At 43.5% G+C, this 218687-nt stretch overlaps 5 protein-coding genes and 3 non-coding genes across 22 annotated transcripts in view; 3 read left to right on the top strand and 5 right to left on the bottom strand.

Moving 5' to 3' along the window:
- Positions 1 to 30050: 30050 nt before the first annotated feature.
- Positions 30051 to 30157, bottom strand: LOC132518993 (U6 spliceosomal RNA). Its single transcript, XR_009540098.1, has one exon. It is a non-coding gene; the product is annotated as a U6 spliceosomal RNA (small nuclear RNA).
- Positions 30158 to 42820: 12663 nt separating this feature from the next.
- MXD3 (MAX dimerization protein 3) lies at positions 42821 to 47071 on the top strand. The gene is made up of 6 exons (XM_060144296.1): positions 42821 to 42937; positions 43202 to 43307; positions 43962 to 43991; positions 44123 to 44237; positions 46552 to 46735; positions 46810 to 47071. The coding sequence occupies exons 1-6, from the start codon at positions 42868 to 42870 to the stop codon at positions 46923 to 46925; spliced, it is 621 nt and encodes a 206-aa protein (XP_060000279.1). The 5' UTR covers positions 42821 to 42867; the 3' UTR covers positions 46926 to 47071.
- A 772-nt stretch (positions 47072 to 47843) lies between these two features.
- PRELID1 (PRELI domain containing 1) lies at positions 47844 to 50952 on the bottom strand. Of its 2 annotated transcripts, XM_060144290.1 has the most exons (5): positions 50667 to 50952; positions 49869 to 50094; positions 48490 to 48603; positions 48298 to 48376; positions 47844 to 48087 (listed from the first exon to the last, which is right to left on the bottom strand). In XM_060144290.1, the coding sequence occupies exons 1-5, from the start codon at positions 50756 to 50758 to the stop codon at positions 47939 to 47941; spliced, it is 660 nt and encodes a 219-aa protein (XP_060000273.1). In that variant the 5' UTR covers positions 50759 to 50952; the 3' UTR covers positions 47844 to 47938. The 2 variants fall into 2 exon arrangements, with proteins under 2 accessions (XP_060000273.1, XP_060000274.1); XM_060144291.1 differs by lacking the exon at positions 48490 to 48603.
- On the top strand, positions 50731 to 57632 carry RAB24 (RAB24, member RAS oncogene family). Of its 2 annotated transcripts, none has more exons than XM_060144288.1 (8): positions 50731 to 51535; positions 51619 to 51687; positions 51891 to 51969; positions 52079 to 52146; positions 52235 to 52334; positions 52562 to 52612; positions 52751 to 52813; positions 55943 to 57632. In XM_060144288.1, the coding sequence occupies exons 1-8, from the start codon at positions 51419 to 51421 to the stop codon at positions 56098 to 56100; spliced, it is 705 nt and encodes a 234-aa protein (XP_060000271.1). In that variant the 5' UTR covers positions 50731 to 51418; the 3' UTR covers positions 56101 to 57632. The 2 variants fall into 2 exon arrangements, with proteins under 2 accessions (XP_060000271.1, XP_060000272.1); XM_060144289.1 differs by lacking the exon at positions 55943 to 57632 and adding an exon at positions 52933 to 53293 and having other exon boundaries at positions 50961 to 51535.
- Positions 54512 to 190271, bottom strand: NSD1 (nuclear receptor binding SET domain protein 1). Of its 5 annotated transcripts, none has more exons than XM_060144284.1 (24): positions 190091 to 190271; positions 188850 to 188963; positions 188020 to 188109; positions 141322 to 141457; positions 131496 to 131668; positions 126689 to 129260; positions 112600 to 112724; positions 110341 to 110611; positions 108676 to 108785; positions 103860 to 103935; positions 101259 to 101377; positions 100176 to 100319; positions 97402 to 97525; positions 90836 to 91036; positions 88516 to 88695; positions 80709 to 80865; positions 79164 to 79369; positions 76117 to 76229; positions 71441 to 71710; positions 69707 to 69823; positions 68255 to 68396; positions 63797 to 63903; positions 62030 to 62234; positions 54512 to 60911 (listed from the first exon to the last, which is right to left on the bottom strand). In XM_060144284.1, exons 2-24 carry the CDS (start codon positions 188877 to 188879, stop codon positions 59281 to 59283), a joined length of 7299 nt encoding a protein of 2432 aa, XP_060000267.1. In that variant the 5' UTR covers positions 188880 to 188963; positions 190091 to 190271; the 3' UTR covers positions 54512 to 59280. The 5 variants fall into 5 exon arrangements, with proteins under 5 accessions (XP_060000267.1, XP_060000268.1, XP_060000265.1 ...); XM_060144285.1 differs by lacking the exon at positions 190091 to 190271 and adding an exon at positions 189813 to 189992; XM_060144282.1 differs by having other exon boundaries at positions 188020 to 188963.
- On the top strand, positions 175669 to 175741 carry TRNAG-CCC (transfer RNA glycine (anticodon CCC)). The gene has a single exon. It is a non-coding gene; the product is annotated as a tRNA-Gly (tRNA).
- A 6986-nt stretch (positions 190272 to 197257) lies between the features above and the next one.
- Positions 197258 to 197363, bottom strand: LOC132518889 (U6 spliceosomal RNA). Its single transcript, XR_009540014.1, has one exon. It is a non-coding gene; the product is annotated as a U6 spliceosomal RNA (small nuclear RNA).
- A 19364-nt stretch (positions 197364 to 216727) lies between these two features.
- The window catches only part of FGFR4 (fibroblast growth factor receptor 4), a 10783-nt gene continuing 8823 nt past the window's right edge, over positions 216728 to 218687 (bottom strand). For all 9 annotated transcript variants that reach the window (XM_060144277.1, XM_060144281.1, XM_060144280.1 and 6 more), the window contains 5 exons: positions 218418 to 218540; positions 218261 to 218331; positions 217903 to 218040; positions 217521 to 217626; positions 216728 to 217422 (listed from right to left, as the gene is read on the bottom strand). In XM_060144277.1, the coding sequence (XP_060000260.1) occupies positions 217276 to 217422; positions 217521 to 217626; positions 217903 to 218040; positions 218261 to 218331; positions 218418 to 218540 (585 nt within the window). In that variant the 3' untranslated portion in view covers positions 216728 to 217275. The remainder of the gene's footprint in view (positions 217423 to 217520; positions 217627 to 217902; positions 218041 to 218260; positions 218332 to 218417; positions 218541 to 218687) is intronic.

Raw genomic sequence — 218687 nt, 5'->3', positions numbered from 1 at the left:
AGGAGGGCAGGTTGGGGTCAGCAGTGGTGTTCCCACTGGTGCCATGAAGGGTCAAAGGCGGTTCAGGGAGTGAAGAAAGCCCACAGCGGAAAGTGCCATGTGTGGCAGCTTCTGAGGCTCTCCCCGCGGTGCAGCTGGCTGCTGCGTCCAGTCCTCCCCTGACCCCCTGCCCACCATGGGACAGGGCCTCCATCCAGTCCAGCATCTTCCCACTCACAGTTAAGCAACATTTCAGCCATCACTAACTTCTTGATCACGTTCCTTCTCCACAAAAAGAGTCATGGGATGGCCAATAAATTGAGAGTTTCTTTTTTTTTTTGGCTGTGCCCTGAGACATGTAGGCATGTAGGATCTTAGTTCCCTGACCAGGGATCGAACCTGTGCCCCCTACAGTGGACGTGTGAAGTCTTAACCACTGGACCACCAGGGAAGTCCCTGAGAGTGTTTCTTCACGATCTCCTTTATTCTTCTTTCCTCCAAGGACTTGGTTTGGTCTTCTTTCAGATACAGAATAATCTTTCTTCTACAGCCCATAGGTTTGCCTGTGTCAGTTCTAACCAGATGGTCCTTCTACAGAAGGCTCTAGGCATACTGCTCAATGTGTTTGGTGATAAAGACCACTTTCAGCAACCAAATAGGCAGAATAAAACTCGACACCAAACTGGTCAGTCACAGGGAGGCTTCGCACCAGCCTAAAAAGCCTCCATGAATGCTTTGGTCCCAGACTTGGTGATAGCACCAAGGGTATTGATCAAATCATCCTTGGTCATTCCTATTTTGGTACCCACAATAGTGAGGGTTTGATCTTACTTGTCTGGAGTGAGATTAATGTGCAGCTGTTTCCCAGAGTCTAGTTTACTGGGATCTGTCAAGCTTTCATATCATGATTTTGTCCAGAGCATCTGATGAATTTGAAATAAGCTCCCTCAGAAAGAGCTCTATTCGAGTAGAAAGTATTGATGCTCAGTAACATCAACTGGGCAATTTCTGCCTGAAAGGCAAACGTCTCAACCTCCTCCTCCGTCTTGGATCTGGGTTTTCTTAAGCTGGTTTTCTTAAGCTTCAGTCTTGGCTGAAGAACCACACGGGCTCTGCATCGACACAATGCCAGGACACAGAAGCAACTGAGCCTCCATCTTAAAGCAAGTGCAAACCCTTGCTCCCCATTGCGGCCAGGCTTTTTGTAATTGACGTTATCAGTTAGATTTTCGTTGTGAAATAGATCGTGTGGAAGTAGATGAGGTGAAGGGTAAGAACTTATTTTCTCCTCGATCTTTCAGGCTCACTCCCAGAGCTCTTCTCTGATCTACTCTTAACTGTCTCCTGTCCCTCTCGATGTTTCCTGCGCATACACAGGTTAGGTGTTGAGAGATTGTTCACAAGTTTGACCAGGAGGTCTGAGCTGCCTTTCCTTTCCCTCACATGGGTCTGGGAGCTTGCTAATGAAGCCGTAAGAGTAAACATGATCCTCATTAAAATATTTTATTGAGCACTTTCCTCAAAACAGTTTACTTACTTGAAAAGTAGCTAACGTGGAGTGCTTACTATGTGCCAAGTGTGGTCCTAAGCGGTTGTTGTGGATTAACTCACTTCACTCCATGCCATTTACTCACGTGGAGGCAGAGAATCCTCTAGGGAGGGTGGCTCCGCCTCACCGAGCATCTCCCTCCTGGAGGGGAGCGCTGTGTCCACACTGATACACGTGGCCGAGACCTGGAGCTTGGAACCCTCCGTGGCCTCAGCAGCCATGTCATCAGGACCACACTCGCCATACTTGATCTCCCCTGAATTTCTGAAATAGGCAAGTTGGCATCTGGTACTATATGGTTCTCACCCTTGACTGTGTGTTAAAGTCACCTGCAGAATGAAAGCGAGCCTGCCTCATTCTCCAGCTCTGGTTTAAGAAGTTGGTGGCCCAGGCAAAGGCAGTTTTACAGTTTTAAAAGCACCCCCACTCCCGCCCGAGGGTTCTCATGAGTATCCAGGCTTGAGAACCAGCAGGTGTTAAGGTACTGATTTGAAGGCAGAGGTTAAAGTGATGGTGCTGGTCTGTGCTTGGCTCAGGGGCTTGTTTGCATCCCTTTCAAAGTTCACACCCAGAGGTGCTTCCTCAGAAGATTAGTTGGTTAGATGTGTGTTCTTAATCTGTCTTTTCACACATATGGGATCATGGTGCTGTAACCTACATTTTTCCCAAGTGTGTTTAAAAATTGAATTATTTGATCGTTTGAAAGTTACATATAAATTTATATCCCTGGAGCTGCTGTGCAGTATGGGAAAAAACATTGCTGACATGCTTGCATACCTCTTTGTCCCCTGCCTTAAACCTGTGTCCTTCCCCCCAGAGGTGACTGCCCCTGGTTCTGACTTTTTATGTGCTTCTGAAAAATTCTACCATGGAAGTATGTATACCTAAGTACATAGTATTATTTTGCATTTTTAAAAATTATAAATGGCACACAGATGTATTCCTCAAAGTTTATTTATTTATTTATTTTTGGCCACACAGCACGGTTTGTGGGATCTTAGTTCCCCAACCAGAGACTGAACCCTCGCCCTCAACAGTGAAAGCACAGGCTCCTAACCACTGGACCGCCAGGGAATTCCCTTCCTCAGCATTTAAAATTCAGCATTGTTTGTGAGCCTTTGGACCTCATGTAGCTCAAGATGTGGCCTGAGCAGACTCTAGTTCTCCATTCTGCACTGTAGGACATTTAGGCAGTTTCCAGGTTTTTCCCTTAGAGCGCTGCTCTAAACATTTGTGAGCAGTCTTTACGCACAAGTGTGCAGGAGCTACTGTTGTAACCCATGTGCGTTTCAGTTTTACTACAGGTCAGGGTGCTCTCCAAAGGGGGTTGCATCCATTCTGCACCCATCTTGGCTGCCAGCTACCTGCCACTTCTTAGCACTTGATGTCATCAGAGTGCTTAATTTTTGATAGTCTGCTGGGTGCAAAAGTTTTTTTGTTTTTTAACATCTTTATTGGAGTATAATTGCTTTACAGGGTGCAGAAGTTTTAATTTGGGTTTCTCTTCTAGTCAGTGGAGGATCTTTGTATCCTCAAAGAGGCATCAAGAGCTTGGAATGCCCTATGGTTGGTGCTCAGGCCTCTGAGAAGGTGGGAACTAGCAGATACTTGGACTCCAAAGGAGGCACAGCCCGGGCGGGGAGGAAGTGCAGTACAGACACTGATGGACAGGGCAAGGTCTGTGCCGCTGAAGAGGCTGGAGCCAGCTGGCTACTGCTGCCGGCCTTGGAGAAAAGGAAATCAGCCCCTTCTGCCTTCTGCTTCCAATCTGCATCTAGTACTTTCCAACAGCAGAACCCAGCAGGAGGCTGGCTGGCTAAGGAGGCTGTGAAACGTAATTTACATAGTTCCAGACCCAGAATCACAAAACAGTATAGAAAAGTGGGCTTGTGGCTTAGAGGCGATGATGAATAACCCGCAGGCAGCAGGCTGCTGGCCGCGAGGCTGCCTGGAGGGTGGCACACCAGGGTCCCTGGACCTGCCACTGCTGAAGCGGGCATTCACAAGGAGAGAAATCAACTTCCATGCATGTGTTGTTTCCTTTTATTCATGGTTGAACCTAATTCTAACTCGTGCAAGTGTAATCAGAGGGAGAATCTAATATGTAGAAGGAGGAAATACATTAAATGGCTAAGTTGGTAAATTTAGGAGAAATTTCATCAGTCATTGAGAATGTGGGAGGGAGTGGATCTCATGGAGAGGGAAGGTTAGGAGGGAAAGGGGCAAACCCTGCACTGCCTTGCCGGAAGCCTTGCAGGGGAGATGATGATTCATAATAAACTGGGTGGCTTGGGGCAGACCCTCCCAGTCTCAGCTTTACCTGAACCGGGGTCCTCTAGGGATCCTGTGGTAATAATCTTGCCCTCACCGCCATCCTGGGAGGGGTGGAACAGAAAACCAACAGAAATTATTTGGGATTCTGGTTTTAAACTGCTACTTTAAAAATATGCACTGACTTGCCTTCCTTGTCTCTTTGCTCTCCAATTCTTGTGTCCCAGGTCCTCCTTTTGTGTTTTTGGGTTTTGTTTTGTGGCACATGCCCTTTAGAAACTCTCTTAGAGATGGTTCAGGGGAGGTTATCATTCTGAACTCCCCTCTGCCTGAAAATAGGTTTATTTTGATCTTATACTTGTGTTTAGTGTTGCCAACTAGAAGTCTGACGTCATCTTCTGATTCTTGTTCCTCTTGAGTAGGTTCTTCTTTCTGGAAGTTTTTAGGAGTAGTTATCTTTGGTGATTGGAAACATTGCCAGGATATGTCCAGATTTGAGTCTTTTTTTTTTTCTCCTACTTGGCACTGGGGAATCCTCTTTCGATTTGAAACTTGTGTCTTTTTTCAGCTCTGGGAAATTTTCTCCTGTTATCGTTTATTATTTACTCTTCTGATGACCTACTATGTTGGTTCTACAACACTGCCCCAAGTTCTTTGATGTTTCTCCCCTCAAGAGGTAGGGTCCATGTTCTCTTTCCCCCTCCTTGAGTCTGGCGGGTTTGTGATTGCTTCCATTAGTGGAGTATGGCAGAGGTGACACGCTGTGACTTCCAATGCCGGGCCATAAAGGCCAGGCAGCTTCACCTGCTTATCTGGGACACTGGCCCTTGGAGGCACCTTGGAAGCAGGCCTACCTTCTGAAGCCCCAGACCGGGGACCCCTGGGCAGGCCTCCAGGTGACAGTCCCAGCTGGTCCCCTTCCTTAGCCATCGGAGCCCAGATGTGTGAGGGAAGAAGCCATCTGGGCTCCCACATCAGCTGTTGAGGTCATCCCAGCAGAAGCCCCAGACGTTGTGGAGCAGATGAGGAGCAATCTGTGCTCTTTTCATATCCCTGACCCACAGAATCCATGAGCATAAAAAAGGATTGCTGGGAATTCCCTGGTGGTCCAGTGGTTAGGGCTCCGCGCTTTCACTGCATGGGGCACAGGTCTGATCACTGGTCAGGAAACTAAAATCCCATGTGCCATGCGACACAGCCAAAAAAAAAAAAAAACATTCCAAATGCCCATCAATAGGTGAATGAATAAACAAATTGTTAGAAAAAAAGGGGGGGAGATTGCTGTTTTACACCACCAAGCTTTGGGTGGGCTTTTATGCAGTAGTAGATAATTGGAGCATACACACACCCCCACCCCTCCTCACCATCTCCTGATTCTCTCCTTCTAAGCTCCATTCGAGGGGAAAAAGTGTTGAAGTGGCCTTGGCCTTAATCATCCTGTGGTCTTGTGCTCTCGGTCATCTGATCGTTGGAAAACAGACATTTCCTACAGCAGATGTGAGCCTTTTGCCAATGCCTTATGTTGACTCTGCCGTTCAGATTGGTGATGTTTGGACTAATGTTGTACTGACCCTTGGAGACATGGCACCACCACTCTGGCCTCCTCCCACTTCTGGCAGGAAAGGGCAGTCTCTGCACATACAGGGCCACAGGGATGCATTATCAGGATAAGTGGCTGCTGACCTATCCCACCTACTTTAACATACCACAAGCATGCTGTGCAACTAGTAACCAGAGGCGTTCTTCAGAGCATTGGGTGCCGAAGCCCAGGTCTTTGAGGACCGTGAGCGTTCCCCTTTCCAGTCTTGGGAAGGTTGGGTACAAAAATCCAAGTGATCAGCATAAGGTAGACTATGGCTCTCAGAGTGGGGTCCCAGAGGCACCAGGCCTACTGACCCAAACTGTTGGGGGTGGTGCCTGGGAATCTGCATTTTTAATAAGCATGTGAGGGGAGGCCTGTGCACACCACAGGTTGAGTCATGCTGTCCGAGTTAGCATTCTCTGGTGGCTTACACAAACCCACTCCAAAACATTCTGAAAACCTATGATAATAGTAAAACAATCCAATAAAAGTAATGCTTTATCTGGTCTAGAATGAAACTGGGGAAATTTCAATATTCATCATCTTGGACACAAAATCCATTTGGTAATGGTATTCCCTACTCTCCCCCAGAAGGCAGACAAGCACAATATTGAAACTCTAAAGCCCATCCATCTCCTTAGCCAATCTCCACTTAAGGGTGGGTGCAAGGAACAGGGTTGGGCTAAGCCCCAGAAAGCGCCCCCTGGTGGCTCATTCCTGCTAACACTCCAGAGTCAAATATGGAATCACTTACTAAGAAAATTTGCAAACTGAGGACGGAATCCAGTTGGAATTTTAATCTCATATTTTCTATCTCAGAGACCCAATGTCAGAGTTCTCTCAGTTTCCGAGAGCACAGCCTCCCTTGAAGGGAACTTCATTCGAGGGAGAGCCCCCAATTTTTCCTGGGCTGGTTTTTGAAGCCCCAGAGTTGTGGGTTGGAGCTACACTTTAAGCCAGCTCTGCAGCCTTGAGCCATCTGATTCAGGATTTTGATAAGGAGACTCTCTAAAATCTACTTATAGAAATTTCAACCTGGAATGCAAAAATAAACGTTTTTAGGATGCAGTCTAATTCTTAACATCATTACTTGAATTGCTTATGTTTCTGTTCATCCCTGCACATGATTTGGAAACAAATTTAGTATCACCCAGAGTGTGCACAGCAATACAAGTTCCCTTAAATAAGCCAGCTCGCCATTTAAGTAAGAGGGTATCATCCCCCTGATGCGAGAGAGTCATGCCCCAGAAATGTTCATGACTGAAAAAGGATGAGACCCTCTCAAAGTAGAAACTTATCATATCAGGAACTGAAGTTTTCACCAAGGAAAGAAAAGACTGTGCTAAAAACAATCATGTGTGTTAATTGAAATAATTTATACGTAGTATCAATTCTGTTCTGTGTTTAAAAACAGAAATAATACATGCAGTTATTTAAAAATCAAATATACCGGGCTTCCCTGGTGGCACAGTGGTTGAGAGTCCGCCTGCCGATGCAGGGGACGTGGGTTCATGCCCCGGTCCGGGAAGATCCCACATGCCGTGGAGTGGCTGCGCCCGTGAGCCATGGCTGCTGAGCCTGCGCCTCCAGAGCCTGTGCTCCGCAACGGGAGAGGCCACAACAGTGAGAGGCCCGCGTACCGCAAAAAAAAACCCCAAAAAAACCAAAATCAAATATACCACGCACCGCAATGAAGAGTAGCCCCTGCTGGCCACAACTAGAGAAAGCCCGTGCGCAGCCAAAAATAAATAAATAAATAAATAATAAAATAAAAATCAAATATACCAAAGGCCATAGCAGCAGCAACAAAAATGACCACTCTCCCATGATCCCAGTTCCCTCCAGGGACAGTGATTTTCAACTCTTTTAGCTCTTTCTCCTGGCAGTTACTTTTGTATTTCTAAATGATATGCCTGTTTTGTCTTAATTTGTAAGTGTTCAGCATTATATATTCACTTCCTTGTGTGATGCTTGAGGTTTAGCTCTTTTACATCCGCCTTCTCTCCAACCTCCAAGTGTGATTATGTCCCTATTTTTAGCTAAATACATGATAATTATCAAGATGCAAATGTATTCTACTCTCAAGCCAGGTAGAGCGCCCCAGATACAGCACCCCGATTGTGCAGCTTTGAATTTTTTCTTGAGTTGACACTTGCCTCATTTTTAACTTGGAATATTTCCCATGTACAAATCCTCAGTTCTTCCTAAAGCTCCTTCACGTCATCTCCGCCTCCTTTCCCAGTCGTTCCCTCTCCGGCCCAGGGTGGCTGCCCGATGCCCAGGTCTTGGTTCTTTGCCCTCCTGAGTTGGAGCCACTTCTCCAGGGCCTCATTCTCTCTCTTCCCAGGCACAGCTTCCTAGTTTTGCTAGAATCTAAACTCTGACTCCTGGTGTGACCTTGGGTTCTCTTTCTACTCCCAACTCTAGAATAACCATAGACAGAACTCTAATCAAGCATCTACCTCAGGCTGTTACATGCACCCAACAGCGCCAGGCCCCTCCTTCCCAAACACACTGTAAAGAAAGTACTTTAACCTATACAACGTTATGTCAATTGTACCTCTGCAAAGCTGGGGGGAATTACATGAAATTTTAGATTGAAATAGTGACAAATGCGGTGGTTATAGACATATGGCTGTGCTTGAATCCTTCCTTCATCCTTTTCCAGATGTAGGAAAGGAGCAAGTCCAAATCCTGTGTGTCTCAGCGTAATCTTAAATAGGGGGTCATGTTACTGTCTGCCTCAGGACTGCTGGGAGTAATGCATGCATGAACCCATTACACGGAGTAATGTCTGTCTGCTACAGACGGAGCCCCCAGTAACTGTTGCCATTATTAAAAATTATTCTCATGCTAATTCTTTCTATTTTGTAACATAGACTCTCCGGTTGTGCAGATTAGTTTTGTGTCCCTCAGAAAAGTTGGTAGTTTTCTGTTTAAAAATTTCTATTTCTCATTACTTTCTTTTTCTTTTTTTGGCTGCGTTGGGTCTCCACCGCTGCGTGCGGACTTTCTCTAGTCGTGGCGAGCGAGGGCCACTCTTCGTTGCGGTGCCCAGGCTTCTCATTGCAGTGGCCTCTCTCATTGCAGAGCACAGGCTCTACGTGCGCGGGCCTCAGTAGCTGTGGCACGCAGGCTTCGGTAGCCGTAGCTCACGGACTCTAGAGCACAGGCTCAGCAGTTGTGGCGCACGGGCTTAGCTGCTCTGCGGCATGTGGGATCTTCCTGGACCAGGGCTTGAACCCGTGTCCCCTGCATTGGCAGGCGGATTCCCAACCACTGCGCCACCAGGGAAGCCCTCTCATGACTTTTATTCTAATTATTTTATTGTATGTTGAACTCAATCTAGTTTATTAAATCTTTTCTGTTATATTTTCTCATCTCTCTTTTAAAAATAGGCGATTTTTGTTTTGAATTAATTGAAATCCAGTATCTTTTTTACTTTCTAGTCATATCACCCTCAAACAATAAAAGATTTTCTATCTAAAAAGTAAAAGAAAGAAGGGCTTCATACATTGCAGTTGGGAGACTGCTAGCTGTCTCCTGGATACGTACTGTCTCCTTCTTCCCTCCTGTCAAAACCTAGATTTAATCTGGGGTGACCTTTTCTATCTCTCTTCCTGATGGTGGTTAGAAGTTAGTGGGAGTCATCAGGTGGTGCTTCTAGAATGTTCTTTGAAGGGGCTGACTCAGCTGGAAGATCAACCTTCTGCCCCTGCCCCTGCTCCTTCTTGGGATGCCCACCTAATGTTTGGAAGTGCAGTGGCCATCTAAGACCATGAGGTGAACTTCAGAATGGCATCCCATGCTAGGGATGGCCTAGCAGAAAGGCAGAAGGAGCTGCTGGCTGCAGCCGTTCAGCTCCGCACACCTGATGCTGAACACTTCCTCTACCTGAGAGAAAAACAATATATAACAAAACAGAAACAGACTGGGACTTCCCTGGTGGTCCGGTGGTGAAGACTTTGCACTTCCACTGCAGGGGGATGCGGGTTCCAGTCCCTGGTCAGGGATCTAAGATCCCGCATGCCACGCGGCAGCTCAAAAAAACAAAAAGAAAAACAAAAAAAGAAACAGACTCACAGATACAGAGAACAAACTAGTGGTTACCGCAGGGGAGGGGGAGGGGAGGGGCAAAATCGGTGAAGGGGATTACGAGATACAAATTACTATGTATAAAATAAATAAGATACAAGGATGTAATGTACAGCACAGGGGATATAATCACTATGTTATAATAACTTTGTATGGTATGCAATCTATAAAAATATCGAATCACTGTTGTACACCTGAAACTAATATAATTTTGTAAGTCAACCATACTTCAATTAAAAAAATTAAAAGCCCTATGTGATTAAACCACAGATTGGCCTCTGTCACCAGCAACCTGACTCAGTTTCTAACGGATGCGTGAGAGACTTCAATTATTTAATGAAAAGACTGCTTTCCCTAAAGGATGATTCTGAAGAGTCCCAGTTAACTATGAAGTGATGTACATTTACCCAAAAATGTGTCTGGGAGCTAATTCTTAACTCAGAAAGTTTCAAGCCCTATTTGTTTTTTATTTATTTATTTTTATTGAAGTATAGTTGATTTACAATGTGGTGTTAATTTCTGCTGTACAACTAAGTGATTCAGTTATACATATATATGCATTCTTCTTTTAATGTTTATTTTCTTATTAGTCATCCATTTTATACACATCAGTGTATACATGTCAATCCCTATATGCATTCTTTTTTAAAATATTCTTTTCCATTATGGTTTATCATAGGATATTAAATATAGTTTTCTCGTGCTATACAGTGGGATCAAGCTGTATTTGAAAGTAGAAAAGGAATCGCCGCATTTTCATGAAAAATGTTTACGATTCTGCAGTTATCTCTTGTATGCTCTGAGTCTCACCTAAGGGCTCGCGCATTTTACTCAGCTGTGATACCCCTCATCCTGTGTGCAGGGCGGTGTGGGGAGATGGCTCACCTGGCTCTCCCGCAAGCCCTTCCAGGTGTGCAGGGGCAGAACCCTGCTGGCATTTCTGCTTCTGTTTCCCATGCCTTTCCCATTTCCCTGAAGTTTTTCAGTGCTCTCCCCTCTACTCCCCCGAATGTTTGCGGCCCAACTTACTCTGGTCTGCCCCTGGATCTGTTCACTATTTGTAGAGCAAATTACACGCCCACCTCCCCAGACCACACAGATGGAAACCAGTGTCTTATTTTAGTTCTCTTTCCTTGAGTGCTATCTACTTCTGAACAGTCTTATCCTGTGGGTTTGGGGGTTTTGTTTTTTTCTGCTTTAGTTTTTCTGTTAGTCTGTACTCAACTTCCCGAAATTTCTCTCAACATTATGGGGTGTGTGTGTGTGTGTGTGTGTGTGTGTTTTCTAATTAATGGGGTTTTTGGAGAGGGGAGAATTAGACACACGTGCCTTCTGTTGGGATCTGGTCTGTATTATTCTTCTGGCAATCAGTTGAGCTTTTCTTTGTGATGTAAAATGTAGATAAGCTCTTGCATTGTGATTGTACAGTTGGTCTTCAGAGGTGGAGCTCGATCTGTTTGCGTTAGATCAACCTTATTCTATTGCTCAGATACTCTATATTTTTCCTTTTTGTGGTTTGTGTGATGAACAATGAGAAAAAACAAATGAGGTTGTTTGTTTTAGAGTACTGTTGGTATTTCTGATAACTTTTTTTTTTTTTTTTTTTTGCGGTATGCGGGCCTCTCACTGCTGTGGCCTCTCCTGTTGCGGAGCACAGGCTCCGGACGCGCAGGCCCAGCGGCCACGGCTCACGGGCCCAGCCGCTCCGCGGTATGTGGGATCTTCCCGGACCGGGGCACGAAGCCGCGCCCCCTGCATCGGCAGGCGGACCCTCAACCACTGCGCCACCAGGGAAGCCCTCTGATAACTTTTTATTCATGCATAACCATAGGTGGTATTTTTTTAATGTTTTTTTTTCTAAGAGGCGTATGAAGAAGCGCTTGACTTTCTTCTTGTCTGTCTCTAGTCTTTAGTTTACCAGGCTGTCCTTATACTAACTAGAATGAAGCAGTCTTTGAGTGATTATATTGTTCCAACTGAATGAAAACAATCAGTACTAAGGAAAAATATCCATTGGGAGATCATGTAGATTACAGGCTAATAATTAGGGGAGATCTTAATAAGATATTGATTCTTTGAAAATAGGACATATTGACCTGCCTTTATCTACAAAACCACCCAGATTTGTGGTCAAATGTTGAACAAACTGCCTGCGCTAAGTCACTTTACTTAAAAAAAAATGTTTAATAAAATGTATATAAACATTAAATTGACCATTTTAACCATTTTTCAGCATACAGCTCAGTGGCATTAAGTTTTGCATTCACAGTTTTGTGCAACCATCACCACCATCTGTCTCTAGAATTTTTTCTTCATCCCAAACTGAAACTCTGTACCCATTAAACAGTAACTCCTCTTTCCCCGCTGCCCCAGCCCCTGTGAACCTCTATTCTACTTACTTTCTCTTAATTTGCCTATTCTAGATTCCACATTTAGTGGAATCATGTAATATTTATCCTTTCGGGTCTGGCTTATTTCATTTCACATGTTTTCAAGGTTAGGATTAGGGCTTCAATGTCACCAAGGTTAAAAAGTATCAGAATATGATGACCAAATAATATTCCATTATATGGATAGACCACATTTTGTTTATCTATTCATCTGCTGTTAGACACTTGGGTTGCTTCCACCTTTTGCCTATGGTGAATAAGGCTGCTGTGAATGTGGGTGGACAAGTGTCTGAGTCCCTACTTTCACATCTTTTGGGGATAAACCTAAGGGTAGAATTGCTGGATCATATAGTAATTCTGTGTTTAACTTTTTGAGGAACCTTCAAACAGGTGACCTGACTTCGCATGGTGCTGTAACCACTGGCATAGGCCCAGTCAGTCGGCCCTCCTTCCTGCAGGGTATTGCTGGATAGACCGGACTTGTGACCATCCTGCGCCCAAGCCGTGTCCCACTCACTCAGGGCTGGCTGCCCTCCCTGGGAGCACACGTGGAAAAGATACCTGTAAAGTGTTTCAGAAAGCAGGCCTGCTGTTGGTTTGATGGTCCATGAATTCCCAGCCTATGGGCAGTAAGGAGGTCACTTCCTGGCAAGTCAGGCATGTTGGTGAACTTGGGATCTCAAGAAAGACGAGGAACTGATGAGGATCTTAGATAATACTTCCTGCTTGACGGAAGTTGTGAAAACTATGACCATGGGGGCTTTACCAAGCCCCAGCCTCAGTGCCAAGGTCAAGTTTTGTCAACTGCCTAGAGACACTCTAAGTATTAAAGAACAACTTTTGTTCCACCTCTGTAGGGAAAACATGCCAAATAGTACTGCACAGCAAGGTAATTATACACATTGAAAAACATGGTGAAGGTTCTTACCTCACTGGTGGAATTATTGGTTCCCTGACATGGTCTCAGGATGAACGGGTTGGCTTTTCCAAGGAGCAGTGTTGTTGGTGATGGAGCTGTAATTGTCCGAGGTACTTGCATGTGCTTTTGGATCATAGTATCTCATTGAGCAAATTCTGTTCAGTCCAAGCCTCTACCTTGACAGGCACACGGTCCTAGGACGGACGGAAACCAAGCAACTCTTCGTACCGGATGCCCTAGGGCACCTCCTTCATCCTCTTGGCTATTTTGAACCTCAGTGGCCTACAGAGGTGACCAAGTCCATGACACCCCCTTGTATTTATTGACTTCCCTGCCTCTCACTCTCATTTCCTTGGCCTCCATTTCTGTTTCGTTTGATTGTTTCTCAAAATAACCCACTTGCACACAAGCCCTGGCTGCAGCCACCACTTTCAAGGGTGGGGAGGACCTGGCCTAGAAGCCCATCTAGTCCAGCCTAAACCCTGATACCTAATACTTGTTCCCATCCCTGCCAAATGCAGAATATGACCAAAAGGGGAAACTGAGGAAGGCCCTGACCACAGTAAGTGTTGGACTCCATCTTTGCTTGGTTTCCTGCTCTGGGTTGGTTTTGTCAACATCAGCAGAGAACAGACAGCCCCGCTTTCAGAAAAAACAAAGTGTAATAGACTGGATCAACCAACACAGTCCTTTGGAAAACCACAAGTTCACAGATCAGTAACCAGCCCAAGCTGTGCACTGCTGCACCCAACCAGTTCTGAATGGACCACCCACGGGCTTCACTAATGGACCATTCAATTTTGTGTGTGGATTTTGGTTTTTGATCTTTTGGCTTTTGTAAGCCTTGCCTTTGTGCTTTGTTCAGGAGAAAGTCTTAAGAGAGGCTGTTCTCTCTGGCATGAAAAACATCAGTCCTATGGTCCCCATGCTCCAGCCTCAGGGAACCACTTTTTAAACTCCTCTAGTTGTTTCTTCCAACCCAGGATAATAGTGGTGGGAGGACACAGGCCCACAGAGAGGCAGAGACCTAAGGAGCACCTGGCCCAGATGAGAGCAAAATGACACAGGACTCGGGTTTGGGGCTTGGGGTGGGTGTAGATCTTAGGCGCAGCATCATATCCTGGGGACAGAACATTTGAGAAGAGAAATGTGTTAGGTTAAGAAAAATGCACACAGAATATATTTGGCTTTAGGGTTTATTAAGGTGTATGTACGTCATGAGATGAGCTTAGAAATAGTCTATGATATATCTGGAGAAACAGAATTAATAGATTTGTGAGGACATAGCTTGGTCCATGTACTAGTTTTCTTTTCTTTTTTTCATGTACTTGTTTTCTGTTGCTGCTGTAACAAATGTCTGCAAACGTGGTGGCTTAAACAACACAAGTTTAGTTCTTGCAGTTGTGTTGGTCAGAAGCCCAACCAACTGAAATCAAGGTGTCACCGGGGCCACAATCCTTTCTGGAGGCTCTAGGGGAGAACGGTGTGCTTGCTTATCCAGGTTGTGCCAGGATTCACTTCCTTGCGGACATAGGGCTGAGTCCCTGCTTCCTTGCTGGCTGTCAGCTTAGGGCCATCTCCCGCTTCCAGAGGCCACCCGCATTCCTTGGGTCGTGACCTGCTTTCTCCATCTTCAAAGCCCGCAATAGTGGACAAGTCCTTCTTACACTTTGAACCTCTTCCATCATCACATCTCTCCGACTTCTGCTGCTGCTTTTGAGAGCCCATGTCATTACATTGGGCCAACATGGATAATCCAGGATAATCACCCTATTTTAAGGTCAGGTGATTAGCCATCCTAATTCCCCTTTTGCGATGTAACATTAACATATTCATGTGTGTGATGCCAGGGATTAGGATGTGGGTATCTCTGGGGACCATCATTCTTATTACCATGGTCCATAAGCTGAGACCTGGGTAAAGGTCTCGCCTGGACTGCTGAGTATTTATATTCAACAACTGCTGGGAGGGCAGAAGCCAGGATCACAGAGTAGCTGCCCTGAGCAGAGGCTCCCCTGGGTCTGAACTGCACAGATATCAGGGCCTTTCCTACTGTTTGGATTTTTTTCCACCATAGTCTAGTCTTGCCCCCTTTAGAACTTCTTCTCAATGGAATCATACAGTATAATTTTTTGTGTAAGGCCATTTTCACTCAGAATAATGTTTTTGAGATCCATCTCTGCTGTTGTGTGTCTTAGCAACAACATGTAAAGACCAGCCACAGATTGGGAGATGGTTTTCACAGATACGTGTCAAAGAACTTGATCTAGAGCATATAAAGAGCTCTTAACACTCAATAATAATAGTGGTTTTTTTATATAAGTGGGGTGAATCTACATGCATTGTTCTATTGCTAGTTTTTATACTTAATAAATAGATTGTGGGTGTTGTAGGCTAAATAATGGCTTCCCCAAAGATGTCCACATCCTAATCCCCCAAAACCTGTGACTATGTTACTTTAGATGGCAAAGGAACTTTGCAGTTGTGATTAAGGATCTTGGGGATGGGAAAACTGTCCCAGGTTACCTGGTTGGGCCCAATGTAATCACAGTGACCTTAGAAAAGGGAGGCAGGAGGGTGAGAGTCAGAGGAAAACAGATTTGAAGACGTTACATTTTTGGCTTTGAAGATGGAGGAATGGGTTACAAGCCAGGGAACGCAGGTGGCTTTAGAAGATGGAAAAGGCAAGGAAATGAATGACCCTCTAGAGTGTGTAGAGGGAACCCAGCCCTGCTGTCTCCTTGATTTTAGCCTAGTGAGATTTCTGATCTACAGAACTATAAGATAATAAATTTGTGTTGTTTTAAGCCAATAAAATTCCACACAAAAGGCAGTAATAAGACAGTTGATCCAATAATACAAGTGCAAAAGATTTGAACATATGCTTAACAAAAGAAGACATACAGATGGCCAATAAGTACATGAAAAATACTCAACATCGTTGGCCCTGCCTGCTTCTCTGGGCCTTTCTTTCCAAGAAAAAATACTGAATCTTCTCAGTTTCCTTTCACTTTATTTATGATGTCCTTTGAAGAACAAAAGTGTTACATTTTTTAAAAATAAAATTTTAATTTCAGAACAGTTTTACAGAAAATTTGCAAAGATAGTACAAAGAATTCCCATATACGCTACACCCAGTTTCCTGTGTTATTAACATCTTACATTGGTTTGGTACATTTGTTACAATTAATTAACCAATATTGATGCTTTATTCAGATTTCTTTAGTTTTTACCTAGTGTCCTGCTTCCGTGCCAGGATCCCATCCAGGGCACCACGTTACATTTAGTGATTGTGTCTCCTTAGGCTCCTCTGGGCTGTGACGATTTCTCAGACTTTCCTTGTTCTTGATGACCTTGACAATTTTGAGGAATACTGGTCAGGTATTTTTTAAAATGTCCCTTAGTTTGGGTTTATCTGATGTATTTCTCTTAATTAGACTGGAGTTAAGTGTTTTTCTGGAGCAAGACCACAGAGGCAAAGTGCCATTTTCGTTACATCGCATTAAGGGTACATACTCTCAACATGATTTATCAGTGTTGATGTTGAACTTGACCACTGGGCTGAGGTAGTGTTTGTCAGGTAAAGTTGCTCTCTCCCCCACCCCCTTTCCATACTGTCCTCTTTGGAAAAAAATCACTATGTGCAGCCAACATTTAAGGACTGTGGAGTTATGCCAACTCCTTGAGGGCAGAATAGCTACATAAATTATTTAGAATGCTTCTGCATGGGTGACTTGTCTCTTCTTCTCATTTATTTATTCAATCATTTATTTATATCAGTATAGACACATCAATATTTATTTTTATACACCAATACAACTTTATTTATTTTGTTGCTCAGATTGTTCCAGCTCTGCTTTGAGTTGGTCCTGGGTTCCTTTGACATTATTCCCATCACTCTGTGTGTGTGTGTGTGTGTGTGTGTGTCACTTCTTTACTTTCTGGCACTATAAGATGTTTCAGTCTCATCTTGTATAAATTCTACCTGGTAGTACTAGAATCAGCCATTTCTCCAAGGAGCCCTGGTTCCTTTTACTGGAGAATGGTATTTGAAACCAAGATCTCAGTACTAGATGTACACTCAAAGTTTTAAATTTTTATGAAGTTCAATTTATTTGTTTTTTCTTTTGTGCTTTTGGTGTCATATCTAAAGAGGCTTCGCCTAACCTAACTTCATTCTAGGAATTTTATAGTGTTACTTTTTTCATCCAGGCCCATGATCCATTCTGAGTTCATTTTTATGCATGGTGTAAGGAAGAGCCTAGAGCCCGTGCTCCACAACAAGAGAAGCCACCGCAATGAGAGGCCCACATACCGCAACAAAGAGTAGCCCTCGCTCGCCACAACTAGAGAAAGCCCGTGCGCAGCAATGAACACCCAATGCAGCCAAAAAATAAAATAAAATAAATTTTTAAAAATCAATTGATATTTCTTCAATTCTTTTTTTTCTTCATAAATTTATTTATGTATTTATTTTTGGCTTAGAGCACGGGCTCTAAGCATGTGGGCTCAGTAGTTGTGGCACATGGGCTCAGTAGTTGTGGGTCATGGGCTCTAGAGCGCAGGCTCAGTAGTTGTGGCTTGTGGGCTCTAGAGCACAGGCTCAGTAGTTGTGACGCACGGGCGTAGTTGCTCCGTGGCATGTGGGATCTTCCCGGGCCAGGGCTCGAACCCCTTTCCCCGGCATTGGCAGGTGGATTCTTAACCACTGTGCCACCAGGGAAGCCCCTTCTTCAATTCTTGAATGTATAATTGGAAAAGCCACAGCTGGCAACTGGAAGAATGTTGATGTTGGCTCCCTGACCCATGGAGTGAAAGCTGCCATGGTGGGGAACTAAGTGTAAGCACCAGAAACTTCCCCTCTGTGCCAAAATAAGAACACAGAAACAATACTGCATCCCAGGGGTAATTGCAGAGGTTAATGCCACATCCCCATTTAACTCAGCTGTTTGGATGGTGCAGAAGTCAGATGGAACTTGGAGAATGACTGGCCTGTCATAAACTTAATCCATTGGTGACTTGGATTGCATCTGCTGTCCCAGGTGTAGTATCTTCACTGGAGCAAGTCAGCACAGCTCCTGCCACTTGGTAGCTATTGATCTAGCTCATGCCTTTTTCTCTATACCAATTTGTAAGGACCTCCAGAGGCAGTTTTTTTCATCTGCTGCAACCAACAGCTCACCTTCAGTCTTGCCTCAGGGCTATGTCAGCTCTCCTGTTCTGCCATAATATGATCTATAGACTGCTTGACCACCTTGACATCCCATAAGACATCACAATGATCCTCTACGTTGGCATGCTGCTGATCGGTCTGATGAACAGGAAACAGCAAATACTTCAGATATCTTAATAAGATGTACACAAATCATATGCTGAGCAATAAACCTCATACAATTTCAGGGGTCCACCACTTCCTCACTTGGGGGCTTTGATGATCTGGAGCATGTCAAGATATCTCTTCTCAGATAAAAGACAAATGTACCTTACACAACCTACCACCAAAAAAAAAAAAAAAGGCACAATTCTTGGTGAGTCTTTTCAGACTGGGGAGACAACACACACCATGTTTGTGTGTGATCCTTTGCCCAACTGCGAGCCACCTGGAAAGCTCCCAGTTTTGAGAGGAGACCAGAGCAATGGCAGGCTGTGCAGCAGTAAAATCTGCTCCAACACTTGGGCCTCATGATCCAGCAGAACCAAATGACACTTTCAATGTCTGTGGCAAATAGGAATGCTGTGCGGAGCTTCTGGAAAGCACCAAGAGGACAATTATAGCACAGACCTCAGGATTTTAGAGCAAATTCACCCCCTCCTTTTCATATAACCATTCTCCTTTTGAGAAACAGCTTCTGGCTTTGGGTCAGAAAGGCCAAACCATGGGACATCAGGTGATGATGCAGCCTGAGTTTCCCATGACATACTTGGCATTGTTTTCCTTATGTGTAAAGTTGGGTGCACACAGCAGCAATAGAGCAGCAGTGGCAATGGCACATTAGAGAGTGAGCCTGGGTGTGTCCAAAGGTACATGTAGGGTACACAAGGAGGTGGCTTGGACTCCTCCACTGCCAACTCCTGCTGCGTTGCCTCCTGTCCCTCAGTCCAGGCCTGTGACTTTATGGGAATTCTTCATGGCCAGTTGACCAAGGGAGAAAGAACTTGGTTTACAGATGGTCTGCATGAGAAGCTTTTGGCATCCAGAAGTGGACAGCTCCAGTGCTACAGCCCTACTGTAGGTCAGAAATCTCACTGGCTAAATCAAGGGGACAGCAGGGCTGGGTTTCTCCTAGACACTCTAAGGGGTCATCCATTTCCTTGCCTTGTCCAGCTTCTAGAAGCCACCTGCATTACTTGGCTTATAACCTCTTCCTCCATCTTCAAAGCCAATAGTATAACATCTTCAAATCTGTTTTTCTCTTGACTCTGACCCTTCTGAATTGGGATCAGTGGTGAAGAGAAATCCTCTGGGCAGCACATCTGATTGTGCACTTTGTCTGGAGTGAGAAATGGCCAGAATAATGGGTGTAACCTGATGTACGGGCAGTGGCTAATGATTTGGCTGGATTCTCATGGTCTTAAGAGGATCAGAATGGGAAAATTAATAATGAGGATGTCTGGAGAAGAAGTATATGTATGGACATTTGGAAGGGAACAGACTGTGAAGGTTTTTGTGTTCTGTGTGGATGCCCACAAAAGGGCATCCGTGCAGAGGAGGCCTTTCATAATCAGGTGGAAAAAATGAGACATTCTGTGGGTGTCCATCAACATTTTTCCAGCCACAGCAGGCTCAATGGACCCATGAGCAAAGTGGCCAGAGTGGCAGCAGTGGAGCCTGGGCAGGGTTCAGTACCATGGACTTCCCCTGACCATACCTGACTGGGGTAATGCTGCCGCCGAGTGACCCATATGACAACTGCAGAGACCAGCCCTGAGTCCCTGATGAAGGAGGAGTAGCCATCCACCTGGTTTCTATTTGATTACAGGGTACGTCTTATCACAGAGGGGACAGAAATTCACCCTTACTGAAATAGACACAAACCCTCAATCTAGATCTGAGACTAGATGTGTCTTCCTTGCCCCTGATACTTCTTTCAGCTCCACTATTCTGGACTCACACAGTGATCTACCCACTGTCATGGTACTCTGCACAGTGTTGCTTCTGACCAAGGAATTAATTCCACAGCAAAGAAGCAGCATTGGGCCCACTACTGGTCTTGTTACCAAGTCCAAGCTCCTACAGCTCCAATAAGTCGAGAGACGAGGTGTTGGGGCAAGGAATAGCAACTTTATTCGGAAAGCCAGCAGACTGAGAAGATGACTAGTGTCCCAAAGGACCATTTTACCCGAGTTAGAATTCAGGCTTCTTTTATTCTAAAAGGGGAGGGGGTGTGTGACTGGTTGTTGTACACTTCTTGGTGCCATATTCCCTTAATCCTTTGTTCTTGCAGCTCTCAGCATAAGTCTGGTCACAATGTTCCTGTAAACCTCCAACAAGACAATTGTTATTTTCTGTTCTGCAACTTTTTATCTCTATATGAATGGAAAAGTGTTATACCTTTAAAGGTCAAGCCTGGAAGGCAGAGCATTGAGAAAGGCCTATTATGTATATTTCAGGCTCTAGGCAACACTCTTTCAACAGGCAACAGGGCACAAAGGTTAGAGCTAAAGGAATAGATCCAATATGCAGTCAGGTTTGTTCTTCTCTGTCACAGCCTTACCACATACTCTGTCACCCAGGAGTGGCTGACCCAGTGGAAATGTGGAATAGCTCTCTGAAGACTTAGCTATGGTACCTTCTGGGAGACAACACTGCAAAAGAATGGGGTTCTGTCATACAGAATTCTGAGGCCATTATATGGTGCTGTTACCCTCAGAGCTATGAGTCTGAAAATCAAGGTGTGGAAGGGGCATGATTGTACCAATAATTATGCCCAATAATGAGGACTATAGTGGCTTTGCAAGTCTTCTTTTTGATGTCTATATGTGAGTGTTTATTTGTATATGCTACTTTCTTTTTTTTTTTTAAGTTTTTTAGAAAGTTTTATTTATTTATTTATTTATTTAGGCTGCGTTGGGTCTTCATTGCTGTGCGTGGGCTTTCTCTAGTTGTGGCAAGCAGGGGCTACTCTTCGTTGCGGTGCCCAGGCTTCTTACTGCAGTGGCTTCTCTTGTTGTGGAGCACGGGCTCTAAGCACATGATCTTCAGTAGTTGTGGCTCGCAGGCTCCAGAGCGCAGGCTTAGTAGTTGTGACTCACGGGCTTAGCTGCTCCGCGGCATGTGGGATCTTCCCGGACCAGGGCTCGAGCCCGTGCCCCCTGCATTGGCAGGCGGATTCTTAACCACTGCGCCACCAGGGAAGTCCCTCTTGTTTTTCTTTATTCCAATTATTATGTCCAAATGGTTGGAGATTAAGTTTACAATTTACTTTTTAGGTAACAATATTCAGTGGGGCTGTGACCTGAGTTTGAGGAGTAATTACTATAGCCAGTAATGGATATGGTGATTGTTGGGACAGTGCTTCTTCTTGTGCTGAGGAAAGAGTGATAATAACTTCTTCCCTTGTAGAAAGGACAGCTGTGTGTTGGTGGAATGCAGAGTTGATTTGTTGTCATACAGAAGTTTAATCTATATAGAAGGCTGCCTGTGGAAGCTGAGTAGCCAGGAGGTAGACTGTGTCAGTTATCAATTTATTGCATCTTAGCTCCGAATCCAGCCTTCACTGCCTTGCTTAGAATATTGGAGCTGGACCCTGCAGACATTTTTCTTTGCCCTCTGCCATGATAATAAGCTCTGTCAGTAGAAGGAGCTGGACAGATACTATGGGAGGAAGGGGCTTCTCTTCATGGTCAAGATGTGTCTTTTTTCTTCTGCTCCAACAGTGCAGCAGTTTGTGTGCAAGACATTCAGGGGTGCTCATCTTCCAGAAAATTTTGTAGCAAGTTACAGCTCACAGTTCCCTGCCTACCGTCTGTGGCCCAACAGGACCTGAGCATGGGCTTCCAGCTTGCTAGTTCTGGCCAGTAGTTACCTGCCTACCACCCTCGGTCCAGCAGATGTGGACCAGCTGTGGCCTGAGACAGGTCAATAAAAATTCTTCACCATCGAGTGAGCTGCAGTCACACCCTCTCCAAGGATGTCTAAATCCCAGCCTTTGATAAAGGATCCCCCCAACTAAGTTTGTTCCATCCATAGGTATTCTCTCCCAGCCTAGGGTATTCTTTAGAATTCTCTTTTATTTTCTATTAGTAGTTAATTCCCTGTAAATAGCTAATAATTCTTTACATTAAACTTTCTCTGTTCACATTTCCCTGTTTGGTTTTGGTCTTCTGGCCAGACCCTGACTGATACAGGCAAGCAACTCTCTTGGGCTTATAATCCCAAGAGATAGCAGAGGTCTACTATCACTGGGGGAGGGGCGGGAAAATCCTCCAAAGAACAACCACAATATTAAGCAGATTCTGAGTGCCACAGGGAGAAGGGCCAGGGATGCTTAGAAGGTGCATCCTTGGGCTTCCCTGGTGGTGCAGTGGTTAAGAAACCTCCTGCCAATGCACGGGTTTGATCCCTGGTCCAGGAAGATCCCACATGCTGCAGAGCAACTAAGCCCGTGTACCACAACTACTGAGCCTGCGCTCTAGGGCCCGCGAGCCACAACTACTGAGCCTGAGTGCCACAACTACTGAAGCCCGCACACCTAGAGCCCATGCTCCACAACAAGAGAAGCCACCGCAATGAGAAGCCCGTGCACCGCAATGAAGAGTAGCCCCCACTCACCACAACTAGAGAAAGCCCGCACACAGCAATGAAGACCCAATGCAGACAAAAAAAAAAAAAAACTTAAAAAATAAAGAAGCTACATCCCCAAGGCCCAAGCAGATAGGACCTGCCTAAGTCTGCATGTGGACCAGGACAACAGTAGAGCTCCCTGCCCCACCACAAGCATAGCATCCAGTCAGAGAAATAGCAGCCTATCACTGAGGAAGGGGCAAGAGGATAAAGAGAGACCATCTTTGTGGCACAGGTGGGTAGGAAAAGATGAAAGCTCAGGGGGAATAAGGAATACTAAGAAAAACCTCTCTGGCATTTCAAACATTATCCTAAGCATTAGGCACCAGCAGCCCTCTGCTAGAAGAATTTGAAACCTGTGGTACACTTAAGGTAAAAAGAGCAACTGTAAAATGCAATCTCAGCCCAACTCCTGCCTAGCTGGACTTAAGTCACCATATTAACAGCCTGACTGAAGAAGAGGTGTGGCCATTTCCAGGTATAAAAACTATTTACTGCAGTTTCTTCTGTTTTACCCTTGATGTCTTATTATTCAATGAGAAAATTATTAGTAAACATAAAAAGTGAGAATAAAACAATCCATCGTTAAGAGATAAAGCTGTGAACAGACCAGATGTAGAGATGACAGGGACTCTAACTATGGTTAGTATGTTAAAGATATAGTGGAAATGTTATACAACGTGCAAGGACAGACGGGGAACTTCAGAAGAGACAGAACCAAAAGGATAAGTCAAATGGAAATACTAGAAGTAAAAAGCATGAAATCAGAGATGAAGAATTCCTTCAGTGGATTCACTAGTCAGATTGACTCAGTGAACTTGAAAATCGGTCAATAGAAAGCATCCAAACAGAAATTCAAAGAGAAAAAAGGTAGGAAAAAAATCACAACAGAACAGAGTAACCATGAGTATGAGACAATATCAAGTGGTCTAACATTGTGTAACTGGAGTTCCAGAAGGAGAAGAGAGAAAAGTGGCAGAAGAAATATTTGAAGAGGTAATGACTGAGAATTTTCCAAAACTGATGAGGGACATCAAGCCACATATCCATAAAATTCAGAGAACCCCAAGCAGGGGTTCTAAGGTTCTAAGACTTCTCCTCTTCAGAATAAAAAACAAATACAGAGAAACAACATAGTAAATCTGCTGAAAACCAAAGATGGAGAAAATCTGGAAAGCAGTGGGTTGGGGAGAGACACATTACATACAGAGGAACAAAGATAAGAATTATAGCATATTTCTCATCAGAAACTATGTAGGCCAGAATAAATGGGCAACACGTTTGAAGTACTGAAAGATAAAAAGCTGTCAACCCCAAATGCCGTACCCAGTATAAATATCTTTCAAAAGTGAAAGTAAAGAATTTTTCTGACAAGCAACAGCTGAGAGAATTCATTGCTAGCACATCTGCATTACAAGAAATATTAAAGGAAGTTCTTCAGGCAGAAGGAATATGATTATGATAACTGAAAGAAATATTGGTCAACCCAAAGAAATGAAGAGTACCAGAATGGTAAAAATAAATAAAGGTAGAAAATATATATTTCTCATTTTAATCATGTTAGAAAGTAAATAACTATCCAAAGCAAAAAGAGTAACACTATATTCTGGAGTTGATACCATATGTAAAAGTAAAATGTATGAAAACCATAGCACAAAGGATGGAAGGAAGGAACTGGAAGTATACTCTTGTAAGTTTCTTACACTGTATGTGAAGTGACACAATATTATCTGAAGGTAGACTGTGATAGGTCAAAATATATATATTGTAAACCCTAAGGCAACCAGTATTTTTTAAGTATAATAGCAAGCCAATAATGAAACTAAATACAGTCATTTTAAAAACTCAGAAGTTAATTCAAAAAGTACAGATGGAACAAATAGAAAACAACTTTCACGATGTAGCTTTAAATCCAGCAATATTATTAATTACATTAAATGTGAATGGTCTAAACAACACAATTATTAGCCCCAAAACGTATCCAATTATTAGATTAGATAAAAAAGCAAACCCAACTAGTTGCTTTCTACAAGAAATGCACTTTTTTTTTCTTTTTCTTGGCTGCACCATGTGGCTTGCAGGATCTTAGTTCCCCTACCAGGGATCAAACCCTCACCCTGGCAGTGAAAGCACTGAGTCGTAACCAGTGGACCGCTAGGAAGTTCTCAAGAAATACACTTTAAATATATAGACACAGGTAGGTTAAAAGTAAGAGGATGGAAACATTAATCAAGGGAATATTGGGCTTATATGTGGAATCTAAAAATATGGTACAAATGAACTTATTTACAAAACAACAATAGAGTCACAGATGTAGAAAACAAACTTTTGGTTACCAGAGGGGAAAGGGTGGGGGGGGATAAATTGGGAGATTGGAATTGACATATACACACTACTATATATAAAATAGATAACTAATAATGACCTACTGCATAGCCCAGGGAACTGTACTCAATACTCTGTAATGACGTATATGGGGAAAGAATCTAAAAAAGAGTGGCTATATGTATATGTATAACTGATTCATTTGGCTGTACACCTGAAACTAACACAACATTGTAAATCAACCATATTCCAGTTTAAAAAAAATTGGATTGGATATATAAATATTAGACCAAGTAGATGTCATTCTAAGGATTATTACTGGGGATAATTAGGGTCAGTGATAAGATGATCAATTTATCAAGAAGTCATAACAATCCTATGTGTACATGAACCTTCAAAACACATGATGCAAAACTGATAGAATTCAAAGGAGAAATAGAGAAATTCATAATTATACTTGAAGACACTCTTTACAAATTAAACAGAAAAAAACCAGAGTAATAATATAGAAGACCTGAACAACACTATCAACTTGGCCTAACATTTATAGGACACTTTCCTGAAAACAGCAGAATGCATATTCTGAAAACAGGTACATGTGGAACATTTACCAAGATAGACTGCTGGGCCGTGAAACAAAGAATTTAAATCATGAAAATATGGTCTATGGCCACAAAGGAACTGAATTAGAAATAATTCACAGAAAAATATCTGGAAAATTCCCCAATATTTGGAAATTTAAAAAAAACTTCTGAATAAACATGCAAGCTTCTAAATAACAAATACAGCAATGTATAAAAAGGATAATACATTATGACCAAAGGAAGGAGGCAGTTATCCCAAAAATGCAAGGTTGGTTCAACATTATAAAATCAGTTACTGTAATTTGCTATATCAACAGACCAAAGAATAAAAATCATAGGATCATGTCAAAAGCTGCAGAAAATGCATTTGACAAAATTCATTATCATTTATGATTAAAAAACTAAGCAAACTAGAAACAAGAGATCTTCTTCAACCTGATAAAGGAATCTATGAAATTTCTACAGCTACATCATTCTTAATGGTGAAACACTGGATGCTTCTCTACTAAGTTCAGGGACAAAGCAAGGATGTCCAGTCTCATGACTTTTATTCAGCACTGTACTGGGAGTACTAGCTAATGTAATAAGGCAAGAAAAAATAGTCATATAGATCAGGGGTCCCCAACCCCCAGGCCGCGGACTGCTACCGGTCTGCAGGTTAGGAACCAGGCCGCACAGCAGGAGGTGAGCAGCTGGCCAATGAGTGAAGCTTCATCTGCCGCTCCCTATCACTCTCATTACCACCTGAACCAAACCATCCCCACCTTTCCCCCCTGCCCGCCCACCACATACATGGAAAAACTGTCTTCCGCGAAACTGGCCCCTGGCGCCTAAAAGGTTGGGGACCGCTGACATAGATTATAAAGATACAAAACACAGACTACATGATTGTAGTCCTACCTAAAAAACCCTAAAGACTACAAAAAATTACTAAAATCAATGTGAGTTTAGCAAAGTTACAGGTTACACGGTCAAAATACAAAAAAAATCAGTTGTATTTGTACACACTAGCAACAAACACTTGGAAATTGAATTTTAAAATAAAAACCAGTACTGTTTATAATAGTGCTGAAAATTGTAAGATATTTCGGAAAAAATCTATCAAAATATATGTAAGAATTGTATGCTGAAAACTACAAAATATCTGTGGGACTAATCAAAGAAATGCTCAATATATGAAGAGATATATAGTATTCATGAATGAGAAAACTCAATATTGTTAAGATTTCAATTCTTTGTAAATTGATCTATAGATGCATACAATCTCACCAAAAAAATCAGCAATTTTATTTGTAGAAATTGAAAAGCTGCTTCTAAAATTGAAATGGAACAGTAAAGACCTAGAACAGCCCAAACAATTTTGAAAAATGAGAACAAATTTGGAGCACTCATTGCCCCTGATTTCAAGACTTATTCTAAAGCTATAGTAGTAGCCATAGTAGACACTGTGGTATTGGCTAAAGGATGGACATATAGTGGAAGACAATAGAATCTAGAAATAGATCCATACATATGTGATCAATTGATTTTTGACAAAGGTACAAGAGTAATTTAATGGAGAATGGATACTGTTTTTAAAAATGGTGCTGGAACAACTGGACGTCCACACAGTTTTACATTTAGGTTGATGATCCATATATAAACATACTTTTGTATGTGGATTATCAACCTAAATGTAAAACCTAAAACTATAAAATGTCTAGAAGAAAATCTTTGTGATTTTGGGGTTAGACAAAGACTTCTTGGGAGTATCATACAAAGCAAGACAAATGGGAGCAACATTTTGTTTTGTTTTGTTTTTTTGCGGTATGTGGGCCTCTCACTGTTGTGGCCTCTCCCGTCGCGGAGCACAGGCTCCAGACGCGCAGGCTCAGCGGCCATGGCTCACGGGCCCAGCCACTCCGTGGCATGTGGGATATTCCCGGATCGGGGCATGAACCCGTGTCCCCTGCATCGGCAGGCGGACTCTCAAGCACTGTGCCACCAGGGAAGCCTGAGCTGGAGACTTTTTAGTGCAGGGAGCAGGAGAAGGTGGGGAGAGCCTTCAGACCAAGTTGCAGGCCAGACACCTGTGCACAGAGAGAGGGAAGAATGAAGAGCCGGGTGGGAAAGTCTCAGACTGCAGCACGGTTCCAAGAAAGATTCAGTCAAGCATTAGAGGAGTTCTCAAGCCCAAAGGGAGACTCATCTTGCCTGAATGGGTCTACCTTTCTACCCAAAGGTAGACTTGTGGTCAGGCTTTGGCTCGGGGACGTGGGGCTCTAGTGAAAGCTTGGCAGTGGGTCCAGAGGGCGAGAGGCAGGGACCATTTTCACACTCTCCAACCAGCATACACTCACAGCCACGACAGTCCACTTGTTGCACCACACAGATCTCCAGGCTCAGGAAGGACCTCCTCCATGGGTCCTGTTGGCCTCTTGTCTTGCAGGAGGATAACTTAGAAAAGGAAGGTTAGTGAGACAAACTACACTCACCGTTGCCTGCAGTTGGTGTCAGGGCTGCAGCTAGTTTCCATCCTCACCTTCTTCCAGTATCCACTGTAAGTTTTCCTCATCCTCAGCTATCACCTTAACAGGTCTTGGTGGCTTATCTGGTGATGTAACCCAAACCCTCATTTCTGAGAGATCTGGATTCCTGATGATCACACCTTTCTCAGGCCAGTCTTGCTGCCTGTGAACAGTAATTGGACTCCATTCTCAAGGGCTTGGGGAGAGCCAGACCCAGATTTTCCTGTTTCATTAAACGTTGAGCCATGGTCTCCAGGGATGGCCCCTGACATCCCACTGGGTCAGGGGATGAATGGTGACAGTAACAAGCAGACAACGGCAAAGAGGTTTGCCACCCGAAAAATGATGTTTGTAGGGTGCCATGGTCCCTTGAGGAGTATACTCTCACACTGACTCCACGAATGGCCCGTGACACACGAGAGAGCAGGTAGTGGAGTACTCTCCCACTACTCCACAGAACAGGCCAGAATTTTGACTCAGCAAAGCTCAAAGGGAAAAGGGGTGGTGGTTTATCAAGTGCCCCAGGAGCATATAACATCCCAGACACTAGGCACTTTCTATAAATGACTCAGTCAGCCCCACCAATGGTCTGCTGCCTGGTCAGTGGATCAGACTTATCTCATGGCACCAGGAGTGAAGTCACTCCTTGTCCTCTGTAGGGACTATTTGTAGGGACTATAGTTATAGGTAACTATACAGTTACCTGTACACCCCCAGGCACTCTGTCCTGGACCCTGGGTGCTTTGCCTACATGGAGAAAGATGCCCCTCGACACTCAGTCTCAGACACTTGACACTGTAGCCTATGCAGCAGCTCAGGGAGGACTCAGCTTTTCATGATCCACAATTTAGGTTGGAATTCCTTAGCAGCACCCCACAAAAACCAATATGGTGCAACAGCCAACAAGAGGCAGGCACACCAACAACCAGCAGTGCCTTCCTGGTAATTGCTGCTGCCTGTTGGATCCAGTTAGTAAGCCAAGAGCAGTTTGTAACTATCCTGCTCCAATTGTTAGAGTTCCTGGGATTTGTTTTAATCAAGTATTGTAAGACACACAGACAGGAAATGACCGTCATGAAGGAATAAGTTAATACTCAGAGTCCCTAGAAACTGGAGGCATGCCAGGCCATGAAGGGCCACACGGGGTTAAACTTCAGGTGGTTTCAGTCTCCTAAAATGGATTGGGAAGCATTCCCTCCTTGGTCAGGAGGCAGAGGGGGAAATATGGGCAAAAGCCTGTATTGCGGTTTCTGCAGGAGGGAATGGGTGAGGTGGGGTAAGTAGGCTTAGAATTGGCTAATTTGAATAATTTCAGTGGGCTGTCCAGCGCTGTCTGTTAACTGGCTCTGGGGTGATCAGGGAAGGGGAGGGGGGTGATCAGGGAAGGGGGAGGGTGACCCAGAGTGTAAGGGGGGTGGTGTGAGCTCCAGATTGGTTGGTTTGAGTATGAAAGGTGTACTCGCAGATGAGTCGCTCACTGTCTCTAGGAATTGGGAGAGACGGTGGGGTATGATGAAGCTTTCATTCCTGGAGGGCCATGTGTTCACCATGGTACAGAACTGCAGCTATGCCGTGATCAGTTACTGGAGGCAAAAGTCAATAATGGGAGTTAGAAATGATAGAATCCACTCCCAAGGAGTTGGTTCACTGGATGCATAGGGAAATGCAAAGTAACAAGAAATAAGTGAAATACACTCTGCCTTGTGTTATCTGTAATAGCTACAATGAAAGCAAAAGAGAGTGTTGAGGCAGATCCTGAGACTGGACCAAGCTTGGATTACAGTTGGTCTGAGCTATAGACAGTAGTCTTAGGGCCACTATCGAAGGGAAAAATGATACTGAAACAACAAACAGTGAAGATGGTTGGAATGAGTCACGAGAGACTGGGGAAAAACAAAGGGAGGGTCATGGGACGCATCCTAGCAGCATGGAAATCTGTCAATGATTATTTAGTGATGGGATGAATAAGGCAGACCTTTATGGGGGTCAAAACAAAGGTCATAATCCAGCACTCTTGGAAGTTTTGTGGACTGATGAGAGCCCTGATATATATATATTTATTTATTTAAATATGGAATGCTTCACAAATTTGCATGTCATCCTTGTGCAGGGGCCATGCCAATCTTCTCTGTATCGTTCCAATTTTAGTATATGTGCTGCTGAAGCGAGCAGGAGCTCCAATAATGAAGGGCCGTAAATAAGTCTGCTTTATTTACCCTCCTATGGAGGAATTTTAAAAGCTGGAAGGCAAAGATGGCTAGAGACCTCCAATTACCTGGGGCAATGGTCCTGCAGTTTAATCAAGATAAAGACTGACCCCTGCTGGAGGCCCAAAGCCATATGAACTTGAGTGAGTAAAATGGTCAGAGGATGCTGAAGAGACTTTTCTGGGACTCCTTGTTATGGGACCCCCCCCCCATGCACTGTGATTCCAAAATCTGTATGTGAAGTCCTAACAGTGCTATAGCTAGATTGTGAGGATATAGGAATGCAGTGGTTGATGGGATAAAGGTGAAAGTTTGGATGAAAATTGAAGGTGTGAACAGACTATGTGAAGTTGTTGCATCTTCTTTACCTGAATGTATTATGGGGATGGATATTGTGTCTGACTGCGGAAAGCTTCCCCTACCAGCGTTGTAAATCAGAAGGCATGGAAATCTACCCTTCCTCCAGTATTGATTGAACACGCTCAGTGGGAACCAGTGAGATTGCCAGAGCCCAACAGGTTGTTAATTTGCTGTACCAAAGCCCGGTGTGGAGTGCAGACTGGAGTTTACAGCAAAAGCCTGTGAGTGCCACCTAGTGGCAACTTCTGGGATTTGGGACCAGAATATTTGCATTTGAGAGAAAATCAGTACTAACTAGCTTGCTTTTGGACTCTGAGATTTCCCCTGTGACTGAGGGACATAAAATAACCTTGAAACCTGAAACACCCACAATTCCTTGGGTGATGTTGGAGAGATGCTCTAATGGGGAGGGCAATGCCCAGGAGGGTCGCATCATACAATAGAAATGGTACAGGAACGTGCTACCAGAGAAGGGAAGGGTGTACTCACTCTTTTCCTCCAGTGCTGACTCTGGAACCACCTGAGGAACTGCTGGATCCTATGGTCACAGGGCTACTTGGCCAGTGCCCTATGAACAGCCCTCCACTGACCACCAAAGAGCTGCTTGGTTTGTGGATGGTAGTTCCATGGTGAGTGGACAGCTTCCTGTTTGGAAGGAAGATAGAAGAAAATCTTTGGTAGAAAATTTGACTTTCTTTGATAGAAGAAAATCAAAGCAAATCAACTCAGGGAGCCAGATTGCTTTTTCCCTAGCAGTGATGGAAGAATTGGATAATAGTAAAAAGCCCTTATATTTGGGTTTTTACCGACTCACAGACAGGGGCCAATGGCCTGACCATATGGTCAGGCAGAGGGCAATGCAAAACTGACCTATTAACAGGATGACCATATGGGGCACAGCCCTGTGGAAACCATTATGGGAATTTGAGGGGTGCATTAAAATAGTATGTGATGCCCATCAGAAGAACCCCTTCCAGGTTTGGAAGATGATTTGAATTAACAAGTAGGTTTCCTGAGGTGCTCACTTGAGGTGGCCGCCTGGGTTCATGAAGTGGGTGGACAGAGATGTCATCCTCAGAGTAAGTTTTATGGAGAAGTGAACAGACAATTCAAACTTTTTTAAATTGAAGTATAGTTGATTTACAATGTTGTGTTAGTTTCAGGTGCACAGAAAAGTGATTCATTTATATATACATATATAAAACTAAAATAATCTGAAAAGGAATATATATATATATATATATTCCTTTTCAGGTTATTTTCCATTAGAGGTTATTACAAGATATTGCATACAATTCCCTGTGCTATACAGTAGGACCTTGTTGTTTACCTATTTTATATAAAGTAGTATGTATCTGTTAATCCCAAACTCTTAATTTATCCCTCCCCACCCCCTTTCTTCTTTGGTAACCATAAACTTGTTTTCTATGTCTGTGAGTCTGTTTGTGTTTCATAAATACGTTCATTTGTACCACTGTTTTAGATTCCACATGTAAGTGATATCATATGGTATTTGTCTTCCTCTGGCTTACTTCACTTAGTATGATAATCTCTAGGTCTAACCATGTTGCTGCAAATGGCGATATTTCATTCTTTTTATGGCTATATTCCACTGTATATATGTACCACATCTTCTTTATCCATTCATCTGTCAGTGGGCAGTTAGGTTGCTTCCATGTCTTGGCTATTGTACATAATGCTACTATGAACATTGGGGTGTGTGTATCTTTTCGAATTAGAGTTTTCTCTGGGTGTATGCCCAGGAGTGGGATTGCTGGATCATATGATAACTCTATTTTTAGTTTTTAAGGCCTCTATACTGTTCTCCATGGTGGCTGTATCAATTTATATTCCCACCAACAGTGTAGGAGGGCTCTCTTTTTTCCACACCCTCTCCAACATTTATTATTTGTGGACTTTTTGAGATGGACATTCTGACTGGTGTGAGGTGATACCTCACTGTAGTTTTGATTTCCATTTCTCTAATTAGCAATGTGAAACTTTTTTTTTTTGTCTAAAACGCGGAGAAATAAAGGCATGAAGGGCTGGTTTATACACCATTATGAGTGTGCACTCACAGTCAGCATGGGGGGGGCAAGGGATAGTCCCCACTAGATAGATCCTCTGCTTTTGGGGGAGTGGTACTTGGGGAAGAGGAGGTGGGAAGGGTGGTATAACTGGTATAACTATACTTTTTTTCTTTTTTCCTCACATCACCTCAACCTCTTTTGTCCTACCTGATGCAGTGGTCCCGGGGCAAGGGCTGCAACTGCAGGTGCTGGAAGCAGATATGATCCCTAAGAAACTGTCACTATACCTTTAAACCTTTATGTCAGATTCCTAAGGATCTGATGGTGTGGGTTGTGCCTTCACCCCATCTGGCAAAATTGGCACTGAGAGTGAATGCAGCTATATTGCTTAGTAATTGGGATGGCCCACCAGTTCTGTACCCTTTTAACCCTACCCCACAGGAGTGAGAGTGGCCTGTGGGAGGGCAAGTGCTAGACTAGACTTGTACTTTTTTTTTAATTAATTAATTAATTTATTTTTGGCTGCATTGAGTCTTCGCTGCTGTGTGCGGGCTTTCTCCATTTGCAGCGAGTGGGGGCCACTATTCGTTACGGTGTGCGGGCTTCTCATTGCAATGGCTTCCCTTGCTGCAGAGCACGGGCTCCAGGTGCGTGGGCCCCAGTAGTTGCAGCGCGCAGGCTCAGTAGTTGTGGCATGCGGGCTCAGTAGTTGTGGCTTATGGGCTCTAGAGCGCAGGCTCAGTAGTTGTGGTGCACTGGCTTAGTTGCTCCACGGCATGTGAGATCTTCCTGGACCAGGGCTCGAACCCGTGTCCCCTGCATTGGCAGGCGGATTCTTAACCACTGCGCCACCAGGGAAGTCCCAAGTCCCACATTTCATACTTCCCCAGACTCATGAGCTTCTTCCCTTGGCTAATCTTAATCTGTATCCCTTCCCTGTAAGAAACTGTATAATACAGTGTTTATAGTGAGTATAATAGCTTTGAGTGGGTTCTGTGAGTCCCAGAAAACTGTCATCCCCAACAGTGGTTTTGAGAAACCCCTGAACTTGCAGTTAGGGTCAGAAGTGATGGTGGTCTTGTGTGGAGTGTGTTCCTTCTAACTGTACAGTTTGCTAAATTTCTCACAAAGCTCAGCTCAAGAGGAATCTGAATGATGGGCCTCTCCCTCTGACTGCCAGATAGGTAAGGACTTGCACTTTTAAGAAAATAACCAAAACAAAGCAAAACAATATATACCTCAATATGGTTATACTCCATTACATTTTCCCTCACTTTTATATTCTAGAATCAGTAAAAAATTATAAGACATGAGAAGAAGCAAGAAAATGTGCTTTAATTTTAAAGAGAAAACAGAGTCAATAGAAGTCCCCTCCACATAAAAAAAAAAAAACAACAAAATGCCAAGTTATTGATATTAGCAGACAAGGACATACAACAACTATTATAAATATATAAAATACTTAATGGGAAAAGAACAATAATTGGGTTAGAGAAGGGGGAATAATGAGTTGAATAGTGTCCCTCAAAAATTCATGTTCACCCAGAACCTTTGAATGTGACCTAATTTGGAAATAGGGTCCTTACAGATATGGTTATAAAATGAGGTCAGCTTGGGCCCTAATCCAGTGACTGGTGTCCTTATAAGAAGAGGGAAGTTTGGGACTTCCCTGGTGGTCCAGTGGGTAAAAGTTCACGCTCCCAATGCAGGGGGCCTGGGTTTGATCCCTGCTCGGGGAACTAGATCCTGCATGCATGCCGCAACTGAGTTTGCATGCTGAAACTAAGAAGTCAGCATTGCCGCACTAAGAAGCCCACATGCCGCAACTAAAGATCCCATGTGCTGCAACTAAGACCAAGTGCAGCCAAAATAAATAAATAAATAAATATTTAAAAAAAAAAAAAGAAGAGGGAAGTTTGGACACAGAGAGACACAGGGGAGAATGCCTTGTGAAGATGGAGGCAGAGACTGAAGTGATGCATCTGCAAGCCAAGGAAAACCAAGAATTGCTGGCGGCCCCAGAGGTGAGGAGAGAGGCCTGAGACAGATGCTCCCTCAGGAGGGAACCAACCCTGCTGGCACCTGGAGTTTGGACTTCTCCAGAACTCTGAGAGAACAAATTGCTATTTTTGTAAGCCACTCAGTTATAATACTTTGTTATGGAAGCCCTAGGAAATTAACACGTGGGATAATGAGATATTCTGGGATATGGATAGAAAACTTTCAGAAAATGACTAAGTGGAAATTCTAGATCTGAAAAATATGATAGCTGAAATAAAAACCACAATGGATGGGCTAAACACCAAATTGGATGTTACAGAAGAAAGAATGAGCAAACTTGAAGACAAGTAAATAGAACTTATCCACATTGAAGCAGAGAGTAAAAAAACACATAAATACATTAACAGCATCAATTACCCTTGATATACTATGAAACTGGGAAACATACATGAAATTGAGGTCAAAGAGATGAGAGACAGAATAGGGGAGGAAAAAATATTTGAAGAAATAAAGATTGAAAAACGTCCCAGAAGCTCAAAACACACCAAGCAAGACAAACACAAAGAAAACCACACGCAGGTGTATCATATCCAACAGCTGAAAATCAAAGATAAAGAGAAAATATTAAAACAAAATAGATCTTTACAGACTCGCTGGTCCCTGACAGCACATGACCCACAAGAGGCCCTAGTATGCAGATGAGGATGTGACAGTGAGTTTGGAGTGGCATTCAACTCTGGAGGTAACAGAAGCACCAAGCAGAAACTCTTAGAGAAGCTGAAAGAAGCTAAAGCATTTAAGAACATATTAAATGGTTATCACTTCTTATCTTGGGATGTTCTCAAATATCATAGTATGAGATGGTGGCAATGTGGATATAAGATCAAAGAAAGATGGCGGCAACAGGCCATGGTGCACCTCTGCAGTCTGCTGTCCATCTCCACAGGCACCTCCTGCCTCCACAGGTCCCACCCAAGGATTCTCAGAGCTGCAGGAATGATATTTTTTTCCAACTTCTTTCCTCATGTACCTTCTTTTTTTTTTTTTTTTTTTTTTTTTGCGGTACGCGGTCCTCTCACTGCTGTGGCCTCTCCCGTTGCGGAGTACAGGCTCCGGAGACACAGGCTCAGTGGCCATGGCTCACGGGCTCAGCCGCCCCGCGGCATGTGGGATCCTCCCGGACCGGGGCACGAACCCATGTCCCCTGCATCGGCAGGCGGACTCTCAACAACTGCGCCACCAGGGAAGCCCCCATGTACCTTCTTGAGGGCTGTGGTAAACTATTTCTCTGTAGTAAAAAATATCCGTGATACTGCCTCTCTCTACTGCCTCTCTCACGTCTAAGATGGCAGTATTTAAATTGCTTATATTGGACTTTCCTGGTGGCGCAGTGGTTGAGAGTCCGCCTGCCGATGCAAGGGACACGGGTTCGTGCCCCAGTCCGGGAAGATCTCACATGCCTCGGAGCGGCTAGGCCCGTGAGCCATAGGTGCTGAGCCTGCATGTCCGGAGCCTGTGCTCCACAATGAGAGAGGCCACAATAGTGAGAGGCCCGCGTACCGCAAAAAAAAAAGCTTATATTTAATGTACTGTCATATTTCCAAAATTATTTACATGGTAAAATAAAAATATACTCTTTGAATCTGCAAAAAAAAAAAAAAAGAAATAGAGGAAAAAGACACATTACATATGTGGGGGGAGAGCGATAAGAATTCCAGCTGACTTGGAAAAGAAATACTAGTCAGAAGGCAAATGAGTGACATAACTAAAGTGCTGAAAGGCAGTCAACCTAGAATCTTATATGTAGTGTAAATATGCTTCCAAAATGAAGATGAAATAATACATTTTCAGTCAACAAAAGCTGGTAGAATGTGTTGTTAAAAGTCCTACACTATAAGAAACGCCAAAGGCAGTTCCTTTGGTTGAAGGAAAATGGTACCAGGTTAAACCCAGCTCTACAGGACAGAATGAAGAATGCTGGAAATGGTAAAGTGTAATGAAATATAAAAGATTGCTTATTCTTAATTTTTAAAAAGTCAATTGACTGTTTAAAGCAGGATTATAGCAATGTTTTAGGAATTTTAACACATATAGAAATAAAATATATAACAACAGTAGTAAAAATGGTGGTAGAGAGTAAAAGGGAGCATAATGGTATGTTTCTTACATTATGTTTAAAATTGTATAATATTAATTCAAGGTAGACTGTGATAATTTAAAGACATATATTATTATAGTTCTTTTTTTAAAAATTAATTTATTTTGGCTGTGCCATGTCTTAGTTGCAGCACTCGGGATCTTCACTGTGGCGTGCAGGATCTTTAGTTGCGGCATGCATGTGGAATCTAGTTTCCTGACCAGGGATCGAACCTGGGTCCCCTGCATTGGGAGCACGGACTCTTACCCACTGGACCACCAGGGAAGTCCCAAGATATATATATATATATATATATATATATATATATATTTTTTTTTTTTTTTTTTTTTTTTTTTGCGGTATGCGGGCCTCTCTCACTGTTGTGGCCTCTCCCGTTGTGGAGCACAGGCTCCGGACGCGCAGGCTCAGCGGCCATGGCTCACGGGCCCAGCTGCTCCGCGGCATGTGGGATCTTCCCGGACCCGGGCACGAACCCATGTCCACTGCATCGGCAGACGGACTCTCAACCACTGTGCCACCAGGGAAGCCCAGATATATATTATTATAGTTGTTAAAGTGAACACTTGAAAGACCACTTGAAAGAGGTAATGATAAGAAGCCAATCGTAGATACACAATGGAAGTCTGATAAAGACAAATAATCCAAAAGCAGTCAGAAAAGGAAGGAAAAGGGGAAAAGGACAGATGGGACAAATACAAAATAAAAATCAAAATGATAGACCTAAAATCAACTATGTCAAAATAATTTTATTAAACACAATTCAAAGGCAGAGATTATCAGACCACAGGGGGTGAACTCCCCAATCATATGCTATTTGCAAGATAAACATATTAAATACTGACACTGTTAGGTTAAGGGTAAAAAGATGGGAAAAAACACACTATGAGAACACTAATCAAAAGCTGTTGTGACTATATTAATATCAAAATAGTATTAAAGAAAAGAAGATTGCCAAAGATAAAGAGGGATTTTTCAGAATACAAAAATAATTAGGTCAACAAGAAGATATAACAATCATAAATGCATATGCACCTAGAGTTTCACAACATATAAAGTAAAATGTGACAGAACTAGAGAGATAAATAGACAATCCACAATTAAATTTGGAGATTTTTAAAACTTATCTCTTGGGCTTCCCTGATGGTGCAGTGGTTGAGAGTCCGCCTGCCGATGCAGGGGACGCGGGTTCGTGCCCCGGTCCGGGAAGATCCCACATGCCGCGGAGCGGCTGGGCCCGTGAGCCATGGCCGCTGAACCTGAGCGTCCGGAGCCTGTGCTCCGCAACAGGAGAGGCCACAACAGTGAGAGCCCCGCGCGTACCGCAAAACAAACGAAAAACCTTATCTCTCAGTACTTGATAGAACTAGTAGACAAAACAAAATCAGTAAGGATATAAACTTTTTTTCTTTTTTGCAACACAATGAACCAACTTAATTTTTTTAAATTAAATTAAATTTTTTGGTTTTGTTGGGTCTTTGTTGCTGCGCGTGGGCTTTCTCTAGTTGTGGCGAGCGGGGGCTACGCTTCATTGCGGTGCGCGGGCTTCTCATTGCGGTGGCTTCTTTTGCTGCGGAGCATGGGCTCTAGGGCGCACGGCCTTCAGTAGTTGCAGCACACGGGCTCAGTAGTTGTGGGGCGCAGGATTTAGGGCGCGCAGGCTTCAGTAGTTGTGGTGCATGGGCTTAGTTGCTCTGCGGCAGGTGGGATCTTCCCAGACCAGGAATCGGACCCGTGTCCCCTGCACTGGCAGGTGGATTCTTAACCACTGTGCCACCAGGGAAGTCCAACCAACTTAATTTGACACTTTGAGAACACTACACATAACAACCGGAGGATGCACGTTATTTTTACATGCCTATGAACCTTCATCAAGATAGATCATGTACTGGACCATACAACCTTGATAAATTTCAAATGATCAAAATCATAAGAGTATATTCTCTAACCACCATAGAATTAAATTACAAACCAATAAAAAAAGACATCTAGAAAATTCCCAAATATTTGGACATTATGGAAAACACTTCAGATTACCCACAGGTCTCAGGTCAAAGAAAAATTCTGACAATATCTCTATGTGGATGAAAAACAAAATAAAACAAAACTATAACACATCAAAGTTTTTGGGATGCAGTGAAAGCAATGTGCAGAAAAGAAGAAAGGAATAAAGTGAATTATGTACATTTCCATCTTAAGAAACAAAGGAGCAAAAGAAATCCAAAGTTGATTCTTTAAACAAATTAACAAAATTGATAAACTCTCAGAAAGATGGGCGGGGGAGAGAGAGAGAAACTACCTATATCAGGAATAAAAAAGTGGACATACTACAGGTCCTACAGAGGCCTTTTCCCGGTGACCTCATCCAGGGTAACTGGGACTGTAGTCTAGCCAGGCCTGGCCTCATGGCCTATTCCGCTGCACTTAAAGAGGGAGCAGCTAGCCTCCCTGACTCTGTCAATCACTGTGTTGTGCAGCTCCTGACAACATGCCTGGGGGGCGTGGCATTCCAACTGTGGCCTCCAAGTTGGGGGCCTGTTGACTGCTACAACACCAGCCTCTTATGCACATAGAGACCCAGGCCCACCAAGGCCCACAGCCCCCTGCTCCTCCACTATAGCTTGGCCAGGCCCCTTTCTTATCACTGGAAGCCACAGTGGTTATAGTCAGACAGAGGTGGCTGACCCTGAGGGACACAGGGCCACTGCTGCTTTCAGAAGGGTGCTCTGAAAACTGGAGGCCTGAGAACTTCCTGGAGGAAGTGACAGTTAAGCCAAGCTGGCAGAGGCAGGGAAATGGGCAGGGGCAGGGTGTGTGGCCTGACATGGCAGGAGGAGGGGCACAGCCCAGCTTGAACTTTGTCCTGAGGGCCGAGGGACTCCTGGTGGGCCTTTCAGCAGGGGTACAACCTGGTTAGCTCAGTGACAAAGGAATGCTACTCTCTGGGAAGAGGGGAGGATGAGTGAAGTGGGAGAGGCTGGGACAGGGAGCATAGGGAGGGGGCTGGGCAGGGTCGGGGGTCTGAGCCAGGCCCTAGCTCCAATACTGCCCCAACTCCCACCTCCTCTCCTGCTGTTACTCTCAGCTGCGGGGAAGGAAGTGAAAGGGTTCTAGGGGAACAGCAGGAGCCATCTCCTCAGGCATCCTGTCCTTAGGGTGGGAGAGGATGGTGAGCCTGGTGCCAAGGCCCTGCAAGCTGCCCTCTTCAAGGAGTCCTACTGGGGCAGGACAGCAGGGTAGGGGTCTCCTTCTCCTCTCCCACTCAGGGCACAGAGGCAGACACTGTCCCTTGGAGCCCAGAGGATACTGGTTTCTGACAGAACCTGCACTGAAGTGCAGGCAGCATAGCCACAATTACTGTAGGCAGGAAGGGCCAAGGGGTGGGGAGACAGCAGGGAGGCCACAGGCTGCAGTGTGCAGGCTGGACCATGCAGGACCTGGGGGTCTGGGGAAGACTGGTCTAAGACCAGTCACTGCTGAGGGGGCAAGAGCCTTGGAGGCCTCTGCCCAGCCCTGTGCAGATGGCACTAGCACTAGCATTTTCTCAGAGGGGCCCAGAAGGGCATCCAAGGGCTTGGGGCAGGAGCCCCATCCTCTCCACCTGCCTGCTCCCTGGGAAGGATTGCTTCCTGCTCCTCTGGCTAGTGGCCCTGGCCCAATTCATGGGAGCCCTGAGGCCATGTTGTTCCCTAGCTCGAATCCTACCCTCCTAGGACGAAGTCCAAACTCCTCAATGCGGTTACTTCAGCTCCCCTTGCAGCCCCTGCCTCACTTCCACAGCCTCCAGCTGGAGCAGCCCTAACTCTTTTTATAAGAGCTCCCTCCCTCTGCTGGGAGCTCTCCTCCTTCAGACACTCCCCCACAACCCTGCCCCAATCCTACCCCTGCTCCAAGGCTGGGCCACCTGGGTCCCAGATATCTGACTAGTGGGTTTGTGCCTACACTGTGTGGGTGCTGACTTTAGTGAAATGAAATTGGAAATTCATTCACAAGTCTTGTGACTCCTTTCTTCAGACGTAACTAATTGCAGGTGGGGGTTTGGGGAACACTTCAGCCTGTTCTGGGCCCTGCCAGCCTCTCCAGTGTCAGCCTGCTCCATGCTCTTTGATCTCTCTATGCTGGCCACATTGGCCTCTTTCCATCTGCATACATTCCTTTCAGCCTCAGGGACTTTGCACCTGCTGTTAGTGTGACTGGGATTCTACATTCCTCCTATACATAGATAAAACCTACACATCCACCTCCCCAGAAAAACCTTCTTTGACCTCCCTGATTAGGTCAAATGCTCCTTAGGACGTGCCCTTACATTGTGTCTTTTCCTGTGAGGACCTGTCAGAGCATGTCTCTACTGTGTGATTACTATGTCGGTCTCTCTGCCCCTCACCTGAGAGCTCTGCAGAGGCGAGAACCCTGTCTGGTTTTGCCCACGCTTGTATTCTCCAGCTCCCAGCACAGTGCCTAAGGTCCAGCAAGTGCTCAGCAAATATTTCATGAGCGAATGGATGGGTGTAGGGGTGGATAGTCCCAGGCAGCAGTTCTGGCTGGGCATGTCAGTGACTCCTCTGGAATTGACTCTTAGAGAAACTCAAAGGTTTTTTTCCAAGGAACTGAGGACTGACTGCCATGTGCCATGTGTTTACCCAGGACTGTCTCTTTATAGAGAATATAGTTCCTCCTTCTCCCTCCTCTCCATTTCCAGGTCACAGATTCAGCCCCAGCCTGGCAGTAATGCTCCACCCCGTAACAGCTGCTTTTATCTTCCAGTCTCCACCCTTAGACTGTCACTGTCCCCGAAGGTGTGGCTACACCTACTGGTGCTGCCCCTAGAAATCACCGCATCATCTTCTTTGGGAGGCTAGAAAGTCACGTTAGAGAAGGGCTCATGGGGACTTCCCTGGTGGTCCACTGGTTAAGACTCCACGCTCCCAATGCAAGGGGCCCGGGTTCCATCCCCGGTCAGGGAGCGAGATCCCGCACACTGCAACTAAGACCCGGCGCAGCTAAATAAACAAATAAATATTGAAAAAAAAAAAAAAAAGAAGAGCTCATGGACTGAGTAAGGCATCCAGGGGCTCTGTGGGAGGAAGAAGCCTGCGTGAGGTTGCAACAGGCCTTGGAAATGCACGGCATAGGCGTGGTCTCTGATCTTTCAACGACGCTGTCTCAGGGCTTCCCGAGCTTACGGGAGGGAGGGCACTTCCCGAGTCACACAGCTGAGAAGTAGCGGTGACAGGACAGGAACTCAACTCTGTTGACTCCAGAACCCAGGACTCTGAAGCAAGCCAGTTCTCAAGTTGCTACCCTTCTGACGTTTTCGTAGCAACAATAGCTTCCCTGCAGATGAGGAGGAGGAGCCCAGCGGGGGCTACGGGGGCAGATGGCAAGCAGGCAAGGGCACAGACCCTGGAGCGCAGGAGCCAGGTCCGCGCCCCCTCCCCCGGCGCTTGCGCACTGTTCCCCGCTCAACCCCGCCCCCATAGCCAGGGTTTTCAAATTTGAAACCTGCTCCTTTTCCCGCCCGAACGTGTTGACCAGCAGCGGGAGAGGGCGGAGCCGCACGCAGCCAATAGTGCCTGAGAGGCCCCCTGCCCCGCCCCCAAGGTGACGTCCGCGAGCCTCAAGAGGCAAAGAGCAAATGGGCGAGGGTGCCCGCCGGCCCCACCTCCGTGGCGCCCACGTGCAGCGGCGGAGCCAGGGGCCTCCCCGGGACCACTGGCCCCCAGAGCACCACTCAGTGTGCGGGCCTCTTGCCACCAGCACGGGGCTGGAGACTGAGGTCCAGAAAAGCCAAGTAACCGGCGCTGGGTCGCTGAGCGAAGCGGCAAGACGCAGCACAACCCCACCCCCACCCCCAGCCCGGGAGTTCGCCCAAGGGCCGGGCCTGGATCCGGCGCCCATAGAAGCCCTACGGGAGTCCTAGGGGGCGGGCGGGCTCGCGGAGGGTGGGCTGCGGTTCCCGGGCGCGCTCCAGGGGCGGGGCCAAGAGCTGGGCTGTCCCGGGGCGGGGCGTTCCGGGGGCGGGCCGGGCGTCTGTGTTTGTTGCACCGTGTCAGTTACATTGTAACAAAAGTGGTACAGCCGCTGCTCCGGCCAGCATCCTAGGCCCGCCCGCAGCCAGCTGTCGCCGACATGGAACCCGTGGCCAGCAACATCCAGGTCTTGCTGCAGGCGGCGGAGTTCCTGGAGCGCCGCGAGAGAGGTGAGGAAGAACCCTTGGTCGGACTCCAGGCGGCGACCTCGCTGACACTGGCCTGGGCTGGACTTGGCTCCCAACTTGGATGCATGGCCTTAGGGCAGTAGTCCTGGGGCACCCCCGCCCTCAATTTAGGGGTCCGCGGGCAGTGGGGCTGGAGGGGGTGGGGAAATGGCCCTGTAGCCAAAAGCCCCTCCCTGACCGTGCCGTGCCAGGGGATCCCGCTGGAACTAGCCCCAGCCTGACGTGGGCGGGGTCTGTCTCTCGCAGAGGCAGAGCATGGCTATGCGTCCCTGTGCCCACACCGAAGTCCGGGCCCAGTCCACAGGAGGAGGAAGCGGTCTCCCCAAGCTCCTGGCGCGCTGGACAGTGGGCGGTGAGGAGGGCCTGGGGCAGCGGGGAATGGGGGGGGGATGGACGCCGTCCTTCATCGGACCCCTCCACTGCCACCTTCCTCCTTATTGCTCGCATCTTCTGGGCCAGGTACTCTGCTCTGAAGGCATTCAGACATCTCCTGCCGTTTCCCCATCCCCCAAACACACACTCTTCGTTCAAGGACTATTTCTCGAGGACCCCTGATGTGTTTGGAACGGTGAATAGTTCTGGGTCCTGCTTCCACTCACACTCCTAATACACCACATATCAAACCACTCGCTTTCCCCCACAGGCTTTCTCCTTTTCTCTCCTACTCTCAACCCTTTGCACACTGTTCCCCCCAATTTGAATGCCTCTCCCCCCACTACCCATTTTGGGCAACTTGTGTTGCTGGGCTCAGCTCACATGTCACCTGTTCAGGAAGCCCTTCCTGATTGCTGCTAAGGGGCCTCCTTTGGACCCCACAGTCACCTGGGCAGGCCTCCTGTCTCTGCCTCTGCCTGGGACTCAGGTGCCTGAGGCCAGCACAAGGTCCCCACAGTGGGCTAGTTTGGGATACACATCTGTAGTGAATTTTGAGGCCCTGGGAGCCCTGGGACTGAAGGTGTGGGCAGTAGCTGACACCCCCTCACCCCATCCTCCCTGGCATTGGCAGGTCTGTGCACAACGAGCTGGAGAAGCGCAGGTGAGTCCCAACCCTGCCCTGATAGCACCAGGCCCCAGGAACTGCCTCCCTCTGGCCTTCCCTCCCCTGCCGTCCCTCATCTGGCCAGCAAGCCTGGGCTGGCACTGCCCTCTAGACCCCTTCCCCCACAGGAGGGCCCAGCTGAAGCGGTGCCTGGAGCAGCTGAAGCAGCAGATGCCCCTGGGGGCTGACTGTGCCCGATACACCACACTGAGCCTTCTGCGCAGGGCCAGGATGCACATCCAGGTAAGAAGCTACTCTGGCGCCCCAGGGCCAGCTTGCCAGGATGCTTGGAAAGGGGTAGTAGAGAGGGGCTGGGTGGAACTGGGGAGAGAGGTCTGAGGTGATAGCCCAACTGCCTGACATTGGACAGTTCTCTGTGCTTTTAGTTTCCAAATTTGTTAAGTAGGAAGAAAAGCAGAAAATAACTCAGGATTGTTCTGAGGCTTTAAGCAAGTTCCTCCAATAAAAGTTCACTTGTTATTACAGCAATTATTACTTGGATCCCAACTGTGAGACCCTGAGCGAGTTATGTAGTCTCTCTGGACTTCATTTCCTCCTCTGTATGGGGGGCATTCTGTGAGGGGTCATGTGTAAGGGTCCCTCGGACTGGAGAGGGCTGTTTCTTGCTCTTCCTCTCCCCCATCCTTGAAGGCCTCCTGTTCTCGGCGGTTGGGTGAGGGGCGGGGGGGTGTCCCAACGCTGCTTTGGGAGGCAGCTCCAGAGGCCAGGAGGGGGAAAGTACCAAGAGGACGCCAGTGAGCCACCCTCCCAGGGCTCTTGCTGCTGCCCGGGCTGAGCTCAGCGCCCCCTGATGGATGGCAGTGGGGTGTGCTGACTCAAGCACAAGGCAGCTCCACAGAGTGGGGATTAGAAGGGACTTGGAAACAATAGAGGCCTCTTCCTGCTCTCCTGGCCCTTTTGACAGAGGAAGAAATGGAGGCAGAGCCGGCTGATGAGAGGCAGATTCAGAACCGAGGCCTAGGTCTCCTGACTTGCATTCTTTTCTTCAACAAGTGAGCACCTGCTCTGCCAGGCCCTGTTGTGGGCACAGGGGGCAGTGGCAGAGACAGATGGAGGTGCCATGCAGCAAATAAATCGTGGTGTGGAAACTGTCAGCACTGTCCCAAAGGTGCCTGCATTCTCCTCATTGTGGCTGAATAACACCCTGGCCAGATAGCCCGCTCCAGTTTCTCACATGGAGTTGCTGATTTGGTTCCTGGAGGGATGATGTGTGACCTTGGGTGCTGGCTGGCCCGTGGGCAGGACCTAGGGATTGCTCCTTCCTTGAAGCCCCATCACCCCTCTCCTGGACTCCCTGCTTCCTGTTTTGCCTCCACCTGGATGCCCTCCCCACCTTGCCCTAGAATGTTTTTTTTTTTTGCGGTACGCGGACCTCTCACTGCTGTGGCCTCTCCCGTTGAGGAGCACAGGCTCCGGACGTGCAGGCCCAGCGGCCATGGCTCAAGGGCCCAGCCGCTCCGCGGCATGTGGGATCTTCCTGGACCGGGGCACGAACCCGTGTCCCCTGCATCGGCAGGCGGACTCTCAACCACTGCGCCACCAGGGAAGCCCCCTAGAATGTTCTTTGTACCACATAGATCTGTCCAGGTCTGCCTCCTGCTGAAAACCTTCCATGGCTCCTGACAAGGACAGTTTCAGTTTCTTTCTTCCTGTGATACTCAAGGCCCTTCACAACACAGGCCTTGCCACTGGTCTCATCTTTCCCCATTCCGCACCAAAAAAGCTGAACTCTCCATGCTTTTCCCATTTTCTCTCTGCCTGGATGCTTCTTCCTCCCCTATCTTTGCCTGGGCAGCTCTTATTCATTCATCTACTCCCAGTCCAAATGCCCCCTCACCCAATTCTCCCCTTCTTGCTGACTGAATGCAGGCTTCCGTCCATTGAGGACCCTGATGGGAGAACCCTTGGTCCTCCAGTCCCTGGAACTCAGGGCTGGCAGAGCTTGCGTGGGGGCAGCAGAAGGGGACTAATGCTGAAGACTTAGGACTCCTGGGAGGGTCTTGAGGAGTTACAAACTGGTAGCCTTTGTTTGGTCTGTAGTTTTCTAAAAATTTAAATTAGTTGGCAGCACTTAAAAGGACATTTGACATGAAAAAATGTGATCTCCCTGCTTCTCTTTAAAAAACTGGGCGATCTGGCAACACTGGGCCTGTTTCCATGTGGCAGTAATTGGCCTGGGCCACTGCCTTGAGCCTTAGTATGCACTCGCTGGTGTGCCCCAGTCCCCCACAGTCCCTGTTGCCTGACACCAGACACTCCACTCATTCACATCACTTGACTGGGCCCCGAGGGCCTTTGAGATTGTGGTGCCCTCCCTTCCCCACCCATCTGGACAGACTTCCTGGGCCATTTACATGGGACAGAAGGGCAGGAGGGCCTAGCTTCCTGTAGGATGTGGGAGCGACCCTCTGGGGCCCAGATCTAGTGAGCCCGTGTGGAGCAAGCAGTCACCACGTGGCCAAGGTTCGCCGTTAAGTGGTGTTGGGCTGAGGCCCGAGACCCCAGGTAGCTGACCCCAGCTCCCTCGGATCTGCAGAAGCTGGAGGAGCAGGAGCAGCGGGCCCGGTGGCTCAAGGAGAAGCTGCGCAGCAAGCAGCAGAGCCTGCGGCAGCAGCTGGAGCAGCTCCGGGGGCTGGCCGGGGCGGGCGAGCGCGAGCGGCTGCGAGCAGACAGCCTGGACTCCTCAGGCCTCTCCTCTGAGCGCTCCGACTCAGACCAAGGTAAGTGCCCTCAAGCGGAGGGGTCGAGTGGGCTGAGTGGCCCAGGTCCCCTGACTGGCCTGCTCCCCGTGCAGAGGAGCTGGAGGTGGACGTGGAGAGCCTGGTGTTCGGGGGCGAGGCTGAGCTGCTGCGGGGCTTCAGCGCGGGCCAGGAGCACAGCTACTCACACAGCAGCAGCACCTGGCTATGACCCTCACCTCCTGGAGCGACCTCTGCCCTCAGCCCACCCTCTGCTCTGCCAGGCTGGAGCCCTCACCAAGCCTCCAGGGCTGCTCAGAGTACTGCTGGAATGGACTAAAAGGACCGTGTGGGAACAGGTGCTCCCCGTACCTTGCTGCTGGCTGCTGGCAGTCCCACCTAGGACGGGGCGCCGAGCCCCCCTGAGCCCTGCAGGGCAGGCAGCTTGGGCCCAGGCCACCCTTCCAGGCGTTTTTTGTAGCACTTGGCTCTGCTGTCCACAGGGGCAGGAAGCCTCTTGGGTCCTCATGTTCCTTCCTAAACAAGGGCCCCTGGCCTTTGCCCTCCACATACTATATTTTCATTAAAAGCCTCTTTCTTAACTTCCTGTCCATGGTCTTGCCTGGTGAGAATGGGGGAACTCCCAGCCACAAACTGGAAAAGAGGAAATGAGATCCATAGCCACCATAAACACTGCTGTCCACACCGGGCCCCTTTACTCCTCACAACTCGGAGGCCTCAGTCCCTGTCTGTCACAGTGGGACTGAGGCTGAGTGACGTGACCCGCCTGAGGTCCAAAGCCAGGAAACAGTTGAGTCAAGATTTGAACCAAAGCTTTCTGACTCCAGAGCTGGGGCCAACTGAATTCAACAAGTATTTATTGAGTGCCTGTTATGTGCAAGATTTTGTTTCAGGTACTTGGGACACATCAGAAAATAAAACAAAGGTCCCTGCCCTCATGGAGCTTACAGTCTAGCGTTTATGACCACTTCACCTGGACGTGACCCTGCGCAAGTCACTGTACCTCTATCTTCAGCCACCTGATGCAGGAATAAGCAGGCCCAGCTCAGACATGGGTAACGGCCTGGTGTGCTGGAGAGGCCAAACAACACACCCACCCCCAGCCCACCACCCAGACAGTAGACAGGGCTGGAAGCTGACTTTTAATAATAAAGTACAAGGAGGAAAGAGCACAGGGACTGGAGCAAGTGGTCTGCTGTGCTGTGGCCCCAGGGCCTGGGCTGGCTACACAAACTGCTGCTGCTGCTGCTGCTTCTTGGTGGCTGCCTTGCTGGCAAGGTCCTTGGCCTTCTCTGTAGCTGCCAGTGCCGTTTCCTTGGCCTTCTCCTTGGCTTCCTTGGCTGTTTCAACAAGGGTTTTGGGAGGGGCCTCACCTGGAGCAAAGGGTGGGGACTGGTTTCAAAGAATGCCAAGACCCACCTAAATCACCTCCCAGGACATTCATCTCCTGTGCACCAGGCCCTGAAGGAAATACCCAGGGTACAGATGAGTTGCTCAGAGTAGGGTGGTGACAGCTCCAGGCTCCAGCCCAGGCAGGGCAGTTAGGACTTGACTCAGCCTCTGCCTGTGTGCAGAACCCTCACCTTGCAGCTTGGCCAAGATGTATTCAAAACCCTTCATAGTCTTGGTCACGTTGCTTTTGAACCGGGCGAGACCAAATTCCTGGCAAAAGATGAGAAGGGGAAGGATTCTGAGCTGCCCACTGAACCCCAGCCTGGACTCTATGTTACATGCCCTGGGCCCCAGAGCCCCAGCACCACAACAACGCTGCTCACCTGGACAGCTCTGGAGACGCCGAACAAGCTAGAGGAGACCCAGGCTTCCCGGCAGATTTCGGTCCAGCCGCTGTTATCAGAGTTCACACGGTAAACACATCGTTCCTCTACCACCTGTGCAGGCAGTCAAGCCAACCACAATTGTGTGGGAGTCCTTCACTTTGCCAGCTTGCACATAAATTTGATTCCCTGCCTCTTTTCACTAGGGAAAGCAATAAAATGAAAACCGATTCCTTTCCCTTACTGTATTCCCAAGCTGCACTTTGGGAAGAGAGTAAGAAGATGAAAAAAAGTCATTTTGCTCTCTAAAAACCTCTCTTCTGACCCTTCAAACGAAAAGCTACATGGACTCTTGAGATCAGCAGAGGGCCTTCCAGCTCCATCCTGGATGTTTTGTACCTTTACATCTAGACATGTGTGGTATTTTCAACCTGGCTTCCACCCACTTTGGCCCTTGAGCTCCTGACAATCCAAAAAAAAAAGAAAAATCCGGCAACCACCACAGCTCCTTATCAGAGAGGAGAAAGTGGACCTGCACTTCCAAGAGAAACACTTAAGACACCTGTCACAGCTGGACTGAAAGACATTTCTTAGAGCTGGATCTTTTCTTTGTAATTTACAAAACACAGTTGTAGCGCCCTCAGGGCAGTCAGCTGTGAGGCCCTCAGATAACTCAGGGGCAGAGCATTAAGCTGCCTACTCACTCTGTGACTTCCCCTCTCTGGACTTCACTTTCCTCTTTGCACAATAGAGAGTAATACCCACCTCCCTGTGTTATTGTGAAGATTAACTGAGAAAGAAAATAACAGTTCTCTGGAAGCTTTTAGGGTACTCACAGGTGAGAAGATACTGTAGGATGTTCCTTAAACCAAACCACAGGTTTTCAAGCCTTTTTTATTTTTTTTAAAGCAAAGGTATATGCAACCCTTTTCCCCTGAAATCTCAGGCAGAAATCCACTACATAAGACAGATAAAAGACTCTAGTCAAACTGGTGCAAGGGGCCCAGATCCTCCCCCTCTAAGGTACATGCAAGGTACCCTTTATGGCTTGACAGATTCCTGTTTGAAAACCACTGCCTCCCTCCGTCCCTCAGCATCATGCCTATGGCCCAACCTGCACACATGCCAGGCACAGTGTGAGTGCTCTGCATTTAGTACTTACAATGACTCTGTAAAACAGGTAACCCCCTCCACCACTGTATGAATGAGTCAAAACACAGGTCCAGAGAAGATGACCAGCTGAAGAGATCATCTGAGTTTGTACTCTAGCGCCAACACTCCTCAGATCTGCTTGGATCATAGAAGCTCCCTCATGGCTCCCTAGCCACATGTACCTGGAGCTCTCTAGTTCTGGGGGAACCAAGAGGGAGGGGTCTCACCATCAGCCGCGCATGGTTGATGTTCCAGGTGAAGGTGGTCATGGTCTGGTTCTGTGGGTCCACAACAGAATCCTCCAGGATGTACACTGAGTGAGCAACATTGGCAGGAAATAGTCGCTCAGCCCAGCGGGGCATCCTGTTCGTCTTGGTCAGGAGTCGCCGGGACAGGAGCTTCTGGTCAGGGGTCACCTCCCGGTGCACTATGTCTTCCGTCAAGACATGTTTGCTGCAGGTGTCAGGGTGAAGGTGACCCTCAGGAGCCTGGCCCTAAGAGACTGCCTGTTGGGGTTCCCATCTGGAGCCTCCAGGTCCAGAATGGCCATGACTTTCCCCAAACTTGCAGAGTGATCTGTGTTGTGGCTCAGACCTGAACTAGAGTCCCTTGAGCCTAACCCAGGGCAAATTCCAACTCCCGCCTCCTCGCTGACCTGGATTCCTAGGCCTTCCAGCAGGGCTGGACCTCATGATTTATTGCACCACTGGAGAGCGTCATGGCAGAGAAGTAGACAAGCGCCCGGATTTCCAACCCCAAGATCCCTCCCCAGCTCCGGTGCCGCCGCCTCTTCCTGTCTCACCACCCTGAGATGAGAGAACCTTTCACTAGGGCCTCAAGTAAACTACTGCCCAGACCCAGCCTCCTTCCAGTACTAGCCTGGCCGCTTCCCCGATAGGTCCTCTCGTCCTAAACGTGGCCACGGCTCCGGCGATCCCCCCACTCGAGGTCGAGTCTTTCCCGGCCCCCACACTCCGATCTCCAAACAGCGAGGTGGGAGGGTTGCTCTTTCCAGGGCCACGTACCTATAGGGATTCGGGTACCGCTGCCAGAAGGCAGCGAACACTTGGTCCCAGGAACTCCGGAGCACGCTCTGGCCCAGGAAATACTTCACCATTGTCCAGGCCGGGCGGGCTCAGTGCCCGCGCAACATCAGGGATGCGGAGCCCGGGGGGCACGCGGAGACCGGGCTGGAGCTCGACGCTCCGCCGCCAAGCTAGCAGCTCAGTCACTCCAGCGCCGCACCCAAAGAGGCGCCACCGCCGCCATGAGGATTTGTCTGGCCGCGCGCCACTTCCGGCGCAGCCGCGCACTGCCCACCTCTTCCGGCGCCTGCCCACGTGACCGGGCGGCCCCGCCTCCCCAGCCTCTACCTCCTCCCCCGACGCGGGAGTCGCGGTGCTCCGGGCCGGAGCCAGGTTGGAGGGCCCCTTCCCAGGCTCTGTGGGGAAACCGTGCCGGAGCGGCCCCTAAGCCGGGCGGGCAAGCGAGTAGCGGAGCGAGCTAGCGACCCGGACGCCGGCGTTGAGTGCGCTTCCCCGCACGCTCCCAGGCCGCCCCGGGTCCTGGGCTCTCAGAAGGAGGATCAGCACCCGGGGCCGAAGAGCGGGGGCGGACGGAGGCGTTGCTGTAGCTCAATATCGTCGCGGCGTCTGGAGCCTTAGATTGGCGGCTGGGGTCGGGGACTGAGGCTCGGGCGCTGCCTTTCGTAGTGGAGATCCGGTTTGCCTCCCGCCCCCGCTCAGGACCCTGAAGCGGGTGAGGCAGCCCCGGGAGCATGAGCGGGCAGCGTGTGGACGTCAAGGTGGTGATGCTGGGCAAGGAGTACGTGGGCAAGACAAGCCTGGTGGAGCGATACGTGCACGATCGCTTCCTGGTGGGGCCCTATCAGAACGTGAGTGCGCCCGACGCGGCCCAGCACGGGTGGGAGGGGGCTAACCCGCATCCGAGGCCCTGATTGCTTCCCCTTGGTTGCAGACCATTGGGGCCGCCTTCGTGGCCAAGGTGATGTCCGTCGGAGACCGGACGGTGACTTTGGGTATTTGGGTAAGTTCTCTGGGCAAGTCCTGGGAAAACCCATTCCTGAGGAGGCGTAGGTCCTATTACTGGCTGACTTGTGGCCTCACAGGCCATTTCTGTTCTCTAGACCACAGTTTAAAAACGGGGTCTGGAGAACGTGGCATTAGTTTGCAGTTTTGGGGAGTAGCTCAGCAACTCAGGCCAGGGCTGAGCCTCCCCCTGCCCTTCAGGACACAGCAGGCTCTGAGCGCTATGAGGCCATGAGCCGAATCTACTATCGGGGCGCCAAGGCTGCCATCGTTTGCTATGGTAAGGATGGTTTTGGCCTGTTTCTCAAACAAGAAGGGGAGGGTGCCAGGCTGGCATTACAGAACAGCTTCTGACCCTTGGTTGTGTTTCCTGCGTGTCCCACACCAAGACCTGACGGACAGCAGCAGCTTTGAACGGGCAAAGTTCTGGGTGAAGGAACTGCGCAACCTAGAGGAGGTAGGTGGCCCGACCTCACCAAAAGACGAGACGGGCTGGGGATCTGGTGGTCCGAGGGGGGTGACCCTCACCTTGTCTTCTGCTCCAGGGCTGTAAGATCTACTTGTGTGGCACCAAGAGTGACCTGCTGGAGGAGGACAGGCGGCGCCGACGTGTGGACTTCCACGACGTCCAGGACTATGCAGACAGTAGCTGCTCCTTAGCTCCCTAGGGCTGGGGGAGGGAAGTGGCTACTTGGGTGGGTCACAGAAAATAGGGACTGCCTTGGCTACCATGGCAAGATCCTCCATGGGAAGACTTTCTCTGGCCTCCCTGAATCTGTGGGGTTCAGAAGATTCCCTGTACTGCTAGCCTTCCCCTTTGTCTGTGTCCACCTAATTCTCAGGTATGAGGCTTTAGACACTTCTCTTTACAGATATCAAAGCTCAGCTCTTTGAAACATCCAGCAAGACAGGCCAGAGTGTGGGTGAGTGCTGTCCTGGGCCTCACAGCAGAACACGCAAGGGCAACAAGGGAGACAGAGAAAAGCCTAGAGGGCTGGTTACTTGGGTGATCCCAGGGCCACTGGCATTTGATCCTCACCTATCACCCTTTTTCCTGCCAGATGAGCTCTTCCAGAAAGTAGCAGAGGATTACGTCAGTGTGGCCGCCTTCCAGGTGATGACAGGTGTGTCCTTCCCTAGCTCCTGTGGAGACTTCCTCTAGGCCCACAGCATCTGGCCCCCTTCATGAGTTACCTGATCCCCCAATAGAATGATGCTGAGCTGCCACCTCTCTCTCTGACAGAGGACAAGGGCGTGGACCTGGGCCAGAAGGCAAACCCCTACTTCTACAGCTGTTGTCATCACTGAGTCACCACTCACCTGGCCTGGGGGAATTAAAGGAATTCCCCCAGAGAGGCTGGACCTAGCTTTTGTCTGGGCTTGGGTGATCACACATCTGAGCTACCCTGGGTCCCCATGGCGGCAGAGGTGGCACCTGCCTGTGCTGGCCCATGGAACGGAGGCAGCATTTGGGCTGACTGATGGGCACAAGGAGGGTAAGGGCTGATTTGGACCCCAGGCTTCTGCCCTGGACAGCACTTGTGTCTACAAATTATTTAAGTGGCTTCTGATTTGTAAATAAAATCAATGCACTGTGAATCACACTCAACCCCTTTCCCTGCTGTGTGGATTGGGTGTCAAGATACCTAGTACTTTCTGGGGCCACCTGGTGGCCCTCGCTTCCTATATCAAGGCTCCTCTTAGCTCTTACTTGGAAACCAACTGGCTTCACCCCAGGGTTGCAGCTGAGATAATGGAGAAGCAGAAGGGCCCTTTCCTATTCCTTAGTGGGGGAAAAGGTAGGGCGAGAAGCTGGGGTTGGGGCAGTGCAAAGCTCACACTTCCTTCTTGGTGCTAAGAGCAAGGAAGGCACTGAAGTAGTATCCAGAGATCAAAGGATCAAGCACTTCTACCTCAGACTGGTTGGCTCTACTGCACCTCTGTCATGTCTAAGTCCATGAGTCATGCCTGTGGCTCAGATCCTAAGCTTCCTAGCAACACCCTATAATGTTGGCTTAACAGAAAAATCATAGGTTCTGCAAGACTTAGAAAGGTTTTATGGATCCAGATTGGGATCCAACTCAGCTACTCAGAAAAGGGACTTAAACTTGGCCTGTGTTTCTCATCCGTAAAATGAAGTGACCACTACCCAGTTCAGGACTTGAAGATCATGAGTGAAAAGTAACTGTAGGACTAAATGCTTGTCTTCCCACACTCTTCCCTGGGGTAGAAAGTTCAGGACTAAGTCAGAAGGGAAGCAGATTCCCAGGGGTTCCTGAAAATGTATTTTTGGGCCTTGGACGTCCAGATATTTCTGAAGAATCAGATGTTACTGTAGACAGGACCAACCCTTCAACCAAAAGGAAGCATATGGCAGCCTTTTCTGTTATGGGATGCTCAGCCCCTTTGCCTCACTTTACCATTTTAGGCCTAGGCTGAGTCCTCTGCAGTGCCCAGCACCTGCTCTAAAAAACTAAAAACTTGGGCCAAAATGTCTAGACTCACACTCAGAAAGTGCTTTGGTTCCACTTCCTTTTTAAAAACCTCAAAATACCCTTCCTTCGTGGGTGATGGAGGCTTCCTGTGTAGGGACTGAAACTGATGCCAGCCACTCACAAAAGCAGCAGAAAGACATTCTGACAGCTGTGGCTACTGGGAGGAAACCCACACCACTCCCATGAGGTGCTTGGAGGAAGGGCTCAGTTCCGTGTCCCTGGGAACTACCTCAGGGGCTGGCTTCTGCTCTCACCCCAAACCCATCCTCCCTCCTGTTAGGCTACATCTCCCCACGGACAACAAAACAAAACACAGGGCAAGGGCCATAAGAGTAAAGTTAAACTTTACTTTACAGTAATTTTTTTCTATATACAAAGAATTACAGTACATGTTTATGGGGACTCCTAGCACAGGGCTCCCCTCTTTTTCACTAAGAGTTCCACTTATCACTGACAATCTATTGGGGTGAAGGGGGGCAAAAAAAGTGATGGACCTCAGCTGACACCCCCTCTGCCCCTTTCTTAAAAATATAAAGATAGATCTCTATTGTCAGCTTGTTTTTTTGCCAAGACTTAGCTGCTCTTCCATGAGCTCCTGTGTGCTGCACTCGCCCATCTTCAACACTCTCACCTACATGCACACACAGGCAGCACCCACCTCAGACCTAGAGACCACCTGTTCTCTGCCCCTACCCTGGAAGTCTAAAGCACCAGAACCACTCATTTCTGCTCCTAACTCCCTAGGCTCACCTCCTGTCCAAAAAGCTTTGCTCGATTTCCAGGGTGTTACACCTGAAGCCCTCAACAGCCTGATGTTTTCAGAGTCATGGGAAAGTAGCTCTAGAAAAGGGACCATATGAGTTTAACATGTGCTATTTTTGCTTATGTTGATAGGAAACATTTCTCCCCAGGCTGTGGATTTCTAATTAAAATAAACTCTTTCCACTTCCTTAAGAAATATTACCCTTAATCTTCATAAGCAATAGAGGTGCTCCCATGAGAGTGGAAGAGGTAGAGAGGGGCAGAAGGTAGCTGAGGGAGACCCCACACTTGGAGCTCTCTACCAACCTGTTCAGGCAGTGTGGACAGAGGCTATGGACAAGGTGACACCAGCCCTGAGAAACTCAATGGCCACCCTCATCTGGAAACAGCATCTCTTCCACCTCTGGACTGCACTGGACTATTTCAGGGTCAGATGCAAGATTCACCAAGGCTCTACCTTCCCCTCCTCTAATAAAGCCTCAAGGAAACTACATAAGATCTCTTCTTCCCAAACAGGAATCTGGGTTTCTCAAGTCACCAGTCCCTCAACCCTTGGCAGTGCTTATTTATACCAGGAAATTAGCACCATCATTGCATTTTTTGTGTGTGTACAAAGCAATTACCTATTCTTTTTTTCAATTTATACTACAGCAACCTCTGGCCCTGCTGCACTAACTCTAGGAAGCTCAGCTGAGAGCTAACTGTCCACAGCCAAGGAAAGTCTCGTGCAGCAGCTACCCAGCTCTAAATGATCTGGAATGTCTAACACATGGAACAGCCCAAACATTATTCAGCAGGAAAAGGGGCTTGTGGCAGCTCCTTTCCTGCCATGATCTCAGAGAAGTAAGGACACTGGGCTACTCTGACCTCCTGACAGACCCCAAGAGGATGACAGTGTCCCCCAAAAAAGCCTTAGGAGAAAACCTGCTTTATAGGAGCTGATGGGGGGAAAAAAAATCCATCCACATTTAGTGCTCTCCTGATTCTTCTCCACAGGGGAAGCTGCCAGGACCAGCCTTCCTTCCTGCCACTCTGTTCTCACGAGGCAACCTGGGAGTCCAGCTCCTGTGAGTAGACGCTACCAAGCCTGGAAAAGGATCGCTGATGCACTTCATGCCCTGACTGTAGTGTGGGGTGGAGGATGTAAAGAATAGAATAATTATTTTCATCAATGCTAAAGATGTAGATTTGGTAGTTGCTCAGAAGAGGATCGACACAGTGATTTAAATCACTTCAAACTCAGTAACTTCAGGGGGAAGCAGACATTTAAAAACTTGGATGCTTTTGTAGCAGTGACAACTATTTTGCTATTAGAATGGGTTTGCTCCAGTAGAGAAGCAAATGAGGCTTTGAATTCAAATTTCAACAGTTTCCATAATTTTTTCTGACTTAACAGGGCCAGGACAGGTATTAGTTCTCTAACTACCTATGGAAGCTATGGCTTCCCCCTCAGAAAGGCTTCCTGGGGAACTGGCTTAAAGGCAGACGCTCTATTGAGATCCTGATTTACAAGCACTTGGCCAAATGCCAAAATAGCATCCTACACAAAGATCAGGAGTTTCTAAGAGTAAAGATTTCCTTTTAACTGCCAAGTCACACCCCCTGGAGAAAAGGTCTCAGTATAGGTTCCAGGAGAATCCCCTAAGGATGGCAAGGTCACCCCCCGCAAAGGGTAATGCAAGAGTCTCACTTCCCAAAAGTCCTTCCGACTCTGCTTCTAATTGTATAGTGACTGCTTTCATGATGTTAACAATCTAGTATCAAATGCTATCAGTGGGCCTGAGAGTTGAACATCTAATTTCCAATCAACCTAAGAGAGTCTTACAATGGCCCTCATGAAAGCCAGGCTGGCTGTCCATCCATTTAAATAAGCAGCTTCAGAAGTTGTTTCCTACGCAGGTCTGGAAGGAAGCTTGCCAGTGAATGGGAGAATGGAAAAAACTGAAACAAAACCACAAAGTGGCCCACCTTTCCCTCACTCCTTCCTGTCCTGTGAGACATATCTAGAGTGGCTGTCAAGTCAATTACCTACCAAAGCCTACATAAGAGAAGCTCCTTCAGGATCAAACTTCTCCACTTAAAAATTTTACATAGCCTGCACACCCCACCCCCCAACAAAATTCACAGTTTATTTCATGAAACAAAGAGCTACGGTAATTTAACACACAACACAGTGGAAAGAGATTCTGACAGCGCAGTGCGGATATCTTTTTCTGATCACAACTACAGATGACAGGAGAAAAAAAGGGCACAGGACTGGCACCAAGCAAATCCTACTCATACAACCTAAGAGAATAGGGAAAGGGACCTACTAGCTGCAATTATATACTTATTATTCTCACATATGATAAATACTTAATATAATGAACTTTAATGTTCTGGGTGGATTTCTTTAAAAATATCTTTTCCATGGTTTAAAATTTTTTTAAAAGAAAATAAGATGCTTTGTTTTCTCTTCCTCTAAAACAAAGAGCTTTTCCTCTCTGATGATGTGGGAAGAGAGACAGGATGAAAGGGGAGAACTAGGCAGGTGGAATTTACAGAGGAGAGTCCGAGGTCTAAGTGAGATGCAAGAATAGGCCCCTAAACTCAGGGCAGCCCTGCCCAGCCTCATGCCTCTGCCTGAGTTCAAATGTCTCAACCCCAGAGACAGACTTTGGGAAATAAAAGCAAATTCTTTTTTAAATCTTTATATAAAGCGCAAATGCTTCTATAACAACAGTTGTTCCCTCCTTAGAAGTATGGGAGTAACCTCAATAGAAACTCAGGAGGAGGAAATTGGGACAAAATACAGAATCCTGTTGAGGGTGTAAAAGCCATAACTGAGACAGAAATGGCCAGGAGACCTTGGGGCCAGGAGATGGCCTGTTGGCTAAAGCTGCTGGCTAAGTTGGCAAAGCAGAGAGGTAAACATGTTTGGTCTAGGGACAAAGAGGGGGTGGGTGAATGGGAAGGAACTGGCCAAACAGCAATTCCTGTTGGCAGTCAGTGAGCTGGGTGAATGGTAGGGCAGGGTAGCACCAACAGATTTCCCAGCCCTTGGGCCCCAGCTCAGGGCAGCAGTAACAGATAATCAGCAGTTATGAGGAGTCATTTCTTGGACTGGACATTGCTCTAAACGCCACATCTTGCCAGTCATGGGGAAGGGTTCTGGCTTGCCTTTGAGCTAAGTCAGCAGGCAGGTGTTCTCAATACAGAGCACAGCATTTCTCAGGAAGAGGGTGGTAGAATCCACTAGTGAAGAAGACTCCCTCCATTCAGGTAGGAGGGCAAAGGATCAGGAGAGAAGTAATTTCTTGCCAGGATCTGGCACTCTCCCTGAGCTGGTGGTGGATCTAGCCCAGAGCTTGCCAGAGATTCCCTAGGTCTACTGCCCGAGACTCTGAAATCTGAAAGCACCTGAGTGTTTGGGGGACAGGCATGGGGTGGGTTGATGTAAAAGGAGGAAAATCTGTAGAAAAGAAAGGTAAGCTTGCCAATTGCCTTCTTACACTGAGGGAAAGCTGTGTCCTCACAGAGCCCAGCCCCCCAACCAACTGCTCCACCAAGGACAGATCTTTAGACTCTCCAGAGCCCAGACAGAAGCAGCAGAGGCTGCCCAGCCAACAGGCCCTACCTGCCTATAGAGGAGACCTCCGCATGAGTGTACACGCATGCACATACACACAGGCACACCTGACCAGGAGACACTCAAAACAACCACTTCTGGGGCCACAAAGGGCATGACAAAATGAGCCCAGAGCCCCAAGGCCCCTCAAACTTCCTGTTATTTCCTGGTCAAAGGTTCTTTAAAAATAACCTGGGAACCCAGGCAAGCATGTTAGGCTCACAGGGATCAGGTCTTATTTATCTCTGTATCTCCTGCCAGTGACTAGCACCAGGCCTAGCACACATGAATGTTCACGAAATCACCACCGATTTGAATGGGTATCAGTTCCTCCCAAGGGTTCATCAGGTACCCTCAGTGGGGCTTGGTAGGGCTAGAGAAATAGCTTTGAGAGCCCCGCTACCTTCAACCTGACCAGTGGAATCGAATCCCATGCTTGACTCCAGAGTGGACTTTTTATTTCAAGTTCACCATGAGTAACGGTTGGGGGAAAGAGACCCGAGTCTGTCTGTCTCCTTGGCTGGGGCCCACTTGGATTTCCATACATGGTTCACACAACCACAAGCCCCCACTGGCTAATGTCGCAAGAGTTCTGAATGTTGGGATCTAAGGAGAGAATGTCAGTGGAAAAGTGTTGGGGTCTGTTTTTTAAGAGGGAAAAATAAGATTTTTCCCTTCCCCAAGAACCCTGGGGGCAGCTGGTCTGGTCATGTGGCATTTACTGGTATTATTTCTGTTCTGACTCTGCACACTTGTGACTGGGAGGAGCCTGGTTAAGAGCTGGAAGGGTATTTTGCTCTGATTTAGGGTCTTGCCCTCTTCCAAGAGACCAGCAAGTCTGTGCCAATGTCTGTGTGCTCCCAGAGGACCAGCAAGACTGTGCCAGTGTCTGTCCAGCCACCATGGGCCAGAGCCCTGGCCCTGGTGAGGCCTTGCCCAAGGCCCAGGGACTCTGCTCTGTGGTTGCCAACTTCTTCTCTTCAGTGGAGAGGGAGGATGGGGCCTTCCCAAGAGGCCTGAAGGACTGCCCACTCTTGGCAGCAAGTCCAGGTAGTTGCTGGCCTCCGGCCATCTGCTTCACCTGCTTCACCAGGCCTGGTGCTTGGCTGGGAGGCCCTGGGGTCTGCTCAGCCCCTGCAGGTGCTCTTCCTGAGGCCTGAGTTGCTGGCTCATACAAAAAAGCCTTGGCAGGGGGCTGAGAAAGAAGTCTGGCCTGGGTGAGTGATTTAACAGCTTGCCAGGAGTGCTCTGAAGGGGCCGCTGCTTTGCCCGGTGGCTGAAGGACAGGATCTGACACAATGCCTCTCTCAATGGCTCGTGACATCTGTCCCAGACCTTTGCTGGCAGGCCACGAGCTCGACTCCAACACTGGCATCTTCTCATCAACCTGTGGTGTGATCTCATGGGGAGAAGCTCCCCGTTCCTTCTGGCGAGGAGTTAGGTCTATGAGATCCATCACCAAAGCAGCTCTATTTTTTGACTGAGTATTCTGGTCCACAGGCCTCAGTGCTTTTTCTTTAGCTACCAGGGTCTGGACCACAGCTGATAGTACTTTGTCAGGAGGTGGGAGTCTCTGGGACAAAGAGGCATGGGATTTTTCAGAGGGCCTGTCTGAAGTCTGGGGTTTGGGACCGCTGGTGACTAGCAGTTTGTCTGGCTGCGGAAGTCTCAGGCCAGTAGGGACAGGGGTTTTCTCCAGTGACTGGGGCCTTGGGCTGGCAGCACCTATGGATTTATCCAGCCTTGGGTCAGCTGTCCCCAGAGGTCTTTCCAGTGGTTGTGACCTGACTGAGGGTGAGGAGCTTGGGCCGGTCACTGGAGAGGGTTTGTCAGATAGTTGGGGTCTTGGTCCTGCCATTGCAGGTGGCCTGTCCAATGGCTTCTGGCTGGATACCAAAGATTGGGGTTTGGTCCCTGACCCAGCAAGGTCCCTGACCCTATCTACAGGCTGGGGCCTGGAGTCAGTTCTATCAGGAGGCCTTTCAGGCAGCGGTGGCCTCTGACAAGTCCCTGCCAGAGCTTTTCTGGACAGCGACAGCGTCTGGTTGGTGTCAGCAGATGGCTTGTCCGACATCTTGGGCCCCTGAGCAGCTACTCCTGATGATTGCTCTGCCAGGTGAGTGCCTGGGCCTGGAGGCAGCGGTACTGTAGGAGGTACATACTCACGGATCTCCCCAGGTTCCAGAGGGTTGGGCCCACAGGGATCATGCTCAGTACAAGACAGACGCCCATCCAGTTTGGAGATGAAGAGCATCCCTTCCCGATGCTGCTTACAAAAGGAGCTGGGACACATCTCACAGAAGGAGGCTGCTTCCTTTCCGCAGATGTCACACTGATGCCAAGGACACTCCCATTTCCCTGAAAACACAGGTGTGAAACAAAGGCTTAGGAAAACAAGACATGCATATGAGATGGGTCATGGCTCTGGAACTAAGTCAAAGGAGTGATTTCAAACTGCTGCCTTCTGCAGAGAGCTCATGCCACTTGCCCACCTCCCCTCCTCCAGGATCTCAGCTTTACTTTCTGCAAAATGCATAAAAATAACAGCCAACTATCAAGTAGCAACTGAGCATCAGTTAAAACCCAAGCAGGAGTAAAAAACAACAAAAAGAACCCAAGCAGGAGTAAACCCTGATTTCTACAACTATTTCCAACAAGGAGAAAAGCAACAACAATAAAACAAAACCCAAAGCTCCCCTTAGATGGAATGTGAAGATATTACTTTCATATTTTTACAAACTCCATTTGTCCTGTACAACCTTTAAATAATCAACCCTATGGGGAAAATCTCAGCCAATTAAACTACTTATTTGGTTATTACTAGGAACAGGGAGCAGATACACAAAGGTGAAAAATGGAAGCAGATTTACCTTTGCTCAATGTTAAGTCTGGAAACTAGCACAAACTTTACCTGTGTTGTCCACACAGAATCAGCAGGAAAGACCCAAAGCCAACCCAAGCTGCTCTCTTTTACCCTCATTTCATGATACCCGAATCTCTGCCATGGACAGTGTTCCATCCCAGCTCCTTCCAAGTAAACTATGCTAGAGCTCACTCCTGGCTCATTGGCAAGATCAGTTCTATCACAACCTGTGCCAGCTACGGCCCTGAGTAATTGCTTCTGAAACAATTCCCCATTTCCATTTCCTGGCACTGAGGTCAGTGTTATGGCCTTGCCCCTACACTACCTTAGTTTCTATTATTTCATTACCCTGGCAACCACATATTGAAGGAAACCTAATTTGGGGACAAACTCCTGTCACTCCCACCCCTCTCTACGGGTTGCTGGGAGGATAAAATAACATAAAATGCTTGACAGAGCGAGTGAGTTTCTGTTCCCTTCTCTATAACCTAGGATTCTAAGCCTTTGTTGTCATTTATTTTGACACCTCTCAACACTATGCATGGGAAGACCAAAGGGCTCTGAGAATTCTGGCAGAGAACAAGGAGAACTCTAAATGGATTTTGGCACCAACCTGCTGGTCGCTTGGTTAGATTGAGACAGTCTGCATGGTAAACTTTGGGGCAGCCTGGCTTCTTACAGGAGACGAGCTGGCCAGCATCCCCACAGCTGAAACACTCATCCTCTCGCTCCTTTGTGATTTCACCCTGGGTCCTGCGCTTCCCCTGTTGCTTCTTCTTGAATTTCTTTGACTTTTCCTCTGTGGCAATGGGTTGATTCTAGAGGTCAAATATTGTCGACACATTAGTTGTATGATCTTGACCAGGTTAACTATCCTCTCTGAGCTTCAGACTCTCCTCTGGGAAGACACAGTCCTCATAGACTACTGTGAAGTTAAGAGAAAATGCAGGAAAAGCACTGGGCATATCATAGGTACCCAATGAATGGTAGCATGAATTTTATCTGGTATCAACTACTCCTACCACTTGAGCGAATTAAGAGAGAAATGTGCTGCTTTCTGTTGATACATAAGACTGGTATTAAAGATCATCCTTTAACAGTAAGTTTTATTTTTATTCTTATGTTTGTCTAATTTCAAAAACTAAGGAAGACTTCTCTGGGTGTATGTGTCACACACATTTCTTAACTTATTCAACAAACCTTCACTGAGCACTTAGTATGAGCCATGTGCTAGGAAGACACAGAAAACTAATTTGTGGCCCTTGCTCTTGACAAGCTATGCATCTTTACCTAAGTCAGTTTAGGTTCATGTCCACCACTCCCCAAGATAGATCCTGGTGCAGCCCACAGGTCTACTCTGTGCTCCCTGCAGACCACACTTGGTCATCAAAATGCATGGTTTTCATCGCATTATTTATCTCAGCCTAGGAACATCCAGGACCAATCCAATTTATTGCCAGCCCACAGTGATCTCCTCCCATTTCTAAACTTCTGCTCCCGAATTTCCCTTTCACTGATTCATGTGTGAAATGCTACACAGACCCTAAAGATATAGAAACTGACATCCCTAGTGCACCTAACACCATTAAACTCTGTTACTATTTTAATTTATAGGGACTAAGTCAACCGCACATCTTAAGGAACAAGACCATTTAACCAACTAACTAAACAAAATACAAAATCCAATATAAATTTTCTTATTTAATAAATAAAAGAATAATCACTGGGTGTTCTTCATTTATTATAGCTCAAAATGATTACCCTCTTTAGCTAGTGGTTTCCATACTAATTTGCATTTTTCAGTTCTTAATGTTGACTTCACAATCAAACAAGCATAATGGGAAATACCCAATTGGAGTCACGGTGTAGTCTACTTTGCATCAAAATTAAATTTCAATTTTCAGCATGCTGTTACTTACGATAGAGAAATCTGGAAGCATCCAGATGTTCATCTATTATGGTTCATCCATTATATAAAAATTTAAACAGTCACTAAAAATGATGGTTATGAAAATTATGTAACAGCAAGGAAAAATGTATAATATTTAAGAATTATAAACAATTCTTAACAGTTATAGAATTATAATTCAGTTAAAGTACACATAAAAAACCAGGAAGTAAGATACAACAAAGTTTATACTGGTACATGGTTAAGATTAACGGTCCTTAAAAAAAAAAAAAGTCCTATGTTTATCTACAGTCTTATAGTACATTTAGAATCTTAAATTCAATATCAGATTCTTTGATATCTTTAAAAAGGCAAAAAGAGACACAGAGACTGAGAATCTTTCTTAGGAAATGTAAGATCAACTAAGACCAATAAAAGACATGGGAAGTAATCTACAGGTTCCTATTTTACAGCTTTATGTTTAAAAGGTACCTTTGGCCTTACACCCAAAAAGCCACTGCAGTTCGGAGCTCCACATTTGCAAACAGTCTTTCCATTCCCAAGACATTCTAGGTTGTAGTTGAAGGTAAGTTCAGTGCCTGCATAAAAGACCATGAAAATATTAATATCTATGGCTTTAATTACATTATTTCTCTATTAATCACAAAAGGCAGACTTCCAAGAGAACAGATGAATTTTTAAAAGAGGATTAAAAGGATTAACTCTAATCACACTGTATTATTAACATACTAATAAATCCTAATCATATAACATTATTAATGAGCTAATATAACTTAATAACAGAAAAACTTACATGACTTAACAAGTAATTTTTTTTTAAGATTTTTTTGATGTGGACCATTTTTAAAGTCTTTATTGAATTTGTTACAATATTGCTTCCGTTTTACCTTTTGGTTTCCTGGCTGCGAGGCATGTGGGATCTTAGCTCCCCGACCAGGGATCAAACATGCACCCCCTGCACTGGAAGGCGAAGTCTTAACCACTGGACCTCCAGGGAAGTCCCAACAAGTAATATTTAAAATAACTTTTACTATAGATGTGTTAATCCCAAATTGTTTTTTATTTTTTTCTAACCATTCAGATTCAAAATATATTATTTCATTACCAAAAACAGACAAACAGCAATTTATTGTGCACTGATGTGCCAGGCACTGGGAAAGCAAGTATGAAGGAAACCTGTCATCTGTGCCAAGGTGAGTACATCTTACCAGGCAGCACTTAAGGGAGAGAGACATGTCAATACAGAATAATACCAGAGAACTCTAGACCACAAGACCTAAGCCCTGGCTATACATCCCAGTTACACCACAATCTAGCTGGCTGATTTGAGCCGAAGAGTCCATTTATTAAATGCAGATAACAATCTCACAAGCTTACTGAGAATGACATAATGTACATAGCAGAAATTTGTAAACTTTAATAGGAGATGTACAAATTTAAGGTAAAAAAGTCCCCTTTCTGTCACAAGTGCATTTCATCAAAACTGAGAGCAAATAAATCACACATTCAAACTCAAAGCATGTTAGGGAAAGCCTAACAAATAGAAGAATTTTATACAGACATACAAAGAGGTTATCTCTGGGTGGGGGTCATGGCTTACCGTTCATGTACAAAGTGATAATTGTTCAGTCAAAATTGTCAAAACTTAGGAAGATTTCCCTTTGCAGAATGACAAATCTTCTATCAGTGAGACTAATTAATATATACAGTTTTTCATCTAATATTGGAAACAATTATTTTTTAATTTGGTTGAGCAAATTATAAAGCAGCTGGCTTATATTTAGGAGTTCATATGGTACAAATGCTAGAATCATTTGTGGCCTGGTAAGAGGCTCACATTGTGAGGAGCCTGTAGGAACCAAGACTGACCAAGGTAACAGCAGGGTCACATCTCCCCTCCCCACTGTGAACTTATTGTACTGAATGATGGGTAATTCTATTCACACTAATCTTATTTAAAAATTTATGAGCATATAGCTGAATTTTCATATATTTAATGTGCTTACAGTGCAACTCAACCACAAGATAGCAAGATACTTGGCATAACTTGCTGCTCACTCAGCATCCACTGTGTAAACAAAACCACACAAGGAGATAAATCAGAAGGTATCATCAGTGTGCATACAGGAAAGCCATTCTAGAAAACAGTCCAAAATACAATAATCTGCAATCTGGGGGATGGCAAATGGCACTGGAGAAGAGAGAAACAAGGAGTGAGTATGACACATTGAAGACAGAAAGTAACAGGTATGTGAAGAGCCCATGAGGTTGGATGTGTAAGGAGGAGAGCAAGCTTAAAGTTCTGATTCCATTCGCAAGGCTGAAGCTCCTATGGGCACTCTGCATGGCAATGAGCACATTCTGTCTCAATTCCCCCACCCACCCTTGCAGACTGGGAGGACAAAAATAAGGTCTGTCAATTTCCACACCATTCTACCTGAGCTGAATGAATATGGCAGAAGAGAAATTTGTGGCTAGACATGGTAGAAGAGGCCATCCCCATGGACACAGACTAAAGTTCAAAGTAGAAGTGTGGTACTAAAAGCAGTCAGGACAGAGATAAGAACTGAAGTCACATGGCTAACATTTAAGTAATTAATACAGAGGAACACTGCCCCTCCCTCCCCCAGTGTGGTTACAGAGAAAAATGGAGAAAAGAATGAGAGATATATCAGATCCAAGAATCCAAGTAACATAGATAATGCTACCAAATACTTTACAGTACTTTTGTAAGGATTAAATGAGACAATATGCTTGGAACAGTGTCTGGCATTGGATAAATGGTAGCTCTTACACACTCACTTGATAATTCCTGTTACAAAGCAGAAATCTACCCAATTTACTCTGAAGCCATCCATTCCAAAAATTTGATACAACTTACTGATTTTAAAAATCACTATCATTTAGTCCAATAGAGCACAGTGCACAGTGATGCTCAAGCATTGTTACTTTCATCATTAAATACTTTTATGTGAAGCAATGCAAAACAGTGGCTCAATTTTTAAAATATGAAAACTGTCAGAGCCTTTAAAATTCTAAAGAGCCTAAAAGACTCCTGGGCAGCAGTATATTTAAATTATAGAGAAATAGATATATCGGGGGGGGGTGGGGCGGGGGGTGTTGGGTGTTATCCACAGATTGAAAAAAAGAAAAGGCAACAGACAAAAAGCTGACAAAATTGCTCTTTAATTACTTTATCTTGATTAGTGTTTGCTGAGGTAAACAACACTGACTGGGCAAAGCAGAATGCTCATATGGGATTTCTGCTTTGAAAGTCATTGGACTACGCTACTGTCAATTACAAACTACCCAGGCCAGTCTGATCTCATTTTGAGTTAGGAGAGTGATCCTGAAAATGCTTTGCTAGTATTCCTGCAAAACTTATTTTGAAAAATTATATACATCCTTATACATTCAAACTTATACAAGTCTAAATATTTTAAAAAATCATGCAATTTAGAGGGTGTCATATGTATATGTATATACGATATGCTTACAACTTTTTCATCAAAACCTTGACACTAAATTTTAAGCTCCTTTAATTGATGGAAAATATCCATCATATAACTTTACTTTCAAACCTCTTAGCCCTATCAGGTTTACTTTCAATTCAAATAAACATCTTAATATTGTGCTGATTACAACTACCTCACTTCTACACTCTGAATTCTCAGAGACGTAATAGGCATCTAGGCAGGCCACAACATAGCTGTGCATTCTCCAAATGTCCAGTTCTTTGAGACCCAAGAGGTGAGGGTTTTTGTTTTTCTTAGCCTTGGGCTCATAAACCATAAAATTCAGATGGGTAAGAGGTGGATATTTGGTTTATAAAGTGGATGAAGGGCAACTGTAAAAGGAGACCTGGACTGCTGACACTTTCTAAGGCAGACCAATTTTTTTTAAAAATAAATTTATTTATTTCTGGCTGCGTGGGGTCTTCATTGCTGCGCACGGGCTTCCTCTAGTTGCGGCGAGCGGGGGCTACTCTTCGTTGCAGTGCACGGGCTTCTCATTGCGGTGGCTTCTCTTGTTGCAGAGCACAGGCTGTAGGCGCGTGGGCTTCAGTAGTTGTGGCACGCGGGTTCAGTAGTTGTGACACACGGGCTTAGTTGCTCCGCGGCATGTGGGATCTTCCCGGACCAGGGATCGAACCCGTGTTCCCTGCATTGGCAGGCGAATTCTTAACCACTGTGCCACCAGGGAAAGTCCTAAGGCAGACCAATTTTTAAGGAGTTCATATAAAGGCTATGGAAAAGGTCTGGAAATTTATTCCTTTAAAACCATCCAGGAAATTCCCTGGTGGTCCAGTGGTTAGGACTTGGTGCTTTCACTGTGGTGGCCCCTGGTTCAATCCCTGGTCGGGGAACTAAGATCCCACAAGCCGTGTGGCACGGCCAGAAAAAAACAAACAAACAAAAAAAACCCAAACATCCATGCCCAAACCTTGAAGACATCATGCTAAGTAAAAATGAGCTAGCCACAACAAAACAAATATTGTATGACTGCACTTACATGAGATTCCCAGAGTAGCTAAAAAAATCACAGAGACAGAAGATAAAATGGTGGTTGCCCGGGGCTCGGGGAGGGGGGAAATGAGGGAGTTATTGGTTAATGGGTATCTTCAGTTGGAGAAGATAAAAAGTTCTGGAGATAGATGGTGGTGATGGTTGCACAACAATGTGAATGGACTTAATGCCACTGAACCGTACACTTAAAAATGGCTGAAATGGTAAATTTTATGTAACGTGTATTTTACCATACCACCACCAACAAAAAAAATACCTGGTACATGCTAAGTACCACCTGGAAAGTCTTTTATGTATCCTTGGGAATTTGCAACCTCATTTTGGATTATAGAACATATGGGATTTTTAGATAATAAAAACTGAAATCCCATTCCTAGCTCCAGAATCCTTAAATAATTCTTACCTGCTTTAATGTCACTCAAGGCAAAAAGGCCAACACGGGTATCTCCATTCACAGACCACTTCTGTGTTTCACAGTTGGGCTGGCAGCAATGATTCATGAATCGAGCATAGTTTCCTTTGGGACCAGCATCAATAATACGATCCTAGAATTCCAAGAGATGCTGTTCAGCAGACCTCTACTATTATTGATTAAAATTAGAGTGATAATAAATAAGCTGGAGTTTCTATTTGTAAAGTTTGATTCTTCCAGAGGGGTGGTCTCAGAGTGTAGTCCCTTGACCAGCACTAGTATCACCACCTCGGAATCCGTTAGAAATGCAAATTCTTGGGTTGCACTCCAGATATACTAAAGCAGAAACTCTGAGGCCCAGCAATCTGTGTTAAGCCCACTAGGTGATTATGATATATGCTAAAGTTTGAGGACCACCATCCTAGAAATAGTAGCTTGTTCCATTCTCTAAATTAGGTAGTCCTGAACCCTGGCTACACATCAGAAATCACCTAATATTTTAATAATGACATCAAGACCCCATCCCGAATGAAGATCAAGAGTATCTTGAGGTGAGAATCTCACAATCCATAAAAGTACAACTCGGTAAATACAAAGTTTCACACCAAGAAAGGTCTATTATAAAAGTTAAAGGAGGGTGGGGGAGAGGAACCTAGCAGAACATAATACTCAGGTACAAAGAGGAATCTCAGTATACACAGAAACGAAACACATTAGGATGCTGGAATTAGAAATAAATCCCATAAACAACAAGGTCCTACTGTATAGCACAGGGAACTATATTCAATATCTGGTGATAAATCATAATGCAAAAGAATATGAAAAAGAATATATATATGTATAACTGAATCACTTTGCTATACAGCAGAAATTAATACATTGTAAACGAAATATACTTCTATAAAATATTAAAAAATAAATTTAAAATAAATAAATAAAACATGTTGGAAACACACACATACAAAAAAAGAAATCCCAAATATAATTCTAGACACCAGTGAAATGTAACTCATCAGAAATTCCAATAATTGGAGAGCTGACTTGGGTTTGTAAGCTGAGTTCTATAGTCAATATATATGACCTTCTCAATGCACTAATTAAATACGAACAAATCAGTGTCTCAATCTGTAAAATAAAAAGTAAAAGAATTATTATTTTTCTGGCTTCAAGTTTTAATCTTATAGGAAAAACACTAAAAGACATAATCACTTACATTGGACACTGAAAAATAATGCTAAAAGCAGCTGTATTGCCTTTTGCCATGGATGTACAGCTAGAAATGAGCAACCTTACCTAACTCCAGGACCCTGATCAAGCAATCCCTATGAATATGGGGGAAAGACACTGTTTTGGACAGTGTATGACATGCCTATGAACACTAGAGCTGGGACAACACTAATTCACAATCTTATAACAGTGGAAATAACACTTTTCATTACTTACTTTGTCTAAAGTGAGCATATAGAAATTAGTGATATCGTGTTCTTGGGCATAACGGATTCGAGCTCTGCACTCTTCTTCATCTATTAGCTCACCCACATATTCATTGACAAATTCACCCTGGAACAAGAAATAGCTCTTGACTTAAGTGACAAAAAGCATAACTGTGTTCACAGGTATACCTTATTTTAAAAAATTAATGAAAACAACAGATTCTCCAAAGCAATTCATGCACATTTAACTAGTCACTTTAACAAAGGTTTATTCAAGAAACCACATAATATAAATATGATACTTCAACTATTTGAAAATATGAACCATCTCCCCACTCCTACCACAGCCAACAGCAGAAAACTTGGGATACACCTTAAGATCAACCAAAATAAAAGTAAGTAAACTAAAGCTCCACTATAATGGTGATATGGATAGTTGATCCCTTTACCTGTCCAAGAACCTAAAAGTCAATTTCGCTAAACTATCCTCTTTTTCCTTGGAGCATGCCCTGCCTACTGCCCTTCCACCACATTTCACATCACTGTCCTCCTGACTCACTATACAATAGTCATACTGGCTTTCTCTCATGCTGTCCCCTCTACCTGAAATGCTTGAACACTCAACCAGCCTAAGCCAACAATTACTTATGTTTCAAGCCTCAATTTAAAACATTCTCAGGGACTTCCCTGGTGGTGCAGTGGTTAAGACTCCACACTCCCAATGCAGGGGGCCCGGGTTCGATCCCTGGTCAGGGAACTAGATCACATGCATGCCGCAACTAAGAGTTCACATGCCACAACTAAGAAGCCCATGTGACACAACTAAGGAGCCCTTGAGCTGCAACTAAGGAGCCTGCCTGCTGCAACTAAGCGCAACAACAACAACAACAAAAAAAAAAAATTAAAATTCTCAGAGACAAGCTAGTTTCAGGCCCTTTGCCACATGCCTCCAGAACCCTTTGTGTTTCCACATTGGGTGATTACTTGTTCAATGTCTCTCCGCATCTAGAATGTAAACTGTATGAAAGCATGGACCATGTCTCTCTTACTGAGCACTGCATCACACAGCAACATGCCCGACACACAGACAATATATAATGGTTACTTAGCAAATGACTAAAATAGACCACCCCATATTCACTTCCTTTTCTAGAAACAAACTTCAATAAAATTCTTCAGAAGGTATAACCAGAGTAAGGTTTATTCTATTAAAATGTCAAATATAATTTATTCTACTCAAAGACTGTACAATACCATCTATTTATTAGAAACCTGCAAGTCCTTCCAAGTTTCAAGTTGAGGATGTTACTGCATTTTCATTAGAGAAGACCTAATCCTCTTCTCCTGCATGTTCCATGAACCCAAACCTATTTTTCTCTCAGTAAAAATAGATTTTATTTTATTAGTTGGTGATTAACACCACTGTATCATGCTCTCACTATCCTAACTACAGGTTCCAGGATTTCCGCAAACGAGCAAACAAGTATCTCTATGAATTTCCCTCATTTTTATCATTCTCATACATAGTGAACATGATCAATACTTGAACTTTAGAAATAAAGGAGACCATCTATTTTCAAGCCTCTAATTTCTGGAAGGATTGGCAAGATATAAAAATAAGGTTAATCCTCACACAATATTATTTTCCTCCATGATCAATTTTCTCATATTCATCAAGAACAATTACTCATATTAAGCAACTGCAAAGAAAAAAAATCTGAAAATTAAGAATAGGTTTCTTCACCTTTTTGATATCTGTTTTTGTCCGGAGACCCCAGCCCCTCTGTAATGTGCGAAAAATTTCAACCTCTGGATACTGGCGCTTAGTAAAGCACTGGTTTTGGCAGCGCCCTCCAGCAGGACATACTGTGGGGTGACACTCATAGAGCAGCATGCGGTTGATGCACTCGGAGTCTATCCCACAGGGGTTCTCATCAGTAGCTTTACAGTTGCAACGGGGAATTTCAGACAAGTCTGCAGTGAAGATCTGTACCCTGCCAATAGGACGGTTCACCTGGAGTAGAAACACATACTATAGTATAGCAGGCAAGTCAACACAAGACAATTTAGGACCTATGAAAGGCAGATTTCTTTCCTTTAAAGTCACATGCCACATTTTACATGATTTTGAATTATCAAGATTTAGCAGAATTATTCACAATAACTTAAATGTGGCAACAACACAAGTGTCCACCGACGAATGAATAAGCAAAATGTGGTAAAAATAATATAATCTCATTCAGCCTAAAAAGGAAGGAAATTTTGACACACGATATACAACATGGATGAACCCGGAGGATATTATGTTAAATGAAATAAGCCAGTCAAAACAGACAAATACTGATTCTACTTAGATACAAAGAGACAGAAAGTAGAATAATAGTTGCCAGGGGCTGAGAGGAGGGGAAAATGGGAAGCTACTGTTTACTGGGGTATAGATTTCAGTTTTACAAAATGTAGAGTTCTAGAGATGGATGGTGGCAACGGTTGCAAAACGTTACAAATGCATTTAATACCACTGAACTGTATACTTAAATATGGTTAAGATCAAAAATTTTATGTTATCTGTATTTTACCACAATTAAAAAACTGGAGGAGGGCTTCCCTGGTGGCGCAGTGGTTGAAAGTTCGCCTGCTGATGCAGGGGACACGGGTTCGTGCCCTGGTCTGGGAAGATCCCACATGCCGTGGAGCAGCTAGGCCCGTGAGCCAGGGCCGCTGAGCCTGTGTGTCCGGGGCCTGTGCTCCGCAACAGGAGAGGCCACAACAGTGAGAGGCCCACGTAGAGCAAAAAAACAAAAACCAAAAAAAAAAAACCTGGAGGAAATAAAGATTTAGGCAATTTGACATAAAAATAAAGCCTCACTTGATACGCAAAATGTAAATACCACAAATTTTAAAAATTCATCTCTTAAAAAATATCATAATTTCAAGGCTGGTAAGCCAAGTAAATTGTAAAATGAGTTTCTGCTATTGCCACATGGTGGCGCCACTTTAGCTGCTACATTAAAAAAAAAAATCACCATTCTCAACTGATATTTAACATGAAAAGGTCTCTGAGCAATCAGAGTCCTGTTTGTGAAGATGTATTTTAATATTGACTATCATAACTTGAAATCTTTTTAATAGACTATAGCAATGTCACCCAGGCATTCATTTTTAGTGGTGCTAGTACTGAAAACCACCGTGAAAATCCAGTGTGGTAAAACATAGAGGCCAAACAATTTCTGTGATTCTGAAGCCATTAGAATTTTCACAAATACTAACAACAATGTGGAGAAAAAAAAAAAGGATGTTCCACAACAGAGATGGATTTGTGCACTATGAGAATGGTCTCCCCTAATTGGGGAGAGAGGGAGAGGGGGAGAGAGAGAGGGAGAGAGAAGGAGGGAGGGAGGGGGGGGGAGAGGGGGGGAGAGAGGGGGGAGAGGGGGGGAGAGAGGGGGGAGAGAGGGGGGAGAGAGGGGGAGAGAGAGAGAGAGAGAGAGAGGGAGGGAGGGAGGGAGGGAGGGAGTATGTGGGGGGCACTGGGGAGTGGGAGTTTGGGGTTAGCAGATGCAAACTATTATGTATAGAGTGGATAATAACAAGGTCCTACTGTATAGCACAGGGAACTGTATTCAATATCCTGAGATAAAACCATAATTAAAAAGAATATATATATATGTGTATAACTGACTCATTTTGCTATATGGCAGAAATTAACACAACATTGTAAATCAACTATACTTCAATAAAATAAAATAAAAATGAGTCTCCCCTACTTGATATTATTTCAGTGGGAACAGTCAAACCACGAGTCTTCAAAAACCCATCCTATACATAAAATTTGACTCCTCAGGAACTGCATGATTTTGACAAGTCACTTTTACTTGCAAGACTGTTGTGGGGAATAATCTGTTTGTAGAAGTATACTGCCCTCAAACGTTCTCCAGAACAACTTAAAATGACGTTAAGTCTCACTGCCAGATCTCTTCCCAGCTTCTTTAAAATACTGATAAACAGTATTAACTTGTTAATGGAGGAACACCCTCACCATATGCAACTGGAAGTCACAAACCTACTGAGTAAGGCAAATTCTAAGGCATAAACAAGGGCTGAGCTCAATCACCTGAGACTACAGGTCCTACATAAGGCATCTGAATATTCACCTCTGATTCAAGGTGAATACCTTTACCTGACTGACACACTGCCATCCAAAAAAAGTTTCATCCTACTCCTTTTCTCTCTATAAAGGTATGTTTCAATCATTCCTCCTTGACATATGATCTAACCTGTTATTAATCCCAAATAAGTTTCTTGCCTAACACAACATAAAGCAAAAACAAAACCCCACACATGGTTAAGAACAACACAGATACGTAATTGTAGTATTTACACTTGCTCTAGATCAGGGATTGACAAACTTTTTCTGTAAAGGGCCAGACAGTAAATATTTTATCTTTTGCAAGCCATAGATCTCTGGTGCATGTTGCTCAACTCTGCCACTATAGCTCGAAAGCAGCAATAGACAATATGTAAATGAATAAGCATACCTGTGTGTCAATAAAGCTTTAATTATGGACACTAATATTTGAATTTTATAAAATCTTCATGTGTCAGGAAATAGTCTGTAAAAAACAAATTTTCCCAACCATGCATAGTAGGCCAGATTTGGCCCATGGACCATAGTTTGCCAACCCCTATTCTAAATCTTTTTCCTGGAAATACGTTTTTGTTTTAAAGGTGGAGGAAAGAAGTTGGTGTCTAAATTCTGTGATTAGATCATGTATGGGACGTTAGTTGGTTTCTCAATATACAGGTTCAATACAGTTGACGGGCTACTCTGAAGGGCCTAACTTCTGCTATATGTGACATCTACGACTGTGGAAACAAATTACTTTCCCTTTTTCTGAGGATGAACTACACCTCAGTGTTATGTCTCCATGCACAGTAACTCCATTTAACTCTCAGTTCTACCATCAGGGTCCATTTAGACCCAATTTTAGGTTTTGTTTTGTTTTGGTTTTTTCCCAACAGTTTTAACTATTCGTAAGGATTGATATTTTATATTTTATGACACTTTCTCAGAGGTCTTTCAAAAAATCAAGAAGAAACTTTACTTATTAAAAAAACTCATTCTATATTGCAACTACTAGGCAGGTCCATTAGACTTTTATAAATCTAATCTTTATTATGGAGTTTTAGTGTTCTTACTTTTCCTATATCTCATAATTCTTTACTAATTCATCATCACTCTTTGTTACTCATCAATGATTGCCAACTATGCTAAAAAAGACAAAAATAATAAGTGGAATGACAGAATCATAAAAACATGATGCAACAGTGAAACAGTCACAGTTTAGTTTCTGCACTGCATTACCCAAAGTACTACATCTTCTCTCCAGAAAGTATAAAAGACTGGAGATAACATCTTTCAGTCTACTTTTAGTAGGGTTGCTAGATTTAGCAAGTAAAAATCCAGGATACCCAACTGAATTTGAATTTCAGATAAAAAACAAATTGATTTTTAGTTTAAGTACGTCCCATGGAATACTTGGGACATACTTAACACACTAGACTCTAAAAATTGATCTCTAAGTGAAAATCTCAGACTTCAGAAACTCGAAAAAAAAAATCAATGAGTACACAAATAATGCTTCTCTAATGACAAAAAATATATATATATATGGTCTTCCCATCCAGGAATGACATCGTCACAAATATCTTGCAACAAGAACTTGGGCAATCTCATTTTGTTAATAGAGCTTATAGTATTCTTTCATGTGGTCTGATATTTGAGCACCAAAACTAACTTGATTAAAAGGTTTTTAAAAACGAGGTTTCAGTAAATACTTACTAAAATTCCTAATAAGTTTTTTCCTCACTATTCCTTTATTTTTACTTCTGTAAAGTATTTATAAAAATGACTTAACAATATAAAGGGTCTACTGGACCCAGATGAGAAATGATGATGACTGTTTTACCAGGTACACTAGCATCAGGTACACTTAACATGTATTCTTGTGACCTTGGGAATCCTAGTCACACTGGCCACCTAAAATATCTTTACTATTAGCCATTACGAGAAGACTTACCATGTGTATTATTCACACTATCTCAGGGCCATTTATCATTTTTTATCAAGGCTCTTTTTTCCCTTTCAAACCACAAGGTTCGTTGACTGTGAACAGAATCTATTCCAATCCACTTTATGAAAAGACTTTCGAAAGCAACAGGAACAACACTGTATCAACACACAACTAATTTTATAAAGTGCACACAATGTGCTAGAAATGGTGCTCTGGCACTTTTTTCTTATCTTCTTTCAAGCTCATACCTCTACCTAAAAGCAACTGTGCTTGCGCTTCCAGTTCTCCTCATGAACAGAGCGGGAAGCAGGCAAGCTATTACAGGGTCTCTCCTGAGGTCTTTTCTCACCTTTATATGTTTATAAGGCGGTGGCTTCTTGTCATTCTTTCGATCTTCCTGCAGCTGTCTGAGCTCTTTTTGGGCCTTTAACTCCTCAAACCTTGCTGCAGCTTCCTGAAGAGCTAAGAAAACATATAGCACAGTCACTTAATCTCTGGGTAGTGTTACTTATTTCGCTTTTTCCCCCTTTTAAATTGGAGAAAATTCACGTTTTAGACAAAAATCTAAGACATATATATGATTTCTATTTTCTAGTAAGTTACAGTCCCCAGAGTGTTCATATATGGCATTAAAATAAAACATAATCCATCATTAAATGGCACTATACAGACTACCAGTGTCAGAGGAAAACTTAAAACAAAAAACAAAGCTAAATAATTTGAAAAAGCCCCACATATAACATCTCCTAACAACAACTAGACTGCATCTGCTCAGCAAAGTCACTGCCTTTAAGCCTTTTTCCTCAGTTTTGAGTTTTCTGCTTCCACAAATAATGTGCCTCCTAGGTGTCCAGGTAACATGCTGTGTTCCTTTGGAAGAAATTAAAATTAGAAGTTTTCCTTTCCTTCTTCCCTATTGTCTGGAGCACCTATCCTACTCTTCTCCTAAAGCTCATTCTGTAAATATCAGTTATTAGCCTAATACAAAGATAGATCTTTGCAGCTAATCTGCATACAAGTCCTGAACTTTCATATGTTTAAAAGATTGTAGTGTCTGAAAAGTCTGAAAAAAATCTTAATCTCATTCTTCTCCGCTTAAAACAAAATTTTAATTCATTATTCTTGACTCAGGTTAAAAACTCTTTAAAGAATTCCAAATTTTCCCACTTTCCTCTCTGTAGTTTTCCCCAAGCTCTGCCAGTTCTTTAAAGAAAATCTCCCCTCTAATCCACACCCCTTTCTCCATTTCCTTGTCACCATCTAGCAGACTTGATGTTGCCTGGAGTTGTTCCCTCCTTCATTCATCCTATTATTCAGCACGTCCTACCTAGTTTATCTACTTAATGTCTATCTAGTACCCATCATCCTCTCGACTCCATGCGCTATTCTCTGTGACAGTCTCATTATCTCTGCCTGAAATTACTAAAAACAGCCATCTCGCTGACATTCCTGGCTACAACCTCTCACTTTCTACGGTCCTGACATTCTAGTCAGACTGAGATTTCTAAAATCTGCTCTGACCATGTAACTTAGCCACCTTTTCAGTAAAGCAGTCCAGTGTTCCCCCAACCCCGTGCTTAAACCACAGCAAATACTTGGAGGTCACTAACTCATCACGTTCGACTCAATGTGTGCTTTCACATAGGCTGTCCTTTTGTTACAACATTTAAGTTGTTAACTTCCTCACAGTCAGTGTAGGGGTTAAGAGTTTGGATTCTGGAGCCCAACTATACTAGCGTTTGAAACCTTTCTCTATGACTTACTGGCACTGGAACCTTGTGCAACAAATTTAACCTTTTTTTTTTTTTGGCCATGCCACGCAGCTTTCGGGATCTTAGTTTCCTGACTAGGGACTGAACCCGGGCCCTGGCAGTGAAAGCACGGAGTCCTAACCACTGGACCACCAGGGAATTCCCCAAATTTAATTTTTATGTGCCTCAATTTCCTCACCTATGAGATAAAGATAATGGCATCTAACTTATAGGGTTGCTGCAAAGACTTAAAGCAGAAAACACACTTTGAACAGGGCCTGGCAATCAACAACTGGTAACCGTTATTATAGTTCTTCTTCAAAGTATCACTTAAGAAAGAAGCCATCCATGACTTCCAAACCTTGATCCCCAGCACTGTTTTGCTTCCTCTTGGTCTGCTCCCACAGCATACCATGCACACTTCTGCCACAGCACTCTCGAAGAATGGCATTTTGACTACCTGTATCTGTGTCCAATTCCCCCACAAAACTGTGTGTTCCTTGAAGGCAGAGGCCAGCCTAAGGTCAAGGTACAGAAAGAGCAGAATTGCAGAGCTTCAGCAGGCTCAGACTTGCGATATTGCCTACACTCCACTTTCGTCCCCAGCCTTGACGGTGGCCAGCTCTGTGCAAAGATGTTGGTCATTTGGTCCCTGACCATCTGAGACTCTAAGACTCAAGACCCAAACTCCTGTAGTATTAGTACTGATAGTGCCTATCTGCACAGAAAGCACACTGTCAACAGGTAAGTGAGGACCCCTGAAATAACATGAGGGCAACAAAACCTCTGTTGAACTTTTTCCTTATGGACATCATTCTCATTCCCCATCCAGGAAGTTTCACCTGCTTAGAATTTTATGGCACCTCACCAGGAAGTTTCACTTGCTTAAAATCCCCTCTTCACCTCACCATGCAAACAAAATCTTATACTTCAATGTCCAAATATATTCAAATAACAAGAGATACCTGTATTGCCTTTCAAAGAACAGCTAAAGGAAGAAGCTAATTATCATTGATGGGATACCAACTATATGCCCTTCAGGATGATTTTTGTATTATCTCATTGAATTCTCAAAGCAACCCTTACTCGTTATATTGGCAGAGAGAATGCTGTCAACCCCTCCTGGCCTCAAATACCCCCTCTCTCCTTCACTGTTAGGCCAGCTTACAAAAATCTCTTTGATTAGAACATTTATGCGCCTTTACCATCTTACATTGCTCTATAATTTTGGGTGAATTTTATTTCTTCTCAACAAACTAAACAAACAAACACCTCCTTGGAACAAATGTGGCTCTGCTAGATATTCTTGCCCTTGCCTTGCAAACTGTAGTGTTTATTCTACAAAACAGTTTCAAAGTTCTGGTACCTACCTGATGAGACACTGACAAAACAGAATTGGTAAGATAAGGAACTTCCCTTAAGGAAATTCTAGTTAAATAAAGGTTAGGTTCAAAACTAATGAACTACATGGGTCAACTTCTCTGTAAAATCCTGTAGCCACAGCCACATACTGCCCCGGAAGGCAGAACATAGCTGCTAACAGAGCATATATGAATTCTAAAACATACAATTCTAACAGAGAGCAGATACGTGGGCAACAGAGGTCTGTGTTGGCCTGAGAAACAAAAAGGATAGATAAAGTTACCTTTTTTATATGTACCGTCCACTCCTTTGCCCATCTTATCCTTGCTGCTCACATCCCCCTCCATGTAGGGAAAGACTCGGGCCTGGTGAGTCCACAGATAGTCATTAGACCCAAAGAAGAGCACAGGGAACTCGCCCACATCATGTCTCATCTTGTCAATATTGGAAGGTACAGCTCGAGGATGGCAGATCTCAGCTGGCCACCACCTGGGAAAGGTGAAAAGAAGGAAGGAAACCTCTAGAAGGCTGCAAGGAATGAAAAAGAATCCTACTTTTGGGACAGGAATAAGGAAAAGCAATGTCTCTCTAACCCACATTAATGTCCAACCCAGAGCATTCTTACAATCTAACTAGAGAAGAAACAAGCAGTATGTGCCAAAAGGCTGAAGATGCCCACCCTCACGCACATGCTCAAATATACACACACACACTCCCTTAGACCGTTGTTCTACTTCAAGGAATCTATAAAAGGAAATAATTAGAGATATGAACAAAACTTTATGACTATAATGTCCATTGAAGTATTATCTGTAAGAATGAAAACCTGGAAAAATTTTAAATGTTCAACAGTTAAGGGAACGACAGATGCTATACAATGAGATACAAATTGGCCTTTGAGAAGGAAACTACTACAACGACTTTTAGGAAGACAATTTGGCATTAGCTATTAAAGCTGGAAACCCTGACCCTGCTATTCTATCCTGAGAATGGCCTAGAGAAGCTCCCATGCATGTACACCATGAAACATTGATAAAATATTGATAGTCCAAACGTGAATGTGAGAATGGATAAATAACTACACCACACTGTATGACTATATAAAGGAACACTGTAGAACAGTGAAGTACGAATGAGCTAGAGCACTGCACTAACCATAATATATCTCAGGAGTGTAACAGTGAATGAAAAAAGCAAGCTGCAGGAAAATACAGCAACAATTCCTTTATATAAAGATCTAAAACATACAGAACAAAACACACATGTGGTAAACCTATATAACCAGGCAAAGAAATAAACATAAAATGCAGTACAAGGTGCCAGTAAAGTACTATTTTTTTTAACTGGGAGGTACATACACAAGTGTTTCTTTAAAATCAAGCACGTTATAATATTTTTTGTACATTCCATATCCAATAAAAATAATTTTTAAAAAAAAGCAAGAAACAAAACTGGGTACAAAGAACGATAAGGCTAATTAATTATGTTAAAGGTGCATGTATTGGTGTGTCTGCAAGTAAATATGCCAAAATGTTAGCGATGTCTCTTCCTTGTTTGTGAGATTATGGGTTTGTTTTAATTTATAAAGTTCCTACAGAGGATATATATTATTCCTATAATTGCAAAGCATAAAACAAAGTCTTTTTCTTCTATAATGGATATTCCTATAATTGCAAAACATAAAGCAAAGTTTTTTTCTTCTATAATGGAAAATTAATGGGGGAGGGGGTGAACCTTGTTTAATCAGACCATTTTTTAAAAAAAGTTAAGCACAAGAAACAGAGGCTGGTAAAAGAACTAAGTGCCAGTCTCCTTCATGCTTACTTACCTGTATCGTCCAACTTTTACCCAGACAATTTCCCTGTAATGTGGCTTTTTGCCTGCCTTACAGTCATTGCAATACCAGTTTCCTTCAGGGATATCAATGTTCAGGCATTCACGATGAAAAGCAGCAGGGCAAGAATCACAGCACAGAAGGCTGCCTCCTGTGGGAATCAAAAAATCTGGCACTAGCATCACAAGGCTGCATATAACGACCCAGCTGAAACAGCTCTTGCTCAGCTCCTAACCAATTATTTATCTCCCAGCCAAGGGCTTAGTAATTTAATTATTCAGAAAGACTTTTCTGCAAGAGTATTCCTTCTCCAATGTACTTGAACCACACCCCTGGGGGTCTGTCAGATTTTACCCTTATTGGCAAAATTAGGTTAGGGCAATGAGGGCAGAAGTAAACCTCTAAAAGTCATATATGTACACACACACACACCCCACACACACTTCTTCCTCTTCATTAAGAGACAACACACTATAAAGAGAATATCAATGATACACAATGCCAGAGTATAAAGAGCACAAGCTTTAACTGATGTCAGACTGGAGCTCTAAGATCATATGACTTTGGGGAATTCTCTTTCTTTGCTGAGTTTTAATTTCTTCAGTGGTAAGGTATTTTCTACAATGAACAATAAATAATCACACCTGTTTGAGAACTAAATAAGTTAAATAAATTGCCTAGTAGTGTCTGACACGTAAGTAGTCTCCACAAGGCCAGTTTCTTCCCTCTTTTTAAATTACATTTTAATCTTTTTTGTTTGGCACTCTCACAACACCTAAAGGCCCTCTGCAGAATAACATTTATAAATGCATAAACATAATACACAAAAGAACATAGATTATATTAAAATGATCAGAATGTTAGAACGAGAGATTAGAGTTATATATGTTTCCTTGTAATGCACAAATAAGAAGACGTAGCAGTAGTAATGACTGGAAACAAGACTTCAAGATATGTACAACAAAATTCACTGGTGACAAAAATCACAGGTACTAATGTTCTTTGTAGCCTAAACTTCAGTTAGGTATAAGATCTACCCTCTCCATCCAAGTTTTCGGATACCAGATTAATTACATATATTGCAGTGATGATGAATTTCCACTTCTTAAAAGATTTTTACCCAAAGTGCCTCACTTTACATATCTGAATCTGAAATCCTCATGGTTGCAGATAATAAAGAATTTCAGGTAAAGAGGTTTCACATTTAAGGAATACAATAAATGCCTTATTTATCTTATGCCAGAAATGAGCATGCTTCAAACATGCTAGACTCAAGCACGTAATTTCAAGTTTCATCCTGAAGAGACAGTGAGGGATAAAGTCATAAGCAAGGTATATACTCATGTCTATCTTCTTGGTTTCACTGTGCTTCTCTTTCCTCATAAAAACCTATGAAAAACTTAATTTTCTGACACCCCATCCTTAAACGATTTCTACCGTGCCTTTTCTTTTTCTCAATAATCGAGAGCAGGCTCTTAAAACAAGCTTTGCGGTGTTTGTTTTGTTGGGGACAGGGATGTGCTTTTGAGACCCAACTCCTGCTTCAACTAGAGAAGCTCTCCTTTTACCTGTGTTGTACGCTGAAGATTGTACACCTCAGATTCAGAGTGAGGTTTCATTTGGGAAGAAGGTCTGTTGCTACAAGTTCCAAGAACTTGTTTACTCAATACATATAGCCTGTACTCTATGCTTTCAAAGTCATATTTTGCTATTCTTGTGCATTTTGTGGATGAGGTAAACAATCTTTGCATGGGACACAGAGTGACACAGAGTCACATAAGTGACTGCCCCAGTAATGGGATACCTTCTACAACATCCCTCTCTATGCTTAGTTATCTGCTGAGTTCAAAATTTGATTAATAACAATTTGCCAACTACATGGCCTTGGTAGAAAAATCTTCCTTTTACTAAGCTGACATTCATGACAACTAGAAATATGTCATGTACAATAAGGCATTTGAATTAGGCCTTCAAAGAAGGCATGAAAAGAAATCTGGACAGAAGAATAACCAGTGAAGAACGGTCAATGGTGGCAAGCACAACAATTTTGCAGGGAAGGACATAATGGGATGAGCTAAGGGAGAATATGAAGAAAGAAATTGACAGGATTAGTCTGGGTGATGAGTGGGAGGCAGGCAGGAGGGTCTGTCTGGTAGGAGTAAAGGAAACATATAGGAGAAAGACAGGAAGACGAAAAGAGGGAAAACCACATGAACCATCATAAGAAACCAAAAGATGAAAAGGTGATATTTGGTAGAAGACAGTAAGAGAAAATAGAGTTTAAACATATTGTTGAATTCTAGGAAATGATTATTTCCAATTTAGCGATTTACCATACTATTACCATAACACTCTGATAACCACCTTCGGTTTTCTCCTATACATGAACAAACAAAATGTCCCAAGACTCTACTCTTTCCTTGTCTTCTAACAGCAAGATAATCCTAGATAGTGGGATCAACAGTTCTTAGGCTTTTTGGCCTCACGAACACTTTATAGTTTTGAAAAATAAGGAGATTCCCAGAGAGCTTTTGGTTTTTTTTGTTTTGTTTTGCGGTACGCGGGCCTCTCACTGCCGTGGCCTCTCCCGTTGCAGAGCACAGGCTCCGGACGCGCAGGCTCAGCGGCCACGGCTCACGGGCCCAGCCGCTCCGCGGCATGTGGGATCCTCCCGGACCGGGGCACGAACCCTTGTCCCCTGCATCGGCAGGCATACTCTCAATCACTGTGCCACCAGGTAAGCCCCGAGCTTTTGTGTTTATGGGCTAAAAATACTGATTAATTCATTTAAAAGTAACAATAAATCTATTATGTTAACATAAATCACATTTTTATGAATAACTATATTTTCCAAAATGAACATTTTTAATAAGCTCAGTGTTCTACATTTTATTTTTGTTCTTTCTTTTAAATTGAAGTGTAGTTGATTTAGAGTATTTCAGGTATACAGCAAAGTGATTCACTTATACATACACACACACACACACACACATATGTATTCTTTTTCAGATTCTTTTCCATTACAGGTTATTACAAAATACTACATATAGTTCCCTGTGATATACAGTAGGAGCCTGTTGTTTATCTATTTCATATATGTGTACGTGTTAATCCAAAATTCCCAATTTATCCCTTCCCTCCCTTTTCCCTTCGGTAACCATAAGATTGTTTTCTATGTCTGTGAGTCTATTTCTGTTTTGTAAATAGGCTCATTTGTATCATTTTTTTAGACTCTCCATATTAGTGATATCATATGATATTTGTCTTTCTCTGACTGACTGACTTCACTTAGTATGATAATCTATCTCTAGGTCTATCCATGTTGCTGCAAATGGCATTATTCATTCTTTTTTATGGCTGAGTAATATTCCACTGTGTGTGTGTGCGCGTGCACATGTGTGTGTGTGTGTGTATATATATATATATATACACACACACACACCACATCTTCCTTCTCCATTCATCTGTCGATGGACACTTAAGTTGCTCCCATATCTTGGCTATTGTAAATGGTGCTATGAACACTGGGGTGCATGTATCTTTTTGAATTAGAATTTTCATCTTTTTTAGACATGTGCCCAAGAGTGGGATTGCTGGATCATATGGTAACTTTATTTTTAGTTTTTTTTTTTTTTTGCGGTACACAGGCCTCTCACTGCTGTGGCCTCTGCCGTTGTGGAGCACAGGCCCTGGATGCACAGGCTCGGCGGCCATGGCTCACGGGCCCAGCCGCTCCACGGCATGTGGGATCCTCCCAGACCGGGGCACGAACCCACTTCCCCAGCATCGGCAGGCGGACTCTCAACCACTCTGCCACCAGGGAAGCCCTATTTTTAGTTTTTTTAAGGAACCTCCATACTGTTCTCCATAGTGGCTGCACCAATTTACATTCTACCAACAGTGTAGGAGGGTTCCCTTTTCTCCACACCCTCTCTTCAGCACTTGTTATTTGCAGACTTTTTGATGATGGCCATTCTGACCAGTGTCAGTGACGATCATATTTTTTTGCAGATATTTTTACTTAAATCTGTTGTAAAACGTTGTCTGGTTGATGTATATGAAGAAAATCTGGTCTCTCACAGATGAACAGGTGGAAAATGGCGTATTTTAATAACCTGTTCAATAACTACATATTCTTTGATACTATACACTAAAACTTCACAGGGTAAACCTTAGTTGCAGTGTCTAATCTGAAACTGTATCAATATACTATTGATATGTTACTAATAGCTACTAATGTAACTATTACATTAAAATTCTTTTATCTGTCTTGCACTTTGAATGGATCTTTTACATACGCATGGTTTTTAACATCATGCATTGTTCATGTGGAAAATATTGGTTTGCTGAGTCTGGTAATCTTCCAAATGTTGATCTATTTCGTTATGTAATACTAAAATGTCACATTTATTAATATCCCCATGATTTCATCAGTAAATACTAGGAAGCAGTTAAGCTCAGGGTGGGTAGATGACAGTTTTCCAAAATTCTAATTTTCACTTAAGAACTCAAATTTTATCATTGGTAACAATTTGCCAGTTGTTTTTCCTTGAATTGACAGGCTCCTTTTTATCCATTTTCAAGAAATGTCTGACAAATATCCAAGTATGAAGAGCCATAGTTTTTTAGTAATTTTTAAAATTAATTTATTTTTATTGGAGTATAGTTGATTTACATTTTTAGTAATGTTTAAGACTAAAAATGGTGTTCCATGAACAAGGCAGCCAGTTCAGATTGCAACTCAATTGCATGAGTGCTTTAACTTAAGATAACCACCAGTATGCAACAGAACTGCTTTATGTATACTTCCCATTTTATCACACTGAATATTAAAACAATGTTCACATGACAGTTGAGATTTAATACATTTTACTTACTTTTTAAAATCGAGGACATAGTTATGTGAAATGTCCAAGTTTTTACTGCAAGTGTGTGGTGACACAGAATTCAATGACTGCTATTACTTGTGCAGTTTAGAGCCATCACCCTGATTTGCACTAAGGTGCTAGCAGTTTTACTCACTATTGGTTTTACACCATCTGTGCAAATGTCAACAAAGAAAAAAGGCAAGTAACATCTTGGTATTATTATGAAAAGAATTATGATCTCATGGAGGCTCCTGAAAGGGTCTCTGGATCTTCTCCACTTCCCAAAGATCAAGATCTGAGAGCCACTGCTGCAGCTACTAAGTTTTCTTGGGGACTAAGTTTTCATTATGAGTATCCATTATTATGCCACAAGTTAGGACTGCCAACACAAAGGAACCTCTACTCTGAAAACATTTCATTCCACTATGGAATGAAAAACAGTCTAATGCTGAAACTGTTTCATCTCCCCATCTTCACAAAACATGTAAAATTTTTAGAGCCTACATCTATTTTCATTCTAAGAGCAGAATTATAGAATGTTGTATCTAAATGCTATTAAATATCAAAATTGTCTTTAACTTTCTTCTAAACAAAAGACAGGTGGTATAATGATAAACAGGCAGCAGTGTTCACCACAGTTTTATAAGGAACAGATATTATAAAAGCAAAAAGGAATGTATGATACAGGAGAATCACAAAGCTAACATATCTAAAACCAAAAACAGCATTGTACTTTGTGCACTAAAACATCCCTAACTATATCAAAATTCCACCCACATGATTGCACTTAATACTCTATTTTATTTATTCTATATTAGAACTAGTTTGAGGATTACAACTATGTCCTGATGCAAACTCTAGTCATGTTACATAAATCTTAAGAGCAACAACAGCAACAACAAAAAAGTCCCTATTGACCATTTTCAATCATATAAAGGAGTCATAAAACTTCTTTTATGGCTTTAGCACTATTTAGTATATCCCAATTTCTCAAAAGGGATGCTAATTCAATTACACATGTTGACTCTTTTTAAAATTAGTCCTTCAGAATGTTCATAACCAGCCAAATTTTTGTGAAATTGTATCACCAATAAGTAGATCTTAAAAAACAGAAAAATCAAGGAAATTGTTTCCCCCAAATTACTAATCAACAAAATTTAGTCAATTTGAAAAGGAAATGAAAAAACTGTATAAGAGAACTGGTGCCACCCTCAACACTAGAAAACAGGGGAGCAATGTCCACAAAAGTTTTGGAAAAAGAACAAGCAGTCTAAGATCTTATAGTAACCCAATGTGAGCTTCTAGAACAGAGGCAAATGAAGAACCGTCTCAAGCAGAGAAATGTAGGACCTGTGGGTGTTTCTCAGAAGTTCAGCCAACCAAGAGAAAAATTTAAATAAGGAATTCAGAACTACAAGCACCCCAGTAAATAGACTGGTGGAGTACTAAATCCTCCACTTAACAAAATAGCAAAAATCAGGCTGTGAGGAATGGAAAGGAAAGAAAATGTTTAAGAAGGATAATATTGACGTTGCTCTAAATTAGGAGAAGTATGTTTTAAGTAGGGGTTGGAGAGGGGGGAGATACAGATAAAGATATAAAATTTATTTGTCCTCCACTGAAGACCTTGTAGGAACTATTATCCCTTACAGTGAGAAAATATTTAACAGAAGTTCATAAATTCTTTTACTTTCACCTTGTTTATTCCCTTTAAACTAATATAAAATTGATTTTAGAAAAACCACACACAATTACCTGATAACAGCATCTTCTAGACTTGTCCCTATCCAGATATCTACCCCTTCTATCTGCTTATATGCACATATGTCTGGAGTATTATCACTTAATATTAAGCAATGCTTTTTTCTGATGTAGGACTTGGGGTTATCTAAGGTTTTTAAAATTTCTTTCTTATTTTATTTTTTTACCTCCAGTTTATTTATTTTTTTTTTTGCGGTACGCAGGCCTCTCACTGTCGTGGCCTCTCCCGTTGCGGAGCACAGGCTCCGGACGCACAGGCTCAGCGGCCATGGCTCACGGGCCCAGCCACTCCGCGGCATGTGGGATCTTCCTGGACCGGGGCACGAACCCGTGTCCCCTCCATCAGCAGGCGGACTCTCAACCACTGCGCCGCCAGGGAAGCCCTACCTCCAGTTTATTTTTTTACTTTTTTCCCCAGCTTTATTGAGATATCATTAACATATAATATTGTGTAGACTTAAAGTGTACAATATATATGTACTTGATATGTGCATATACCGTGAAGTGATCACCACAATAAGATTAGGTAACATATTCAACAACTCACATAGTTAAAATTTTAAGGGGTGTGTGTGTGTGTGTGTGTGTGTGTGTGTGTGTGTGTGAGACAGAGAGAGAGAGAGAGAGGGAGAGGGAGGGAGGGAGGGAGGGAGGGAGGGAGGGAGGGAGGGAGAGGGAGAGGGAGAGGGAGAGGGAGAGGGAGAGGGAGAGGGAGAGGGAGAGGGAGAGGGAGAGAGAGAGAGAGAGAGAGAGAGAACTTAGAAGATCTACTCTCACAGCAACTTTCAAATATACAATACAGTATTGTTAACTATAGTCACCATGCTGTGTATTACATCCCCCAAATTTATTCATCTTATAACTGGAAGTTTGTACCTTCTGACCACATTCCCCCATTTTCTAAAAACAATTTTGTTTCCTTTCTCTTTTCTTTAAGTTGCTTCAATTGTTTATCATTTTGTTAAAATTAAGTCATTATTCAAAATAACAAAAATAAAACCCTCTCTATTGGGGAACAAAACCACTGTACTGTTATGTTATCAATAATTAAGGACATCACTTCCCAGTATTTCTTCTAATGGCAATGTGAAGAAAACTATACTTTTGTTTCAATTAAAATACTGCATTCATCTCTTTTTAGACTATTCATACATCAGGAAGTCATGTCTTACCTTCTGAGCATACAAAACACCAGCTAACATTAACATGCTCATGATTTCGGCAGCCACGTCTGGGGGTAAAGTGATTGGGGCAGATGATGCTATTGGATGCAAGGATCTTTGACCCAGCAGCCAGGCAAAAATCATTGGCATGGTATGCCACTGGGCAGCGGACACAGCGCATCAGTCGACCTAAAAATAAGAGAAAAACCAGGGAGAGAAAAAAGAAAAAGGGATTAAACATAAAAACGATGTGAGTTATTCAAGTTTATTTGCTAGCACTGGGAAAATGCCACAAACAAATGGAAGCACTACTAGATCAAGAGACCTTAAACACCCAATTCCCTAAGAAAAGCTCAGATGGGAACTATATGATAAATGGCCTTAAGGAGTCCAATCTCACAACAGTAAGTGAGTCTACCTCAACAAGAATAAGCCCTACTCAAACCACTGTCCTGACTGGAAAACAGAATCAGCTGCAGACGAAACGGTGGGGGTTGGTGTGTGTGTACAATCAGATTAAAAGACCAGATGGGAGAAACACTAATGCTTGCTTTCCTTGGCTGGTACTCTGTGATTCTTAAAGCCTTTTAGGTGAATGAATGAACCTCTCTACCTCCACCCCCCCATGAGATATATCCTCTAACATACTTTACAAACTAAAAACCACTACCCAAACCACCCCAATGCTACCTACAATAGCAGCTGAAAAGGAGAAGGTAGCTGATGGTTAAGCTGCAATTTTGATCAAGCATGTTACTGTACTTAGGACTGACAAGATCTATAGTGCCAGGAAATCATCTTACAGAAGATATCGCCAGTCTGATTAAAAGAAAAGTCAACACTGCCACATTTTTCCTGCCAAATCCCCTTTGGGAGAAGTGGGCTCTTTGGGCCTACAAGCATTTAATAGTAGAGATACAATATTTGGCTTTCAGAGAAATCAGTAAGAGACCCACTAGTACTGAGCAGAAAGAAATGATTGGGGCTTCCCTAGTGGCACAGTGGTTAAGAATCCGCCTGCCAATGCAGGGGACACGAGGTCAAGCCTTGGTCTGGGAAGACCCCTCTTGCCGCAGAGCAACTAAGCCTGTGAGCCACAACTACTGAGCCTGCTCTCTAGAGCCCACGTGCCACAACTACTGAGCCTGCGTGCCACAACTACTGAGCCTGCGTGCCACAACTACTGAAGCCTGCATGCGCCTAGAGCCTGTGCTCCACAGTAAGAGAAGTCACCGCAATGAGAAGCGCTCTTGCACCACAATGAAGAGCAGCGCCCGCTCGCCACAATTAGAGAAAGCCCACACGCAGCAACAAAGACCCAACGCAGAACTAGATAGATAGAATCCGCCTGTCAATGCAGGGGACACGGGTTCGAACCCTGGTCCGGGAAGATCCCACATGCTGCGGAGCAACTAAGCCCCTGCACACAACTACTGAGCCTGCACTCGAGAGCCCGTGAGCCACAACTACTTAGCCCACGCGCCTACACCCCATGCTCCACAAGAGAAGCCACTGCAATGAGAAGCCTGCGCACCGCAAGGAAGAGTAGCCCCCGCTCGCAGCAACTAGAGAAAGCCTGCACGCAGCAACAAAGACCCAATGCATCCAGGGGGGGAAAAAAAATCAATAAATTTATTTTAAAAAAAAAAGAAAGAAATGATTGTTTTCCCACTGGGAATGGATTTAGAAACTTGAGTTTATCTGCACCCACATAATAGTTTTGGAAACCTCAGCTCTCAAGCTAACCATGAAGCAGGAAAAAATTTTCTGGATAGGAATTTCCATTTAAAAAAATAAAACAAATCAGCACAAAACAAAAACCTCAATTCTGCCCTATATGCATGTCTGAATGATATCACATCTGATAACCATACATATAAGGGCCCACAGAAGAATACACTTTATTCTGATGAAGGAAGACATCCAGCAGAGGAAAGTCCCTGGTGGTCCAGTGGTTAGGATGCTGTGCTTTCACTGCAGAGGGCGCGGGTTCAATCCCTGTTTGGAGAACTAAGATCACACAAGCCACATGGCGCAGCGCAGAACAGAACAAAACAAAACAAGATGTCCAGCAGAACACCTTTTCAAACTAAATGTCACATGAATTCCAAATATTTAAAACTACCACATAATGCCGGGGGTTCCATAAAGCACATGTAAAAATGTGGTGACTGCTAAATTTGTCCATTACTCTCTTATCTCTCACATAAAACGCTGGTACTCTGACAAAAGCTAGAGGCTATGAAGAGATATGCCAGATAGCATCTGAAACATCCATTGCCAATGAGACTGAGGTTCTATAATTAGATTGGTCTACACAAACCCATACCTTTAGATGCAGAAACACTGGCTGGATTAGCAGCATGGCAGGTTATACATATGTGGAGGGAACACCGGAAGCCCTTGTTCTGCAAGACAGTGGGTGGATATTTCTGGACACACTCTTCATGGTAAAACTTTCCACATAAGGGCAGAAGGCACCTTTTAACATCTTCCCCACTCTGCTTGCATACAAAACAGGTATGTATTCCTAGGAAACAGGAAGAAACAAATTAATACTAACTCAAGAATTCACTCAATGCTAAACCATTAGATGAAAAGTTAGTGAGTACACAATTCTGCACCAAATTCCAACATGGGGTGGGGGTGGAGGGTGCCCACACCACAAAGCAATTCTCTGATACCATCTGGTATCCTACAATTCAACTCAATTCTGACACCATCTACTTGGAGATAATATCAGATCCCACAGATTAAGTAAGGGTTCAGTCCTACAAGACTGCCTCCCACCCCAACCCTTACCAGTTCTAAGTCAAGGCTGTCATCTGTACTTCTGACCAACTGGCTATAAATCAGAGGTTGGGTTCAATTAACTTGCAAGAGTGGGTCACAGAACTCAGAGAAACACTTTACTTACTAGATCATCAGTTTACTAAAAAATGATGTAGTTCAGGAACAGCTAGTTAAAAGAAATGCATAGAGAAAGGTATGGGGAAAGGGCTCAGAGCTTCCAGGGCCTCTCCAAGCACGCCACTCTCCCCTAATCTCCATGTGTTCACCAACCCAGAAGCTCTCCAAACCCCATTCTTTTGGGTTTTAATGGAGGCCACATTACATAGGCACGACTGATTAAATCACTGGCAATTGAGGACTAATCCAACCTCCAGCACTCTCCCCTCCAAAAAGGTCAGGGGGAGATGGAACCCTCTAATCACATGGTTGGTTCTCCTGGCAACCAGCTCCCATCCTTAGCTAGTTCCAAAAGTCATCTCTCATTAACATAAAAAAAGATACATCTTTATAGCCCTCATCACTCAGGAAATTTCAAGGGTGTCAGGAGCTCTGTGCCAGAAACTGGACAAAGACCAAATATGTATTTATTAAAAATCACAATATCATAGTGAAGAACATTATAATAGACTGATCAGGATGACAACACAAACCTACTGAACAATCTTAATACCACTATTAAGGGGTAAAATTTAATACATGTTTGCTGATGTGATGCTATAGGAAGTACACATCCCCCACAAAGGATTCTTGCCAAAGGAAAATTGATTTGACCTGATCCAGCCTCTAGATCTAACTACAAGTTTCCATAAAATACGGAGGACAGAGGAACAAGTAAAAGGGACACCTCAAGGATGCAATCAGCCAAATTTAGAATGTAGAAAACTTGGCAGACAAATGACCATTGTCTCAAGAAATAAAGAACATTAAAAAATTGGGTGAGGGGTCCCTCAAATATGTGCAGTTATTGGGATCCAGCAATGAGGTTTGTCATGTAGGGGTGACAAGTAAGGTTTGATTTAGCACAGGCCCAGTAGGGAAACCACATTTGGATACTGAGCACTTAAAATGGCACTAGTCTAAATTGAGATGTGTAGTCAGTGTCAATACACGTTGGAGTCTGAAGACCTAGCACATAAAAAAGAATGTAAAAAATTTCAGTCATTTTCACATTAATTATATGCTGACATATTTTGAATATATTGGGTTAAATAAAACATATTTTTGTTGTAAAAAACAAAAATAATTGGGTGAGGGGAATAGTACTGTTGTAGATTAAGAGAAGTTTAAGAGATGAATTTTTTAATTAAAAAATACAATACAGGGACATTATTTGGATCTTGATTCAAAACACTATAAAACAATATATTTTGAGACAAAGTGGGAAAATTTGAAAGTGGGACTGGGTAGTTGATGACACATAGGAGTCACTGTATACAATGGATATATATTTTTAAAATGTTAAAAAAAATATGCTAGTTACATATATTTTGAACTATATGAGTAAAATGAGGCAAGAAGTTGATAACTACTGAAGCTAAGTGATGAATATGTTGAGATTCTTTATACTGTTCTCTCTACTTCTGTATATGTCTGAGGATTTCTGTAATAAAAAGTTTAAGAGAAAAAAAAAATTCTACCTCTCGCTGGGAAGCAAAACAATGTAAGGGAAAGAGCCCAGGCTTGAGGGACAGACAGACCTGAACACGAATCCTGCCTTTGGCAGCTGCTGGAAATAGGAACACAGTAAAATAATCCACCTCATCTTTATAAACAGTGAGATCACCAACTAATAATAATTTTAGAAAAAAATTTTAAATAAGTATTTGAAAAGAAGCAATCTACTGCCTGATACTGAATAACTGGCAGCCAATACTTAACTGGAGTAGCCTAAATTATGGTGTGGTCATCCTACTATAGGAAAACAGGGTGACCCAGAAGAAATAGTAAATGACTCCTTTATTCTTACTCTATACATCTTTACTAAAACTAGGGTAAAATTTTCTACCCTCAAAAATAATAACCTCTCTTTACCTCACATAACATATAAAACTTAATTCAATATAGATCACAGACCTAAATGTGAAACTAAAATTAAAAAATTTTCAGCAGAAAACAAAATCTTCGTGACATTGGGTTAAGCAAGATTTCTTAACCAAAGTCCATTAAAAAAATTTGATAAACTAGACTTCTTCAAAATTAAAAACTTCTGCTCTTCAAAGGATACCATTGAGAAAATTAGAAAACAAGCCACAGATTGGAAGAATAATTTGGAAAGTATATATCTGATAAAGGACTTGTAGCCAGAATACATATAAAGAACTCTTAAAACTCAACAGTAAGAGAACAACCCAGGACTTCCCTGGTGGTACAGTGGTTAAGAAGGCGCCTGCCACTGCAGGGGACACGGGTTCGAGCGCTGGTCCGGGAAGATCCCACATGCCGCGGAGCAACTAAGCCCATGCACCAAAACTACTGAGCCTACACTCTAGAGCCCGCGAGCCACAACTACTGAAGCCCGCGCGCCTAGAGCTTGCGCTCCGCAACAAGAGAAAACACCACAATGAGAAGCCCGCACACTGCAATGAAGAGTGAGTAGCCCCCGCTCGTCAACTAGAGAAAGCCCACGCACAGCAACGAAGACCCAACACAGCCGTAAATAAATAAATTTATAGGGAGAAAAAAACCCCAAATTAAAAAAAAAATTTGAACACTCTTCCTCAAAGAAGACAGAAAAATAAGCACATAAAAAGATGTGCAACATCATTCATCATTAGTGAAATACACATTAAAACCACAATAAAATACCACTACACATCTGTCAGAATGGCTAAAATTAAAAAGACTGACAATACCAAATGTTGATGAAGATGTGGCAGAATTAAAACTCTCACAGACTACCGATGGGAATATAAAATGGTACAAACACTTTGGATGTTCCTTGAAAAGTTAAGCCTACCATATGCAGCCATTCTGCTGTTAGATATTTACACAACAGAAAAGAAAGTGTATCCATACAAAGGATACACAGTGCTTTATTTATAATAGCCAAACCTGAGAACTATCCAAATGTACATCAATAGATGAGTGGATAAACAAACTCTTATATCCATACAATGGAATACCACTTGGCAATAAAAAGAATGAATTCTCAATACCTGCAACAATGTTGTTTAATCTCAAAGTAACTAGGCTGAGTGATGGTTTCAAAGGTGTATGTACACAAACACACACCAAAACGTCACAGTGTACACTTTGTGTAGTTTACTGTACATCAATTACACCTCAATAAAGGCTGTTTTAAGAAAGAAAATGAATTACTGATACAAACATCAACACAGATGAGTCTCAAAAACATGCTGAGCCAGACACAAACTCTAAAAAAAAGGCAAATCTAATGTGCTCTGAACAGAAAGCAGGTCACTGTTTAACCTGAAATTGGTGATGGGGGTGAGGGGGTGAGGTGCAAAAAAGACTGACTGGGTCTGATCACAAAGGAACTTTCTGGTGTGGGTGTATACATTTTATCGAAACCTATCAAAACATACATTAAAAGGGGTACATTTATAGTAGGCAAATTACTCTTCAATTAAGTTGATTTTTTAAAAAAGTAGTTCTGCCTTAGATTAGCCTGGTTCAGAGAATATCACATCATAATAAAGATGAGACTAGCAAAACTGGATCACTGGTACAAAAGGCAGGAAGATCTCTCTAAATGGTTATCATCAAAAAATCCACAAACAATAAATACTGGAGAGGGTGTGGAGAGAAGGGAACCCTCCTACACTGTTGGTGGGAATGTAAATTGGTACAGCCAGTATGGAGAACAGTACGAAGGTTCCTTAAAAACTAAAACTAGAACCACCATATCATCCTGCAATCCCACTCCTGGGCATTTGTCTGGAGAAAACATGGTCTGTAAGTATACATGCACCCCAATCTTCACTGCAGCACTAGCAGTGATAGCCAAGACATGGAAGCATCCTAAATGTCCATCAACAGAAGAATGGATAAAGAAGATGTGGTACATATATACAATGGAATATTACTCAGCCATTAAAAAGAATGAAATAATGCCATTTGCAGCAACATGGATGGACCTAGAAATTGTCATACTGAGTGAAGTAAGTCAGAGAAAGACAAATATCATATGATATTGCTTATATGCGGAATCTAAAAAAAATGATACAAATGAACTTATTTACAAAACAGAAACAGACTTAGAGAAGGAACTTATGGTTACCAGGAGGGAAGAGTTGCGGGGAGGGATAGTTAGGGAGCTTGGGATTGACACTGTACTCACTGCTATATTTAAAATTTGAAAAAGAATAGATATATGTATAACTGAATCACTTTGCTGTACAACTGATATAACACAACATTGTTAATCAACTATACTCAAATATAAAATAAGAAGTTAAAAAAATTTAAAAAAAAAAAGAAGAAGAAGATCTTTCTAAGAAAATTAGGGCAATAGAGATATGCACGTTTCTAAAATTTGTTTCTAAATTTTAATTACAGGGCCGGGACACCGTATGGCACATAATGATCAAAAGCCCAACGTGTGTAGAAGGCAAAATAACCCCACAACTATCTTGTCTTCCAGCTTTTGTACCTACACTGCTGACAGTGGTAGCAGAAAGATGAAATAACTCAATCTGACATGGCCATCTATTTACAGACACAATTTCACCTCTTATTTCCCACAGGGGCTAGTCTAAGCCTACACTCTTCCCTTCAGGTTATAAACAATTTTTTTCCACCATTCTCACCAAGCCAAGGAAAAACCTCAGTGTTCATCTCCCTCACAATTACATGGTACATTCCCTTTTAATCTTTTTATCTCTTCAAGATTATCCTCTCCTGTCTCTGTGACTGTACTCCAATTATTCCCCCTCCTGTTACGGAAATTTATTTCCCTACACAATTCTTAACCTTCATTCTACTCAAGATGTTCTTCCTCCTGACCCTCTAATATCCTCCCTTAAGCTACTGCTCCCTTTTCCACTGAAGTCAAGCTTCTGTAAGAAATAGTGTATACTGCTACCCATTCATCTTTCAGTTTGGATTAGTAAGGCACTCTCTCACTGCCAAATACAATAGATCCCCTTTTCACTCTAGAACCTCCTTGGTCTGTTTGCCCCATCTGCCTCTGCTGATGACACCCCATCCCCATGGCTTCACAGACATTCCTTCTTGAGTAGCTCCTCCTCACCCTCCAGTAGCCCCTTTTAAGTGGATATCCCCCAGTAGTGTCATTAGCCCTCTTCTCACTCTACAGACGCTTTCTCTTTGGGCAGCATCATGCTATGGTTTTAATGACTTACGAGCATAAAATCTTTACTGTCAACCCTAATTTCTTTACTACTTTCATACTGTAACATCCATTCATAATGCTGAAAAAAGAGCAATCTCCTTGAGAGAGCACAGCTGTGAGGTGCTTTACAGGCTGGTCTCATCTGACCATTCCTAGTTTCTGACCCAATCCGTATATTGTAACTCTCACAAAATAGCTCTCTTCTTTTTGCTAAGCAGTTTTACTGATGTATAATATACACAGAAAAGTGCACACATTATAAGTTCACAAATAATCATGAAATGAACATATTTCTTGATCACCACTCAGATCAAGAAACATAAAATATCATCAGTAACCCAGAAGTCCTCCTCGTCACTACCTATGCCTCACCTCTTCCCTAAAATATCTTAAAATATCTTAAACTCCAAACATACTGACCTATATGCTTCCTGTTCCCCAAATATTTCATACTTACTTTATTAGACCTTCTATCCTTCCCCTCCACACACCAATTTCTATTTCTCTCTTAAAACCAAACTCAGATATCTTCCTCTGTAGCACTGGTGCATCTTCATTCACACAGCACTTTAACATTCACAACAACACGTTTTGCACTGTATTATACTATACATTCATTATTCACTTGAGTTTTTTTGAAGGCAAAGACCACAGAGCACCTATCTCTATGTCTGTAGGAATTAGCCCAGTATTGCCACAAAAAAAAGTGTCTCCAATAAATGATTTTTTCCTAAAAAACTTGAAACTCAAACCTTCCTTGGAAGAAGACCTTTCTCTAACTACTTTACCTGTGCGACATTCATTGCAGATAAATTTTCCTCTGGGCATTTCAGTTAATCCAAGGCACTCCAGGTGGAAAGCCCCACAGCACTGAGCCTCACATAATAGCAGCTCACCCAGTTTCTCACAGTTCTGTTAAGAGAAAGAAAACAGATCTGTCTATAGAAAAAGATTTTTAAAAATCCCAAGCAGAAGGTCTTCATTAAAGCAAAAGTTAAGAAGCAGCTTTGCCAGAAACAAAAAATCCCACCATTCATTCAGCTAGTATTTAATGATTACCTCCTCTATGCCAGGTACCACAGGTCCCTGGCTCCCATCATTCTTATACTCTAAGGATACAAAGATATAAGTAAACAATTAAACAAACAAAAGATATCAGAAGATGTAAGTATTTGGGTAGAGCCCTCAAACAACAACTTTGGATTGGGTGATTAGGAATGACTTCTTAGACTGGGCTCTGAATGACAAGTCAGCCACATGATCTGAAGAAGGGACCAAGAAGGCAGAAAGTACAGAAAGCCCACAGACAGGAAAAATCATGGCATTCCTATGAATCACAATGAAAGCCAGTGTCACTGGACAAAAGTGAACAAAAGTTAGAAGTGGTAGAAATGAAGTAAGAAAAAGGCAAGCAAGGGCCTGACTGTGTGGCCTTACAGATTACGGTACAGAGTTTCAGATTTTATTCTAATTGCAAAGGTGTGCCATTATAATGAGCGCTGTACCAAGGGAAGGCTGAAATCAGGTATTCATCTAAAAACAGATCCCTATGACTGCTACATGAAAAATTTCAAGAGTAAAAAGGTGAGAGGAAAAGCAGAGATAATCAAACAGGTTACTGCAATGGTTCAAGCAAGAGATACTGGCCAGCTGGGACTTGGGTCGTAACAGTCCAGAAGGGCCCTGATTAAGATTTGAACAATCCCTGAGATACACCTAGAACCATATTAAAATCAGAGAGATCACCTTTCTGAGACAATCTCACTAAAACAGGGTGTCAATGATGATACAGCCTTAGGAAATAAAGATCGGGATCTGTTGCTTTTGAAAACGTTGTATGATTTATGAAAATTCTGCACATTCCCAACATTTGTTACTTTTCACCCCTCTAATATCCTGACTTGTTTCCCCATAGTGATTAGCAGAAAAATGATAAAAATGAAAAAACTCTTATACTTATTCTGTAAGACAAGAAAGGGGGAAAGATGGCCAGGCAAGTCTAATATCCTCAAGAACCCAAAGAAACAGAACAGGTCTTGGCCACTTAACATCAAAGCTTAAATAAGCAAACGAGTAGGAGAGCTTTGGGAATAAAAGGCCAGAGGCAGCCAGGGATTAAGAGGGGACCCCAAGGGATTCTGAGCTAGTCTTTCATGTTTGGCTCTCCCATGATCTACTATTCATGACCAAAAATTGACAAATGCCATAAATGTTACATGTTTTGTTTTGTATATTCAGACTGCCAGCAACATCAGCTTTCCTGCACGATAAACAAATTCGCCTTCATCACTTAAACAGGAAAACTTCAATTACAGTATGTACTGAGGAATAAATTTTTCAAATTAACCAAATGTTACAGACTAACCCTTTAATTGGGATGAGCATGTAATTCATCCTTCAAACTAGGACACTTGAGCATGAAAGGAGGTGCTATTAATAAATTATACAAGCACAACAGATTTAAACAAAGACTGATCCAAACAAACCAGGACCATGGGTTACAATACCTTCTTATATGACAATCTTTGTGGGCTTAACAGTCTCTGAGGAGTAACACTGTTTGGGAGCAGGTCTGAATATAATCAACCTTCTTTATATAGCAGTGAAATGAACAGACAAAGAAACTGAGTTGAAATTATACTGACCATAATAATATTCTAGGCCTGGGGAAATTTTATTTTTTAGCAGTTTCAATTAGAAAAAAAAAAACACTAATATTTTCAACTTTTTATATGCCAGTTTTTAAGTATTTACAAGGTTAAATCAAGACCATGAAAAGAGAATATAACCAATGCATCCATTTAACTGACTCTACTCCCAAGTAAGATAAAGGCATTTGACATTAAAGTGGAGGCACATTTCACAGAGAAGCAAGACAACACAGTGGTTAAGACTCAAAACCCAGATTGCCTGGGTTTGAATACTGGCTTCACTGAGTGACTACAAGCAAGCTATTTAACCTCCCTGTACCTCAATTTTCTTATCTATAAAACAAGGATAATAATGATCCTCTATCTTATGAGATTGTTATGATAACTAAATGATGTAATATTTACAAAGTGAATGGAAAAACACTTGACACAGTAAAAAAACACTGTATAAATGTTTATTAAATAAATAGAAAAATACAGGTGGTAGGTTCTCTAAAGTCAGTACTTTAAAGCAGAAAAAAAACCAAAAACAACAACAAAAACAAAACCACACACACACACACACACAAACCCAACAATCTATGTGAAAATTCTCCTTGAAAAATTCCTTAGAAACCCAAACATTCTCACACCATGAGAGATGCAGGAAAATTATCTTTGGCTGAGCAACCACAGATTCACCCCTTCCATCTCAGACCTACTTCAGGGCATCTACCCAGGGGAAACACTAAATATTTCTCTTCTTTTTTTGTGGGAAGAGAGAAGAGTTAAATCCTTAAAGTAAGTGATTCCACTGGAATCATCCAAGAGAATTTTTACTCTAACCATAACTAGGTCATCAAGAGACTGGAGAGGACTTCTCTTAAAAGATAAGCATGCAATTCAAATGCAAGTGGGCAAACATTCTCTACCTGACAAACATTCTCCTTGAGTGCAGCTCCTCCTCCTCGTTCACCCTGCAGTTTTTTAGATACAGGCATTCCGTGGTCATTTTCTACACCCTCCTCAATGGTTTCCTTGGGGCTTGCAGCTGTCCTGTGTGTCATCAGTTCTCCCTTGCAGAGAAAAAATAACGCCCCACATCTATATTATTGATGTCTCCTCCATCTGACCCCCTCCCTCTGGGCTGCTATTTGTCTAGCCATTAAGCACTTACAGATGTTCAGCCAATCACGTGGGCGGACTGCATGCAATGTTAGTTCTAACCCTGCTGTGATTGGGCGGGTAGTGGGCGCCTCATGCCCTGCCACTAACTGCTCTGAGGCTGTTCCACTGGAACTTTTTGAGCTGTTCCATTTTAAGGTTTCACTAAGGGAGAGAAAACATTCTTAAGTTTATTTGATTATTTATTTGTCCTTCCAAGATCAGTGTTTCCTAAATAATGCCCCCCTTGGGCATTCTATTCAAAATGTCCTGGAAAGAAACACTCTGCATCAAAATATGTGATGCTGACCTGACTTGTTCTAATTCTCTTTTAACCTGAGTTGGAAAGCTAGGGGTAGCATCAATGGCTGCACTGATGCTCTTCAAGAAAATGGCTTTAAACCTCTGTTTCCTAAAAGTCGCTGTTTACAAACATTACTCTAAAATTAAGCAGTTGGTGGTCTCAATAAATAAGCAAATGAGTTTTTCCCCTAACTGCAGTCTCAACTTTTAAAGGGCAATACCAAGTTCATCTGGATTATATAGTTACTTGATATTGTGCTCTCTGGTTTTAGAACAAGTTTACTTCATGATGAAACAGTTATGTATTTCATCTGACACCTAGACCATGGGGTGTGATCTTTTAAAAAGGTCACACCTACAGCTGCCATAGTGCTTTGACTTATTTCTACTAGAATCAGATTCATCTTTTTCTCCAGGATTCCTTATCACTACTAGCTGTTTCAACAGAATACTATTTTTAGGTAAACTCAAAGGGAAAAGGGATGTGGCCTCTACTGTGAAAAGCAGCTTCGCTTTGGAAGGTCAAAAGATGAAGAACTGCATAATACCTCGGAGCTTGGAGTTTCTTTTGATGAGTTGTCATTTTTCACTTTTTTACAATGCACCTTGGCTGTAGCATGTCTCTGTCGTTTTCGCTTCCTTGGTTTATCAAACAGCTTGGTGGTGCCTAGGACAGGAAAACAGGTGTTACCTGCTGGCTGATTACATGCATGTCCAAGAACTCCTATCCTCAACTAAAGGGACCTCACAGAATTATGGAATGTTAGAGTAAACACCAACCTTAATTTTAATTCTCCAACTTTGTAGATGAGGAAAACAAGGACAGAGGAAAAAAAAAAGACTTACCCATTAGTATATAACTAGTTGGGGAAATGGCTACATATATAAAAATTCTGCCTCACATGGATTAAATAGTAAACATACAGGTTATTAAAGCAATTTCATTTTATATGATTGAAATGAAAGACTTTCTAGTTCCACAAAGGACTTTAATATCCTACAGATGGAGAGGAAATGCATTTAGTAGTCAGGAAAAGATACTAAAACCTGGCCTCCAAGATTAAAGACAATAAATTATATCACTCTATGATTTAAGGATTAAGACAAAAACATGAAATACATAAGATCTGACTTATACGAGGAGAGAAAAATACCTCCCTCCTCCAACCAATACATTTTTGGCCAAAAGGATATTCATGCAGGGACTTCCCTGGTGGGGCAGTGTTTTAAGAATTTGTCTGCAAATGCAGGGGACATGGGCTTGAGCCCTGGTCCGGGAAGATCCCACATGCCGCGGAGCAACTAAGCCCGTGCGCCACAACTACTGAGCCTGTGCTGTAGAGCCCATGAGCCACAACTACTGAGCCTGTGAGCCACAACTACTGAGCCCGTGTGCCACAACTACTGAACCCATGCGCCTAGAGCCCATGCTCCGCAACAAGAGAAGCCACCGCGATGAGAAGCCTGCGCACCACAAGGAAGAACAGCCCCCGCTTACCACAACTAGAGAAAGCCCGCGCGCAGCAACGAAGACCCAACACAGCCAAAAATAAATAAACAAATAAACGGGGTTTTTTTAATTAAAAAAAAAGGATATTCATGCAGCGGTACTATAACCCTGAATATGAATGCCTAATCTTGACATATTTAGAAAATGGAATTTAGTCTCTCACTCATTTTTTATTATACGTATTTCAACTCTTTGTTATAGAAACATTAAGAGGAATCTTTAAAGAGATATTTTGTAAAATGTTCCAGGATATTTAAGCTAGGTATCAAATACTTTGGAAGACTGCTTTAGGGCTCTCTTCTTGATCTGCCTGATCGAGATGGAGAAGCTCTGCTATCAAAGCTGCTGACAGCCTAAGACTAAAAGGGAAGAGTTAATATGATGGCAGAATAAAGCTTCAAAATTCTCACAAGTTGAAACATTTAGATGAAATTTACAGAGGATAAAGTGCAGGTTGTAGGTTTTACAGAAAACTAAAGTACAAATGTATAGGGAAAGAGCTGATATTATTTTGAAAGCAGTTTTTTTTTTTAAAATCAAGCAAACAAGTTGACCAACCTATATTATAATTGCATACAGGGTTAAAATAAGTTAACATATCGTTTAATTTACTTGCTAAAAAACTTAATAATCACAGATCACATTCAAAGAAGTGTACATTTAAGACCACATAAAATATAATCTCCCCTAATATCCTTTGCTGATAGATCATATCTGATGCAGCGTGCTCAAATCTAAGCTAATATTTCAGGAATGACACCAATCAATAAATGGCATAGGCAGACAAAATGATCAAAGGGATAGAAAGAATTGGTATGGAGAAACACAGGGTGGATAATGAGACAGTAGTGTGGCAATAAATTTGGTCATGTCTGGATATAGTTCCCCAACCCTTCCAACCTCTTTCATCTTCGTGCTTATTCTACAAGACAGGGATAATATGAGTAATATCCTAATTCGTTGTAATGCTTTAGATTCATCAGAGGTAACAGTCCTTACACAAAGAAACTGGTAGAGTAGATACTTAAACTATGATTATTTTATCTGTTATTGAATGAAGGGCTGCCCATTCCTGCTGTGGGCAGAAATAAGATGACCAAGCAGAGGTTCCAGGAAACAGATTCCAATTTAATCTAGAAGATTCCCAAGGCCTTTGAAAGCAGCCATAATAGACTAGGCTCAAATGTAAGCTCTCTTTTTCAAGCATATGTTCATTGACCAAAGGTCACAGGTGTGATATAAGAAAGTAAGACTATGAAAGACTTGTTTAAGACGATTTGCAATTTCCCCCTCAACTCAAATTCTGTTATTTTCTGTCCTATAGGAATCAAAGCCAAGAAAGTAATGATGCAGTATGGAGAATTATCTAATAAGAAAATTAAGGAGCTGATTTTTCTTTATTGTTCCCAACATTTCCTTAACACTAATTCTAATTCCATTTAACTAACTTCAGTATAAAGTTGGAAATGAATCAATACAATTTTCTAGTGTCATATGCAGTTTTAGGAAGCATATATTGGACAAACAAGTCTTAGAACTTGCAACCTTACTAGTCCTGCTTAGTAACTTTTCTCGTTAACTGACAGGGTACTTCACACTTATTTTTGCAATACAGTTCTTAAATCTCAAAAACACTCACCTCCACCAAACTCTTTAGAACGAGATGCAGCACATGATTCAGTAATGTCATTCTCCAAGTGACCAGCTTCATAACACTACAAATAAGTAAAATGCATCATGTTTTACAAAGGAATAGAAAACAAACCCTTTATACTATGTGCCAAAAGCTGAACTGTCTATTGCCAAAGATACAGAATCTTGGCTGTTTTTAACAATTAAAGGAACAATATAATAGTAAAGGGTTGAACAGAAACTTTGTGGGGAAAAGCATGAGATTTGGGTTTTTTTCATGCTCTAAAACTCAAAACCACCAACCACATACTCCAGTGGGGGGACTACGGACAACGACTGGCTTACTCAGAGACTCCCAATATATAAAGCAGATATAGAACACTGCTCTGATTAAAGTGGGAGAGAAAGAGAAAAAGTATGTGCTTATAGACCCACCAGCTCAATTCTGTTCCACACCACGGTGTATTTAAAATCTTCCTTATGTTATACTTACAGCCACTGGATTTTACACAGACTTATTTACTTGATGAATTCTAAATATTAAAAAGCTCTGAATCATGGAAAGTCTTTCTAATTTAAGTTGCTGCAGATTAATATAAATTAAAGCAACACTGAAACTAAAAACAAAACACTTAACATTGGGGATTCCCTGGTGGTCCAGCGGTTGGGACTCCACGCTTTCACTGCCAAGGGCCCCTGGTCAGGGAACTAACTAGGATTCCACAAGCCACGTGGCATGGCCAAAAACAAAAACAAAAAAACAACAAGAAAAACCTTAAACGTCAAGAGTAACTCACTACACATTTTATTCCCTTACTACTAATGCTTGTATGAATTAGTTCTATTCCAAGAAAATGTCTTCTCCTACAAGAATAATATTCTTCATCATGACTGTAAAACAAAATTTAGTGGTCACAAAAGTCAATATAATGGATGCTATTCTTGCTATGAAGTTCCCAAGTCTGAGGTTAAAACAAGATAAAATGCAGCTGTGAATTTCTGAACACTTATTATATGCATTAATAAATCATAAGAATGTTCCTCATGTTCAGTGTAGATCAGAGTCTTATGAAGTCAAATAAAATGAAGGAGCAAATGTTAGGTACCTAGTTAAATGGAACAAAACACTAGTAGACAAACCCACAAAATAGACTGCATAATTTAAAGAAAACTACCATCTACATTACTTAGATAAGCAATTTATACTTCACTGTTTAACATTCACCCAAAAGCTGTGATGCAAAAACAATCAGAATGTTCCCAAAACTACAGAGAGTGATACAGAAAAAATTTTCATTTCTGATGTCAACAATTTTATAAGTTAAAATAGAAATAACAGCATGCACACGCACGCACGCACACACACCCCCCACACCACACTACATGAATAAAATTCCATCTGCTCTGCTTAGAATAAAAAAAGGGACCTCCCTGGTGGTCCAGTGATTAAGACTCTGTGCTTTTATTAAGATCCCGTGTGCCGCGAGGCACGGCTGAAAAATAATGATAATAATAATAATAAAATATATTTTTTAAAAAACCCACAGAACTCTGTAAGTGCCTTGGAGGACATGTCAAAGATGCCAGTAACTTACTTTATGCATAATCTGGTAGGATATGCATTAAGTCTGTGCACTCTTTTTTTTTTTTTTAACATCTTTATTGGGGTATAATTGCTTTACAATGGTGTGTTAGTTTCTGCTTTATAACAAAGGTCTGTGCACTCTTAAGTTACCACTACCTCAACAGACAATCCCTCTTTCTCTAACCCACTGATTGATCCATCCAAAGACAAGGTGTGGCCTGCCTGGTAACCCATGGTGTAGTCCCAAGATGGAGCTGAATCATGGTTTCAACCTGATGGCAAAATATACCTCACAGTAAGCAGGACCTTAACTGTGAAGCTGACTAGGTCAGATAGCAGAACTCACTTCTAAAACAGAAAAGAGGTCACTTTTCTCCAGGGTCCAGGTCTAGCCATCACCAATAACTCTGGTTTTCTCTTGTTCTAGCACCAAATATGATGCCTATCTCCCTACCAAGAAAAGCTGAAATTCAACAGTGACAGTTATTAATTATATCTAATGCTTAAAGAGACCAAAAATATGAGAGACAGAGAACTGGATGGCTAACAGAGATTTTTAACTAATGGTGCTAAAACAATTGGACATCCACTTCAAAACTCCATCTCAAAAAATGAAGAACTGTATATAAATCAAAACCATAAAACTCCTAAAACAAAACACAGAAAGTATATCTCTGTGTTGATGTGGTAGGCAAAGATTTCTTGAAATAGACACAAAATATAAATAAAAGAAAAAACAAACTTTTAAAAATTCTTTCTCATGAAAGACTAAGGAAATGAATACGCAAGCATCAGACTGGGAAAAAATATTTAAAGCACATATATCTGACAAAAGACTTGTATCCCAAATATAAAGGCACTCCTAAAAAAGCAACCATAAAAACAATGAAGAGCCCAATCAAAAATATAAGTGTGCTTGAACAGTCGTTTGATAAGATATAGGAATGGCCAGTAAGCACATACTAAGGGGCTCAAAATCAATAATCATTAGGAAATACAAATTAAAAACATGATTAGATATCATTTCATATCCACTAGAATGGCTAAACTTAAAATGACTGACAATCCAAATGCTATTAAAGATGTGGAGCAACTGAACTCTGATATACCACTGGCGGGAACGTGAAGTTGTACAACCACTTTGGAGAAGTGTTTGGCAATTTCTTTAAAAGGGATATATTCATGAGCCAGCAATCCCACCCCTAAGTATTTACACCACCAAGAAAAATGAAAATATATGTACACAAACAGACTCAGAATATTCATACCAGCCTTATGATTAATAGCCCTCAAATGAAAAAATGCAAATGTGCATCAACAGGAGAAAGGACAAGCAAATTGTACTTGAACTACTACTGAAATAGCATCCTTGTGGATGTATCTCAAATACATGTGTTGAATAAAAGAAGCCAGTTAACAAAAACAAAACAACATATACGACATTCACAAACAAGCAAAACTTATCTATAGTAACGGAAGTTAGAAAATTTTGCCTCTTGAAGAGATGAGAATGGGGAGTTGAGTGAAAAGGGGAACAAGAAAACTTCCAGGGGTGATAGATATAGAGCATACTTAGTTTGGGTGGTACTTAACATGGTATATACAACTGTCTAGAGCCATGAAACAGAACAATTAAGATCTGTGCATTTTATTGGTGTAAATTAAATCTCAAAGAGTTCTGGGACACTTTCGCCTATATAAATTAAAATTATCAACTAAATCATGCTTTTTATCCCCTTAGGGAAAAAATTAACCCACAAACACGACAAGTTAAATTTCAGATTAGAAAACTGCACTTGCCAGAGCAAGGTCATACAAATTATACAATTTTAAAGGTTATACTCCATTTACAGTTATTAAAAAACAAATTAACACTATTTTTTAAGTAATCCAGTCTCAAAAACATTGAGGATTCAAAATTCATCTTATTCCTTCAAATCATTAACTTATATATGCCAATTATAGCTCCATAAAGGCGGGGGGGGGGTCATTCACTTAACTCGCCTGAATTCTTACTTTCAATGACATTTGCAGCACCTCACCTCTAGCAGTAAGACAACAGCCTCCCATGACTCACCCTGTAAAATACCATTAAATTTATCACCTGATTGCAAACGTCACTTCCACACTCAAAACGTGCAACTGAATCCCAGTTTCCCTGGCCCTTCCCATCTACCTCTGCCAACAATCTTGCGCAGTGGCTAAGATTTGAATAATATAAATCCAGGAGAGAAAGCACTGCAGAAGATGACCACAGCCTTACTAGAGTGTGGGGTACAATGAAAGGATAGTGAGTTAGAGACACATTGTCACTGAAGGTTGCACAAACTGCAGAGAGAGTTCGGAGGGCAGGAGATGAGTCTAAGAACCACCAAAAAGTCCATGTCATAAAACTGCTTTGAGAAGAACAAAGGAACTAAAGTACATAATGTGACTCTTTAAATAAGGTATAAAAACACAAATAAATTAAATTTTACATTTACAGATGTGTGACTAACAAAAACTAGGAGCCTTAATATAGGATTAAAGGATAGAAGTTTGCTACAGCTAAGGAAAGAATTCCAAAAACTCTATTTATGATTTGATTACAATCTGCATTTTTTCTTTAAAGAAAAAGAATTTTTTAAAATAGGAAATCTGTGCAACTTACAACTGAATTTATAACATATACACTGAGTTACTCCTCAAATACAAAGAGAGCAGGATGTAGCCTAAGGAATCAATATCCAGTTATCATCCATTATAGAATTAGAAAATCATATTTCCAACTACAATTTAATGATGCCTTCTTGGCTAATGGAAACCAAGTTTGCAAAACTGAAGATCAAGTGTTTCTGCCTGGATTATAGCTGAGCTAGGTCTTTTCTGAGGTATTATGCAGACACGGCAATGGCATAAGAGTAGGTTAGTGGCTTGTAGAGACAGAAGTGAAGTAGAAATCAGGTAAGAGGTTTCGAGCCCAGAAAAGAAATTACAACAAACACAAACTTTACTCAACTTTAAAGCTTTTTTCATTTTCACTTGAAAAGAAAATCTAAAATCAAGTGATACACATTTTCCGTACAAATGCAAAACAGCCTCTTAATGTAGGATGTCTCAGATCACCAAGTGTACTCTGACATTCTATAATTTCTATGTATATGTGCACTGATGTCATAAGTATTACTAAAAGATTTGTTTTTAAAATCCCCTATTTCCTGGATTAAACCCTATTTTAGAATTGACTAAAATAACATACCTTTTTAGTAAGGCCAAGTTCCCCTTTCTTGGGCATAAATCCAGGGTCTAAATCATTGGATTCAAGAAGTTTCTTAGTTGGTTTTCTCTGACGCTTACTTTCATAATTTCCTGAAATGCATGTATCTTTTCATTAGATGATTTAGAAACTGGGCACAAGCTAATTTTTTAAAAACTTATATATATATATATAATTAGTCATTTTTTTATATTTTTCTCAAAATATAAAAAATTAGTCATTTTAAAATATTTTTCTCATCATCTTGTGGGGAGGGACAAGGTAAACATTATTCTAAAATACTAGTTAACATAAAACAAGAAAATATTTCTCAATACAGACACAAACTAATGTGAGGATGTTCTTATGTCAGTGTGTGTGTGTGTATGTATACACACTTACTAAAAACCATATATGCTGATACATTTTTTAAAAATCACAAATGAACTAAGGAGAAATCAAAAGGGCAAAACTCCCTTTAGAGCAATCAACTGGTGGTAAGAACAAAAGGAGAAGTGAGGTAAAGTAGAGCCTGAATTCTGGGCATAAATAGACCAGGATTAGAATTCTTGTTCTGTTCCTAAATAAGTAAAAGACACTTGTTTACTTTGTAGGACTGCTCTTAGCAATTATATAAAAGAGCCTAATAACACAGTTTGGCACATAATGGGCAATGAGGTGGTAACTATCTTTATTATTCTTTTTGATTCCACCTTACTTGATTATGCACAATTGGGATCCCTTTTTAAAGAATAACATCACAAGCTACTGTTGGGAATGTAAAAAAGTTACATCCAGGGCTTCCCTGGTGGCACAGTGGTTGAGAGTCTGCCTGCCAATGCAGGGGACATGGGTTCGAGCCCTGGTCCGGGAAGATCCCACATGCCGCGGAGCGGCTGGGCCAGTGAGCCATGTCCGCTGAGCCTGCGGGTCCGGAGCCTGTGCTCCGCAACAGGAGAGGCCACAACAGTGAGAGGCCCACATACCACAAAAAAAAAAAAAAAAGTTACATCCAAAATTTTCCTTGGCTGACTACAATACTCAAGTCAGAAGGTTACTCCAATTTAAAAAACAAAAAAAAAAAGTCAGAAGGTGAATTAGAGACAGTATGTTGTTTAGATTCAATTCTCACCAGGTGACATGTTTATACAGAATGATAAAGTGAAAAGAAATTGGTAATTAACTTCAAGGGAGTATTCACACTCAGCTGCTTGCTATGTGTCAGGTAAATTTCTTTATACATTACATCACAGTCTCCATTTTATACATCGAGGAAACAAGTTCAGAGGTTAAACAACTTCCCAAATAACACAAAGATTGGTAAAGTCAGCATCTGAAGTATAATTTTTATGTGTTTACTCCACTAGTATGCAGGCCCCTCCCCCAAACCCTGTTACCCTGGGTGTTGATTCACACTGTGGTTGATCAATAATCATGAAGAGCAATAACACTGAAAGAAAGTAGTTTGTAAAAAATATGTCTTCCTGACAGTACACCAATTAATGGTCATTAACTATATCCAATTAGCCAGTATTAGGGATTTCCCAGAATCAAAGTGGGTAGTTTGCTGTACAGAAATACACTACTGGCTTTCCATCAAAACATACTAAAATCTCCTGCTTCCTCTAATTATATCCACTTATATACTGAGACCCATCCCCATCTTACCTGGTGTTTTAACTAGCAATTCCTCAGACTCAAGGGCAGGCCGTGGAGAGACTTCCGGAGCCACAGGCACAGACAAGGTCAGCTGTGGCAACTCAGCATGTCCACCTCCAAGTTCTGACTGAGCCAAGGGCCCTTCCAAAAACGGAGCCTCCCTTTCAAGAACTGGAGGCTCTTCTTTGGTTGATATCAAAGAATTCTCATCCACCTGTTTGTTCTGAGCACTAGATCGACACCGGGCTAAAAGGCTTTCCTCTTCACGGCGGGAACTTACCTATGGGCAAAAGATAAACGTGGAATCCATAGGCCAAAGTCCTTATAATTTAAGTGTCAAAAAGAATAATGTACTTATAAAGGAATGAAATTCTGACACGTGCTACAAATGGATGAAACTTGAAGACAACATTACACTAACTGAAATAAGCCAGACAAAAAGGGACAAATATTGTATGATTCCACTTATATGAGGTACCTAGAATGGTAAAATTCATAGAGACAGAAAACAGAATGGTGGTTGTCAGGGGCTAAAAGTATGGGGAAGTGGGAAGTTATTTTTTAATAGACACAGTTTCAGTGTGGGGCCATGAAAAATTTCTGAAGATAATGGGTAGTGGTGATAATGGTAGTGGTTGCATAATGATGTGGGTGTACTGAATGCCACAGAACTGTACACTAAAAAATGGCTAAAGTTGTAAATTTTATGTTATATATATTTTACTATAATTTTTTTAAAGGGTAAAAATGTCATTGGATTGAGATACACCGAAGCTATAAAAATTCATTAAAGCCATAGTGATAATCTTAAAAAAAAGAAAAAGGGCTTCCCTGGTGGCGCAGTGGTTGGGGGTCCGCCTGCCGATGCAGGGGATGCAGGTTCGTGCCTCAGTCCGGGAAGATCCCACATGCCGCGGAGCGGCTGGGCCCGTGAGCCATGGCTGCTGGGCCTGTGTGTCCGGAGCCTGTGCTCCGCGGCGGGAGAGGCCACAACAGTGAGAGGCCCACGTACCGCAAAAAATATAAATAAATAAAAGAAAAAAAAAAGATTCCCTAATATATCATCGATAAAAGCAGCTAATAATAAACTTCCAAAGTTGAGTTGGTAAATTAACGGGAAAGCAATACATGCCTTTCATGTATTTCAGTACTATAAAATGACAGACTGACAGATAATATAAGTAGAAGAAATAATAAAATCTGAAAATCTTCATTTTGTAACCCCAAATGAAATTATTCATATAGAAAAGGATGTACAATTGATATTTTTTAAAAAACATCAGGGAAATGGCTGATGGGGAACAAGACATTCTCTTGGAGCCGAAGTAATTATACATATACTGCTGCTTGATCAAAAGAGGTAAAACATAACTGAAAAGAGAAATCAGTTAGTCACCGTGGTGAACTACTGAAGGTTAAATACCTTCCAATGTCATACAACATATGAAACCTACCATGTAATCTAGCCAAAAATGTTTAACTGGAATGTATCAAATTGTTACTTATTAACTACTACCTAAAAGGGAACATAGACGCAATCACACAAATCAAGAAGGCAGATACTCTAAATGTGTTGCTCTCATTGCTTACATACGGTCATGAAAAGGGGGGACTGTCCTGGATTTAAGGTGATTTAAGAAATGTAACAACCAGATATAATGTGTAGTCCTAGACTGGATCTTGGTTTGGATAAATTAAATGTAAAGGTTATGAAATAATTGGGGAAATCTGAACATGGATTTGTTATTAGATAAACTGACCTTAATAGATATGACCATGATAAATTGGTTGTGAAGAAAAATGTTGTTTCTTAGAGGTGCATGTTATTTAGGGACGTGGAGTCAAAATATCTGTAACTTACTCTAAAATACTTTGAGTTTAAAGAAACTGAATTTAAAAATAAAGCATATAAGGTATTGTAACATTTGTTTGTAGAATTAGGATCATACTATTCTTTTTAATACCCTATATTTTTTACTAAACATTTTATCATAACAATATTCCTAAATCAAATACATTTTGAAAGCAAAGGGGGAAAATATACTATATATACACACACTATACACACATAGTACATAAACTCATTTATACATTTCCTGTATAACTAGTACAGGCTAAGTACTGTGCCAGAAGCTGGAAAAAAAACCCTGAAAAACAAGATCCCAGTTAAGGAAATTATTGTCCCATGAAGATAAAATATGATATTGAAGGGAAAATTGCAGTATCCTAAAAGAACTGATGAAAGGTTGTTGAAATGGTGGAATGTACCTTGTGCACCTGTTCCTGTACCTTCTTTTGTTTTTTCTTAGGAGCAAATATCTGATCATATTCTTCTGTATATTCCAGAAGCCACTTGCTTGGCTTCCTAAGGCGTTTCTTCTCTGACCGCACAGCTAAAAGAGGAGAAACAAGTTCAGTATTAACCAAAAAGTTTGAGGGAAACCCAACGTTTTCATGCAACTATCTCTGTGCTTCCAAAGGTACAGAAATAGGAAACTCACAAAAACACTATGGCTATTTGCTATGGTTTATCCTATGCAAAATTTGGGAGAAAGGAGACTTTTGTTGCTCTATCCACACACACACAGCCTATCCAATGTTAACGAAATTAAACTGAAACTAGTGTCCTACAGTTACAAAGCTAACATTAAAATATGGATTCTAAATCAGGTAAATTCATAAAAAACACAATGAATTAACATTTTAAATAACATCTCTCTGGACTATGCAGAATATTGGATGAATAGATGATAGAATATTTACCTAATCAGCACTACCACATGAATTTCAAAAGCATTTTACATGTACTTTATATCATGGTTATAGTGAGTTTCACATTAGAAACATCAAAAATATATAATTAATAATATGTATACCATTATCTCAATAACATTAAAAAAATGTATGCCATGTATGCCAAAGACAGAAAAGATAAAAGAGTATAGAATTTTGGATACTTTCTTAAAACAACAAAAAACAAACAAAAAAACAACTCTTGTCATGTTTTATGATCAAAATATCAAAGTATCATGCCATTTTTCCTTGAATTAATGGTGAAACAAATATCTATTATTAATTTCCCTATAAAACTTCATCCCAGTTTTAATATACTTAACATGCTATAATCATTTTACTATACTGTAAACTCTTTGGGAACAGAGCCTAATGCCTATAGAACGCAGGATACAATCTACTCAAGAGGGCAGTATTTCATCATACGATGACCTCAGAGAAAGCTATTCCTGCCTCATTTGAATGTGGCAACACTGGTGTTCTCTCAATAAAAGAAACACAAAAGTAGAGACCAAAAAGGAAAGGTAACAGGCTCAGCAAGCTTGGCAAAGGCCCTTACTCCCTAACACATATGGAAACAAGCCATAAAGCCTTCATTAGGACAAGATGTGGAAAAGAATTTTTTACTAATTCTAACTGCTGTAATTTCACATTAGTAAACAGTAGTAACACATCATTTAGTTTATTTCAAGTTAATGTAAAAGGTGAAAACTCAGAACCACATAAAAACCTGAACATGGATTTTTATAGCAGCTTTATTCAAAACTGTCAAAACTTGGAAGCAACCAAGATGTAGGTGAATGGATAAATACACTCCGGTACATTCAGACAATAGATTATTATTCAGCACTGAAAAGAAATGAGCTATCAAGTCATGAAAAGACATGAAGGAAACTTAAATGCATATAACCAAGTATAAAAAGCCAATCTAGGGCTTCCCTGGTGGTGCAGTGGTTGGGGGTCCGCCTGCCGATGCAGCAGACGCAGGTTCGTGCCCCGGTCCGGGAGGATCCCACATGCTGCGGAGCGGCTGGGCCCGTGAGCCATGGCCGCTGAGCCTGCGCGTCCGGAGCCTGTGCTCCGCAATGGGAGAGGCCACAACAGTGAGAGGCCCGCGTACCGCAAAAAAAAAAAAAAAAAGCCAATCTAAAAGTTTACATACTGTAGGATTCCAACTATATGACATTCTGGAAAAGGCAAAACTATGGAGACTACATAAAGTGGTTGCCAAGCTAAGGTAAGGAATATCAGAAACAAAAGAAGAATATGGCCTTTTTGATACTGGAAGGGAATATTAAAAGCTAGAAAATTGCAAAAGCCAATGGAACGAGGAGCAGATCATTCAAACCTCAATACATGGTACGCAGCAAACATGAAACCGAACAGGAGCTAAAATACACCACCACTAACTTTCTTGGCAAATACACATCAATTCCAAGCACAGAACCAGGACCTACTGTGCAGAATGGAGATGAATTGTTCATATAGGACAAGTCTAGCAATAGCTTTAGACTAGAGTGGACACATACCAGTTAAAATAATAAAATATCCAAAAAGCTGAATCAACCCCAAATGTTCACCAACTGATAAGTGGATAAGTAACATGTGGTATATCCACACACTGGAATACTATTCAACAATAAAAACTCCCTCTCTCTCTCCCTCTCCCCACCTCTACACACACACACACACACACACACACACACACGTGTGTATATATATATAAAAATAAAATTCCCCACCCCTAGTTCTTGCCTTACCTCATGTATGTTACAGGGTCTGGCCCAGCACACAGGAACTAAACAGCCTGACACAGGATACCCAGGACCAAGGGCACTAGGCCTGAGGTAAAGGACTCAGAGCATTGGGGACAGTTAAGGGTGGAGGAGTGCACACCCAGGGTAGTCAAAGCGTGGGAGCCCAAGACATTGGGCGCAACTAAAGGCAGGCAAGGGTTGGGGAGCAGGGGACAGGTAAGCAGAGCCATCCATGTCTGAGGCCAGGGTGCCCAAGGTGCTAGGTGCAGAAAATATAGGGTCCCGAAGACAAAGGGAGCCAGAAAGTGGGGTGTTCTAGGCATGTGGCACCCTGGATGTGGGATTTTCTGGCACAGGGTGCAGAGAAAGGGGGGGTGCCCAGGCACAGGATGCACAGGACATGGGGTATCGAAGGCACAAGGCATGCGAGTCCCAAAATACAAGGTAGGATGTGCAAAGTGAGCAGCACCCTGGGAATAAGAAGTATGACATCTGGGACATGGGTACCAAACCATACGGTGCTGGCCACACGGTCATAAAGAACAAGATACAGCCACGTGCCATGATATAAATAAACCACAGACACATTATGCTAACTGAAAAGACCAAGACACAAAAGATCACACATTGTATGGTTACATTAATATGAAACACCCAGAAAAAGCAAATCTACAGAGATAGAGAGTAGACTAGTGGTTGCTTGGGACTAACTATAAATGAGATAGCGTAATCTTATGGGAGTGGTGTAATATTCTAAAACTGATTTATGGGGGTGGATGCAGAACTCAGTAAATATACTGAAAACCATTTGTTGAACACTTAAAGTGTGTGAATTTTGTGGTATGTAAATTATACCTTGAGTGAGTTTTCTTCTTTTTTTCAAAACAGTGATGTTTCCCAGAAAACGAGAGTACTAACAGCAACATCACTCTGCCCATACATCTTATTAGCCCCTGTCATACCTCTACTCCCCTAGTTCTGGGACCTCAGAGGCAAAAGAACTTAAGGGGGGGAAAAAAGGCAAAAACCCAAACAATTCTTCATAATAATGGCAAGTTACTCAGCCCAAATTTCCTGTTGAAAGCAAATAAAAATGCTGTATAAAGTCTTCAAAAAACCACCTTAGGGACTTCCTCGTGGTGCAGTGGTTAAGAATCTGCCTGCCAATGCAGGGAACACGGGTTCGAGCCCTGGTCCAGGAAGATCTCACATGCCGTGGATCAACTAAGCCCGTGCACCACAACTACTGAGCCTGCGCTCTAGAGCCCGTGAGCCACAACTAATGAGCCCATGTGCCACAACTACTGAAGCCCATGCACCTAGACCCCGTGCTCCACAACAAGAGAAGCCACTGCAATGAGAAGCCAGCACACCACAACGAATATTAGCCCCTGCTCACCACAACTAGAGAAAGCCCGTGCGCAGCAACGAAGACCCAATGCAGCCATAAATAAATAAATAAATTTATTTAGTTTAAAAAAATTAAAAACCACCTTAAAAGAAGCAAAAAACTGACAAAATTGTAAAGAACTACAAACCAAAAACTAATGGAGGGCTCCCCTGGTGGCGCAGTGGTTGAGAGTCCGCCTGCTGATGCAGGGGACGCAGGTTCGTGCCCCGGTCCGGGAAGATCCTACATGCCGCAGAGTGGCCTGGCCCACGAGCCATGGCCGCTGAGCCTGCGCGCCCGGAGCCTGTGCTCCACAACGGGAGAGGCCACAACAGTGAGAGGCCCGCGAACCGCAAAAAAAAAAAAACTAATGGAAAGTAATAACCCAGGGAAACAAGTAGAGAGCCCTGAAACTGACTTTGTCCTGAGGGCTTTTTGGCCATCCTGTTAGGAGGCAGAAGAGTTATGGTGAAACAGAAGTAAACCATGTCGCAACCTCCAGGAGACCACAAGGAAAGGTGCCTCAGCACAAAGTAAAAGGGGAGCAGGAGTGAGAACAAGTCCTTGAGAAATTGTGACTGGTCCTCCTGTGGATTTGCAGTCTGATAGGCCAGGAAAATTCAAGCCCCCAAAAGAAAACTGTAAATTAATATATTCATGTTAACAGAACAAACAGGAATAATCATCTCAATAGGCATAGAAAAAACATCTGAAAAACTAAACAAACTAGGTACAGAAGGGAACTTTCTCAACCTGAAAGGCCACCTATCAAAATCACAGTTAATATCATAGTTAAATGGTTAAAAATCAGCTGCTTTCCCCCTAAGATCAGGAGCAACACAAGGATGTCTGTTCACTCTACTTACCCTCAACAATGCACTGAAGGATCTAGCTAGGGCAATCAGGCAAGAAAAAGAAATAAAAGGCATCCAGATTAGAAAGGATGAAGTAAAACTATCTCTTTTGGCTGATGGCGTGATCATGCACATAGAAAATCCTAAGGAATTCACAATAAAATAATTAGAGCTAAAATATGAGCTCAGCAAGGTTGCAACACCTAAGATCAATATATAAAAATCAACTGTATTTCCATATACTAGCAATGGGAAATCCAAAAATGAAATTAAGAGACCAATTTTATTTATAATAGCGTTGAAAAAGGTTAAAATACTTAGGAATAAAATGAACAAAAGAAGTGCAAGACTTCTACACTGAAAAGTACAAAACATTGTTGAAAGAGAACAAAGACAGCCTAAATTAATGAAGAGCCATCCCTTGTTCATAGTTTGGAAAATTTACCATTGTTACAGTGCCAACACTGCCCAAACTGACCTACAGATTCAGCACAACCCCTATCTAAATTCCAGCTGGCTTTTTGGCAGAAAAGATAAGAAACTCCTAAAATAAATACAGAAATGCAAAGCCGAAACAATCTTGAGCCGAAACAATCTTGAAAAAAGATAAAGTTGGAGGACTTGCACTTTCTGATTTCAAAGCTACAATAATTAATTACTACAAAGATTAAGACTTTGTGGTACTGGCATAAAGACACACATACATATCAATAAAAAATAACTGAGAGCCCAGAAATAAACCATCACATTTATGGTCAAAAGATTTTCAAATAGGGTGCCATGACCATTCAATGGTGAAAGAATACCCTTTTCTACAAATGGTGCTTAGACAACTGGATTAGGCAATGGGTACTTAGGTATGACACCAAAAGCACAAGGAATCAAAGAAAAAACAGACAAACCAGACTTCATCAAAATTAAGAACTTTTGTGCTTCAAAATATATAATCAAGAATATAAAAGGTAAACCCACAGGAGAAAGTATATGCAAATCATATCTAATAATGGACTTATATCTAGACCATGTAAAGAACTCTTACAATTCAATAATAAAAAGACAAATAGCCCAATTAAAAAACAAGCAGGGCTTCCCTGGTGGCACAGTGGTTGAGAGTCCGCCTGCCAATGCAGGGGGCACGGGTTTGATCCCTGGTCTGGGAAGACCACATGCCATGGAGCAACTAAGTACGAGCACCACAACTACTGAGCCCACGTGCCACAACTACTGAACATTCTGGCAGTTCCTCAAAACTTATACATATAATTACCAAATGACCCAGGAATTCCACTCCTAGGTATACAGTAAAAATAAAAACACTTCCACACAAAACACTGCACACGAATGTTCATAACAGCATTATTCATAAAGGCCAAAAAGTAAAAACAATCCAAATGTTGATCAGTTGATGAAACAATAAATAAAACATGGTTTATTTGTACACTGGAATATTATTTGGCATTAAAAAGGCATGAAGCAAGAGCAGACAACAGCAAGCTGGCAGAATAGAAAGTCCCCACATTATTTCCCTCACAGAGATACCAAACTAACAATATATGCATCAAAATACCTTTATGAGTACTCTAGAAATCAGTTAAGAAGTTACAATACCCCAGGGCAAGTGCAAAGCCAAGAACAATAGCACTGAAATGGATTACAAGAGCCAATTCACTTTATCTGAGATTGCCACTCAGAAAGCAAGCACAGCTGAGCTTCCCCTCAAAGCTGGGGAATGGAGGTGGGGATGTTCAAAATTCCAGCTTTTCATAGGGCTTCCCAAGGGGCCAGTTTCTGTCTAACCTGACTGGGAGCACAAACAGAAGCCACACAGTTTGGACTCCTCGGGGCACTGAAAACAAATGAAAGACTGGGCAGCATGTTGTGGAACCAGAGGGCCTGTAGTGACACAGATGGAGGCCAGCAGGGCTTGGTAAGATTGGGAGAAGGCACTCAACTCTTGGCTTCTCTCTACAAAGGGAGAAGAAGGGAGCATTTGGCAATCCAGATTTTTAGAAAACTGCCCAAGGGACTAGTATCTGTTTTGCCTGCTTCTGGGAGCTGACAGAGAGCCAACATGCTTCAGATACCTAGGCACCACTGAGAATTAAAGAGAGTGAGAAAGCTTGTTGCAGTAGCAATGGCTAACCTTCAGTACTGCAGAAAAACACTAGAAGAAGCAAGAGATTAGGAGCTCCTGAAAAAGAAACGGACAAACCTCTCTAATTAGGAAATTACACACACAGGCCCAGAGAAGCCCATCCTCCAAAAAAGGTTCCAGAGGTCCCCAGAATCTCTAGCCAAGCTGATTGGTGAGTCTTCCCCTGTATGAAGCCAGTGTCAAACTCACAAAACTCAGGGGAAGGGGACTTCCCTGGTGGTCCAGTGGTTGAGACTGCGAGCTTCTACTACGGGGGCACGAGTTCAATCCCTGGTTGAACTAAGATTCCTACATGCTGCGTGGCACAGCCAAAAACAAAGACAAAACCCAAAAAACTCAGGGGAAAAAACTCATGAAGTACATGAAGAAACTAGGAAACATGGCCCAAAGGATCAAAATAAATCTCCAGAAACTAACAGAGATCTATGAATTATGGGAAAGAATTCAAAATAATTGTATTAAGGAAGCTCAATGATCTACAAGAAAACACGGAAAACTAAAAGAAACCATGAAAACAGTAACATGAACAACTGAGAGTATCAACAAGACAGAAACTATAAAAAGGAACCAAACAGAAATTCTGGAGTTAAGGACATAATAACTGAATTGAAAAATTCAATAGAGAGATTAAACAACAGACTTAAGCATAGGACAGAATCAGCAAACTCAAACACAAGTCATTTGAAATTATCAAGTCAGAGAAGAAAAAAGAAAAAAAATTGAAGCAAACCAATACACACATTAAGAGAGTTCCAAAAGGAGGAGAGAATTTGAATAAATTATGGTCAAAATTTTCCCAAATCTGAAAAAGGAAATGGGCCATCCCATATCAGAAGCTGAAGATCTCCAGCCAGAATGAACTCAAAGAGGCCCACAGTGAGACACATTATAATCAAACTATCAAAAGACCAAGACAAAGAGAGAATCTTGAAAGAAGTGAGAAAAGCAACTAGTCAAGGACAAGGGAACTCACATTAGATTATCAGTGGAAACCTTACAGGCCAGAAGAGAGTGGCATGATATATTCAAAGTGCTAAAATTTAAAAACTTCCAACCAAGATTACTATAATCTGGAAAACTGTCCTTCAAAAATGAAGATGAAATGAATTTTCTAAAACAAAAGCCGGGACTTCCCTGGTGGTCCAGTGGTAAAGAATCCGCCTTCCAATGCAAGGGACACAGGTTCAATCCCTGGTCAGGGAACTAGGATCCCACATACTGCAGGGCAACTAAGCCCACACATAAGAACTGCTGAGCTCGAGCACCTCAACAAGAGAGCCCGTGTACCGCAACTACAGAGCCCACACACAACTAGAGAGAGAAAACCCACACACCACAACTAGAGAGAAGTCCGGTGCCACAACGAAGAGCCTGCGTGCCACAACTAAAGATCTCACACGCCTCAACGAAGACCCTGCATGGCACAACTAAGACCTGACATGAACTTCCCTGGTGGCACAGTGGTTAAGAATCCACCTGCCAATGCAGGACATGGGTTCGAGCCCTGGTGCGGGAAGATCCCACATGCCATGGAGCAACTAAGTCCGCGAGCCACAACTACTGAGCCCAAGTGTCACAACTACTGAGACCACATGCCACAACTACTGAAGCCCGCATACCTAGAGCCCATGCTCTGCAACAAGAAGCCACTGCAATAAGTCTGCGCGCCGCAACAAAGAGTAGCCCCCGCTCGCCGCAACTAGAGAAAGCCCGCGCGCAGCAACAAAGACCCAGAGCAGCCAAAAAATAAAATAAATAAATTTATTTTTTTAAAAAAAGGACTTGACACAGTGAAAACTATAAATTAAATAAATTTTTTTAAAATGTAAAACAAAAGCTGAGTTCATAACCACTAGATCTGCTTTACAAAAAAATGCTAAAGGGAGTCCTAAAAGTTGAAACAGAAGGCCATTAGGGGGGCGGCTTCCCTGGTGGCGCAGTGGTTGAGGGTCCGCCTGCCGATGCAGGGGACGCCGGTTTGTGCCCTGGTCCGGGAGGATCCCACATGGCGCGGAGTGGCTGGGCCCATGGGCCATAGCCGCTGAGCCTGCATGTCCGGAGCCTGTGCTCCGCAATGGCAGAGGCCACAGCAGTGAGAGGCCCACAAACCACGTGGACACACACAAAAAAAGGCCATTAGGCAGCAACACCAAGGCATATAAAATAAAAATAGCTGATAAAGGTAAATATATAGACCAATACAATACTTTAATACTATAATGGTGGCATATAAAGCACTTTTAAGTCTGGTATTGAATTTAAAAGACAAAAACATAAGTAATAACTATAATTATAAAACTATGTTAATGAATACATGTAATTTGTGACATCAATAACAAAGTGGGAATGGGAAGATGTAAAAGAGTTTTTTGTTTTTTTGCGGTACACGGGCCTCTCACTGTTCTGGCCTCTCCCGTTGCGGAGCACAAGCTCTGGACACGCAGGCTCAGCAGCCATGGCTCACGGGCCCAGCCGCTCCGCGGCATGTGGGATCTTCCCAGACAGGGACATGAACCCGCGTCCGCTGCATCGGCAGGCGGACTCTCAACCACTGCACCACCAGGGAAGCCCCAAGAGTAGAGTTTTTGTACACAATTGAAGTTACATTGTTACCAGCTCCAAACAGTTTGCTATAACTATAAAATGTTTTATGTAAGCCCCATGGTAACCACAAAGAAAATGCCTACAGAAGATAAAATCAGAAAGAAATCAAAGTATATCAATATAAAAAAATCAAAGAAATACAAAGGAGGGCTGCAAGAGAGATAGAGGGACAGATTAGCTGCAAAACAGAAAACAATTAAAATGGCAATAAGTCCTTCCCTGTCAATAATTTATTTGAATGTAAATGGGTTAAAATGCTCAATCAAAAGACATAGCGTGGCTAAATGGACTGAAAAAAACAAGATGCAACTATATTCTTTATACAAGATAACATCACCTTAGATGTAAAGACATATAGACTGAAACCAAAAGGATGAAGGATATTACATGTAAACGAGAACAGAGGTAGCCATAAATGGAAAAAATAGACTTGAGCCAATACTATCTCTAGAGGCAAATAAGGACATTATATAATGATAAAAGAATCAATTTACCTGGAAAATAAACAATTATAAACATATTTTAAAAGATAACAATCATAAACAATCAAAAATAAATATGTATGTAACATCAGAACACACAAATATATGAAGCAAACAGTAACAGAAATGAAAGAAGAAACAGACAGTAAAACAATAACAGTAGAATTTAGGGACTTCTCTGGTGAAACAGTGGCTAAGACTCCACGCTCCCAACACAGGGGGCCCAGGTTCGATCCCTGGTCAGGGAACTAGATCCCATATGCATGCTGCAAATAAGAGTTCCCATGCCACACCTAAGAGTTCCCATGCCACAACTAAGGAGCCCGTGAGCCACAACTAAGATCTGGCATAACCAAAATAAATAAATATTTTTTATAAGAGTTTAATATTCTGCTTTCAATAATGAAGAGAACAACCAGACAGAAGATCAATATGAAAAACAGAGAACTTGAACATCACTGTAGACCAACCTGACCTAACAGGCAAATACAGAACACTCAACCTTATAGCAGCAGAATACACATTCTTCTCAAACACACAGGGAACATTTTCCAAGATAGATCACATAATAGATCACAAAACAAGTCTTAACAAATTTAAAAATACTGAAATCATACCAAGTATCTTTTCCAATCACAATGGAATGAAATTAAAAATGAAGAGCAGTTGGGAAATAAAAAATTCACAAATATGTGGAAATTAACACTCTTGAACGACAAATTGGTCAGAGAAGAAATCTCCCTCAAATTAGAACATACTCTGAGACAAATGGAAACAATAACACAATATACTAAAACTTATGGGATGTAGCAAAAAGAAGTACTAAAAGGGAAGTTTACAGCACGAAGTGCATACATAAAGAAAAAAGACCTCAAATCAACAACCTAACTTTACACTCAAGGAATAAGAAAAAGAATAAGCACAAAGTTTATTTGCAAAGGGAAAGAAGTAATAAATATTACAGCAGAAATAACCAAAATAGAGAATTTTTTAAAAATACAAACAAAACTAAGAGTTTGTTTTTTAAAAATCAACAAAACTGACAAGCCTTTAGCTAGATGGAGAGAGCGAGGGAGACACAAATAATGAAAACCAGAAATTAGAGAAGACATTTCAATGGAAGCCACAGAAACAGAATTTTAAGAGACTACTATGAACAATTATATGCTAACAAATTGGATAACCTACAAGAGTTGGATAAATTTCTAGAAACATGCAATCCACCCAGACTCAATCATGAAGAAATAGAAAACCTATAGTAAGGAGATTAAATCAGTCATCAAAAACTTCCCAAGAAAGAAGAGCCCCAGGATCAGATGCCTCCACTAGAGAATTCTACCAAGCATTTAAATAAGAATTAATGCCGAGCTTTTTCAAACTCTTCCAAAAAATGGAAGACGGGGGAGCCAGACAAATACACGTTAATAAAAAAAATTTTTTTAAAAAGACATACCAATATCCCTTATGAACACTTACACAAAAATTCTCACCAAATTAGCAAACTGAATTCAACAGCAGCACTTTAAAAGGATTATACACCATGACCAAGTGGGACTCATTCCTGGGATGGAAGGATGGTTCAACATACAAAAATCAATAAATGTAATACAACACATTAAAAGAAGGAAGAAAATCACATGACCATCTCAATTGATGCAGAAAGGCTTGACTAAATTCAACACATTTTCCTGATAAAAAACACTCAACTAGAAACAGAAGGAAATAATCTAAAATAAAGGTCATTTATGAAAATCCCACAGCTAACACAACAGTCCATGGTGAAAGACTGAAAGCTTTTTCTCTAAGAATGCCCATTCTTGACACTTCTATTTAACACAATACTAGAAGTCCAATTAGGCAAGAATTAGAAATAAAAGGCATCCAAATTGGAAAGGGAAAAGTAAAATGATCTCTGTTCATAGATGGCATGACCTAATGTAAAGAAAACCCTAAAGATTCCACAAAAAAGCTGTAAGAATAATAAATGGATTCAGTAAAAAAATCAACATTCAAACATCACTTGTGGGACTTCCACAGTGGTTAAAAATCTGCCTGCCAATGCAGGGGACACAGGTTTGAGCCCTGGTCTGGAAAGATTCCACATGCCGCGGAGCAACTAAGCCCATCCTCCCCAACTACTGAGCATGTACTCTAGAACCCATGAGCCACAACTACTGAGCCCACATGTCACAACTACTGAAGCCCACGCACCTAGAGCCCATGCTCCGCAACAAGAGAAACCAGCGCAATGAGAAGCCCGCGTACCTCAATGAAGAGTGGCCCCTGCTCACCGCAACTAGAGACAGCCCACACACAGCAACGGAGACCCAATGCAGCCATAAATAAATAAATAAATAAATAAAATTATTTATTTATTTATTTATTTTAAAAATCAGTTGTTTCTACACACTAATAATGAACAATTCAAAAAGGAAATTAAGAAAACAATCCCACTTATAATGGCATAAAAAAGAATAAAAACGCTTAGGAATAAACTTAACCAAGGAAGTGAAAGAGTTGGGCACTTAAACTATAAAACATTGCTGAAAGAAATTAAAAACACAAATAAATGGAAAGACATCCTGTGTTCATGGATTCAAAGACTTAAACATTAACAAAATGTCCATACTACTCAAGCGATCTTCAGATTCACTGCTCTATCAAAATCCCAATGGCATTTTTTGCAGAAATAGAAAAAAGACATCCTAAAATTCACAGGAAATCTCAAAGGACCCCAAATAGTCAAAATAATCTTGACAAAGAACAAAGATGGAGGACTCACACACTGTGTTTTCAAAACATGTTACAAAGCTACAGTAATCAAAACAATATGATAGGACTTCCCTGGTGGCGCAGTGGTTAAGAATCCACCTGCCAATGCAGGGGACACAGGTTCGAGCCCTGGTCTGGGAAGATCCCACATGCCGTGGAGCAACTAAGCCCGTGTGCCACAACTATTGAGCCTGCGCTCTAGAGTCTGTGAGCCACAACTACTGAGCCCAAGTGCCACAACTACTGAAGCCTATGTGCCTAGAGCCCATGCTCTGCAACAAGAGAAGCCACCCAATGAGAAGCCCATGCACCACAACGAAGAGTAGCCCCTGCTCGCCGCAACTAGAGAAAAGCCTGCGCGCAGCAACAGAGACCCAACACAGCCAAAAATATTAAATAAATAAGTGTAATTAAAAACAAAAAAAAATACGATATTACCATGAAGACAAACATATAGATAATGAAACAAAATAGAGGGCCCAGAAACAAGCCCTTACATGTATGGTCAAATTATCTTTGACAAGGGTGCTAAGACTTTACAATGCGGAAAAGATAGTCTCTTCAATAAATGGTGTTATATACAACAATGTGCATACAGTTAATACTGTAATATACACTTTAAACTTGTTCAGAGGGTGAATTCATGTGTTTTTTACCACAATAAAAATAAAGCGTTGATACACATGCTAAGTAAAAAAAACAAAGTACCACATATTGTATGATTCCATTTACATGAAATATACAGAACAGGCAAATCTATAGATTGGGGAGAAATGAAGGGAGATTGAGAAAGGGTACAAGGTTTCTTTTTGGGGTGATGCAAATGTTCCAAAATTAATCATGTTTATAGATGCACAAGTCTCTGAGTATACTAAAAAACCACTGAAGTATATAAACTTTCAACAGGTGAATTTTATGGTCAGTGAATTATGTTTCAATAAAGCTGTTAGAATCTACTATGGTAAACAACATTGAAAACTTATGTTTAAGGAAAGGCAGTTTTATCCTCAATAACAATATTGTATAATATTATATTTTGAAAGACTCCTGCTGTTTTCCCTCTGCTGCTAAGGAAGGATACCCTGGTACTTCATATTTTTAAAAATTTATTCTCAAACCTCATTCCAGAAGGGATGCAAGACATCTAAGGCCTTCAAATAAGTACTACAGAACACTTACACTTTTTCAAAAGCACGTCCCCTTTGTCTACATAACAGGAGGACCTTCCTTAATACTTACAATACCAAATTGAGTCCCCAAAAGTTCACAGATTGAAAAAGGTAGGAAATGGGGAGCAGGAACAAATTGTCCTTGAGACTCAATAAAAGCAAAAGAAAAAAGAGCTTCTTGGTAAAACAATTTCTGAAAGTATATGGAAACCTGGTCCTCAAAATTCAGATCCTTCTACATAAAGTCCTTTCTTCACTTCAAGTGATAATCCTTCCCTCCCAACTTACACTTAGGCCTTCCATGAAAACAGACCAACTTCAGAAGGGTATCATTATCATCACTTCCTCTAGTCCCTTTCTTTCACAGTCAGGAGTCCTTACCTGGTTCAGGGAGCTCAGGCTGAGGGGTCAAACTGGGAATTCCTGGCTCCTTTTCCACCTCTTCATTGCTGGCACTGGATTTATCACAAACTTTCAACCGTGGCCCAGCTGAATCTAAGCAGTCGGCATGATTTGGATCTGTCAGTGCATCCTCTAGTATGTTCGTCGAAGGAGGAGGTCTCTGTTCTGGGAACTCATCTCCCTTCTTTACAGGGTCAGCGGGAAGCAAGACCCCAAAGGCACCCTCAGAGTTTTCTTTCTCCCTAAATCTGTTAGTGCGCTTACGAGGTTTAGTGCGCCTTTGGTTTAAACGCTGCCACCGCTTTTTAGGCACCACTTGATTTACACTAGTGGGTTCATCATTCTCACTAATGATTTCAGACTCCAGCTCTGTCCCTTTTCTGTTTTCAAAAGAGGGGTCTTTTTCAGGAACTTTATCAGGGTCAGACTGGTTGACTTTATTATCAAAATTAACACTGGAAAAATGGGTACCATCTTCACTTGTTAAATGGCCCATTAATTGAAGGGGTTCTTCTTTACCAGGGTCTTCTGCCTCACCTCTGGAGGAGCTATTCTCTGAACCCCTACTCTCTCTGTCTCCCTGCAGTGCAGCCTCAAGAGTCACAGCTGGAAGCTGGTTCAGTTTTCTTTTGCGCTCTGTCTTTAAGGCTTTACGGTTCACTGTGTTCTTTCCCATCTGGGTTGAAAAACCATCTCTTAATTTGGATGGCTTTGATCGACCACAGTTGCGCCTAGTAATACAGTTTGAACGATTTTTGCCAGAAGCAGGGAGGTCTCTTTTATCGGACACCAAGCCAGGTAGGGAGGTAGATAGCTCCCCAGACAGTGCAGAGTCACCCCCACTAGGGCTAGAACGGACTGGATCCTGAGTGCCATCTCCATTTTTTTCTGAATTGTGAGTGGAACCTCCTGAAACCAAGACCTTAGAAGCCCCCACAGGACTACTGGTAGAACAGTCCCCAAGACCAGGACTCCGATAAGAGACCAAGTTCTGAGCAGTCATTAACCGTTGCTCCTTGGTCTTACTATCATGCATATCTTTCAACATCATTAGTAATGTACTGAATTTGTAGTCTGGTTCAATAGGTATATGATTCTGACCAGAGGCAGAAGAAAAAAGTAATGGTTTTGATGGCTTTGACATTCCGGAGTCACTGACATCTTCACTTAAGGATCTATAAGAGAGTTCTTTCAACTCTGACAGAACGTGTTTCACCACTGCTGTTTCTATGTCACTCGAATCCCTGGTTTTCTCATGCATGTTGCTCAGTAGTTTTAGCCCATCCACTTTCCCACTTTTGGAAATGCTGGCCAAAGGAGAGCCTTTGGTATCAGAAGAGCAGCATTTCAAACTGCAGTCCTCATCTGCAACAGGCGGTTCTACTACAACTGGGTTTTCTTTATGTTTGCACTTGATACTTCGGATCTTGGGCTGTTTGCTTTTCGAATGTAACAGAGCTTGATTTGTAGCCCCACCTTTTATTATTGAGTTCTCACTGGAAATGCTTGATGGTGTGTTAAATTTTGGAGAAAGACCATCATTTCTAAAATCTGATTGGGGTTTTCGGACAAGAGTTGATACTTTAAGATCAGAGAGATTAACCTGAGACGTCTCAGTTCCAGGCTCTACTGTCTTGGTACAATCCATCAAGTGGTCTGTGTGTGAGTTAGTAATGAGGGTCTTCTGCTTTGCTTTTACCTTAGTGTTCGTGGCAGGATACCTAGAATACTTTACCTTTTCATTTTTCTGCACAGGTAACATGTTCTCTGTTCTATCGAAAGCATCTGCAATTTCAAGGACACTATTATCAGACTCTGAACTATGATCTATGGGATCCAGATCACTGCTTCCATCATCATCAGAAGTGGTACAGATACTAATGGAATCACTTCGCTTTTCTTCATCACCTGCTCCAATATAGCAGAGCTGCACTTTTGAACTACACACCAGACCTCGCTGGAGTTTCTTCTTCTCCCCAGAACGTTTAGAGAGCAAGGCACCCTCAGACAAGCCCAGTAAAGAGTCACAATTTGAAGTCTCAAAATCTTTCTTCGCAGTGTTTTTTGCACAAGAAGAAAATAGGAAACTTCCTGGGGCAGAGCTGGGCCCTGTGAGGCTGTTTGCTATCCGGGAAAGTTCATTAGAGGCCTGCTTATCAGATACATCCCCAGAAATAAAGTTTAGGCCAAGGTTCTCTGGAATCTTTCCCCTCCGTTCTTCCTTATGTGCTTCAAATTGCATGTGGCCCTTTTTCACACTAGTCCTTTTTGGATTATCAGAGCTCTTTCTGGCTAGAGACTTAGCACAAGGTTTTTCCTTCTCATCTGCAGAATGTTCAGAGTCAAAAGCCAGAGATTTCAAGCAGCCATTAAGCAACAGGTCATGTTCTGATTCAGGGTCATTTGTACAGTCCTCAAACGGCATATCCTCCTCACTGTCCAACTTGAGTGAACTGGTGACACATTTTCGGTTCTTCGACCCTTTGGGAACATCATACTGCTCAGCAAGACCAACACTGGCTTCCCATTTACTCAAAATTTTCTGAGGAACCTTAAATTTAAAGAGAAAAAGATTATCACTAGTCTAAGAAATAGAAGGGGAAACAGGCAGATGATCAGTGAACACCTCTCAAATCAGAAGCTTTTCCAAGCCTTGTGCTTCTTCAAGGCTCTTTTATGGGACTGCCAGGTGGTTAACACCCACAGTTCACCCAGAACTTAGCTAATGGGGATTCCTCAACACTAGTTCTACCACTAAGATCTATCACTGGAGAAAGATTGATCCCATAAACCCTCCACTCCCCTTACCATTAAAAGCACAAAAGAGTACACCATAAATTAGACTACAACATTACATTACTAATCAACATTATATTACTAAATCAAGGAATAACCAGACCACTCCTACTTACCCCTCCAACCTTAGAATAAAGATTTCCCTCCTGACTTATGAAGGCCAAGCACTTGCTCAGTTACATAAAAGAGAAAGCAAAAGGCTAAAGAAAGGAGATACATGTGGAAAAACTAGGACTGGAGAAATGAGTAAGGCAGACCTGCCCTAGAAGAAATGAAATTTGGAACTCTGGTTATCACCAGGCCCTTGGCTAATCAAGATTCTTCTATACGTGTTACATACCATCTGGATTATAAGGACTTCCCTGGTGGTGCAGTGGTTAAGAATCCGCCTGCCAATGCAGGGGATAGGAGTTCGATCCCTGGTCCTGGAAGATCCCCCATGCCGCGGAGCAACTAAGCCCATGCGCCACAACTACTAAGCCCGCACGCCACAACTACTGAAGCCCATGGACCTAGAGCCTGTGCTCTGCAACAAAAGAAGCCACCACAATGAGAAGCCCACACACCGCAACGAAGAGGAGCCCCCACTCGCCGCAACTAGAGAAAGCCCGCGCACAGCAACAAAGACCCAATACAGCAAAAAAATTAATTAATTAATTTTCTTTTAAATCTGGATTATAACCAAGCAGTGTCCTGGGCTTAAACATGTAGTCCAGAGACATCAATACACCCTGGATGTATGACAAGTTACATATGCTCTTTTCTTGATTCCTCACAGCATAAGGACATTGAGGCTCTGTGAAATATACCTAATTTTCAAGACACTTATTTCCCTCCCTGGCTTCATACAATAAATGTCAGTCAAGGTTCTATCAGTTAGTGTTCACAAACACTTTAATACTTGTGAAAGGTCATGTTCTGCTGACCATGTAAAAATTAAGGCCACTAGACAGGAAGCCTCCTCTTATAAAGCAATAAACTGATCATCTGGTTTACTTTACACACAAACACACACCCATTGACTTTCTAACTACGACCATAGTAAATCAATTTTCCAGAACCTGAAAGCCCTAGAGAACTCCTCTGAAAAGGGGGTTGGTTAATCTACATAGTTAAAGGCTTGACACAAAAACTCTGACACCTCCCCACCACCAACCACCCAAAGTATTAGAAAGGATAAAGTTATCCTCTTCTATTCTATCCTAACACACTAGTTGTTTCAGAGCATCAGATGTATGACATATAAAATATTTATTTCTAATCCTCACAACAGTTTGACAAGGTACATATTATTACATTAGCTTTACAGAGGAAGGAACTCCAGTTGTAAATAGCAGGGACTGCATACTGACTAAAAATTATCCTAACTGTGATTCTTATAAAATAGTCTAAAAGTCTGAAACACAAATCTAAGAGGAACTATTTCCTCTTCTAGAATAGACTATAAAGGAGTATCAAAAGAAACAGCCAAAACTTTAACACATCAAGCAAATGAAACAAAAACATCACGTTCTTTATTAAAACATAACCAGGTTTGAAACTGCTTAAGCCTTAACAACCACACACAAAAACCAAAACAACAAACAAAACAAAAATGTTTTAAAGTCTTATCTTTCTCATTTTTAAGAGAAATAATTAATCCAGAGAGTGAAAAGTAGAATATTTCATTTTGATGATCATTTTCTTCTTACATCAGATATAACCAAAGATGACTGATCATGCCTTTTTTTACTATCACATCTAAGTGACATGGCAGAAGTTAACTGAAATCATTTCTCAAAAAATTGAGTATAAATATTTGGAAGGCTAGCCCCATCTCATCCCTGCAAAAAAACTTGCTTTCTGCCAATTTTTCTCACCAACATCCTACTACCAAAGGAAATAACTTATATTCCAAAAATATAATACTTCTTCCTTTGATTGATCCTGTAAACCCTCCCTACCTACACCCAAGAAGATAATTTGAGAGGCTTTTTTTTTTTTTAAATACCTTATGCCTATATCCTTTTTCTTTCTGCTTCCCTCTTCTCCTAAGGACAGGTAGCTCTTCAAATTGATGTCTGCCTTCAAACATGACGATTGCTTTTCCAGCCACCCAGGCTCTCTCAGAAGGATCTCCAAAAGCCTCCACGTAGTACTGTCGATAGGGCCTCCGGTTAGAAACTAGATAAAAATAAAAACCACAGTGTCATTGCTTTAAAAAACTGATATTCATCATCAAGAGAACAGCCACATAGCAGTGGCCAAAGAAGCCTCTTTTCACTTAAAACTAAAATAAAATAAAAACTCAACGAGCTAAAAAACCTACAGAACAAGAAACTCTGAAGTAGGTCAGATAGAAGGTAAATTTTCAATTTTCAATTTATGTGACAAGAAAATGGTTAAGAGTGTAATGAAAGAATTTAATGGTTTGGTCTGATGATATGCTATATATTCCAAACCAGTTGGAGGATGATTAGCTAATCATATAACAAATTAATGTAACAACTAAGTTTTTTCTACCATCAATCTATAAAATTTTATACCCTCATTACCAGAAATCACAAAAGGCATATGATAAGCCACAGCATCACAAATATAATAATCAACAAGAACTAACCACCAAATAAACTCTTAAAACATTATGCTAAAATACAAGGAGGAAGAAATGTTTCAACACCATGCCACGTATGATGTGCTAACATTTATGACACAGCTACTCTGGGCAAGGTACTATACTAGGTGCTTTGCATGTATTCTTCACAACAATGAACTCTAAAATATAAGTAGTATAATCTCCATTTTATAGACAGAATAATAAATCCAACGACTTCAGACAGGGAAAATTCAGAGTGAAACATTGGTTTTGCAGAGAAAGTGAAACTTGATATTTCAAACTACAGAATTTTTTTTTAAAAAAGGAAATCTCAACAGCCCCCTCCCCACCAAAAATCCACTTATTCTATAGTTTCTTGGCTGTCCAAAGTTCTATGCATACAATTACCAAAAATAAAAATACAAATCTCATCCAGAAAAGATTATAATCAAATTTACCTAGTATGTGTTATCTTCTACACACTTACCATCTTTGCATTTTTCATACCAGTAAAAAATGTCACAAAAGAAATATAGTCAGGGCTACACAGGTGTAATGATTTGTCTCTATTTAGAAAAGGAAATCATTTTATATAAAAATTCACTTTAACTCACACTGAATTCCAACCTGGTAAAATTTTGTTTTATTGTACATTTTAAAAACAAGTTCTGTAAAAATAACAAACAAAAAAACCTGAACTCCTTAGTCTCTACCTACTAAATTAAACACATCAATAGAAACCACCTATAAAGGGGGATTAAATGTGTGTATGTGTATATATACACATACATACACACACACACACACAGGTTCTTAAAGTCAGTCTGAAAAGTACATCATTCTCCCATAAATAAGTAAATTCAACTAACACAGACTGAACATTCATGACGTCCCAGCACTATACAGAGGACTGAAAAGAACTCATTGCCTGGTGGGTAAGAGATATACAGTATAAAGAGATTATGGTAAAACAGCATGCTAATTGCGATAACATGAACATTCTTTTTTTTTTTAATTTTTCAAGTATGTCTTGAGTACACTACATTTTACTATTCGATAGTATCTATTGGTGATGGCATTTTTTAAAATTGAGATATAACTGACGAATAACATTAGTTTCAGGTATACAACATAATGATTCGATATTTATATATATTGCAAAATGACCCCCACAATGTCTAGTCAACATCCGTCACCACACGTAGTTATAAAAAGATTTTTCCTTGTGATGAGATCTTTTAAGATCTACTCTCTTAGCAACTTTCAAATATACAATACAGTATTAACTATAGTTGCCATGCTATACATTACATCCATGTGACTTATTTCTTTTATAAATGGAAGTTTATAACTTTTGACCCCCTTCACCCATTTTGCTCCTCCAGTCTGTTCTCAGTATCCATGAACTTGATTTTGTTTTTTCAATTTTGGTTTTTTTAGATTGCACATATAAGTAAGATCATACAGTATTTATATTTTCTCTCTCTGATTTATTTCACTTAGTAAAATGCCCACCAGGTACATCCACGTTGTCACAAATAGCAAGGTTTCGTTCTTTTGTATGGCTGAATAATATTCAATTATGTATATATACCACATTTTCATTACCTATTCATCTATCGATGGACACTTAGTTGTTAACATTCACTTTTTTCAAAGTGAAAAATCATTAACTGGAGGACAAATGGGACACCTGAGCAGAAAATTTAAAGGTAAACAGTTTGTTGAAGGGAGAATTCCTATATAAGGGCTCAGAACCCTCAAAGACATGAATGAATAAAACGAATGAAATAGCTAGGAACTGCAAGTAGTTCAGAACACTAAATCATAAAGTGGAAGGAAAGGGAAACTAAGCAGGTAAGCAGTGGCCAGACCTGAACAGCTTGGATACCATGTTAAGAGTTTGACCACTGGGACTTCCCTGGTGGTCAGTGGTTAAGACTGCGCTTCTAGACACAAGAGGGAAGAGATATGGGAACATATGTATAACTGATTCACTTTGTTATAAAGCAGAAACTAGCACACCATTGTAAAGCAATTATACTCTAATAAAGATGTAAAAAAAAAAAAAAAGACTCTGCGCTTCCAACACAGGGGGCACAGGTTCAATCCCTGGTCAGGGAACTGAGATCCCATGTGCCACACTAAGACCCTCCATGTTAAGAGTTTGACCATTATCCTGTTGGCCCTGAACCTCATTTAAACTGTGGAACCACAGGCTCAGTTTTCCATCTTAAAAAGATAAATCTCCTTGACCTCTGAATAACACATTTAACAGGAAACAGGAAACTCAGGAGACCAGAGATTACCAAAATAGTATATACTCAAGATGACTAAAACCTAAACTAAGGTGGCAGCAATGGGAATTAAAAGAACAAAATATGAAAGATTTTTTTTAAGAAGACAAATCAAAAGGACTAGATATTAATTAAAAGTCAGATAGAATGTGACCACCTAGAGGGGTGGGATAGGGAGGGTGGGTGAACCAAGAGGGAAGAGATATGGAAACATATGTATATGTGTAGCTGATTCACTTTGTGATAAAACAGAAACCAGCACACCCTTGTAGAGCAATTATATTCCAATAAAGATGTTAAAAATAATAATAATTAAATTAAATTAAATGTAAAAAAAAAAAGTCAGATAGAAAAGATACTTGAACACCAATGTTTATAGCAGCATTATTCACAATAGCCAAAAGGTGAAAGCAACCCAAATGTCCACTGAAGGATGAAAGCATGAACAAAATGGAACATTATTGAACATTATACATCAATGGAATTATTGAGCCTTGCAAATGAATGAAACACGTAATACAACATTTACCAGGGACTGAAGGTTATTGTTAAATTGTTAACAGAGTTTCAGTTTAGGAATATGAAAAAGTTCTGGAGATGGCTAGTGGTAATAATTGCACCAAAATGTTAATTTACTTAATGCCACTAAACTATAAACTTAAAAATAGATAAAATGATAAAATTATGTTACATATATTTTTTACCACCAAAAAAATCAGATAACAATTGGTAGTAAGGATATAGAGAGATTAAAACCCTCATCCAGTGCTGATGAGAATGTAAAATGGTACAGTAGCTTTTCAAAACAGTCTGGCAGACCTAGCTCTTCCACTCCCAGGTATTTATCTGAAGAACACAAAAACTCTAATTCAAAAAGATAATATGTCAGCTTCCCTGGTGGTGCAGTGGTTAAGAATCCACCTGCCAATGCAGGGGACACAGGTTCAAGCCCTGGTCCAGGAAGATCCCACATGCCGTGGAACAAGTAAGCCCATGCACCACAACTACTGAGCCTACGCTCTAGAGCCCACATGCCACAACTACTGAGCCCATGCGCCACAACTACTGAAGCCCATGTGCCTAGAGCCCATGCTCTGCAACAAAAGAAGCCACTGCAATGAGAAGCCCGTGCACCACAACTAGAGAAAGCCCATGTGCAGCAACGAAGACCCAACACAGCCCAAAATTAATTAATTAATTAATTTAAAAAATATATATATATGCACCCCTATGTTTACTGAAGCGTTATTTATAACAGCCAAGATATGGAAACAACCTAAGTATCCATTGACGGATGAACGGATAAAGAAGATATGGTATATATACACAATGGAGTATTACTCAGCCACAAAAGAATGAAATCCTGCCATTTGCGATACTGATGGACCTTGAAGGAATTTTGCCAAGTGAAATAAATCAGACAGAGAAAAGATAAATACTATAGGTTTTCACTCATATGTAGTATCTAAAAAACGTAACAAGTGAACAAACAAAATAAAACAAAAACTCATATATACAGAGATCAGATTAATGATTACCAGAGGGGAAGGGGGATGGGCAAAATGGGTGAACGGGGGAGACTGTATGGTGATGGATGGTAATTAGACTTGTGGTGCTGTACACCTGAATTTATATAAAAAATTTAAATTAAAAAAAAGTCAGGGGGCTATTTAAATTAAAAAAAAGTCAGGGGGCTTCCCTGGTGTCGCAGTGGTTAAGAATCCACCTGCCAATGCAGGGGACACAGGTTTGAGCCCTGGTCCAGGAAGATCCTACATGCCGTGGAGCAACTAAGGCCGTGCACCACAACTACTGAGCCTGCGCTCTAGAGCCCGTGAGCCACAACTATTGTGCCTGCGTGACTACTGAGCCTGCGCTCTAGAGCCTGTGCGCCTAGAGCTCGTGCTCTGCAACAAGAGAAACCATGGCAATGAGAAACCTGTGCACCGCAAGGAAGAGTAGCCCCCACTCACCACAACTAGAGAAAGCCTATGTGCAGCAACGAAGACCCAACACAGCCAAAAATAAATAAATAAAAATTAAAAAAAAAAGAAGTCAGGGAATTCCCTAGTGGCCCAGTGGTTAGGACTCGGCACTCTCACTGCCAGGGTCCGGATTCCACCCCTGGTTGGGGAACTAAGTAAGATCCCACAAGCTGGTGCAGCCAAGGCGGAGAGTGTGAGTGTATGTGTGTGTGTGTGTGTCTGTGTGTTTGTGCGTGTACCTCAAAAAGTCAAACAGAGTTACCATTAGAGCCAGCAAGTCCACTCCTGGGTATAAACCCAAAAGATAGGAAATATATGTCCACATAAACACTTATACATGAATACTCACAGCAGCACTGTTCGTAATAGCTAAAAGGTGGAAACAGTCCAAATGCCCATCAAATGATAAATTTATAAATAAAACATGTATAATATTTCATACAATGGAGAGCCCACGTGCTCTGTACCCTGCGCACCACAGCTACGGAGCTCATGCACCCTGGAGCCCACACACCACAACTAGAGAGAGAAAAACCCGCAGGCCACAACTAGAGAGAAGCCCTCACGCTGCTGCAACAACAGATCCCATGTGCCTCAAGGAAGATCCCATGTGCCGAAACTAAGACCCAATGCAGCCAAAAAAAAGGAATGCAGCACTGATACATGGATAGATCTTAAAAACATTATGTTGAGTAAAAAAAGTAGTCACAAAGGACATATTATATGATTCCATTTATATTAAATATCCAAAATAGGCAAATCTATAGAGACAGAAAGTCGACTACTGGTCGCTTAGGGCAAAGGGGTACGGGAGGTAAAAAAGATTAGGGGGAAGGTAGGTAAAGGACATGGGTTTTCTTTTCCTTCTCTTTTTTTTTTTTTATTTTAAATATTTATTTATTTATCTGGCTGCGCCGGGTCTTAGTTGCGGCACTCAGGATCTTTATTGTGGTATGCACCTCATAATTGTGGCACGCGGACTTCTTAGTTGTGGCATGCATGCGGGATCTAGTTCCCCCACCAGGGATCGATCCCAGCCCCCTGCATTGGGAGTGTGGAGTCTTACCCACTGGACCACCAGGGAAGTCCCCATGGGGTTCTTTTTGGGGTGGTGAAAATGTTCTAAAATTTACTGGTTACACAACTCTGTGACTTACCAAAACCACTTAATTGTATACTTTAAAGGGGTGAATTGTATGCTATATGAATTACATCTCAATAAAGCTGTTTTAAAAAAAGGAAAAAGACTTAATGGTATAGGACACAAGAAGGAAGAAAGGGTAACTACTTGGTACTTGGTTTAAGTGACTAAGTGGCAGTAATTTATTCACTAAGGCAGGAAATGAAACAGAAAGTACTGGTTTGAGGAGGAAAATAGTTAGGTCAGTTTTAAACAAGCTGACCTTAACTGCCTAAAGGACCTCCTGGTGAAAGCTTCAAGTATAGAGTTGGGATGCAGATTTGAAGCCTGGGGAAACACTAGCACTGTGGATATGAATTCAGTTTACTGATGACAGTTAAAACTCAAGAGTTAATAAGGATGGAAAGAAGGAGAAGGAGAAGGAGAAGGAGGAGAAGAGAACATGAAAGTCAAGAACAAGATAGATAGTTACTACGAGGAAGAATTTTCCTGCACGAGACAACCAAAAAATTAAAAACTAGTATCCACTGTACTACCAGGTCACTAATGACTCTGCTTAGAACAAGGTTAGTGGAATAAAAGGAGAGAATGAGAAATTTCAGTGCGTTCAGAAACGAGTGGCCATCTGGAAGTGGAGAAAGTTGATGATTCCTCCAAGAGTGGTTATGAAGGGAAGGTGTCAGGAAGACAGAGTCATGGGTAGGAATTTTAGGACAATAGGTTTATTCAAATATTAGTTCCCTTCAGTACTATAAAGAGCCACACTAATTCTATGCTCTAATAAACCAAGTTAAGAAACATCTTTTTAAAAACTATTATTAGGGAATTCCCTGGTTGTCCAGTGGTTAAAACTCCACACTGCCACTGCAGGGGGCATGGGCTCCATCCCTGGTCAGGGAACTAAGATCCCACATGCCTCATGCAGCGGCAAACAACAACAACAGCAACGCTCTAGTCACCATCAATACCATATTCTCCTGGTATTTCTCTTCCATCTCTGATTTTCCCCCATCTCTTTTGCACACTGAAGTCTCCTCCTTACAGACCTCAAACGTTGGCTTCCTCAGAGCCACCTTTTATCTCACCGTATATTTTATCCCAAGGCCATCTCATCCATGCCCTACCCATGGCTTTGACTAATATCAACAAGCAGATGTCACCTCTAAGTTATAGATGTTCCAGTGCTCTCAGGAAATGAGGACACTATGTATGTACTGGTAAAGCTAAAAACTTGGGAACCTGCCTGAGGTATAGAAACCTTAGGCTTCATTCTCCCTCACTCCCCATTATCTGTCCATTAGCAAATCATATAGATTTTATCTCCTAAATAGTTCTTCATTCCCTATTCACAACTATAATCTCACCATAATCCCTGCAATGACCCTTTTGATTATCTCCTCTGATTTGTGTCCCTCTCCAAATCATTTTCCACACTGCACTCAGAGTGAACTTTAAAAAACACAAATCAGATCACATCTCCCTCTGCTCATAGCTCTTTAATGGTATCCTATTGTTCTTAGGAAAAAATACAAAATTGTTAATGAAGTCTACAAAATGCTGCATGATTTGACCCATATCTATTTCTCCAGCCTCATACTGTACCACCTTCCATCAGTCTATGGGCGGCAGCCCTTTCAGGGATTGAACATATACTACTTTCTGTGCTTGGAACCATCTTTTTTCCCTGGTTAATTCCTACTTGTCCTATCAGGTCTCAGATCAAAGATAATTTTACTAGCAAAATTGGCCCTGACTACCCCTGAACCAAAAGTCCAGGTTAGGTACCCCCACTAATATCAGTGACTGTACATCAATATTTTGCCTTGAACACACCTCTCAGTTAACTATCTATTTGTCTGATTACTTGCTGGTGCCTTCACCCTTTAACTGGACTCTAATTATACACAAAGGGAAGCAAAATGTTTTGCCAATTACTGGATCCCAATACCTAGCTAGCATAGTACCTATAGAATGTACTTATTACTTGTTGAACAAATGGCATAGACCCAACTAGTGCATATAAAGAATATCACAATGAGTAAGAAACCATCAGTCAAACAGGCATAGGAAGGGTAGAGGGGGAGGACTAAAAGAATTTTCTACAGTAGAATTTAAATGTCCAAACAGGTCACAAAGTTTGATATCATTTTCTTTAAACAGTGAGCTATAAAGGTCTTTGGGAACTTCACTATTAATATTCAAAATATAAAATAAAATCCAACATACTACTTTAGGCAAGTTATCCTACAGATAAACAGACATGAAACACAGTTATTATTTATAGCACTGTTTTGTATGCACACAAACACACATGTGTATGTGTATACGTATGTATTTTATGTGTAATCTTTCTAACACAAGATTAGAAACAACCTAAATATCCATCAACAGGGGAATGGTTATATAAAGTACACCATATTCAAAAAGAGGAAAATTATAGAGCTGTTTAAAAAAAAAAAAGTTTTCAATGGAAAAATCTCCAAGAAGTGAAAAAACTGTAGAACAGGGGCTTCCCTGGTGGCACAGTGGTTAAGAATCCGCCTGCCAATGCAAGGGACACGGGTTCGAGCCCTGGTCCGGGAAGATCCTATATGCCACGGAGCAACTAAGCCCGCGTGCCACAACTACTGAGCCTGTGCTCTAGAGCCCGTCAGCCACCACTACTTAAGCCCACGCACCTAGAGCCCGTGCTCCGCAACAATAGAAGCCACCGCAATGAGAAGCCCGCACACCGCAACAAAGAATAGCCCCCATCCACCACAACTAGAGAAAGCCCGTGCACAGCAACAGAGCCAACACAGCCAAAAATAAAAATTAATTAAATAAATAAAATTTTTAACCCCCCCCAAAAAAACCCTGTAGAACATACATACAATATGCTATATTTACGTTAAATTCAATCAAAGGGGGTAGGGAGATGAAACTATATAGTTGGATTTACATAAAGAAAGTCTAGAAAGAAACATTAATAACAGCTGGTTACTTTTTGAAAGGAGAGGTAAAGAGTGGGGCAGACCAGAGTTTTTTTAATCTTGTGTGTATGTAACCAATTTAAAACCTAAAACACATATATTAAAACTACAATAAAATCACAAACTATCTTAACAGGAAAGAGGGAGCTCAAATGAAGTTTGAGCCCTTATCTTATACCATTTTTTTTTTTGGCGGTACGCGGGCCTCTCACTGCTGCGGCCTCTCCCGTTGTGGAGCACAGGCTCCGGACGCGCAGGCTCAGCAGCCATGGCTCACGGGCCCAGCCGCTCCGCAGCGTGTGGGATCCTGCCGGACCGGGGTACGAACCCGCATCCCCTGCATCGGCAGGCGGACTCTCAACCACCGCGCCACCAGGGAAGCCCGTTATACCATTTTAAAGTTAAGACACGTAAGATTCATACAGAACAACCAAATAAGTAACAAACTTTAGTAACTACAGAGAATAGTCTAAATCAAGACTTTAAAATTCAAAATGACTTATAAGCAATCTTTATAACTGTTTCAGCTTTAAAACTAACAAAAATGATACAAACCTGAAGACTGAAGTAGAAAAACATAAATATACTGAAAAGTGATTCTGGACAATGTAGACTTTAGCTAATAAGCCTAACATTTTCTGGCATCTACAGATAGAATAATTGAGAATTTTTAAATCATAGAGTAAAATAAAACAAACCTTAAAAAAAAATCCAGAAAAGACAAAATACATAATAACAATTCATTAACAAAATGCTCAAAGGTAAGAATGAATTATTACTAACGGAAACTGCAAGTTGACAATTCCATACTGTATTTTATCATGTATAATCAACTGCAAGTATTACCTTTCATTTTTGAGTGTGTGTTAATCAACGGATCAGAACAAATCCTGCAGGGCCACCAAGGGCGTCTCTTGAATTTTGCCCAGATGAGATCTCCAACTTCATACTTCAGTGGCGTAGCCTTTTTCTTGGGCTGACACTTGAAACAGACAAAACATGGGGCATCAATAAAAATCAGAACCTTTTGAAACAACATATCATCTTTCCACTAGCCTTCTGAGAAAGCATTACCAATGAATACTAGATGAAAACACTCCAGCTTAACCACAATTACAAAATAAGTACAATTAAAAATTACTGTCTTAACTATTTATAACACAGCGCTTTATAAAGTCAGTAGTAGCTCTCAATTTACATTTGCTTTACATAAGTAAACTACCTACATTCTAGGAAAATAAATAAGCTATTTCAAATTTTTAAAGAGCTAAAAACTGAAATAATAGATAAACAGAATCATCCCAAGGAAAAGATATCTTTGCCCAAGTCCTTGGATCACAACACAACAGGGGTGGGGGGTGGGGGGTGGAAGAAATTTAACAATGTCAAGAGACTCTGATACCACTACATATGCCAACTTTATCTCAGTAAACTGGGGGAAGGGGAGACTGTGGTCCCTTCTGCAGGTGATACTCTACATCCTTCTCAAACACAGACATTCTTATTAATTAATTTACAATAATGGCCTACTGAAATAATCCTGAAAGCTACAGGCTAGATTCTGGCAATGTCAGCACAACTGACATATTTTTCCCAGGACATGCAAGAGAGGCTGCATCCAGAACAGTACACTGCCCAACTCCAAGGGATACCATTGAAGCACAACACAATATGAATCAAGCTCCCTGGACATATCCAATGCAGAGACCCTGGCTGCATCTTTTCTCCAAAAATAATACCTAATTAATCTGCAATCCAAATGCTTCCATCTCAGCTCTAAACCTATACCCATGCCTTTAACACCGCATCAACAGTACGGAGGTCTCCTGCCCTCTGAGAGGAAGATGGCTTTGTGTTTAGTAGGACTGAGCTCCCCCCGCAGCCATAAACCACACAAAGGAGTTCACATGTGCTGAGCTGTTTCTGGGTAGCTAAAAGCAGCACCTAAGGTACTTGGACAAAGGATAACCTACTCCATTTACTCCAAGGGGGCATACAAATATTATGATTTTCTATAAATGCTATGTCCTAAAAAAGGCTTGGTGAGTTCCTCCCTCAGACTCAGTCGTCCCTCCTTAATGCCTAAAACAGTACCCACCTAGTACATATTAAGTGTCCAATAAAGAATATGCTGCATGAATTGACTGAAATCATTCAAATAAAAACGATGAGTAATACCTGGGGCTCAAGGATATCAAAGTATTGGGCTCAATTCAATGATTTGTAAGTTACCATTCAACTTTAAGACTGTGCATTCAGAGAGAAGTAAATCTCACAGAATATCCTTATTGAAAATAGTGTCATTAGTTCTTCATGTATATAGAGTTACTCGGAAATGAGACAGAAACTACAACTTTTAAAACATTTTTTTTTGAAAAGCAAGCCCCAAGGGCCATTTTTGCCTGTTATCATTCTGTAAGTTGTCAGAAAAAAAAATTACTTCAGAGCTAGTTGGCTTTGAAACTTTAAAACCATGATACCAAGATGGAATAGAAAACTCTTTTACATGCCCCTGTACTGAAAACTACAATTTAAGTAGGTTCCCATAAATTTCGGATATAATCTGATTTGTAATCATTTATTTGGCAATCATTGATAAATATGGACTTGCTTATTTATCTGAGTCCTAAACGACTTTAAATATACTACCATTTACTTGATGTCTGCTATATACCAGGCACTGTTCCTCCTTTAATCCTCTTAAGGTAGATACTATATTATTACTCCTATGTTACTATATGCCTATAGTCATATAGTTATGTAGTAGGTAGCAGAGACAGGATTCAAACCTGGGCAGTCCAACTCAGGATCCCAAACTCTCAACTACTATCCCAATAACAATAAAACCCCATGATTATTACATGCTTTATGACAAATTCAGCCATAATCAATCTATAACATGATACTGGTTCTGTCTTTGCCATATATTACTACTACAAAGTGACTGTAGTAGTAATATATCAGGAATATATCAGTGATCAGGAAGTAAAGCCATAAAACACAAGGCTTCAATAACAGATGGATAAGAAAGACCATGAGTGGTACTGCTTAAAGCCAGAAGCCAGAATCATACAAAGCAGTAATGAGCCGTCTTCTGACTCTATCACAAATTGTGTCACCTTAAACAAGTCAGTTAATTCAGCATCAGCACCCTAAGACATAATAAAACCAGGAAAGAAACACTTGCTCTACCACGAACCATGAAAATGAAAATAACTATTAATTCTACTCCCAATATTTTAACCCAAAGGAAATAATCCAAAAAAGTAAAAGAACTGTAAAAAGATATCTAAAGCAGTTATTTATGACAACAAAAAGTTAACATCCTAGACAACCTATGGAATGAGAGAAAATATTTGCAAACAATGTGACTCTATATTACAAAATATACAAACAGCTCCTACAACTCAATGACAAAAAACAAACAACCCAATCAAAAAATGGGCAGAAGATCTAAACAGACATTTCTCCAAAGACATACAGATGGCCAACAGGCACATGAAAAAATGCTGAACATCACTAATTATTAGAGAAATGCAAATCAAAACTACAATGACATACCATCTCACACCAGTCAGAATGGCCATCATTAAAAAGTCTACAGGGACTTCCCTGGTGGCGCAATGGTTAACAATCCGCCTGCCAATGCAGGGGACAAGGGTTTGATCCCTGGTCCGGGAAGATCCCACATGCCGCAGAGCAACTAAGCCCGTGCGCCACAACTACTGAGCCTGCACTCTAGAACCCGCGACCCACAACCACTGAGCTCGCGTGCCACAACTACTGAAGCTCACATGCCTAGGGCCCATGCTCTGCACCTCCACAACAAGAATAGCCACCGCAACGAGAAGCCTGCGTACCACAAGGAAGAGCAGCCCCCGCTTGCCACAAGTAGAGAAAGCCCACACACAGCAATGAAGACCCAATGAAACCAAAAATAAATAAATAAAAATAAAAATTGGAAGAAAAAAAGAATGGATCAGATTCTACATAAAAAATAATAATAATAATAATAATCTGCCTGCCAATGCAGGGGACACAGGTTCAAGCCCTGGTCCGGGAAGATCCCACATGCCGCGGAGCAACTAAGCCCATGTGCCACAACTACTGAGCCTGCGCTATAGAGCCCGGGAGCCACAACTACTAAAGCTCACGCACCTAGAGCCTGTGCTCGACAACAAAGAGAAGCCACCACAATGAGAAGCCCATGCACTGCAACAAAGAGTAGCCACCACTCATTGCAACTAGAGAAAGCCTGCACGCAGCAACAAAGACCCAATGTAGCCATAAATAAATAAATAAATAAATAGTCTACAAATAATGAATGCTGGAGAGGTGTGGAGAAAAGGGAACAACCCTCCTACACTGTTGGTGGGAATGTAAATTGGTACAGCCACTATGGAAAACACAATGAAGGTTTCTCAAAAAACTAAAAATAGAGTTGCCATATGATCCAGCAATCCCACTCCTGGGCAAATATCCAGAAAAAACTCCAATTTCAAAAGATATATGCACCTCAGTGTTCACTGCAGCACTATTTACAATAGCCAAGACACGGAAGCAACCTAAATGTCCGTCGACAGATGAACGGATAAAGATGCGGTATACATATAAAATGGAATTCCATGCAGCCATAAAAAAGAATGAAGTAATGCCATTTGCAGCAACCTGGATGGACCTAGAGAAAGACAAATATCATATGATATCACTTATATGTGGAATCTTAAAAATGATACAAATGAACTTATTTACAAAACAGAAACAGACTCACAGACATAGAAAACAAACTTACAGTTACCAGAGGGGAAAGAGGGGGTGGATAAATTAGGAGTTTGTGATTAGCAGATACAAACTACTGTATATAACATAGATAAACAAGGTCATACTGTATAGCACAGGGAACTATATTCAATACCTTGTAATAAACTAAATTAGAAAAGAATCAGAAAAAGAATGTGTTTGTGTATAATTGTATCACTTCGCTGTACACCAGAAACACAACGTTGTAAATCACCTATACTTCAATTTTTTTAAAAAAGTTAACATCCAACAAGGGACCTGTTAAACAAATTATGCTGAAAACTCCATGAAATATGCAAAGTGCAGATGAAGTTAAGGAATACTGAAAATGTAATACACAGCCACACATATGATATACCAACTATTTAGAAACTATGCCAAAACTATGATTAAAAAAAGTCACTGAGAAACACAAATAAAAGTTTCATTAAATTAAAGGTATCATGGGTAAAGATTTTCATAAACCTGAGACATTAATTTCCTCCTTACTATTTAATTCATTTACCAGGATGACCAAATAAAACAATATATACAAACTTACTGGGGAAAAATGTCTATACAAATACATATTATTAATGAACAGCAACATCCATTTATATACTAATTTTTTAGTATATAAAAAATTAGAAACAGGCAAGAAGTCCAGACCAAAGTGAGGCTTCCAAACATGAAAATAGAGAAAATAACAAGGGAAAATTAAAGGTGGAAAAAAAAGGAATATGACTCTTCTCTTCAGAAGAGCTTAAAAATCTCACATGGGGAAGAAAGACTCCAAAATAACTCCTTGTAAAGCCCATAATTCAACTAAACACCTGCATACAAAGCTCTACAAGAAACACAAAGATGAATTCCTGTTTTAAGGCACTTGGAGAATATCAGGGAAGACTAGAGTGAACAAATGTCAATGTGAGCTTAGACTGGCCGGATAGGCGCATTTCAGAACAGCTTTCCCTAATATCTCTGTATGTCCAGTTGGATGAAACATATTGGTGCTAATTCCCTGGTCAGGGAACTAAGATCCCGTATGTCAGCGGGGCGTAGCCAAAAACCAAATTTTAAAAAAATACAAAATTTAAAAAAAAATGTTACACTAGAAAATGTTTAACACCAAAGAAGGCAGTAACAAAGGATTAGAGGAACAAAAATACAAGACATAAAAAACAAAGAGGAAAATGACAGATATCAATCCTACCTTATCACTATTTACATAAAATGTATATGGATTTAAAATTCAAAGGCAGAAATTGACAGAAGAGATTAAAAAATATTATACAACTACACTGTCTAGAAGACACACTTCAGATCAAATTCAAAAAAGGGACTGAAAGAGGATGAAAAAGAAATAACATGCCAACAGTAACACACGGAAGGAAGTAACAAAAGTGGGGACATAAGTACTGATCCTATAGAAATAAAAAGGATTATGAGAGCAGTAGCAACAGTTGTACACCAACAAATAGGATAACTCGGATGAAACAGATGAAGTCCTAAAAACACAAAACCTACCAAGACTAAATGACATAGAAACAGAATATGTGAATAGACCTATAACTAGTAAGGAGACTGAATCAGTTGTGAGTAATCAAAAAATCTCCCCACAAAGAAAAGCCCTGTAGGGACTTCCCTGGCGGTCCAGTGGTTAAGGTTCTGCACTTCTAATGCAGGGGGCACGGGTTAAATCCCTGGTCTGGAAACTATGGTCCCGCATGCTGTGAGGCGTGGCAAAAAAAAAAAAAAAAAAGCCCTGGACCCAGTGGCTTCCCTGGTAAATTGTACCAAACATTTAAAGAACTAACACCACTCCTTCTCAAACTTTTCGAAAAAAACTAAAGAGGAATAAACTCTAACTTACTGTTTGAGGACAGCATTACTGATACCAAAGTCAGACAAAGAAAAAGCTACAGACCAATATCCTTTTTTATAAGTTATTTTTATTTATTTATTTATTTTTGGCTATGCTGGGTCTTCACTGCTGCACGCAGGCTTTCTCTAGTTGCAGTGAGTGGGGGCTACTGCTCGTTGCAGTGCGCAGGCTTCTCATTGCGGTGGCCTTTGCTGCAGAGCACAGGCTCCAGGCATTCAGGCTTCAGTAGTTGCAGCTTGCGGGCTCCGGAGTGCACGCTCAGTAGTTGAGGCACACTGGCTTAGCTGTTCCGCGGCATGTGGGATCTTCCCAGACCAGGGCTCGAGCCCATGTCCCCTGCACTGGCAGGCAGATTCTTAACCACTGAGCCACCAAGGAAGTCCTAGACCAATATCCTTTATAAAGACTGATGCAAAAATCCTCAACAAAATTCAGCAAAACAAGTTGAACATCATATTAAAAAACCATAATATAAGTATCAATCATTGTTCTGAACAGCTGAAACTAATATAATGCTATTATGTCATTATATCTCAATTAATAAAAAACAACCAAAACAAAACAAAACACCATGACCAAGTGGGATTTATTACTGTAACACAGGACTGTTCAACATATGAAAATAGATAAATTTAATACACCACATTCACAGAATGAAGGATAAAAATCACATGATCATCACCACTGATGCAGAAAAGGCATTTAATAAAATTCAATGCTCATTCATGATAAAAAAAATACTCAACAAACTAGGATTAGAAGAAAACTACCTGGGACTTCTCTGGTGGCGCAGTGGTTAAGAATCTGCCTGCCAATGCAGGGGACACGGGTTTGAGCCCCGGTCCAGGAAGATCCCATGTGCCTCGGAGCAATTAAGCCCGTGTGCCACAACTACTGAGCCTGCGCTCTAGAGCCCGCGAGCCGCAACTACTGAGCCCGCCTGCCCCAACTACTGATACCTGCGTGCCTGGAGCCCATGCTCCGCAACGAGAAGCCTGTGCAGCACAACAAAGAGTAGCAGCCGCTCGCCGCAGCTAGAGAAAACCCGTGCACAGCAACGAAGACCCAATGCAGCCAAAAATAAATAAATAAATATTTTTAAAAAAGAAAAAAGAAGAAGAAAACAACCTAAACATAATAAAAGCCATATATGAAAAATCCAGAGAGCATACTGCTGAGTGGTGAAAGACTGAAAGTTTTCCCTCTAAGATCAGGAACACAGCAAGGACGCCAGCTTTCTCCACTTCTATTCAACATAATACTGGATGTTCTAGCCAGAGCAACTACACAAGAAATAAGAGGCAACAAAATTGGAAAGGAAAAAGTAAAAATATCTCTATTCACAGGTCTTATATGTAGAAAATCCTAAAAATTACACACACACACACACACACACACACAAACCTTATAGAACTAATGTATGAATTCAGCAAAGTATGAAGATACAAAGTCAACACACAAAAATCAGTTGAATTTCTATAAATCAATAATGAAGACTCGGGCTTCCCTGGCGGCGCAGTGGTTAAGAATCCACCTGTCAATGCAGGGTACACGGGTTCGAGCCCTGGTCCAGAAGACCCCACATGCCGCGGAGCGACTATGCCTGTGCATCACAACAACTGAGCCTGCACTCTAGAGCCCGCGAGCCACAACTACAGAAGCCCACACGCCTAGAGCCCATGTTCTGCAACGAGAAGCCACTGCAATGAGAAGCCCGTGCACCGCAACGAAGAGTAGCCCCCACTCGCCGCAACAAGAGAAAGCCCACACCCAGCAACAAAGACCCAACTCAGCCAATAATTAATTAATTAATTAATAATAAAAAAAAAGAAAGTCAATGTGACCTACAAAATAGGAAGAAATAAAGTCAAAAAAATGATTCAGGAAGAGGAAGACATGTCTTTTTTTTTAATAGTAATCTTTTATTTACTTATTTATTTATATTTTTATTTTTGGCTGTGTTGGGTCTTCATTTCTGTGCGAGGGCTTTCTCTAGTTGCAGCAAGCGGGGGCCACTCTTCATCGCGGTGCGCGGGCCTCTTCACTATCGCAGCCTCTCTGGTTGTGGAGCACAGGCTCCAGACACGCAGGCTCAGTAGTTGTGGCTCACGGGCCTAGTTGCTGCGCAGCATGTGGGATCTTCCCAGACCAGGGCTCGAACCCATGTCCCCTGCATTAGCAGGCAGATTCTCAACCACTGCGCCAGGGAAGCCCAAGACATATCCTATTATGCCCTTTTACTGTGAGTGAGATAGAAGTCTTTGAAGGGCTGATATTTTAAAAGGATCACTCTGACTGCCATGGTAAAAACAGCCTTAGGGTGCCAGGGTGAAAAGCAGAGCGACCACTCCAGATGAGATGTAATAGTTATGTGAACCTAGCTGGGATTGGGGGAGGGGGGGCACGAAGCAGGAAGAGCCAGTGAAATTTGCTGATGGATTGGATGTGTATGCTACAGAAACAGAGAAATCAAGGATCATTCCTTTATAACTTAAATACTGCAATGCTGGAGTTCCCATTTATTAAAATAGAGAAGACTACAGGAAAAGCAGGTTTGGGGAAGTACATCCGGAATCTGGTTTTGAACAAGTATAACACTCCAATTTCACAACCTAATGAAAAAGTCAAGAAAGCCAATGTATATATGATTCTGGAGTTCTGAAGATCCAGACTAGAGAGAACTTTGCGGAGTCTTGATGACAAAAGATCATCAAGAAAGTGAGTACAGGGACTTCCCTGGTGGCGCAGTGGTTAAGAATCCACCTGCCAGTGCAGGGGACACAGGTTCGATCCCTGGTCTGTGAAGATGCCACATGCCGCGGAGCAACTAAGCCCGTGCACCACAACTACTCAGCCCGCGCTCCACAACTACTGAAGCCTGTGTGCCTAGAGCCCGTGCTCCAGAACAAGGGAAGCCACTGCAACGAGAAGTCTGTGCGCTGCAACAAAGAGGAGCCCCGGCTCGCCACAACTAGAGAAAGCCTGTGCACAGCAATAAAGACCTAACGCAGCCAAAAATATAAATTAATTAATTAATTTTTTTTAAAGTGAGTATAGTAGAGAAAGGTGCCTGAGGACTAAGTCCTGAGGGGTAGAAACAGGTAAGGATTCTTTTTAAGCTCTGCTAGAATTGCTTGGCCAACATATTCCCCAAAACTCCCTGGCTTGGGAACGGGCACTAAATTTGGGACAAGGATAGCATATCAGAATTTAGTCACAGAGTATTATATTTCAAAGCTATAGTTCTTAAAAAAAAAAAAAAGCTATAGTTCTCTAAGCAACTTTCAGATTACCAGTTAATCTCCCACATATCCAGATTTTGGAAAGGGGGCACACTTTGGCTATTCAAAACAAATATTCTGGTACAATGGAGGTGTCTCTTTCTCCAACATTTATCCGTCATGGTGTCATGAACTGCTGTTAGTCTATTCAGAAACTGGGTATGCTAACAAATTTGGTTTCATGAAAGCTATGGAGTTAACCCTAGGTTCTAGGGAAGGGTCACAGACCAACCTTCCTCTCTGCCTCCCTTGGCTCTGCCTTCAACCTTTCTAAGCACAAGTGAAAATGGAACCCACTTTTAATGTTTTATTACTGTGTGTTAGAAACATCCCCAGCCATTTTCGTTTTATTTTTTTTAATTTTTGTTTGTTTGTTTGTTTTTATTTTTGGCTGTGTTGGGTCTTCGTTGCTGTGCGCGGGCTTTCTCTAGTTGTGGTGAGCCCGGGCTACTCTTCATTGCAGTGCACGGGCTTCTCATTGTTGTGGCTTCTCCTGTTGCGGAGCACAGGCTCTAGGCACACAGGCTTCAGTAGTTGTGGCACGTGGGCTCAGTAGTTGTGACTTGCAGGCTCTTGAACACAGGCTCAGTAGTTGTGGTACACAGGCTTAGTTGCTCCGCGGCATGTGGGACCTTCCCGGGCCAGGGCTTGAACCCGTGTCCCTTGCATTGGCAGGCAGATTCTTAACCACTGCACCACCAGGGAAGCCCCCCCAGCTATTTTCAATTATTTTCGATTGAAGCATTCATAGTCATGTGTGAGTGCTCAAAATCATTCTAGGGTCCCCAGCCCTCTTCAAAGATAGTTTTAAAAAAAAACAGAACAAAATAACTCTCCAACCCAGTCTCACAACAGTATTTCATTCAAGTCAGAATTGAAGAGGGTTAAAAGTGCATCTCAACCACATCACACACTGAGTAACTGCTAAGTAAAATTACTAAGTATAGTGATCTAGCCAGCTACATTTGGTTACAATAAAACTCAGGCACTCTGCTGAACACTTAATACTGAATTATCTCTGATGTCACAGTAGCTTCTAAGAATAGAGTAGGAGTGTGTTTTTCTCCATATCATGCATGCAAAAACTGAGGCAGAAATTAAGTCATTTGCCCAGGTTCACAAAACTAGTACTAAAATATCAATGCAGGGATTCAAACCTGACTCCAATAAAAATGCTTTTAGGGCTTCCCTGGTGGCGCAGTGGTTGAGAATCTGCCTGCCAATGCACGGGACACGGGTTCAAGCCCTGGTCTGGGAAGATCCCACGTGCCACGGAGCAACTAGGCCCGTGAGCCACAACTACTGAGCCTGCGCATCTGGAGCCTGTGCTCCACAACAAGAGAGGCCGCGATAGTGAGAGGCCCACGCACCGCGATGAAGAGTGGACCCCACTTGCTGCAACTAGAGAAAGCCCTCGCACAGAAACGGAGACCCAACACAGCCAAAAATAAAATAAATAAATAAAACTTAAAATTAAAAAAAAATGCTTTTAACATTGCACCAGTCTATTCCCAGAAGATAAACCAGAATTTTCTTTACACAGGATTCTACACTTTACATATGAATTTCCAAAATATTTAAATATAACTCACATCCCCCCAAATATCTTGGAAATCCAATATTCCCCTATCAAGAACAACTAACTTAAGAGAATTCCCCGGCGGTCCAGTGGTTAGGACTCGGGGCTGTCACTGACAGGGCCCGGGTTCAATCCCTAGTCGGGGAACTAGTAAGATTCCACAAGCTGCACAGCGGGGCCAAGAAAAAAAACACACACACACACACATTAACTAACTTTAAAAAGTCTATTCACACAAGCAAAGTCACTGTAGCTGTTCTGCAGCTGTCAACACATTTTCTGGTTTGCCAAGAGCCTTTTCTTCAGCCACGGAGGGCAGTGACTAAAATCTCAGAAACAAGCAACTATACTTGAATTTAAAAAAAAGAAAAGAAAAAATACCTCAGAAATGATTTGAGAGAACATGGCATACTTTAGAAAAACTGTACTTTAAATGTAACTTAATCTCTTCACTTTTTAAATGATGGAAGAAACGAAAATAATCTAGATGTTGGACACAGACTTGGCTAATTACAGAACACCTATACATTTGAATGCTATACAGAAATTTTATACATATATACTAAGGGAAAAGGCATGCAATACAATGATCTCAAATCTTACAGAGATACATTTTCATACACAAACATACACAAAAAATGTCTGGAAGGATAGAGGTCAGAATGATAAATGGATCTGTGGATACTGTCAAGTGATTTTTGGCTTATCTACATTTTCTAATTTTTGTACACTGAACATGTATTATGTGCATAGTTTTTTTAAAATGAGATAAAACTCACATATCACAAAACCACCTTTTTAACCACTTTAAAGTATCCAATTTCATGGTTTTTAGTATATCTTGCATACTATTTTAAAGTAAATTTTAACACACATTTCCTTTGAAGGGAAAAATAAAAATGTATAGAAATGCAGCAAGACAGAATTTCCTACCACAGTGAGAAAAGTGCACCAAAGAAATAAGCTTTTTTTTTTTTTTTTTGCGGTACACGGGCCTCTCACTGTTGTAGCCTCTCCCGTTGCGGAGCACAGGCTCTGGACGCGCAGGCTCAGCGGCCATGGCTCACAGGTCCAGCTGCTCCGCGGCATGTGGGATCTTCCCAGACCGGGGCACAAATCCGTGTCCCCTGCATCGGCAGGCGGACTCTCAACCATTGCGCCACCAGGGAAGCCCAAGAAATAAGCATTATAATCCTCTGAACTGCCTGCCTTGATAAATATCTGAAAGTGCTTTTGTCTCTGTGCCTCATTTGTATCATCTGTAAAATGGGGACAATTAATAATGCCTACTTCACAGGGCTACCGGAAGTATTGAATAAGCTAATATGTAAACATTATTTTATTTATTTATTTATTTATTTTTGGCTGCGTTGCGTCTTCGTTGTTGCGTGTGGGCTTTCTCTAGTTGCGGCGAGCGGGGGCCATTCCTCACTGTGCCGCAAGAGCCTCTCATTGCAGTGGCTTCTGTTGCTGCAGAGCACAGGCTCTAGGCACACGGGCTTCAGCAGTTGTTGCACACGGGCTTAGTTGCTCCGCGGCATGTGGGATCCTCCCCGACCAGGGCTCGAACCCATGTCCCCTGCATTGGCAGGCAGACTCTCAACCGCTGTGCCACCAGGGAAGCCTCCTATGTAAACATTATTAATATGTTAAGTACCAGTAGCTGGTAATGTGTTAGCACTATAGGTGTTAACTTACATTACTTCAAAACCCTGATATCAGAAACTTGTTCTTCCTCCTCTATTCAAACCTGATTCTACCCTAAGTTGCAACATTTAAGGGCTCTATTTATTTTTTATGTTAATTAGTATAAAGGTATCATTTTAAGAGCACAGTGTAATGGTTAAAAACCTAGGCTCTCTGAAATCATACTTCATAAAGTTATAAAGCGCCTAACACATAGTTACAACTCAAAAAGCAGCTGCTGTAACATTATTCACTGTATTTCTTTGAAAAGGTACATTTAAACTACTTTAAGGATTAATATGGCAGTATAGGCACTTAACCTCCATTTAACACTATGTTTACAAAAATATTTCAATTTCCAAATAACTGACCTAAATATATTTAAGTAGTAACACAATTCCAATGCTGTTACATGATCTATATGGTATTATAACATTAAAAATGAACGTCCTCTCTGAGGGATAAACTATTCCCAAACAGAATATGAAAGACAGAGGGACCAAATGACTTGTCTAAGACTATGAGATAAAGCAGGGTAAGAAGATAAATATCTGGGCTTCCCTGGTGGCGCAGTGGTTGAGTCTGCCTGCCGATGCAGGGGACGTGGGTTTGTGCCCCGGTCCGGGAAGATCCCACGTGCCGCGGAGCGGCTGGGCCCGTGAGCCATGGCTGCTGAGCCTGCGTGTCCGGAGCCTGTGCTCCGCAAAAGGAGAGGCCATAGCAGTGAGAGGCCCGTGTACCGCAAAAAAAAAAAGAAGATAAATATCTATACTATTCTGTGCATTTGTAATTCACTAAGTCTTTAAAGTCTTAATCCCTTATATACATTACATTTGCTTACAATTAAATGAGGAATTATACACACTGCCAGAATAGAGAAATGCATGGGCTTAATTTCTGCTATGCTCTTAAACCACCTGTGAGACTCTGGACAGTTACTTTACCTCTCTGAGCTTGTTTCTTTGCTTGTGAAAGTAGTATAATAATGCCTCCAATTTTGTAGCAGGCTGTTTCAACTGAACAACTCTATTTTTAATTGAGTACAAGTTACCAAAAATAAATGATAGCTATGGTGGTCCAGTGGCTAAGAATCTGCCTTCCAATGCAGGGGACACGGGTTCAACTCCTGGTTGGGGAACTAAGACCCCACATGCCACAGGGCAACCAAGTTCACATGCCACAGCTACATAGCCCGTGTACCTCAACTAGAGAGAAGCCTGCGTGCCACAACAAAAGATCCCGAGTGCCGCAACTAAGACCTGACACAGCCATAAATAAATAAATAAATATTTTAAGTAAATAAATGATAGCTATTTTTAGTCAGTGATTACAATTCTTCTACCTTACAAGAATTGTGATTTCCTTTCCCAGTCTCAAACCAAAACTGCAAAGGAAATATTCAACTCCAGAATAGTATAAAAAGTAAAATACTATGTTAAGCATTTGCATTACTCCCACCTCACTCACAGCCACATAGCCTAATAAATACATGTGTGTATTCTAGTTGTCAAAGATCTTTTAACATCCATTATATCATATGAATCTCAAAAACAACCAAGTAAGGTAGGCAGCACAGATTTTATTATCCCATATTTATGGCAGACAAGGAAACAGAGGCTCAGAGTGACCCTGTCAGAAGTCTAGAAGCCTTCAAGAAAAGGCAGGGATTAGAGGCCAGCATCTTCTGATCCCTACTCCACCACACCAACCACAGAACAAAAGAGTGAACTAGAGTACTTGAAGTCTCCTCCCACCAATCCTCTCTACCTGGTAGATGGGAGTCAGCTAGGTCTATTAACTTGCACTGAGAAGAAAGGGGGATCTGAGACTGATGTAAGAAAATCTAGCAACAAGTAGTTAGATAAATGGTTTCTGGCAGCATTACAATTTTAGCCTGCAGCAGGCTAAGGCAAAAGACTAAAGACTATTGTGTAAAACTTAATTGTTACTGAGTAAGAAATGACCCTTGCTTATTGGCTAGATCCAGGAACAATATATCAAAGAGAAAGCATGGACAATAGATCAAAGGGAATCACTGAAGTCTTGGAAAAGGACAGCGTAAAAGCAGGGAACTGGTCCAATGAAAGCTGGAAAGCAGAGCAGCTGCTAGGTTAGTCATGGAAACTGGTGTACTGAGGACCACACGGTAAGGTTGAGGCTAAGGAGACTATTAGTGAAAGCCCAGCCTGTATGTAGCATGAAGCTGCTCACAGAGGGCAGCCTGCTCAAGAGGTGGAACAGAAACATGCAGGCCAAGGCTTTCCTGCTAGCCCAGGCCTTTGGCTTTATGCCATAAGAATTTTCAGACCCACAATAAAACAGGGTTGGTGACAGTGCAGAACACAGGCCTGAAAGGGTGCAGCCCTCTACAACCCTAGAAGGCTTAAATTAAAGCAGGGAGGAGAGCTATACTCTCCAGCCTGACACAACAAAAGAAACTGTTGTATGCAGCTATGCCTGTATGTTATACTGGAACTGAATGATTTAAACATTAGTTTGGGGCTATCCTTGGGCTCTTAATCTGGAGAATTTCAAAACAATGACCATAGGCATTTTCCCTACAATAGAAAATCTAGTGCCAAATCACTCGAACAAAAATCAATTTTACTCTGCATAGTCTTTCTGGCCATAAATTTTTCTTTCAGTGTTTGAGAATCTACTATGCACCCAGCAATTCTCATTTATCATTACATCATATCACTGTTGGGTATGACCTGGGGCTTATTTTTCCTCTGACTTCTGCTTTAGTCTGAGCCTTTCAGGGATTTGTTTCTGAGTGCTAGAGGAAGCAGATCAATGGTTCTCAACCCCGGCTGTACATCAGAATCACCTGAGGAGTTATAAAATACAGAACCTCCTACCCACCCACAGGCCTGGAGATTCTGATTCAGTATGTATGGGGGGAGGCTCTTGGCATCCAATTTTTTTAAAAAGCTCCACAGGTGATTCTGATGAACAGCCAGGGTTGAAAACAAATGCATCATATAGCTAGTTAGTATTTTATTGTAATTACAGGCCTGAGTGAGTTTGTTTTTGGGGGGAGAAGAGGTAAGACAGGATAACAAAAAAAGAGGTATCCTGACACAAGCAAGAGGTAACTGACTAATTTCAACAGTCACACAGGAAAAAGGAAGCATTTATCTGATACCCCAAGTACCAGAAACTGCTAAGAATATTTATATATTTTGTTTTTCTTTTAAACCTCATACTGACAATGAGGCAGGTATTAATTACTATCTCCTTGTTATAGCTGTAGAATCTGAGGCTCAGAAATGGGAAGTGAGCTGGCCAAATGCCAAACAGAGCCATGTCTGTGTTCTGTTCAATCGCCTGTGCTCTTTACACTAGGTCACAACACAGAAAAATAAATAAAAACATCAGCCTTTAGTATTGGTAACTGTACTTAACCTCAACACAATTAGTGACCTTACTCTCTTCATTCAATAAGGGAATTCTGCTCATAAACTCTCATGAGGCAAATGTTCCTCACAACACCTTTACCGCATAATTCAATTAACAGAAGATGCCTGTCTCTTCAAAAAAAACCGACACATCACATACATCTATGCTCCTTACTGTACTTCTTTACCTGGGTCAAAACTAATCAATGCTGTTAAAAGGCAAGTCACCAACGGATAATATTAAACTTAAGTCTAGAGTTAGCTCATGTGGAAAACACAGATACTTTCAGAAAACACAGTAAAACAATTTGTATATAGTCTTTTGCAATTAAAAAAAGAACAATTTTTACTCTAAACTTTACATGTACCTTACAAAAAAAAAAACCAACAGTTCTTTGCCACACCTAAGTGATTTTCTCAAGAGAACAAAAAGACTAGAACATCTGGCCTTCTATTCTAGTGTCTTTTCCCTAAAGCCATGCTGTCTTTCCAGTCTTAGTATCATACAACCCCATCCCTCATACAATGGAGAGGCCCAGGATGCAAGAATTTTGGTACAGGCTGTGGTGACCTACAGACTTCATACCTGGATTATTTTGAAGCAAATCCCCAGATACCATTCATAATATTTCAGTATGTATCTCCAAAGAAACTTTTAATTAACATTATCTACTACTAGACTATTCTAAAGAACAGAAATAATTTCATGACAGCCCAAACACAGTAAGTGCCTTCCTTCCCCCTTGCCTCCTCCACATGTGACACCAACTTTTCTCCCCCTCTAACAATGTATTTTACATTTATTGGTTTAGGTGATCTCTCCCTCTGGACTTCTGAAAATCCTTCTCTTCAAACTCCATCCCAGGGACTTCCCTGGTGGTCGAGGGGTTAAGAATCTGCCTTCCAATGCAGGGGACGCAGGTTCGATCCATGGTATGGGAACTAAGATCGCACATGCCGCGGGGGCAACTAAGCCCTTACACCACATCTAGAGAGCCCTCGTGCCGCAACTACTGAGCCCATGCACTCTGCCACAACTAGAGAGAAGCCTGCACGCTGCAACGAAGACCCCATGTGCTGCAACTAAGTCTGGACACCGCCAAATAAATAAATAAATAAATATTTTAAAAAGAAGAAGAAAGAAACTCCATGCCAAAGGTAGTTTCCATTGTGTTCCTCAGAAAGAGTGTCCTGGAGAGTCCCCTCAGGTGCTGCCCAAGAGAGTGAGAAGAAAACCTGCCTGCTCTCTATCCCAAATTAAAGCAGCTCCATCTTTTTTCTGTTCTATACTGGTGTTCTGTATGAGATTCCATTTGAAGCTTAAAAGTAAAAAACCAAGTCCAAGGGACTTCCTTGGTGGTCCAGTGGTAAAGAATCTGCCTTCCGGGCTTCCCTGGTGGTGCAGTGGTTGCGAGTCCGCCTGCCGATGCAGGGGACGCGGCTTCGTGCCCCGGTCCGGGAAGATCCCACATGCCGCAGAGCGGCTGGGCCTGTGAGCCATGGCCGCTGACCCTGCACTCTGCAACGGGAGAGGCCACAACAGTGAGAGGCCCGCGTACCACAAAAACAAACAAACAAAAAAGAATCTGCCTTCCAATGCAGGGGACGTGGGTTCGGGCCCTGGTCAGGGAACTAAGATCCCACATGCCGCGGGCCAACTAAGCCTGAGTGCTGCAACTACTGAGCCCAACTACTGAGCTCAACAAGAGAGCCCGCATGCCGCAACTAAGACCCGGTGCAACCAAATAAATATTTTTTAAAAAATAAAATAAAATAGATAGGGAATTCCCTGGCAGTCCAGTGGTTAGAACTCTGTTCTCACTGCTGAGGGTCCAGGTTCAATCCCTGGTCTGGGATCTAAGATACCCTAAGCCATGCAGTGCAGCAAAAAAAAAAAAAAGAAAGAAAGAAGAAAAAAAAAGAAATAGATTACCAACAAGGACCTACTATATAGCACAGGGAACTCTGCTCAGTGCTCTGTAATAACCTAAATGGGAAAAGAATTTGAAAAAGAATAGATACATGTATATGTATAACTGACTCACAACATCGTTTATAACTCCACTCCAATATAAAATAAAAATTTTTTAAATTCAGTTATTAAAATCTTTTTATATTAAAAAACAGCAGGGGGACAAGCCTCTTAAGATAGCCTCATCCACCAGAGGGCAGACAGCAGAAGAAAGAAGAACTACAGTCCTGCAGCCTGTGGAACAAAAACCACATTCACAGAAAGACAGACAAGATGAAAAGGCAGAGGGCTATGTACCAGATGAAGGAACAAGATAAAACCCCAGAAAACAACTAGATGAAGGGGAGATAGGAAACCTTTCACTAAAAGAATTCAGAATAATGATAGTGAAGATGATCCAGGACCTGGGAAAAAGAATGGAGGCAAAGACCAAGAAGATGCAAGAAATGTTTAACAAAGACCTAGAAGAATTAAAGAACAAACAAACAGATGAACAATACAATAACTGAAATGAAAAATACACTAGAAGGAATCAATAGCAGAATATCTGAGGCAGAAGAAAGGATAAGTGACCTGGAAGACATAATGGTGGAATTCTCTGCCATGGAACAGAATAAAGAAAAAAGAATGAAAAGAAATGAAGACAGCCTAAACGCAACAACATTCACATTATAGGGGTCCCAGAAGGAGAAGAGAGAAAGAAAGGACCAGAGAAAATATTTGAACAGATTATAGTCGAAAACTTCCCTAACATGGGAAAGGAAAGCACAGAGAGTCCGAGGCAGGATAAATACAAGGAGAAACACGCCAAGACACATAGCAATCAAATTGACAAAAATCAAAGACAAAGAAAAATTATTGAAAGAAACAACGGAAAAACGACCAATAACATACAAGGAAACTCCCATAAGGTTAACACCTGATTTCTCAGCAGAAACTCTACAAGCCAGAAGGTAGTGGCATGATTTATTTAAAGTGATGAAAGGGAAGAACCTACAACCAAGATTACTCTACCCAGCAAGGATCTCATTCAGATTTGACGGAGAAATCAAAAGCTTTACAGACAAGCAAAAGCTAAGAGAATTCAGCACCACCGAACCAGCTCTACAACAAATGCTAAAGGAACTTCTCTAAGTGGGAAACACAAGAGAAGAAAAGGACCTACAAAAAACAAACCCATAACAATAAAGAAAATGGTAATAGGAACATACATATTGATAATTATCTTTTTTTTTTTTTTTTTTTTTTTGCGGTATGTGGGCCTCTCACTGTTGTGGCCTCTCCCGTTGCGGAGCACAGGCTCCGGACGCGCAGGCTCAGCAGCCATGGCTCACGGGCCCAGCCGCTCCGCGGCATGTGGGATCTTCCTGGACTGGGGCACGAACCCGCGTCCCCTGCATCGGCAGGCGGACTCTCAACCACTGCGCCACCAGGGAAGCCCATTGATAATTATCTTAAATGTGAAAGGATTAAATGCTCCAACCAAAATACACAGGCTTAAAAAAAAAAGACACAGGCTTGCTATAATGGATACAAAAACAAGACCCATATATATGCTGTCTACAAGAGACCCACTTCAGATATAGGGACACACAGACTGAAAGTGAGAGGATGGAAAAAGATATTCCATGCAAATGGAAATCAAAAGAAAGCTTGAGTAGCAATATTCATATCAGATAAAATAGAGTTTAAAATAAAGAATGCTACAAGAGACAAGGAAGGACACTACGTAATGATCAAGGGATCAATCCAAGAAGAAGATGTAACAATTACAAATATACATGCACCCAACATAGGAGCACCACAATACATAAGGCTAACAGCTATAAAACAGGAAATCGACAGTAACATAATAATAGTGGGGGACTTTAACTCCTCACTTACACCAATGGACAGATCACCCAAACAGAAAATTAATAAGGAAACACAAGCTTTAAATGACACAATAGACCAGATAGATTTAATTGATATTTATAGGACATTCCACCCAAAAACAGCAGACTACACTTTCTTCTCAAGTGCACATGGAACATTCTCCAGGATACATCATATCTTGGGTCACAAATCAAGCCTCAGTAAATTTAAGAAAATTGAAATCATATCAAGCATGTTTTCAGACCACAACACTATGAGATTAGATGTCAATTAAAAGGAAAAAAAAACACAAACACATGGAGACTAAACAATACGTTACTAAATAACCAAGAGATCACTGAAGAAATCAAAGAGGAAATCAAAAAATACCTACAGACAAATGACAACGAAGACACGATGATCCAAAACCTATGGGATGCAGCAAAAGCAGTTCTAAGAGGGAAGAAGTTTATAGCAATACAAGCTTACCTCAAGAAACAAGAAAAATCTGAAATAAACAATCTAACATTACACCTAAAGGAACTAGAGGAAGAAGAACAAACAAAACCCAAAGTTAGCAGAAGGAAAGAAATCATAAAGATCAGAGCAGAAATAAATGAAATAGAAACAAAGAAAACAAGAGCAAAAATCAATAAAAAGAAATGCTGGCTCTTTGAGAAGATAAACAAAATCGATAAACCATTAGCCAGAATCATCAAGGAAAAGAGGGAGAGGACTCAAATCAGTAAAATTAGAAATGAAAAAGGAGAAGTTACAGGATTCCCTGGTGGCACAGTGGTTAAGAATCTGCCTGCCAATGAAAGGGACACGGGTTCAAGCTCTGGTCCAGGAAGATCCCACATGCCATGGAGCAACTAAGCCTGTGCGCCACAACTACTGAGCCTGTGCTCTAGAACCCGCGAGCCACAACTACTGAAGCCCACGCACTTAGAGCCCATGCTCCACAACAAGAGAAGCTACCACAACGAGAAGCCCCCACTCGCCACAACCAGAGAAAAGCCTGCACACGGCAATGAAGACCCGATGCAGTCAGAAACAATAAATTAATAAATTAATAAAATAATAAAATAAATAAATTTTTTAAAAAAGAAGTTACAACAGACACTGCAGAAATACGAAGCATCCTAAGAGACTACTACAAGCAACTCTATGCCAATAAAATGGACAACCTGGAAGAAATGGACAAGTTCTTAGAAAGGTATAACTTTCCAGACTGAACCACGAAGAAATAGAAAATATGAACAGACCAATCACAAGTACTGAAATTGGAACTGTGATTAAAGATCTTCCAACAAACAAAAGTCCAGGACCAGATGGCTTCACAGGTGAATTCTATCAAACATTTAGAGAAGAGCTAACACCCATCCTTCTCAAACTCTTCCAAACAATTGCAGAGGAAGGAACACTCCCAAACTCATTCTATGAGACCACCATCACCTTGATACCAAAACCAAAGATACTACAAAAAAAGAAAATTACAGACCAATATCACTGATGAATATAGATGCAAAAATCCTCAACAAAATACTAGCAAACAGAATCCAACAGCACATTAAAAGGATCATAACACCATGATAAAGTGGGATTTATCCCAGGGATGCAAGGATTCTTCAATATATGCAAATAAATCAATGTGATACACCATATTAACAAATTGAAGGATAAAACCCGTATGATCATCTAAATAGATGCAGAAAAAGCTTTTGACAGAATTCAACACCCATTTATGATAAAAACTCTCCAGAAACTGAGCAAAGAGGGAACCTACCTCAACATAATAAAGGCCATATACGACAAACCCACGGCAAACATGATTCTCAATGGTGAAAAACTGAAAGCATTTCCTGTAAGATCAGGAACAAGACAAGGATGTCCACTCTCGTCACTATTATTCAACATAGTTTTGGAAGTCCTAGCCACGGCACTCAGAGAAGAAAAGGAAATAAAAGGAATACAAATTGGAAAAGAAGAAGTAAAACTGTCACTGTTTCCAGATGACATGATACCATACATAGAGAATCCTGAAGATGCCACCAGAAAACTTCTAGAGCTAATCTATGAATTTGGTAAAGTTGCAGGATACAAAATTAATGCTCAGAAATCTCTTGCATTCCTATACACTAATGATGAAAAATCTGAAAGAGAAATTAAGGAAACACTCCCATTTACCACTGCAACAAAAAGAATAAAATACCTAGGAATAAACCTACCTAGAGAGACAAAAGACCTGTATGCAGAAAACTATAAGACCCTGATGAGGGCTTCCCTGGTGGCGCGGTGGTTAAGAATCCGCTTGCCAATGCAGGGGACATGGGTTCGAGCCCTGCTCTGGGAAGATCCCACATGCCGTGGAGCAACTAAGCCCATGCGCCACAACTACTGAGCCTGCGAGCCACAACTACTGAGCCCAAGTGCCACAACTACTGAAGCCCACACACCTCAACTACTGAAGCCCATGTGCCTAGAGCCCATGCTCCACAACAAGAAAGCCACCGCAATGAGAAGCCTGCGCACTGCAACGAAGAGTGGCCCCTGCTCACCGCAACTAGAGAAAGCCCACGTGCAGCAACAAAAGACCCAAGTCAGCCAAAAATAAAAATAAATAAATAAATAAAATTTAAAAAAAAAAGACACTGATGAAAGAAATGAAAGATGATACCAACAGATGGAGAGATATACCATGTTCTTGGACTGGAAGAATCAATATTGTGAAAATGACTGTACTACCCAAAGCAATCTACAGATTCAATGCAATTCCTATCAAATTACCAATGGCATTTTATACACAACTAGAACAAAAAAGCTTAAAATTTGTAGGAGACACAAAAGACCCCGAATAGCCAAAGCAGTCTTGAGGGAAAAAAAACAGAGCTGGAGGAATCAGACTCCCTGACTTCAGAGTATAACTACAAAGCTACAGTAGTCAAAACAATATGGTACTGGCAAAAAAACAGAAATATAAATCAATGGAACAGGATAGAAAGCCTAGAGATAAACCCATGCACCTATGGTCAACTAATCTATGACAAAGGAGGCAAGGATATACAATGGAGAAATGACAGTCTCTTCAATAAGTGGTGCTGGGAAAACTGGACAGCTAGCTACATGTAAAAGAATGTAATTAGAACACTCCCTAACACCATACACAAAAATAAACTCAAAATGGATTAGAGACCTAAATGTAAGACCAGACACTATAAAACTGTTAGAGGAAAACATAGAAAAACTCTCTTTGACGGAAATCACAGCAAGATCTTTTTTGATCCACCTCCTAGAGTAACGGAAATAAAAACAAAAATAAACAAATGGGACCTAATGAAACTTAAAAGCTTTTGCAAAGCAAAGGAAACTACAAACAAGAAGAAATGACAACCCTCAGAACGGGAGAAAATATTTGCAAATGAATCAACAGACAAAGGATTAATCTCCAAAATATAAAATCAGCTCATGCAGCTCAATATTAAAAAAACAAACAACCCAATCCAAAAATGGGCAGAAGACCTAAATAGACATTTATCCAAAGACATACAGATGGCCAAGAAGCACATGAAAAGCTGCTCAACGTCACTAATTATTAGAGAAATGCAAATCAAAACTACAATGAGGTATCACCTCACACCAGTTAGAATGGGCATCATCAGAAAATCTACAAACAACAAATGCTGGAGAGGGTGTGGAGAAAAGGGAACCCTCTTGCAGTACTGGTGGGAATGTAAACTGATACAGCCAACTAAGGAGAACAGTACGGAGGTCCCTTAAAAAACTAAAAATAGAATTACCATATGACCCAGCAATCCCACTACTGGGCATATACCCAGAGAAAACCATGATTCAAAATGACACATGGAAAAAAAAAAAAGACACATGCACCCAAATGTTCATTGCAGCACTATTTACAACAGCCACTACATGGAAGCAACCTAAACGCCCAACAACAGACAAATGGATAAAGAAGCCTGCACACCGCAACGAAGAGTAGCCCCCACTCGCCGCAGCTAGAGAAAGCCTGCGTGCAGCAACAAAGACTCAATGCAGCCAAAAATAAATATATAAAAATAAATTTATAGGGCTTCCCTGGTGGCGCAGTGGTTGAGAGTCCGCCTGACGATGCAGGGGACACGGGTTAGTGCCCCGGTCCGGGAAGATCCCACATGCCACAGAGCAGCTGGGCCTGTGAGCCATGGCCGCTGAGCCTGCGCATCCAGAGCCTGTGCTCCTCAACGGGAGAGGCCACAACAGTGAGAGGCCCGCGTACCGCAAATAAATAAATAAATAAATAAATTTATAAAAATGGTCCACATCAAAAAAAAAAAAATCTTTAGGGACTTCCCTGGTGGTCCAGTGGCTAAGACTCCGCACTCCCAATGCAGGGGGCCTGAGTTCGACCCCTGGTCAGGGAACTAGATCCCACATGCCGCAACTAAGAGTTCACATGTTGCAACTAAAGATCCCACGTGCCGCCACGAAGACCCAGAGCAGACAAAATAAATAAATAAATAAAAATTTTAAAATCTTTTAAAATAAAACATGTAAGTGTTACAAATGTAATAAGTAATACCATTTTCAAGCAGGAAACAAAAAGGAATGACTCTAAAATCTTAACTGAAATAAATATTTCTTTGGAAGACATCTTGAGAGAGTATAATTAGAGCAGAGAGGAAAATCTGGGCATTCGTATAAAGAGTTTCCTCTCACCCTAGTCAGTGTGAATGCACAATCTAATACTGAATTTAAATAAAGAAGAAGAAGAAGAAAAAAAGAAAGGAAACCTGAATGGCAGACCCTCAGGATGTCCAGGATTCAATCATAAGCTCACAGACTTCGCACAATTACTGAAACTACTATAGCCTTTACTCAAGCTGGTTCCTCTGCCTAACATGCTCTTTCAATTCCTTTCTCCCCTATAAAAAAGAATGAAATAATGCCATTTGCAGCAACATGGATGGACCTAGAGATTATTATACTAGTGAAGTCAGGCAGAGAAAGACAATCATATGATGTCCTGTATATGTGGAATCTAAAAAAAAAAAAAAAAAAAGGATATAAATGAACTTATTTACAAAACAGACTCAGACACAGAAAACAAACTTATGGTTACTAAAGGGGAAAGGGAGGTGGGGATAAATTAGGAGTTTGGAATTAAAATACATACACTACTACATATAAAATAGATAACCAACAAGCACAGGGAACTATCTTGTAATAATCTATAATGGAAAAGAATACATGTATAACTGAATCCCTTTGCTGTGCATCTGAAGCACATTATAAATCAACTATATTTCGATAAAAATTTAAAAAATAAAAAGATATTAGCACATGCCAAGAAAAAAAATTCCTCTCTCCTACTCTCATCACCACACTCCCAGCCCCTTTTATGTCCCAGTTAACTTTGGATTCCCAGTCTCCACATCACTTTCTTAAGGAAGACTCCCTGAGCACCAAACTAGATCAAGTCTCCCCAGGATGCATGCTACGAGTTCCCTACACTTCTCCTCTTCCTCTCCCCCGCCCCTGTGGTGCGGCTTGAGGGATCTTAGCTCCCCAACCAGGGATCGAACCAGGGCCCCTGGGAGTGAAAACTCGGAGTCCTAACCACTGGAGCACCAGGGAATTCCCTACTTCTCTTCTTCCTAATCCTCAGTTTAACTGCTGTTACATAAGTATTGTGGAATATCTTATTAATTGTTTGTCTTCCCCACAGGACTCGGAAGATCCATGAGGGTCACTTTATTCCCAGTGCTTAAAATACTGTCTGGCACACTGTTAATGCTCAATATTTGTTGAATAATGAACGAATAAATGAAAGATTTAAAAAATAATGAGATACTGTAAAAGTTTTTATCTTCCACTTCAGTCCTTGCAACATAAAGCAACTTTAAGTCGTAATTATATGTAGGTGGGAAAACAGAGCATGCAATGCAAAGGGAAAGTCTGAATGCACAAAGGTGCAAAGCATCTGCTGAAGTGTCACACATATTTAAAAATCATAGCCAGTGTGCACTTTCTCCTCCAGTTGCCAGTAGTCTACTAGGAATATTCCAGAAATTTAACTAATCTCCTTCAGTGGTGTATGGTTTGAATCCCACAAAGAAATAGGAATAACAAAATACAAAGAGCAGTTGAGAAAAGAAAAGCCATAGCATCTTTTAAGAGGCTCCTGATACAAATATGAAGGGAACAGAAAACAAGTCTCACACTTTATGCACATTTCTTAGATTCTCAAAGCTAAACCTGCTGGATTTATGGAAATTGTGTATCCAAAGTTTCTGGTGAACAAACAGGCTCAAACACCAATTTGAATGATGAAGGAAGAGCCCAAAGGTCTTAGGTCTACTGAGTCAAGTAAGTATGTTGAGCTAATAGGTAACATTCATAACTTGAAAACCCAATGTTTGTGGGCCAGTATTTGAATTTTTAAAGAAAAATCTTGACATTTTAAAAATTGGGACCAAGTTGAATCTCAGGTTTACAGGAAAAAAACATTTCTGAGAACCTTCAACCATGTGCCAAGCCTTTTTACATATAATATAAATGGAATTACAATAAATGCTAATAGGTGGGTATTACCTCCATTTACTACTGAGAAACCCAAAACCAAATTTCCAATGTGACACCATTAATTGTCAAGCTCAATTCTGACTAATCCCCAAAGTTTGGGTACCCATCATCTTGCTCTATGCAAAAAGTTGGGCCTGGGCTCTGGACTAAGTTCTGGAGTTAAAGAATCCTGAGCTCATCACCAGAGGATTTTTTGCAAAATAAACATTTAAAAAAAATTTTAAGTTGTTATAAGCTCTTCCAAGACAATCCTTTTAGATTTATACTGTACTAATCAGGAAAAGTAATGACAAAACCTATTTTAAACATTTCAGGTAAATGCAGACAGTGTTCTGGATTTGCAATGATAAAAACTGAAAGAATAGTTTTTAACAGTTCAATTTCAAAACACTGAGTTTGAAGACAGTGAAATGAAGAAAAAGTAGAATTTTCTAATTTGAATGTTCACATCGCAAGTAAGCTTTACTGTAAAATGCAGACAGGATATATCACTTGCCATTCTGGAGATTAATTTTTTAAAACTTTACCCTGCCTATTATTTTAAATGACATACAAAATATCCTTTTCCACGTGGTTTAAATGATATACTACATATTACTGTCAAAGCTTTAAGATTATCTGCCCTTGCAAGAATTACCCCGAATGAGACTTTTTAAATGCTATTACTTTCTATAACATACATGCATTCAAATTATCTTTCTACTCACCACAGAAAACTAATCTTCATCTTTTGTGACCATATAGTTGATGACACAGCCCAAAAACAAAATCAATAAAATAATAAATATGTGCAAGCTATACACTGATAAGTTAAAAACCAAATAACCATTTTGGCTATTGGTGCCTTGAATGTATAATTTCCTACAACTGACTCAGTCTCTGGAAAGTCCCTACTTATTTTAATTTATATCTCTAAAGTATAAATCTAGCTTTCCTCTCTGCAGGAGGATCAAGATGAGAAATGACCTAGATATTTCTCTAACAATACTCATTCTTTCCTCCTAAAAATATTTGCTGCTTACCTACTTATGAGAAACTGTAGTAGGACTCAAGGATACAAAATAAAGACAACACAATCCCAAGCTTGAAGTTGTAAGTTTACTCGGGGATACAGGACAGAACAATAATCAAAACATATTATGAAAAATGCTGTAACAGTATTATGGGAACACAGAACTTTTTATCCACGTTTCTGAAAACCAAGGAAAAGTATTAAGAGAGTAAGAAGAAATGCTAACCAAATGACAATATGAATATCAGACTACCTATAAACATCCTTCCGATTAACCAGAAAAGTTGTATTTGTAGTTAATTTAACTAATGAATTACTGTTTTCATTCATTAAAACTTAAAATATGAGATGTGCTTATGAACAAAATAATATTTTGACATACACACCAGAACCTGTAAACAAGTATTGTCCTTACAAGACCATTTAATAACTCTTAGGATAATATACACAGTAGAGCGATAAACTTTTTCTGTTAAGGGCCAAACAGTAAATATTTCATAGTCTTTTTCCCAACTATTCCAACAGACCTTCATACATGGTCACTGAGATTTGAATTTCATATTAGTTTAACATGTTATAAAATATCTTCCTTTTGATTTTGTCTCATCCATTCAAAAACATAAAAACTGTTCTTGGCTCAAGGGCTGTTACAAACACAGGTGGTGGCCAGATTTATCTGCAGTTTGTCAAAAACTACCATTAACAAGTCAATTCTACATATTACATGATAAAAACCTTTCATGTTAATTCCAAACCAAATGTAGAACCTAAACTGCGATCTATTAGTTTAACTTCTTCACCAGATTCAATCCTTACTTGATTTTCCCTAATAAAAACAAGGTCTGAAGACTATTACAAAAAATAAACTCCAAAAATATTTTGAGGAAAGGTTCTAACAGTCAAACGTGTCTCGAGTGACAACAGAAGAAATGAGGGAGTAGGGAACTTCAAGGGCCAGTACCTCCACAAAAATAGCAGATGAACAAGGGAAAAACTATCACAAAGAACTACACAAAAAACTATGAGAACTGGGGAAACTACTAAAAAGGTCTGGAACAACCAAGCAAATGCTTAATCAAGAAAAGGGCAAAGAGGGGCTTCCTTGGTGGCGCAGTCGTTAAGAATCCGCCTGCCAACGCAGGGGACACGGGTTCGAGCCCTGGTCCGGGAAGATCCCACATGCCACAGAGCTACTAAGCCTGTGCGCCACAACTACTGAGGTGCTCTAGAGCCCGTGAGCCACAACTACTGAGCCTATGTGCCACAACTACTGAGCCCGCATGCCGTAACTACTTAAGCCCACACGCCTAGAGCCCGCGCTCTGCAACGAGAAGCCACCACAATGAGAAGCCCATGCACTACAACAAAGAGTAGCCCCTGCTCACCACAAATAGAGAAAGCCCACATGCAGCAAAAAAGACCCAACGCAGCCAAAAATAAATAAATAAATAAATTTATTTTTAAAAAAGAAAGAAAGAAAAGGGCAAGGATAGCTAGCTAGTGGGAAGCAGCCACATAGCACAGGGAGATCATATCGGTGCTTTGTGACCACCTAGAGGGGTGGGATAGGGAGGATGGGAGGGAGACGCAAGAGGGAGGAGATATGGGGATATATGTATATGTATAGTTGATTCACTTTGTTATAAAGCAGAAACTAACACACCATTGTAAAGCAATTATACCCCAATAAAGATGTTAAAAAAAAAAGAAAAGGGCAAGGCTGCTGGCTTTGTAAACTCGGACTGTGGGACATGAGTAGACAACGGGTGCCCCTGAGGCTGGGACAGGTCTGGCCTTAGCAGCTGTGGGCTGTGCGGGAGTATGCACGCGGAGGCTGGGCCAGGGTCCAGGCTGCTTCCATAGCTCACATGGCGCGACTACTCCAGTCCTGGTACCTGACTTCACTGGATCTGAGCTGGTGGATCTGTGCTGGTGGCTTTGTAAACACAGCACCTGAGGGTCACCAGGGTCTATTGCCAGCATTCCTAAGGTTGAGCAGGGAACAAGGACAGTGCCAACAACAGTGTACTTTGTGAGCCCACACAATGGGTTGCAGGTGACACCACAGAGCGCGCTCCCTGGTGGACAGCTCCAGTGGAGGAATACTCAGTAGCTCCTCTCCCAGTGGAAGCGCTCCAATCCTGCCGACCTCACACAGCAGCTTAGAAACGGATGTGGGACCTTCTACTCCAAAAACTAAGGAGCGGATTCTGCCCCTAACAGGGCTGTGACAACCACAGAGCAAAGAGGAGGCCCCGCTCAACTTCCAGTGTGGGCTCTGGTCACCACAACACCAGTTACACCCCCTATCAAGGGGATATCGGCCAGCACACATTGAGGAAAGAGGTGGCAGGCATCCATACTAAAAACAGCCCTCACACCAAAAAATACTAAACCTATGCAGGCTACACAGGGACACTCCCACATAAAAATACCCCTCTAAGACCACAGCAGACAACTGTTTTCCTAAACTCATAGAGTAAGAGAACTATAAGTAAAATGGAGAAGCAAAAGAACCACTACCAATTAAAAGATCAAGAGCATTCTCCTGAAAGAAGGAACAATGAAACAGATCTCTTCAGTCTAATAGGCACTGAGTTCAAAAAAGAGGTAATGAGGGCTTCCCTGGTGGCACAGTGGTTTGAGGGTCCGCTTGCCAATGCAGGGAACACGGGTTCGTGCCCCGGTCCGGGAAGATCCCACATGCCGCAGAGCGGCTGGGCCCGTGAGCCATGGCCGCTGAGCCTGCGCGTCCGGAGCCTGTGCTCCACAACGGGAGAGGCCACAACAGTGAGAGGCCTGCGTACCGCAGAAAAAAAAAAAAAGAAAGGCTATCAATAGAAATGTAGATTACCGTAAAAAAAGAAAGGCTATCAATAGAAATGTAGATTACTGTAAAAAGGAACTAGAAACTATAAAAAGGAGCCAAGAAAAATTAGAAAACTCACTTGCTGGATAAAACCTGAGCTAAAGACAATAAACTGCAGACTGAATAATGCAGAAGACGGAATAATGGAAATCACCCAATCAGAACAGCAGACAGAAAGCCAGATAAAAAAACTGAAAGCAATATAAGAAACCTATGATAATATAAAGCGTGCTAATCTAAACATAACAGAGATTCCAGAAAGAGAAGAGAAAAGGGGAACAAAAGTATATCTGAAGAAATTATGGCTGAACACTTCCCAAACCTCAAGAAGGAAACAGATATCCAGGTACAAGAAACACAGAGGGTCCCAAACAAGATGAACCCAAACAAATCTATACCAAGACATATTATAATTAAAATGACAGGGACTTCCCTGATCGCACAGTGGTTATGAATCCGCCTGCCAGGGTTTCCCTGGTGGCGCAGTGGTTAAGAATCCACCTGCCAATGCAGGGGACATGGGTTCAAGCCCTGGTCCGGGAAGATCCCACATGCCATGGAGCAACTAAGGCCGTGCACCCCAACTACTGAGCCTGCGCTCTAGAGCCTGCAAGCCACAACTACTGAGTCCACGTGCCACAACTACTGAAACCCGCATGCCTAGAGCCCGTGCTCAACAACAAGAGAAGCCACCGCTCGCCACAACTAGAGAAAGACTGCACGCAGCAACGAAGACCCAACACAGCCAACAATAAACAAATAAATAAATATTTATTTTAAAAAAAAGATTCTGCACGCAACAATAAAGATCTCACGTGCCACAACTAAGACTCGATGTAGCGAAATAAATAAATAAATCTTTAAAAAAAAAAGGACATATAAATAGACAGAACAGAACTAAGAGCCCAGAGATAAATCTATATCTGTTCTCAACAAGGGTGCCAAGACCATTCAATAGGGAAAGAATAGTCTTTTCAACAAATGGTGCTGGAACAACTGGGTACCCACATGCAAAAGATGTTTGGCCCCTACCTCACATCATGTACAAAAATTCAAAATGCATCAAAGACCTAAGTGTAAGACGTAAGAACATAACTTTTAGCAGAAAACACAGGAGTAAATCTTCTTCATCTTGAATTAGGCAATGGTTTCTTAGATATGACACCACAAGGCAAAGAAAAAAATAGATATATTGGACTTCATCAAGATTAAAAACCTTTGGAATGTCCCTGGTGGTCCAGTGGACTCTGTGCTTTCACTGCTGATGGCCAGGGTTCGATCCCTGAACAGGGTACTAGGATCCCACAAGCTGCACGGCATGGCCAAATACAAAAACATTTAAAAAACAAGAAAACAAAAAAAATTTTGTGCTTCAAGGATACCATCAAGAAAATGAAAAAACCCACAGAATGGAAGAAAATATTTGCAAATCATATCTGATAAGGGACTTAATCCAGAATATATAAGGAACTACAACTAAACAATAAAAATAGCCCAATTTTTTAAAAATATGCAAAGGATTTACAACACAGACTCCAAAGTAGCTATACAAATGTCCAAAAAGCACATAAATGGATGGTCAACATCATCAGGGAAATATAAATCAAAACCACAATGAGATAACATGTAACACTCACCAGGATGGCTTAAAAAAAAAAAAAGCAAATGTTGGCAAGAATATGAAGAAATCACAACTGTAAAATGGTACAGCCACTGTCCAAAAACAGTCTGGCCATTCCTCAAAATGTTAAAACAGTCCCGTGGGGTTGGGACTCCACACTTTCACTGCTGAGGGCACAGACTCAATCCCTGGGTGGGAAACTAAGATCCCACAAGCTGCATGATGCGCCCCCCAAAAAAAGAAGAATCCCCACTGAATCCAGAAGAGGTATTTGTACACCTATGTTCATATCAGCATTATTCACAATAGCCAAAAGGTGGCCATCGACTGATAAATGGATAAAGAAAATGTGGTATACAGCAGAAAATCTTTAAAAAGGAAGAAAATTCTGACACGGACTACAACATAGGTGAACTCTTAAGGACATTACATTAAGTAAAATAAGGCAATCACAAAAAAGATAAATACTGTATAATTCTACATGAGGTATTCAGAGCAGTCAAATTCAGATACAGAAAGTAGAATGGTGGTTACCAGGGGCTGGGAGGAAGGGGAAAGTGGCAAGTTGTTCAATTGGTAAGTTTTCTAAGATGGAAAGAGTTCTGGAGAATGGCTGCACGAAATGTGAACACACTTAATGTTATTTAACTGTACACATCAAAATAGTTAGGATGGAAAGTTCCCTGGTGGCCTAGTGGTCAGGATGCCGGACTTTCACTGCCACGGCCCTGGGTTCAATCCCTGGTCAGGGATCTGAGATCCTGCAAGCCACATCGCACGGCCAAAAAAACAAACAGTTAGAATGGTTAATTTTATGCTATGTATATTTTATCAAAATTAAATATAGAGGCTTCCCTGGTGGCGCAGTGGTTGAGAGTCCGCCTGCCGATACAGGGGACATGGGTTCGTGCCCCGGTCCGGGAGGATCCCACATGCTGCGGAGCGGCTGGGCCCGTGAGCCATGGCCGCTGAGCCTGCGCATCCGGAGCCTGCGCTCCGCAACGGGAGAGGCCACAACAGTGAGAGGCCCGCGTACCGCAAAAAAAAAAAAAAAAAAAAAAAAATTAAAACTAGGACTTCCCTGGTGGCGCAGTGGTTAAGAATCTGCCTGCCAATGCAGGGGATGGAAGATTCTACATGCCGCGGAGCAACTAAGCCTGTGCACCACAACTACTGAGCCCGCGTGCCACAACTACTGAAGTCCAGGCACCTAGAGCACATGCTCCGCAACAAAAGAAGCCACCGTAATGAGAAGCCCGCACACTGCATGAAGAGCTGCCACTGATCACCACAACTAGAGAAAGCCCACGCACAATAACAAAGACCCAACGCAGCCAAAAAATAATAATTAATTAATTAATTTTTTAAAAAGTTAATGGGGGGACTTCCCTGGTGGCACAGTGATTAAGAATCCACCTGCCAATGCAGGGGACACAGGTTCGAGCCCTGGTCCAGGAAGATCCCACATGCTGCGGAGCAACTAGGCCCATGAGCCACAACTACTGAGCCTGAGCTCTAGAGCCCGTGAGCCACAACTACTGAAGCCCACACGCCTAGAGCCTGTGCTCCACAACAGGAGAAGCCACTGCAATGAGAAGCCTGTGCACCGCAACAAAGAGTAGCCCCCACTCACTGCAACTAGAGAAAGCCCGCACACAACAATGAAGACCCAATGCAGCCAAAAAATAAATAAATAAATTTATTAAAAAAATAAAATAAAAATAAAAAGTTAATGGGGCGGGCTTCCCTGGTGGCACAGTGGTTGAGAGTCCGCCTGCCAATGCAGGGGACACGGGTTCATGCCCCAGTCCGGGAAGATCCCACATGCCGCGAAGCGGCTAGGCCCGTGAGCCATGGCCACTGAGCCTGCGCATCCGGAGCCTGTGCTCCACAACGGGAGAGGCCACAACAGTGAGAGGCCCGCAAATCGCAAAAAAAAAAAAGTTAATGGGGCTTCTCTGGTGGTCCAGTGGGTAAGATTCCATGCTCCCAATGCAAGGGGCCCAGGTTCAATCCCTGGTCAGGGAACTAGATCCCACATGCATTCCACGACTAAGAGTTCGAATGCCGCAAGTAAGAGTCCTCATGCCACAACTAAAGTTCCTGCATGCCACAACGAAGATCATGTATGCCGCAACTAAGACCCAGAGCAGCCAAAAATAAATAAATAAATAAATACGTTTTTTAAAGTGTCACTACTTTGTATACTTAAGCTTTCTCCTTTAATTAAAACTACTTATTTCTTATTGGGTGGGCGTGGTAACCAGTTGCCCTAGATGGCCCCCAGTGATCCACACTTCAGGGTATTCCCCTACCACATTGTATCTCCTTGGATCTCCTTGCTAGGTCTCTCCTCTCTTGGACAACTCACTCTGGGGGAAGCCAGCTACATACTGTGAGCAGCCCTATGGAGAGGCACACATAGCAAGGAACTGAGGCCTCCTTCAGCCAACAGCCATATGAGTGAGCCATACTGGACAAGGATCCTACAGCCTTCAGATGACTGCAGCAGTGATGGACATCTTGCTTGTAATCTCGTGAGAGACTGAGCCAGAACCATCCAGCTAAACCACTCCCTGATTCCTAACCCTGTGTGAGAGAAATGTTTATTGTTTTAGACTGCTCAGTTTGAGGGTAATTTGTTAGGCAGAATAGATAACTAATACAGGATTTCCCTGGTGGTCCAGTGGTTAAGACTCTGCACTCCCAATGCAGGGGGCCTGGGTTCGATCCCTGGTCAGGGAACTAGATCTCACACGCCGCAACTAAGAGCCTGCATGCCACAACTAGAAAAATCCTGCGTGCCGCAACTAAGACCCAGCTCCGCCAAATAAATAAATTTTTTTTTAAAAGATAACTAATACAAAGGGAAACATTCCTTGCACAGCTATATGAATTTGTCTTCAAAAAGAAAATTAAAGACTATAAAAATTATCATCAGCACAGTGCTGGATATTAAAATAAAATCCCTATTAGATCAATTTAAGGCTGTAGCAGACAGAATTTCTTCAAATTTTTACAAGTGCGTAAAGTTGGTTTATCCAACATATAGAAGCTTCGAATCGATAAAAGAAACTACTCCAAACAGATCTGGATACATGAAAAATGAAACTTCGAGTCTACAACTATAGAAAATTAACTAAAATGAAAAACAGACTGAGAAGAAATATTTATGTCTGTAAGATAAAAGGATAATGGCTATAAAACACTACAATCCAGACAGATAAGTCAGCAAAGGATATGGACAGCAAAGGCCACAGGAGAAACACAAACAAGAAACAAAGAAATAATTTTCAACAATAAAGTTGTATTAATAAAATCAAACTTGCGGTAGAAGTATACACCTACTTAATGAAGTAAAAAACTTAAAACATCAATGCTATCAAAGTTGGCATGCTATCAAAGGGAGGAAAATGCTGTACTCGTATATACACTATTTAGAACTGTGTGAAATGGTACACTCCTTTTGGAAAGCCATAAAGAAGTAGGTACACCTGAGACAAAACATTTAACCCATTGCCCTGATAATTCCCCTACCAGCAGTTTATCCTTAGGAAATAATTCCACAGACATTACTATGAAATTAATAAGGTACCTACCAAGACTTTACTTAAAACTCTAATATCTGCTCCACCAAAGAACTAATTTCAGTGGTTTAATTACCTGCACTATAACACTTCTGCCTCAAAGCTCTACTATGTTTAAAAAAAAAAAGGAAGCACTTCAAATGTAGAACTGTATTACCTCTCAACAACTGCTCTGCAATTCTTTACAGATCATGGCATGGTGGAAGTGTTTTCTTCATATGCTGATTAGATTCAATACATTGTCCATTGAACCAACTGAAATGTTAAAAAAATGCCTTTGGATATAATAATCCAATAACAATTAGCATGGCATTGATGTCTATTATTTTTACTGGGTATAGATAAAACTTGAACATTGCCGACTTTCACCAGGGATCCCCAACAGCTCCAATTACTGCATCAAGAGAAATTAGAGATGCCAAGAGGAATATACCCTCAGTAATTTACAAAGAAAGACTACCTTCAGATTCTGCCTGGTATATGCGGAGACATCATATAACCTGTAATTATTTTTAATTTAATCTAATGTGTAAATATAATTGTTCATCCTCCAAAATGGATTTTATCCTTCCAACAATCTTTAACACAGTACTATGGTATTGATATTTTATGTAAGGTCACTGGACATGTAAAAAGAACTTTAGAGGCCTTAATAAAGTAATTTCACCTAAGAACAGTAACGAACACTAAAATCTGTTCCAATTTATTAAGGGGAACCCACAAGTCTGTATGATTTTATTGTTTCTTTAATAAGTTATCTAAAAGTAGAAACAATACTTAAAAATTATGACTTGTGTACAGGTATTATAAAGAATGTAGATCATCTAGAATACATAAAGAACTCTCAAAACTCAACAATTAAAATCAAACAATCCAATTAGAAAATGGGCAAAAGACATGAATATATTTCACCAAAGAGGATATACAGATGGGAAATAAACACACAAAAAGATGTTCAGGGTTTCCCTGGTGGCGCAGTGGTTGAGAGTCCGCCTGCCAATGCAGGGGACACGGGGGTCCGTGCCCTGGTCCGGGAAGATCCCACATGCCACGGAGCGGCTGGGCCTGTGAGCCATGTCCGCTGAGCCTGCGCTTCCGGAGCCTGTGCTCCGCAATGGGAGAGGCCGCAACAGTCAGAGGCCCGTGTACAGCAAAAACAAAAACAAACAAACAAACGATGTTCAACATCATTAGCTATCAGGGAAATGCAAATAAAAACCATAATGAGGGCTTCCCTGGTGGCACAGTGGTTAAGAATCTGCCTGCCAATGCAGGGGACATGGGTTCGAGCCCTGGTCCGGGAAGATCCCACATGCCGCAGAGCAGTTAAGCCTGTGCACCACAACTACTGAGCCTGTGCTCTAGAGCCCGCAAGCCACAACTACTGAAGCCCGCATGCCTAGAGCCTGTGTTCCGCAGTAAGAGTAGCCCCCGCTCACTACAACTAAAGAAAGCCTGTGTGCAGCAACGAAGACCCACACAGCCAAAAAAGAAAGTAAAATAAATAAATTAAAAACAAAAACCATAATGAGATATCATTACATAACTATCAAAATGGTTAAAACAGGGCTTCTCTGGTGGCGCAGTGGTTGAGAGTCTGCCTGCCGATGCAGGGGACACGGACTCGTGCCCCGGTCCGGGAAGATGCCACATGCCGCGGAGCGGCTGGGCCCGTGAGCCATGGCCGCTGAGCCTGCGCGTCCGGAGCCTGTGCTCCGCAATGGGAGAGGCCATAGCAGTGAGAGGCCCGCGTACCGCAAAGAAAAAAAAAAAAAAAAGGTTAAAACAAATAGTGAAAACACTAAATGATGGTGAGGAGGAAGAGAAACTGGATCACTCATACACTACTGGTGAGAATGTAAATAGTACAGTTACTCTGGAAATCAGCTTGGCAGTTTCTTATAAAAGTAAACATGCAGTACCATATGATTCAGCAATGGTACTCTTGGGCATTTATCCCAGAGAAATGAAAATTTATGTTCACACAAAACCTGTATATGAATGTTCACAGCACTTTTACTTCTAATAGCCAAAAGCTAGAATAAACCCAGATGTCCTTCAACAGGTGAATGGTTAAACAAACTGTGGTAGATACGTATCACGGAATACTACTTAGTAATAAAAAGGTATAAAATATTGATATACTCAATTAACTTGGATGACTCTCCAGGGAATTTTAAATGAAAAAAACCCAATCCCAAAAGGCTATATATATACTGCATGATTCCACTTACGGACATTTTTGAAATGACAAAATTTTAGAAACAAAGGACAGGTTAGTAGTTGGCAAAAGTTGGAGGAGGAACTGCCAGGAAGAAGATGGGTGTGATATAAAAGGACCACAGAAGATATCCTTGTGGCATTAAAAGTGTTCAACATCTTGAGTGTGGTAGTGCACATACAAACCCACGCAGGCGATAAAAAAGCAGAGAACTTAACATAGTACATACACACAAACAAGTACAAGTAAAACCAGGGACATCTGGAATATGTCCTTATAGAACTATAGAATTTTCTTTAAAAAAAAAATATGAAAAACATAAACTGGGACACCTGAATAAGATTGGTGGATTATACCAATGTCAATATCCTGGTTGTGATATTAGGTGTTTTTGCAAAACATTATCATTGCAAAATCAAGCAAAACATACATGGGATCTCTCTGTATTATTTCTAACAACTAACAACAGCATGTGAACTTAGTGATTTCAATAAAAATTTCAATAATAAAAAATGGAGATCTACCTACATGCTCATATGAATGGATATCCTCAACGCATTAGGTATTCAAAAATATGTTTATCAGGCCATTCATGTTACCAAAAGATAAAAAAGGTACATAAACACAAAGAAAATTCTAATAAAATATAAAGAATGAACATGAGTGACAACTGGGAATTCCCCGGTGGTCCAGTGGTTAGGACTCTGTGCTTTCACTGCAGAGGGCTGGGGTTCAATCCCTGGTCAGGGAACTGGGATCCCACAAACTGCACAGTGTGGGCCCCCCGCCCAAAAAAAAAAAGAGGGAGCATATGAAGGGTGACAGAAATAAAGTTCCTTTTTGTTTTAATGTTCCATTTTTCACTTTTACCATGAATTTATATTACTTTTCTAACTAAAACTATTCATAGCAATTTCTTCAAAAGGCTACATTTTGAGATCATTAAAAAAGTTTCAGAAATGATCATTCAGTGAAAATCAAACCCACCACCAGAAAAGAGGTGGTCTCTCCTGAAAACCAGGGGGTGGAAATGAAACATTTATATCCATGACAAAAGAAAACCGGCAAAAAGCAACAAGTAATAAAGTTAAACTACTTAATAGCTGGAGTGCAGAGAGATACTGATCCTATGGCCCAAATCAAATTCTCCTGATTACCAAACAAAAAAATGGATCAAATTCTCCTGATTATTAAACAAAAACAGAAAAAATACTTAATGCCTTTATCTTACCGATTAAGGAAGAACAGTTTACAAGAATAGAGAAAAAAGCAAAAGTGCAAAGATACGTTTCTCAAAATTCACAACTAACTCTTCCAAATGTCCATTTGGCTCTTGGCATATAATAATAATAGGCATCACTTACTGAGCACCTACTTCAGAACTAGCACTGTGCTAGCTGCTTCAGATAAATTATCTTGTTGCATCCTTTCAAACGTGTAGGCTACACAGTATTCGCCCAATTTAGAGATGAGGAACTGGGCCTCAGAGAGATTAAAGGGACTTCTACTAAACAGGTAGCACAGTACATTCTCAAGGGATCTATCCAAGTTAAAACTATTATGATTTAATATCCTTAATTAAGAGATTAAATGTGAGAATGGAGAGAAAAATGAATGCTTGAGATACAGGGAGCACAAATTCAAAGCCCTTAGAAATTAAATGCATGAGGAGATAAAGTCAAAAAAAATCACTGAAGTTTTGAAATTTGGTACATTGAGGATGAGCATTCACAGTCTACTCATCACCTTCCTACCTAAAATTTACTCCCATTCCCAACTTGTATCTCTGGAATAGCACCATTCATTCTTTTTTTTTTCTTTTTTGCGGTACGCGGGCCTCTCACTGCTGTGACCTCTCCAGTTGCGGAGCACAGGCTCCGGACGCGCAGGCTCAGCAGCCATGGCTCACCGGCCCAGCCGCTTCGCAGCATGTGGGATCCTCCCGGACCAGGGCAAAAACCCATGTCCCCTGCATCGGCAGGCGGGCCCCCAACCATTGCGCCACCAGGCAAGCCCCACCATTCATTCTTTTACTCCATAAATATATAAGTGTCTACTACAAAGAAGGCACCATGCTACACGTTGTTAAGATGCAAAAAGATGAATCACATCAGGGAGACAAAGGCTAACAGTTCAGCCTGGCTGAACCCTGCCAAGATTCCCTGGGTGTAGCATATGAGATTTGGGAAAGTCGGGATGAGGTCCTATCAAAGAGGACACTGAATTTGGGCTTATTTGTTAGGCAAATGGGGAGAGGAGTGAGGCACTGAAGATAAAGCTTTAACCAGAGACCTAGTTTTCTCATTTTGGAGGTCAGAGGTAATTTTGTCTGTCTCTCCAGACAGACTGGAGAGAAAAACTATATGAAGACCAGTAATAAAGACATCATAGTAGAATGGAAATAGCATAAAAATTCAACCCTACAGCATGGAATACAAGGCCTATATTTACACTTTATCTCCTGACAACCCCACTCCTCTCAGATTCCTATCAAAGAATTTCCTGCCACTTGCATATGCTATTCCTTCTTACTTACTGGCATGTCTCTGCTCAAATTATATATAACCCTCTATGAAGTTCTTCCAGATTACTCCAGGCATGCCTTCCTCCACACTCCCATAGTACCTATAACACCTATCAGACCACGTGGCATTCTGTTATTGTCACTGTTTACACTTGTTTTCCACAGTAAAGTTCCTTAAAAGCAAGTCTACGTCTTTCCCTTTTTTAATACTAGCAGTGCATAGCACAGAGGAGGCACTCAAATGTATTATGAATCATATAAACAAATAAGTGACTCCAAGGTTTCCAGCCTCGAGAAGAAATGGAGGATGATGCCATCATTAAGACAGAAGGAAAAGCATGTTTGGCAATAAAAGAGATAGGGTCAAAAGTAAGTAAGTATGGGGACTTCCCTGGTGGCGCAGTGGTTAAGAATCCGTCTGCCAATGCAGGGCACATGGGTTCGAGCCCTGGTCCAGGAAGATCCCACGTGCCGCGAAGCAACTAAGCCCCTGCACCACAACTACTCATCCTGCACTCTAGAGCCCGCATGCCACAACTACTGAAGCCCCCACACCCAGAGCCCGTGCTCCACAACAAGAGAAGCCACCACAACAAAGAGGAGCCCCTGATCGCCACAACTGGAGAAAGCCCACGCGCAGCAAAGAAGCCCCAACGCAGCCAAATAAATAGATAAATAAACAAATAAAAAAGCAATGTCAATAATTTTTTTAAAAGCTTTAAAAAAAAAAGTGAGTATGATACAGATGGAAGAGAAACTCGGGTGGCAGTTTGAGTTTCTTGGTCTGAAGCTCAGAAGTCAGATTGAGAGAGTTTTCACACAGTAGAGAAGCAGTAAAGTGAATCAATGAAAGCGGATGAGGCTGCAGAGAATGACGGAAAGAGGAAGAAAAGAGAACAAGCAGTCATAAAAGGAGTCGTGGTCAAAATGCTGCACATCTAGTAGGATAAGTATGGAGGTGTCATTTGTGACTCTGAAAAGAACAGTTTCAACAGAGTACAGAAGCCAATTCAGGGCTTCCCTGGTGGCGCAGTGGTTGAGAGTCCGCCTGCCGATGCAGGGGACACGGGTTCGTGCCCCGGTCCGGGAAGATCCCACGTGCCGCGGAGCAGCTGGGCCTGTGAGCCATGGCCGCTGAGCCTGCGCGTCCGGAGCCTGTGCTCCGCAACGGGAGAGGGCCACAACAGTGAGAGGCCTACGTACAGCAAAAAAAAAAAAAAAAAAGAAGCCAATTCACAGAGCTTAAGGAGACGTAAACAAAGTAGACAACTTTTTCAAGAAATTCACCAGTAAAGAGGAAAGATAATCGGAGAGGTTACAGGATAAAGGAAGATTCCTTTAGAATAGGAAGATGTCATTCTGTTTTTAGGCAGAAAAAGTGATGCAGTGAAGGTTGAGAATAAAGATCCCAGAGGGAAAGAGGAAAGAGTAATGAATAAAACCAGGGCCTCCAGCAAGGACAGAGTCAGATAAGGAGCAGAAACTGAGACGTGTGGAGACAGAAAAGCAGGGAGTAGAGAACTGCTGGGATGATGAGAAGGGAAGAGGAGAAAACCCCTGAGGAATCATTTTTGTCTCAGGCACCAACATGACAAGCCGTGGACATCGTCTGCACTTATCTCTTTCCTTCATTCCTTAAATCCAGGCTCCAATTTTGCCTCCAATCCAGGCAACCCTAAAAGGGCTGCCAATTTTCCCTTCTCTGAAATAATCTTTTGGACTTACCCCCTTTCTTTCTACTACTGACTCTGATCAATTCTAATTTTTAATTACTACTGCAACAGACTCCTACATCCTAACATTGCCTCTACTCTCTACTAGCCAAAGTTTTCCAAACACAGATTTCATTGAATCACTTCTCAGCTGAAATTGCTCACTGGATCCCAGTTCCTATCACATCAATACCAAATGCCACAGTCTGGATTTCTAGGCCTTATTACCTGAGGACACCCATCCTACCCAACCTTCTGAAAATACTATGTTCAATTTAGTTCTCTTTATCCAAAGTACCCTTCTAAACCTAACCAAACCTAACCCAGTCAAGACTAATTCAAGTCCCACTTCTTCCTTGAAGCTCTAAGTTTCATTCATCTCTCCACTGATCTCCTTAACCATGTAAACATCCATAGCACAGAACTTAGTACATGGAGTGGTTTTTGAGTATTTTCTGGATCTCCAAGATTGTACCGGGTGGATATTGTTACAACACCAAGATACCTTTTTTTTTTTTTTGGCCGCACCACGCAGCATGCGGGATCTCAGTTCCCCAACCAGGGATCAAACCCATGCCCCCTACAGTGGAAGCTCGGATTCTTAACCACTGGACCGCCAGGGAAGTCCCAAGATATCTATTTTTAAGTGGCCAAGAAAAAGTCTCTATACAAACATCCATCCCATGTACGATACAGTGTCTGTCACTACCTAATGAAGCACTAACTAGTATTACATTGCAAGTCAATTACAACGTAAAATTGCAAACAAATCTGGCAAAAAGATGCTGTGTTCCTTAAAGTCAATGTAAATAATAAAGAAGAATCACCCCAATTACAGGCAAGGAAAAGTTGATCTATGTCAACCAGTAAACAAGTGACAACTGATAAGGATACAGGACAGGAGCTTCAAAGAGTGATATGAACATCAAAGGGTTAAGAAATGTTAGTGAATGACACAGTGGAGAGAGGATAGAACAAGACTGGCAAAATATCAGTGATTCTTTTTTATTGCAGGGAGAGGGGAGTAGCTGCACCTCGCGGGATGTGTAACTTCCTCAACCAGGGATCGAACCTGTACCCCCTGCAGCGGAAGCGCGGAGTCTTAACCACTGATCCACCAGGGAAGTCCCAATATCAGTAATTCTTGAAGCTAAGTGAGGAGCACATGGAAATTCAACTATTTTCTCTTTTTCGGTATACACCTGAAATTTTCCATAATGGATATTCGTAAAACAAAAACCTCAGTAAAACTGATTAAGTCCTTAAATATTTTTAAAAATTTATCCTCCTTATGATCATAATGAGAAAATGAAGCAAAATAAAGTATGCCATCTCCTATGGTACAATTTTGCTGGACAAAATTTTTAAAAATCTATTTGATTCTTGCCTTATTATAACAAATAGTTGCCATCATAATAAAAAAAATTTTTTTTTAGTATTTATTTATTTGGCTGCACCAGGTCTTAAGTTGCGGCATGTGGGATCTTCGTTGCCGTGTGCGGGCTCTTAGTTGCAGCATGTGGGATCTAGTCAGGGATCAAACCCAGGCTCCCTGCATTGGGAGCACGGAGTCTTAGCCACTGGACCACCTGGGAAGTCCCATAATCAAAATTTTGATAAAGGTTTAAAACTTACTTTTAAGGACTTCCCTGGTGGCGCAGTGGTTGGGAATCTGCCTACCAATGCAGGGGACACGGGTTCCAGCCCTGGTCCACGAAGATACCACATGCTGCGGAGAAACTAAGCCCATGCGCCACAACTGAGCCTGCGCTCTAGAGCCCACGAGCCACAACTACTGAGTCCATGTGCCACAACTACTGAAGCTCACGTGCCTAGAGCCTGTGCTCCGCAACGAGAAGCCACCGCAAAAAGCCCGCACACCGCAAGAATAGTCCCCACTCACAGCAACTAGAGAAAGCCCGCGCGCAGCAACGAAGACCCAGGGCAGCCAAAAATAAATAAATAAAAAATAATATTTAAAAGATATATATATGTGTCTTTTCAAAAATAAATAAATAAAACTTACTTTTATAATTCTTCATTTTACTTTTCAATATAAAATCCTAAATAAACCTTTTTCTCCTTATTTACTTATGAAATTTTAGTCCTCATTTTGAGTGTATTCATTTTTAGCAGTCTTTAGATAAAGAGGATCACTAATATAAAATGTATGTCAGACCATCCTGGAGGCTGGCTACATCCTAAGAACTTTGAGGATCCCCAAATTCATGAATACCACCATAGCATAAATTAACTCTATTCATATTTATCTCCATAAAATATCTAAGTGAGGAAGAGTAGCAAACAAACAACTGCTGCAATAAGCCTAGTGAGAAAACCATGAGTCACTTCAGGCCCAGGCAAGAGTGTCAGAGACCTTCAAAAGTCACTAAAGAAAACCAAGAGTACTCAGATAATTCTATGGTTTCAAGGGTTTCAGTCTTGTCTCCAATAACATCAAGTGCCTTGAAGGTTGATCTATGTCTTCTATGACATCTGTTTTTACTACAAGGCTATGAAGACCCAATAAGATAATACAGACCAAAGCACTTAATAAACTGTAAGTTATTGACTGCTTTAACTTGGAGCTCTGGGGACCAACCTTCCTTGAAGATTTTTTCCAAGTATCTACAATGTACAAAGCACTGTACATTGTATATGTACATAGGCAGAAATTAGACAGTATCAACACAATTAAATATAAAAGCACCAGGTCAGGATTATTAACTGTAATGACAACCATTTCACATCACTGTACACAGAAAAAACTGAAGGACATGAAGGTAAACTGAAGAGGCTGCTCGTTTATGACAGGAGGCGAAAAGTCTGCTGATAGCTAGTTGTACAAAACAACTGGCAATATGATGCTGAACTATGTGTCTTTCCCTAATTCCAGACAGAGGGCTTAAAACCCTAATAACTACTCTTAATCTCGCCAGGAGAATCTCATTCTATCACAATATTACAGACAGAAAAAAAGACAAATAGCATTTGCAAAAGATTTTCTAATTTCTAGCCCTGAACACAGGATCTAATACAGAGTAAGCACTCTGTACCTGCCACATCAACCAATCAACTGTGAATAGTCTCAAAACATCAAGTGTGTGGTTTATTGTTCAACTACATTTGCATTTTGAGATTGATTTCGCTTTAAATCCTCAGTTAAAAAATATCAAAGGCAAAAAATATATATATACACACACCAAAAGTGAAAATCAAAGCAACAGATTTCATCTACAACCGGAATGAAAGAATAAAGATGGGAGTTCCCTGGCGGTCCAGTGGTTAGAACTTGGCGCTTTCACTGCCGTGGCCCGGGTTCAGTCCCCAGTCCGGGTACTAAGCTCTCGCAAGCCATGAGCAGCAGAGCTGGGTGGGGGGGGCAAAAAAAAGAATAAAGATACTTGCTTCTTCAAGTCCATAATCTTTAAGCAATTTAGATTTTCTACCTGAAAAAAGTTTTTCTACATTTATATAAGTTTGTTAACTCTCATTTTAGATGCATAACATACTTTCTATAGGCTCCAGTATTTTCAACTGTTTTTAATAGAACCTATACTCCACTGACATTTCTTTGATAGATTTATATTTGTATGCTTCTGGAGAAATATGTATCTCCACCTTCAGATCTAAGTTTTTTTATGTAGTTCAAAAGACAAAACTATATACATGTAAAATAAATTTCAACATGAACCCACGAAGAAGGATTTGTCTGAGCTGCCAATAGGCTGCCAATACAGCCTATCTACCCTGAAAAATACCTCAGACAATACAGCCTCTAGATTACTACCAAAACAAATTTTTTAAATCTGCAACTGCAAGCTAAGAAATCAAGGAGTACTAAAGCATATTTAAGATATGAATCAACAGAAACAAAAGTGACACACCCACATTCTCTAACTTTAAAGAACAGCAGGGCTATACACTAAAATGAATGTTTAATGCACTCATAACTATCACCACACACCATAAAATTTTCTCTGATTAAATCTTTACATAGTATTTCAGCAGTATGTTGGGAGGAAATTGGATCCTCTTTGGTGACATTACAGGTGACCATGACAATGTGTCTGGACAGAAACAAAATCAGAATCAAATATTTAAAGCTGAAAGGAATCTTTTAACAATCAAGTTAAAACAATCAGATTTTAAAGGTGATTAAACTGAAGCTAAGAAAAGTCAACTGATCATTTAGCTAACTACGAATAGTCAAAAAATTCTGCGTAAGATCAAACTTTTAAAAAAACTTTATCATTTACCACTATCTAACAATAGTATGTAGCACTAATGAGTAACTCAAATTACATTTTTTTCCATTTCTATACACATACACCCATACCACACATTTTTATACACTTCAAAATTTAAAACTTGGAAAGGTTTTAATGGTGGCAGGTACCTGAAGCATAGGATGCTGTACAACAGGTAGTTCAGGAAAATCAGCCCAATTTAAATTCTGACTGATGTCCAAGAAGGCCTTCTCATCTTAGCTACTCTGAATGTTTACCCCAAATGCACTTCAACCTGCAGCAAAAGTCACCCCATCAACTAAAAATATAAGCCATGCCTTACGCAGAAACAGGACTCCAGGTAATTAACTGGTTCACCTGTACTCATGATACCAGCAAGCCAAAGCCAGGCTCACTTAAAAAAGAAAAAGCTAAACAAATGTATACCTCCACCTTGAACATTTAAATCTGAACTCAATCAAATGCCCTTAAAGTTTAACTCTTAGCCAGTCCTCAATGGAGGGTTAATTGGGAAAAATCAAAAAAGAACCAAACTCATATAATAGAAGATGATTTTTTAAATCAAAGTAAAATTTCCCCAAAGAGCTTATCGTTAGCAATAGGCTTTCATCTGTGAACTGATAAACAACAAAAAACCAATTAGTTATAACTGGTTTTTATAGTTTCCCTTTAAGTTGCCTGTATATATACATTTAAGTATATATTTAAGTTGTACCAAAAACTGCTTACAAATGGCAATTCCTGTGAAGTAGATGATGATGAAGTTCCAGGTAATTCTAGCATGTTTCCTAATGTACTGGTACTGGAGTCTGGATCATCCTGAAAAGATAAATTTATCGAGTTTAATTGCTCTTCTATGGTAATGGTTGTATCTCCTAGTGAAAGGGGGGCTGGGAGAAGGGCTGCTTTTTCATTGCTGCCGTCCACTTCATTTCTTTGCTTATTTTTCTGTGTTTCAGTTTGAGGAGCTAATGGCAAGAATGGCGATTTGACTGCACAGTGTCTACTGTCTGGTGTGCTGTCTTGTTCATTTCCCATGGCCACGTCTACACCATTCTCTGATTTAGGCTCATAATTGCAGGTGGCATTGGTCTGAGTTTCCTCAAAGATCTCCTCTATACTCTCATCCTCTGTGACTGGCTGTTCTGGGTCCATTTCAGAATCTACATCTGCATCGTCCACACAAGTAAAATTCTCAAAGTGCAGAAAGCCATTCTTGATAGTCTTTGTTACTTTTACCTGGAGTTCAGGGGAGTTATTACAAGAGGGTTCCTGTTTCATAGCAAGTGCTGTTGGACCACCAGGACTCAAGGAAGTGCAAACAACTGGCGACTGAGCTCTTGAATCACTTTTTTCAGGGTCTTGAAAGGATTCTGATCCATCAGCAGACCCATTTAAATACTCTACATTGATCATGGAGGCCAAATCCTGTAGTCTCCGCAGTGGAATGTAACAAGATGGAGAATCTTGTCCATAAGCATTTTGGGATGTTCCACTGGCAGTCGATAACTGCATAGTACACCCATTAAGTGGCTCAGAAAAATTGGATTGACCATTACCGAAAGGGCTGTCCTTGTCTTCAGGGGCATCTAAATTCACTGGATTGGAAAAGGGCAGCAGACAATTTCTTCTAGGTAGTTCACAGGTCTGATCCATCCTGGGCCAGCATCAACCTGGAATCCAAAAACACAGCAATTAATCTGAGTTAATAGGCCATTTGGCTCTTATCTTCAAAATGGCAGCCACTTCAAGAGGCCTAGTGGCCTCGAAGCCTAGTTCTACTGCACTTCCATGGGCGGAAAAAGTTCCCCAGCTGACGATGGAAAAATGGCCTCGGAGAGACTCCGCAAACTCCATCTTCCCGGAGATAGGCAGATCTTGCCACATGGAAACAGCCGTCCCTTTTTTCTGCACTGCAGACTGGTGGACAGTTGGGCTGATCTAAAATTAAAATCCCTTTGGCAGTAGAAATTTCCAAATCTCAAACAGCAATAGTCCTTCCATTCCCCCGCTGGGGATCCTGTGGCCGGATCTCCCGAAGGCAGGGGGCTGTAGGGTTCGAGGGGGGCTCCGGGACGCTGCACAAAAACGTTATCCCCCCCATCCTTTCTGGCTCGCTCGGGCGCAGCGGTCACAATAGCGCTGCACCCTGCGCCCCAGCCGGCGCCGGAGCCTTTGCAGCGGCCGTGCTCTGGCCGCAGGCGAGTCGGCCGAAGCGGGTGCACCCCGAAGCTCGCCTTTCTGACTGCAGGCCTGCTCGGTCCACGGCTGCAGGGCCCAGAGCCTGGAACGCGGCAGGGGGAGAAACGGAGGCAGCCAGTGAAGCCGAGTCAGGGCAGCAGCAGCTGCTACAGCTTGACAAACATGGCTGCTGCCGACGCCGCCGCCGCCTGCCCGGGCCGCGCTCCTTCCCGCAGCGCCGGCAGCACCTCCTGGCCGAGCCGATCTCACTCATCAATATTCAGCAACAAGCAAAGTTTGCTGCAGGAGGGCAGCCGGCCCCGTGCCCCCCAGCCGGCTACCTGAAGGGAGGCGGAGGCCGAGGTGCGCGCGGGAGGCCGGCGGGGCACTGGCCGCGCGGGGAGGAAGTTCGCGGCGTCCCGGCCGGCTAGGCCTGAGCCCGGCTGGTAGTGATGGAGGGGGAGGGGGCCTGCGGCTGCAACGCCGCCGGCCACCAACCCTGTGCCGCGCCCGGCCCTCCCCCGCGCCCCTCACCTCACGGCCACCACCATCTTCCCCGCCCGCCCGCCTCCCCCCTCCGCTCGCTCCTGCCCGCCGCCCACCCCAGCGCACTAGTTACCGTGCCCCGTGCCCCCTCCCGGGCCGGCTGGGGGGAGGGGGTGACCCTCATTACACTGGGGCGCGAGCGGAGCGGTGGGGAGAGCGCAGAGCCGCTCACCGCACCCCCCTCCCCCCGCGTCTCTCTTCAGGGTAGAAGGCAGCGAATGCGACCTGCCCCGGCCTATTCCGCCGCCGCCTCCTCCTCCTCACACCCCCACCGCGCGCGCCCCCGCGGCGGCGCGAGCGACCGAGCGCCTCGCGCCGGCCCGCGTGCGGCTGGGGCCCCGAGTGCGCGCGCACCCCTTCCCCCAAGGCGCGCGCTCCTTTGCCTCACTCTTCGGGGTTCAGGGCGGGTGAAGTCGGGCTCGCGAGCGCGCCGCCCAATCAGCGGAGCCGCCGCTGCCGCCCCCTCTCCTCCCCCTGCGCGCCAGCTCGCGGCCCGGGCCTACGGGCCGGCCCGGCTGCCCGGGCGGGGCCTGAGGCGGGCTCCCCAGGGGCCTCGCGCGCCTCACCGGAGTGTCGGGGCCTGCGGGCGTCGTGGGTGGCACTCCGATCCCCTCACCTACCTCAGGGAGCTGCGCCGGCCCCGGGCTGCACACGGTTCCAGCACCCTACCGGTCTCGAGCCCCAGCCCCGGCGGCACCTGGCCGGGCTGAGGCCTGTCCGACCGCCCCGCCAGCCCCGCTCGGGCCCGCGTCAGTCCCGGCCTCCATCTTAGGTTACAGCCCTGGTTCCCCATCCACTGGGCACCTGCCCTCAGCCCGCTCCGCTCGGCCCGAGGCCAAGGCAACCCCCCTCCTACCGCGGGGCTCACCTGGGGGCTGGGGCTGGGGTCTTCGAGGCCTCAAACCCCGAGCAGGCGCGGCCGCAGGTGAACCCCCTGCCCGGCCGCACCCCAAGCCCACACCACCACCACTACAGACCAAGCTGAGCAGGAAACAAAATGGAGGCAGCAGCTCGGGTCTGCCTCCCCGAGCCAAGCCTGTACAGCCCCAGGGCTCCCTTCTGCCGCAGGCCCGACGCCCGCGAGGCAGGGGGCTGGCTCGTCCAGGCACCAAAGGCAGCCACCCTAGAGCAGCGCAGACAGGCCGGGGACTCGGCCCTGCGGTCCCCACAGCCCCTCACCCACCACCCCTTCCCTTCCCCCTCCCCCCCATTCCTCTCCCTCCCCCTGCCCGGCCGTGCGGGGTGAGCGGCTCCCGGGAGCTGGGTCGGGTCGGGTTACCGGCCCGGGCACTGCCCGCCCAGCCGTGGCCTCGGCAGGGGGGATGAGGCCGGGCGACCCCCGCGCTGAGCCCACCGCCCCCCCCCCGCACCCGACCCGGGCAGCAGTCTGACAGCGCGCCCGCACCTCGGCCTGCCGCGGTGCGGCCCCCGCCCAGTGAGATCGAGTCCCCAGCCCGGGCACCGCGGGGACGAAGCTCCCTCACCACCCCCGGGCCCAGGGGTCCTCGCAGCCTCGGGCGGGGCGAGGGGAGTGCTGGGGGAGGGGTCCACTAATCAATCCCTGCACCGCCTCCCGCGCCTAGTCCGGGTCTGGGCCTGGCACTGGGACTTGGGCCGGGGGCGCGGGCGGGCGTCAGTAGATGAGTGCGCGCGGGGCAGTGGACGCGAGCTGGGGGCCCGGAGGGGTCGCGCTTCGCACCGCGGACGCTGCAGTTCTCTGCACCCAGGCAGATGGCCCTCTCGTGCCACCTCCGCCCGGCGCAGGCCGCCTGCTCAGCAACCCTGCTCCCCGGGGAGCGCGCGCCTCACCCCCGCGGGCTGAGCATCGGGACCCCGGCGGAACAGCGCTGGGAGGGCGGACCGCCGGGCTGGCCCCGCCAAGCCTGCTGGCCTAATCCCTGGCCTGGGGCGCTCTGCTCTTGGGCGCCAGGCACCTCGAGGCCTGCACCCAGTGCCCGGGACCCCGTAGCACCGGCCTAGCGCGGCTGCAGCGCGTCCAATCACAAAAGACAACGTGAAGGCAAGCGGGGGAACGCAAACAACCTGACCCCGCGACGCCGACCCCCCCCAGGTCCTTCCCCTAACCCGATCCAACTCCGACCCCCGCCCCAGGCTTGCTCCCCGACAAAAAGCTCACCTCGGGACCTATCTGGTCCCTAGAGTGCGAAACTCATCCTCGCTATTCAGAGAAAACCACAATCGACCGCCATAAAAATTCCGCCTCCTCCAGAAAGCCTTCTGTGATTAGAGTTAACTCCATCTCAAAGCTGAGGGCGGCGCCCTCGAGAGCCACGTGACTACCATTCCTCCCAGGGCTTAGTAAATGTGCATAATTATTGCCCCAGTGGAGTGTTTACCCGCCATCCTTCTATCTGTTAACCGTGAGACCACCTGGGAGAAAGGCCACTTTTGGCGTTCCTCTGCGCGGTTTTGGCTTTGGCGCGGAGCTCTCTAAATTTCATCCTTCGGCCTTCTCCAACCTTCACCCCAAAACTGGCCCCAGTTGGCTTGGAGCTCAGGATACCCTTAGCCTCCTGTCCTCCAAGGCCCACAGACCAGCCAAGGAGATACACAACAGGTCCTTACCACACCTAAGTGCTGGGATGCAGTTCCTGCCAAGAGAGCAGCAGGCTGTCTTGAAGGAAGGCGCCCCCTGGAACCAGAGTGATGAGGGGAGCACTGTGACCCCAGAGGGCCTCCTTCTGTTGAAGAGATGAGGTACCCTGACTGTTCCCAGGTGCGAAATCAAGTTGACAGTGTTCTGTGTGCTAGGACCAGCCAGAGAAGAGCTGGGTCTACACCCCAGGGTACTGCCCTACAGGGACCTGCCCTTTGTTCTACTAAGGAGTGACTCCTGCTAATCCCTTCTAGGCAGTTCAGTGGGGGAGCTCTGACTGGTTCCTTCTTCACACCTAATAATTTGAGCCAATCATTTCTGACTGACAGTTACCCCCTGCCAGTTGCCCCAATTCATTAAGGTTACTCTCAACACTTTACTTTCCCACGACCATCCTGAGGGCCTGTGAGCTGCCACTGTATGGCCTTGAGCCAGTCGATTAACAGCCCCAGGCCTCAGTTTCCTCACCTATGGCTTCCAATGCACAGGGTGGCTGTGAGGATCCTGCAAGGTGAAAGTAAGTGTTAGGGGCCTATACAGACTAAGCACTTGATGAATGCTGAAATGTGTTTCACCGCTTCATTCAGTAACCATTTCCTGCATTCCAGGCAGTATTGCTGGGTGCTGGGTAAACAAAGGATGAGATGCCTGCCTTAGGAAGCCCCAGGCCTTAGGAAGAAACAGTTAAATAAAGGTGCTAAGGTGTGAAGAGGGGCCGGGACAGTGGTTCCCCCCAGGGCTGACCTCTACACATCCCTGCCATATAGGAACCCTGCTCTCCAACCTCCCAGGCCCCACGGAATAGGAGTAGGGGCTAAAGGGGGACAGGCAGCTGGGGATGAACAGCTTACTGATGGTCTCGGGGAAAAGACTGGAATCCCAGAGAAAATCTCTTGGACTTTCCTGGAATGACTCAAGTGTCCCTTCCTGCCTCTTAGAGTGGAATATGGCTGCAGAGGTCTCATTCACAGCAGCCCCTACTGGAGCCTCCCCAATCCAGCAGGCACTGGCCAAGCCCCTCATGTGTGCCAGATCTGGGCTGAGGGAACCCACAGGACCTAATATTCTCACAAGGACACTGGCTTCTGAAGTGGGGGAAGAAGGGATAGGGCTGGCTGTGGCTGGCCTTCCTTGTCTCAGCACAGGGAAATTTTCTGGGCCTGCGCCTCCCATCCTTAAGACAGAGATTAGCATCAATAATACTCTCTGAGTCTATGCTGTGTACTGGACACCATGCTGGGCACTTGCACTTGACACACATGAGTTCCTTTAACCCTTTAGCAGCCCTGTGAAGAAATGAGGTCCAAAAGATTAAGCCCTTCTGCAAGGTCTCAGCATCCTGTCATCTGGTGTGATCAGCCTCAAATCCCTTGCTCTTAGCCAGCACACCTTCCAGATACTGTCTGTGAGAAGGCCCAGCACAGTGTCTTGCCCACAGGTGCTCAGGAATTTGAGTGGCAGGCAAAGTGAGATTACCTTAGCCTCAGTTTCTTCATCTGTAAATTACTGTTACTCCTAACCTGCTGAAAGAGATACCTGTCGAGACATTCCACCAGTGTACTTCTTTTTTCTTACAACTGCCCCCCCTTTCATTCATTAATTCAGCAGATAATTATTGAGCTCCCCCTCAGAGCCTTGTGGGAAAGGCAGAGAATAAGTAACAAGGTAGAGAGCTGAGTACTGAGAGAGAAACCAGAGAGCTGCTGGGGGAGCTGGGGTGGCCTCAGGGACAGTCAGGGAAGGGCTTCCACAGAAGTGACATCCAGAGGGAGTCCAGAAGGACTCACAGGAATAGTTTGGAAAGAAGGGGATGAGCTAGAGATTCCAGCAGAAGAGCCCAGAGAAATACCTTGCTTTGGAGGAATTGACCACAGTTCAGTGTGACCAGAGGGTAGTGCGTGGCGGGAGCAGTAGAGGTGATGAGTGCAATAAGAGGCCTCAGATGAAGATGGGGAAAGCCACAGGGGCCTGACAGTGGAGGGCTTTCTTGGTCAAGTTAAAGAATTCAGGCTTTATCTGGAAGGCAGCAGGGAGCCATGGAAGGTTAAGAAGCAGGTTAAAAATCTCACTTGTGTAGTTGAAAGCTCACTCTGCCAGCAGTGTCCAGAAGAGATTGATACCTCCTCTAGAAACACAAGGGCCTTACCTTAGGATATGCTAGGACTGTTAGGTTATAATAACAGTGTGACTTCTCTTCTGTGCCAGCTACTCTGTAAGACACTCTCTCATTTAATCCTGAGATGGGCACTCTTGTTAGCCCCATATTCCAGATAGGAAGCGTGACCTATTCAAAGTCAAACTCCCAACCCCAACTCCCAGTGCAAGCTCTTCATCCTCACTGGACAGGAGCAGCATCTGCTTTCTGATGAAACAGCCAGGTTTGGAGGCCTTTGGTGATTAGTCCCAAACTAATCTGGTGAACACCACAACCATCCCTGTGATGGGTCCAAGAATTGTTTTCTTTCTCTCTCACCGAGTGGTTTCCCCAGAACTGGATCAGGAACTTAAGATCGAGGAAGGTTTGGCCACATTTGAAGCCATGCAGCCCTCCAGTAGTTTCCTTCCTACCCAAAATGTCAGCTAATCTGACCCTCTAGCCCCGGCCCTAGCCCCCACCCCAGGGACTCAAATTTTCACCTTCTACTGTTCTGTCTCTCAGACATTCTTTTCTGAAAGCCCTGTGTGTAGTGGCCACTAATCCCTGCCCTCCTGCCCTCATCACTTCCCCAGCTGCCCAGTATACTCACTGTACCAGGACAGGCCACATCCCATCCAGCCTGCACTCATGCTGGTCACTCTGCCTTTTCCCCTGTCATGCAAACTCCTACTCATCCTTCAGGGCCCAGTTTAGAAGATTCCTCCTCCTGGCAGTCTCCCCTGATTCCACCCTTACAGGCAGTCATTTTTTCCTGAATGAGCCCCTGCAGTAACTATTGGCTTTACATTTCTGGTCCCAGCCAGTTGGTGAGCCCCTTATACAAGACAGAGCGCATATGCTTCTCTGACCTCCAGTGACCAAGCCCAGGACTGTGAGGATCAGGGTAAGTGCTGGAGAAACATTTCCTAATGCTTCATCTATCCCCTCCCCTCTTCTCTAAGTCTGTGTCTCCAAAAGACAGAAGAATTATAGCTCAAATTGTGGACTAAATGATTGTGTAAAACCATCCCTAAAAGGATTCAGGGATGTTTGAGGAACACACAAGTCTCTGTGCCAGACAACAGTTTCAGAAAGTGTAAGAGAGCCTATAGGACCTGGAGTTAGATAGATGTCGGTTCAAATTGCAGCCGGGGCCGCTTACCAGCAAGTCCCATCCTCTCCCTGAGCCTCACAAATGGGGTGGTTGTGCAGATTAAATATGTGAATGTAGGCAGGGCCTACACAGAGCAGCTGCTCACAAGACACCTCCTTCAGATGCCACCAGACTTCCCAGCCCGACAGGTCAGTCTTCCCTCCCCAACCCCAAACCTCTCCTTCTCTGGGCACTTGATTTTTCAGATGTACCCTTAGCCTCCAGAGGAGCACTTCTGAACATACTGATTCCCAGGGGAAGAAGGGGAAGTTGAAGAATGCTGGGTTCTGGGGGGATGCAGTCAGAGGAAGGGGGAGGTCTGTAGCCTGTGGCCAGGAGAGTGGCTCTACCTTCTGCCTGCCTAAGGGTTACCATTTTACACCCAACCACCCATCTTCTCCCTGCAAAAAGAGGATATTATCCTATTTTACAGATGAAAACAGAGGTTGAGAAAGAAGCAGTGGCTTATAAAAGGTCCTGCTCTGGCAAGTGATGGGGTGGCTCAGAGTTTATACCCAGTAGTCATTCAATAAATACTAAAAGGAGCTCAGGTAATATAAAGGCAGGGATGAGACTCTGGGGTAAGGGTTTAGTAAAGTGGATGGTCTTCCAATTTTTTTCTTTTTTTTGGCCATGTGGAGCAGCATGAAGGATCTTAGTTCCCCAACCAGGGATCAAACCTGGGTCCCCTGCAGCGGAAGTGCGGAGTCTTAACCACTGGACTGCCCAGCCTTCCAAATTTTTTGATCAAGTACCCCTTTAAAGAATTTCAAGAGGGGCTTCCCTGGTGGCACAGCGGTTGAGAATCTGCCTGCCAATGCAGGGGACATGGGTTCGAGCCCTGGTCGGGGAAGATCCCACATGCCACGGAGCAACTAAGCCCGTGCGCCACAACTACTGAGCCCATGTGCCACAACCACTGAAGCCCACATGCTTAGAGCCCGTGCTCCACAACAAGAGAAGACACTGCAACGAGAAGCCCACAGAAGAGTAGCCCCCGCTCGCTGCAACTAGAGAAAGCCTGCACGCAGCAACAGAGACCAAACGCAGCCAAAAATAAATAAGTAAATAAACTTATAAGAAAATAATTTTAAGAGAATATGTATATACCCACTCATCTTTGAAAGTCGATATCTAATTTTAAGTCATATATTGCAAATAATATAATTTTTGGTGTACTACATGTGTGCTTTAAATATATCTTAATCAAAACGTTGGGGCTGTAGATTCAACTCTATCAATTTATAGAAAACGTCTCTCATGTGTCTGAAATGCCAAAACCAGGCCCCATCATCAAATCCCTCAGCCAACTGACTGACTTTTTTTTTAATATAAGAATATGGAATGCTTTATGAATTTGCATATCATCCTTGCACAAAGGCCGTGCTAATCTTCTCTGTGGTGTTCCAATTTTAGTATATGTGTTGCTGAAGCAGCACTCAGACTGACTTTCAATCGGAAAAGATTTGACTCCACTTCTCAATTAAAACCAGCATGTTAATATGTCTCCCCATGACAACCATCCCCCTGCTGGGTTCTAATTCTAGGACTGACAGACAAGGCCAAAGTCTTGCCCTGAGTTTACTGGGTGAAGTAAGTCCTTGGGAAGCTCTGAGGGCTCTCCAGCACCTTCCTCTCCAGAGGTGCCCATTCAGGGAGATTCATCTGGGTGAGATGTGGCTTTTCTCTCATGAGTGGGAAGCCATCTGAAAGAACTAGAGAGAGGTGTTTTCTCAGGCAGATCAAGGAGTTCAGATGGAAGTTAAAGGTCTGGGAATTTGTACCCTTAACTCCAACTATGCTCGGAACAATCTGGAAAGTCTTCACATCCCCCAGGTGAAGACCTTAGGCAAAAACCATGACTGGAAAACATGTATCTGTGTAGAACAGGAGGCAGCAACTGTTGGAGAGGGGCTAGGAGGGAGGGCTTTTTTTAAAGGCAGAAGGGACTTGGTCTTGTGTAAACCATTCCACCTCAGGGCCTGTGTTCCTATGTCTGGAAGATTCCGCTCCCAGCTCTGCCAGGGCTCTTTCCATCTATCAGTTCAAGAGTCCCTCTTCAGACAGGCTCACTTGGCTTCTCCCTCACCTTGAGGACCCCTAATTGACCCAAGGTCACTCTATTACATCTTCCTGTTGAGGTAACTTATAGCAATTACCATTCTCTGAAATGATCTGATTTTTCCCCACTTATTTCTTTATTTTCTTTTTATTGAGATACAATTCATATACCATGAACTTCACCCTTCTAAAGTGTACAATCTGGGAATTCCCTGGCGATTCAGTGGTTAGGACTCTGAGCTTCCACTGCAGGGGGCCGGGGTTCAATCCCTGGTCAGGGAACTAAGATCCCACAAGCCATGTGGCGCAGCCAAAAAATAAAATTTAAAAAATAAAATTAAATGTACAATCCAGTGGTTTCTTTCTTTTTTTTTTTAATTAACTAAAAAAAAAATTGTTTTTGGCCACACCTTGCATTTGTGGGATCTTAGTTCCCAGAACAGGGAGTAAATCCCAGCCCCTTAGCAGTGAGAGGGCAGAGTCCTAACCATTGGACCGCCAGGGAATTCCCCAGTGGTTTCTAATATACTCACAAAGTTGTGCAGCCATCACCACTATCTAATTCCAGAGCATTTGCATCACTTAAAGAAAAACCTTGTACCCATTAGCAGTTGGTCATTCCCCATTCCCTCCCTCCCCCCAGGCCCTGACAACCACTCATCTACTCTCTGTCTCTACAGATCTGCCTGTTTTGGATATGTCATATACATGGAATCATACAGTATGTGGTCTTTTATGTCTGGTTTCTTTCACTGAGCATGATGTTTTCCAGACTCATCCATGTTGTGGCATGTAGCAGTACTGCATTCCTTTTTATCGCTGAATAATACTGTATTCTATGGATATACATTTCACTTATCAGTTGATGTTTCGTTTATCAGTGATGGTTTCACTTTGGGGCTACTATGAACAATGTTGCTATGAACATTTGTGTACAAATTTTTTCATGGACAGAGTCCTAACCACTGGACTGCCAGAGAATTCCCCAGTGGTTTCTAATATACTCACAAAGTTGTGCAGCCATCACCACTATCTAATTCCAGAGCATTTTCATCATTTAAAGAGAACCCTTGTACCCATTAGCAGTCAGTGTGCATTTCCCTAGCAACTAGTGATGTTGAGCACATTTTCTTGTGTTTATTGGCCATTTGTATATCTTCTTTTAAGACATGTCTATCCAGGGACTTCCTTGGTAGCACAGTGGTTAAGAATTTGCTTGCCCATGCAGGGGACACAGGATCAAGACCCGGTCCAGGAATATCCCACATGCCGCTGAGCAACTAAGCCGGTGCGCCACAACTACTGAGCCCACGCATCACAACTACTGAAGCCCGCGCACCTAGAGCCAGAGCTCCACAACAAGAGAAGCTGCCACAATGAGAAGCATGTGCACCGCAATGAAGAGTAGCCCCTGCTTGCTGCAACTAGAGAAAGCCCGCGTGCAGCAGTAAAGACCCAACCGCAGCCAAAAAATATAAATTATTTTTTAAAAAGACATGTCTATCCAGATTCTTTGCACATTTTTTGATATTTTATTATTATTTTTTAAAGAGAACCCATTTAAAAAAATTTTTGGTTGTGTTGGGTCTTGGTTGCGGCATGCGGGATCTTTTTTGCGGCTTGTGGGATCCTCCACTGCGGAGCGCAGGCTCCTCATTGCGGTGCGCAGGCTTCTCTCTAGTTGTGGCCTGTGTGCTCAGTAGTTGCGGCACGTGGGATCTTAGTTCCCTGACTAGGGATCAAACCCGCATCCCTCGCACTGGAAGGCGGATTCTTAACCACTGGATCACCAGGGAAGTCCCCTCTTGGCACATTTTTTTAAATTGGGTAATGTCTTTTTTAGTTGTTGAGTTATAAGGATGCTTTACGTATTCTGGATACAAGTCCTTCTTGGATATAAGATTTACAAATATTTTTTCCCATTCTGTAGGTTGTGTTTTCACTTTCTTTTCTTTTCTTTTTTTTTGCGGTACGCGGGCCTCTCACAGTTTGTGGCCTCTCCTGTTGCGGAGCACAGGCTCCGGACGCGCAGGCGCAGCGGCCATGGCTCACCAGCTCAGCCGCTCCGCGGCATGTGGGATCCCCCCGGACCAGGGCACGAACCCGTGTCCCCTGCATCGGCAGGTGGACCCCCAACCACTGCGCCACCAGGGAAGCCCCGTTTTCACTTTCTTGGTAGTATCCTTTGAAATACAAAGGCTTTTAATTTTGAAGAAGTCCAATTTATCTATTTTTTTCTTTTGTTGCTGTGCTTTTGGTAATATCTTAGAAAGCATTGCTTAACCCAGGTCATGAAAATTTATCCCAATGCTTTCTCCTTAAACTTTTATAGTTTTAGCCCTTATATTTAGGACTTTGGTCTATTTTGAGTTACTTTACTATAGTGTGAGATAGGGATCAAACTTCACATTCTTTTGCATGTGGATATCCAGTTGTTCCAGCACCATTTTTTTAAGAGACCATCTTTTCCTCTTGAATAATGGTCTTGGCACCCTTGTCAAAAAATCAATTGACCATAGAAGCATGGGTTTCTTTTTCATTTCTCAATATATTCCATTGATCAATAGATCTATCTTTATGCCAGTACTACAAAGTCTTTTCTTTTTTTTATGGAGAGGCATTTTATTTTAAATATAGCAGTGTGTACATGTCAATCCCAAACCCCCAATATATCCCTCCCCCCAACTTACAAAGTCTTAATTGCCTAATTTTTTTTTTTTGGTCCACACCTCCATCTTTCTCACTGTCTAGAATGGAAGTACCAAGAAGTTAGGACTTGTTCACTGCTCTGTTCCCAATGCCCAGAACAAGGACTGGTGCAGAGTAGATGCTTGATAAATATTTGTGGATTGAATGAATAAATCCTCGAATAAGTACAATGCTTTTGGGAAGAAGCCAGTTGAGAGGGGAAAGTTGAGGGTACAATAATGAGAAGTCACTGAGGTCAAGGAGGTGCAGGGTGTATGAATGGGGTCATAGGTGGTTGGATGGACCACAGAGCAGAGGACATGTAGGGAAAGGCAAGGGGCCTCAGCTATGTTTTAAGTGGGAAGGGAAGGAAATTGAGAGAGGTCCCACCCAGTACCTCTGTTTTCTCCAGAGATAGGAAGTGAAGGGGAAGGGAGGGGCTGCAGGCTCAAGGAAGCTGAGGACAGCTGAGTGACCTTGGGGCTGGAGCCCAGTCTTGGGCCTAACCAGTAGGCACCCTCCACTCATGATTGGATCCCCTCCAGGGTTCTAGGGTGAAAAGGTTATCAGATGAAAGGTCAAGGGGGGAAGTGCTAGAGAGGGTGCATGTGAAGTTGGCCTTGGGCCCCAGGCTGGCAGAGGCAGGAGGGAAGCCATAGCCCAGGGCCCCTGACCACAGGCAACATTTCCTGAGGAGAATGCCAGGGAGTTTCCAGAGGAGTCAGTGATAAGACAGAACCAATGAGATGAACAACTAAGGCATGACAGTCAACAAAAGCGCTTCCCTGCTCCCACAAATCCTGGGCCCCTTGCCTGGAGAGTCAGTTGATATGTCTAGAGTTCATAATAAGCCCCAGGGATACTTGCAGAGGCCTTAAATAATAGGGCATCTCAGGGTTTGTATAGTAGCCAATGGGAGGATGCAGGTGATTTCAGAAGGCCTATCTAATTAGTCATATTAATGAGCCTAAGGCAATTAAGAGACCAGAGAGGAGGAGTTCAGGGGGCCTCAAGGTGGTGGCATCTCTAGCCCTGCCCAGGGAGGGGACCCTGGAGGACAGCCAGGTGACTTAGGGATATGATAGGCCCTGGATCTCCAGGCTGGGCAGGGACTGAAGCTAACAGTAAGAGAGAGGCCCTTGCTGCCTTCTGCATCTCAGGTCTGTGGCAACAAGGGGTCTGAAATGCCCTCGGAACACCTAGTCACATGCTCCCACTGTGCTGACACCAGCTCCTCACTGTGGCCTAGAACACCGTGCAAGATGTGAACCTGCCTGCAAGTCCAGGCTCATTGTCTACCCTGTTCCCCTGCCTCTACACCCTTCAGCCATACTGGCCTCCTTTGGTTCCTGGATGCAGAAGACTTTGCCCTGTTAGCCCTAGCCCTCTCCATAGTTCTGTGTAGTGGGTCTTCAGTGTGCCAGCTGCCTGTGCTGGTGCCTGAGAGGTAGCACACAGTGAAGTTATGGGTACAGCCTCTGGCCCAGAAGCCTCGCTTGAACCGCTGCTCTACCGCTTAATAGCTGTGTGAACTTAAGGAAGTAATAGAACCTCTCTGTGCTTGTGTGTCCTCTGTCAAGTGATGTTGTTGAAATGTTAATATCAGCTTCAAATAGTGTCTAGCACATGGCGAGTCCTGCAGTTGTTACAGTCATGATTATTGTTCTCACGAGGCTCAGAGAGGTCAAGATCTGCCTGAGCTCACAGAGCTGGTACTTGGCAGTTTTCTAAGATGTTTTTTTCCAGTACATCACTGTTGCATTATGAATATCCCCAGCTAACTGCTGAGATTTTCCGTGCTATATATTCCATGGTTTTGTATACTTTGTCCCGCTACTGTTTCTGTAGGTTAAATTTACCCTTGTCAGACCAAGTGAAGGAATAATGGAGTTGGAAGACTAAAAAGGCATACAGGCACATTCCCATGGACAAGCAGTTTACATTCTAATAAGAGAAGAGGAATAAAAAATAATGAGGATTGTGAATTCCTGAAAGGTAGGCATATCAACAATCATAAAAAATATAACCTATGTTTTTGGGAGCTCACGGTGTACAGGCACTGGGCTTTACAATCCTCACAAAAACACCTCAGTAGGCATTAAGAATCCCATTCTACAGATGAGCGTCAGCAATGTTAAACACCTGTCGTAGGTCACACGATGACTGGAACTTGGGTCTGTCTTCCGCCAAATCACCACTTTGGACCAGTCAAGGCAGTGGTACAGCGATGACCATACCGCGGCTTAGCCGCAGTAGCTGGCAGGAGAGAAGGAGATTCAGCAAAAAGGACTTGGGGTCGTAGCAGTCGGATAGGCAGGAACCGGGCGGAGTTGGGGGAGGCCGGGCCTCAACTTCTGAGTTCCGCAGGGGCTGAGAATGGCTGTACCCACGCCACCCGCACAGCCCCGGGGTCCCACAACAGCTCATCTTCCGCTCTGCCCCACACGTGGGACCTCATTCCTGGGAGAGCGCCTCTGATTGGCCGGCTCGGTCAGGTGCCCCCCGCGGGCCAATCACCAGAGGCCAGGAGGTGGGCTGGGCGATCTGCTCTGCCTGCGTGGAGCCTCAGAAAAGGTTGTGTTATGCGTGGGGCCGCGCTGGGAAAAGGCTTTCAATGTCTGGCATAACCCAGTTCCAGCCGGCGGTTGCCTTTTACGCCTATTTATCAGAATTTGCCCCTAGCCCTGCCCCATCGCTCAGAGATAGAAAAGAGGACTGGACCAGCCTTCCTCTTGGGCTTTGGGTCCCGCCCTAATGCTTCCTCCCGCTTTTGTGCATCTTTCTCCTTTTGCTCCCCTGGAGCTCCAAGCCTTCCTGTCTTTTTGCTCCTTCCTGGCAGCCCACAAACCGTGTAGTCTCCTCCCCTGTTAAGAGAAAGATTTCAACGCCTCTACAGCCAGACTCTGCCTTTTTTTTTTTGCCTCCACTGACCCTGGCCTCCCTTTCTCATCTCCCTCCTCATCCCACTTAAGTCTGGCTTCAGATCACCAGCAGTCCCACTCTGGCCAAAACCGGTGGTATTTCATAATCTTTGTTGCTCCACTTTGCAGCATTTGACTCTGTTGACCCTTTTGGAACCGACAAGATTTCCTGGAGCTCCCACTCTTGTCTGGTCCCTTCCTACCTCTTTCCCAAGCCCTTCTCTGTGCCGCCCCATCATGGGCATGCCTCCTCTTTTTCCTGTCTTTGCTGATTGTTTACCCAGACTCCCTGAGGGATCCCATCTGGTCACTGGCATCTCCTAAATGCCAGTAATTTCTGAGCCTCAGTCTCTAGCTTGGATTTGTCCTTCAGCTCCAAACTTGCTACCTGAATGTCTCACTGGTGCCTAAGGCTGAAGGCAGGTGTTTCATTCAATAAATATTTGTTAAACTGAGGGCTCATTTACAGTATAAATATTTAAAAACATATCTTTACATATAAAATAAATATGTAAGTATTTACTGCTGTGTGCCAAAAGCTTGGGAGTACTGTGTCACCTGTGACAAGCACACAGTGGGTTCTTCATTACTGTGTGCTGAATTCATGTAGGAATGAATGTCGGCATAGTGCCTGGCACAGAGGAGGTGCTCAGTGTTAGTTGCCTCGTCCCTCAGCCTAGCTCCTCTCTATGCCAGGGATGGGAACTGTCCCATCACCTCAGCTTCAATGCAGAAGCTACGTAAGTGAGGTAAACAAGGTAAACAAGAAATAGCTGAAGTGAAAGTCCTCCTTGTCCTGTCTAATATTCTACTCCCAGGGCAGTCTACTCCACAAAGGCAGCACTGCTCAGTGATGGGGCAGGAGAGAGAACCAGGAGCTGCCATCCTATGACAGGCAACTGCTGCAGGCAGACTGGGAGACATACAGACCAGAGTTCAAATCCTGGTCGGGTGATCATATGGGTCCTACTGGACTTCTGTGAGCCTACATTTCCACCTGTAAGTTGGAGATATGAATAGACTCTACCTCATAGAGATTTGTAGGGATTTTCCCAGAGCTCTTAGAGGCATCTAGCAGGCATTGGTACTTAGCTATTGTTTTGGCCCAGAGACAGCAGGTAAAGATGATTTTCCCAGTGGTGCACTATCGCCACCGTGTGACGAGATGGGAAATTACATAAGGGAGATTCTTTGGCCTGAAAAGGGCTACTTAGACTTGGGCTTTCTGAAACCTGAGAATTTGCTCCCTGCTGCCAGTGCTCTGCTGTCTAGGCTCCGTCAGGCCTCCAGTGTCAGTGCTATCACCTGTGGAGGAGAAATCATCCCACCCAGGTTTAGGACACTGGCTGTGCCTTTTCTAACTGTAGAACATTTGGTGGTTCTGCGCTGTGTCATTCAAGCCTTTTCAGAGCTGGTACCCTTGACACCTGCTCTGTGCTTGGAAATCAGGGCCATCTAGCTCCAGACCTGACTCGAGATGATCCCTCTGTTTTCTCCTCCCTTCCCATCTCTCCTGAGCTCCCTTTGTCCTCCCCCTGATTCGGGACCCTGAAGTACATTTCCCCAGTAAGCATGTTAAGTTCCTGGGACTGTATTCACGTGAACAGCAACCATGTATTGATCACCTACTGTGTGTCTGGTGCTGGACCCCTTATGGGCATTTTTTCCATATACTCTTCACAAATCCTGTTGGGAAGTTTGCTATGATTGCCCCTATTTTATAGAAGAGGACACCAAAGCAGAGAAAGGTAAAGTGATCCACCCAAAGTCGCACAGCCATCAGGTGACAAAGCCCTGCCTATAACTGGTAGGACACCTAGTATGGTGGAGAAGGCAGACAGACCTCACTTCAAATCCCACCTCTGTTGCTCACTACTGACTCCCCAACTTTGAGCTCAAGCATCCTGTCTTCCTCTAAATGAGATGGCAGCCCCCACAAGGCACAGGTGCTGGCTCCAGGGGACAGGCAGTGTTTGGGGACATAACACCAGGGATGAGAAGTGGGGAGGGTATCACAGCTGGCAGTCAGAGCTGGTATGGAACACAACTGGGGTAAGTCGGGGTCCCATTAGGGAGGCTGGAATCAATGACTGGGAGCCCCAGCTCAGGACCCGGCCAGCAAAAAGTAGGGGCTCAGGGGACCAAGCTCCCATCAGCTATCACCTATGTAGCCCCTACCTGTTCTCCTAACACCCACTCTAGCCTTTCCAGTGCCTTTCTCACTGGGCAACCTCGTGTTGACCTTTCCAAACACACATCTGATCATGTCCTTTGCTGCTGAAGATCTTGTCCTCCCACTGCTCGCTGGGGACTCAGCCCCTCACCACTGCCCGTGAGCCATGTGTGGTCAGTTGCTATAGCCCTACCAGCTCTGTCACCTTCTCTGGTCTCTGGCCCTTCCCATCTCCTTGAAGCCACCTTAGACCTTTGCAAATGCTGTTCCCATAGACTGAAACACTCTTCCCTCCTCTCTTTGCGTAGTTAATGTGGAGGTGCTGGAAGTTCTAGTGGGTGGGGAGAGGAATGGAGAGTTTGAGACCTGAAAGAGGAGTAGAGTTTGGAAAACCGGTAGGGAAGAGAGAACAAACCTGTGTAAAGGGATGGAGCTGCATGTGTTGGGGGAGGGGAACAGGTAGGGATTGAAGCTAATAGGAACAAGGCATGCCTAAGGCCAGGGTCAAATCCTTACCCCAGTTCCGAGGGCAGTGGGAGGGTTTTGAGCAGGGGCGGTTACGGCGGTTCCCCTGGGTAGGGTAGAGAGGGCATATCAGCACCGCTCTGAAAAATGGAGCACCCAGAACTGAACAGTCCTCCAGGAATGACGTGATCACCAGCAAGGAAAGTCATCTCTTCACAGGATTCCCACCTGAAACCTCTATGGGTACAGCCCAAGGTCCCAGCCACACCGAACACGAGGCTGAAGTGGGATGCTACACTTCTTGTGGCCTCCAGGAGGTGGCACCATCACCACAGCGTGTCCCCTCCACCCTGTTCCCTGCTCTGGAGACCCCTCCCAGGGTGCAGAGACCAAAGAGGAAAGAAGAGGTGAGTGAGGAAAGGAGAGGAGGAGGCCAAGGGCCCAAGGGGTGGTTGGGATGCAAGTCACAGGACGGGAGAGTTGGGGTGGTACTGGCTCCCGTTTGATTTTTTTCAGGGTGAAGCAGGTTACATTAGTCTGACTTAGATTTTCACCATTGTGTGCCTCACCCTCCTCCATGCAGCCCATTGTCAGGCCCCTGAAACACTCACAGGGACCCAGCCTGTTCACCCAGCTCCTGGCCATTGCCCAAGAACCTCCAAGTTCTTGACCACCTTCCTCTCCCCCCTGCCACCGTTAGCAAGCCCTCTTATTCTAAAGACATTCTTCAATTTCCACTTCTTTCCATCGCCTGGCCGCCATGGGGGCCTGCAATGTGGCTGTGCAGGATGGTGCTGGTCCCAGGCCAGAGGATGGGAGGGGAAATGGACAGTCCCTCTGTGGATGCTCTGGGACTCATTACTTCCGTCACCTTGGGAGACCACGTGTGTCCTTTGGGGGTGCTGTCCCAGTTTCCAGCTCTAACCAGGAACTAAAAAAGTCCACTCGCCCATCTCCCCACATCTGCGCTAGCAGCCCCTCACTCTCTGGTCTCTACACTCCTCTGGGAGTGAAATCCGAAGCCTGCAAGGCACTCTGTGGTGTAGCCTCATCCGGCAGCATGTCCTCCCTCACTCTGTCTGTGCTCTGTCCCCTGGCTGAACTGGAGTGGCTCAGATTCTCCCCACTCCTGCCTGCCTCCAAACCTCTGTGCAGACAGTTCCCTCTGCCTGGAATGCTTTTCCGTACAGTCATCACAAGGCCAAATGCTCCCCTCCCTCAACTCACATATCACTTCCTAATGGAGCCCTTCCCTGGGTCGGACCAGGATCAGTCCCCATGGTAGACATTCACAGCTGCAGCCAATCGATCTTCAGAGTCTGTGTTAATTATAGTCAACGCTTTCCTGGGTGTTTTTTTTTTGTTTTTTTCGGTACGCGGGCCTCTCACTGTTGTGGCCTCTTCCGTTGCAGAGCACAGGCTCTGGACACACAGGCTCAGCCGCCATGGCTCACGGGCCTAGCCACTCCGCGGCATGTGGGATCTTCCCGGACCAGGGCACGAACCCGTGTCCCCTGCATCGGCAGGCGGACTCTCAACCACTGTGCCACCAGGGAAGCCCACGGGTGTTTATTTAATGTCTGTCCCCACCTCTAGATTTCCAGCTCCTCAGGGCAGGGGCTTGTCTTCATCACAGGGTATAACCACTGACTAGAATGGCACCTGGTATATAGTAGGTGCTCAATAAATGTTTGTTGATTTACTGTGCCTCCCAGCCCTCTTCTGTGGTTTCTTCTTCAGCTTGGTCACCCACGTCACCTCCTCTGGGAAGCATCACTGACCCCTGCCCTGGGTGTACATTGCTCCTGGGCTTCATTTCGGGGCTTCATTCCTTTGTTTGCTTTTCAATTCCCTTTGGGCCTCATTCCCCACTCTTATCTCCCTGCGCCCCAGGCAGCCTTGCTAATGGTTTTGTGTGTGTTCTTATAACATGTGTGTTCTCTGTGTCATCATTTCTTTTGTGCAAATGGCTTTATGCTTTTGAGCTCACTACATTTCTTACCCTTTCCACTCAGCACTAGGCTTCTGAGGTCCCTTCACATGGCTGCGCATCCACTGGGTCTTCTGCACATGTAGTCCATCCATCTCCCAGTGATGGATTCCAGATTGCCTCCAACCCCTCCTCCAAACTTCCCCATGTGGTCCCGTGTGAGGATTTGGGAAAGGGGGTGGTATATATTCAGGGAAAAATTGCTAGATCATAGAACATTCGTTTATATAATTAGCTGAAAGCTCCCAGGTGGCTCTGGGATAGCTGCACCCACAGTCCAGGTGGGCCCCCCATATCCCTGTCAACACCTGGCATTCTCTAGCTTGCTAACTTTTACCAGTCTGATAAGTGAAAAAGGAGAGCATCTCTTGCATAATTCTTGAGTTTCAGGGTCTCTTCATAAGCTTGCTAACCTCTGATTTCCTTGTCATTCAATCACCTCATCATACCCTCACCATAAAATTTTTTTTAAATTTTTGGCCACACCGTGCAGCTGCTGGGATCTTAGTTCTCTGACCAGGGATCGAACCCGGTCAGTGGAAGCACAGAGTCTTAACCTCTGGACCACCTGGGTAGTCCCTGTAGTATTTTGAGGTGTCTTTTCCTTGTGGATTTGTAGGCCGTTCTTAGGTGCCCCATGCTGTCCTGACACAGTGTGGGAGAATGCTGGCTTATAGGCAGACACCCTGTAGGCGCCTAGGTGCTGTAAGGGCAGTGATGGTCCTGAGCCCTCTTGGGGTTCCCAGCCCCACATCAGAGGGTGAGAGGAGGGTCGACCATCCCTCGGTGGACACTGTAGGGCTCATCACTGTGGTCCAAGACTATGTGTGTATTTTGGGGGGCACTGTCTTAGCTCCTAAAGGGGCTGGGAAGCCTCTTTGAGATCAGCTCACCAGCCTGGAATTTAAATTTTGAATCTGAGAAATTCATTCAACACGTATTCATTCTGTGAACATTTAGGGAGCACTTACCATGCGCCAGGCCCCGTTGTCGACATTCAGGTACAACTGTGAATGGGACAGTCCCTCGGCTTCTCAGAGCCCGCCTTCTAGTGAGGTGGCAACCAGTAAAGAGTGAGCAAATAAGATAATTACAGAAGAAGACAAACAAGGGGCTAAAATATGGAATAACGGGGGGGGGTACTTTGGCCAGAGCGGTCAGGAGAGTCCACTCTTAGGAGATGACTTTCATTCTTTTTTTCTTTAATAATTTATATCACTTTTAAAAATATTTATTTTTATTTTATTTATTTTTGGCTACATTGGGTCTTTGTTGCTGCACGTGGGCTTCCTCTGGTTGAGGCGAGCCGGGCTACTCTTCGTTGCAGTGTACGGGCTTCTCACTGCGGTGGCTTCTCTTGTTGCGAAGCACGAGCTCTAGGCACGCAAGCTTCAGTAGCTGCGGCACGCGGGCTCAGTAGTTGTGGCTCTCAGGCTCTAGAGCGCAGGCTCCGTAGTTGTGGTGCACGGGCTTAGTTGCTCTGCAGCATGTGGGATCTTCCCGGACCGGGGCTCGAACCCGTGTCCCCTGCATTGGCAGGCGGATTCTCAACCACTGCGCCACCAGGGAAGCCCTATATCACTTTTTTGTGTTTGACTTTTTTAAAAAAAATTGTTTATTATTTATTTATTTTTGGCTGTGTCGGGTCTTAGTTGCGGCACGCAGGATCTTCGATGAGGCATGTGGAATATTTCGTTGCGGTGTGCAAGCTCTTCGTTGAGGCATGCAGGCTACTCTCTAGTTGTGGCATGCAGGTTTTCTCTTCTTTAGCTGTAGTGCACAGGCTCCAGGGCATGTGGGCTCTGTAGCTGTGGCACACAGGCTCTCCAGTTGAGGCTCAAGAGCTCAGTAGTTGTGGTGAGCAGGCTTAGTTGCCCCATGGCATGTGAGATCTTAGTTTCCTGACCAGGGATCAAACCCGCGTCCCCTGCATTGGAAGGCGGATTCTTTACCACTGGACCACCAGGGAAGTCCTGATGACCTTTGTTCTGACAGCTAGCCAGAAACACCAGTGGACTAGCATTCCAAGCAGAGACCCGCAAGTAAAAGGCCCGGAGATTCTCATGAACTTGGGGTGGTGGAAAAACAGAAAGAAGGTCACTGGAGGTGGAGAATCGATGGGGGAGGGGTATGCGAGGAGTTTGGGGAGTGGGCAGGGGTCAGTTCAGGCTTCGTCCCATGGGCCTGGGTTCAGCCTGGGCTGGTATGTGAAGTGGCAGGAGGAGAGTGTGGCTGTGTAGGAGGGTGCTGGGCCCTGGAAACTCTGAAACTGGCTCTGGGGCAGCCTGAGGTTTGGGCCAGGCAGCCTTGGAAACTGGTGTGTACTCAGAGGGGATACTTTTCTTCTCTGGTATTTTTTCTTTTCTTTTCTTTTAATTAGCTACGCCGTGCAACTTGCAGGATCTTAGTTCCCCAACCAGGGATCGAAACTGGGCCCACAGCAGTGAAAGCACAGAATCCTAACCACAGGACTGCCAGGGAATTACCTCTTTTTTTTTTCAAAAAAATTTCAATTTTTGTAGATAAATAATACACGTATCAGGTACAAAAATCAAAAGAAACAAAGGTCTCCTCCCTTCTTGACCCCAGCCACCTAGTTCCCCTCCCCAGAAGCAGCCATGGTGACCACCTGCCCACCCTTCCCAAGCGATTGCATCCCTACAACTGCAGGTACATGTTTCACAGGGACACGCATGTGCTGCTTCATCTTGAATTTTCCCCTCAGTAGTGTAACGCAGAGCAAATTCCCCATCAGAACACTTAGAGCCCCTTTGTGAAGGCTCTAGAGCTGTCCTGTCAATACACAGCTCCTTAAACTTATATTTAAATTAATTACAATAAAATAATCCCTCAGTCACACAAGCCACATTTCAAGTGCTCAATAGCCATGCATGGCCAGTGGCTACCATATTGGACAGTACAGATAGAGGATATTTCCATCACTGCAGACGGTTCTCCTGAACAGTGCTGCTCTAGAGAATTCCATGTTATCCATCATTTATTTCTAGCCTGTCTGCCTTCAGGGGGTGGCTTGGAAGGGGCCACACCATAGAGGCAGAAGCTCAGCTATGTGAGGTGAAGCCTTCCTCAGCACATGCAGTGGGTCCCCCAGCAATTACAATAATCTCAGTCCCCCAGGATCCATGGGCTACCCCTTTTACAAGGTTGTAGAGCTGTGCTGTCCAATATGGGTCTGGCCATCTCAGCCTTTTGAGCCAACCCTCCTCTCCTGGGACCTGATTTCCTAGGGGTCTCAGCTGTTAAAGGAAAGGACCTCCCTGACCAGGAGCCTTATCATCGCCCTTACCAGGTCATTCAGTCGTTTGAGAAAACTTTGTGGGCCTGCCCTGCACTGGACCTGACTTAAAGGGGGAGCCCATGAGGCCCCTGCCCTGAGTGAGACAGAGAGAGCCATAAATGGGTCATTCCAGTTGTGCATAGAGGCAGAATGCCTAGGCAGTGCTGTGAGATTAGCGTGGGCTTCCTGGAGGAGGTGATAGCTGAGCCAAGCCCTGAGGGGAACAAGGATGGTCTGGAGGTTCAAAAGCTGCGAGAAGCCCACAGCCATATGCTGCAGGGTCAGCGGGTGCGATCAGTAGGGCCAGGTCAGGCTGGGCCCCAAGTACCAGCACAAGAACATGAGGTTGGCACTAGGGGGCCTGGAAGGGGCTGGTGCTGTGGCATGTGAGCTGCGACTGGGTAGGAGAGGAAGCAGGGAGAGGCAGGGTGAGTTCAGCTGTTGGCAATTTCACGCCATCTCCTTAGCCACTTCTTGCGGACAGGCCCCAGCCTTGGGGCCCAGGTGCCGATGAAGGTCAGATTTCGGTAGCAAGAGAATAAAAGGAGATTTCCTCTGGAGGGGGGCCCTCTCCCCCCAGAGAGAGCTGCAGCTGCCTCACACACATACTCTGGGATTAGGCTAAATCCAACAGCAGGTGGCAGGGTAGGAGGGGGGCTCCCAGTTAGGGTTCCGGAGTGTGGGAAGGGGCGGGCAGTGGCAGCGCACACCTGAGTGTGTCTGTACCTGAGAGTGGGTCTCCTCCATCCCTCCCTTTGTTCAACTCTTTACTTTGCCTCACTTCTGCCTGGTGCTGCCCTGAGTGGGAGTTGGGAGGGCAAGGACAGTAACCGCTAACCTGGATCAAGGGCTACATGAACATGGGCAGGGGAAGGGGGGCAATGCAAGACGACTTGGAAAATGGGGGCAGTTTTCCCTGGGGAGCAGAGAGAGAGAGTAGGTACAAGGGGGTAGTTTTTCATTGAAAACTTTTTGTGCCATTGAAGTTTTTGTTTCAATTATTTAAACCATGAACACGGAATGCCTCTTTAAAAAGTGGTTCTCAGGGCTTCCCTGGTGGCGCAGTGGTTGAGAGTCCGCCTGCCGATGCAGGGGACACGGGTTCGTGCCCTGGTCTGGGAGGATCCCACATGCCGCGGAGCGGCTGGGCCCATGAGCCATGGCCGCTGAGCCTGCGCGTCCGGAGCCTGTGCTCCGCAATGGGAGAGGCCACAACAGTGAGAGGCCCGTGTACCGAAAAAAAAAAAAAAAGTGGTTCTCAAAGTGTGGCCCCAGCCCAGCATCTGCATCCCCTGGGAACTTGCTAGAAATGCAGATTTCCAGGCTTTACCTCAAACCTACCAAATACAAAATTCTGGGGTGGGACCCAGCAATCCAACCCCTACAGGTAATTCTGATACATGCTAAAATTTTAGAACTACTGATTAAAAAACTACCAAAGCGGGCTTCCCTGGTGGTTCAGTGGTTAAGAATCGCCTGTCAATGCAGGGGACACAGGTTCGAGGCCTGGTCCGGGCAGATCCGACATGCTGCGGAGCAACTAAGTCTGTGCACCACTACTGAGCCTGCGTACCACAACTACTGAAGCCCGCGCGCCTAGAGCCCGTGCTCCCAACAAGAGAAGCCACTGCAATGGGAATCCTGGGCACCGCAACAAAGAGTAGCTCCCGCTTGCCACAACTAGAGAGAGCCCGTGCACAGCAACGAAGACCCAACGTGGGCAAAAATAAATAAATTTATTTTAAAAACACAAAAACAAAAAAAACTACCAAAACAGTGGTTGCTTCCTGGGGATCACACTTTGTGGGGAGGAGACTCTTGTGGGCATCCTTCTCTATAGCAATGAGAGCCTCTGAATAGGAGGGCTCAGCATGAAGGGGGCGCCCAACTTGGAAGGGGCCCTTGGGAGGCTGACCCCAGAAATGAGGTTTAAGTGAGATCTAAAGGGCACGTGGGGCTTAGCCAGGTGAGGGGGTGAAGAGGAGTGTCCCCCAGAAGGAACAGCCCATGTGAGGCCCCTGAGGTGGCAGGGATGGAGGCCATAGGGCTGGAGCGCAAAGTGCTGGACCAAGCAACTCTGTGCTTGGGTGTCACGAATGACCATCCACCAGTGTGCATGAATATTCCATCAACAGGTATCCTCTTCTTCATGGAAATCCAGAGCTTCTCCTGGTCCTCAGAATGGCTGGGCCACCAGGGCTCTGGGAATGATCCTCGCAGTGGGATAGGCACCTGGTCCCAAGCACCAACTCTCCCATTTGCCCCCATGTAACATTGGGCCAGTCACTTCCTCCTGAGCCTCAGTGTCCTCATCTGGGCAATGGGGACAAGAATGCCTTCCTGGGAAGTGCTACCATGAAAAGGGCATGAGATCATGGCAACCCAGGCCTGGGGGCCATTCCCTCCTAATCCCCATGCAACAGCCATTTTTGACTGAACATTTACAACCACTCCTCAAGGCATGTTGTCATTCCTGTGTTTCAGGCTCAGAGAGGGTAACTTTGGTCACAGCAACACACACACACTGTGGCCAGCTTGCCCCTCCCTCCCAGGCGCTGATTCCCTCCCAGCAGCCTCTTGCCCCTTGGCTCTGGCTTCTGACATCTGAGTGGCTGTCTATCTGTTGCTCCCACCAGAGCCTTGAGTGACACAAGCAGCCAGCAAGTGGTAGAGTCCGGAGGTGACCCAGTGCTTTTCGGAAAGGCTCCTGAGGCGGGTGACACTAGCTAGGAAGCTGCTCAGAACCCAGGCAGACCAAGGGGGTCAGGTTCCACATGCTGCCATGATGCCCAGAGCAGGCCTGGGGGAGGGGAGATGGAGCAGCAAAGCTTGCACAGGGGAATTAGTAGCATCTGTCTCATTCTGACATGGGCTGTGAGGAATGTGGAAAGGCCCCAGTAAGCACGTGCCTGCCAGGGATGCTAGCAGGGAGGGGGCACAGGGTGGGCAGCTGAGCCCCTCTTGGACCCCAGGATCTACCAGGCGGCAGCTGCTCCTGTCACTCTGATGAATCTCCCATGTATACAGGACCTGCCGGGAACCTGGGGTTGGGAGATCAACTCATCTCCTTCCTTAGACCCTAACCCTTGTGACCCTGTGCCCATCACATCCTGTTTCTCTACCATTAAATTGGGGATACAAATCTTTATCTGGCGAGGCTGTGGTGAGGGAGAGTGGTGGGTGGCTGAGCCTGGCACAGCAGTGGGCTCACAGTGGGAAAGTGGAAAGTGGGGGTTCTCATTTGTCACCCTCTTGTCCTTACACACTGTTCTAGCCTCCCAACCCTTTTCCTCCCCAGGCAGGCTGTGAGGGATCTGCCTCTCCTGTGATGGGCTAGGCTGGTGAAGAACACAGTCACTGGCCAGTGGCCCCAGTGGGGACTGGGGCTCAGTCAGAAAGTTTGGGGGACTCCAGGGAGCCAGAGGGGGTTCTTGAGTGCAGGGGGAGCATAAGCCAAGAGCTGCTTTTGGAAGCTGCCTGTAGAGCCACCCGCAAGGGAATGGGAGGGAAGGGGATGGAGGAGACCTTGGGCGGGGAGGGGGACATTCAGGGCCGCCGCAAAGGCCAAGCACCTGTTTGGTTTTTTTAAATTAATTAATTAATTAATTAAATTATTTTTGGCTGTGTTGGGTCTCTGTTGCGGTGCGCGGGCTTCTCATTGCGGGGGCTTCTCTTGTTGCAGAGCATGGGCTCTAGGCACACGGTCTTCAGTAGTTGTGGCGCACGGGCTTAGCTGCTCCGCGGCATGTGGGATCTTCCCGGGCCAGGGCTCAGACCCGTGTCCCCTGCATGGGCAGGCGGATTCTTAACCACTGCATCACCAGGGAAGCCCCAAGCACCTGTTCTACGAAACACTTGGCATGACCCATGTGAACTCTTCAGGGCGTCCTTCCCTAAACATGTGCTCATCCAAGACCTATTTCATCCTAAACCCTAAGCCCTGGGAGGTAGGCAAGGCAGGAGCACCCCATTCATATAGGCAAAGAAAGTGACAATCAAAGAAGTGAGAGCACTGGCCTTGGGACACTGGAAGTGGCAGGCTTTGAACTTCCTGGCTCCAAGTCCAGTGTTCTCTCCATCCATTAGGGAACAGGGCTCTTAAAGGAAAGGAAGTGGTCAGGGATGACTCCCTGGGTTTAGGCCTGGTGCTTCCTCTGAGATGGAGCGTCCTGGAGGAGGTACAGTTTTGGGGGGAAAATGAGTAGTTCAATTTGGGACACGGTGAAGCAAAGAGGGCACAATGGGTGTGTCAGGAGACCTGGAGTAGGAAGAGAAGCATGGCCATGAGCTGCTGCTCAGTCTTCCAGGATGGCCCCAGTCCCAAATCCTTATATCCAGTCCCTTCTGACCCTGTATGTATTTTCAGCCACCACCCGCTGAGAGGCCATGGGGGCAATCCAGGCAGCTTCCACAAATGATGTGTCCTGGATGGGCACCCCTGTTCCAGCAGGGCAGGGCAGAAGAGAACACCAGGCACTGGGTCTGGTACCTCTTCCTTGTGATTCAGGGGCTGAAGAGCAGCAGTAACCACTGGGATGGGGCTGGAGAAGGTTCCAGGCTCAGAGCCCTGGGAAGCTGATCCCTCCACCCCCCAGAGGGTGTTTGAGAACAGGGCCATGATGGCCTCCCCAGGCAAGGACCAGGCAGGCAGAGACAGCTGCAGCCCAGCCAGGCGGCAACCAGCTGTTGCCTGGGAGACTGGCCAGGGTGGGGCGGGGCGGGCACAGCCCCCAGAAGCCCCCAGCCTGAGCCACAGAGCGTGGGAGCGGGCAGCAGCCTCGAAGCTGAGTTTCAGGCTTTCACGCTGTGTTAACGGTCAGCTTGGTTAATGCTGAGCAGATGGGGGAGGGGTGCTGCCAGCTCCCTTGGGGACAGTCCCAGGGTACGCACACACATACGCATATGCAGAGGGTACAGGAGTCCTGCCAAGTGGATGGTGCCGTGTGGACTCCGCTGCCCGTTAGCACTCGCTCACACTCTCACATATACAAGATGGTGCTGGTAAGACAGACAGACTAAGACAGAGGTTCACACAGGCTCCTGGGTCCACCCTGACGCAGCTGGAGGTGGATGTAAACCCAGGGCTGGGCATGGAGCTCTCAGTCTGTGTCACCCAGGCAAAACTCCCAGCTCGGGGATCTCTCCACCCTGTTCCCCCTCCACCCGCTGCAGGGAAGACACCAGGCAGGCACACAGTGGTTTATTGCAAAAAAAAATAATTTATAAAAGGCCATTTGCTTCTGTGTTTTGGCAGGCTTCCAGCCTCTCAGCTAGCAAAGGGGCCAGTGCTCCTTCCGCCGAGATGCTGGGATAAGCAGCAGAGGGGAGGCAGGGGAGGCCTGGGGACATGGGGTTCAGAGGCCCAAGACCTTTCTTGGTGTAGGGAAGTGGGGAGATTTAGGACAGCCCTACAGCCAGGACCAACCAAAGCCCTGGAACAAGGACCGAGTGCCCAGGCCCAGGAGGCCAAGCAGAACCTTAACAAGCCATTAGAACACTGGGGCCATGACTCCAAGGCAAGGGCAAGGCCTTGAGACTGGGGTTGAACTCTGGCTTGAGACCCAGAGGCCAGAGCAGGAGTCTCAACTGGGGACCCCAGGACCAAAGACAGACCTCCCCAAAGCAGAACCAGAGATCTGGGACAGTACCTTTAGGTCAGGGCCTGGGGGTGCCAAGGTCAAGCACCACCAGCTTGCAGCTCAGCCAGGAGGCCCAAGGCTGATGGCCGGCCTGCCCATACAACTTTGTGCCGCTCTCATGTCTGCACCCCAGGGAAGGAGAAGGGGCTGGGCCCCAGGGGCAGGGGGTCGTGGCTGAAGACAGAGTCGCTGGAGGAGCAGGTGCTGCTGGCGTCCCCGCCAGCAGGGGAGTAGGGTCCAAAGGTTAGGCGGAGGTCGAGGTACTATGGGGAACAGTGCTGGTCAGCCCTGGTGGTCAGGTGGGACAAGGCCCAGAGGGCAGTGGGCACAGGGGGGTCAGGGGACAGTAGGGGCACAGTACCTCCTCAGAGACGGCCAGCAGGACTTTGTCCAGTGCCTCTACCAGCTGCTTGAAAGTGGGCCTCTGAGAGGGTGCTGCGTGCCAGCACTCACGCATCAGCCCGTACCTGGGAGAAGTGTGGGGGAGGGTCAGAAGGGGCCTCAGGCCTGGGTGAGCGGGGACCTCATGGCCCTGGGTGGGGGGTGTGAGGAAGGGGTAGGGTTTGATGTGGGGTAAGTGAGGCCATTCAGTGGAAGGGTACCAGGCCAGGACCTCCCTGCTGGGCTGAGGAGGAGGTGGTGACAGTGTTAGTGCTAACCACTCTCTATGGCCAGGCCCTGAGGTCAAGGTCAGGGCAGAGGGTAAGGACTGGAAAGTGGGGGAGAGTGGGGTGAGGCCTCACAGCTCTGGGGGGCAGTGTGGGGGCCGGTCCATCCGATGCCCCTCTCGTAGCAGCGAGAACAGCTCCTCCACTGGGATGCCAGGGTATGGGGAGCCCCCGAGGGTAAAGATCTCCCACAGCAGGATCCCAAATGACCACCTGGAGGCAGAACCCAGGCTCAGCAGGGCACAGCTTCACTCCCTACCCCTGGGACTAGGACGGGGGACCCCACAGCTATGATCCACCATGGGGGTCAGGATTAGGGTTTCTTTTAGAGTCTAGTCCCATTCAGGTCCCAGGGCTGTGCGACCCTGGGCAAGAGCTTTGCCCTTTCTGTGATCGCCTGCAGACACCCCGGGCCCCAGCTTCTAGGACCCACACGTCACTCTGGTGTGTGTAGACTCTGTCAAACAAGGCCTCAGGTGCCATCCACTTGACAGGCAGGCGGCCCTGGAGGGGAGAAGAGGGCACATTGCTGCTAAGTCCCACAGGTCCCGGTGCCCCGCCCCTACTGAGTTCTGCCCTGCCTCCCTTACATTGCTAGTTTTCTTGTAGTAGTCAATGTGGTGGATGCCGCGGGCCAGCCCAAAGTCAGCGATCTTCATCACATTGTCCTCGGTCACCAGCACGTTGCGGGCAGCCAGATCCCGGTGGATGCACTGGGGGCAGGGCAGGGGTCTTGGGTTTATGAGGACAGAGCAGGAAGCTGGGCACACAGGACCTCACAGTAACCCTCGGGGTAGGGATCATCCACCCATTTTACAGAAGAGGAAGTCAAGAGTCACAGAGAGGAAACCTAAGCCAAC

Source organism: Lagenorhynchus albirostris, chromosome 3, assembly GCF_949774975.1.
Source record: "Lagenorhynchus albirostris chromosome 3, mLagAlb1.1, whole genome shotgun sequence".
Taxonomy (NCBI): domain Eukaryota; kingdom Metazoa; phylum Chordata; class Mammalia; order Artiodactyla; family Delphinidae; genus Lagenorhynchus; species Lagenorhynchus albirostris.
This window is presented reverse-complemented; position numbering and strand designations above follow the sequence as displayed.

What these genes read in the sequence shown, in the direction of transcription:
- MXD3 (XM_060144296.1), top strand. Translation starts at nt 42,868, where the DNA reads ATGGAACCCGTGGCCAGCAACATCCAGGTCTTGCTGCAGGCGGCGGAG. An exon ending in CCTGGAGCGCCGCGAGAGAG is followed by an intron (nt 42,938 to 43,201) that starts GTGAGGAAGAAC and finishes TGTCTCTCGCAG; the next exon opens with AGGCAGAGCATGGCTATGCG. An exon ending in GGCGCGCTGGACAGTGGGCG is followed by an intron (nt 43,308 to 43,961) that starts GTGAGGAGGGCC and finishes TGGCATTGGCAG; the next exon opens with GTCTGTGCACAACGAGCTGG.
- PRELID1 (XM_060144290.1), bottom strand. Translation starts at nt 50,758, where the DNA reads ATGGTGAAGTATTTCCTGGGCCAGAGCGTGCTCCGGAGTTCCTGGGAC. An exon ending in GCGTCTCCAGAGCTGTCCAG is followed by an intron (nt 48,377 to 48,489) that starts GTGAGCAGCGTT and finishes ATCTTTTGCCAG; the next exon opens with GAATTTGGTCTCGCCCGGTT. An exon ending in CATCTTGGCCAAGCTGCAAG is followed by an intron (nt 48,088 to 48,297) that starts GTGAGGGTTCTG and finishes CCTTTGCTCCAG; the next exon opens with GTGAGGCCCCTCCCAAAACC.
- RAB24 (XM_060144288.1), top strand. Translation starts at nt 51,419, where the DNA reads ATGAGCGGGCAGCGTGTGGACGTCAAGGTGGTGATGCTGGGCAAGGAG. An exon ending in AACTGCGCAACCTAGAGGAG is followed by an intron (nt 52,147 to 52,234) that starts GTAGGTGGCCCG and finishes CTTCTGCTCCAG; the next exon opens with GGCTGTAAGATCTACTTGTG. An exon ending in CGCCTTCCAGGTGATGACAG is followed by an intron (nt 52,814 to 55,942) that starts GTGTGTCCTTCC and finishes TCTTCTCCACAG; the next exon opens with GGGAAGCTGCCAGGACCAGC.
- NSD1 (XM_060144282.1), bottom strand. Translation starts at nt 188,946, where the DNA reads ATGGATCAGACCTGTGAACTACCTAGAAGAAATTGTCTGCTGCCCTTT. An exon ending in CTTCACAGGAATTGCCATTT is followed by an intron (nt 141,458 to 188,019) that starts GTAAGCAGTTTT and finishes GTCTGTTTCAAG; the next exon opens with TGTCAGCCCAAGAAAAAGGC. An exon ending in CTTGAGTGACATTAAAGCAG is followed by an intron (nt 63,904 to 68,254) that starts GTAAGAATTATT and finishes TCTTTTATGCAG; the next exon opens with GCACTGAACTTACCTTCAAC.